The sequence below is a fragment of the Triturus cristatus genome, chromosome 12 (assembly GCF_964204655.1).
Source record: "Triturus cristatus chromosome 12, aTriCri1.1, whole genome shotgun sequence".
Lineage (NCBI taxonomy): Eukaryota > Metazoa > Chordata > Amphibia > Caudata > Salamandridae > Triturus > Triturus cristatus.
In genome coordinates this window covers 134899026-135187383 of record NC_140595.1, presented here as the reverse complement: position 1 = coordinate 135187383, position 288358 = coordinate 134899026, and the positions used below count along the sequence as shown (strand labels likewise).

Here is a 288358-nt window from a genome sequence, read left to right as displayed (position 1 = left end):
ATGTGCCTTGAGGATCAACCAAGCACCTCACTCTGCTCAGGGCCAAGTGCTCATTGTGGGTAAGATGGTGTGCTGCACCAGGGATCAACGTGTCCCTTTTGTGACTCTTGTCGCACCAACAGTGCTTTCCGAGCCCACAGTGCTCCCCCATGGATCAGCGAGTCTTCCCCCTTGATGTTACACTGTTCAGGCAGTGCATGCCGATTCAGGAGCCACATTCCTCTAAAAAAGCGATGCTGAGGGAAGGAGTAGGATCCAGTTGATGTCAGTGTTGCTTAGGCTCATCCCCAGGGATCGGCTGGATTTGACTACATGGGCCATGCCTCTGAGGCCCACTGACTCGTGTGCAGCGCCGAGGAGTTCCCTTACGATTGAATCCCCACGAACGGTTCTGTGGGTGAGTGGAACCCCGGGGAGCAGTGAAGCCGTCCCATGCTCCTTCGCAGGCGGCTCTGTTCTTTGGCTCCTTCAATCATGATATCTGACCTCCGAGGTCCCAGTGAAGCCATCCTGTGCTACTTTGCTGGAGGCCCTTTTTTGGCATGAGATTGAGTCCAAGCAGTCCCTAAGGGCTCTGGACTCGCCAGGACTTGGGGTATTACTTTTTCTAAGTCCTGGGGTAAAACCTCCATGGAAACACCCCAGGGGAGGCGTGTGACGGCCTCCAGGTATTCACCTGCCCAGACCAGTTTGTCCTTGTCGATCCCTGACAGGGATTCTTGTATTTGCACTGCCGAATTTACTTTTATGATCCCCACAGAAGCAAGGGTGCTCCTGCACACACTGTTAATGGGATACTTTGAACCAGTATACCTGGAAAAGTACTTACATAATTGTTATTGTTTTTTAATCTTGATTTCTTCACAATATTGAGTACTATCTGAAAAGATGCATATTTTTGCTAAGCATATATGGTATTTATGTCATTTCGACCTTAATGTGTTTATAATATACTGAGATATTTTTATAAACCTGTTTCGAGTCTTTTTCTGGTGTATTTATTGTTACTGTGTGTATGTGTTGCACAAATGCTTCACACATTGCCTCTGTAGATACACCTACCTACTCTGCACCAAGCTACCACAGGGCGAGCACAGGTTATCTTTGCTGTGTATCTGACTTTTCTGTACTAGAGTGGTGGTCTCTGCCTGGCTGGGGTGCATACCCCAGTCAACCAGAAACTCCATATTTAACATTGGTGATCAGCAGTGAGGATAAGATTTGCATTTGTGCAGTACCATAGTAGCGCATTGATTCACTACAACTCTGCACTAAGACCATTGTGTTTTTTTTCTCCTGTTCTCTCACATTGGTCTTTTTTTTTTTTATTTACTCCTGCTTCATCTTCTTACGCCTGATACCTTGTTGTTTGCACCAGTAGTACCTTGCCAGAATGGAGTCAACCTTTGATCTCCACTTCCTGTTGTTTTACAATGTGGAGGAGTGGAAGGCTTTCTGCAGGGAAATGGACTAGTGGTGAGTGGGGAATCCACAAAGCTGGACCTTCAGAATATCCTGTATACTTTTGAAAGGGTGCACTGGGAAATACCCTCAACAGAGGACCATGAGCGTGATAATTCTGGGGAGGACTCTGAAGGGTAGGGCCCCTTTTGAATCCTTAAGAATGCAAAACCTTGGAATCTCCTGAAGGATTACGAACCAGAATCCCAAGAGGGCTGCGGCCCTGAGGAGTTTTAGGAGGAGGAAGAAAATGACTGGGCCGACGATCCGGCGGAGAGAGGGGACCCCATGGATAGGGAATCCCTTGCTGGGTCTATTGCCAGGAGCAGTGTCTCCTCCCACACCCTGCCCCCTGAGGAGCTCAAGGACAGACAGGCTGAGAGTGACCTGAGGCTGTACCTGGCTGTAGTGGAGAAAAGGGCTGAGCCTGAAGGAGCCCTAGCTAAGGAGATGATGGAAGAGATAGAGAAGGCCTTCGCCAGGGAAAAACTTGCTCTTGGGGAAAGAAATTGGGCCATGAGCATAGTTTGAAGGTTCTGGACTAAAAGCACAACAATTAGAGTCCAATGATGGCAGCAAGATTGTTGTGTACAGTGTTAAAGATACCACCCACATACCCAAATAGTTGGTGCCTAGCTTTAAGAATGGGAATGACATACATCAGTGTTTTCAGGAGTAGGAGGCAGCTCTAGAGGTGCACAGGATCCCTGATTAGGACTGGGGAGTGTTGTGTGGAGGCATTTTGTGGTTTATTCATTGTGTTACTGTGTGTATGGGTTGTACAAATGATTTGCTTGTGTAGATAAGCCTGCCTGCCTGCTCTGGGCCAAGCTAACAAGGTGAGCACAGTTTATTGTTGGTATGTATCTGATTTTGCCCTCACTAGAGTGGTGGTTTCTGCCTGGCTGGGGTGCATACCTTAACCAACCAGAAAGCCCTTTTTCAACAGACAGCAGTAGAGGGTAGGACCCTCGCAAAGTAATTTAGGAAATGGATGGTAGCTCTAATTTATATAACACTCTTAAATGAAACCCCTGAGGCCATGCATGGACTTTAAATAAATGAGAAAGGGACCTAAATACCAGAGAGGACACTGGCTGGGAGAAGCTCTCTGACACCCCAGAGTTGTGGCAGTCCAGACCAACTATAGGCTGATTCAGCTGAAAATCTTACAAAGGGCATACTTTTAAAACAGAGGAGGGAACCTGCCTGTATACTATATTAAGCTGCAGAAAAATACAGACCTTCTGGGAAAAAGTAGGAGAGGCGTTATCTAAAAGTATGGAGTTGGAGATGCCAATGATGCCACCTTTCTTCATACTAGGGACAGTGAGAGAAATAGATTTACTGAGGCACAAACTGACCACTGCACTAGAACGTGTTGTAGCAAAAAGAGACTTAACAAGTGACCTGGATTTCCATATGTATGTCTCAAGGGATAACGGTACATCTCCTGGGCCTGGTCATCGCTTCATTAGATCCAAATCAAAGATAAAAACGCCTTGAAAGACTTGATCAGCAATATACCTGGCTCCAATGTGCTAACACATGCATGCACAGAGGCTGTTTACAGGTGTTGCATGTACAGGTGCTATTAAGCATTGAACCTACTGGCTTTTGAGATCTGGAATAGTCTCCAAGGAATTCCAGTATAATCAGTTTCTAGATAGCGGAATAATACATCAAACAGCCAACAGAATAAGGAGGAGGGGGATATTGCTCTGGGTGGAGCCAAAGCCCACTAGTGCTTCAATTTAGCCGATGGTTGTAGGTGGGGCCGATGGGCAACCATTTTTGGGAACCAAGCACTTATTTTTCTTCAAAAGACTTTGAGCAAGAGAGAAAAAAAAACAAAGGGGGATGAGAGGGCAGTATTCTGGCTTCTTCCTGTCCCGTATGTCCAAAGAAGTGAAACTTTTAGACAAAAATTGGGTTAGTGGGCACTATAAAATAATCTTGGTTATTTTGTGAAGAAGGAGTTAATTTTCTTGAAGTATGCGCTATAGAAAGGCTACCATTCAGTCAGGTTGTGTTCCTTTTAGCTGGTCGTTTAACGTGGCAGTGCTGATAACGTGTAAAGTTGTGATGGTTGGCAGTCAGCCCTGGCCCTGGCCTGGCTCTCTGGCACGGATAGCATGAGAGAGGATGGAACGCGCCATGCCAGCCTTCCTTTTTGTGGTTTAACATCATCCCTTGAGCAGTAATTATATGCTATTGAGAGTGTTTGCAGGAAAAAGACAGGATCTGAGTAGAAACCACACCACAATGAAATTGCATACCGGTCATTTCCATAACAAAACAATTCAATGTTTTACCTTTATCATATCGTTTGGGGATCCAGCATGTCCTCCTTGACCTAGCACCTTTTTTTATGTAATGTTTCCGCCACTTAGGAGTCGCTAAATTATCTGAAATGGGCTAAAGAGTGCACGGTTGAAAAAGTGTGGTGATTCACTCAACTAACCTTTTTAGAGTCAAGAACAAGATCTTCCTCACTTGGGAGCAGGGTATTTTGATCAGAGATGGTGGAACACATAATTGAATTAATTGCAGTCGGTTAAAATGGCAGGCGTTAAAATGTAATCTTCCTAAAGTCAAATCGCACGCTCCATCGTACCTTGAGCCTGACCTCACCACATAAGTCAGAGGAAACCAAGGTTGTGCATCCTTTCAAATGCTCAGTGCAGCTAGCAGGCTAGCTTATAGACTGTGCCCATGTGTGACAGTGCCCCAGGACAGAGGACCTCCTATCAGGTAGGGGTTGTAAATCAACCTCTGCGGCGTGGGGTGATCCCATTCAAGTTAAAAGCTATGGATAGTTGTGAGATGTTGGATTCCTGGGGTCCCCTAATCACATTTAACAGTAAGCCTCGTCATCTTGCCTCCTTACGCCACCGCTAATAAGTACTCTGTGCAGGCTGAGAATGTTTTAACACCTACCCTCTAACCCTTCCCAGCTCCAGTTTCTTGTTACACCAGTCAGCTAACACAACATTTGACGGATATCTGTAGCTTGACCAAAAGTGGTCTTTGTAGGTAGTCTGTCTTCTGGGTAAAATAACTTTTGTAGGATATTTTGAGACTGTTAATAGATAGTTCATAATGTATTCAACCTGGTAAAAAATAACTACTTGTGCAATATCCAACTGGGTTGAAGTTGATGTAATATAATGGTTGCAAAATGGTGAACACCCCTTTGCAAAGTGGATATCTGGTTAAAGCATCACTTGGAGGACAGCTGTGACCTCTTTAAATCATCAGTTAATTTGTTTTTGCAGGTACCTTCCTAAAGCCAGTGTTACCAATCAGCTCTTTATTGACTATGAACTGGGCAAAGCACCAATTGTAGAATGTCTTTAAGCTGCTGCTGAAAGTGGCAGCGGTCTAGTTCCTGAACCTGGATTAAAGATTTGTGTACAGTGTATTTGTGGTCACATAAAGGTGCCAATTGTCTGATGTCTGTATCGTCAGTAGTGCACTAAATGTAAAAGGTCTATAATCAGGCTAGAAGAACACCAGTAGTGTCATGCCTGTAACCTGCTTAAAGTACTACTTGTGTGGTGATTGTGACCTGTAAAAATTGCTAGTTGTAGGATGTCTGTAGACTTTACAAATCAGCATTTGTTGGATGTTCAAGCCTGGTTCGGGCACCAGCTAAAAGTTCTTTGTATTGCTGAAGCTCTAGCTACCAGAGTTCTGCAACATGGTCAAAGCACTAGAAGCGGCATGGTTACTTCTTGAGTCCACAAAGACCTAAGTCACACAACTGCATGGAGACTTGATAGAAATTGGTCAGTGGACATTGATGCTTCAATAGACTTCAGACACCATGCTCATGGAAGACCTCCATAAGGTCAAAGGAAATTAATACACCGTTGTGAATCCAATGGGGATGTCTTGGAGGTAAATTGAGACGTGGGGAGGGAGCGTAGCAGGGTGGAAGTGAGGTAGAGATCATGACCAGTAGGCTTAATCGGAAGATGAGTGAATACTGCTGGAACCAGTGCGGTGCACTTGAGGCAAAAGGCACTTTAGGGACTAGTATCTAATAGTATCTAATGAGACTTACTGCTAGATTGTGAATAACTTCAAGCATTGTGCAGACATTGTGAGCACAGACCACTATCAGAACTACTGTGTCTAACAATGTCTACTCCATGATTGCTTGCTCTCGTCATTCCTCCTATTCCTCTTTGTAATAGATGTTTATCATGATATATTGGGCCCAGGGTGGGTCGCACTGCCCTTTTGGGCAATCTGGCAGTGCCCAAATTGCTGCTCTGACAGGTCAGTGTGTGAGCCGTTTTTAGGGTCGACCCTGCAAGAGCATGCGCTACCGCAGGTGTCTCGGTTGTGAGACACTCTTGTTTCCAAAAAGGGCTTGAAGCCCGCTCATTTCTTACCCATTTGTTGGCTTGTGTGGCACTCTTCTTTACAGCCTCATAATTCGTCACTGCAGGCCTACCATCATTTACGTTCCTTTCTGGAGCAGGGACCAAGCACTGGTTGATTCAACTTAATCAGTGCCCGTCAGTTGGTCCCAACATGATTGAGGTACTATTTTGTTCTTTTTAAATCTCAGTGCCCTGCAAACAGAAGGTGTATGACGTGCCCAGCAGGATAAACACAATTTCAAAGCTTGATTTTCTATAGTTGACTTTTTTTATTTTGCCAAGTCTTCTTTTCTCACTTTGCGCTCATGTTTTCCTTTGTCTTTGTTTGTGGGTGCTGTTCTCAAAAGATCTGCCCCACTCAAATCTGCTCCACTCTCATCCACCCCAACTCCAATCTTCCCCACTCCAATCTGCCCCATTCCGATCCAAAACAATCTGCACCATTCCAATCCATTGCACTCCAATCTGTAACATTCCACCCCACTCCAATCCACCCCACACCAACCCAATCCACCCCACACCAATCCAACCCACCCCAATCCATCCTACCTCACTCCAATCCAATCCACCGCTCTCCCTCCTTAATCCACCCCACTCCAATCCAGCCCACCACAATCCACACCACTCCAATCCAAAACACTCTACCCCCCTCCATTCCAAAACAATCTGCCCCACTCCAATACACTCCAATATGCCTCACTCCAATCTAAAACAATCTCCGCACTCCATTCTGCCCCACTCTAATCTGCCCCAATCTAATCTGCCCCAATCCAATTTGCTGCACTCCAATCTGCCCCACTCCAATCCAAAACAATGTTCCCCTCTCAAGTCCCCAAAAATCTTCCCTGGCCCAAAACAAACTGCCCCACTCCAATCCAAAAATCTGTTCCACCCCAATCTGCCCCATTCCAATCCAAACAGTCTGCCCTACTCCAATCTGCTCCACTCCAATCCAGAACCATCTTCCCCACTCCAATCTGCCCCATTCCAATCCAAAATAATCTGCAACATTCCACCCCACTCCAATCCAGCCCACCACAATCCACCCCTCTACAATCCAAAACACTCTGACCCACTCCATTCCAAAATAATCTGCCCCACTCCAATACACTCCAATATGCCTTACTCTGATCCACCCACTCCAATCTAAAATAATCTACCCACTCCAATCTGCCCCACTCCAATCTTCTGCACTCCAATTTGCCCCACTTCAATCCAAAACAATGTGCCCCACTCAAGTCCCCAAAAATCGTCCCTGGCCCAAAACTAACTGCGCCACTCCAATCCAAAAATATGTTCAACTCCAATCTGCCCCATTCCAATCCAAACAGTCTGCCCTACTCCAATCCGCTCCACTCCAATCCAAAACAATCTGCACCACTCCAATCTCCCTCACTCCAATCCGCCTCACTCCAATCCAAAATAGTTTGCCCCACTCTAAACACCCCCACTTCAATGCAAAACAATATGCCCCAGTCAAATCTGCCCAACTCCAATCCAAAACAATCTGCCAAACTCCAATCCAATCCACCTCACCCCAATCCACCCACTCCATAACAATTCAACCCACTCCAAATCCGCCCCATTCTAATCTAATCTACCGCACACCAATATAATCCACCCCAATTCAATCTGTCCAACTCTAATCCAATCCACCTAACCGTGATCCAATTCTCCCCACTCCCTCCCCAATCCATCGCGCTCCTCCCTACTCCAATCCAAAACAATCTGCCCAACTACAATCCAAAACAGTCTGCCCCTCTCCAATAAACCGCAATCTAATCCAAAACAATCTGCCTGACTTCAATCGGCCCCACTCCAATCCACCCCACTCAAATCCAATCCAATCCACCCACACCAATCCAATTACCCCCAATCCAGCCAAAGCCAATCTACCCACCTCCAATCCACCCGACCTCAATTCACCCCAACCCACTCCAATCGAGTTCACCCCACTCAATCCAATCCACCTCATCTCAATCCAATCCGATCCAATCCACCCCACTTCATTCCACCCCACTCCTTTCCACCCCACTCCATTCCACCCTACTCCATTCCGCCCACTCCAGTCCACCCCACTTCAAACCAATCCACCCCACTTCAAACCAATCCACCCCACTCTAATCCAGCACTCCAATCCACCCCACTCCAATCTAATCCACTCCATCCAGTCCACACCACTCCACTGCAGTCCAATCCACCTCACTGCTCCAATTAAACCCACTCTACCCTGTTCCAATCCACCCCACAGCAGTTCAGCCCACCCCATCAATCCATCCAGTCCACCACACTCCAATCCATTCCACTGCAATCCAGACCAATCCATCCCACTCCACTTCAATCCACCCACTCCAGTCCAATCCATGCCACTCCAATCCAATCCACCCCTCCAGTCCAACCCACTCCAATCAGCCCCACTCCAGTCCAATCCACCCTAATCCAATCCAATCCATGCCACTCCAATCCACCCCCTCAAGTCCAGTCCAGTCCACCTCACTCCACTCTAATTCACCCCACTCCAAACCATCCTTCTCTAATCCACTCCACCCCACCTCACTCCAGCCAAACCAATCTAACCCACCCCACCCCACTTCAATCCACCCCAATCCAATGCCAACTCCCCATATTTCAAACTACCCCACTCTAATCCAGTCCACCCACACCAATTTACCTCCACTCCACTCAATCCAACCCACTCTACCCCAATCCAATCCACCCCAATCTACTTCAACCCAATCAATGACACTGCACTATATGACACTCCACGACACTCTGCCACTGAACCACTGAACTCTACTCAACTCTACGACACTCTTCTCCCCCTATTCCACTATATGACACTCTACTCCAACAAATCCAGTCTGCGACACTCTACTACCCCCAACTCCACTCTAGGACACTCCATGCCACTAACGTTTAGCCATGCTGAACAGCAGCCACACTGGTGTACAACATGGCAAAAATAAATTGCCAAAGCCAATAGCTCTCGTTTAGGTGAGACCTTCTGGCTTTGCCAAGGCTTGTTACCTGTTGATTTCACTGATATTGCCACAAATATTGCCTGCAGCGAGCACAAACACATGCATTGTTTCATACCTTGCAAAACAGCTATACAGCGTGTCTATAGAAGTTCAAAATGGTCCCGATTTTCGGAATGAGGGTCACTTATTTAACTAATTGATTCGCTAATGGGGGTCACTTTTGTTTTGGTGCCCGAGCACATTTACTGTCACTGTCGGACACTGCCGGACTGGAGCACAATGTGTTATCCATGAGCTCTCTGGCAGCTGGCCGAAAATGGTAATCATCCTGACCGAAATATGACAGTACCAACTTCTGCATGTTATCGTACAATTGCCAAACATTTCTGTGCTAACAAAGACTAAAGATGGACTTAAGAACTGTGTCTGATTCAATGTGAGGACCTGGTAGCATGATGCAGGAATCAGAACCAAGATGCCACTGACCTTTTTAATTCTTAAAAATAAGTAACTAACTGAGCACTGGAGTCCTGACCCCGGGGCAGGGCACTAAGGGCATTTTATATTACTGGGATTACAACAAGCATTGGCAAAGCCAATGGGCCACACCTATGCGAGAGCTATTCGCTTTGGTAATGTGTTTTAGCCATGTTGTAAACCAGTGTAGCTGTTGTTCAGCATGGCTAAAAGTTTGTGGTGTGGAGAGAGGGGGAGTAGATTGAAGTGGGGTAGATTGGGCTAGAGTGGGGTAGAGTGGAGTGTGGGGTAGAATTGAGAGGGGTAGTTTAGAGGGGGGTGGAGAGGGGTAGATGGGAGTGGGGAATTTAGGTGGAGTACCATGGTAGGTTGGAGTGGGTTAGATTAAATTGAGGTAGATTGGGGTGGAGTTGGGTACACTGGGGTGGAGTGAGGTAGATTGGAGTGGAGTAGAGTGGGGTAGATTGGAATGGGGTAGATAGGAGTAGGTTAGATCGGGGTAGACTTGGGTAGTGGCTTGGGATATAGTGGGGTAGATTGGAGTGGGGTATATTGGGGAAGAGTAGAGTGCGTTGATTGTGGTAGATTGGAATGGAGTGGGATAGATTGACGTGCAGTATGGTAGATTGGAGTGGAGTGGGGTAGATTAGAGTGGGGTAGATTGGGTGGGTTATAGTAGGGTAGAATGGAATGGCGTGGGGGTAGATTGGGGTAGTTTGGAGGAAGGTAGATTGGAGTGGAGTAGAGTAGGGTAGATTTGAGTGGAGTGCAGTAGATTGGGATGGTTGAGGTAGATTGAGTGGAGTAGATTGGGGTAGATTGGAGGGTGATATATTGAATTGAAATTACCTTGGGGTGGAGTGGGGTACATTGCAGTGGGATATATTGGGGTAGATTGTAGTCGGGTGGGGTAGATTGGGGAAAAGTGGATTGGGGTAGATTGGAGTGGGGTAGATTGGAGTAGATTGGAGTGGAGTGGGGTAGACTGTCTTGGGATAGATTTAGTGCCTTATGGTAGGGTAGACTTGAGTAAAATGGGGTAGATTGGAGTGGAGTGGGGTATAATATAGTGAGCTAGATAGGAGTGAGGTAGACTGAAGTGGAGTTGGATCGAGTGGTGTGGGGTAGATTAGATTGGAGTGGGTAGATAGGATTAGGGTGGGGTAGACTGTAGTGGAGAGGATTGGAGTGAAATACATTGGAGTGAGATAGATTGGAATGAGTGGATTGAATGGGGTAGATTGGAGTAGGGTAGTTTGGGGCGGAATGGGATAGAGTTGAGTGGAGTGAGATGGATTGGGGTGGAGTGGGTTAGATTGGACTGGAGTTAAGTGGCATGTGGTAATATGGAGTAAAGTGGAGCCAGATAGATTGGTTAGAGTAGAATGAAGTGTGGTAAATTAGGGTAGAGTGGAATGGGATAGATTGGTTAGATAGATTGGAGTGGAGTAGACTGAAGTGGGGTGGAGCGGAATTGGAAATTTTGGAGTGGAGTGAGATAGATTGGGGAAAATTAGAGGGGTTAGATTGCGAAAGAGTGGAATACAGTGGATTGGGGTAGAGTGGAGTAGGGTTAGGTAGATTGGAGTGGGGTAGATTGGAGTGGAGGGGAGTATATTTGTGTGGGATGGATTGTGATGGAGTAGGGTAGATGGGAGTGGAGTATATTGGGGTAGACTGGAGTGGGTGGATTGGAAGAGGTAGATTGGAGTAGAGTAGTTTGGGGGAAAGGGTTAGGGTAGATTGAATTGAATTGGAGTGGGTTGAATTGGTATGCAGTGGGTTAGATCTGAGTGTCATGTGGTAGTCTGGAGTGGAGTGGGGTAGATTGGGTAGATGGAATGGTGTGTGTTAGATTGGGGTAGATTGGAGTCGAGTGGAGATTGGAATATAGTGAGATAGATTGGGTAAGAGAGGAGTGGACTGTGGTATATTGGAGGGGAGTGGGGTAGATTAGGGTGGAGTGGGGAAATTGTGTGTATTAGAGTGGGGTAGATTGGGTTGGATGGGTTAGATTGGAGTGGCGTAGGTTAAAGCGGGATGATTCAAGTAGGGTGGTTTGGAGTGGGGTAGATTGCAGTGGGGTGGGTTGAAGTGGAGTGGAGTAGATAGGGGTAAGTTGGAGTGGGACAGATGGGGTGGAGTAGATTGAGTAGGGGTATATTAGGGTAGAGAAGATTGGAGTGGGGTAGATTTGAGTGGAATTGGTAGGTTGGGGTGAAGCAGAGTGTGGTAGAGTTGGGTGGAGTGAAGTGTGGTAGAGTGTGTTGAGTGTAGTGGGGCAGATTTGAGTGGAGTGTGGTAGATTTGAGTGGAGTTGGTAGGTTGAAGTGCTGTGGGGTAGATTTGGGTGGAGTGTGGTACAGTGTGTTGAGTGTGTTGAGTGAAGTGGGGTAGATTGTGGTAGATTGGAGTGGGGTATATTGTGGTTGAGTGGGGTACATTGGAGTTGAGTGGGTAGATTAGAGTGGAGAGGAGTTGGATAGATTCCAGTGGAGTTTGAAGTGCAGTAGGGTTAAATGGAAAGGAGTGTAGTATATTAAACAGGGGTAGATTGGAGTGGAGTCGGGTAGATTGAAGTGGAGTGGGTTGATTGGGGTACATTGGAGTGGGGTGGATTATGGTACATTGGAGTGGAGTAGATTGGAGTGCAGTGGGGTAGGTTTGAGTGGGGAGAGGTTGATTGGGTTAGATTGAGTGGAATGGGGTAGATTGTAGTGGAGTGGAGTAGACTGTAGTAGAGTGGAGTGGAGTAGACGGGGGTAGATTGGACCGTAGTGGAGTTAATTGAGGTACATTAGAGTGCAGAGAAGTAGGCTGGGTTAGAGTAGGTTAGATTGGATTGGAGTGAGGTAGATTGTGGTAGATTGCGGTAGATTATAGCGAAGTAGAGTGGGGGTAGATTGGGGTACATTGGTGTGGAGTGGGCTAGATTGGAATTGTGTGTGGTAGATTGGAGTGGGGTAGAGTTGAGTGGCGTGGCATGTCTTAGAGTAGAGTAGAGTGGAGGGGAGTGGGGTGGCATGTTGTAGAGTGGAATGGGGATAGAATGGAGTTGTGTGGCATAGAGTGGAAGGGGATAGAGTGGAGTGGAGTATGTATGGTGTGGCAGCACACTGCCATTACAAACAACATATTTTCAATTGAAATACCCATTACGTTTGCACAGAAATACTGTTTTCCTGCACACAAACAATAATGTGTGCAAATAGCATCACCAAGTGCACTGATGTGTTTTGATGGTATTTAAATACTTGTTTCTACCACGCTTCAGAATCACAATAAATGTGCTTCATTTGTACTAATTCTAATATATTCTGAAACATCAGTACAGTTAAATTTTTTTGGTTCTGTGCTAAAAGATGAAATAATTATTTACCCACTCCTCTTAAATGGGTAGTCATCAGGATTGTCATATATATTATCTCACTTTGAAGTCAGAGAAAATAAACTTGCGCTTCCTGGAAAAGAGCACCTGGTATTTGACCTCTGTCTTTGATTGTGCAGCAAATGTGACAAGAACAAGCTTTAAAGACCTTTTTACAGAAAGCGAGTTTGTGGAAGAATGCAGTAAACATTGAAATTTTGGCAACAGAAGATACAAACTCAAGCTGGGCAGTTTAAAGCAAATAAAGCCAGCAAATAGAAAGCCAGAAAATGTTTGTTACAAACCACTGGTAAGCAACATGTGCAATGCATTTCTAGGTCAACATTCTGAATGTCCCCAAGAAGTGTTTAGTAAACAAGACAGCTGTGCTGTCTGGTAGGCTTTGACCTAAAAATGGAGCCAAGAGCTGCTAGGCGAGTTGCTGTGGCACTGGTGGAAAAGCGCTGGGTGGGTGGGACACTCAATCCACCTGTACTCAAGATTACTGGGGCCACACAACCATCAGGGGTACTAATGCAAGAAGACAGCCTGTGTGCGGAGAGAACCCTGCAGTGAGCTGATCGACAGGTGGGCTCCACATACCTGTGAGTGTGGGTAGCGGAGGCTACTTGTGGGTGAGAGGGAGATGTTCTAACCCTTCATCTGCCCAGCCTCCGAAGGAAGAGCAGTACAGGGCAAGTGAAGGAGACAACACACAGGATACCTGAAACCCACGACTGCCTCGATGCTGTGCAGCCTCTTCATGCTCTGCAGCCTGCTAGGGCAAATGAAGTGGGCAGCAAAGATTAGAGGAACATCATTAGAGGTTGACTCTGATGAACACAGGAGGTGGGAAGACGGGTCTTGGGCCCCTGAAGGTGGGAGTGTTGTGCCAGCATGGGCGGAATAGCTCCAAGGAATCTGCACTGAGACCAATGATGCTCCCAGAGGGGGAGAAGGCAGGGGTCACCTCAAACTCTCTTTGGCCCTGTCGGTGGTGACGGTCTCTGAAGAGCACTGGGACAGACATGGTGGACATGGCCCCATGAAGTTTCACCCTAACTGGGTAGCATTGTCTGTGGTCCTCTACACTACGCCATGCTACTGTGATGAGAGGGAATGCAAAGGACACGAAGATGAGCGACCGTTGGAAATTAGGTGATTGCTGACTTGAACAAAAACCCCTAGGCGGATTGGGGTCAATGATAGGAAGCATCAAGGCGTTGCCTCCTCCCCACTTTTGACTGAGACACTGAACCAACTTTTTACTCCGCCTTCACACATAGGATCAGGAGTGGCACAGGCTCTATCCGAGGCATAGGCTCCATCCTCTCTGTTGAGGAGAGACATTAAATGAAGCCTCCCACTGCTGACTGGTAGAGTGGACCTGACTAAACAGACATTATGGACCTTATGTGGGGTAGAGAAGACATAAGCTATGTCTATCTTTGCTATGGAATCCAGACACAGTGAACCTGGGCTGGCCTGCAGCTCACTAACAGGTCCATGGTGTGGAGTCTGGCTTCAGTGGTTTACTGGTCGGCCCAGGATTCCCACTGGACCATAGTCTTAGACCAAAACTTCCTACAATGGGACTCTCTGAGGTCTATGGCCTTGGAACAAGCCCACAGAGACCAGGTGAACAGTTCTCTTCTGGGTTCTCATCCTAGTCTGACAGAGATGTAATCCTGCAGAAGGCTTGCAGCCTTGGCATGCTTAGAGTGGACAACACTATACGGAGCGGGCTCACTTTTTACAGCTGAAGAAGCACCTGGGGGAGTCCGACATCCAATCCATGCTGTTTTTCCAGGCTAAACTGAAGACCATCATAGACAATGTTCGTGAGAGCGGAGGAGTATCACACCCCCTAAAAAAATGAGGGGCTAAAAAATAAAATGGTAACAACGTTTATTTATTTCCATTTTATTTTGAAGCAACCATTCTTGAACCCTCTGTCAGGATGCGCTTGGGCCAGAGTTGCCGAGTGGCAGCAGGGAGCTGCGCACTTATGTTTAAAGTGCGCGTGTGTCTTTGGCTGGCCGTCTTGCGATGGCAAGCCAGACATGCGCTGTTTAAACTTCTCTAACCTGGCTGTCTTAGACAGCTAGGTTAGAGAAAGTGCAGGCCTCCAGTGCACTTAGGAAGCCTGCAGGTGGCTGCTCGCTCCAATCCTGACGCATCTCTCATGCTGAGAGATGTGCCAGGATTGGCTGGTGGAGACTGTGCAAGATCAGCAACTCCTTCACCAACACAACACTGCACGAAAAAGACATTTATACGAAGAGGAATTATTCGAAAAACAAGAAGGCAGGCTACAGCGGAAAGAGGGGCAGCTGTGGCATCAGTGTTCGTTTGCAAGCTTGAGGCGGGGTTTGCTCCTCACATCACAGACTCCAGCGGGCAAAAGTTGGACCCTGAACACACCCAGCAGGACAAGGAGGTCATTCTTTCCATCACACTGAGATGATCTGTGACTGAAGTCAAATGAGGTGTTGCCACGAAGTTACTGGAGAGAGTTTCTCTCGGTGGTTAGGCACGATCAAGACCCTGAGACATTCAAATAGGTGGTGGCTCATGAAGGGGTTGTGAACATTTATTTGAGATTGAGAGCGGCTGCAGGAATCGCAGTCACTGAACATCACAATACAGTCCACACTCCTCAACATGTCTTATTTGACTACCCACCTTACAGTACCAGTTGTATGGTACTAGTGACCAGATGTGGTGTTAATGCACCAGTGGTAGGATGCATGTAATTTAGAGTTCATGGGTTCTAGTTACTTTAAAAATGAGACAATAGCTTTTGTCTCCTTCCAGCTTTCTCTCTGTGGATTTCCTTTACTGGAGCAAGCCTGTTCCGCATGTCTAGTAAAATAAAAAAATGTTTTCAATTATGCAGGATACGTTTACACACAAAGCAACCACATGGCCTTGGCAGCTCTTGTTTCCAATTTTAGTGGAAGACAGATGGGTTTTTGAGCTCAGTGTTGCTCTTGGAATTCACCTCTTCTCCCTTGTGGGGCGCTGGGGATGCGGGTTTGGCTCTGGTTCAGCAAAGCCAGGACAGGCAACGGGCTATATAAAAGCATCCAGGAGATATGAGACACAATAGAATTTGCAGAAGCGGAGAGAAGCCTGGAAGACAAAGCGAAGATGCAGCCTATGATCCTGGCATCCCTGTTGGCACTGGCTGCCCTTAGTCTCTGCCAAGGAGGTAGGAGAGGCAGGAATATTAACCAACATCCCACCCATATGTTCTTTTCTCTGCACTTCTCATACCTTTTCTCATGCTATCCGTTTTCTCAGTCACTGGTCCAGCGTCACAGTTGTGGTGTTGCCAGTGGCTGAGAGAAGATGTAATCTAGTTGCAATGATGGAGTATGTTGTAGTGTCATAGCCTAGATCAGATATGATGGTTGACACGTCGTGTGGGTTTTGTGTCCCAGATGAGATGTAGTCTAGAGACAACCTCAAAATGTGTATCCTTAAATAGGTAAACAAGGATGGTCTGTGCCCTCATGATTAAGATTGTGGTCTAGTTGATCAATTGAGGAGTGGTCCACTGGCTGGGAGGAGATGCAAAGTTGTTGCTGGGTTTGGTGTATTTTGCAGTGTCGAAGCCTAGGTGTGATCTAAAGATTAATAAATCAAGAGGTGTTGTCTCTAAGATGAGATGTGGCCTAGAAGCTTAGGCCTTGATTACAAGTAGTAAAGATAAATCTAACCCCTCTGCAAAACCCCTGGTTTCACAGGATTGTAATTATAAAGACTGTGGCATTTACCACACCCTGTATTTACTAGGTCTATAAAGTCCACCACCCTTCAATTTTCTCCAGGTACGCATCGACAGGGCGAGATATATACCAGCATAAAATGCCCATTAAATAACGGGCCCATTTGGAAGGGCTAAACGCATAATAGGTGATAATTATCCCACCTGATAAATATTGAACCCGGGGGCATCAGATTTTATCCGGTGTGATTATTAATTCCAACCCCTCTCTGGGACATTCGTAACCAGGGCCTTCTTCAAGGTGTGGCCGACTAGACACGTTAAAGTACGGTCTCGTGGTTGAGGTCAGACTTGCCCCGGTGATTAGGATTTAGGATTAGTTGTGTTTTAGTGGGTACTTGGCGGCATGGTACAGTGTTTAAGCTGAGGTAAAGACCAGTTGCTAAATTGACAGGTGATCTAATGGCTAAGATGAAAAGCGGCCTAGTGCCTACTTTGAGCCATGATCTGTTTCCTACATTGCAGATTGCTGAGTGAGGGGTTGTAATCTACATTCCCTACTTCACTATTTGTGGCTTCATTTATCTGCTCCCTAAAAAACAGAGAGAAGCAAGCTGACCTCAATTCAAAGCACTAAATCAAAACAGGAAATCTGCTTGGGGATAAAAGTCCAGCTAAAATAGCCATTTTTTTGTCTCCAAGCAAGTGAGATAAATTAGCTTGGAGAGCATAAGGTGACATGGACAGAGTGCCTTGAACGCTAAGAGAAATGGGCCCTTCACCCTGATTGTATATGAAAAATGCTGCTCTAATTTGGGTGCAGTAGGCCCCCACGGACCTGGTGTCAATGCACCTGCTCCCTTATTATATTTGCAGCTACATCCCTGTGAGCACTCTGATTTGGACCCCCCATTTCATTATCTGGGGACTCTTGGGGAAAGGTTTGGCAGCAAATGTTCTGGACTGTCGAACTCCTGCTTAGATACTAAAAAGTTTAACACACAATGTTCTCTCCAAGGTCACTGAAATTATGTGATTCTGTGACCGTGGCTTTTTCGCCATAATTATAGATTGAGGGCCTTATTTATGAGCCCTTTACGCCACAGCTGCGTCACTTTTTGTGCTACTGTGGCGGCGTAAAATATGTGCCAGTCTGTGCCATATTTACAAAGTGACGCATCTAAGCAGATGCGTCACTTGGTAAACCCCTCCGCTACAATATACCTGCAACAGGTATAATGTATGCATCATGGGCGTTCTGGTGCGGAAAAGGCTCATATAAGTGCCACAGTGAAATCTATGGGATTTCACTGCGACACTTTTAGGACACCACTGTGTCAAATCCTTACTCCTGCCTCCCAACAGGTGTAAGGAGTGACACAGCCTCTTTCACATAGGGCTTGCCCCATGTGAAAAGACACTGGAGTTTCATCTGTTTTCAGATACACCCCAGCAATGCGCCACTTTTGCGCCCACAGATACGTCAGTATTCCTGTCGTATCTGTAAATTCTAGCGACATGGAGGGCTGTACAGTAAATACAGCGCATCCATGGAGGACACTCTGAAAAGTTTCTTGTACCCTAGTGTGAAAATGACGCTCATTAAGTGTAACTTTTGCTCAAACAGTATGAATGAGTGTTAACATTGCAAAATAGTAAATTAATACTACCACTGAATGTGCAACATTACGCCGCATAATTTGCTTTTTGTTGCTGCATAATTTAGTCAACACGGCATATAATCTTTTCTTCCTGTAATTCCAGTGGCCCTGGCTGTTGGTACAAAAAAACCTTATACTATACAAAAGACAAATCTGTTAGCTTTGCCAGTTATTTTCTTAGTGTTTGTATTTTGATCAGCACCAAGACCTGTCTTAGGTTTTAACATTTAAAAGAAAAAGAGTAATTCATTGAACTATGTTACTTTTGTTCTAATGGTAACTATGACCAAGCAAGATAGCTTTTGATTTATTAGACAGAACTTTACTTTAATTTAAACCGTACGAAAAATGTAGGGTATGAAGGTTTAAAGACTAAACAATTTAAAGCAAAATGTCATGGGAAATACACAATTACATGGAAAGACAATTAAGTGGGTTGTCGACTTTCATGAACCGGAAATGTCAGGTCACAATTCTCCATTTAAGTACAAAGCTCTTGTTGGGGTCCTTTAGTAAAGAGCTTGTCACTGTGGAGTGTAGGGGGCACTGTTTCTCTGAGGCACTGCCACCAGTGGTGCTCAATGCTGGGGGTTTCGTATCTCAAGGCTGCCTGGCCTTGATTCAATCATATGCCTCTTTCTTCCACCACCCTACACTTCCGGTCTCTTTATATCACTCTTGCGGGTTCTTTTTCATCACTTCTTTCTTCCCTTGTCACGGTTTTCCTAACTTCCTCTTTGTCCTTTATTCTCCGTTTTATGTTTTTTTTCTCTCTTGCTCTGGGTCAAAGTTTGATGACAGTCCCCAAATGGATGTTGGTGGGACCACCAGCGGCGACTGGAAGAAAGTAGCATTGATTTGTATGAAACTACATGAGTCCCCTATGCTCATTCCATTGTGCCTTGCTGCATAATGTGTGGTACTTCTTTGGGGAAGAAACTATCTAGGGCCTGATTGATCAAGGGATTGCATCGCACTTCCGTCATGCAGAGTGTTGCAAGGGCAATGCAATAGCTAAGTCAGATTTACCAAGTCACGCAAAGCCACCTTGCGCGGCCCTGCGTTTGTTGGTAAATCTGGAGTAATCAAGGTAGGGCACGTCGCTGCCTTGCGTTACTCTGCCCTGGGAAGGCGATCCCTGGGTGGAGAGTGGGTGTTGCCACGCATCCACCCATGGATTTTGATTCATTCCCATATTTACCAACACTGGTGAAACTGAATGCATCAAAATTCCACGCCATCCCAAGGGAGTCGTGTCTAGGAGAAATGTCTTTAGTTCTGCTCGTGGTTTCCTCTTTATAGTTGTGCAGCACACTTAGAAAAAGGGAGATGTCTCTAAGGGTTGTATTTTGTGCAGGGAGGTGTCCTTTCCTGCACAAAAACAATCCTGCCTGCAACGCAGGCACCTGTGCACCGGAGCGCGAGGGTGCCTGCGTTGGGGCTCGGCAGCAGATTGTGCACAGGCGTAGGCAGGGAGCAGGAATACGCCATCAATTGGCAAATAAGACGCATTCGTGCCTTTTCCCTTTCACGCAGCGCACCAAGTTGTCTGGCTGCATTGCGTGAAACCTGATTAAATCTGGCCCCAAGTGTAAAATCATTTTATGCCCCATGAATTCCATTTACGAAGCTGTATCTACTAGAAGAGGTGTGAGCTAGTGGTTGAATTGTCAGCCATGAAACTAAGCGCCCTGAAATCTAAACCTAGCTTCTGTACTTGAGCACATTATATGATCCTCGGCAAATCCCTTTTCCTCTATATCTTTGAGAAGCACCACCTACAAATGGGCTATCCTCCAACATTAAGTGCTATAAACAGATATTGACTGTCTTATTTTTTATTTCATATTTCCAAGCTAGAAAATGAATTGCCTCCTGAGCTCTAATGTGGTTGTTAAATTAAAGTCAGCCTAGGGTTTATAAAAAGAAAAAATAGCTAGCTTGTACTTCTCACTGTCAGATGCTTTTGTGAAATTATCTACATTTTAGAAACAAACAGAGAAAGCCTATTGTTTTGACTTTTACACACCCTAAGGTTTTATCAAGACTCACAGAGCAGGTATGTCCAGATTAGTAGCAGGACCGACCAACCTCAACAGAGTGTGACTTTTGATAGAGCAGAAGGTATAGTGGCACCGGGGACGTGATACCCACTGCATCTCCAATTATGCTGCGATAGCGTTTGGGATCACTATTTATAGACCGCTTACCACCCTGATGAGGGGTGAAGCTCCTTGCAGGTGGGTAGCAAGCTACTCTGTTTGATGGTCACATCATTAGAGTTACAGTTTGTCCTGCAGTTTATGGAAGAGTTGTCATGCTCTTTATAAGCAACTGCAGTCTGGTATGCAAAGTTACGGAATGCCCGTTCAATTTGGTTCATGCGCTTGGTACAAGCTGCCTTGCCGCCTTCATGTAAACTGTCAGGTTACATATCCTGAAGAGGGTAAGGTGGTCAGCCATACATGCATATTTTGATGTGGTGGACTTGTACGTCATCAGTCATGCAATGGAGATACTGGGCCATGTGTGTGTGTGTGTGCGTGCGCGTGTGTGTGTGTGTGTAAATTCACAGCTACCCAAAGAGTTGTGATCAAAGGTATTGCTTCATAATAATAATATTAATCTCATTATTATCAGGTGGCTCATTTGATGTTATCCACTTGGCTCTAGTACATTGATTTCACATATTTCAGACATTGGTGTTGCTGCCTCTGTGGCTCTGTATGGACCTCTAAGCTTTATGATTCTTTGCAGCATCTCTTGCTCGCCAGTGGTTCTTAACCATTGGTCTTGTGAGGACACCCCATAAATGACTGCTGGAAGCCAGGAACCCCCGCCTGAGCACTTTCTTTAACTTGGACCTTTAACTTGGACCTTTAAACAGTACAAAGGAATACAGAGACAAGTATACATTAAACACATATAGAAATTATGAAATATTTAACTTAATACACAAACAAAAAATATGCAAAAGTCGAAATTCTAAGGGGAAGGTTGGAGCTTTTTCAAAATGTAGTTTTATTTCTAAAAGATGATGCAGTGTGTTAGACACTAGCATACCACTTTGCCTTTATGGCTTCTGATTCATGCTTTCTTCTTGTCGGTGCATACTGGTGCTTCAGGTGAGGCCTCCAGTCATTCACAGTAGTTAGTGTTTGCTGTACTTCCGCCATGGATCACAATTAGGATATCATTGAAAATTTTAGCCTTCAATTTAAAATATTTGTAGAGCATTTTAAAATTTAAATTGCCTTTTTTGTATATATATTTAATTAATGCTTCTAAACAGTCATGGCTGCCCTGAGAATATGTTGTGGATTATCAGGGGTCCACGGACCACAGGTTATGAATCACTGGGTTAGATGATGTTTGAGGCTTGAGTGCCATAGAGTCCTCACCAGAGGGATGACGGGACACTATCTTTATAGTACTCTGGTAGTGCCTGTAGAGAGTCTTCGGGGACACAATAGGGCCCCTGGCACCCTTACTATACCACTGTCCCATGACAGATCCGGTCCAGCACAGATAGTACAATGCCATCTTTTGCATGCAACGTTCTGGAACTGGCTATGGAATTGATTCTGGGCCTTCCTATTGGGCTCCAGATACTCCTGCATTTCTGGAAATCTTCAATCAAAAATCAATCAGTGACATTTATAGAGCGCGCTACTCACCCGTGAGGGTCTCAAGGCGCTGAAGGGGGGGGGGGGTGCTGCTACTGCTCGAATAGCCAGGTCTTGAGGTGTTTCCTGAAGGTGAGATGGTCCTGGGTCAGTCGTAGGTGTGCGGGAAGGGAGTTCCATATCTTGGCTGCCAGGTAGGAGAACGATCTTCCTCCGGTGGTGGTTCTGCGAATCCGTGGGACGGTGGCGAGGGCGAAGCTGGTGAAGTGGAGCTGGCGGGTGGGGGTGTAGAACGAGAGGCGGTTGTTGAGGTATTCGGGGCCCATGTTGTGGAGCGCTTTGTGTGCGTGGGTGAGCAGCCTGAACGTGATCCTCTTGTTGACGGGGAGCCAGTGCAGGTTTCTCAGGTGGGCGGATATGTCGAGGATGAGTCGTGCGGAGGCGTTCTGTATGCGCTGAAGACGTTTCTGAAGTTTGGCTGTGGTTCCTGCGTATAGGGCATTCCCGTAGTCCAGTCGGATGGTGACGAGGGCCTGGGTCACCGTCTTTCTGGTTTCGGTGGGGATCCACCAGAAGATCTTTCGGAGCATGCGCAGGGTGTTGAAACATGAGGACGAGACTGCGTTGACTTGCTTGGTCAAATCCTATTTCCTGCACCTCGTGATTTACTCTGATCTACCACTATAAGATTTTCAGAGACACCTTTGTGTCTGAACATCTTCAAACATCTGATAATGACCCTTTCCCAGGCCTGTATTCCTCCTAGACAGCCACACACAATGTGAGCTTAGGTGTGACTGAAAGGGCCATCACTGGCAGGAACATACCACCTTCAGAGACACTGACCTATCAGGATACACTCTGACATCTGCAATGTTCCCCATCCTTTCTTCTAAGAGCTTTAACAGCAGGCTTGAAAAGAATTTGTCGAACAAATATGTATCAATCAACCAATGTAAACACATCCTTCTTTCATCAGATCTAGTGATTCCAAACTGACTCCTGGATCAGGGCTACATGGGTTATGTCTATTGCCTCAAATGGAAAGTTTTAAACAAATGCATGTACCATCACAGACTGAATCGGGGTTAAAACGTCTGCCCTTTTAATAAGCTATGCAAACATGGCACACTAAAGAAGGGAAAACCCAGGTGGAGCTGATCCATAAAAATACATTGCCTTTTCTGCGAAAAGTGTGCAGAGACCTCTTTATTGAAAAATAGTACAACGCAGAGTAGCAAACACAATAGCTGCAATGCTGAAGGGAAGACGGCAGTGTAGAACCATATCTACTGACAAAATGCGCTGCTGCTCTCTTCCCCAGCACTGGCTCACAAACATGCTGCCTAGCGCCTCGCACACACCCTTGACCATAACGCAAATGTGATGTCTAGCATTGGTTTTGTACTGAAAGGGTGCCTATCTGGCACAAAATACTACATTTAGGCAAACTTTTATTATTTCCACACTCTGGGGGGAGATTTACCATGTTTTCACGTAGCGCACTGCAGCAGCGACAAATGCTGCGCGAAAAGGAGAGAAGAGGCGAGCACCCAATTTACTAAAATAAGGCACTCTCCTGCCCTCTCCCTTGCGCCGGTGCTAAAATCATCTGCTGTGCGCCATGGAGAAACCTTTGCGCCAGGGCTCAAGGGTGTCTCTGTGAATCTAGCATAGGGTTTGTACTGGAAGGGAACCCTTCCAGTTCAAAATACTAAGGTTAGAGTAACTTGAAGCCTTTTCCCACTTTCACTGTGCGCTGTACAGTGCAGCACACATGCAAAGTCGGAAAAGGAAAGAGAAATGAAAGCATTTCTCCTTCCTTGCTCCTACTTTGCAAGGGCACAGTTTTTTCACTCTAAACCCTGTTTACTTTGTTTAATAAATTGGATCTAGCATGAGAAACCTCGGGTGGTTGCATGGGAACGCCCATGCACCACCCTTGGTACGCATCCTTGGTGCTAAGTAATGCAAAGCAGCGTTATGCGTTGCATCACTTTCCTGTTATTTCCAATACTAAATAGGTTTAGCACTGGAAAGTAAATCAGGAAGAAAAGATTTTGTGCTGATTTGCGTCAGTTTTGTGACTCAAACACAGCGCAAACTCTTAGAAAATCTCCCCCTGAATGTGTGGCGTACAGTGCAGCAGACATGCACCAACCCACAGATATGAGTTGCATTTCCTGCCAAAAGCAAATTTATTAAAATAGCGCAACGCAGCAACAAAAGTCGCTGCATTGCACTAGTGGGGAGAGCAGAGTACAACCATATTGACGAGGAAAATGCGCTGCTGCCTTCTCCAGTGCTGGCTTAGAAACAGGCTACTTGGCACCAAGCACACACCCCTCACAACCCTGCACTAAAATGCCACGTTTTGTGAATGATGTCTAGCGCAGGTTTTAAACTAACTGTAAGGGCGCCCCTCCAGTGCAAACACTAAACCCAGACAAACTCTTAAACTTTCCCACGCTGAATGTGTTCTGTTCAGTGCAGCACATATGTATGTAATGGGTGAAAAGTTAAGAGAAATTAAAAGATTTCTCCTACTTAGCGCCTGCCTCAAAGAAGTATTATTTTTTGGCATAAAGTCCTGTCTAGCAATTTATGGGCATGAAAAACCATGGGTGGTAGCATGGAAACACTCATGGCACGCCCACTTGACGTAAGTAGTGCAGAGCATTATTGTGTTACTTTTATAGCTACTTTTCAGCACAAAAATGTTTTCCACGGGGCTTTATCATCACTTTGCGTGACTTCGAGGCAGCACAGAGTTTTGATACATTTGCCCTATATACATTCTGTAACTACTGTCTGATCCTGTGCAACAAATATGTGTATGTGCAAGTTATGTGCTTTAAAGCGAAAGGCATTTACTTTAAGTGCATGGATAGGAAAGCTCAGTGGTTAAATGCACCGGCCTCTGACATCTATATGTTGCAGGCTTCATTCCTGGGAGGATGGCCTCAGACCTTTATCCTTACAAGATCATACAAATGAATGCAGTTCCATACCACCAGGAGACTCTCTTTGTGCAGCTTTGTGTGACTTTGCAGCAGTGCAAAGTTGTAATAATTTGCCCCTTCCTCTCCACCCCTGAGGTTTCTGTTAAGGCATTGTTTTTAGCGACAGATTTACTAACATGTCACGCAAGGTTGCGCAGTAACCGAAGTTACTGCGCTATGTTGCTTGACATTGACAGCTCCACATCTGCTAAGGTATGGCGCTGCAGCATCCTCCCTTTGCGCTGGAGCACAATGTGTATGCAGTGGCGGCTCGCAGAGGGAGTGCTGCGGGGGGAGGGGCAGGGTGGGAGGGTAGTGGAGTCAGGCATGCGATGGCATGGAGTAAGGTAAGTAAATAAATAAATAAAAGTATTTCCCTTGCGCTCGCTGCATCGCCTACTCAACGAGTTTATTTATTTACTTACCTTACTCCATGCCGTCGTATGTCCGACTCCACTACCCCCCACCCTGCCCCACCACCGCCCCGCCTCACCGCTCCGCAGCACTCCCTTTGCGAGCCGCCACAGTCGAACGTTAAATCTTTTCACACATAAGATGTGTAGTGCACAGTGCAGCACACAAGGAATGTGAGAAAAGGTAGGAGAAATAAAAACAGTTCTCCTTGTTAGCGCCTGCACCCAGAAGGCATATATTTTGTTGGAAAGCCTGGTGTACACATGTTAGTAGATGGGGCTGTGTTGTAATGTGGGAACATTCATATGCCACACAGGGGAAGTCCACTTACTTTTAGACAACTTTCCAGCACACAAAGTTTTGCACTGATTATTAACTCACAAATCAACACTGCACCAGATTGCATCTCTTTTTGGTGAATTTGCCTCGGCATGAAGCGTTGAGTAAACTGGCCCCATGTATGGTAGTCTGGTTCTTTCAGTAGAAGTAAACTAGCCTACACCTCCGTGAATATAGACAAGTGTACTAAAGGAAAGGAGACAACATGCGCTGCTCTTGGAACGCATGTGGTGCTTGGGCTACAAACCATACACAAAGAGGCATGCAGAGGGAGATAAATCTGGAAGACTATTGGCTTGGTTGATTAGAACTGACTCTGCGGGATCTCTGATCATGAGTATTTGTATTACACAGACTGAGATTGTTTGTACACAGTATGGGAACCATCAGAAGTTTCTTGAGTACTACACAAAAGGCCATAATGAGAACAAAAATAAGTGAACACTTAAAGTGAGTTAATTAGATCCTACACATTTGGATTATGTGCCAGGGGAAAGGAGGGTTTATGTAGAAGCCACAGTAACTGCTCTGGATATCAGGGCTGCAATACCAGGACTACCTAGGAGGAAGGCTCTTCAGGTAGAAGGACTAACCCTTTTGTTTTACCTGATCTATACAGATATACGTGCACCAGAATTAGAGATAGTGATTAGGTCGCAAATACAAAAGGTGTCCTTCTGCCCTCAACCAGACTGTTGCTCTCTAAAACGTAGACGGAAACCTCAAGTTAGAACCTCTCAAATGCCTTTGTGGGTGTTAAATATTTACTACAAAATATTGAGCAGAGTACTTGAAGGATGATTGCTGGAGCTACTACCCACTCTAGTCAGTCCAGATCAGTGCAGGTTTGTACCATGAGGTAACATCCCTCTAATATTAGGAGACTGTGTCACGGAAAGGAACCTACTTCTCAACCACTGGCAATAGCAATGGTTTTAGAGAAGTACTTTAACACAATTAATTTAAGATATATCTTCATGGTACTGAAGAAACCAAGATTAGGTATTGCTATGATGAAAATGGATAATCTAATTGTAAATTCAACTAGTTGTAAGAGTTGATAGTGGCCAGGCGATCTGTTGGGAAATCTGTGCCTGCTGTGAAGGGTAGCATATCCTTTTGGATGATTCTTCCACTGTCTGCGATGGGAAGGATACTTCTGGGAAAGCTGATGACACTGCTAATGTTGCTGTACTATTTGCTAGTGTGAATGCCTGCACATTTGTTTGAAGAATGTGATTAATTCTGCTAGGGATGAGAAGGCATAGACTGGCTCTGTATAAACTCCATACAGATGGAGGCTTAGGTGTCCCAGAAAATAAATAATAACATATAGCAGCTCAACAACTACGAGCGGCCTGATGATTCTATACACCCCACCCCAAGAAGCAGGATATAAAATGACCAACTCTCAAAGAGGCAAGCTGATTGGTCTACTGATAAGACCAGAAAGACCAAATAAACAAGATGGAGAACATCTAGACTTCTAGGTGCGAGACAACACTTTGTCACATCATTCTAGTTTAAAGCCATCCTGGGCTAAGTAGGCCCAAGTGGCCACCTAGGTAAAAGGCTTGGGTCAGGAGCACGATCTAGGCAATTGGGGATCTGTACGCGATCGGCATGCTTAGGTTAGTTCATTCTACACATTCTATAGACCACTGAGCCAAGCAAGATACATTCACTTTTTTTAAAAACAACCTGACAGGCATGACGACTTGAATAAAAATGGTACACCAAAAGCAGAATGAAGATAATATGGAGGTACTGTGTTTTGGTGCATCCGGTTTCATTTAGCCAAGTTCCTGGTAGCCTCTTGCCAATGAGTGCTATACAGACCCAATAAATAGGTCTTAACACAAATACAGTGTCTTCGGCAGCCACCCTGTGGGAAGCATATGAAGCTGTATCCAGTGGAAAGGCCATATCAAATATTACCCACTACAAACGGATCAAGAACAATGCATCCTCCTCTCAGAGTAGGAAGTAGTAGTAATCTAGGGCACTTGCATTAAGGAACCCTTTGATTTGCAATCAGCTATCACAAGCCAAACTGCGACTTCAACAATTACTACAAGTAGAAGCCATAAAAGATCTTGAATATAAGAACATGGGAATAAAGCATGCAAATTAATTACTTCACTGGCTGAGCTAAAGGAGGAAGAACATTTGCACATACCATGTAACATAGATAAAGTAGGCAACACACACTTCTCAATAGATATTTCTGATGCCTTTAAAAATTATTATGAAGCCCTATACGTTAGCTGCCGTCTCTCAAAATAAAAAATGGACTTGGAGGGGTCAAATTTACTATTCCATCTCCAACCTGGCCAACAGCAGGGGAAGTGCTGGGCCTTGTAAGGGCCAGATTAGCTATTCCAGCTACATGATAAGCAACAGTAAGGAATGTGTTGGACTTTGGAGGGGTCAGATTTACTATTCCCTCTCCAACATAAGGAACAGTGGGGAAAGTGTTGGATATTGGAGATGACAGTTTTACTATTCATACTCAAACAGAAAAAAACAGTTGGGAAAGTGTTGGACTTTGGAGGGTCAGATGTATTATTTGCACTCCAACCTAAACAGCAGCAGGGAACGTTTTATACTGTGGAGGAGCCAAAAGTACTGTTCCTGCTCCATCATAAGCAACTGTAAGAAAAAAGATGGACTTTGGAAAGCTTGGATTTACTTTTCTCTCGTCAAAATTTAAAAAGAATTGTAAATAAAATTACATTAAAAATGGTACGAATTGAAACATTAAAAAATGGATTTAAAATACTTCCGATCCTATTACCCAAAAACTCTGACATCCACAAAAATACATTAAAATAATGCTAGAACAAAATTGACAATACACATTATCTAAAAAAATGAAATTAATTATTATATAAAAACACAAAATAATTAAATATTTCAATTATTAAACACAATTAATTTACAAAAACAATTATCTAGTCACCCAATAAACAACTAAAAAATGTAATTACTTTTTTAAAATCATCAATTAAATAACTAAAAAGGAATTGACATAGTAAATAATCAAATTGACAAATTCAAAATTATAAAAAAACTTTTTTTTAAAACTAAACATTAAAAAAACTTCTCATCCTATTTCCTCATAAACCAAATAACTTGCAAAAACATTACATGTAATTGAAATAAAAAACTTTTAAGTATTACCAAATAAAAAAACAGTACATTTTAAATACTTAACATTAAGATAATAACATAGAAACAAATGCAACAAAATAGTTGAAAACCAATATTATGTATAACCATATTTAAATAAAAAAAGTGATATAAAATACTTCAATGAAACAATATTCTTATCTGTAACATTCTGTCCCATGATTTTCTTGACATCGCAATATATTTGACACAATATTTGTCTCTCTCAATATTTTTGAAACAATATTGTGGTGGAATACCTCATCACGATGGCATTATCATAGAGAATGGGTTTAGGATCAGTGCTGGTAAAGCATATTTTAAATCTTTCTTCTGATGAAGGGTTTAATTTTTCTTCAATTGCATTTGAGACCTTTGACAAAATATTTTATGTGTTCATTCAGGTGGAGAGTCTTAACGAAGGTGAATCCCACAGATTTAGCCTTGTCCAATTGAATTGTACGATTCCAGGCAGAGCGAGGGAGATGCAGAAGATCTGAAGAGGAGAACTTGACTGCATGGGTTGATTTGAATGTGTTTATTGATGTCTTGAGTTCGCCATGTCTTCTTATAAGTCTGATGAACCTGATAGAACCAAATCTGCAAATAAAAAAGAAACAAGATATTGAAAAATACTGTCTCAAATGGTTCCTTCAAGCTTCCTGAGTGAACATTTAATGCTGTAATGTGTTGACTGGTTCTCCCAAACTTGACTGCCTTTGTTAGATTTAAGATTTCAATTTTCCGAAATGTGCTACTAGAGTGGTAGTTGTTGGCAGGGTACATGCGCATGTGTTTGGGACACATCAACGGTTCAACTTGTAGCAAGTTTGCCAACATTTGCCAATATTCCAGTGTGAAATGTCCATGAATGGAGATGATTTAAATGACTAAGAATAAGAGCCTATTAGAAAGACTAGTTGCCCATGCCTACATTAGTTAGAAAAGGCTTTAGTGTCACAGCATCCAAACTGAAGGTCTTTCTATAAATAGTCTGAACAGTCACAGACGTGGACTAGGGATAGGGATCAGATAAGCATTGTTTTGCCTTAAAAGAGGGATCTCTAACTCTGAGAATAGATGACGCTCACGTTTGGTAAGAAACAAATATCTACTAGGCTGGCTGTTGTTTGACACATAATTTTTTCTAGGTTTCTTAGACAGTGCTCTGTTGCTTGTAACTCGGTCTATGCTCCATTAATACTCAAACAAGCAAAATAAATATTCTTTCATACTGAGCTACAATTGTGCAGTCAATCAGGTTCTCCTGTAGCAATATGTAACCTGTTTTTCAAACTTTTCATTCTCAGAGGCTGTCGATTCCAACGGCGTGCCAGAGACCCATCACTCTGAAGGTTTGTATACTCCTCTATTCATCACATCCTTTACATTGACATCTGTTCCATAGTAAGGCCTAGTATACTGCAGTCCTCCTCTCCCTCATTCAGGGAGGGAGCACCCACCCTCATCACAAATTGAACGGTGTCTTTACTAACAACTAAAAACAACTTTTTTTTGTGTAATTTTTTCCAACCCACTTTGTAAAGGCTGCAATGTTATTGGATCGATTAGTACATCACTATTGCTGTATAGCTGCAGGCACTGTTAATGTATTTTATGCCAATCTTGTGTGGATATGCTATATAACACTTCAATGCTGTTAAACAAATTTGTTTAAATGTTAACTATATCTCATTCGTTGGTTAAGAATGTAATATCTTCTTCGTTCAACTACATAGGGTTTATTTTCTTCAGTTGTATCTACCAAATAAATACTTTTTCGAGAAAGCAAAATGTATCTTATTTTGGGGAAAAAGTAGACAACTTCTATCTTTTGCTGTAAATTTACATAGATGAGAACTGAAAATCCCATGAGTAAATTATTCCAAAAAACGTATTTTCTCAATAGAGTAATAAAGAAGTATTAGCAAAAAGCACCATTTGATCAGGGTGGCTAAATAAAAGTGGTGATAACCTGCGATGGCAAAAATGCTGTATCCTGGGGATTTTAGCCTTACAACGTGGTGCAGTCATACGTTTATTATTTGGCACAGTTGGTTGGTTTCTTTAGGAATGCTGGCCTTATTTTCTAACAGTATTGGCGTATTTTGTAGAGAAATGTTGGTCATATTTGTGAGCAATTCACTGCCAGAACTGGCTAAAAAAAGTGTCTGTGGAAACACAAGAAACTGATACATTGAATGCATATTGCCATACTCGCCACAACAAAAGATATTCAACACATTAACCATGGTGGGAGGTGCTTACTTCTGAGGAAGTTGTTTAAATGCATAGTGTTTGTCTTCTGTTATAGCATTCATTTCCAAACAAGACTCTGCAAATGCCTTTGAGAAGAGAGAGAAGAGGAGCATTTACCCTTTCAGGTAATGTCTTTGAATTTCTGAATTGTCATCAGGTCTGGGTGGTGTGCGCCAAACAGTCGTGGCTCCCCCCTAATTGGTTATTGGATAAAAAGTTGAATCATACAATATGTACATCTAACTCTGGCATAATGATTTATTTGCTTGTCTTACAGCGTTATTGTGGGAATCCCGAGACCATTTACTGGGGTCCAAGGATATTTGGGTTCAGCACTTGTAACATTTTTAGGGCCCCACAAGTTGATATCTAGACCAACTCAACTTAATTCACCTCATCTTCATTTTAACCAGGACTGTAACATGGGATGAGTGGGTATGCTCTAATCAATCTTAAAGGACCTATCCAATGTTGAGGAAAACAAGGGTTTCTTTACCATCCTCTGTATCACTAACAATCACCAACAGTACTCATTCTAAAATGTTGCTTTGTTTGATGACTTCGTTTGTGTTGTGAGACCTACATTGCTATCATTCACCTGAAGGCCCTTAAACAACTGGGATTTCCTGTAGGGAGTATTCCAATCCACATAGTATTGGCATAAAGGGTATTAACCATAGTCAAATCAATCTTGGCCACATCCCAAAAGGAACACTACAGCCTGAACTGCTGGTTACTTACCATCTAAGCGGGAACAAAAGCAACCTCAGACATGTTTGATCCTTACTGTGCCTGTTATGTGCTGCAGCTTGTGTCCCTACATTACAGGGAGCAGGAGGCATTAAAACTGATGGAAGTAAATATGTTGCAATTCTATGAGTAGTAATACATTTTCTATTACATGAGTGGATCAATCAAAAGCAAATGAGTCATGTGGCAGCTCCAAAACAAGCGGTCCGCCCTAAACTGCTTGACCAGGTCTCCTCTGAACAAGAATGCAAGCAATCACAGAGGTGTTTCAGTCTTCCGTGACCTAACTGTTGAGGCACAGCCTTGAGGGACAATTTGGAGTTTGGAGGGAAGCACGTGCAGGGAGAAAACTCTTGTACATCAGAGTCATTGATTTTTTTTGGTTTTCAGAAACAACCTCCCACTTTGGTATTTTATTTTTAATAAATAAAAAAAGCCTGAAAAAAACAATGAAGGCAATGGCTAGGTTTGATAGGCACTCTCGACCACACTGATCTTATGGGAAGTATGTAGTATTGTTCATTCACAATCCATATATCTTCTGGTGCTTCAGGAGGAGGAGCCATCCATTCCTTCTCAGTTGGACAGGGTGCTAAATGTACAAATAACGATGTCTCCAAGCACACAGAAATCCAGAGGTAAGGTTGTGGTTTTAGTTGTCTTTTATTCAATGATATTAGACACGCCCTTTCGCCAACACGTGTTTCGTCTATTCCTGTTCCAATCACAGCAGACTTCGTCAGGGCTTTGTATCTAAAACAGAGGTATATTCTAATCAGGAGGAGTATCACTATAGCAGTGGTTCCCAAACTTTTTCGACCCGCAGCTCCCTTGACTCATTGGCTATTGCCCGTGGCTCCCCACTGTTACTTTTTTTGGAGGGTGGAGTGGATGTAAGCCTGGCCTAGAGAGTACTTGCATTTTTCTCCCTGAAAATAATTGGGATGAAGCTGATGAAGGTATTATAATCATATTTGCAGGGGGTTTCGTATTACTAAGGTGGGGCCTCTAATAAAATATTCCTAGTTACCCTTCTTTGCTCATGCCTTTTTTAGAGTACCCTCTCAAACCTTTCTATCCCACTTACAGTGCTAAATAGCAAACCCAATGGATGTAGGCTCGATTTCCAAAGTGTGTATGCGCTTGAAGAATATTTGTAAGCACCTCCATTTCTACCCAGGTCATACGTGCCAACACACATGTCTCAGCAGGGTGACTCCCGATTTTTTAAACCACATACAACTTTATTTTTGCTGTCTCCTCCCTAAAAGTGCCTCCAAATCAATGCAAGTAAAATAAATTTCTCTGATTTTTTTTTAAACGTACCTCTTTCTTGCTTCCAAATGTTGGCATTATGCCTTATATGGTGTTTTACTTCCCTTTGCTCAAGGAGAGAGCAGGCCTGCCTGAAAATGTGTGTGTACTGAAAGAAATGTGTAATGGAAGTACCTATGATTCAAGTACAAATGTCAATACTTAATAATACTTAGGGGTCGATTACGAAGTCGGTCGGAAAGGCTCTAAACGGGATTCGGATTCTCCGAAACCGATTTGGAACCTATGGTTCCGACCAAATCGGATACATTTCCAACCGGCCAATTACGATGCAGGGAAACTGTTTGGGCTGTCCGATCAGCATTCTGACAGCGCGAGTCGTTCAGAGCCGAACCGTACAGCTCTATGCACACAGCTTCCGACAGAGCGAATACGATGGGCGATTCTGACAGCCGTTCCAAATTGGTTTGCCCATCACGAAACAGCTGTCGGAATATGACTTTGGGGGGCCCAGAGCAGACCCTCCTTCACCCGTAGGCTGGGCTCCATGAGTCCATCGGAAGCCAGCCGGAATGACCGGCAGGTTTACTTTCCGACCACTAGCATTGTAATGCGGCAGTCGGACAGTAAACCGAGCGGCCGATTGCGATGCAGCCCGTAAGGCTCCGACCGTCAGTCAGAGCCTTTACGGGGCGCACCGTAATTGGTCCTTCTGTAACTACAATAGGATTGGGTATCAAAAAAGTGAGACTCAGTGTTAACAAGTAAAAGGAACTGAAAGCACTTGACTTTTGCAGGTGTTTGTATTTAGACACCTCTATCTTACTCTGTTTTTATAAATAAGGATCTGAAGATTCGATTTACTAATAGAAAGTGATTATTTTTTTAATTCAGTGGTTGTATCAAACTTCAAAATTTACCCACAGCTTTCATTTGTCCTGTCACCAACTCCTTAAACCTCTTTTGTGTGTAAATGTATAATTGCTTTCGATGAAATCACAGCTGCTTTGTAATTTGCATTTTCCTATCTGCAGGGCTGCCAGATACACCCCAGATCCCTTGGAATCCAAACGTGAGATCTGTGAGCTGAACCCGGACTGTGATGAGCTGGCTGATCACATTGGATTCCAGGAAGCGTATAGGCGTTTCTACGGAACAGTCTAGATCGCCAGAACCAGTTGCCATTCTCTGATATCATATTAAAAAAAGTCAACTCTTCTACAATTATCATAAAATACTCTACATTTATTTGCTTCACTGGTTCTGCTAAACCTTGGCCACCTTATTAACTTTGCTTATGGAGTTCCTAGCTGTGCGTGCAGGCTAGCAGACATTTTGAAGAGGGTAAGAGAAAAGAAATGATGATGCACCACTGCAACAGCTACAGGCCATTTTCTGCTGCACTCCTCTATGCCCCCTGAGCTTTGCAGCGCAATGTCCACAAAAAAGCACACTGTGATCCTATTTGTAGAGGACTTTCAAGATCAATCATGTTTGAGCAAAAACTTTTGACTTAAATTCCAATAAATTTAAGTATGAGCTAACATGTTTCAGTGTTTATTTTTCAAACTATGATTGCATTCTGTTTATTGTGAAAGTACAATGATTATCCCAAACCACTTGGCAACACATCCTTTACTGCGAAATCAGCTGATTGTCCTTGGTGAATGAAGGCCGCCCAACATGTTATTCAGTTAATGGAATGAGCTGTCAACTCTGTGAATCAAGAAAAAATAGTATCTTCTTGGTTTACCAATGTATCTCTTGTGATCATTATTGCCATAGGTAAAATGTATTTTCCTTTCAGTTGAGTTGTTTCTAGTTATATATAGGTAAGCTTGTTTTCAGTTTCTTCTAAAACTCGGAAAAATGTTGTCTCCTCGGCGTTGAAGTGTGTTAATTCAATGTATTATTTCACAATTTGGTTGGGTGGTCACATATGGTACTGTAACCCTCAACATGATATAAAGGTATAGCAATATGTAAAGGACTGTTTGATTCATGACCCTGTAGATTTATAGTCCTTGATCATCTTGTGTTAGTTTCATCAAAGATGCATATTTCTGTGAACTTCACCCTGTTAATTTCTGATGAATGTATGAGTGTGCCATAATCTATTAATTCCCTGTGTCCTGTTGTGCCTATATTGACTGTGTTCATATATGTAAGTTTATTCTCAGCATAGTTACCTTACCTTAAATGTTTGTGGATTTCTTGTATGTGTCACAGAATGTAATAATTTCCTAATGATGAGTAAATTAATGTAACAGGATAGACTGGGCTGGGTTCTTTCACTGAAGTTAACATCCATTTCAGAGCCTGTGATTCTGATGAGAAATTTAAAAATTGACTTAACAGGTAACTGATGGGCTCACAGGGCAAAATTGACTGGCTTTTCCACACTCCTACCGGCCTTTCAAGAAACAACATTGTAACATACTCTCTCTTTATCTGTAACAATGAGTATGTTTTGGTCTTGAGAAGAAGATACCTCAGGAAATATGAGGAATTCCCCTACTCTCCTTGTTTTCCATAGTTTTCACATTTACTGCATTCCCGGATTCTGAATTTTCGCTAAGTTTTAGCGATACTTCTGTAAATAGGACTGGTCACCTAAATTTTCATAAGCCAGGTTACTTATCCTGAATGGAAACAAAGTACTTGTAACTGACACGTTGTAAGTTAACCATACACAAGCAAGAAGTCTGACAACTATGGTATCAATTATAGCATGGAAAAAGAGCTAAGTTGTCTCCATAATGGAAAATGCCACAAATCAGGTTTCTATATGAGAAGGTTGGTGGTCAAACTGCATCCATCTCTCAAAAAGTGTAACATGTAGTTATTGCTTAGAATTTTCTTTTGTTTTGTTTAGATGGCAGTTATAGAAATTCCACAGACTTATACAAATGTCTTTCTATCCATGAAGTCCAACTGTGCAATTGAATCAGAGATTTGACCTTATACAAATATCATCAAAATTTTATTTTGGCCTTTTGACCCTGAAAGTGCAAATAAGCCATGTACATTAACTTTTCAGTTCTTAAGAAATGAAAGATCACAGAGTTAAAAAGCCTAAAATACAGTTAGTAAAAATATGCATTGACATTTCAGATAATAGCATTGAAAGGGTCGCGGAGTAAAAAAAAAACCTAAAATACAATGAATAAAAATAAATACAGTACAATCGTAAATATAGGTCTAGATATCAAAAACACTAATACAGTGCAAAAAAGAAACCAATACGGAAAATAAACCAATACGGATCCCTCCGATAGTAGGGGTGAAATAATCCATTACACACAATTTAAGGGCCCCACAGCAATTTGACACATATGCCCCATCTACAGTCTCTCATTTAACACATGTCTAAAAACAGAATAAAACTTGCAGTGATGTCAAGGTAAAAATTAAGAATCTTAAAGATGAGATATCGTGGAAAACCATTTCACAATGCAGCCACGATGTAGAGCCTTTAATAAATACTTTTAATAAAAATGTGGTGAATCTTAGGGGAAGGGATGGGCAATTAAAAGCTTGCCACTTGCCTCAGCCTTCACATTGAGAGTAAGTAGTGTGATACAGCAAAGAGTATATGTTGGCTTACGTCAAACCTTAAAATGTGAAGGACATTGTTATATTCTCTAACACCCAAGACCCGGCATATTGCAATAACCCACATTTTCCTGCTGAAATGACATGTTGGGCAAAAGAACAACACATGCTATACTGTTTCACTTTATGAGCCACAGGTTGGGCAAGGGCGGCCAATTGATTCCAACTTATAGGCCCAGTTATCAGTAAAGACAGCGATAGGCAAGGATCCGTACCTAAACTGCAAATACAAATTCCGGGCCAGCCGAGGTTCAATTTCGCCAAGGAAGTGTTCAAAATGATAGGTTACCTTAGCCATAGGAGGGAGCTGACAGTATTTGACCAAACTTATTCCGATGGTATCTTTGACTTGGGTTTTACTGATGACCGGTAAAGTCTCCGGCACCTCACACAGATCTCCGCACCCTATCTTAATTAGAGTATCTTTCACGTATCTAATCAATGGGATACTTCTCTATCCCAGTATTTCTAAAACTTCTATAAGGTAGGCTTGATAGGAAGACAACTTGAGGGTAGCCCACATCCATCAACAATAAAGAATTGGCCCGATCCCTGCACCCTTAGTAATAGACCTACTAGGAAGCCCTAATAATTGGCAAAGGAAACTATTCTCTGTAACTTGTAGTTTGGACATATTTTCATAACCCTAATGTTCAGACCCACACAAAGCAGCTCCCAAGGCCTGCATTTGATATATTTGAATCACAGGAGATACTGGGTGGAAACACAAACTTTGTTGCGCTGTTACTAAGGCCCCACTATGCTGCAAGAGTTAGAGTCTCCCTGTCTCAATGTAGCAGCTCCAGTCCACATCCTCAGTGTCCGCCCTAGGTACTCAAAGACCTTAATCTGCTCTAAAGGAACACCAATAAGCTTGGGGTTAGATTGCGTGGTGCGGCTAGGATTTAAAATCATGAGTTTGGTTTTATCAACATTAATTTCAAGACCCTTCCGTTCACAGAACCTCTTAAAATGACCCAAACGTTTTTGTAAGCCCATGGGGGATTTGGAAATTAAAAGAGTGTCATTCGCGAACATTAAGGCTGTAGTCTTAATGTTTGCAAATCTAGGTGGGTCTATGGTCACATGCATCCAAAAAAGAAATCAAATCATTCACATATAGTGAAAAAAAGAGTGTGGGCGAGGACGCACCCTTTTCTGACCCTACGGCCCACAGCAAAGAGGTCTGTCAGTCACCTGACAATCCACACAGCACTTGTACAAATTATCTAGATGTAGTCTGGCTAAAATGTCCAGAAGATCAGGAGGGACACCCATGGCAGCCACAACCTGCCAGTTTCGGCCGAGGTACCATGTTCAACGCCGATCGTAGCTCGACGAATGCAATGTAAAGACTGCCGCCCCCCAAGACCACTGTTTTACAATAAAAAATTTGGAAACTAAAAACTTGATCGACTGTGCTAATTCCCTCCCTGAATCCAGCCTGTAGTGGAGTTCGAATTTTATGTTCTTCCATCCAGGGATGAAGTCGAGCAAGGAGTATGGTACAGAATACTTTTTGTGAGCAATCAATAAGACTGATTGGTCTGAAGTTGCGATTGTCAGAAAGGGATCCTTTTTTATGAATGGGGATTGTTTCCGCTCCTACACATGTTGTTATTAAAAATTACTAGAAAGTAATGTCCCCATACATCCAATTTACTTCTATAGACATACACAGGGATCTATTCTAATTTGTGAGCTTTATAAGCCACTATCCTAGTGATAGCTGTATTAACATACCCTAGGGTGATTTGGTTTAGATTCACACTGTATGGGCAGCCGTCATCTCCACCCATGGGATTTTCAGCCATCAGCATTTGACGGGGGATCGCTACTTCTTTCTAAGAGTATAATGAAGAGAAGTGTGTTATTCATTCTGCCACAGAGACATTAGTCGTGGTGGGGCAAGCACCCCCTTTGCATCCCACCGATGCTAGATTACAAAAGCCACGGTGGTCCCTACTCTTCACTGCTGTCAGCATGCTGTCCCAAGGGTCATACTCCCAGTCTTTTCTAGCCATTCTAATAGTGTTTTTTATAGAAGACCTTCAGGGTTCTGATTTCCCCTCGATCTTGATTTTTAATTGCTGAAAGTAGGGTAAATCTAACACTCTTGCGTGCTCTGTTATACCATAACATTGATGGGGGAGGACTTCAGAAAGTTGTCCACATAAAAATTCCCTTTAAGATCATTAAAAAACTTGTTGTGGATTAAACAGGTGGAATTCAAATCAACTTCCATGCCTCCGTCACATACCAGACTGAGAAGGTCTCCTAGACAGCCATCTACCAAGGATATATTTTGCCCATATGCTCTTCCAGATCATTCATGCGGGTCCACTTCACTCTGCGCATATTGCTAGACATGCGTACCCTAGGATCTAGGGGGGATCCCCCGAACAAAGCTTCAGACCCAAAGCAGAAGGGGCTACCTCAAGTGACAGGGTGTTGTGATCACTATCCAGGTGATAAACAACAGTAAAGTCGATTAGCGATTTTCAAGCCCTGAGATCCACTAAAATGTAATCCATGAGGCTGGTACTGGGCAACCGGATAAAAGTATGTTTCCCTTCGCTATCTTACCAAGTTTTCCAATTTACAGCCCCACGTCCCAGCTTCATGGTGAGGTCATTGATTTGTAAGGCCAGGGGCAACCATTTCCTAATCGGGACCATTGACAGCCTACAGATACCCCATACAGTATCTTCATCATTAGTAAGAGTTACCCTGACATCATTTATAGGTTCGAACTGGAAATTAAAATCACCCCCCACAACTTTCGGAATGTCCCCCAAGGCGGCTGTCATGTGGGAAATTAACAATTCAATTGTGGGTGATTCATTAGAGAAACCGCCAGGTATATGTTATATAAAGACGCAGTTGTAGCTAAAGTGCTCAACACCTGCTCCGTCCATAAACACGCCGTCGAACTCTGGGACCTCCTCGACACAACAGCGCTGGACATCGCCTTCCTCACGGAAACGTGGATGAACGCCTCCTCAGCCCCCGACATCACCATAGCCATCCCGGACGGCTACAAGATCACCCGGAAGGACCGTGTCAACCAAACCGGAGGAGGAATCGCCATCATCTACAAGAATACCATCAGCGTCACAACCAAGTCCTAAGACACCCTCAACGCTGCCGAACACCTACACTTCCAGATCCACACCGACCCCAAGACCACCCTCAGAGGAACCCTCATCTACAGACCCCCTGGCCCACACACACAATTCAGTGAAGCCCTCGCCGACTTCATCAGCCCGCACGCCCTCGCCTCGCCAGATTACATCCTCCTCGGGGACCTGAACTTCCACCTGGAGAACAACAACGACAGCAACACCACTAGCCTGCTCGACAACCTCACCATCCTCGGACTCAAGCAACTTGTGAACACCCCCACCCACTCCGCCTGCCACACACTAGACCCCATCTTCTCTGCCAACAGCCACGTCACCTTCAGCCACTCCTCCGGGCTACACTGGACTGACCACAGCTGCATCCATTTCACCTTCAAGAATACGACATCCCACCACCGTCTGCAACAGATCCCCCGCAGATGCTGGTGCAAAGTAACCACCGACCAGCTAACCACAGCACTGAATCAGAACCCACCATCAGACATGACTGACACCAATGCTGCAACCCACAACTTCACACAATGGATCACCAACTGCGCCAACGCCCTTGCACCACTGAAAACCCCTCCAGTAAGGGCCGGCAACAGGAGAGCCACATGGTTCACCGACGACCTTAAAGAATCAAAGAAATCCTGCCGCACCCTTGAGAAAGCCTGGCGCCTCGAACAGTCAACAGAAAACCTGGCAGCCCTCAAAAACGCCGCGCGCAAACACCACCAGCTAATCCGCAACACAAAAAGGACATCGTTCCAAGAACGACTGGACAACAATGCACACAACAGCAGGGAACTCTTCAGCATCATAAAAGAGCTCTCCAACCCCAGCGCCAGTAACAACGACATCACACCATCGCAAGACCTCTGCAACTCCCTCGCCACGTTCTTCCACCGCAAGATCGCCGACATACACGACAGCTTCGGTGCCCAGACCCCGCCTCCAGCCATCGAACCAATGCCCCCTACCGCCACCCTCAATGCCTGGACACTCACCAGCACTGAAGTCACCACCCACGTGGTGAACACCATCCACTCCGGCTCTCCCTCCGACCCATGCCCTCACCACATCTTCAACAAAGCCGACACCATCATCGCACCCCAACTCCGGAACGTCATAAACAACTCCTTCACATCCGCCACCTTCCCAGAGAGCTGGAAGCACGCAGAAATCAACACCCTACTGAAGAAACCCACAGCGGACCCTAAAGATCTCAAGAACTTCCTCCCCATCTCTCTTCTCCCTTTCCCCGCAAAAGTCATCGAGAAGACCGTCAATAAACAGCTGACTGCATTCCTCGAGACAAACGGTTCCCTCGACCAATTCCGGTTTCCAAGCCAATCACAGCACCGAGACCGCCCTCATCGCAGCCACCGACGACATCAGGACCCGGCTCGACAACGGGGAATCGGCTGCTCTCATCCTCCTAGACCTCTCGGCCGCATTCGATACCGTCTGCCACCGCACGCTAATCATCCGCCTCCGCAACGCTGGGATCCAGGGAAAGGCCCTAGACTGGATTGCCTCGTTCCTCTCTGACAGAACCCAACGAGTGCGCTTCCCCCCTTCCACTCCGCGGCCACCGAGATCATGTGCGGCGTACCCCAGGGATCCTCGCTGAGCCCCACCCTCTTCAATATCTACATGAGCCCCCTCGCTGCCATCGCACGCAAACACAACCTCAACATCATCTCCTACGCTGACGACACCCAGCTGATACTCTCCCTGAGACCCCGCTACTGCCAAAACCAGCTTCCAGGAAGGAATGAGAGACATCGCGGATTGGATGAAGTTCAGCCGGCAGAAGCTGAACTCAGACAAAACGGAAGTCCTCATCCTAGGACCTTCCCCATCTGCCTGGGACGACTCCTGGTGGCCCACAGCACTGGGCACCGCACCGACACCCACGGATCATGCACGCAACCTGGGATTCATCCTGGACTCCTCCCTCACGATTACCAAGCAAGTCAACGCCATCTCTTCCACACGCTTCAACACCCTACGCATGCTCCGAAAGATCTTCTGGTGGGTCCCCACCGGAACCAGGAAGACGGTCACCCAGGCCCTCGTCACCAGCCGACTGGACTACGGAAACGCCCTCTACGCCGGAACCCCGGCCAAACTGCAGAAAAGACTCCAGCGCATACAGAACGCATCCGCACGACTCATCCTTGACATCCCCCGCTACAGCCACATCTCCCCCCACCTGAGAGACCTGCACTGGATCCACGTCAACAAGAGAATCACGTTCAGGACTCTCACCCATGCACACAAAGCGCTCCACGACATGGGCCCCGAATACCTCAACAACCGCCTCACGTTCTACACACCGTCCCACGGATCCACAGAACCACCACCGGAGGAAGATCATTCTCCTACCTGGCTGCCAAGACGTGGAACTCCCTCCCAGCCCACCTGCGACTGACCCAGGACCACCTCACCTTCAGGAAACACCTAAAGACCTTGCTATTTACGCAGTAGCAGCAGACCTCCCCCCCCTTCATTAGCGCCTTGAGACCCGCACGGGTGAGTAGCGCGTTCTATAAATGTTTTGATTGATTGATAGATACACATAAAATATTGGGAGAAATATAAATTCAGGTACATGTGCAACAATGGTTGAAAGTGACAGTTGTTTTTTTATCCAGTTATCAGTTCAACATATTTGAAAAGTTGATTAGCCGCAACCCTAATATGTTTTGGGCAGATTTTCTTTTAATCAACTCTGGGTCCCCTAATATAATTTTCACATTTTGCTACATAATGTTATTTAAATAATTATCCAAATTTGTTTTGGATCTTGAAGTTATTTACACCTTTTGATTGTACTGTTGTGTAAAACGTGACACACTCACCATGCATAATATAACCTTAGAGTCCGACCTAGCGGGCTCTTCCTGCCATTAGAGTCCCACTCCAGCGTTTCGGCTTGGACCTTTAACTGAGTCTGGGCGGTGAACTCTGCTTGCGGACTTTGCAGAGTTTTCTGCTCTCCGTGTTACGCGGAGCTCGTGGAGTTCCAAAAAACTCTGCTTCACGTTGTGGAGCGGAGTTTTTTTTCTCGCTCGTGTTCGACAACGTCATGTTGGCGAGCGCAAGCGAGGAAAATCCACCTCCCGGCGAGATATTTCCTCGTTCGCGATCGCCAGCATCAAGTTGGCGAGCGCGAGCGTGGAAAATCAACCTCCCGGCGAGATTTCTCAACGTGGGTGGTCAGGTTTCCCATTGCGAGTGGTCGCGTATGCTCGCGACGGCTCGCGTTGAGATACCGTCCGTACGCGTTGAGAAAGCTGCTGCTCGAGTAAAAATCTACTTTTTCGGCAGAAAGGAAGCAGTGCCCGCTTGCGCTGTGCATGGTGCCATTCGCGATGATTGCACAGTGCAGACAAGCACGTGGCACTGAAAATCACCGCAAACGCCTTTTATCTAACGCATTCCGCTGCTTGCATAGCTCCGCGTAGCGCAGCAGAGTTTTTTGCACTTTGCGGAGTTCCGCGGAACTCCGCAAACTACGCCCAGGCTTACCTTTAACAAGCTAGTGGGCCTTTAATGGCCAGTAGAGCCTGCTAGGAGGGCTCTAAGGCTATTAGAACATTACACCCCTAGGGGGCAGAATGTTCCAAGTTCTAAAAACAAAGGTCTCTCAGAGCCCATGGGGGTTTAAATCACCTCGGGTTCCAAGAGGCCTTTGTTCACAAAAGCATCAGTGAAAAAAAAAGCCATTGGAGTGTTACTCTGCGGGCTTCTACCGGCCTGTAGAAGTCTGGAGAACTCCATTGTATTCAATGGAGAGCTCCACATTCCAATGTTCTAATTTCCATTAGTGCATAGCTTTGATGCTCACGCCATGTTGCCATAGTGTAATTAATACCTTATGGAAACAACAGTTTTCTTTTGATTGCTGGATTGTGGGACATAGCCCATTAGTCAGGATCATGATCTTGTTAAAGACTGTTGATTATTTTACTTGGGTGTGTGCTACTATTGCTATAACTGCAACAGGAATGGAACAATATCATTGACACATTTAGGGAGAGTATATTTATGTTTTTTTAAATACATCCATTTGAAAATGGTCTTGAGAAAAAATAAATACTCAATGCTCATGCAGAACCAATTACTTTAAAGGTCTGTTTTTAATTTTTGGCATTTTGATGTTTATGCTTTGCTGTGTGTAGGAAATGTTCTTTTTCTTTTTGTTCACCCCATATTTTTTGCCTTTTTGATGGACCCCATATTTCCACTGCCTTTAGAACTGTGTGCGCTTCACCCCTACTAATTAGTAGTAAAATACCAGTGCTCCCCTTTTTAACATGGTTGAATTGGCGTACTCCTAATTGGTATATTTAACTTACCTGACAGTCCCTAGTCTATGATACAAACTGTGCCCAGGGTCTGTAAGTTAAATACCAATAGTGGACTGCCGCACATATAGTGCCATCTACTACAGTGGCAGTGCAAATATAGCTTCAGACCTACCAGTGTAGTGTGACTATAGCAGTATCAGAATTGCAATTCGAACGGTCAAAATAACCTCTTTTGACTAGTCAAAACCTCAGTTTTCAATCTTAATTAGTCACCCGCATTTATGCCTTGTAGCCACCAAGGCAGTGTAGTGAAGATCGTTATCTACCTATGTACAATGCTAAGTTAGCACAACCGCGTTAGATGTTAGAAGGCCATCTTGCCGCTTTGGCTGCTTTTGCACACAACACTGTAGTCACATGTTATTAATTTGAGAAATGCTTGCTCGACTTTGCTTCACATGAGAACTGTCTGTTGTTAACATCCCAAACAGTGAGCAGCGACCTTGGTCTGTACACGGTGTAAAGAAACCGTCTGGGTCGCTAGACGGTGCATGTTGTTGAGTTCAGGTTGATCGGCCCACTAGTTTAGCCATAACACGCACGCAGCTGCAAATACCTGAAAGTCGGGTGCTTTTAATATTGCAGTGTTACATGTTTTCATTTCATTCAGAAGAAGAGCTTTCCCAGGAGCAGAGCCTAGCTGATCCTGTGATGTGATCGCCCTGAGCTGATCTTTACGGTATGGGGTTCCCCATTCAAGCCTAGAGACCTTCTACTAGTCTAATAATAATACTATTAGTTTGCTAGCGAAAGGAAGGTGGCTTAGATCCACTGTCATTTTAGTATGATCACTCCTTTCATTTTCTATGGTATTGTAACTATGCTGATGGTTTTGATTGTAATCGTTTGTCTGCTAATGTTAGCCAAACTGCTGCATCTTAGGACATGAGGTTTATAAAATAAACTCTTTAAACTTTTACCGTGTCTCTGTTTATTCTGTTGTGGACTGATATGAGAATAATTACGAACAGGTATTTCTGATCCCCACCATTCCTGAGATATACACTAAGTCCCTGGTTCTGGGTTGTCTATACATTGGGACCGCCGAGATAATACTCGGATAACGAATGGGACACTGATGCTGGCCGGATAGGGGTTCTAGGTTCTGAGGTGAGTTTTTGGTACACCGCAATTCACTGAGGGCCTGGGTTCCTGCGCATAGTTCTGCGCATAAGCAGAATCCCTGCAACATGGCGCACCTAACGTTTGGTCTATTGATTTGAAATGCCTTAGTAGTGCTTGTATTATTCCACAATACCCTCACTCTGGTTTCCGGATAACGGGAGTGACGGTTTGACCTACCTGTGTTTCGACTAATAGGTTCTTTCAAGCTTGATCATTAAAAAGGTTATTTTTTCTGAACCCCAGTGCTACTGTTGTTATCGTTGATACTCTTTAGTGTGTCCTAATGGCGGTCGATATTCCAGCTCATAGCCGTGCACCCCTGAAACGTCATTTAACGCAGTATGGGGTGCCGGCCGATGGTATGGCTGTGATTTTTGTGGTAAGTGCCGATGCGTTGTTTCCGTTTGAGTTGTTCTACTCTTGGGTTACTTTGCCGGCGGTGAGTGAAGACGATGATACGTTCCACTCCTATACTGCCACGCAGCTACCAGCCAACTATACGCCATATAGGACTCCTATTTCTGCCTGGCAGCATAGTATTTGGTTTAATGGCGCCCTTCCCCATGCGGTTATGCCGGCGAGAATGGGCCCTTTGTCGATTGCAGGGGCCACATGGCCGGTACTGGCCAGATATACGCCTCATCCCCGCTATCATCAGGTGACGGTGGCTGAGTTGCGTGTACTTCACACAGCCCTTATTACAGTACATAGGGCTTTAGTGCAGTACGTGTCACGCAACGTGCAGGTGGGGGCACCTGCTGTTGCGGGACAACCGATGGACCACCACGCAGTGGTTATTAGTCCTGTTATGGTTAATTCGGTTGTGGGCAAGCGCCCCCAGAATAGGGATGATTTCCCTTATTGGCTTGCTGAGAAATTTGACCAACTGGAAGCGGTTTATCCGCATACGGCTCCTGTGGAAAAACACAGGATCCTTACCATTACTTTGCCGAAAGACTTGGTCCCAGATATGGCTGATTGTGAGAACTGGGGTAAGGTCTTTGCTGCGACATACTCGAAGTGCTTTGGCACTCCGTCTCTGTCGGTACTGCCCTCCGTTATTAAACGTGTTCAGGAGAATCACGGTGCGGAGGCTGCCGTAGAATTGGGAATGCGGCTTGTCGGAGTGTTTGATGTGGTTGCTACCATGATACTGGGCAACCTCAAAGGAGATGCTATGCAATTCCAAGTGCTTAATAAATTAGACGCAGTGAACGAAGACGACAAGCCAAGGGAATTCGCGAAAATTATCGCGAATGCCTATAAACAAGTTGGTCGTAGCGCTTTAGGTGTTAAACCAACTGTGAAGAATCCTGATTTAATACAGCAAACAAAGGCAAACTCGTCTGGTAAGGACGATCGCCCTAATTTTCCACACAAAGTTGACGGGCGAAAAAACAGGAAAAGCAGCAACAGAAACAGGGGTCTCGTCCTGCCTCTCCAGTACAGTCAAGTAGTGAACGCACTTATGATCTGCGTGATCGTGCTACTATTAAGTCACCTGATCGATTTCAGGTTTCTGAACAACGTTCTCCTCGTTCTTCACAGGAAACATCGGCTTCACAGTCCGGAGGCGGTGGCAAAAGTCGGGGTGCCCCACAAGCACGTGAGCAATCCCGAAAGACTGACGGAAAGAGCAAGCAGGAGGAATCTGCACGTCAAAGACCCCCGTTTCAGAAGAAGAAAGTTGCTGCACTGACAGCGAGGAATGCCTCAGATGGTACGGACGCAGCTTCAGAACCTGACATGGGCGCTAACGCTGCTAGACAGCGCGGCGGAAGTTACAGTAGTGTGACAAGCACTGCGTCCATATCTGGTGGCGACAGCAACTGATATATTTGTGAATATTGAAACTGCTGACACTCGAGTGTCTCCCCCTGATAGACTGTGTAACATAGTCATTCAAATTGAAGGTGACATACAACGTACAATTCAAGGTTTTTTTGGGGATAATCTGACCACTTCCTATGATATTCTGTTGGCGGAGGCAGACTGGCCCCCGGCTTTCATTTTAGATGCTCCTAGAGGGGAGGAGGTGATCCTCCCGTCCTTTGCGCACACAGTGCCTAAGGTCCTAGCTAAAAAGTACGCCGAGGAATGGGCTCAGGTGCAAGCACCTGCGTTATATCGAAATCAGGTTGGCTGGGATAAATTGTCTCCCGCCCATGAGATTCCGTTGCGGACTACGCCCCAACCTCAACCCCAATACCCCATGCGTCGCGAAGCTAGACCTCACGTCACGTCAATCCTTGAAAATTGGAATATCAAGGAGTTATCGAAACATGTGTGTCACCTATGAATAATCCCTTGTTCACTGTGACGAAGCCTGACGGGTCGTACCGCCTAGTTTTGGATTACCGCCACCTAAACTCTCATTGCCGTACCTGTGCAGTACAGAACACCCACAGTTCGGCTCTCGTCGATAGTCTCGGGAGAAAAAGGTTTAAAACCACACTTGACATTTCCAATGGCTTTTACAGCATAACCTGTCCTCTCTTAGTAGTGAGTGGACGGCGTTCACCTCGGGTGGCAAACAAAAACAATTCAAAAGATTACCAATGGGCTATAAGAATAGCCCGGGAGTCTTTGCCGCTCGCGTGGTCTCCCTCTTGGAGGGTGTAGACCCGGATGCGTACTCGTATGTGGATGACATTTATCTCACAGATGACGAGTTGGAACCGCATCTCCGTCGCGTTGATCGCATTATTGTTTTGTTTGCAGACTTCGGTTACAAATTCAACTTTGCGAAGTCACACATTGCGGAATATACAGTGTTGTTCTTGGGGTACGAACTCAACAATGAAGGTCGAGGATTGGCTCCGCACTTTCTAGAGAAGTGCGCATGCCTCCATGCTCCTACTTCACTGAAGAAATTACAATCTCTTTTTTGAATTTCGGTCGAACTTACATCCTGGATTATGCCCAGCGTATCAAGCCGCTTTATGCCTTGGTACAAGCTACTTTTTCCAAATCTTGTTGGCTGCCAGAGCATTCAGCTATATTGCAGTTATTGCAAGCTGATCTTCTTGCTTCTAAATACTTACTGACGCGTGATAACCACACTAACCTGGTTATACGAATAGTCCCCGGAACAGTTGGTTTCACATACTTAACGTTCAATGAGGGCGACACCGTCCCCATTGCTTACAAATCTCACGTGTACACTTCGGCTGAACTGCGTTTTTCCGCTGTCGAGAAAGTTCTGACGGCGTTGCAGATGGCGATTCTGAAAAAACGAGCGCTGTCGCAAGGTAAACGCATGTTGGTGGTAACACCCTATCCTGCCCTTGAGGCGGTGACAAAAGCAAGTGTACCGAATTCTAAAGCTTTGCATCCAAGGTGGATACAATGGGCCACTTCCTTGACCTCGCCGGACGTCACTTTTATCTTTGACGCGGCACTTCAGACTCAGGAGTTTTTGCAGTATGAATTCGTTCATCCAGCTCCTCTGTCCTTGCGCCCGCTCGAGGATTACCCTTGTGTCATATACACTGACGGTTCTGCGCAACCCGCAACTGGATCAAAGCACGCCTATTCAGCGGCTTGCGCAATTGTAGTCGGTACTTTCGTAAATGGTGAATTCCAGTCCGATGTCGTGCATACGCAGTCATTGGGTGATTGTACCGCACAGTTGGCGGAGCTTCATGGTCTGGTGCTTGCACTGGAGTTTGCTGATCCCCGAGTCACTACCCTTATAGTGAGTGACTCCTTTTATTGTGTTCAATCTTACAGTGACCACTGCGCCTGTCCTAGGCCTGGTCGCCCACTTCCGCTCCCGCTGACGCCGACTGCCTCCAGAACGCCCCAGCCACCTCAGAGCCGGCCTCCAGAGCGCCCCAGCCACCGCAGAGCCGGCCACTCGATCCGACTTTCCCGCCGCTGCCTCCCTGCGGCCCCGCCCCCCGCCGCCCTTTCGCCGCCACCCAGCTGACCCGCCCTCCCGGCTCCTTACTTAAGGGGACCGCGGACAGCCTTCCTCAGTGACCACTGCGCCTGTCCTAGGCCTGGTCGCCCCCTTCCGCTCCCACTGACGCCGACTGCCTCCAGAACGCCCCAGCCACCTCAGAGTCGGCCTCCAGAGCGCTCCAGCCACCGCAGAGCTGGCCGCTCGATCCGACTTTCCCGGCGCTGTCTCCCTGAGGCCCCGCCCCCCGCCGCCCATTCGCCGCCACCCAGCTGACCCGCCCTCCCGGCTCCTTACTTAAGGGGACCGCGGACAGGCTTCCTCAGTGACCACTGCGCCTGTCCTAGGCCTGGTCGCCCCCTTCTGCTCCCGCTGACGCCGACTGCCTCCAGAACGCCCCAGCCACCTCAGAGCCGGCCTCCAGAGCGCCCCAGCCACCGCAGAGCCAGCCGCTCGATCCGACTTTCCCGCCGCTGCCTCCCTGCGGCCCCGCCCCCCGCCGCCCATTCGCCACCACCCAGCTGACCCACCCTCCCAGCTCCTTACTTATGTCGCCCACTCCCACGCGCAGCGTTGACGCGCATCGGGCGCACCGATTGTGCGCCGAAGGCGTGCCAAAGGCAAGCCCGTCTGCGCCTGTCCGCGCCTGACCCGCGCCCAGCGCCCGACCCCCTGGTCCCCGCAGATACCAGCCCACCCGCCGGACGTACGATGCCGCCACACTCAACACACTCAACATCGGCCGGATCCCCGGATGCTACCGAGCCACCCCGAGATGCACCCACGGACCCTTCACCTGCCTCTCCTGCAACCTCTCCTGCATCCGGTCCTGCACCGCACCCACCAAGCCGAGCACCAGCAGCAACCACCTGAAGTGCATCCTGCTCAACACCCGATCCGTCCACAGGCACGCCGTGGAACTCTGGAACCTGCTCGACACCACATCTCCAGACGTCGCCTTCCTCACGGAAACCTGGATGAACGCCTCCTCAGGGCCCGACATCGCTATAGCTATCCCGGACGGATACAAGATCACCCGGAGAGACCGCTTCAATCAGACCGGAGGAGGCATCGCCATCGTCCACAAGAACAGCATCCGCATCACGACCAACTCCCACGACACCCTCACAGCCGCCAAACACCTGCACTTCCAGATCCACACCGACCCCAAGACCACCCTCAGAGGCACCCTCATCTACAGACCCCCGGGACCACGCACACAATTCAGCGAAGACATCGCCGACTTCATCAGTCCGCACGCCCTCCCCTCCGCTGACTACATCCTCCTCGGGGACCTCAACTTCCACCTGGAGAACAATAACGACCGCAACACCACCACCCTGCTGGACAACCTCGCCAACCTCGGACTCAAGCAACTGGTGACCACCCCCACCCACTACGCCGGCCACACGCTCGACCCCGTCTTCTCCTCCAGCAAGGACATCTCCTTCAGCCACGCCACCGGACTCCACTGGACGGACCACAGCTGCGTCCACTTCAGCTTCAGAAGGACCACGCTCCACCACCACCAGCAACAGGTTCCCCGCAGAAGCTGGAACAAGATCACAGCCGACCAGCTCGCCGCATCCCTGAGCCAGAACCCTCCCGCCAGCTCAGCGAACCCCAACCAAGCCGCCAACAACCTCACGAGGTGGATCAACAACTGCGCAGACGACCTCGCTCCACTGAAGACCCCTCCCAGCAGACCAGGCAGCAAGAAAGCATCCTGGTTCACCGACGAACTCAAGAGCTCCAAGAAGAACTGCCGAGCCCTCGAGAAAGCCTGGCGCAGAGACCCGACACCAAACAACATGACTACCCTCAAGCTCGCCACTCGAAAACACCACCAACTGATCCACGCCACCAAGAAAATTGCATTCAAGGAACGACTGGACAACAACGCCCACAACAGCAAGGAACTCTTCAACATCGTTAAAGAGCTCTCCAACCCCAGCGCCGGAAACAACGACATCACCCCATCGCAAGACCTCTGCAACTCGCTCGCCTCATTCTTCCACAGCAAGATCGCAGACATTCACAACAGCTTCAGCACACAGCCGACGCAACCTACAACCGCACCAATGCCCCCCACCACCACCCTCCGCCACTGGACCCCGGTCAACACCGAAGACACTATCCGCACGATGAACTCCATCCACTCCGGATCACCAACCGACCCTTGCCCTCACCACGTCTTCAACAAGGCCGACTCCGTCATCGCACCCCATCTACGGGACATCATCAACGCCTCCTTCGACACCGCAACCTTCCCTGAGAGCTGGAAGCACGCCGAACTCAGCGCCCTACTGAAGAAACCATCAGCGGACCCCACCGACCTCAAAAACTACCGCCCCATCTCGCTCCTCCCATTTCCTGCCAAAGTCATCGAGAAGACCGTCAACCGACAGCTGGCCTCCTTCCTCGAGACGAATGGATCCCTCGACCACTCGCAGTCCGGCTTCTGGGCCAACCACTGCACCGAGACCGCCCTTATCGCAGCCACCGACGACATCCGAACCCTGCTCGACAACGGGGAAACAGCGGCCCTCATCCTCCTGGACCTCTCCGCGGCATTCGACACGGTCTGCCATCGCACCCTAGTGCAGCGCCTCAACAACATCGGAATCCAGGAGAAGGCACTGGAATGGATCATCTCCTTCCTTGCCGGAAGGACACAGAGGGTCCGCCTCCCCCCATTCAGATCAGAAGCCACCGAAGTCATCTGCGGTGTACCACAAGGATCATCACTCAGCCCCACGCTGTTCAACATCTACATGAGCCCCCTCGTGGCCATCGCACGCCAACACAACCTCAACATCATCTCCTACGCCGACGACACCCAGCTGATCCTCTCCCTCACCAACGACCCCGCCACCGCCAGAACCAACCTACACGAAGGGATGAAAGACGTAGCCGAGTGGATGAAGAACAGCCGCCTGAAACTGAACTCAGATAAGACGGAAGTCCTCATCCTGGGATCGTCGCCCTCCGCCTGGGATGACTCCTGGTGGCCCCCTGCCCTGACCAACAGACCACGCACGCAACCTGGGCTTCATCCTGGACTCCTCCCTCTCCATGACCAGACAAGTCAACGCCGTCTCCTCGTCATGCTTCAACATCCTACGCATGCTACGTAAGATCTTCCGGTGGATCCCCACCGAAACCAGGAAGACGGTCACCCAGGCCCTCGTCACCAGCCGACTGGACTACGGCAACTCCCTCTACGCCGGAACCACTGCAAAACTCCAAAAAAGACTCCAGCGCAACCAGAACGCCTCAGCACGACTCATCCTGGACATCCCCCGACGCAGCCACATCTCCGCACACCTGAGAAACCTGCACTGGCTCCCCGTCAGCAAGAGAATCACGTTCCGACTCCTCACCCACGCACACAAAGCTCTCCACAACCAAGGCCCTAGATACCTCAACGATCGCCTGAACTTCTACACTCCCACCCGCCAGCTTCGATCGACCAGCCACGCCCTCGCCACCGTCCCCTGCATCACAAGAGCCACAACGGTAGGAAGATCCTTCTCCTACCTAGCCGCCAAGACGTGGAACTCCCTCCCCACTCACCTCTGCCTGACCCAAGACCACCTCGCCTTCAGGAAGCAACTCAAGACCTGGCTGTTCGAGCAGTAGCGGACCCCCCTTCCCCAAGCGCCTTGAGACCCTCCGGGTGAGTAGCGCGCTATACAAATGCTTTGATTGATTGATTGATTGATCTACATTTTTGGTCTCAGAATGACTACCATGATTCCAAAGGTAGCACGATTAAGCATAAACTGCTTTGGGTTCGAGTGGCAGATCTTAAAGAACATCTGCCTCTCGTGAATGTTATTCACACTCTTGGTCACCAACGCATTGGTGTCCATTCTGTCGGCAACAGCCTGGCTGACGAGGCAGCAAAAACAGCAGTGGCGACATATTTAGTAGCAGCAGTTACAAGATCCAAAAGTAAGATCGATGATGACATCTTGGCAGTTATTGCTGCTACGGAGCAGGGAACGAAGCAACCGAGAGGTTTTCCTGCTCGTTACCATTATCGCTTAAGTCTTGATAACGCCCCATTAGTGAGGATTAACGACGTTGGTGACAGATTGATTCCCAACGCGGACTGCAGACCATCTTTGATATTAGCAGCTCACGAGGGCATGGCGTCCGCGCATGCCGGCGTTGCAGCTACTGTATCTCTGCTACAACAACGTTACTGGTGGTGCGGTTTGTATAAACAAGCCAGGGCTTATGTTCTTAATTGTGACATTTGCCAGCAGATTAAACCTTCCTCTGCGGCGCGCCCACCACAAACTCAGTTGTACATATCTAATAAACCAATGGGTTGTGTTTATTTAGATCATTGCGGTCCTTTTACCTCTGATACTGCGTACAAATACATCTTGGTTGCAGTTGATTCGTGCACACGTTTTCTGTGGGTGTGGCCACAAAGGAGTGCTGATTCTCGCACTGTCATAAAAGATTTGCGTGTCTTTGTTGGAAGTTTTGCATGTGGTACCTTTCATTCTGATCAGGGCCCGGCGTTCGCCTCTAAGGCGTACAAAGAAGCCATGAGAAATTTGGGGGTCCAAGTCAAATTTTCGTCTCCATACCGGCCTGAGGGTAATAGTGTAGTGGAGCGGATGAACCGTGACTTAAAGCAATCTTTGACAGCCAGAGTTTTGGGTACTGGCCGGAACTGGCTAGCCCACTTGTATGACGTGCAACGTGCACTAAATAATCTCCCTAGAAGGTCTTTGGGTGGGCGGACCCCATACATGATGCTCTTTGGCATACGAATGTTTGTCCCGGACCTTGATGGTCTAGACATGGCGGCGTCAGCCGCACCCTTTGACGTAGATGATCACTGTGCTGTATTGCAGAATCTTCAAGAAGCCAGAGACAGTCTATCGAAGGAAAACGTACCCTCCTCATCTGATGCTGAACTTCAGATTCCGGTAGTCGGCTGGCTACCTCGAGTTGGGGATCTGGTCCGTGAGAAGGTGGAGAACAAGAAGGAGTTCGGCCCCTCTTATCGTGCACCAATTCCGGTGCTTGGAGTACAGGGTACTAGAACAGTCATTTTACCTCCACTTCCTGGTCGCAAGGATAGCAGGTACATCTCTATTGACAATGTCAAGCTACAGCGAGTGGCCGATTCTTCTTAGTATGACACCGGCAGTTTCTTGCCCTTCGATGCTGAGAAATTCTGTTGTGGCCACGGCTTCTGACAAGTTGCCTGATGTTGCCGTCGAGATGCATACAGTTACTGGTCCTTTGTTGCCACCGCCAGCTGGTGGTTTACCTGAAGATAATGAGTATGCTTATCCTGCGGATGTTACATTGCCTGTTTTACAATCCACCACAGTTGCCCACTCCAGGGACTCTTTTGACTCTATTTCAATGATTTCCATTGCCCCGTCCAAGGTTTCGATTTTTGTGGCCTGGTTCAAGAGACATTTTTTAATTCCCCCTTGGACTTACATTTGGCTAGTGCTCATATGTATTTTTTTGTTTATGTCCATTGGATTTGTGGTAGTGTTTTTTAGACTTATCAATGGACACTACCTGAAAGAAAGATCTACAATTCGCTTGATTGATGGCACTTTGGCCCCCCACTCCTCCTCTCATATCATGAAAAGGGACCAGACTTTTGTGAACATTACCGCCTGGCCTGTACGTGATGGGATCGCTTGGGATGCTGTAAAATTTCAAATTCATGGCCCCACTGAAGTAATTAATGTGCCAAATGTATTTCGTGTTTCTATGGGTGATGTCGTTAAGCAGAACATCTACTCAGATGACTGGGATGTTCAAGCCATAGAAGCACTGTTTTCTGATTTGAAATATTATGCTGCATTTGATGCTGAAGATTTGTATTTAGACATTGCTAATTATGATGAACAATTTTGTTATCAACATTATGGCACACACTTCCTACACCGAGCAAATACGTTTAGGAATTTTGTAAATTATACACAATGGGAACACTGTCCAGCCCCTAGGCTGGGCAGCTCCGCCACGTTGGTGGACAAGTACACATATTTTTCTGATTTTACTGTGTCAAATCCGGCTTACTTTTATTTTAAGGTTTTGCCTGAGTCTGTTTCTAAGGTTAGACTGACACACACCAAATTATTATATTCCAAGTCCTTTATGGATGAGTTGGCAATTGGTGGATATGATCCGTGGAAAGCTACTATCGATCTTAAATCTGTTTGGGGTTCTAAACCGTGGCAGGTACAGGGAACTGAGGCTTTGCATCGTGCCTGTCTTATCCCGAATCACATGTTGTTTTTAAATTCGTCAATTTTTCAGACCACCTGTTTTGGATTGGCTAGTACTAAAAAATTAAATTGTCCCTCGACTCCGGATCTGGGTGCTTATACTGCATGGGTTAATCATACAGATCTGTCCCTTTCTACGTTGCAGACATACGTTTCCAACACATCCTTCAATGTCTCTGAATTAGACCCAGAAGGGTGGTTGGTATGGCACAGCAGTGCACATTCCTGTCAACATCGGTTTCTTGGTTTAAGGCAGGGGTATACACAGGTTCGTGTGGACCCCGTTTTGAATCTTCTCACACTGTGACTACCTACTCAGTAGGGAAGTTATGCCAATCTTGGCTCCAACATTCCACTTTAGCATCTGTTAAACTTCATTTATCCAAATTAAACGACAAAATAGATTTGAATGATTTTGTTAAGGGTCCTGCAATTGGCAGGTCCAAGAGATGGGTGTATGCTATTTACAACGAAGTCTGGAAGTTGTCGCAAATTGAGGCTGCTTCCCGGTTACGAGCTATTGACCAGGCCAATATGGAGAAAGTGTTGGCTGTAATAGATAATAGCATTAACACCCTGTCTTCCAGAATTTATACCTTAGATAATATCGTATCATCTGTGGTAGACATTGTGCAGGATGATTTGTCTGTATTGTATCATGGTCAAAATCAATTGCGTTCTGTTATGCAGTTTGCATGGACGTTGCAAACGTTAAAGGCAGGCAAAGTCCCTTGGGATTACATGAACACTTCGTCTTTGTTCCTTCCTTTCAATTTAACTGCTAAACAACAGTTCATGTCCATGAAAGATGCTACATACTCGTTACTGCACATTGAGAAGTTAGATCCTTTACCTTTCTCTGTTGCTGAATTGAATTCAGCTGTGTGGCTTATACATGGGTTGATCACTTTACCGTTCCCACTGTTTAAATTCAGTTCGTGCATGAAACATTATGCCCTTGGCAGGTATGAACAACTTGGTACTGCCTTCTTGCACGAAGTTTGGTCACTCCCATTCACGTATAGATGTGTAAGAGACGGTAAAGAGGTATACTTAAAAGGTGAAGAGTGCACTTCCACTCCGGATCACTCTGTACTGTGTAGGCACATTCAATTGCATGGTGCATGTAATGTGCACGCCCCTAATTTAGCTTGCATCCTGAAAGGGATTCCTGTGCCAGTTATAACACCGTCTTTCACGCTGCTTGCTAACGGTAGTTATTTGCTTTTAAATAATGATGCTTGCTGCAGGATGTTAGTGGGAATTCCCTACATAGTGACTGTATCACAGAGAGTGGTTTGCTGTAATAACGTACTTTTTCCACCCCCGCATGGCCGGCTCGATGTATCCATCTGGCCTTCCATTCCAACCTTGAAAGCAGAGTTCAACAAGATGAGCAGAATAAGGGCTCTATTGTCTCAAAAAGAAGTTGCGTTGACTTCGTCCCGGGAAACATTTGTCCTTCACGTAGCAAACACCCTAACTGAGGTGCAAGCGCTTTTGAATACTGATCTCCCACTTCATTTTGGGGCCCTGATTCAGACTATCTTTAATGCCTCGTCAACAAGTGGCATAGCTCATTTTTTTTAAATTGTGGGCTCCAGCCTCGTGACCTCCTTTCAAACTATTTTTGGTGTGATCCCGGCCTTTTTTCATTCTATTTTTTCCAGCGTCTTTGGAGTTCTCCCTTTACTTCTCGCCCTCATAGCTGGAATACTTTTGTTGATCTGCGCACTGCGCTATGGATGAACATCTTGCGTCTCACGACAGCAGGTCCCGGCTGGTACATCTTCGTGACCGGATGCTTGAGTACTATGGCACTTTACCACTGGCGACGTTAAGCATAGCCTATGGATTGTCCTTCCGGTTTCCATACATTACTTGTGTACAGCCCGTCTTTCATTGCCTAGATTGTCCATTCCAATGGGCTCTGGATTTGTGTCTGTCGAACTCGGCGTCTCCTGACCCAGATTATGATCGGCTAATTAGCCCCTTAGTGGCTCATGAGTTAGACTGTTCTGGAGTCGGGATTATGGCTTGTGGTGCAGCACATGGAGTCCTTGGGAATTGGGACATCGGAAAGGCTGCGATTGAATTCTTGGAGAGAAGTTATCTTGAAGAGCACGCCAGTTGTCCTCATCTGGTGCTGGAGGCTCCGGTGGTTGAGGAACATGTATGTTCCTTCCCCGTGCTGAGCTGGATGGCAGATACTTTTGCGGAACGTTCCAATGATTTTCTCTTGGAAGCAGTCGCAACTTATTGTGCTTATACATTGATGGATTGACTATTTTGCCACATCGTTTCGTCATACGTCCTTCAATGATGTTTTTTTAATCCCTTACATGGTTTTTTCATTACTTTTTAAACAATTTTTTTCTTTAATTTTTTCTTCGAACTTTTTCACTTACCTTATATGGACTTACAGTTCATGCCCTTGGTTCCGTTCTATCAAACTTAAACTCTGCGTTCTTGCAAGTGCGCCCCTAGTGGTTAGTGGTCCGATCAAGGGGGGGTGTAGTGAAGATCGTTATCTACCTATGTACAATGCTAAGTTAGCACAACCGCGTTAGATGTTAGAAGGCCATCTTGCCGCTTTTGCTGCTTTTGCACACGACACTGTAGTCACATGTTATTAATTTGAGAAATGCTTACTCGACTTTGCTTCACATGAGAACTGTCTGTTGTTAACATCCCAAACAGTGAGCAGCGACCTTGGTCTGTACACGGTGTAAAGAAACAGTCTGGGTCGCTAGACGGTGCATGTTGTCGAGTTCAGGTTGATCGGCCCACTAGTTTAACCATAACACGCACGCAGCTGCAAATACCTGAAAGTCGGGTGCTTTTAATATTGCAGTGTTACATATTTTCATTTCATTCAGAAGAAGAGCTTTCCCAGGAGCAGAGCCTAGCTGATCCTGGGATGTGATCGCCCTGAGCTGATCTTTACGGTATGGGGTTCCCCATTCAAGCCTAGAGACCTTCTACTAGTCTAATAATAATACTATTAGTTTGCTAGCGAAAGGAAGGTGGCTTAGATCCACTGTCATTTTAGTATGATCATTCCTTTCATTTTCTATGGTATTGTAACTATGCTGATGGTTTTGATTTTAATCGTTTGTCTGCTAATGTTAGCCAAACTGCTGCATCTTAGGACACAATGTTTATAAAATAAACTCTTTAAACTTTTACCTTGTCTCTGTTTATTCTGTTGTGGACTGATATGAGAATAATTACGAACAGGTATTTCTGATCCCCACCATTCCTGAGATATACACTAATTCGCTTGTTCTGGGTTGTCTATACATTGGGACCGCCGAGATAATACTCGGATAACGAATGGGACACTGATGCTGGCCAGATAAGGGGTTCTGGGTTCTGAGGTGAGTTTTTGGTACACCGCAATTCACTGAGAGCCTGGGTTCCTGCGCATAGTTCTGCGCATAAGCAGAATCCCTGCAACAGCAGAGTGCATAGTATTTAAAAGTAGGTATGTAGAAATATAAAGTTAATAAAACCTGACAGTGATTAGCCCTGAAAAGTATTTTCACTATCGGAAGGCTGACTGGCCCATAGAGAAAACAAGAGAACAGATTAAATTATTAATACTGTATCTTGGGAATGGAACTAGCTAGAAAAATAAAGAACTATTTTAATCGTTATTAAAAATTCAATTCAGTAGTGAAGTTGGATGTTGAATAAATATTAAGGAAAAGCAACTTTTAGAAAGTTACCCTTTACCTGTCTGAACTGTCTGAAGGCTAATTAGCCTTATTCACTGGTAGTTCCCAAACCAATGATTAGTGCCTTTGAATAGTGGCAACTGGACCTTGCTGTTGGCCTCTGCCTGACACCTTGTGAGTCTCTAAGTGCCTCCCATGAGATTCTGGCTAGCTTGAGAAGTGTACTCCTGAAGTGGATTAGGATTTAAAGGACTAAGAGAGAAGGTAAATCTATGACCAGGTGAAACCTGGTTGGTGTATCTGACCCACGCTCAGTCGTGGTCAACATTAAATTGCACCTTGCTCCTGGTCTACTGTGACGAGTGACTATCATTGGAACTTTGTGCTTTTTGGTACTGTTGCTACCTAAAACTTTCAAAATTCATATCTCAGTTTGCAGTTACAGGATTTTTGTCATTTTATAACATTTTACTTTATTTTTATGATTCAGTTTGGCATTTTACTGTTTTGCATTTTAACTTTATTACTGTCTGGTACTGCATAACTGCTTTACACTTTTTCCTAAGTTACGCCTGTTTGCACTGTGCCAAGTACTACAAGGGGTTGAGCTCAGGTTAATTTAGTGACTTTGAATGAAATTAATGAATGAAAAATGTGTAAAGCGCATGAATCACCCCAGCTGGGTTATCTCAGCACTATGTAGCATTGGTCCAGTATATCAAGTGAGGAAAAGTTCAGTTTTCAGAAATTTTCTAAAAGTAAGGAGATCTGTACACTTGTGGAGATAGGGAGGTAAGGAGTTCCAATATAGGGGAGCCAAATAAGAAAAAGTCTTACCCCCGGTACAAGACTTCCAAAAAAGGGGGGTAATGAGGAGAGATTTGTCTCCTGAGCGTAAGGATCTGCACGGTTGATAAGGAAGGAGTTTTTCTGTTAAATAGCTTGGTTCTTTGTCGTTTAGTGCTTTAGATACAATGCAGCAGATCTTAAACTTAATTTTTTGACGTATTGGGTGCCAGTGTAGCTGTCGCAAAAGAGGCCGTGAGGATGTTCTGGGTGGCATATTCTGTACCAAATGGACTGCAGTAATCTGGACCACTTGAAGTTTATTCATTAAAGCTTCATTTGTGGCCACTAATAGTGCATTACAATAGTCCAGGCGACTTATGACTAGCACCTGAATCCATGATTTCCGTACCTCCAGTGGAAGGAACTGGAATACTCTCCGCAAAAGACTCTTCATGTGAAAAGAGGTACCGATGGTAGCTCCTACTTGATCTTTCATTGGGAGACACTGATCCAGTCGAACACTTACATTTTGAACCAGCATCTTGGGAACCGGAGGTGTGCCTAGATTAGAACTTTGAGAGTTCACCCTGATAAGTGTTCTGATTATTCCTTGAGGTGAGTAGTCACCCACCCCAATTAATAATCCAATTTCGTACACTGCAGAGTACACACCCCCTAGCACAATGGTGCAAAGGTGTGTAAGCGGGTGCATGGCAGCCTAATGTGGACCAGTGCAGAAGAGAGGAAAATAGCTCCAAATCTTAGTAGGTGCTGTTCTGCTCTCTCCCTTTCACGCAAAGCAGCATCTGTTGTTGCTGTGCTGCATTGTAGGACGTTTTTGTAATACAGGGCTTTGGTTTGTGATGGATGCTTAAAATAATGTTTGAGTCTTTCATTTGAGACTGTATGGAAGAACTGAAGCCTATCTGGGCACTGAGTGATGTGTTTGCCCCTGGCTGGGCCTGGGCATTTTGAGCTGTGTCTTGTATGTGTCCATGCTGGCGGTTCCTGGATAGATGACTGCTAAAAACCTGACATAACAAGGCAGCACTCCTGGCATAAAATGGCAGCACTCAAAGTATTCAAGGCACGCCATGAATGACTATATATGTGTGATACAAAAATAGATTTGTAAATGGTTTAGAAACATTTTGCATTATTTTATTAACACTGCATTTAATGTTTACTCCTTTGTTTACTGTTTGTATTTTGAGTTTGCGGTGTCACTGCCTTAATGCCATTATGTAATGGTCAAGTGACAACACTTTCTCTAACATTATCAGGATCTCTATGTGATGTCAGTTCCTGTAATGACTTTCACTTCGCCTGCCATTTTGGTGAATTGACGTCCATGATTTACAGGGTTAGTTACACTCTGTGATATTTCTTTAGAGTATCTAATTTGCTTACTGGTTATCTGTAACCCCCTAAAGTTCCAATTTGTAATTCCACCTTAAATCTTGTACGAAGTTATCATTTTGAGTATAGTATTTAGTTGTGCATACAAGTACTTTTTCTTTTTAAAGAAATTACATTGATTGGACACTGAGTTATTGTGTTACGTGTGTGTGCTGCTCAGTAACTTGTTTCTAGCCCACAAAAACTTCCTGATTCAGCCTTGGACTGCTCTACCTCATTACCCAGTTAGTCAGGTTTTACATTGTGAACTCTTTGACAAATGCATTAGGAAGGGGTGTTATCTTATGAACTCTCTGACAAATGCGAGAGGAAAGGGTTTTACATTGAGAACTCTGTGGCAGCTATATTAGAAAGAACTTCCTGTTGTGAAGTTCTTGTTGACCATGGGCAGGAGCTATAGATTGTTTAACACTTATACACATTCTGACAAACTCTCTAGTTTAGGTGGCAGTAGCAAGTTATCCTTCAACTGCTTACATTCACAATCTTTGGTTTAATATTTGGTTGTGTGTGAAAAAGGTTATGTTCTTTTAAAAGTAAAAACATTGGACATTTATTTGTTAATAATTATAGGGTACTTTGAAGAGTTCTTTACCACTTATTTAATCCTTTTGGTTGCTTTAATGTGTTCCTTTGGCTTTACTTTGTTTTTACTACACTCTTGATGCCTAATTCCTGATTCAACAAAGTAGTGTTAATTCACACTTTCACGTTAAACTTCAGGAATGTCTTGCTTAAGTGGTATGTTGTATGAACAATAAGCTTTTGAAACTGAATGATGTTAGAATGGGGGTGTTGGTTCCTGGTAATCATCCTTAGACCGGTACCTTTGTTGGTAATCACTTGCTTTTGGCTCACCCTCTGCCCCTGCTACTATGACCAAACATGTTGGCATTACTTTCAATTCTGATCTTGCCATCTGCCAGAATGTCAACAACATAGCTGGTACTTGTTATTCCCTTTTGAAGGGCTTCAGGGAAACCCTTCCTTGCCTCCGAGCTGAAGGGAGAAGGTTGGTGTTCCAGGCAGCTATCTAACCCCATTCACATTATAGAAATGCAGTCTTGCTTGGATTACCTAAATATTTTGTCTGTCATCTTCTGACTGGGTAAAATGCATCTAATAGTTACAGCGATGGCGGCCATAAACAAAGGGTGGTGGGCGGTTGGGGTCACGCGGGAGTCATCGCACGGTGGGGGTGTAAAATACAATATCTAAAAACAATTTTTTAAAAACTTACCTTTTGCTGCTGGCCGCCTCCAGTGTCACGTCTCGTCGCCGCGCCTTTCCTCTACCTGCCTGGTCCCAGCAGCCCCTAGGACGGACTCCCTGTCCAGTCGCCGCACTGCAGAGCAGCGTGGGTATGGGTCTGAGCGGGCAAGAAAGACGCCCTGCTCAGACCAGGGAGTCTGTGGTGTTTCTCCAGCCCGGCTGCTCAATGCAGCTGGGCTGGAGAAAACCTAAGTGTGCATGTGTGTTTTTGTCGGCTTGAGATGGCCGGCCAAACACACATGAACACTTATGAAGTGGAGTGCACTAGCCCCCTTCCTCCCCCTCCCATGCCTGAGCACCGCCCCTCCCAACACTGCTGCCAAGAGGCGTCAAATGTAAAATAAAATGATGCAAGAACATTGTTTTATTTTACTTTTGCTGACTCTGAGCTAGGCAGTGGGGCGACGCTCCTCCGCCATTGCAGAGGAGCCGTCCCTGGATAGATCTGGTACTTAATTTACACCAGTGGGCTTTCTGCTAAATCTAATTTGGGCTTCCTTCACAAGTCACCAGTGAACAACCAAATCTTGTTAAAGACACTTAACATGGTGCCCAAAAACCTTCTGTGAATTATTCTAAATTTCTCAGCAGTCATCTTTAGCTTATGTGCCCTCTCACATACTTTGTTCTTCTTCTCATGCACTCTTGATTGTGCCCACGTAGCACATTACAAGAGCAAACACATATTCTTTCTTGGATCTGGGTCCTATTCTCAGTATACAAGAGGTAAACGATGCTGCCCACACGAGTGTGAGATGTGTGTCTGTGAGACTGCAGGTTACAGGACATTAAATTGAGACTTTTTAGCAGAGCCAATGCTTGTTGTAATACTTACGAGCACGTTCCTTGTGGAGTAGATTTAGAATGTGTAATGATTATATATTTTGAATGTTGTATATGTTAAAGGAGTAACAATGCTTCTGTTGGTTAAGTAAAAGTTACTTTTAGAGTAGCTCTTTAGGAAGACAAGGATTGGTGGCTCTTTACTCAACATGGCATCCTTAAATCCCAATAACGCCTCCCAAAAGTTTCCAATCCCAGGACCATTGATAACAGTGGGACAGAAGGTGGCAACAGAAATTAAAGTGAGCACAAGAGTGACCCTGAGAGTTACCTTAAAATTGAGGTATCACCGGGAGAATCAGTAATTTATTCCCAGTATTTAACCCTTACGCCCCCCGTTTGCAACAGGCAAAGTCTGTGAGTGAGAGCTAAGGGGTTAATAAGAAAATCATAGGGCTCAGGAAAAGGTAGTATTAGGTGTAAATATTAAGTCAAGAACAGAAGGCTAACACCGCACTCCGTCACTTCATTGTAAATAGGCTGCTCAGTTCTATACTGCAGACCTGGCGAAAACCTTCTGGTCAGAACTGAGAATATTATACCTTTCTATGAAGCTCTTGTGCTGTATGCCACTACATTTTCCAATAATGTAGAGAAGATGCGAAATTTGTCTGAAGTTTATTACCGCCTTCGGATCAAGGTGAGGCTTTTTCAGTAAGGACGTGATAAGACAAGTGTATGATTCTGACAAGAAGCAGACTAGTAGACTGGGAGGCCGGGCTGTGGGTGACAGGGTTGGGGATGAGATATTCTTTGAGTCAATCCTGAGCAAAATGAGGTCACTTTTGCCCAAAAAATACAGGGTGAAATCATTGCAAAACCTTTGGGAGCAAGTAGAGGTTTGTGAGTAGAGTGGATGGTTCTAATATGAAACAATGATGAATAATTCCTTGGCAAAAGTTGGTTTCTGAGTAATTTGACTACTGAAGTATACTTTGTTTCAGCTAAGTTTTCTTTTTTTACTCCTCTCATTTCTTTTGGCAGGTAAGTTGCAATTCTATTGTATATTTCTTTGTTTGTTTTCTTTTGGCTTTGTGAGTTTCAAGGTTGATATTATTTAGGTATTTCTAAAACCAAGGGTTTCGCGCTTGAGCAATGGGCAAGAATTTGTGAGGGGATTATAAAAGGACTAGATGTTTAGGTGTTGTTAAAATAGCATAGATAAAAAGGCACACATTGAATTCTTTGCATGTCATGGATAATTTATATGAACTTTTCTGTATCTCAACTTTTAAGGCATCTTAAAAATTAGATACATTAAACTGTCTACAATTTCCTATGGGTGACGAGATGGATGCCTTTTTTCCATATTGTTGACACTCAGTCTAGAACTTTAAATGGAATTATTAAGCGACTGAACCCACTCAATGATCATTGTGGCAGACTAACTTAAAAAGATGCCAAAAGTAAAAATCTGGTCACATAGTAGTCCTTCTTTGTGGGTGTATAAATGGTTTTGGAGTTCCAGACCTAGCATGGTAAGGTTAGATAGGGAACATACAGACCTAGCATGGTAAGGTCAGATAGGGACGATACAGACCTAGCATGGTAAGGTCAGATAGGGAGGATACTGACCTAGCATTGTAAGGTTAGATAGGGAACATACAGACCTAGCATGGTAAGGTCAGATAAGGAAGATACAGACCTAGCATGGTAAGGTTAGATAGGGAAGATACAGACCTAGCATGGTAAGGTCAGATAGGGAAGATACAGACCTGGCATTGTAAAGTTACATAGGGAAGATACTGACCTGGCATAGCAAGGTTAGATAGTGAAGATACAGACCTGACATGGTAAGGTCAGATAGGGAAGAGTTGTCTCAGAAGGAGCTTCACTTGAGAGATTCAGATCGCCTAAAAACATGTGTTCATGCAAGAGCATAAAATTACAGAGGAATTCAGAAAAATTATTCAGTTTATGATGTGGAGCTTCGGGCAGCCTGTATAACAAAACAACTTGCATAGTTTTGTTTTTAAATTTACAGAAGTTGTTAACATTTTGCCAAGAACATTAGACTAGAGACCAATCAAGGTTACCTCAAATTCACATACTTGCCACACCCCCATCACGGGGAGACAAACGGTCAGCACAGATGATGGTACAGCCAGGGGGGACTAAATCCAGGAGAGTAGAGGGCTATTAAGAGTTAGGGAGGCTTCCGTTCAACAGGTCATATTAACTTTGCCATTGACTCAAGGCAGAATGTGTCTCTGAGGGAAAGCCTTCATGGGAACTCCAGCACGCAAAAATTCCTGATATGGTGCTTTCTCAGTGCTGGTAAAAAGATCATGCCAGGGTTCTCCTCATTCTTGGAAGATGCCCTGTGCCATCTCTAAGTGTAACTGCCATTCACGCTCTGCTAGGTGTGGACAGCCTTGTTTATCTGCCACTTCAATTGGTGTAATGCATCCTGGTACAGGGTACAAGACCCCACCCTGCCCTGCTTGTTACAGTACCAGATAGTGGTAGTGCTGCCCGTAAGCGCCTATACCTATATTAGCTTCCCTGTGATGGTGAGCTTAAATACCTTGAACATGAAGTAAATCACCGGCACCAGCAAGAGATTGGTGTAGAGCTGGACTTCCGCCAGAGACCCGAATCCTCAAATATCCAGCTCTCCTAGATTGCCTCCCCAATCTAAAAGTGATGCATACGTCACCACCATCATTTGTGGGTGGGGTAGCGAGAGGGGTCTGCACTAAACCAATCATGGTCCAGCAACCACCACTGAAGGGCTTTTGCAGTTTCCTCTGATTGTTTTAGGCGCAGTCGTTGCAGGTCCTGGAGACGTGCTCCATTCCCAGCCACCTCAGGCATACCTTGTGGGGATCTGTCACAGGCATCTGTGTGCAACAGTCCCTGCAAGGCTTAACCCTGTCATTTTGGGAGGAGACATTCTTTACACACTGATAAGATTTAAAAACAATCAAGTGAAAAACTCAAAGACAAAGGAGTAACTCAGGATCCGCGTCTGAAGGTGAGGAAAGAAAGGAACTGACGTCAGCGCACATGAGTGGCGCTTATATGTCATCTACTGGTGCACAGGTGTACTCTTTTAAAGTTTCAGGATCCAGTCTGACACTTGGGAAATATTCATAAGGTAACAAATCTGCAGGTAGAAGTATTCATCAGAAAATATTCTTGAAATGTGACCTCAATCAGGTTTTCTTCTTTGGAATTCCCAGTTGATACAGATCCATTTCTGGTCATTTTTTCTAATTTCTCATATGGCTACACCTTGTGCTTGCTACATATATCAATCAATCAATCAATTAATCAATCAATCAATCAATCAACCAGTATATGTATAGCGTGGCTAATCACCCCAAGGAGTATCCAGGTGCTATGCTGCAAGGTGTGAGTTGAAAAGCCAGGTCTTGAGTCCCTTCCTGAAGTGGTTCAACGAGGGTGAGGTATGGAGGTGGAGTGTTTTTCAGGCTCTGGCAGAGAGGTGAGAGAAGGAGCATCCTCTGGAGTGGCTGCGGCTGAAACGTGGTGTCTGGGGGAGGGTGAGGTGTGCGGAGCGGTGGTTTCTGGTCAGCTGGTGGAAGATCAGGCAGTGGTTCGTGTAGTTGGGTCCTTTGTTGTGGAGGGCTTTGTAGGTGTGGGTGTGATGCTTGAACTGGCATCTCTTCGGTATGGGGAGCCAGTGGCGGTCTTTCAGGTGCTGAGTGATGTGCGTCCTCTTGGGGAGGTTGAGGATCATCAGTCTGGCTGTTGCATTCTGGATGGCTTGGAGTCTTTTTATGAGTTCTGTGGTGGCGCCGGCATAGAGTGCGTTGTCGCAGTTGAGTCGGATAGTGATGAGGGCCTGTGTCAGTTTTTCTTATGCAGAAGGGGTGCCATCTGAAGATCTTGCAGAGCATGTGGATCATGTGCAAGCAAGCTGAGGCAACGGTGTTGATCCGCTGTTTAATGGAGAGTTCACTATCTAGTATGATGCCGAGTTTGCGGGCATGGTCTTTTCACCTGGGGGTAGCTCAGAGCTTCGCTAGCCACCAGGTGTTGTTCGATAGGTGTGTCTGCCGAAGATCAAAAACTCTTGTCCGTGTTGAATTTAAGGCTGTTGTCTCTCATGCATGTCACAACGTTCTTTATGCAGTTGTGGAAGTTAGTTGTCGTCAAGGTGGGGTTCGCTGAGGGTGATGCTGATGTGGGATCTGACGATATGTGAGTGGGGTGTCGTGTAGATGTTGAAGAGGATATAGTTGAGGGATCAGACTGGGGGTACTCTGCAGACAGTGTGTTTGGGTTGCGAGTTGAAGGGAGGAATGCGTTCGGGGAGGAAAGATGCCATCCATTTTAGCGTGTGTGATTCCAATCTGGCGTAGACGATCGATGAGTGTGTGGTGGGAGACAGTGTTAAAAGCTGCAGAGAAATCAAGGAGGATGAGGGCGGCTGATTCTCCTCTGTCAAGTAGGGCTCAGATGTCATTTGTTGCTGCAATCAGCGCTGACTCGGTGTTGTGGCTGACTCTGAATCCAGATTGGGAGGGGTCCAGCAGCTTATTTCTTTCAAAGATTTTCTGTGAGTTGGAGGTTGATGGTTTTCTCCAGGACTTTGGCGAGGAACGGGAGGATGGAGATCTGATGGTAGTTCTGGAGCTCTCTTGGGTCTGCTGAGGGTTTTTTGAGGAGGGGTGCAGCCTCCTTGTGTTTCCATGCGTCGGGAAAGGTGGCTGTCACTACAAAGAGGAGCATCAAAGACAAGGCATGGTTGCAGGCAATAGGTTGCTTGCCTCAAGCATCAGCATGACTTGTTCATTTTGAACTAGTATGCCCATACAATTCCATTCAAAATGAGGACACTACAAGAAATCATCTGATTCCATCAATGAGATTTCATGACACCCCTAGATTTAATGTACACCTACTTCCTCACTCCTCTGCATCCGCACATCACCAGTATCCAAGATTTGTAGTAAGGGGACATGGAAAATGCTACTTACCACAGTATGCATCTGTTCTTGGCATGTAGAGCTGTAGAATCTCATGCCATGCATAGATCGCCATCTAGTGTTGGGTCCAGATGTTTGCACTTTGTTTTTGTTCGAAGAAGTCTTTCCAGTCACGAGGTAGGTGACTCCTCCTTTCAGTGATAGAACGCATGGGCATCGACTCCATCCTTAGATTGTTTTGCCGCAGTGGGTGATGATGGAGTTAGTAAGAGTAGTAAAGAGAAATGTCCATCCATTTGTATCTAATTAAGATACTACTGCAACAGGTACAGGTTCCCAGGGAGGCGGGTGGGCGCATGAGATTCTACAGCTCTACATGACAATAACAGATGCATACTGTGGTAAGTAGCATTTTACATTAGAGGCATGTGAGCTGTAGATCACATGCTATGTATAGACTATATAGCAGTTACTTCCCAAAGCGGTGACTAACCTGTAGCTGTTGCAACTGTCTGAAATAGCGTATGTAAAACTGCCTGGCCCACACTAGCTTGTTGTCTAGCTAACAAATTGATGCAATAGTGTTTTGTAAAGGTGCGTGGTGTAGATCATGTTGCAGCTTTGCAGATGTCATCTATGGGTATGTTTCCTAAAAATGCCATAGAGGCTCCTAGTTTGCGAGTGGAATGCACTCTAGGGGGAATTGTTAATGTGTTTTTGGCTTTAATGTAGCATATTTGAATGCACTTAACTATCCACCTTTCAATACCTGATTTTGATATTGGATTGCCTTTATGTGGTGGAGCAAAAGCAACAAAAAGTTGCTTTGTTTTTCTGAAAGGTTTTGTTCTTTCAGTGTAGTATAGTAATGCTCTTTTTACATCTACTGCGTGAAGAGTCCGTTCTGCCACCGAATCTGGTTGAGGGAAGAACACAGGCAACTCAACAGATTGGTTGATATGAAAAGCAGAAATGACTTTAGGTAACAATTTGGGGTTGGTCCTAAGAACCACTTCGTTTTGGTGTATTTTCAAAAATGGCTCTTGTGTGGTTAGTGTCTGAAACTCATCCACTCTTCTCAGAGATGTGATGGCTATGAGGAAGGCTACCTTCCAAGAAATTGTAGATCACATTTGTGCAATGGCTCAAATGGTGGACCCATGAGTCTTGTAAGAACAATGTTGAGATTTCACACTGGAGCAGGTGAAAGTCTGGGGGAAATGACTCTTTTAAGTCCTTCCATAAATGCTTTAATAGCGGGTACTTTAAAAAGAAACAAATGCTGTCTGTTTTGCAGATATGCAGCTATTGCAGTAAGATGTAAGCATATGGATGTGCATGCTAAATTGGAACGCTGTAGATGTAATAGATCACAAATGATGTTTTGGATTGAAGCGTCGAGCGGATTGATTTGATTGTTGTTACAGTAAATTACAAACCGCTTCCACTTTGCTGCATAGCAGGCTCTTGTGGTAGGGCGCCTAGCTTCCTTGATAATATTCATGCAGTCTGGCGGAAGATTAGGATAGCCAAACTCTAAGATTTCAGGTGCCAGATCGCAAGGTTGAGATGACTGGGATATGGATGTCTTATTTCTCCATCGCTCTGAGGGAGAAGATTGGGAGTGAGATGTAGGTTTTGGTGAGGAACTACGGATAACTCCAACAGGGTTGTGAACCAGGGTTGACGGACCCATGTGGTAGCAACTAGGATTAGTGTAAGAGACTGCTGTCTGAGCTTCCAACAACTAATGGAATGAGTTGGAGAGGCGGAAAAGCGTAAGCAAATATTCTTGACCAGTTCATCCATAGTGCATTGCCTTTGGACAATGGGTGTGGATACCTGGATGCGAAGTTTGGGCATTTTGCATTTAGGTGGGTGGTGAATAGATCTATCTCTGAAATGCCCCATATTTGGAAGAATGGGAGGAGAACCTTAGGGTGGAGTTCTCATTCGTGGATCTGTGGTCGTTGACGACCTAGCAGATCTGCAATTTGGTTGTTTATTCCTGGAAGGTGTTCTGCAAGGAGATATATTTTGTGAGGTATGGCCCATCTCCAGATGTTCTGGGCTAGCTGGGAGAGCTGGAGGGAGTGCGCCCCCCCTGTTTTTTTTATGTAGTTCATTGCTGTCATGTTGTCTGTATGAATTAGGCCAGCTTTGCCTACTAGATGAAGTTAAAATGCTTTCAATGCTAGACAAAACGCTAGTAGTTCTAGATGGTTTATGTGGAGTTGTTTTGTTGCAGGGTCCACATGCCCTGAATGGTATGTTTTTTAAGATGTGCTCTCCAACCAGTGAGCGATGCATCTGCTGTTAGCACTATCTGTGGAACCGGGTCGAGGAATGGCCGCCCCTTGGAAAGGTTTTGTATGTTCCACCACTGCATAGAGCGATGGGTGCTGCCATCCACCAACACTAGATCTGATACCTGACCTTGAGCCTGGTTCCACTGACGTGCTAAGCATTCCTGTAAGGGACGCATTTGGAGTCTTGCGCAAGGATTGATTAAAATGCAAGATGTCATCATTCCTAGCAATTGCATGAACATTCGAGCTGGTAACGAGTGTTGAGGCTGAAAATGAGATATTAGAGTCTGCATGTTGCGAATTCTGACTGGGTTGAGACACGCTAGGGCTTTCTGAGGGTCTATTGTAGCTCCTAGATACACTTGTGTGTTGGATGGTTAGAGATGAGATTTGGTGAGGTTTACAGTGAACCCAAGGTGGTGAAGCAGTTGGACTGTTTTTCGAGTGAGGTGTAGGCAGCTTTGCTGCGAGTTGGCTTTTATTAGCCAATCATCTAGGTAAGGGAAGACGTGAATGTTCTGTCTTCTTAGATGAGCTGCAACTACTGCCAGGCATTTGGTGAAGACCCTGGGTGCTGTAAAACTCCAAATGGGTGAACTTTGAATTGATAATGCTGGCCGTCTACCACAAACCTGAGATATTTTCGATGAGCAGGGTGAATGGGAATATGGAAGTAGGTATCTTTTAAGTCCAGAGTGGACAGAAAGTCGCCTAGCGGAAGGAGTGGGAGCACCTGTTGGAGTGTGACCATGTGAAAGTGGTCTGACTAAATATATAGATTTAGTTCTCTGAGGTCTAGTATAGGTCTGAGAGAGCCGTCCTTTTTAGGAATTAAAAAGTACACAGAGTATAGCCCGGTCCCCTGGTATTGTAATGGAACTGGTTCTACAGTTTGTTTTTCCAAGAGAGAGAGAACCTCTTGCTTCAGAAGGGTAAGATGCTCTGGTGACATTGCATGTGATATTGGAAAAATATTTGGGGGAGTGTTTATAAGCTCCGGGCATTTACCATATTGGATACCTTCTAGTACCCACTTGCCTGAGGTGATTGAATGCCAGACAGGTAGGAATTAGGAGAGACGTCCCCCAACAGGGGTGGAATGATGCGGGGATAGCAGAAGGAAGTCACTGTGTGTTTGCGGGGGAAGTGCATGTGGAGTTACCTCTGCTTCTTCCCTTACCATTATTTCCTCTAAACCTTCCTCTGAAATAACCTCTTGAAGAGGGGAATTTGTTGTTGCCCTTGTAAGAGGCGGAGGTATTTTCTGTGGATACGGTTTTGGAACCACCTCTGTAAAAGGAGCAGTGAAAGGAACCCCTAGTGGCCGGTAATTGTAAAGTCCCCATGGTCTTTGCGACCTCAGTGTCCTTTTTCATCTTTTCCAGCGAGGTATCAGTGTCCTGTGGCCTATCCTGATCCTCATCCCCATCCCCTTCATCCTATGGGTCAGGTGAAAGTGGTGGTGAATTTGATGGTGTGATAAGCAAATTGGGATCAGTTGGAGAAAGAGGTGGAATGTAAGGGGGAGAAGAGTTAGTGCCCACACTCTTCCTTTTTAGAGGAATGTAGTAGTCCTCTGGTAGGTTTATCTTTCGTTTTTAAGGCATGAATCTGTCCTGTTTCAGGGTTGATCATAAGTTTTTTCTGCTTCGGATCCGAAGGCGGGGCATCGGGCCGTGGTTCTTTAAACAGAGTGTCTTTCTCCTTAGTTGCCGGTTTCAGCGTCGAAGGTTTCGGCTCTGAGCCTTTCGGTGTCAGAGGTGGAATCTTCGGCAATGGTGGTATTGGGACCGCCACATGTTTGGACTTGGGTTTTGGCGCCGAAGGTGTTGGTTCGGCGCCGGAATGGGGTCGGCTCGAGCCGGAAGGCTTCTCGAGCCGGGCCCGAGGGCGGGGTGTCGGAAACATTTTGTTGGTGCTGACCTTGTCCCAAAGGCAGAGAAGGGACCGGAGCCTTTGTCTTTGAATTTTGAGGGGGCAAAGGGGTATCTTTACTCACGGTATGCTGACCCAGAGTAACCTGCTCCTCTTCTTCCATGTCAGAGTCGCTTCAGACATGGAGCTATGTAGTTCTTCTTCCTCTGCTCCTTGGGCTTGATGATCTGTGTCGGAATCTTCGCTGAAGATGTCCAGTGCAGAGCCGCTCTGGTGTTGCATTTCATGACGTCGAGCCCAAAGGTCATGAAGTGTCTTTGTCGATCGAAACGATCGACACGCGTCACAGTCTTTCTCATAGTGTTCTGGGGACAAGCAGAGGTTGCACACTTCGTGCAAGTTGGTTTATGGAAATTTAGCACAACACCCAGGACAGAACTTGAATGGAGTCCATTCCATCAACTGGTAGCGCGGTCGGCACATGTAGGCCCAACAACCAGCCACGAGTTTCCAGATCGAGGGTTTTCCGAGGTGAGATGATACGCGTTGATTGGGGGACTGCGATCGATAACAATACCGTCAAGGGTAGTGGATTGCGCTTCGAAGGGGTCCGAAAACTGTGCCACACCGGAGCGCATCAATACACATCCCAACCCGATGGCGTAAAAAAACAACCTAAGGATGGAGTCTATGCCCATGCGTACTATCACCAAAAGGACGAGTCACCTACCTCGTGACTGGAAAGACTTCTTTGAACAAAAACAAAGTGCAAACATCCGGACCCAACACTAGATGGCGATCAATGCATAGCATGTGACCTGCAGCTCACATGCCTCGAACATATAATTTCAAACTTATCTTATTTGGGGAAACTTTGCCTACCAAAGTGTTTACCAAATGTCTACCGTATGTGGGCACTTTCAGTGAGTCTTTTGGAGCTGATCATCCATGTTGGGATGGGAATAGTACCTCCATGATAAACAGACTTCTATCCCAGCCCTAGGTGCCTAACTGCTTGTGAAACTAGTATTCTGACGTATTTTGGACCGGGCGTAGCAATACTCTAGTAGTGTATGCAGAGTTCTAGGCCTGTCCCTGGTAATGTGAGGTCCAGAACCCTGTGCCAAGGAGAGGTAAGCCTACTGGCTTCTCCTGTGTAAAGTTTAGCAGTTATGAGAAACATAGAGCCTTGTGCTGACACTCCATGACCGCGGTGACTGCATGTGCCCACATGAAGGAATAACACATCTATGGTAGTAGGATCCTGTGTGTTAGGCGAGTACTACGACCAGTGGAGTCTATTTTGGATGCTCCTGGTTTAGCATTGCACAAGCTGGCAGATGATGACAGCTTCCACCAGACAGTGGAAGTTTACTGCCTGCGTTCCTATGGAAGACGGGCGGAGACTTAAATACTGAAATTAAGACAGTGCTTTCCTTAGAAATTCAAGAGTACTTTCCCCTGGGCCAGTTGACAGAATTACAGTATAGTAGGATGGACCCCAGAATGCCATTGGCAAAGGACTTCAACCATACCGAATGCAGCCCCTGTCTGCCCTGTGGACTCACATGCCCCTTCTCCCCCTCCCTCTCTGAGGTCTCATAGTGATGGCATTATACGTGGCAGCATAAAAGGTGTATAGATATATACAGATATTTACACTGTTCATATTCAGAAGAAACACAATTGAGAAGGACATTGATGTAAAAAGAAAAAGTGTACATTCAGTAATATAAAAGGTCCTGAAATTGGTTTGCACTGGATGCGAACAAAAATCTCAACAAAAAGGAAGGGTTTTATGTTCCTTTTTGTACTACTAACTGTGCAGCTGAGCAGTGTAGAAGTGCCACCTACACTGCATGTAACATTCTGCGGTATTCGCCCAACGACATTGTTTTGGGCTGGGTATGCGTAAGAAATACAAAATTAACCAATTGTGACACACAGTTTCACAACAGAGACACAGACAGACTAAATTCATTGTCATCAGTTTATTATTGCAGGGGATAGTTATTATTAAACACAATCAGCAATCAGATCTTCAATGGAGGTAGTTTATTTCATCACATACTGGAGCAGCTTTGGCATTTCCTCGCATTTGTTTTTGTTTTGTTGTTTCCAGCTGAAGGCCAGCAGATACAAAGCCCATAAAAAACAAGGTTCCCAGTTATATGTATAAAATAAACTGGAGTGGACAGACCCTGCTCCAAAGCACTCAAGTCCTGTGTCCTGCTCAGGGTCGGACTGGAAGCAGCAACCAGCCCTCTGGAAGATTGCTGCTCGACCGGCTCTGGGAGCAGGGGCCGCGATAGCTAGCAAGAAGCACCGCTCCCGCTTTTGTTACAGGGGGCCGATATTGCAGCACTGCTGCAAAACTGGCCCACTGTGACAAAACCGACCCTCACCCCTCCGGCCCACCGGGGAAACACTTGGTGCCCGCTACCGCCAGTCCGGCCCTGGTCCTGCTCTCTCGCTACAATGCATCTCATCAAGCACTATACAACTGAGATCCTTCTTGAGCTACAAGCTGCACAAAGAGTGTGCACACACTAAGCCTTCCAGTCTATTGCAAAGACATGTGGACCAGCTGGTGCTGTAGAAGAGCCGATCCAGTCCTAAAATGCGATTGGCTGTTCCCTGGCCAGGCCGGCTTTTCACAAACACTGACTTCTCTTTTCCGCCCATTCCATTCCCCACTAGTTTACCTACTTCTGGCCCTCTGACCTCTCACACATAGCCTAACACCTTGTTCATCAGCACTTTCCATTTCCCTCTCTGCAGGACTTACTCACCATTCCTGTTCTCACTCATCAGCTCAGCCATTAGACCACTATTCTTGAACCTCCATCAACATTGCCATAATCCTCTAAACCAATACCTATTCACTGTACAGCGAGTCCACCATGCTGGTGTCCAGTAACCTGAACTTTTAAGAAACAACCAGGATAGATAGATGCTCATAGGAAAGAAGGCACACAAATCCATAACAGGTTGTGAGGGCACCTACAAACTAAATCAAATGTTTAGCAGTCAATACACACAATTCAAACAGATGTAGTGCCCCAAAGCAAGTAAGGCAATTTAACAAGAATACACAAGGGCACTGGCAAAGCCAGTAGGATAGACGCTTATCCTACAAGCGCTGACAACTGCAGTAAAAAATGCCTACTGCTAAGCAAAACTGATTGTTGTATAGCAATGTATTAAAGATAAAGAATTACATGTGCGGTGCCAGGGTATACTTCTGAGGCATAAAACAGTCTCTCATGTATTCCAATGGAGGCAAAGGATATATTCAAACAGCCAACAGAAAGAAGGTGAAACTAAAATACTCCAGTGGAGTGATTTGAGATGTGTTTACCATGAAAGGCACAAGCACCATTAAAAGCCAAAGCTTAAAAAGGGCTGGCAGACACCTGCATCATCTACCACTGTTCAGGAATTTTAGGTACAGCTGCTTGTAGCTCTAACACTTACTCCCGTTTTCAACTTCAGACACACACTTTAAGCTCTACTTACAATACCCATGGCCACTGGAACTGTGTGATTGTGCGGCTGCGGCGATTTTTGCATAATTATAGATTTGCCGCATTTACCACATAACCCATCATCTGCTGCATAATCTGCAGATTTTAACAAAAATTCAAATTAGTTTTCAGCTCAAATGATTCGAAAGTTACTAAAATTCAACAACATGTGTTCCCGCACAGTGGAAGGCCCTTTTGCAAAAGCTGGACTGGTCACTTTTCTGTTGTTTCTTGCTATATTTGGACGTTAAACTGGTACTAATGATGTGCAACCAATGCCCAGTGAGTATTTCCAAGTTTAAAAATGATTAAATAATGAAGTAATACTATTGCCAAATGTGCCGCATAATTTGCCTTTTCTTGCCACATAATTTACTGCCAGATACTTTGGCCCTCTCCTGTCGCATAATTCCAGTAGCCATGACAATACCTCACTGGCGCCCTTTTACCTATGCCTATCATACTTATTCTGTTTCCAAAAGCAACTGTGGAACACTTTTTTTTAATGGGCTAAATTAGTACCTGAAACAGCTTTGGTACATTAATGCGATTTCAGATTACTGTTCTAGAGACTTGCAATCTGAGTGTATGTGCTAAAAAAAACTAAATTATATTTTGCTGTTCATGGACGTTGCCCCTTGAAACCTAGAACAATGAGAGATTCACATTTTCATAGACCGCAGAGGAATCAATCGTAGCTTAATCATAGACATGTTTTTCATCGCTACCTATGATAACGTTGTATACAGATTAGGCAAAGCATACTGAGAGAAACACAGAAAGCAACAAGGTAATGTACAGTTAGAGCAAACTGTTGCATTCTGTATGTTAAGTGCTCATCAAGTCAACTAGGACTAGTTAAGGCATATTAGTCTGCGGATACTATATTCATGGATGGAGCTCATTGGATAGAGGGGACCACCCTTTCCTCCTATGCAGTGCTGAGCCAAGTTGTAGGAACAAAGTTTCAGCTACATTTTCAAGGGCCTCTTTGACGAGTTTACTCTACAGAATGAGCTTAGTGCATTCTATCAGGCAACACCCAATGTGGTTTAGACTTACTCTCCATAAAACATCTATTCCCCCCCTTCAAACTATCCAGAAACAACCTCTTCAAACCCTTCAGCTCCCAGGGCTTGTGAAGGTTTAAAGAAAGGAAATGGGAGGTCAGTGGAGACCACCAATCCATTAGACTTGCACCCCTCCTACAACCACGGGTGTTCCGCTGCAAGGTCTTTAGTAGGGGGGTCCTCAAATAGTTTAAAGCCCGACTTCCCCTCGATTTCTCATGAACAACAACGAAAGAGTCCCTTTCTCCAGAGTGTATGCAACCTCTAGCCTTTGTAAACGATTAGTGAAACACGATGCAGAATTAGGCAGTGGCATAGCAAGGTGGGGGGGGGTGGACCACCCCAGCCCGCACGGGTTTTGGGGGCATGGCGACCTACCCCCCCTCGCTCTTACCTGCAGATGTCGCCTGTGGGGGCAGCAAGCGCAGGAATCACCAGCTCCCCCTGCCCTCCCACTCCGCTCTTACATTCGGCTGCCGCGGGTGGCAAATGCAGGAACCGCCACGGGTGGCAAGAGGCCTAGCTACGCCCCTGGAATTAGGTATTACTGGGCCCTCTATCACAGATAGAACTGGCATGCAGCCTGTAAAAGTGCTTCTGGTTATTCCTATGGTTCTCCACCATACACTATTTATTCCACTCTAGCTAAATGACCAAGAACTGGGATTTATTAAACATCACCACACCTGCGATAGACACAAAATCAGCCAAAAAACAAGCCATCCAATTTGACAAGGCACAGGAAAATGTGATTTGGTTCATGGAAATAGGCTTCCCTGCAGCTCAGAAAAGAGGGTCCCAGTTCAGGCAGGACACCATAAAGTTCAGGTGCAAAATTAATACCACAGAATACCACAATTCCCCGGCATTGATGCTGTATCCGGATGTACATCATACCTGCTTGAACTTAGTGGTATCTATCGAAACAAACAGTGCTAGATCCAAGGGATGGAATGCGCTTTAGAATTCTAAATTACTTATGCAAAGCCCCTGATTTTCAGGGGTTTGAATATTCCCACCAATGCGCTGGCACCGTTTGTTCAGAAGTTGGAATTGAGAGTTGGGTGTATTATATCACACCAGGTAAATGGAATCACCATTAAATTTCAGCTGGTCAAAATTAAAAGGTGGGAGATCCAGTAAATATCAGAAAATGCTAACTTTGGTCTGGAAAACATCTAGAGCTACGTTATGCTCCAATTGGGAGAAAAGACCTTGGAATAGGCGATCATTTTTCTACAAGAAAAAATTTAAGTCCAGGGTTATTGATTTTATCTGGGGCGATAATCACCGCATTCTCTACGGATCAGCTCAGTCACAACCATAGGCTATTTGAGACGGTAATACATTCCAATTCAATCTTACTTGGCCAAAACTTCAACACAAACTGGTTTTGAAGTTGAGCAGCTAACAAAACAGCCCATTCACAACAGGAAATCTCTGAAAAACAGTCTCTCTTGAACTAAGACAATAAAGAGAGAAGCTGCCAAATACAAAGCAAGAAAAAAAAATTCCACAATATTTTTTCCAGTATAAGGCATAGATAGATTTGTGCAGTTGCAGCTAACAAAACTATCTATATATATGTGTATGTACAGATACACTCATTCATAGGTATATGTGTGTGTGTGTGCGTATATATATATATATATATATATATATATATATATATATATATGGACCCTACTATTCTTTCTCTGTGAGTGTTTTTATTTGCGGAGGAGAAATGCTGCCGCAGCATCAGACGTCTTCTCCATATCCAAAGTGGCTCTCGTCCTCTCTACCCCCTTCGTTGACTTGCAGAAGGGTCCACAATCAGTCTCCCAGCGACAATGGAGTGCATCGGAAACAGATGTATACTGAGGTAGTTGAGGGTGAGTTCCATAAGGCAGGCTTGAGGAATGCTACCAAGTTCCCTGATGGCGAAAAGAGATGTTTTTTTTACCTGGAGTTATATTCAATGGTCAAAGGTGAATATAAGGCCGCAGTATACTGCTTTCCAGACTTATCTGGCTGGGTGTCTGTTAGTGTTCCTTTTCTTTGGTTTCCTCATGGATGTTGCTCGACGGCATTAAGTCCGCCGTAGGGGAACGAAGAAAGGTGGTGAACCCACCAATCAGGAGAAGGTTCCCCAATACAGCAATGATCATGATCCCCAAGGTGCCAAAGGTAGAGGGCAGTGGTGTGTTGACCGTCAGCCATGGCCGCCGCACATTCATGTCTGTCAGGACAGCCTCCATCTGGAAGTGAGTGCCCACCACTGCACAGATGTGGAACAGTTGGTGGCTGTGTCCTGGAGCGAAAGAATACAAATAAATTGACTTTGCGAAGAAGATGCATTTTTTTATCAACAGTAGAGAAAGCATGTTGAACATCCAAATGCACGAAGGTTATTATAAAAGCTTCAGAAGATCGATTTCTTTATTGGAAATGCATCCTGGCATCAAAACCTGGTACTCAAAGAAATCATGACAATATATCTTTGCAAGGACAGCTTGATTATGTAAAAGAATCTGTTCAAATATCCTCTTTTCAATTTATTATTAATAAGGAAAATATTACCCTGAAACCATCTGTTCATAGATTGTAGTGCTGTATATTCACATGCTCTGCACAATTCTGACATTTCATCTTGGGCGTAGACGTTTTCAAGTTGTATTTCTTCGAAGACGTTTCGAGCCACAAAGCTCTTTGGGGCATATCATCAAGGCCAGGCGATAAAATTATCGGACGGAAAGCGGCGATAATTTTATCGCCTTATCAGCAAGGTCACGCTATCGCGTGAATCCTTGCCTTATCGCCCTTTCCCACAACGCCCATCTTCACATCTCTAATGATATGCAAAGTGGTTGTTCCACCCCAAGATAACGGGAGAAATGTCGCTAAGCGACATTCCTCCTATTATCTAGCCACACGCTAACCTGCAGAGTGACAAGAAAAGTAGCGATAACATCGGATATCGCTACTTTCCTTACGCCTGCTTTTCAACTGACTTAGCCATGATATCCTATGGAAGGTGGATATCATTGGCTAAGTCTGCCTTGCCATATCAGCAAGCTTTCGCCAAACGTTGTGTGATTATCGCTGGATTTCCAGCGATAACCGCACAGTTGGCAGCTTGCGCATAGAATTTTATCGCTTTAGAGATAAGCGTTGCTGATAGCACGCTATCTCCGCGATAAAATTCAGAGTTGGCCAGCGATAATTATCCTCGCGCTAAGAGCGCTGAGCGATAATTATCGCCTGGCCTTGATGATAAGACCCTTTGAGACTCCACTCTCAGCCCTCAATGTACCAGGCCAAACACTCCACCTAATTTTTTTTTCACCCAGCGGGTAAGTAACATCAGTGGATTGTAGTGACAGAAAACAAGTACTATGCATTGTGTAAGATTAGAAGTATAATAACCTTAGATCATAGCTCACTTCTGGGGGGAGGGCGGGGGTACATGCATATCTACAGCACTACGAACAGATGGTTACAGAGCACCCAACATTTTCTGTTCATATCGTGTGTGACTGTAGATACACATGCTCTGCATATATATAAAGCATTTCCTCCGGTAAGCGGTGACTAGCGAGCAGATGATGCAGAAGCCTGGAACAAAGCCGTTAACACTGTTTGTCCAACTAAATCCTGCTGATGGGTCCGAATATCTACTCAGTAGTGTTTAGTGGATGTGACTGGTGCTGACTAAGTAGCAGCTAAAAAGGTCAGACCAGCTGCCTTTTTTCAAACGGAAATACTCTAAATGACATGCGCTTAGCCTGAGTATAACATGCTATTCACCTAACAATACCTGCCTTGGAAATTGGATTTCCAAAGTGAGGCTTAGCAAAAGTTACAAAGTTTGTGTCTTGCAAATGGACTTGGAAACAAGACACAAGTTCCTTCTTGATAAAAACATAAGCATCTTTGTAATATCTAGGGTGTGTTGTGCTCCTTCTGCCACAATGTATGGGGTGGAAGGAAGATAGGCAAATCGATAATCTGGGTAAAATGAAAAGGGAAGTCACCTTCGGTTTGAAATATTGGGTTTGTCCTCAAAACAGCTCTATCCCTGTGAACTTAAATAATGCTTCCTCAATATTTAAGGTTAGCAAATGACTAATTCTTCAAAGAGATGTGATAGCAACCAGAAAGGCTACCTTCCAGGGCAAGAAGTGCATGTTGTAAGAGTGCAGCAGTTCGAATGGAGAACCCATTTGTCTCACAAGAACTCTATAGAGATTGGAGGTTTGCGCTGGAGGAGTTCTTGGAGGAATCTCCTTTTTAAGGTCCACCATGAAGCATTAAGGACTGGTATTTTAGGAACAGAAAAAATGTCCCTGTTCTGCACGTAGTCTGCCACTCTTGCCAAGTCTAGACAAAAGAAAGTGTATGCCAAACGCACATTCTGTAAATGCAGTACATAACAAATGATATCCTGAACAGAGGTTTTGAGAAGATCTATTTTTTATGAATGCATCAAAGCAAAAATGAACAAATCTTTTCCACTCAGCAGAGTAGCAGGCCAACGTGGTGGGTTTACATACCTCACACAGGATTGCACCTTCCATTGCATCGGCCCTGAGCACCCTCACAAACCCATGGATAAGAATTTTCATTCTTACCAATATCAAACTTATCTCCTAGCTGAGTCTTGTCTCTCCTCCTTGGTTTCTGCGAGTCGTCACTCCGCTGGGTCGGAACAGGAAACATCCAGGCTCCCCTGACCAATCACAACACTGCAATGCAGCGTTGTGATTGATCTGAGGGCCGCGGTTCAGTGCTCAGCCAGGGAATGGGAGCCTGTGTATGTTCTCCACCAAGGCTGTGATGCAGCCTGAGTGGAGAACATGCAAAGTGCACATGACTGGTTGGCCGGCCCGAGAGGGTCGGCCAAACAGTCATTGTGCACTTACAGAGTGCGCACCACTCCTCCCACCTGCTCTGATAGCAGGGCAGCCTTGCCCCACCCTGCAAAGACGCTGCTGCAGGAACAAATATAATAATAAAAACGAGTTCCTATCATTATATTTTTCCTTTATTTACACTGCTGAAAGCAGTGGAACGACGCTCCACTGCGTTAGCGGAGGAGCTGTCACTGCTGGCACAGTATCAGCAGAATCCAACGCACACCAGATGTATGCATTTGACACTACCTTTCCTTCATTAACCATCTCTTGCTACTCTTGCGATCGTCTTCAGGAGGTGTTTAGCCCGATAATCCTCACAAAGGCCATAATCTGGGGCCTGAGCTTTGGCTGTGGCACTCCTCTACTCCAGCCTCAGACTCATTGGAGGACAGCTCCTCTAGGCTCTGCTCCCCCTACACCAGCCGTGCACTGGAAGGCCCATGCTCTTCTCCCTCAATGGCAAATGTGTCCTCAGGTCAGAGCAGGTTTGGTGTTTTAGGTGCCTGTCTCTGCATTTTGTGGTCTGCCCAATGGCATTTCAGGTGCTGGGTGGTCTTTTTGCACCAGATTGCTTTACAAGTTGAGCAGATTGCTGCATTGTGATTAGGGACCAAATAAAAGTTGCACAGCCAATGGAACGCTGGCCAGGAACTTTTGCATTACATTTAGGTTAAAGTTGGAAAATTCTCCTCTCCATAACATCCCCACACAATAGTCATTCTTTACTCGACTCGTTTCTTCAAGGCAGCTGCAACGACTCTGCCCGGAGTCGAGACCCAGCGTCTTGTCCAGCAAAGTTTGTCCATCACAGTAATTGAAGTCTCAATGAATGGCACCAAAGGCGCTTGTGTCCTGCGAAGTTCTCCCGTTGCTGTAATCCAAGCCTCAATGGCTTGCACCTAAAGTCTTCATGAAAAACCACGTTGGTCCTCGAGCTGGCACTAAAACATCTGAACCCGATGGCAGAAAAAAACAAGCATTGGCATAGCCAATAGGTCTCGCTTTTGGGACCTTATAAGTGTTTAGCCATGCAACAGTTGCATAACTAAATACTTATAAGGTCCCAAAAGCGAGAGCTATTGGCTACGCCAATGCTTGTTTCTGTTTATTACTGCTCTGTAGTAATGGCGGCGCACGGGTGCCACCATTACTACATAGAAGTAATAAACCGGCTCACGGAGAACATCAAAGCGGCTGTGCGGCCGCAAAAGTGAAAGTGATCGCGATCAAACATCAAAGCGGCCGTGCGGCCGCGAAAGTGAGGCGCGCGCGCCCGCGCACATGCACTGTAGCTCTAGGCTACAGTGGTAGCACTTTTTTGAGCCCTCACAAAATGTCTCGCCAGACCAGCGCATGCGCTGGGTCAGGCGAGACCTAAAAACTGGCTCACGGAGAACATCAAAGCGGCCGCGAAAGTGAGGCGCACGCGCCCGCGCACGTGAACTGTAGCTATAGGCTACAGCGGTAGCACTTTTTTGAGCCCTTACAATAAGTCTCGCCAGACCAGCGCATGCGCTGGGTCAGGCGAGACCTAACAATAGGAGGTGGAGACTTTGACCTGGTGCATTTTGGACTGAAATTCAAGTCAGAAAGTGTCTTCTGCTTCGAAACGTCTTCGAAGAAAATTAACTTGCGAATGTCCATGACCAACACTAAATAGCATGAGTATGCAGAGCATGTGTAAACAAAGACAAATAAGCTACAAAACGATTTTTATATAGCACTTGCTCCTGAGGATTCTGCTTATTCTGAGCAGTCTGAATAAAATGTATTTTTGCTACCCACCTCAATTTTATGTATTTTATCGACCTGCTACCCACCTCAACTGCATTATTTTATCAACCTGCATACGTTTTAAGGCAGAGTTGACATTGAGGGATTCAACTACAGCTACTCACAAATCTTTGCAGCAGCAAATGAATCCAAAGAACTTAGGGGCTTATTTACAAGGCCTTTGCGCCACTTTTGCGTCATTGTTAACATGGGAAAAGTGATGCAAAAGTGGCGCAAGGGGCTTGTAAATCTGCCCCTTATTGTTTTCTGCACCAAGTCATTTTACGTCACTGCTCAGATCTGGCTCCACTGTAATATATATACCAAGGGAAATGATATTGTGGAATAAGACATGCCATGCAACCACAAAGAGTCAAAGTTCTGCATTAACTTTAAATGGTATGCCTTTATTACCAAAGTAATCAAAGCGTCCAGGTGCCAGTCGTTCTGGCAAATGTGAAGCAAACAGGATGACAGTGAGCAGTGCACAGAACAGGTGACAGATGTAGGATGAAACCGCCATGTTGGAGTTGCAGTCCTCTCCAAAGCAGAACAGGAGCTAGAAGAAACGAAAATAGCAAATCCATCAGCAAAGACATAAAAAATGCAAATGTAACAAGATACTCAGAAATAGGACCTGCTAAGAAAGAATTTGCAAGCCAATGGGAGTTGATCTCATCCACCAAGCCGCAAGCCCGAGCCAAAAAGTAGTGTTAAAAAGTGATTTGTCTTTGACAGGTGGCAGGGAAAACCCATCTTGCCTACCCACTAATTACCTATCAGAGTTCCAAAGAAATTATAGGTGAAAATGTAATGTATATTAGAACATTGGAATGCTGGAAGCTCCATTGAAAACAATGGAGCGCTCCGGGCTTATAATGGCTGGTACCAACATTCCAATGTGTCGTTGTTCACAGCTCTGGCTGTGAACAAAGACTTCAGGGAGCCTGAGGGGATTTGAATCCCCTCGCGCTCCCTGAAGGCTTTGTTTTGTTAGAACATTCTGCCCTTTAGTGGCAGAATGTTCTAATAGCCTTATAGCCCTTCGTAGCAGGGCTATACCGGCTTTTAAAGTCCCTCTGCTTTGTTAAAGTCCCTCGCCTTCGGCTCGGGCCTTTAACGCTGCAGCGGGCCTTTAACAGCCGCTATAGCCCGCCACGGCGGGCTATAAGGCTATATTAGAAGTTACCAGTGTGTTCTCCCTCTAAGGCTAGTGGTGTCTGTGACCTCCTCCCTGAGGGTGAATGTGGACCCCAGGGACACCAATACACTGTGTCACGCCTCCCTGAGACCCACCATTGCAGGCACAAACCCACATATTGAGCAAAAAAATGTTATAAATGTAGGGGTGCAAGCCCTCAGCTAGTAGGAATTCATCATCATCATCATAAAACTTTATTTCGATCATACTACCATAAAAGTGTAAACATAAATAACAAACTAAGAACATCAGTCGAGCAATAGTTTACAGTACAGTAAATATATGGATTAACCACTTGGTGCACAATGAAATGAAAGAAACCAGTAGGAATTCCAACTAGTAGGAGCCTCGACCGGCAACTGCCGGGTCTGCTGTAATGTACCTCCAGGCAAGGGCTTTCGTAAGGGCGGATGAAGAACGTTATTCCAACACAGTCTGATTCAGCATTGAGGTTGAGTTCCACACACACCATGACATGAATAATAAAAACACAGGCCAAACTTGGAAACACAGTGCCCATGAAATGTTCCTAATTTAGAAAAATGTCCTTTGGTGAGAAATATACAGCAAAAAAAAACATCACTTGAAGGCAATAACCCAAATAAATCTACAACCACTTGCAAGTGACTAACACTAAGCACCATACTGACCACAGCTAATCTGGAGACACAGAGGGGCATATGTACAAGCCCCTATCGCCACGAGAATGTCATTTTTTGTGACGTTCCCGTGGCGATAGGAGCCTTGCCTTATGTAAAAGACAGCGTTAAGCCACTTAACGTGGCTTAACGCTGCCTTGTACATAGGGCACCATTTCATGCTAGGGTTAGCGTGAAAGGGGCGTGCCGTGGGTGTTGTGGTGGGCGTTCCACCGCAACACCCATTGAATTTGACGCTGTCCCCTATGTACAACGGTGGTGTACATAGGAGGCAGCGCCAAAATTAAGACCAGGAAAATCCTGGTCTTAAGTTGACAAAACGAGGAGAAATGCATTATTCCTCCTCGTTTTTGCTTTTTCTATGTGTGCTGCCTTGTGCAGCACATATGGAAAAAGCAAAATGCCATGGTTTGTTTATGTACAGGAAGGTATCCCTTCCTGTACATAAACAAACCTTTCTTTAAAATGCTATTTTGTAACTTTCATGTGTGCTGCATGAAGCAGCACACATGAAAGATACAAAATGCCATTTTAGGTTTGTTTATGTGCAGGAAGGGGCACCTTTCTACACAGAACCAATCCTCCCCTGCACACAGACACCCTTGCACTCTGGTGCAAGGGTGCCTGCGTTGGCGCTAAGTTGTTAAACTTAGCGCCATCGCAGGGGGAAACTCAAGGCTGCACCACATTCTTAGAAATATGGTGCAGCCTTGCATTTCTGAAGTGGTGGAGCGTGTCGTTAAGCCCAGGAGGCTAGCGACACGCTGTGCCACTTCATTGTACATATCCCCCAGAAACAAAGAAACCTTTAGATGCTCTACGGGTATTTTCCAGCCTACTCCTGTCAACAGCTCACATTCACAGGATAATGCCGCTGGCTAACACTAGCGCCTCAGCATCAGAGAAGGAGGCCTATCCCCTGTCCTAGGATGCCAAGGTTCTTCAGTATGCATGCTGTATTTCCTACATCTTCAGAATGGAGGGAAGAGAGAGTACGCTGGGAGAACTGAGGCACGATGGCAGGTCAAAGGTCACATCAGCAAAGTTGACTAAGCAGCCTAAGAGGTTATATCAAAAGTACCCTGCGCACAGCAAATGGAGACCTAGAGGTGTGCGGATGGCCTTCCCCTTTTCGGATGGTCTGTATGCCCTGCCCTGCTGCGCTTACCTGTGCCGGCCGCCGCTGGCCAGATCAGGATCGACAACACAGCATTGAAAACCATACACTAGCCGATTGCTGTCACGGTCATGCCTCAGTGTAGTGTAAAGGCTTACATAAATCTGGGTTGCACTGCCATTGTTTTTAGGGCCGCAACACAACATCCATGCAGAGAAAACACAGGTTCAAAACCTCACATTACTTTTAATCTTAACGACAGTTGTGTCGTTTAGATATGAGAAATAAAACACAAAGGTGCACATGCATCAAAATAGTCAATAGCGATTCTTTAATTGCGATTTTTAAGGAATCGCAATTAAAGAATCGCTATTGCCTATGCATGTAGGAATCGCAAAAAAAAATGTGATTCCTACACATTCCTTAATTGTGAGTCGCAAATTGCGAGTCGCAATTATGGAATTGCTTCTCATTTATTCCTATGGGCCTAGAGGCCCATAGGAATGAATGCGAATTGCATGCACAATTTGCGAGTACCCAATAGGTACTCACAAATTGCGCATGCAATATCAAGGGTGCAAGGGTGCCAAAAGGACACCCTGTTTCACCCCTGAAATTTCAATTTATCGACATGTTGCGTACACACATGTCCCTAGGGCATGTGTGTTTGTAACATGGCACTTTGAAGTGTATTTTTCAAAGAAATCGCAAATTACCATCAACTTTAGATTGACGGTAATTTACAATTCCTATTTGCGAAATTGCACATTTTTATTGTTTAATGCATTGCATTTAAGGAATCTCAATTTGCGATTCATTAAATGCAATCGCAGTTTAAGTAATCACAAATTTTGCAATTCCTTAAATTGCTATTTTTGCATTTGGGATGATGCATCCCGAATGCAAAAATACCGGTGGCAAAGGGGCAGATTCTGTGAATCTGCCCGTTTGCGACCGTTTTTTATGTTGATGCATGTGGCCCCAAGCTACTTAGAGTGGTTTACATTCTGCTCTATTGCCGAAGAGCAATCGTTTGGGGGCTAGGGGACTATTATGGCTAGTGGTGGTGGACTTTTGGAATTTGCACCACATCTTGCTCTCACGGACTCTTACCTGTTAAGAGTGGAAATGTTTTTCCATTTCTGCTGATGCTTCTCACCTTTTGTTACACCGAACTGAACAGCTGCACACTCGCAGGGTGGCACCAGAGGGAAACATGCCGACATAAATAGAATGTCTCCTTGAGCAGCATAACCGGGGGCTTGGATACCAATACTGAGGGAGGTGCAGTGGCACCAAGTCCCACGGGCATTCGGGGTCCTCTGACCCCAATTAGGGCTCTGTTTTACTACCAAACTGTTGTAAAGTGAGTTATCTGTCTTGCCTGCACGAGGGTCTATGTATCCCTTGCTAAATCATTATGCATAAGTCAATTTGCAGTTATTACAAACTCTGATTTCTTTTGTATGCAGTTCTTATTACTGTGGGACTTCAGGTCCCTATATCTGGGTGGGCCAGAATTGCTTGCAGGTATTTCTTCTGACAGGGGCTGCAAGTATTAGTGAATTAAGGGGTGCACATTCTTTTTCAAACAGGGTTTTTGAATGTTGATATTTTGGTTAATGAATTATGACAAATTTAAATTTGTGTGACATGAGTTTACAATATGGCTAGGGTTTGGTGAGGACTATGTCAGTCAGTTACGCACGGCAAAAATTAAACCACATCGATCAGCAATAGAGTTCTTACAAAAACTATCGACGACAGATATGTTATGAAGTTTTAAATTATATAAAGAAAGCTATGGGCACTAGGAAAATATATGAATTATTATTTTAACAGAATTTTACATGCTTTCTACACACCCAAGAAACAACCGTCTTGCGGCTGGTCATTCTGTTTTGATATATATGTTTTAAGTAATTTATTATACTTTGTATAATGAATTGTTTTATTCTTTGGTGGCGTTTTTCCGAATAAAAAATTCTTGACTGACTGACTAAGTCAGATCTCTATAAATATATCAAACCATAGAAGCCCACTGGTGTGTACATTTTTGTTCGCATCAAATTCAGCCGCAGCCCGTGCAGGTAAGAGCGGCGGGGATGACCACGAGGGAAAAGTAAAGAAATAAAAAAAAATTCCTCCTCGTCCTTTGTCAAACCTCTCCTAACCCCCCCCCCCCCCCCCCCCGGTCCCACCGCGCTATGGCTCTTAAACCTCCCCCCCCCATCCCACCGCGCTATGGCTCTTACCTGCACGGGCCGCGGCTGATCACAGTATATGTGCAAAACTACTGAGCCAATGTTCAAAGGGCCAGACATATGGATGCTAAAGCACAAATCTTTCTTTAAAAAACAGTAGGAAAGCTTCATGAATAGATCGCCGCTATTGGAAAAAGTATTAGACAATACGTTAATGGACACTAAACAAATGACACAATATCCACCAGCACTCTACACAATAATGCAAGCACGTGAAAGAGAAGAGCAAAGGCTAGTGCTTCACAGATAATGGCAAAGTAATATCTAGTAGATTTACAAAGGGTTCAGAATCTGCACGAGTTTGGGAAATGTTACATGATTTCCCACCATAGTCCTTCACCATGGAAGTCAGGATGGAAAGGTTAAGTTGGATCTTGAACATGTCATTATACCTGCACAGCTGGTTATTGGATTAAATTCTGATTACTAATAGAGGATAAAAATGAGAGGAATTGGCGGACAATATTCTTAACAAGAACTGGCAAAGCCAATAGGTCAAGTATATGAATGTACTCTCATGCCAGACCTAAAAATGAGTTTACGTTAAGGATTGCCGTCTCTTATTTGTGCTGCTGCCAGAGCAAAAGAGCATCAATTATCTAGTTATCCAAGACAGTTTCATAACATTACAACGGCAAGCACTTTTTTTTGTGGAAGCACACAACTGCAGCCCAATCAAAACATGTACTCATGGCTCTCAACATGTGGGCAGAGCCAAAGCCCCTCTCCTGGTCGTTCTCACATCATTGCCCAGAGAAAATTAAGTTGTCAAAAAAAAACATAAAAGTGTAAAGGACGATGAACAGTGGGAAATGAAGGACATGGGTTGTGAGCAGTCCTGATCATTCTGTTGGTGTTACTGTGGTTTGTGTGCAGTGATATTCTTCCAGGGGGATTGTATATACTTCTTGGTCCACCAGCACATCCCCTTTGATGTCTGTTAGTGTCAATACTATATTGTGTGCCTAAAGACCTGGAAACACCAACCTCTAAGGTGTAATCAAGACTTCTCCACACACTTTCAATGAGAGAGCGCCCTCTCCTGGTACTGGAATAAAATGCACTTTCCTCGCTCTTATCATCTATAACAGTTACTGTAATTTACAGTAGGGCTCCCGGTTTTATGGTATTTTTTTTTACATATCCGTCTGTATTTGTCCATATTTATTTTTTGATAATTTTTTCTGTATTTATCCATATTTCTGTTGGTCTTTGTGAAAAAAGTAAGCTGAAATTAGTATATTTCCACATTTATTTAACTGATAAATATACACTCATGCTTGAATGTCTGCCAGGTTTCAGAGCTGTGAACACCCGCAGAAGATACATCAGTATCAACCTTGTGTATATTTACTGCTGTTAAAGCCTCTTTACTCAAATCCCTTTCTTTTTTTAACCCCCATTCCTATCAACCCACATAGCTATTGGCTTGGCAGTCATGGCAGACAGAATTTAGAACTACAAAAAAAAATCAGTTTCCGTTTTTATCCACATCTAAAAATAAATACAGACGTGAAAATACATGTTCTCTGTCTGTAATTATCTGTAAAAATCAGTAAAAAACAGAAAACAGGGAGCCCTAATTATGAGTCAGGTGGAGGTGAGCTACATCAAAAGAAATGACAGCTGGGCTGTCAAGGGACAGACCCCAGTTTCATCAAAATCTAAATTGGCAGTATCTAAAGATGCTGATGGAGGACTCAACCAAATAATTATCACAGGGCGGACATCTCCTTAAGTCTCACCAAAGATGACCCAGGCAGTTACCTGGTAGCATTTACAAACCAGTCTTTCTCCAGTTTCACAAGGTTTTCAGTAAGTTCTTGAATGTTTATGTGTCTGAGGGTTGGCAGATTTTATGAACATATAGTCGCGTGCAGAGATTGCCACTATCCAGGGATCCACACCAGTTCCTGAATTCCTAAAGAAACTGAAGACATGGCTCTTCACCTATGCCAGGCCGATGCTTGGCCAAGGCTGCAGCGGCTCTAAGCACCTGGTTACCCTAACAGGCGAATCATGCACTCTATAAATTCTCATAACACAAGAAGGAGTGCATAAGAATCCATGAATCACCGCCTATGGTGCTCCAGGTCTCTTGACTTCTCAATGGCTTTGGCACCATCAAACATCAAGTCTTACTTCAAACTCCCCATTCACCTGTGGACATAACTGGATCTCTCTTAAATTGGTTCACCAGGTCTCTCCCGAGCCGAATACCATTGCGGGATATGAAATCCTTGACATCTCCACCAATGCATGTCTCCTGTGATGTCACACAGACATATATGCTTGGTCCTGTGACGTACATGGGGCCACTTTGCATACTACTAAGCCAACAGAGGCATTGTGCCCGCTATACCTCGAAGTATTGTTGGGTGACAACAGCTTTATACTCAGATCCTGCCTCGGAAGACATTTAAACATGAAGGGGCAGATTTACAAGGAACTGACGCACCTGCATAGATGCGTCAGTTTCCTTGCGCCAGTGCCGAATGTCCTTGCTCCACCATGGATGCGCAGTATTTACAATTCAGTGCTCCATGGCAGAAGGATTAACAGGTGCGTCAGAAATACTGATGCATCTGTTGGCACAAAAGTGACGCATTGCTGGAGTTGCTCATGATAGTGATGCAAGTCCAGCAATGCGCCACAACAGATAGGTGAGTCTCATACAAAAAGCCCTGCGTCATTCCTTACGCCTGGTCTGAGCAGGTGTAGGGATTTTGACGCAGTGATGGTGGAGAGGGACGCAGTGAAATGTTGTAAATGTCACTGCATCGGTTCTACATGGCTTTTGACGCAGGTTTAATGTGACACAGGGCTTTACAGCGTGCCGCATCTCCCTAGATGCATCACGTTGTAAATATGCTGCATTGTTTGTGCCGCCGTTGCATCAAAAAGAGCGACGCAATGACGGCGCAAGGAGGCGCAAGGGGCTAGTACATCTTCCCCGATGTCTATAATTTATCTAAAACTAACACATCATAGAACGATCAGGCTCTTATTATTTATCCTTCACGAAAACCCTAGGCTTTCTCGTTTACATTACCACATAAAATCAAGCACTTACAAACTTTTATTAACTTCTGGTCATTAATCTGAGAACTCGATTTATCACATATCAACGGAGCAGTAGCGGTCCGTGGAGGGAGTTCGGTGGGGCAGTGAGGCGGGGCAGGGGAGGGGCAGGGTGGGGAAATGTAAGCACCGGAATATGGATGAACGGAGGTAAGTACACATTTAAATAAATAAAACAAATTCCTTTGCGCGCGCTGCATCGCCGATGCAGCGCGCTCAAAGGAATTCGTTTTATTTATTTAAATGTGTACTTACCTCCGTTCATCCATATTCCGGTGTTTACATTTCCCCGCCCCGCCTCACAGCCCCACCGAACTCCCTCCACGGACCGCTACTGCAACGGAGGTAAAACCCTACTCACTGACCTTCCAGAGTCCTTACTGGCACACTGAAACTCGTCCTCCCTGAAGCGGGATTGTAAATCACTACCCAAAGAAAGTGAGAGCACACTTCCCCTAGCTTGAAAGAACTCTACTGGCCCCATGTTCCCAACAAAAGCCCCTTCTTGGTCTAATGTGTAATCTAGGCAATCCGCTGGAGTAAACCCGACTACCTTACCTAAACTTTACATGTCCAGCGGGGCACACACTACTACGAGCATGTTGGAACTCTATAGGACTCATAAACAATGCACATGCCATCGCACTGTGTCTGTATGGGACTGGAGACTCTGGAATGTCTCTTTCTGCATCTTCCTACGTTCCCATATGCTACCCCCTCCCTCACCCTAGTACAAAGCTCTTATTCAGATATTTGTAAATTTGCTGCTGAGAGATTTTAAAGGAAACACACATCCATTTCTATATCCTCACAAATTGGGCATGTATTACGTTTCTGCATACAGTGTTCAGCTGCCCCCTGGTGGTATGCTTCCCTTTATTGCATCCCTCAAATAAAATACAAGGAAAAAATGAACAAGAGAAATGCAAATCTGTGAATTCTATGGAATGTTCTTTTCCGAATGCATGTCAGGGTATAAAAGGTAAAGTGGTGAACCAACTTCAAAAGGAAGCAGAAAAATGTCAAGAGACTGCCTTAAGAAATCCATAAATATTTTAAATATTGGGAACATGGATCTGAATGGGGAAAAAGTTGTAGATGTGTTTACAATTTTAACATGAATCAGAAAATATATGTGCGCATGCTGTATTTTGTAAACTGCTGGTGAACACTGGAGGGCTCTGTTGTGATGTACTTAAGCTGTCTCAGCTAGGCTGGGGCTGCATACCTTTATGATGCACCTTGGTTCCATGGTGATGTCACTATGCTTGGGGAGAGTTTGGCAGTTGGTCCAGCTGTGTCTGGCAAAGCTGTTGTGTGAGGTTTGTTCTCTGTGGAATAAATCTCGAAACTAGACTTGAGAAGTGCATACCACTAAGTCAAACTTAGTGCACAGCCCAAACATGCACCTCGTTCATCACTACTGAAGGGACCTTTCAGTTCTGCAGACTTCATTTTGGTTTATGCTCTGCTGCCAGTGTATTCCAGTGTCTGATGTCTTCCCTTCTTTCAGGTTTGGACAAGGTTGTTGTGTTCCAAGAAGACATCCTTGTGCTCGGGAAAAATGTGCAGGAGCACAATCAGGTCTTGGCACGCATTAATAAGGCGTGTCTAACCTTGCGCAAAGAAAAGTGCCAATTTATGTTGCACAAGGTGGAATATCTGGGACATCTGGTGACAAGGGAAGGTGTAAAAACTAAAGCCAATTTGGTAAGTGCCATTGTCAATGCTCAAGTGCCTCATGACAGAGAGACTCTTAGATCCTTTATGGGTCTTGTTGAGTACTATTCGAAGTTTGTTCATGATTTTGCACACGAGTCTGAACCTTTGAGGGAATTGTTGAGAAAAGGGAAAAGGTTCAGTTGTCCTGTCGCAGATGCATGGTAAGGAGGAGAAGATAGTTGTGTTTGCCTCACGTTCTTTGAGTGAAGCAGATTGAGTGGGGGGATTGGCTGCTGCTTGGGACTCCAGTCACTTCAGAGTATTCTTGTGGGGCAGTACCTTTCTCTTGTGTACTGATCATAAGCCCCTACTTAATGTATTGGGGCTGGGTGGAACCAAAAAGTGCTCAGAAAGGTTGGCAAGGCTGGCGTTCAGGTTGCAGGAGTTTGACTGCAGAGTTGAGTATGTCCCTATGTGGAGAAATCGTGTTGCTGACTGTCTTTCAAGATTATATAATCAAAAAGGGGAGGGAGAAGCTTCGATCCATTCAGCTTCCTATTTTAGCCTAGTAATCAAAAGGGGAATGGATCACTTGTACATGTAATTCCAGGGTCAGGTGTGGTGACCTGCGTTAAAACCCTCAAGCACGTTCAACAGCGAGGGTGGTATATCTTGATTCTCCGCCTTTATGAACGTGAAAGCATCATCATGGGGTTTTATTCTGGAATGCTTTCCTCCACCGGGAGGTAGGACCACTGGTTCTGACAGTGGTGACCAGAAATAGTACGAAAAGTGAGGTGAGGGTAGGTGAGAGTGAGTTAAAATTGCTTCACTCTTCTTCCCAAAACCTCTTTATTCAGAAAGAGTGGTAGCAAGGTTAAAAAAGAGAAATTGGTGCTACTATAGAAGTGTTAATGTTCAATAGCACCGTGTTGTTGTGATGAGAGTCAAACGGTCGACATGTTTCAGCCCCGTCTTATCGCCCCGGAGGGGTCGGAGGGCTTTCTTCAGGACCAACGTGCAAGTTTGGGTCACCGTCAGAGCAGTGAGCAGGAAGGGAGCCTGCAACGTTCAGGCAGAACCCTTTGCCCCCCGGTCCCCCGAGGAGGCCGCATTTTGGGTTAATTAAGTTATAGGTAACAATAACCTGTGACTAAAAAGAAGGGTGAGTCAGTTTACCACCCTTTCTGGGTACTTTTAGTTATTGTGACCCGAACTTGCACGTTGGTCCTGAAGAAAGCCCTCCGACTCCTCTGGGGCAATAACACGGGGCTGAAACATGTCGACCATTGTTAGGTTGGGACTGCATACCTTTATGATGCACCTTGGTTCCATGGTGATGTCATGATACTTAGGGACAGTTTGGCAGTTGGTCCAGCTGTGTCTGGCAAAGCTGTGGTGTGGGGTTTGTTCTCTATGGAATAAATCTTCCTCAACAGAAAAGTTGCTTCTGTGTCGTGGTTTATCATAACAGGCTCCTTGGTATAAGAAGGGATAAAAGGATTAGTTACTTACCTGTAATCCTAGTTCTCTTCCAGGGGTATCCTCATCAAAGTCATAAGCATTAGAATATTCCCGCCCATGCGCGGGACCCCGGAAACACTATAATATATGTGCCCCACATATATATATCCATATATATATAAAAATAAGCAATTGCAGCCTAATAAACACCAGAGCTGAATCATGCTGTAAGGAATTTCCACTAAACATGAAAAACATGCATTAGAAACAGGAGAAACAATTATAAAACTTGTTTAGAAACTGTTTTAATGCTCAATAAACAGTAGAAATTCTCATAAACCACTGAAAGCATAGGAAGCTCCCAGGCTGCATTGCAAATACCCAGTCTAACAAGACTGAAAAGCTAACCTGTAGCAGCATAGCAATAAACTGACACCGTGCCTTTAAGGTACACCTGACCCCCAGCTTCCCATCATGCCTCAGGGGTGACAGTTAGGTCAGTTGTTCTTTGCGGAGACTGAAACAGCCATGGCACAAAGAGTTAACAACATCTTCAAAAGATAACAATCCTTTGCCCAGGGAGGCGGGAGGGTTGCTTATGACTTTGATGAGGATACCCCTGGAAGAGAACTAGGATTACAGGTAAGTAACTAATCCTTCTCTTCCAGGGGATCCTCATCAATAGTCATAAGCATTAGAATAGAGTAGCGAGCCTCACTTCATCTCCCTGCGGGCAAAGGAGAACACAAAAATGTGATCAGTAAGCTCGGATAGAGCCAAAACTATCCAAACAGATTCCTCAAGGAGGCTTGGCCTACTTGAGCATCAGCCCTGGAATCAGAGTCTAGGCAGTAGTGCCTCGTAAAGGTATGAACCGATTTCCAGGTTGCCGCCTTGCAGATCTCTGACATTGGGACGTCATGCAAGAAGGCAACTGTGGCCGCTTTCCCCCTAGTGGAATGCGCCTTAGGGGTTAACGGTAAGGGCCTTTTCGCCAGCTGGTAAGCTAAGGTAATGCAGGATACAATCCATCTCGAAATGGATCTCTTTGCGGCTGGGAAGCCTGTTCTCATGGCGCCATAATTGACAAATAACTGATCTGTCTTCCTCATGTCCTTGGTACTTTCCAAGTAAAACTTAAGTACCCTCTTGAGGTCCAAGGAATGAAGCGACTGCTCAGCCGGGGTCGCTGGATTTGGAAAAAAGGATGGAAGGGAAATGGACTGATTAATATGAAAATGAGACACTACCTTAGGGAGAAAAGATGGATGCGCCCTTAAGACCACTTTCTTATGGTGAAAAACCTTGTAGGGTTCTTTAGTACACAGCGCTTGGATTTCGCTTACTCTGCGCGCTGATGTAATGGCTACCAGAAAAGCGGCCTTCCAGGACAAATGTTGCAAGGAAGCTCTGTGGATTGGCTCAAAGGGCGGGCCCATCAATTTAGATAACACTAGGTTCAACTCCCACGGAGGCGAAGGGTTTCGAACAGGGGGATACACCTTCTTCAAGTCCTGTAAGAAGTCCTTGACCACCTGCATCTGGAAAAAGGAGGGCTGACTAGGAGATCTCCTGTATGCTGTAATGGCAGACAAATGGACCCTGATAGAAGCATACTTTAAACCCGATCTGGCTAAATACAGAAGGTAAGGGAGAATGACATCCTCCTGCCCCATCGTAGGATCAAGGTGATGCTCTCTACACCAAAGATAAAACCTCTTCCACTTGAACGCATACGACGCTCTTGTGGACGGTCTTTTAGCCTCTTTCAAAATATGCATACAATCAGGAGGCAGTTTCAAATGTTCGTATTGCAGGACCTCAAGAGCCATGCTGCCAAGTTCAGTGAGGGAAGGTTGGGATGAAGAATCCTCCCGCCCATTTTGGACAGCAGGTCCGGCCTGCAAGGTAGTCTCCTGTGCGGAAGCACCGACAGATGAAGAAGGTCCGGGTACCACCACTGCTGTGGCCAGTCTGGAGCTATCAGAATCATGGTCATGCTGGATCTGAGTAGCTTGGACACCACCTTCGGGATCAGGGGCAGAGGAGGAAAGGCGTAGGCAAATGTCCCTGACCAGTCCATCAAAAGCGCATTCCCCCCTGTCCCTGGACGGTGGAATCTGGACGCGAAGGCGTGGCATTTTGTGTTTCCATCGTCTGCGAATAGATCTATTTCCGGACGACCCCAACGATGGAAAAGGTCCGCCACCACCTCGTCGTGCAGCACCCAGTCTGGCTGATCTTCGAAGTGCCTGCTGAGTGCGTCTGCCATGATATTTAGCTCTCCTGGAAGGTGTACTGCCACCACTGAGAGGTTCCGGGCGAGAAGCCAATGCCAGATCGCCTGTGACTCCAGGGAAAGGGGACGCAACCGAGTTCCACCCTGCTTGTTTAGGTAGAACATGGTCGTTGTGTTGTCGGTCTGGACCAGGACTGAGTCTGTCTCGATTGCCGGTAGGAAAGCTTTTAGGGCAAGGTGGACTGCTCGTAGTTCCAGCATATTGATGTGGTAGGTCTGTTCCTTCACCGGCCACCGACCTTGTATCTGAAGGCACCCCATGTGTGCCCCCCAGCCTTGCAAAGACGCATGTCACGACCGATTGCACTGGAAGTGGCTGATGAAAAGGGACTCCCACCATCAGATTGCGCTGCTGAGTCCACCATGTGAGAGAGGATTTTGCCGCCTGGGAGAGACATATCTGGTCCTCCCAGCGGTCTGTTGACTGATCCCACTGGTCCTCCAGAGCTTGTTGCAAAGGTCGCATCCTCAGCCGGGCATTGGGAACGAGAAAGATGCAGGACGCCATGGAACCCAGCAGGGAGGCCACCTGCTGGACTGACGGGCTTTGCACCTGGAGCAGAAGGTTGCACTTCTGTTTCATTGAGGACAGCCTCTCCTCCGAAGGATACACTCTTCCCACGCTTGTGTCCAGAACGGAGCCAAGGTAGTGGATGGTTTGGGTGGGCTGTTGCACTGACTTCTCCATGTGGACATGAAGGCCGAGATTGTGTAACTGTTGCAGACAGATCTGGAAGTCTTGCCTCACCCGCTGCTGGGATGGACCTTTCAGCAGCCAGTCGTCTAAGTATGGGTAGACGAAGAGACCTTGTCTGTGAAGAACAGCCGCCACCACTGCCATGCATTTGGTGAAGACCCGCGGGGCCGACTTGAGCCCAAAAGGCAGGACTTTGTACTGATAATGCTTGTGGCCGACCACAAACCGCAGGTACTTGCGATGACGTTTTGCTATAGAAATGTGGAAGTACGCATCTTGGAGGTCCACCGAACACATCCAATCCCCTACTTGCAGATGTGGACATATCTGATGAAGTGCCAACATGCGAAACTTCTCCTTGACTATGACCTTGTTCAGAAGGCGAAGGTCCAGAATTGGCAGAAATTTGCGCTCCTGATCTTTTTTGGGGACCAGAAAGTACCGGGAGTACACTCCCTTTCCAATTTGAGACGGCAGAACCTTTTCTATAGCGTGCTTTTGAAGAGGGGTCCTCACCTCCTTTCGGAGTAGTTGTAACTGATGAGGACGGGACTTTTTCGGTGGTATGTCCTATGGGAGCGCACGGAAACGTAGCGCATATCCATTGCGCAGTATATTCAGCACCCAGCGATCTTTTGTGATGCTGACCCACTCTGCCAGATGATGTGAACCACTTCCTCCCACTGGAGTGGGCAACGGCGGCAGAGGAAGCCACTGCTCATGACTTCCCACCTGCTCTCGCTGTGGTAGAGGACTGTTGCTGATGGCCTCCTCTACCTCTGCTGGACTTTCCTCCCCGAAACTGCGACTTTCCCTGCGCTTTGTTCTGGGGCCATTGAGGGGTTTGAACCCTCTGTTGAGGCCCCTTGCGCTGGTTGGGTCTGTAGCGGCATCTGAACTCTTTCTTTTTCTCCAACCCAACCGCCTTGAGAGTGTCCAACTCGGTCTTCATGCGGCTCATTTCCTCATCAGCGTGCGTGCCAAAGAGAGAAGAGCCAGAGAATGGAAGGTTCAGGATTCTCTGCTGCGCATCTGGCTTCAGCCCTGTCAGCCTCAACCAGGACGATCTTCTGGCGCATACCCCATGTGCGTAAGAATGCGCTGATAGCACCACTCCATCCACCGCCGTGCTAATTGACTGATTAGCCACCAAGGATCCCTCCGTGACTATCTCCTCGAAATCCTTTTGGTCCTCATTTGGGAGCTTGGATTTAAACTGGTCCAAAGAGTCCCAGAGAGCCCTGTCATAACGGCCGAGCAGCGCAGCCGCGCTTGAGACCTTAAGGGATGCAGCCGCCGACGTGCAGGCCTTGCGACCCCATGAGTCCTGAGATCTGCTCTCTTTATCTGAAGGGACCGAGGAAGACGTCGATACAGCGTGAGTCTTTCTTGCCGCTGCTACTATTACCGAGTCTGCAGGAGGCTCAGCCTTAACAAAGACCGGATCAGAGGCAGCCGGCTTATATTTTTTGAGGATGCGAGCCGGCACTGCCTTGATGGTTGCTGGAGTTAAGAAGGTGTCCATGACAGGTTCCAGGATCCCAGAAACCAATGGGAGCAGTGGTCGAGATGCCGTCTTTTGATGAAGTCTCGAAAATCACCGTTGTTGTGACTTGCGGGACTGACATCTCAATGTTGAGCTTCTGAGCACCCCTCTGCAGAACCTCATGGTAAGTGTTGATGTCATCAATGGGTGAGACCCTGGAAACCGGGCTGTCCGAAAGCGTGGGGGAGTAATCCCTCTTTTGAGGACCGGGTGGATGAAGTCGAAGAAGTAGATGGTGTTCTTCTACCTCGTCGATGATCACGGGCCCGTGATCTGACTGCACGATCTTCTCGCCTGGGGGAGCGCGATCTAGGGCGCTGTCTCTCAGGTGACTTTTCGCGTGCTTGTCTAGGATGACTTACTCTGTCCGCTTCGTCCACCAGTCTCTGAAGTGGAGATCTATGTGCTAGACTGGCATACTCTTGCACCCTCGTCGCCCCTGAGTCCCGCCAGAGGTGTACGGGCTGCAGCCATCTGGCCGACAGTTGAACCGCAGAAGTGGTCTCGTGTGGTCTTGAAGGAGACCTGCGGGCATGTCCAGCATCCTTTGAACGACCTTGTGGAGTAGCTGGCCTTGGAGAAGCCCTCCTGGATGAGTGCGAGGACGAATGGCGCGAAGCTGACTCCGTCACTAGAACCACGGATTCCCCAGGCCTCACCGAGGCTTGTCTCGACGTCGAGCGTGCTCTTGCCTGCTGGGCCTCTCGTCTGCTCGACGTCGAACGCCATGTCGACGGCGACTGGTGCCGATGAGAAGCAGGCGAAGAATGCTGCCTCGACGTCGAACGGTGATGTGAAGCCGACGACGGAGGGACTCTCTCTCTCTACGCCAAACGCCGTCTAGACAACGGCGGAGCTGTGTCCAATCTCGACGTCGACAGTCTTCGCGACGACGGCTGAGGGGTATTTTTCGCCCTCGAAGCTGAACGCCGTCGAGACGACGATGGAGACCTCACCTTCTACGCCGATCGTCGCCTGGTTGACGACGGCGGAGGAGTCTTCGCTCTCGACGTCGATCGCTGATGGAACTGCGACGACGGAAGTGAGCCTGCCCTCGACGACGGAGGGTGACATTCCTCGACGCCGATCGCCGCCGAGATGACGACGGCGGAGGGTCTCTGCTCCTCGACGCCGAGTGTCACCGTGTCGATGACGGCGGAGGGTCTCTGCTCATCGACGCCGAGCGTCGCCTGGTTGACGCCGGCGGAGGGTCTCTGCTCCTCTACGCCGAGCGTCGCCTGGTTGACGCTGGCGGAGGGGTCTTGTCTCTCGACACCGATCTTCCTCTGGACGCCGATCGTCGCCGGGATGACGACGGCGGACGAGTCTTCGACGTCGACGACGTACCTCTTCTCGACGGCGAGCCCGCCGTCGAAGGTCTTTTCTTGGAAATATGACCCACCTGAAGATCTTTTTTCAGCGCCGAGCTCGACGCTGAAGTAGAAGGACGCGAGGACTTGCTTCTAGAAGGCGTTCTAGACCTCTTGGAGTCCTTCCTTAGCGGAGATCTTCCTCTAGATGGTTTTGCCAGGCCATAAATGCGAATTCTTTCCCTGTCCTTCAAAGTCCTTTTGGACAGGTTCTGGCAGTGAGGACAGGTCTTAGGATCATGGTCCTCCGGTAAACAAAGGATACAGACCCTATGGGAATCAGTTTTGGCCTTTTTTTTGCCACAAGAAGGGCAAGGGTCAAAAAGAGATGGCATTTTCAGTTTAAAAAAAATGCCTAATCCTGTCAAAAAAGACAGCTTCTTACTCCAACAGATGAAAGACGTCGAAGTAAGGTATAAAAGTTGTAAAAGTGAAAAATATTTTCTGACAGAAATCAGAAAAGAGTGGAGATGTGTTGCCAGGATCCTTCCTGAAGAAGCCGGAAAGAACAACTGACCTAACTGTCACCCCTGAGGCATGATGGGAAGCTGGGGGTCAGGTGTGCCTTAAAGGCATGGTGTCAGTTTATTGCTATGCAGCTACAGGTTAGCTTTTCAGTCTTGTTAGACTGGGTATTTGCAATGCAGCCTGGGAGCTTCATATGCTTTCAGTGGTTTATGGGAATTTCTACTGTTTATTGAGCATTAAAACTGTTTCTAAACAAGTTTTATGATTGTTTCTCCTGTTTCTAATGCATGTTTTTCATGTTTAGTGGAAATTCCTTACAGCATGATTCAGCTCTTGTGTTTATTAGGCTGCACTTGCTTATTTTTATATATATATATATATATATGTATATATATATATGGATATATATATGTGGGGCACATATATTATAGTGTTTCCGGGGTCCCGCGCATGGGCGGGAATATTCTAATGCTTATGACTTTGATGAGGATCCCCTGGAAGAGAACTGTGAACTACTTTACTTCGCATGCAGTCAGGAGTTTGAAGCCTTCCTAAATTTCAATAGATTTTACTTATGGAGATCGATAGGAAGAAATAAAGATAACCAGCCAATTTTGGGTAATGAAATACTATGGGGTCTATTAGGATGGCGGTCGGAAATTCACCCCGACCGCCATGGTAGCGGGAAAAGTCCGCCCGCCAGGACCGCGGCATAACCGCCGGTCCATTTAGTATGCTCCGCAGTCGAAATCCGACCGCGGCGGTACGATCGCGGCCATTAACATTGCGGCGGTTGCTGCTGCCAGCAGTACCGCCGCGATGTCAAAAGGAGCATGTCCTGCATTTCCCTGCACTGCGTGGCAGGCACTGCACAGTGCCTGCCACCTGGTACATGGACATGGGAGGTACAGTGCGCCCACACACCCCCAACACAAGGGTGGCCCGCAACAGGCCCCCTAAGACATTCACCGCATGCCTTTCAATGGCGGTTCCACCACAGCGGAAAGGCTGGCTTCCGCCGGCATCATAATCGTGCCGGCAGAGCCTGGCCCTGCATCGGCCCCATTTTAGCAGTCCAGCACCGCACGCCAGGCAAGCGTGCGGACTTCTACCGGCAGAAAAGTGGCGGGTGGGATTTCTCACCACCGCGGTCAACACCGCCATACTAATGTGACCGGCGGTTTTCCGGTTTGCGATCGCGGACGAATGGCCGCTGCCAGCACGGGGGTTGCCATCGTCGGCCCGGCGGCGGCCATCCATCTGCCTTCCTAATAGACCCCTTTGTGTGGACGGGAAATGTGTGAACAAAGCTAAAGGCAACTTGCTCATTGGAAGAAATACCTCCAGAACAGAGTGCCACCACCTCATCTCTGAACATAAATATGACGATTCACAGAAAGAATATTGAGTTTTAAATGTCGACATACACAAATATCGAGTTGGAAATATCGTGATGCAGAAATATCGACAGCAAGAATATTGTGGTCAAGAATATTGATTTGGAGGTAAGAAATATCGGTTTTGACAATATCGTCATTAATATCGTTTGCAAAAATATAGTTGTTTAAAATATGGATGTTTTAATTTGTGTTATGTATTTTAGTATGTATTTTAAAAGTATGTGAACTATTTTATTTGTATAAGTATTGCTTTGGTTTTTTAATATATGTGTTACATTTTTAGTAGTTATTCATTTTATTTTAATAACATTTTGCGTTTTTTTAGTTCTGTAGTGGGTTGTGGGTTTATAGGGGAATAGGGTGGGAAGTAATTTAATTATAATAAATAATTTATTTTATTAAGTCATTAGTATTTATTAAATTAATTAATTATTCATTAATTATTAATTGGTTGTTAATTATTATTAATTAATTAATTGGTCATTATGTTAATTGTGTCATTTTTTTAGGAGCTGGTTGTGGGTTTATAGGGGAATAGGGTGGGAAGTAATTTTCGAGCCGGAGATAACATTGGAGGAGGCCACGCTGACATCACCTACCTGCCATCTTGTTAAGACGGACCTGCTGCAGCCTAGGAGTCCCGTAGCTGTGGTCGCCCCCGCCGCCGCGCTGTTGACATCCCGCGGCCGCGGAGCGGGGCGGACCACACTTCCCAGCCTGCACAGCGACACCGCCCACTGCTTGGTTCCCGCGCCTGGAGGCGTGTAAAAGGAGGCAGCTCCCACTGGGGAGCGGGGAGCATTTTCCGAGCCGGAGATAACATTGGAGGAGGCCACGCTGACATCACCTACCTGCCATCTTGTTAAGACGGACCTGCTGCAGCCTACGAGTCCCGTAGCTGTGGTCGCCCCCGCCGCCGCGCTGTTGACATCCCGCGGCCGCGGAGCGGGGCGGACCACACTTCCCAGCCTGCACAGCGACACCGCCCACTGCTTGGTTCCCGCGCCTGGAGGCGTGTAAAAGGAGGCAGCTCCCTCCGCCTCGTGGACGCGCGCGGGCGGCGCCGGGCTGAGCCCGGGCAGAGGGCGGGCCGTCCGGGGCCGTTCGCGGCTGGGATGGGGCCCCCCCCTAAGCAGTGAGTGCCGGTAAGTGGTTTCACATAGCACAATGAGTAATCACGTGAGTTGCTCTTCTACCACTGCCCCCACTGCCCCTGTACGCGGGACCTACGATATGCTTACCTCCTCATTTGAGAATATGCTGGAGGATGCTGTAAACAGGGTCAATAAAGAAATAGAGAACACTGGGAGGAGACTTTCTATGGGTTATATACCATCACATCAACCATTGTCAGAGGGTCCATGTGATAACGGAACTGTGACCCCTGCTTCATTATTCCCCACCGTATTAATTAACAAACCAGTACACTGTGAGACTATTGTCGAGGCCCCCACGATCACCGATGCTGTAATTACCATCCTCGACTCCCAGCAGAGCCCCAATGTCATTAATACCAATAACTCCGCAACAACATCAGAAAAGACTGTGGGGGAGAAAAGAAAGAGGGGTCCTGGTAAATTTACTAGAAGCAAGAGGAAACAGCCCCCTTGCAATAAACTACAACCGACGCCAATGAGTACGTGGTCACGAGGTGCTGATGACTCTGGTAGGGCACCTATTGACTGTATCGTGCATCCAGTAATCAGCACTCCTGATCACACTACAGTGGAAATGGCTCGTACTTCCACTCTTACACAAACCGAGCCTGCACTAAGGGATGGCCTATATGCAAGCCCGAATGGAAACCTAATCGACACCATAGTGGACTCTACTTTCAATCGATTGAAGGATCTAATGGTAAACCAGTTCAACATTATCTTTAAAAGACTTGATAGACTGGAAAGCATCATAAAAAATGAGGAAACAAAGAGAAAAGGGATTATGACAATAGAACAATCCAGAGGCGACAAGCTATTAAAAGATCTGGATGCTCTCCACAAAAGAACCACAGAGGGTATCAGTAATAGTGTCTTGCCTGGACCAACCAGTGTGTGTAAAGAATGTACTGGGGGGGTTAATTTGAACCGACCACCAATAATTTCCATAAACAGTTCTGTGCCCAGCACGTTGCCATCAAAAAAGGCACATACCTCGAATAACCCCTCTGGTAATCTGGTACATTCTCCTATCGCACCAATTGTAACACCTATGCCAGGCTTTGCAAAACAACTTGACACCACCAACAGACCTATTTTAATCCCCCAGGTTATTAAAAGTACGGAAGTTACTCTTCAGTTGCCACCAGAAGCCTGTCCCTACGTAATAATACTAGCTGGCGTACCCCTCCTTAGACACAATCAGACAGAGTCCTGGAACGAGCTAAAAAACAAATGTCTGGACTGGTTGTGCAAACACAAGAGCGTTGGGTGGGAGATCGCAAATGACATCTTAATGGTTCGTAGGGTAGCCTGGGTGGGTCCTTCCACCAAACACATTATAGGCGATTGTATAGTCGTATCCCTAAGGCTTCCCTCATTGGCAAAATGGCTGTTGAATGCCCCATTTGATCCGTTCTCTAGTTCCACAAATATTATTCTCGTACCATTGGGCTTCTTTTACAGACCACGAGTAAGGCCACATAATGATACTAATCTGGCACCCCAGTTATTTAATAGGTTTAGTACCTTATCTGACCTGGAGAACCAGGATTGACCGATATACAGTCCCACTATCATTGAAATATCACAATCGAGCCATCTGCATGACAATCCTGATATAGTTGAATGCACCCTCACTGATAACCCCCAGGGATCGCGGCAGGCAGAATCAGCATTAGCCGCTCCCTCCGCGACCACTGCTTTTAAACCCCATGAACAAAACCTGAACATACTTAGCTGGAACATCGCAGGCTTAAAAGCTAAACTGACTTCAGATGAATGGGTCAATATGGTTAGCCGATTTAACATTTTGATGTTCCAAGAAACTTGGTGCACCAGTGGCCTATTGCTCGAGGGATTTGTTTGCCATAATAAACTAGCATCAACCCCTGACTCTGGTAGACCAAGCGGGGGCTTATCCACATGGATAAAAATCACCGAAGGCAATAGCATAAAACCCATAGAGACTAACAGCGATAATATTCAGGCTTTGATTTATACGCATGGAATCACAGTTTGTTTGATAAATTTTTACAATAACGATTTCATAACACTGTCTAACAAAAATTTTATTAGGTTATTTGAATTTATCGACATTGTAGTGCATGAAGAAAAATACGGCAAATTAGATGGCATTTGTCTGGGGGGAGACTTTAATGCCCACCTACATAACAGCATAGATACACCTGCTATGAGTAGTGCCGGGAAAATCCCCTGTAGAAGAGGGGAAGAATTGCACAACTATTTATCCATCCACGACTTAATAGATGTAATGGCAAAAGCTGGTCACAATTTAGGCAATCCCCCACTGCCTACCTATAGAGGCCGCGGTTGTTCATCCACTATTGATTACATTTTCATTTCTGCTTCCCTCGAAAGTGAAGGCTGAAGTTTTAGGTACCATCTATAGCGATCACAACCCAATTCTCACTACCATTAGATTTTTAAATAAATTTAGGAAACGTAAAGAAATAGGGGCAAAAGATCTGACACTATCTACCGACAAGTTGAAAGTGATATGGAGAGGGATAGATAATAATGCTTTACTGGCCCGTATTATAAAATCCCACCACTCACTTATAGAGATGTGTCTGTCTAGCACTTGTCCTGGAACTGATATCATCCAGGCTTTTACTATGCTGTGTGCCGGAATAAAATTAGAAATTTCGAAACCAGTTAAGATCCAAGGCAAGAACCCTAGATGGTTTGACGGCACCTGCTCTAGGGCAAATAGGTCCTTACGTGACGCATTAAAAGCTGAACCCAGGGACACGGCATTAGTGAAGCATCTGAGAGAGCGTTATAAGAATGCAACTAAAATACGCGCGGAGGCAGTGTTAAAGGAACGGTGGGATTCTCTTGCCTGCGCTGCAGCTCTCAAAGACGTAACGGGGTTTTGGAGAGAGGTGAAAGCACTTAGATCCACTGGATCAAATATCACTCCCATAGGATGCAATATATCGAGCAACGTATGGGAAGAGCACTTCTCAAAAATCTATTTAGCTGATACATCAAGCATTGACAGTCTTCCATCACCCTCCAATTTAACCATAGTACTACTCGAAGTCGAAGACGCCATACACGAAAGTGCAGGGAATAAAGCCCCAGGCCCAGATGGCTTGTCAATTGATCTTATTAAATCTGAACCTGATCTTTGGGCCCCCCTTTTATGTAATGTTTTTAATAATTTGATCAGTACCTCCATCCCAGAAACCTGGACCACAAGTATAATAGTACCCATCTTCAAGAAAGGGGATAGATCCGACCCCTGCTGCTATCGCCCAATATCCTTGATCGATAACACCTTAAAGATCTTGGGCCGGGTCGTCTTTAATAAAATTAGGAACTGGGCAGAAGAGGAACAAATCTTAAACTGTTGCCAACTGGGTTTTAGGAGCCACGTCGGCACAGTTGAACAGTGTTTAAACCTGAACCTTATATTAGGGAAATATACAGTAGCAAAAAAAGTACGATTATATTTAGGTTTCATGGACCTAACTTCAGCGTTCGATTTTGTCAACCGTTCACGCCTATGGGAGATCCTTTTAAATTATGGGTTGGACGATGCACTAGTACATTTTTTGGAATATTTGCACAGAGACCTGAAAGCACGAGTGAGGATCAACAGTGAAGGGGAGGTCTCCAGGGATATTTTAATTGGCAGAGGGGTCCGATAAGGGTGTGTCTTGGCCCCTCTGCTTTTTATCCTTTATATTAATGAACTGAACAATTCCCTGATCAAATTAACTAGCGACGTACCAAAAATTAACGGTCAAATGTATCCTGCACTTCTATATGCAGACGATGCGGTCCTTATGGGCCGCACACCCAAATCATTACGTATTTTAATCTCCGGTTTCGTATCTTTTATGGAAGAGTTGGGATTACGCACGAATTTTAATAAATCATTTATAATGTCATGTGGACCCAAAAAATACCACACAAAGAACATAAGGATCGGAACTGATCTTTTAAAAAGCACGAGCACTTTTCCTTACCTCGGCCTAGTCTTTTCCGACACGGGCTCATGGAAATCGCACGTAGCAAGAGGCAGAAATAAATTAGGCATGACAATTAATTCTATAACCAGCCTGCGACAACCTAAAAAGGCAGACATAGTGACCCCACTACTGCAGATCTACAGAACTCAGTGTCTGCCTACTGCGACCTATGGCTCTGAAGTTTGGGGGTTCGTGGACTGCAGTGGGAAACAATCTGAAGAAAATAGATTCTGCAGAAGGTTACTTGGGGCTCAAATTTCATCACCCACCTTCTTATGCCATAAAGAATTGAATCTACACTATGTAGAAGACTTCATTAAATCCCGTCCTGCATTATTCTGGCTGAAGATATGGCGCAACCCTGCTGCCATTTTAACTCAACGAATTATAACAGATTGCCTGAGATGCAACAGGGGTAAATATATACCCTGGCTTAACGCTGTTTATAAAAGTTTAGCCAGTATACACTTAGAACATAGCTTTTCCTTTCCCTCTGCTGCCGAAAACATAACCCTAAGATCAGCTAGGGATGCACTATATGACTTATATCGTACAGACAGAGCAAAGGCTGAGTTTAGCAAGTCATCTATTATTAGATATATGTCCATCTCAAGGACAGCAGGCATCAACCACTCCAAACCACAGGAGTACTTAAGAAAAAACATTGGGAGATGGAATAGGCGCTTGCTCTTCCGTCTTAGGGATAACAGTGTAAAATATTTGCTATGTTTCCCTATTGGCTTTAATAAAAATCTGGAGGAGACAGTTTGCCCATGTGGTGATGGCTGCAAACAAACACTACCACATTTTTTGTTCTCCTGTAGATTTTATGTAAAGTACACTAAACAATATCTTATCCCCCATTTTAAGGCAAATGGGATAATCAATCACATTTCTGCATACGAAGAAATATTGCAACTGGGCAGCGAGGATATGATCTATCGTGTTAGCTCCTTTTTATCAGCAGCCGTTAAATCCCGAGCCTCTATGCTTACCCCTTGAAAAATGCCACTATATGTAAAAACATAGGGAAAACTTTATTGGCTAGCTAAGATATGTTTATTTTGCTCAAAGTTGGCTGTCACAAATTGTTTATTTGCATTATAATTATGTTTACGTGTCTGCCACTTTTGAACAGCAACGCTGAGGACAATCTTACTGTTTACCCAAGATACATTACTGTCTATTCGCAATTTATTAACATCAGTACATATAGGGCTTTCTTTAGTATCCAATGACTAATTTGTCACTTATATAGTCGGAAGTTTACAAATTGTCTATTTTGCACAGTGCTCTAAAGCCTACATTTTGTATTTTTGCACACTAAAGAATGTTGATCATTGTATGAACCACTGGTCAAACCCACTCCCATTTTTAAAATTGTTTTTAAATTCATTTTATGCTCTTATTTTTAACTGTTTTTGTTCGAGTGAGGATTGAATGTCATATGTATATCAATAGTGATGTTGTACTTTTATGGATTATTACTGTATCCGAATAAAGATAAATTGATTGATTGATTGAATTTATTTATTTTAAATTCATTAATATTTTTATTTATTTAATGGACATTTTATAGTGTTAATTGTGGGAATTAATTTAATATTAATTATTTAGTATTTGCTTGTCAATTATTTATAATAAATTGGTAATTAATTATGTTAATTGTGTTATGTTTTTTAGGAGCGGGTGATGCGGTTTATACGGCAATAGGGTGGGAAGTAATTTCTTTATAATTAATTAATAATTATTTGTTAATGCTAATTAATTAATTAAAATTTTAATATCGCAATTCTGTTATTAATTTTAGATGTGAGTTGTGGGGTGTATAGTGGTAAAGGGAGGGAATTAATATCTCATTAATTAATTAATACGTTGTTGTTAATTGATATTAATTTATTAATGTTAAATTAGTTATGGAAAATGAGTAATGATTTTTAGGTGTGGGTTGTGGTGTTTATTGGGATAGAGGGTGGAAAGTTATTTATGCTTAATTAATTAATAATTAGTTGATCATTAATATTAATTAATCATTTCATAAATATTTATGGTAATTGTTTATTTTTATATTGTGTGTGGGTTTCGGTTTTATAGGGTTAATGTTTGGGAAGTAAATTAATTTGTATCTGTTTTAATTTGTTTTTTAATTATTATATTTCTTAAATTGATAATTAATTATGTTGATTATGGAGGCCCATTTTTTTTAAATTCAGATGTGTGTTGTGAATTTTGTGGTGTTATAGGGTAGAAAATAAAAAAGATAACGTTTATGTAATAATTAATGTTTTTGTTTATAAATACTTTCTATTAAAAATAGTTATTTGTTTGTAAATTCTTTTAAATCTTTCTAGGTATTTGTTAGATCTTTTTAACATTATAAAATGTTTTTATATTTTCTACATTTTTAATATTTTTAAAAATGTTTTCTATTTTTTTGTTTTTTTAAATCTTTTGTGTTGTATTTGATATTTTGTTTGTTTTTAATTTTGAACTGACTCCAATGGGAATATTCATATTTACCCCTCTGCTATCCAACACTTTCCCTACTTTTGCACTCACTGGAGTGGCAATTGTAATTTTTACCCCTCCGCTCTGCAACACTTTCCCTACTGTTGCACTCACTGGAGTGCGAATAGTAATTGTTACCCCTCCGCCATCCAACACTTTCCCTACTGTTGGACTCACTGGAGTGGGAATAATAAGTTTTACCTCTCCGCTATCCAACACTTTCCCAACTGTTGCACTCACTGGAGTGGGAATAGACATTTTTACCCATCTGCTATCCAACATTTTCCCTACTGTTGCACTCAATGAAGTGGGAATAGTTATTTTTACCCATCTGCTATCCAACACTTAACCTACTGTTGCACTCACTGGAGTAGAAATAGTAATTTTTACCCATCCGCTATCCGACTCTTTCTCTACTGTTGCACTCACTGGAGTGGGAATAGTAATTTTTACCCCTCTGCTATCCAACACTTTCCCTACTGTTGCACTCACTGGAGTGGGAATAGTAATTTTTACCCCTCCACTATACAACACTTTCCCTACTGTTGCAGTCACTGGAGTGGGAATAGTATTTTTTACCCCTTTGCTATCCAACATTTTTCCTACTGTTGCACTCAATGGAGTGCAAAATGTAAGTTTAAAGACTTAAATATTTTAATGTTTTAATTTATAATACAACTTTATAAAATTTTAAAATACATTAAAATTAATAGTTTATTTGTTTTAACATAAAAAAAATATATATATATATATATATATTACATTTTATATATGTATGTTTAAATTTTTTTAAATAAAATTTATTTCTTATATTTGTTAAAATGTAAATTAAATCCAAATAATTTTTTTAAAGTTAATTTTATTATTTAATATATTTAACATACTTTTTTGTCTATATAAAAGAATCGATATTTGTACATCGATATTTTTTACATCTATATTTTTTTTCTCGATATTTTTATACTTACCATTATAAATATAGGATGCCGATATTTTTGACATCAATATTTATGACTTGATATTTGTGTATGGGGATATTTTGGGCGTTGATATTCTATAAGTGAACCAAATATGACCGCTGAGGTCAAAGGAGTTCTCCGAGGGCAGAGGTGGCCTTCTGTTGGGCTTCTACTAGCAGGTGATTCTATTTTCCTAAGGAAGTAGAGAACATGCTCTATCCAACTACAAGACATCTCATTTCTATGCCTCAATATGAAGAACTTGAATACAGAAATATTCTTGAGTTAATTAGCATATCACAAAGTAAGTAATAGAAAGGGATTCAAGTTAAACATTATAACTAATATTTTTATAACTAAAAATGGACATCCAAAAGTGCTGCAGAGATACTACTATGAGTTTCCATGTTAAAGAACTGTAAAGAAGATCAAATTAGCTGAAGTACAACTGATGGGACAGCATAAACTAAAGCAGCAGAAACAAATAGCTTGAATGCGTTTCAAAAACACAGAAAATTGTATTATCCATTACCAGTCACACCTGTTTAACTGAATCACTTTTGTGAGTCTTGGCCATAAGCCAATCCCTCTTCAGTATCAAAGAAAGATACACATCTTGGGGACTCTCACAGATACAATTATTAAATGTCCACTTAAAACTTCCCCAAAACACTTGCAATCTAACTTCCTAACAACACAAGACATCTTCTAAGTTACTCTTGATGAGCAAGTTACTTACACTGGTTATCACCCAATCTGGTAGAGACTATATCTATCTGCAGATTCCTTATCTTTGAATTACCGAGGGATCAGCCTGGATCCAGATGGTTGTTCATGAGCAGTAACCCTGCTTGCCAGTAAGTGGTGTAGTTCAGCTCAGCATGAATCATTGGCATCGTCCACGCAGGAAGTGACGTTCACAGTACCTATATAGGCGCCACCCCAGACGGCAGACGGCAGTTTAGTTTCACGACTTTCCACAGCAGATGCGCAGAGCCATGAAGAACACTGACGACTGGTGTTGAAAACTAGGGCCCTGAAAAGGATCAGCCTCTCCCTAGAAATCCGTTTGCAGAGCGGGGAGGATGGGTGGGTCGTAAGCAATCTGCTGCAAGATCTTATCTCTACCAGGTAAGGCGTTACACAAGGTAAGTAACTTGTTCATCTGATAGAGACTTCTAACCGCAGATTCCTTACCTTTGAATAGATAACCAAGCAATACCATCCCTGGAGGTGGGTCTAGGGACCAATTTCAAACAAAGAAGGGCTGCGGGACCGGACAGCCAAAGTGCCCATTCCTACGTACCTGACAGTCCAGACAGAAATGTTTGGTGAATGTCTGCAGGGAAGCCCACATTGCTACCTAGCAGATGTCAAGGACCGGAACTTCACGAGCAAACAAAATGGCCACAGCTTTAGCTCTGGTGCAATGAGCTTGCAAACCTTCTAGAGGTGGCTTCTTAGTTTATACGTAGCAAATTTTAGAAGCAAAAGGATAAAGAAATTGTGGTATATTATTACAGCACACTGTACACTTCCCACAATATACAGTGCATACTCCTAGGGCCAACCGCCTACAATGCCCCAAAATTACAAAAACACAACAAGCAGAAGGAGCACCCTAGTTCAAATTAGGGTATACAAAAGACTTCTCCCTCTGAATCCACCTACTCAAATGAGTCAACAACAGGAAAAGTTCCAAGGAGTTGACATTAATGTATGACATGCACAAAGTTTCTCAAGATACATATGATATGCTCTTAATACTCTTTCTTTATTTATTTCGTCATTTTCTTAGTAAAGAAGAGACAAGGAACACAGCCAAAGCATTTCATCCCAAAACACCGGGACTTCTTCAGGGCAAAACAGTATCAATCTTGTCCTAGTTCCTTGAATTCTATATAATGTTCTTCCTTATTTCAGTTCAGTGTTCGGTAGAACACAGTTCACAAACAGAATCCGGTTTCATTCTGTTCATGTTTCAAGAGATAAACCAAGACCCACAGTGCTTCATTTCAGTGTCCAGGTAGATAGTATTTCCCTCAGCAACCAGTCTTGCTCTTTCTCTTTCTTCTCCATAATTGGGTAGAGGCTATATCTATATATATTTCAGGTCCATGCATTTCAACATCTAAATCTCAACAGTCTCCAAGTTATGAGTAGGAAGGACACAACTTCGAGATATAGGACAGGATGAAGGCCTCTGTCCTTTTTGGGGACCGAAAGTATCCGGAATAGCAACTACATCCCACTTCTGGCACTGGCACCCACTCTATGGCTCCTTTGGCCAAGAGAGCTGTGACTTCCTTGTGGAGAAGGGATAGATGATCCTTCGTCAGCCAGTCATGAGATGGTGGCATGGAGGGAGGAGTTGTCACGAAGGGGAGGGAGTTTGCAAAGTCCACCAGTCCGCTGTTAGGGGCTATCAGTCGGGCAGGTGATGCAAATCCTGCCCCTAAGTGAATGCCCATGTTGGTAATGGGCCCGATTTGGACGGTTTGGAGGAAGCAGCTGTATGAGGGTGGTGGACTGACAAGACCACTTGCTGACTGACCCACGAGGTCTGTGGGTACTGTGCCCTCGCCCATGTTGAGGCTGGGGAGCACGCACAGCTTGGTGTCTGGGAGTGGAATTGGCACAGCTTGAAGCCCCTTCCGTAGCCACAAAATGAGTTTAAAGAGGATTGAGGGTGGTGTGGGGCCATAGAAAGGCTCAAGGACCTGACCGTAGCCCGACCGCCCTTGAAGCGCTGCAGCACTGAATCTGCCTTGTCTCTGAAGAGACGGGTGCCATCGAAGGACATGTCTTAAGGAAGATTGGACATCCCCTGAAAAGCCAGTCGTTCTCAACCAGGAGTGGCACCTCAAGGCCACTGTCTATGAAACTGCTGTGCCCAGAAAGTCATTGTGTCAAGTCCACAACGAACAGTGAACTTGATTGCATCTCTCCTATCTGCAACAGCCTAAGAGAGTACAGCCCAGGCCTTCTCCAGGACTGCTGGCAGCACTTGCACAACCATGTCTCACAGAGCGTGGGAATAATGGCCCTAAAGGCATGCAGTGTTGACGGACCACAATGCCAGGCTGGTGGAAGAAAACATCTTCTTCCCGGAAAAGTCCAGCATGTGCCTTGGGATGTCAAGGCTTGGACCTCCAAGCTCTCCAGGGTAAAGTGTTGGGTGAGTAAGTTTGGGTCCCTTGGGGCAGGCGGTAGCTCTAGGCGATCGTCCTTTTCACCAGAGCCCATGTGTGGGGTTTGAACTAAGTCCCCAAAGGGACGTCAGTGAGGGCGTCATGAATGGGAATAGCAGTTTGGAGAGGAGGATTCCTGGTTGCAGCACCTCTATAAGACATTGGTCTTGACTGCCACTGAGGGTAACTTCAGATTGAGAAACTCAGCCCTCCTCCGCACCACCACTGCATAAGAAGCTCCCTCCTCCATAGCCATGGTCGAGGGAGAAAGCATACCAGTATCTGGAGAAGTATCCAGTCCGCTGGCTTCACCCAGTTCCTCACACCAGTCCATGTTAGGGTTTTCTTCAAATGGCTGGTATTCCTCAGGGTGCAGTGACCCCTTCCATTCCTTCCTGAGTCCTAACCCAAGGCAATAGGACTCAGGCTCCAAACTAGGAGTAATGGTTTCTGTCGGCATCATATATGGCGTAGGGCGACGGGTCTGTATTGAGTCGGGGAACAGAATGGTGGGTGGCGCGGGGAGCATTGGCATTAGGACCGGTGTCGAGGAAGGCTGAGATGGTATGACTGGCACTGGTCCGGATCCAGAAATGGATCCATGGGGCCTGACTGGAGCTGGAGGCACTGCACGGAACCAGATGGGGCCCCTTGCGACACAGCGGGGCCCAAAGGCGCGCCAGTGGGGTTGGGCCACCCAAATATGAGGTGCATGGCCTCATAAAACTCTTTTACATGGACAGGGGCTGCTCGCAGAAAGTTGGGGAGGCATGGAGTCAGCCCAGGCACAGGCTCTACTGCGGAGCCAGGCCTTGAATGTCTATGCTCTCTCGTGTTGTTGGCCGTTGAATGAGTCGGAGACCTCTTTGACTTCTTCTTTTTCTTCTCTCAATACATACCCGAATGTCCCAAGGATCTGGCGTGTGACGAGGATATTGGACTCCGCAGCTGCTCACAGGAACTTCCTCTCGACCAGGACTTCGAGTGTCGCTGCGCCACCCGCCACGCTGCCATGAGCTTGAGGGACTGCTCCCGCAAGGCCTTAGGATTCATGATGCAGCGGTTGGAGCCCTACTTAGGGTTGTGGTCGCGCTCGAGTTACCACAGGCATACAAAATGCGGATAAATCACTGAAATCGGTTGATGACAGGCTACGCAGGGCCTAAAGTCAGCTTTGTTGGAGGACACCCTTGCCACACCAAGAGGAAAAACCCTCTTAAAAATTAACAAAAATTTGAGAAATTCCAGTCAAACGTAATTGAAAGGGTAGCTCTTTTCTGGATCAGCGATGGCTGGAGTGGAAAGAAAAGAACTGACGTCAGCACATCTAGGCTGTGCTTATATTGGTGCCATGAATGTCACTTCTGGCGCTGACGCCACCGAAGCACCCAGAGCCGAGTGATGCCACCTACCGGCACACAGGGCTACTGCTAATGAAAAATCTTCCGGATCCAGTCTGACGTGTGGGAAATTCAAAGGTAAGGGATCTGAGGTTAGAAGTTGCTATCAGAGCAAATAAGTATTATCTCAGGACAGCTCAAATGCAATGCATGTTGCCACATAAACATCCCTGCCATGACTACTGTAATATGTAGCACAACATTTTATAGATATTTGACAGTGTGAATAAGATTATCAGCCTTGATGCTTGTTACAGTGGGGCATGTTTGTACACCAAGTGCTGTTTTGGCTGTGCTCACTGAGAATAAATTCACAACACTTGAAAATTAAGTCTCAAAGTAAACATAAGCCTTGCTTTATTTTGTGCAAGCTGAATTTGTTGTGTGTACAAAACTGCCACATGACTTCTGGTCTATGTACCTTCATCGAAAAGCACATTTTTCTATGTCTTGCTAAATGATAACAGTTGGAACTGCAGAGTACAGCTTCTGTACAAGCTTACCTTGTAATAGGTTGCTGTTTGGTACTAATAGAAGGCAAAAAGTAAAGAGAAACTTCTTCTACGGTTCTAATATGGCTCCAAATGAAAGAATTGTTTTGTGCTTGCTTTTGCAGACACAGATAGAAGTTTGTGTGGAGCCCCTATAGAAATACATGGGAAATAAAGGTACATAAACTCTCCCCATTTTGGGGGAAGAGGGGGCAGGGACAAAGATAGGTAGGTGTGAGGCATGCTGTCTACTGGCCTGCTGCGGCTTGTCATAATGGGCTAAGGGGCCATGCCCCCTCATCTTTTGGCCACCAATAAGAGAGTCTGTCATGCTGAATAAAGGTCAACCTGAGGGACACTCTTTATTTTCAGATCAGGCAGCCAGGAGCGAGACATGCGCTAAATGCATTGGCTCCTGGCTGTCTGAGCGGAACTTTGCCGGGTTGAAGAAGTCAAAGCTCCAGTGGGCGGGACCTTTTAAACCTTGCAAAGGACCTCAAGGCCCTCCCCCTCATGACAAGGGGGAGCGTCACTGATTGGCTCAGACCTGGGCACTTCAGTTCTAAGACCTGAAGTGCCCAGGTCCGAGTGTCAATCACTGACACCTTGTCACACAGTGGGGTGGTGTCCGCAGTCTCACTGACCCATCCCACTCTGTGACGAGAGAGGGACTGCTGTGTTCCCTCATCGGGAGGTGAAAGTCAGCAATTCCAACCTTCCTGGGATGTCCGAGGCAGAGCTGCGAAGGTATGATTTTACTTTTAATGTTTTGATGTGTGCATGCATGAATATTTAGGAGTGAGTGTTGTGAATCAGTGTGTGTGTGCGAGTGCTCGTGTGAATGCCAGGGTGTGAGTATTTATGTGTGCATTTGTACCCCCAACATCTCTATACCTGCTAAAAGTATAGGATGTCGCTGTCCACAGTGCTGACAACCAGACTAACGTCCATCCCATGGCAATGGTGCCCCTGGAATGTGGAGGGGTTACGGCCAAAAGAAGGTGCTGGTATCCTCTGCCATTCCTGTAGAATGTCTGCTAGGAAATGATTTGGAGATGTTAGCATGGGCTAAGGTCAAAAGAAAGACCCATGCAGCTATGCTGGGTATACCGGAATGGGTGTGTGTAAAAGCAAGAGCACAATGCAAAGCCCATGGAGAAAAAGAGGAGTAGGAACCTGGAATACCTGGCAAACCATCCAAGAGAAAAGAAAGGAAGATTGAGAAAGCAGTTTTAAATCAGCCACTAGCTCAGGTCCACTTTCCTTAGGGGTAAGACCTGTAAGCTCCAACAGGAACTGAATCCCAGGAACTTAGGCCTTATCTGGCAGAGCTCCTAGGCTCAAGGGGAGCCTCTAGAGAAGAGCTGTGCTAAGGACAGAGGATCTGTCCTACTCTTGAGAGACTGAGACTGCATGCTGCTGATCAGGAAAAGAGAATATCAGTGGCTCTCACCAAACCTGTTGTGAGGAAGGACTCCTGTATACTGAGGCCAGAGACCCTAAACCTGGTGCTTCTAGTGGAGTGGCAGCCCCTCAGAAGTATAGAGAGTTCTTGCTCACCTTAGCACATCCCCTTAGCTGGGCATCTTGGCCAAACAAAATATCGGAGTAGGTCAGTCACCTACTTCTACTGGCTAGGTATGCCCCAGAAGGTGAACGAGTTTTGTAACTTCTGTGCTACCTGCCAAGCCAGGGGCAAAGCAGGAAGCCACCCAACTGCCCACTTAATTCCAATTACAGTGGTAGGGGTTCCCTTTGAAAGGGTAGGGGCTGACTTGGTTGGCCATCTGGACCCTCCAACTACATCAGAGAACAGATTTGTACTGGTGGCAGTGGCTCATGCCACCTGGTACCCTGAAGCTATTCCCCTTAGGACTGTCACTGCTTCTGCAGTTGCCAGGGCCTTCATCAGTAGCTTTACTAGAGTGGGCTTTCTTTGGGACGTGGTGTCAGACAGAGGTAGTAACTTCATGTCTGGCTACCTTAAACCCATGTGGGCGGAGTATGGGGTGCCCTATATGTTCACCACCCCATGCCACCCACAAACAAAAGGTTTAGTTGGGAGAGCCAACAAAACCTTGACAGGCATGATCAATGGACTTCCTAAAAAACACAGAAGGAGATGGGATGTCCTTTTGCCATGCCTGCTTTTTGATTACATAGCAGTACCACAGAAGGAAGAAGGTTTTTCCCTTGTTGAACTTTTGTTTGGTCATCCTGTAAGGGGACCATTGTGTCTAGTGAAGGAAGGCTGGTAGAGACCTCTCAGAGAGCCTAAGCAAGACATAGTGGACTATGTATTTGGCCTATGTTCAAGGATGGGTGAATACTTGGAAAAGCATCTAAAAACCTTGAGGCCAGCCAAGAGCTGCAGAAGCTCTGGTATGACCAAAATGCAGCACTGGTGGAATACCAACCAGGGCAGAAGGTGTGGGTTTTGGAGCCTGTGGCTCGAAGGGCCATCCAGGACAAATGGAGTTGGCCCTATCCTATTCTTGATAGAAAAGGGGATAGCACCTATGTGGTGGACCTTGGCACTTCCAGGAGCCCCAAGAGGGCCATCCATGTGAATCGCCATAAACCCGATCATGACAGGGCTGATGTGACTATGCTGATGGTCACTGATGAGGATCAGGAAGAAGAGAGTGGCCCTCTCCCGGACATCCTCTCTCAAAACCCTAAAGATGGGTCACTAGAAGGAGTTGTATTTTCATACAACCTCTCTACCCACCAGCAGGCTGGCTGCAGGCAGGTCCTGGACCAGTATGCTGAGCTCTTCTCCTTGACCCCTGGCCAGACCAACTGGTGTACATATGATGTGGACACCAGTGACAGCCTATCTGTCTAAAATAAAATATACAGGCAGTCTGACCAGGGCAAGGAGAGCAGCAAGGCTGACGCCCAGCAAGATGCTGGAATTGAGAGTCATTGAACCCTCTGAGAGCCCCAGGGCCAGCCCAGTGGATTTAGTCCCCAAATCTCATTCCTAGGGTGGAAACCCAGAGCTGAGGTTTTGTGTGTACTATAGGGGCCTCAATGCAGTGACCAAGACAAATGCACACAAAATCCCTAGGGCAGAAGTACTGATTGACCCGTTAAGATAGCCAAGTTTCTCAGTACTTTTTATTTAACATCAGGGTACTGGTAGACTGGTCAGATCCCTGGAGCTAAGGAGAAATCAGCATTCTCGACCCCAGACGGACATTACCAGTTTACTGTAATGCCATTTGAACTAAAGAATGCCCCTGCCACCTTCCAAAGGCCGGTGAGCAAAGTCCTTGCTGGGTTGGAGCCTTTTACTGCAACATATCCTTATGATATTGCTGAATATAGCACCACTTGGCAGGATAACCTGATCCAACCTTGGGAAGGTTCTGGAGGCCCTGCGAAATGCAGGCCTCGCTATCAGGGCCAGCGAGTGCCACATAGGGCAGGGTTCTGTTGTATACTTGGGCCACTTTGTAAGTGGAGGCCAAGTTCAACTCTTACAAGCCAAGATCCAGACAATTGTGGACTGGGTAGCTTCAACCTTCCAGACTCAAGTCAGGGAATCCCATGGCTTGACTGGGTATTAGAGGAGGTATGTGAAGGTTATAGTACTATTGTGGCACCCCTCACAGAATTCACCTCCAAGAAAATGCCAAAGAAGGTGAACTGGACAGTGATCTGTCAAAAGGCGTTTGACACTCTGAAGGAAGCAATGTGCTCAGCACCCATTCTAAAGGTTCCAGATTATTCTTGGCAGTTCATAGTGCAGACAGATGCCTCGCAACATGGGACAGGAGTGGTCCTATTTCAAAGCAATGATGATGGTCATGACCAACCTGTTGCTTTCATTAGAAGGCCTCTCAGATGGCTAATGCAAATGAAAGGTGAAAACCCCAAATTGTTGAGGTGGTCCATCGCCCTACAGGGTATGGGCTTTACAGTGGAGCACAGACCTGGGCCTGACCATGCCAATACAGATGGCCTTTCCAGGTTTTTCCACTTAGATGATGAAAATACTCTTCGGAAATATTAGTCTCATTCTCTTTCGTTTTTTTTTGGTGGGGGGGGTGTAGGAAAGTGCCCCTTTTTGACATGGTCACAACCAATGTTTGCCAGGTGTTCGATTCAATTTTGACTAGAAATGAACTGGGTTCCTGCTAACCAGCAGTTTCTTTCCAAAAACAGTACAATTGTTTCCCCAATTGGCAATACGTTTATCACTCCTTGAAAGTCCCTAGGTGGTAACCCTGATACCTATGGCAAGGAGGCTAAAGAGGGTCCCTAGGGGCTACAGCATGTATTGTGCCACCATAAGGGACCACTCACCACACACATACAGACTGCCATTGCAGGCTGCGTGTTTTGGTGGAGACAAAAGTGAAAACACAAAATGGCACACTGCCGCATGTGCCATGACTGCAGACACTGCATGTCATATAGGTTAATCATCCCTACAGCAGGCCTTACAGCTCTAAGGAAGGGTGCACTATATTACACATGTGGGCATATCAGCTCTAGCAGATATGTCCCTGTGCTGGTCAGTTCAATTGCTGACAGTACAAGTGATCAGGGAAACCATTTTAAGTACATGTGCTGGGTACTGGTCAAAAATTAGTTCAACAGCTAGACAATGGCTTCACTGAAACGAACTATGCTTGATATTAAACATCTTGTACTAATAAGCTAAACACTGATTCTAGTAATGGATGTTTTAATACATGCACCCAGAGGGCACCTTAAAGGTGCCCCCAAAAACCTACTGGTGTGTTGACTGACTAGTCCTTGCCAGCCTGCCACCACAGACCAGTTTCTGACCCCCAGGAGTGAGGGCCTTTGCTCTCAGCAGGTCAGGAACAAAAGCACGCTCGGGTAGAAGGTATTTACACCCCCTCCCACAGGATGACCTGTGAATTAGCATTCCAAGGCAGGGAGCTTCATAAGTCTGAAGTGATTTTCTGCTATGTGGGGTAGAACCCTTGGAGTCGATCCACAACAGGAGTTATGTGGTGGGGGGAAGGAGGGGCAAGTCAATGCTTGGCAGTGGCAGCTCTCTTGGGGGAGCCACCCATACCTCTATATTCGGAGTTGTTGCCTCTGTAGGAGATACAAAAATACCCTGCAGTGGAGAATTGCTGAGGCAGCTGACATTGGAAAGAGGTTGAAGTGTCTAGGTAAGTGGCTTTGGAGAAGCCTCGTTAGGCGGGCTGCTGAAAGAACCCATGAGGGAGGGCGTTTGCATGGTGCCCATTGCATTGGCGGTATCCGTGTCCTTCTTGACCTTCTCCAGCATCTAATTATTCTGTGGCCCAAAGAGATGCTCCCTGATGAAGGGCAGGTTGAGGAGATGCTGCTGATTGCCTAGTCTGAAGCAAGAGACACAGAGCCGTGTCTACAGATGAGGAAAAAGGAATTAATGCCTCAAGCCAGAGTGTCAGCAGCATCTAGGGCACAGGGCACGGTGGTATTCGAAATTATTTTGTCTAGAGACTAACTTTTGTCCCCTTTTGCAGTACTCCTCCATTTCCTCCCAGTGAGCCCTGTCATACCTGGAAAGTAATCTGACTGAATTAGCAATGTGACACAGATTGTAGGATTGTGCAGCAAAGCGTTTGCCAGCAGCGTCAATCTTTTTACTTTACATATCCAGGGGTGGTGCGTCACCGGTGCCCTGTGCATTAGTCCGTTTGCAGCCAGTGTGGACTACCAAAGAGTTGGAGGGGAGTTGGCTTTTTATGTAGACCATGTCTGATGGGGAGATCATATATTTCTGTCCACCCTAAGGGTGACCACCCAGGCTTTAACTGGCTCCTCAAAAATATCAGAAGCTGGTTTCGAGCAGCCCTCTCAACATTGGCAAATATTGCATCAAAAGCTGGGAGGAAGAAAGGTTTTCCAACAGGAAATCCTCCTCAATGACATCCTTATGCATTACCACTTTATCAAAAGGGGCCACCCTGCCTAAGACCTAGTGTTAGAAGGTATCATTAGGCGGGGAGGGACAGGCGGGATAAAAGTTGGTGTCCCCTGGAGGATCCACATCATAAAGATCCTAGGGATCATCATGTGGATGCAGGTCATAGAGGTACCCTGGACTATGCCCCCAGACACTGAGTGTGGTGACCCCAGAGGAGTGAAGGAGAGGGTGTTGGCAGTCAGGGGGTGGGGGTGTTGGAGAAGGAAGAGGGAAGGAGGTGTGGAGATAGGTGGGAGAGGCAACCACGGAGGGCTGATTGCCTTCTCATGTCTCCTCTTGCTCTTAAGCGGTGGTGGCAGGTCGAGTGCTTACTTGAAGCTAGGCTAAGCTTGGCGCCATCCTTGGTGAGTGCAGGTGTCTGGGCGAGGATGCGTCCATAATGAGGATGAATGAGGATGTGAGGCTGATGGGCAACGAGTTCTTCCTGCAGCTTCTGGAGAACAGGTTCAGGGGAGCTGGCGGAGGAAGCAGGTCTCGACACCACATGCTTCGGTGAGGGCATATGAGTCTTGACACTGAGAGAGGCTTCGACTTTGAAAGTTTCGGCTCCAAAGGATGCTTTGAAGCGGCTGTTGGCACCAAGAAAGATGTCGGCACCAAGCTCGTTGGCTTCAGGCTCCTCTTCGGCACCAAGCCAAGGCTGGGCGGGGTGTTCGAAGTGTTCGGTCAGTGCAGACCATGACCAGGAGGCAGCGGCGGACCAGAAGCCAGTTAGAGGGCTTGGAGGCAGGACACAGGCCCTTTGGTTCCGGCAGGGGCGCGCACTCAGGGTCCTAGGCGGCAAAGATGTCCAGGCTGTCTGTGCCACTTCTCCGTGACATTTTAAGACATCGAGCCTTATGGTATCCAAGGGTCTTCCTTGAGCGGAATGGGTAGTAAGCGGCTCAGGAGGCCTTGTTGTGCTCAGGAGCGAGGCAGAGGTTGCAGACCTGGTGGTGATCGGTGCAGGGATATTTGGCATGACACAAGGACAGTAGTAGAACGGCATCCGTTCCATCATAGGAGAGACATGCTTGCCAAGGAGAAACAACGGGGAAGGCCTGCAGTGCAATGCCCCTAGCGGGGTGTAGAAGGTATCGCAGTCGGCGACCCAGACACGTAGAACACATGTCGAGTTGATGCGAGAAAGGGTGATACTACACAGAACAATAGCGCTGGAAAGGAGAGGATCGAGATGGCTTAATGAAATCACCCCAACAGCATCGATTCTGAGCTCGCTAACACACATCGTAAATGGATGGTGGAAAGAGAACAATCTAATAATGGAGCAGATTCTAATGCACATTACCAGCAATGGGTGAAGTCACTGTATCTTATGATTCAAGAAGAATCCTTAGAAAAAAAAAACTTGCACACATCCGGGCCTAACACCAGTTGGCAGGAGTATGCAGAGCATCTGTATCTACAGCCACACATGCCTCAAACTGTACATTTTCCATACATATATTCAATAACACAGTAATACCAAAACCCTTCACACATTCTCCACAGTAATTATTCCCCTATCAGTAAAGGGATGCACAAATACGTGCAGATTTGTACATCTAGGTTTAAGAATCTCCAACATCCAAAACTTAGGAAACCACACACACTTTAAAACACATTTTTATCAGCATGCAATAGCATGCCATATAACAAAACAATAAAGTTCTCCATTATGTACACACTGTAATCCAAAACAACATACAGTGAAAACAGAACCGTGCACAGGACATCTTTTTACACGTTTCAATCTCATCAAAAATCATGCACTGCTACATATTCATGCACACATAGAGTTTGTAAAGGGTTGCACTGAAAGCAGAAGAACACCCATGTCATGCTCAATTTCTAACAGCATGCAATGATAATATAACAATGCACCTGCATCATTCTGCACACATCTTCAATCAGTAAAACAAATTCAGTCACAACAGAAAAATGAAAGCACACATACAACTTATTACATGTAGCAGCATGCACATTCAACCATAGTTCACCCTATGTGTTCCTCAGTCTTTAGGAGGTCAGCAGTGAGAACAGAATAATGCTCATGTGCACATAATACATTCATAAGTCTTTGAAGCAAAGCAGATCAATACACGTTTACAACTTTTACAAATCAGAAAACTCCTCAATCAGGCATCATCAAATTATTGGTTCATGAGTTTGAGTAGACTGGATTTTCACTATTTTTGCAAGGTACAGCTTTGAAATTTAAAAAGTGGGAAACAGTCATGGACGCCGTCTGTTTTTATGGAGGCACAACAAAAAATAGTGTGAAATTAGACTACTCCCATTGAGTGCCGAGCTGGAAAACTATGGATTGGAACACATCCTGAAAGCATTCCATTTAATGCACAAAGCAAATATTTTGCCCCGTTTGCATCTATGCGTAACTTCTCAAAGGGTGACCACCTATATTCAGTATGTGAGTCATCATGAAATGACAACAATGCAATGCCCCAATGCAAAATATATATTAAAGGTCACATTGAATGAAGAACTTATGCTACATCAGAGGTCTTCAAACTTTTTTGCTGTGAGCCCCCCCCTAAGTGAAATTGTTTTAAGCCGGGCCACACTCCGAACGTTTATGGCAGTACGTGGGAGACTGGAAGGGTCAGGGCTGAATGCAGGAGGCAGCCTTATCATTTATGGGGTACTTTTTCTGTAGCTCACAATCCACAGTAAATGTGAGACTTATAAAAGAGCAAATATATCAAGCGAAAACACTACTACCTGGAACTTGGCTGTTGCGAGCCCCTCACGCTCCTAAGACCCTATGCAAATGCACCTTTTGCTCTAATGATGGCTGCAGCCCCGAGTAGCATACTGTATCCTGTGCCTCTTTCACACCTTCCCCGCCATACCTGGCCATCACCCATAGCTTGGAACCGATTCTCTGTCTCTTTCAGAATGGAATGATCTTCCACATGTTGCCCACCACTTTGCAGCAAGGGTACTACCCTCAGCCCTAATGCTAACAAGGAAAATGAGCCTCCAATCCCATTTTATAAATTAAGGCAGTCATACCTGCTGTGTGGTGGGCCTCTCAAACTCTTGGTCACGGTGTCATTGCACCTGTTTCAGTAATAAGAGCAACTGCCTGACGAAGAGGGCAGTCTCCTCTGCACCTTGTTGAAGGCATTGGCCTCCACCGCGACCCATTCTCTGCTCTGCCATATTTCTCAAACCTAAGCTAAGATGCTTCAATTTTCCCCTCTCTTGGGCGGCCATTGGGCCAAGGCTCAAAGCAACAGTGGCACAGCAGTGGTGCACCGGGTCCTAATGTAAGCCAGGAAGTATATTAAAACCATACTAATTGGGGTTTAGAAGGTGCCTCACACCCCTGGGCCCCTGTGACACTGCACCTTCTGCACAAATTATACCTACCCCTCTACCCATTCCACTGGCCATCACTCCTAGGCTTAAGTCGCAAAACAGGCCTCCCTGCGTAAAAAAAGGGGGGAATAACCACACATCTCGCCCCGTTGCTTTGGACCCCTTCCCTGCACAGCAAGGGTCACTTGGGCATAATGCTAACAGTGAAATAGGGCTCCCATCCATCTTTGTCCTAGTACACAGCCATAATTTGAGTGCAGTGGTCCCTCGGAGCATGGCCTCAGTGTCACTGCACCTGCTGCACTGATGCCAGTGATGGCCATTTAAAAATAAATCTCCACCTTCCTCAGGGGATCTCCCTGAGGGCCATGTGTTTGTCCATTTGTAAATACCCCCCCCCCCCCCCCCATAATACCCTTTCCTCCGGGGCATCTCTTTGATACTATCCATGGACAGAGAACTAAGAAGAAACTGGTTATCTGAAAGAAAGGTAAATGTGTGCAACTGGATAATCACTAAATGTAAAGGCTGCTCGGATCCGAGTACAGGCTTTTATTTATGGAGTCACTAGAAACTTCATGGTGACAAAGACGTATTCTTTTTGAGAGGTGATCTCGGGGTGTTAACTTTTGGAAAGCATCCTCTTAATGGGCTCATAAAAATGTTTGCACTAGGTACAGTGTATTACCTATTACTAAAAGATATTCTTTGAATGTACTTGTTTTATATCAAAAACAGAATCCTTTAGAGCAGCCTACCTTATACTCATCACCCCTGGTAATATGAAATTTTGCGGCTGCAGAATCTTAAACATAATTATGGATTTGCCACATAAGCCACCATCTGCTGTATAATCTGCATATTTTAAGAAAAAAATGTGTCTCTAGCTCAAACGAATACAAAGCTACTAAAAACGCAACAGTGCATGTTGCCGCACAATGCAAGGCCCATCGAAAAGTTGGACTGGTCACTTTTCTGTTGATTATTGTCCTATTTGGACTTAAACAGGAACTAATTAAGAGAAGCATTTGCCCAGACTGTGTTAGCATGTGTAAAACTGACAAAATAATGAAGTAATACCATTCCAAAAGAGCCACATTAAGCCTCATATTTTGCCTTTTTTTTGGACAAATAATTTGGTCTTACCATGCCGCATAATTCCAGTGGCCATGCTGATACTGTGTGCAGAACAATTTTTAAACAATGACTTGCATATTCACAGTGCTGTGCATTACAGGCTAGGTCAGGACTTCATAGTGTTATAAATGCACAAGCCACTATTAAGCACTGCGCCAACCAGGATGCAATTGTGTGGTCATACAAGTAGGCATCTGCAGTGAACACATTAACCAATTGAGGTTTCAAAACATAAAAGAAAGTGTTCCCAATTATTAGTTTAATTTGCATTTATTTTTCATTGACATTACTTTATAAGCAGATGGCTAAAGTGAATACATATATTTACAGGACATTGTGTTCTATTTAGCCACTTAGCAATGTTTTTGAGCCGCCACCAGTGTGCCAAAAATCACCATATAATGTTATACACTTCAACTGGTTGAGTTCGATGACTACAGCCTGGAAATGCCAAATAAAGAGAGTCGCGCTTTCTGGACATATTCATTTACAAATAGTTACAAAGACATTTGCGCCCCCAAGAAACGCAGCCACGGGCCCCCAGGGAGGCGCGCCCCACAGTTTAAAGATCTCTGCCCTACATGAATGTCAAAGCCGCTATGATTCCACACGAATATAACAATATCTGTAAACCCATTTCTGAGAATTTAACAGTGAATAGACCTGCTGGTGAGCTCCCCTTGCACTGGTGGTTTAACATATCCTGTTCTGCTGCACATAAACAGCAGCTGTGCGCCCGGAAATGCCGTCCCCGTGATGTCGCTGAAGTAACAAGCATTTGCAATGCAATAGGTCTCGCATTTGCGAGATTTTGAGCTATTGGCATTGTAAATGACAATGCCTTTCATTTATATGTTAAAAAAAACCTGCAATAATAAAAGGCATTGTCATTTACAACACCAATAGGTCAAAGTTTCGAAAATGCGATGTAAAGGTATTTTGCAATGTGGTAAAATAGTGAGGCGCAGAGGGAAGGGGAGAAAGGAAGAACTTGGTGCAAGGGGCTGATGCTTAAGTTTGTGGGATGGAGCGAGAAAATGAGAGCAAGAAATACAGAAGGAAAAACAAAAAGAAAGAGAGAGGGGCGATAAAGGGAGAGGAGGCCAAGAGAGCGCCAGTAGCTCATGGAGACGAGCGAAAGAAAGAGAGCGATGGCAGAAGAAAAAGAGATAACAGGAGGCAGTGAGGAGGGACAGTGAGGGAGCAAAGAGAAAGTAGAGGCAGAAAGAAACGGGATAAAGTGAGAGAATCCTCACAGGGCCAGGAAAGGTCTAATTGACTGACGCTGTTTCCAAAATGCACACAAATCCCACATAAACGATGCTGAACAGAGCACGGGCCCTCAGCAGAACAAATTACGTTGGGAAGAAATCTAGTGCAAAGGGGTTGCGACCACGCCAACAGCCTAGATACTGGAGATCTACGAAGGAAATAACAAGAATGCACTTTTTAATGAGTGGTTCACTCGGGGCGAAGCTAGCATCGGTGCAGCAGGTGCAGTGGCACCGGGGTCAAGAACGCTGATAGGCCCATTGAACCCTGGTAAGTGCTGAAGTTTACTACCCCAGCAGCAGTCAAAGCTGCCAGTCCTCTTCTAGTGCCATAAATAGCCTACATTAATGTTAGCCAATTTAATGTTATACATTTTACTGACCTCTGGAAGATGCGACCCAGTGGCTGCATTGTGACATTGAGGTTGCTGTAGACGTCAGCAGCGAGCATTGAACTCACCGAGCAAGCCTGCTGGTTTTGATCGGCAAAATATTTAGCTTGATCAATATTTAGCAAACCCTGTGGATTTATGGTGGGCCCACCTGCTGCGCATTCATTTGAAATCCTCACAGGGACAGGGAAGTACTTATTGACTGACGCTGTTTCCAAAATGCACACAAATCCCACATAAACGATGCTGAACAGAGCACGGGCCCTCGGCAGAACAAATTACGTTGGGAAGAAATCTAGTGCAAAGGGGTTGCGACCACGCCAACAGCCTTGATACTGGAGATCTATGAAGGAAATGCGATGACTCCATTAACGGTTTCAGAACTTGAGAGCAATGCAGGACGCTTAGACAAGGCCTAGAAATGGCGGGCAGTGTGGTGAGTAAACGGGAGCCAAATAAGGCTGTGAAAGCTGCCAGGCACACTTGGAGCACCTGACTAAGATATAGTGTCACACCATGGTCAGAAAAGCCTTCAGTCCCCCGCCGACGTTGGCTGCATGCAGGAATGCCCCAGGTGCCCACACCAGAGCTTCCACGCGTGATGGCTGTGCCCTGGACACCCTGACGCTGCCTGTAGTACCTGCAACAACCCCACAAGGGCGACCCGCGGCATTGGTAGCCCGAGCCACATCATGCAGCTGCACTGTGGGAAGCGGGGCCCCGGGGGATTAGAGGCAGCGGCTCTGTGCAGTCAGGTGGCAGCCGGCCACCGGCCAGCTCTGTGCCAATCGCAGCTGTGCAGTGCCAAGGAGGTGCCCGGCTGGATCCGGCACCCGGGGACTGTCTGCAGGCCCACTGGGGGTGTAAGGGAGGCTGGATCTGAAAAACGAAAGTTGATCGCGCACTGAGAAGCCCTGCACTGCTAAGGAGGCGCCCGGCTGGATTAGCCCCCGGGGACTGTCTGCAACCCCTATGGGGGTGTGAGGGAGGCTGAATTGCAGGAAGGTTGGAGGCTCAACAAAATGTCCGGGAAGTTCACATTCCTGTGCGGGGCACCCCCGAATTAACTAAGGGTACGGTGGGTCGCTTCCAACAGCACAACTTCGTGCACCCCTGGTGTGACGGGACTGTGCCTGGTCGCACTGAAGCTTTGGACACTCACGTTTAACAGGCTGCTGCAAACACGTCAACCGGCTGTGTATCAGTGAGAGATACATTACTAGGAAACCCGGTGACATCACGACGCCTGCTAAGAACGGCTCCGACACACCCGATGTGTGTTGCACTCGGCGGCTATGAAAGGTGGATATGCGCACGGAAAGAGTGCGATCAGCCAGCCAAAAAGCGGATGAACACAGTAGTTAGGAGCTGCTGCTTCCGGACTAAATGGAAGTGAGTATCGCATCAACATCGCATCAAAAGCCAATTAAAAAACAGCTAACAAGAGCAATGACAAAGTTAAACTAATGGCACGCAGCAACAGAAATGACCCGGCAATAGGCGGAGATTCACCCAACATACTGATTACTTGATTCCTCGTAGAGGCAGCGCATGCGCTGCCTATGTGAGACCTAAAAAAGGCTAGAAATCTTTACAAATGGACCCTGGAGGAAAAGAAAAGTGAAGTTACAAAACAGGGCCTGGGAAGATCTTAGTGTGACTGGGAATCTAAGGGACAGAGCACTCTTTTGCAAATTTGTCAACCAACCTTTCTTCACGGAGACAAATACGCCCAAAATAGAAAATGTAGTCTCAGTTTAGGCTTGAGGGGCTCTTTTTTTCAAAAATAATTTCTCCCGCCAGTCTAGAAGTACACCGAATCCCAGACTGTAGCATGAAGCCCCAGCATTTAGACCCTCAGTTGAAACCTATCGAAGTCTACGAGGTCTCCTTAGCGAATAGGACACTTTACCCCGCACACTTTTACAACGCGTGCCATTGCCCTGCATATTTTACTCCGCAAAATCTTTTACAACCCAGGGCTTTACAACGCAATCCATTACAAAACATTGTACATTACAACGCAATTTACTATTCTAACTTCACCGGGGCGTTGTAATGGGAAATGCGTTGTAATGGTTTGCGGTGCAAAGCCCTGCATTGTAAAACATTCTGCGCAGTAAAAAATGCGGGGTAACGGCATGCGTTGTAACGTAGTTGTGGTAAAGGATGTTTACGCTTCTTAGTCATTAAAAAGTGCATATCAGGAAAAGCCCCAGGCCCAGATGGCGAGCCAGCCGACATTTTTAAGACTGACCTGATCCTCTGGGCCCCTTTACTGACAAATGATTTTAGATTCTGAAGTGGACGGCTCTATCCCGGATTCTTGGAGGTTGGCTATTATCTTCCCTATCTTCAAAAAAGGTGATAGATCTCAGCTCTCAGCTATAGGCCGATCTCATCACTAGATTCTAGTGCAAAGATTCTGGGACGTGTTTTGTTTTCCCACCCTGAAGATTGGACAGAAATAAAGAAGGTTTTGTCGGAAGTGCAATGTGGTTTTAGACCCATCATTGGCACTATTAAACAATGCCTAAATGTCTATTCCATTGCAGGGAAGCGTGTGAAGGCTAACAGGGTCTCACTGCACTTAGCATTCATTGATCAATTGAATGCCTTCGACTTGGTGAATTGCACCAGGTTGTGGGACTTGATGGGTCGGATGGGTGTAGAGTCAGAATTACAGCGCCTCCATCAGGACCTCGCTGTATGGGTGCGGTATGGTTCTTCTGGTGAATGTTCTCCCCATATCAGCTATGCCAGAGGAATTAGCCAAGAGTGCATTTTGGCCCCTTTCCTTTTCTTACTCTATATAAATGGGGTTCATACATCCCTAGCAAAAATGGTAAGGATATCCTGCACATGTGGAACAAGCGAATCCCGATTCTGCTCTATGCAAATGGCGCTGCGCTTGCGCTCTCACGGCAGATGGGTTACAGTGTCTTCTTGAATTATTTTTATCTTTTATGAATGATTTTGACCTGCAAGATAATTTTAAGAAATCCTACAAAATGGCATGCGGCAGCCCTAGCAACCAATTTAAATGCTTCGTCATGAGGGATTCCTCTTTATCAATAGTAAAATCTTTTAATTATTTAGGGCATCCTTTTTAGTGAATTTCTTAATTGGACACGCCTATTGACCTCTAGAAAACAGCATTTTAACAGAATATTTTTAGATTTGCGGGTAGATTGAAACACAAACGAATTGCTGAGACGCTGACACTATATAAAAGCATAATGCACTTGAGCGGGGGTTTACAGTGCCGGCTTATGTGGTTACTCTAATGTGGAAATCCTCCAGAGAGCTAAGAACTGCTTTATGCATAGACTGTTGTCAGTTCCAGGGGTGGGACCCCCTACTTTTATCTGTCATGAAGTACTGGGCAAGCCTTATTTGGAGGACTTGATTGGCCTTGCCTCCCTGTTACTGTGGATCAAATGTTTGGTTACCCCATATGCACAACTTATTAGAACCTGAATCTCTGATTGATTGTCATTAAATGGGGCGCACCATATCATGTGGCTTTCCTACTTAATGGCTACCTTTGAGAATAATGGGCTGTACGAATAAAAAAAAAAAAATACCAGAAATTAGCCCAGAACAAAAAGGCCTTGTAAAAAAAATGTTACCTAGATTATTGTATAAATGCTCGCCTTGAGAAAGCAGAGGCTAAAGAGTCAATAGCAAACTACTCACTGGTGTCAACCTTAAAGAACTTGGAACCGTATTTTGTATGGGTCACAGTTGCCACTCAGCGGTATTATCTTACCTCTTTTAGGCTAAATATGTTGGTACAGATTTACAAGACCCTTGCGACACATTTACGCTGCCGTTGCGTCACTTTTGTGACACAGCGTTGGCGTAAACAATGCACCACATTGCGGCACATTTACAATGTGACGCATCTATGGAGATGTGTCACGTTATAAAGCCTTGCATCACATTATACCTGCGTCAGGTATAATGTACGCAGGGTGGGCGTTCCGATGCAAGAAAGCCTCATAAAAGTGACTTTGTAGATTTCACTGCGCCACTTCTATGAGGCCACTGCCTCATAACCTTCCGCCTGCTTGAAGCAGGTGTAAGGAGTGACGCAGCACAATAGGAATAGGCATTCCTGAGCATTGCTGGAGTTGCATCGTGCTTGCGACACGACTCCAGCAATGCGTTACCTTTATGCCAACAGATGCGTGGCGCATCTGTCACTCCTTGCGCCATGGTGCGCCACACTGTAAATGCGAAGCATCCATGGAGGCGCAAAGGTTTTTTGAATGACGCAAGTGATCTGACGCATCTCCGCTATAATGCAGAGATGTGCCTGTTTCTTGTGAATCTGCCCCGTTGCATTTTAAATTTGTCTGCTAAGCTCAGGGGTTTGGCAGCAGACCATCGCTGTTGTTGTGATAATGTCACCAAGCAAAATACGTGACACCTAACTTTATTTTGCCACGTATATTCAGCCCGAGGCACTCCTCTTTGGCACCCATTTTACAGAAAACAAAGTTGAGACATTAAAAGGAAGGGCATGTGTTCCTGCAGCGTTTAGACTCCCTAGAAATTTGTCATGCGTTGTTAAATTTGATAAAAGCGGCTTTTAATATTAGGAAATGATACGCTTTTTAAATTTACTTGGGAATTTGCAATTCTGTATCTTTTGTGATGACGATGCACGTTTTATGGCTTTGGCTGAAGAAAGACCCATTGTGAAATATGTATTTGTGTTTTTTATAGTATTGATGCTGCTTTTATGGTTTTGGTCGAAAAAAGATACTTCTGTGAATTTCAATCACTGCAAAGTGAGCAAAAGTGGCCTTTCAGTGGAAGTAATGAATCAACCAGAATGCCGCATTTGTAATTCCAAATTAAGGGATACTGCATCAGTGTCTTTGCCTTGTAAAGATAGTGTTCCTTCATTTATGTCAGGTATTAATCATGAACATTATGAAATTGCCCTTGCCACTGTGCATGTTACGATTACAGATGCATGCAGAGGGGCAAATTGCAATGATCAAGGCGATCGATGTCCATCACCCTTGGGATGAGTAACCCAAACTTACCAATCCCCGACTGTAGGTTTTGGGAGAGGAGATGCTGGGTTGACTCAGGTGGGGCCCATTTCCTAGACCTTCCCAGGACTCTTATTAATGAAGAGGTGCATATGCAAAAGGCTCATAGGAAAAAGATTTGCACTTGCATCCTCAAACAATAAGAGTTAGAGCCCACAACACGAGTAAGAGGAGTCAGGGCCGAATAGGCCACGTATTCATTTTACAACGCATGGCTTTACAACGCGGGTTATACAACAAACGCATCGTTACCTTGCGCTCCATTACAATGCAAGTCATTACAACACCTTGTTTTCGGGAAGTGCTAGAGTTTGGAATAGTCTATTTTCGACTCCAACTCAGGTCTGTGCAACAGTAGGGAAGGTGTTGGATTTAAAATCCAACACTGAGTTCCCTAAAGCAAGTTGGTGTAATGACTTGTGTTGTAATGGAACGCGTGGTAACAGCCCGGTCATTGTAGTGCCTGCATTGTAATGGCACTGTGTTATTGTGACAGCGTTGTAAGCTCTGTTTCCCAACAGGGACTGCTCCTGCAGTCATAGGGAGTTCAGACTCCTTCACCCTTTCAAAAGAGGGATTGGCCTGCAGCACAGCCGACGGAGTGGCAGACAACAAACCAGCTCTGCTTGCAAACTTCTACAGAGTAGAATGATGCTATTCTTTTTAGGTCGAGCATTCAAGACCTCTTGTATATACTTTAGTATATACTTATATGTGTATGTGCTTTGTGGGCTCTGGAGATCAGCCCTAGGACTTGTCTGCTTCCACTTAGGGACTTATTTTCTCTGTTCAACTGCCTCTATTTAACTGTCTTGATAGAAAACGACCAGCAGAGGTCAGTAAAATACTAGAATTGCTTTCTGCTTCGTGACTTTCTTTTTTTTTTAAATTCTGGCAACTGCCTCTATTAACTTTGATAGAAAACGACAAGCAGAGGTCAGTAAATTACCAGAATCACTTTAGCATACTCTAGATTCCAGTCCATAGAAATTATCTTTCATGAGCACCCGTAGACAATAATTTTTTTTTTAAACCTTGCATTTTCGGTGATATGACCACCGAAGGCCCTGATTTTATATGAAAAGTAGAGCTTTGGACTATACCATGTCCCGCTGAAAGGCAATATTTGTCTCCATGTGTTCCCATACCTGACGTATCAAGCGGTTTGGTGCTTATTTTCCCTCCATGTTAAAGAACAGTAGATGTTTCTGCACCCAGGCTAATGTGCTGCATAGCTAAATACATATACGGTCCCAAAGGCGAGACCGATTGCATTGCAAATGCTTGTTTTAATAGCTGGCATACCCCGTAGATTTATGCAGAGCCTGCTGTACGTGAGATGGGACCATTCAACGATAAGGCACTGGAATGGCCATAAATGGTGCTACTTAGTAAATAATGTGGGTCCCATATTATGGCTTCCGAACCAATAAAATGGCCTTACAGCAGTTCAACAGGTGTGACATGCTACCTTTCATCTTTGCTCTCAAAGCCCTCCAAAAGATGTAACTATTTTGTTTAAGGTTTTCCTTTGTACTTACCGCCATTTCCTGAGTGAGGAAAAGTGTCTCTTCTGTGGTCCTCCTTTTCCTTTTAGTGAAAAGGATATTTGATTAGCAAGGAGTGTAAATCAAGAGCTTTGTTTGGCAAGTCTATAAATTCTGCATTGCTAATTTAGAAACTTGCAATGGACGTAAACACCCAGCACATCTCACCCACATGTCCCTGGCAGCGCTCGCTTGTATTCACTCTACGTCTCAAACCTCAGTTCCAAACATTGAAAGCTGGCTGAAAGCACACCAGCCGACTGAGGAAAGGAGATGGTGGGCGAGTTTGGAAATGTAGGTGAGCCAATTGACTAAGAGCTCAGCAGCTGTTAACAGCATGCGAGTCACTTAATTCCTTACTCATGTGTCAGTCTCCTTCCCACTCCTTAAAATGTGACCAGATACAAAACACAGAGTGCTGGTGCATAAAATAACTTATCCTGGGTGCTGCAGCCACATCATACCTTTTATTGTGCCAGTAATACAGGTATTTTGTGGATGACATCTGTGGTGCAAAAGCACAGGTCCTGGAAGGCACCAGAAGCAACTTCACCAGTCAATTGATCAACATGCAGTGAGCCACAAGGTCAAGAAAATTATTTTTTCTCAGTAATACCCCCATTTTGGATACATCAGCAGAGTCTGGAGCGAGAAGGTCAACCGTTAGCGTTGAATATACGAAAGTGAGGATTGTGCATCCTACGCTATCCATGTTCTGCTTCTTATATCTTGCCAATGGTGGCACTTCGGCACATCACGATGAGGTCGGAGGTCGCTCCTTGAAAGTTGTCTATCTGTAGTTGACCAGGGAAAGCGCCAGAAAGGAAGCTGTCTACAGGTCTGAAGATAGGCATCAGTTGTGCTGACCAGGCAGTATGGGCTGAAGAAACAACCACATAAAGAAATGTCTCCCAAGCAGCATCCATGTACCACAAAGCACAAAATTGATTTATGTTTGAAACAGTCTTAACTACAGCTTTCAGTTGCACCCTGTCAGCAACAAAGAAGGAAATATTGGGACAGATGTGCAGAGGACATACATAGGTTTGGCCTGTTTGGAAACAGATAAAGTATGGTCTTAGTTTTGTAAAAATCTAGAAAATTGAAGGGCGCAGAGATATCTGATGAAAAGTATAATTGCCAGGGTTAAGACATTTAAAAAGATTTTGTTACCACCACCAGTCACCCCTACTGGTAGAAACTACTGTTGAATTGCTGAAAACAGCCGATTTTTCACAATCACTCTTGAATCCATGGATCATATTTCATTTTGTTGTCACTGTTTTTTATAGGCCATTATTTTATGGAAGATTTGCTGGAAATTCCAAGCAATTATTTGGTAGTATGAACTAGTATTTTTATGAGTGGCGATGACAGCAAAATATATTATGTAAATTACACTTTCTCAAATTCTTTTCATTTTGAACATAAGAAAATCTTTTAATACAGAAAGGTTTTGAGCTGGCATGAGGCTAACATTATGCATTTTAATATGTTTTGTTGACTAATGTTTCAGTTTCATATACATTTTGTGGTATTTTAAAGAATTGATTACAATGTAAATTCTTTTAGTTACTGTGAAACCAGTTTTTTAATCTAATTTGGTTCACTATGTTGCTTGGTAAAACTAATGAAACAAACTAACAAACTTAACTGGACAAGAGTTGTAACCAGACTTGAATCAAAGAGAAGAGAATGCTAAAGACTTCTCTCTACAGACATTTTTCTAATTTATGGGTTGATTTTGGTATATAATGAAGGTAACTCTGGCATCTTTTACAAATTTAAAATACCAACCTTTATGCGATTCTCGCTATTTTATCCAAAAGTTACACACATTTACACTATGCACACCAAATCAATCACTGCGTAGGAGAGAAAGGAAATGACTGTGGGATAGAAATGTCCATTGGTTCATTTAGAGACCCTGAAAAGAGGCCAGCAGCCGTGATGGAACAAAATTGTTAATAGGATACAAAAAGAAACAAAAGAGAATTGACCATAACAAAAAAAGCATATTTGTAGGTAGGGCGGATGAAAACGTGCAGTACAAAACACAGACTCCCCAAATATCCTGCCCACTACAGAGATCCACTTCTACCCTATGATGAGGCTGTCAACAAAGAATTAAGTAAAAAAAGGAACAAAAGCAAGTCCCGTCTGTATACTACTATACCACGTTACTGCGATCTGTATAGAACTGTCTCCATGCTCCTGTATGTAGTTACAGTGCTTTCAGTGGTTCTCTGTAACAGGACTGAAGCTTATAAAGCAAAGCGTCAACCTTAGAAGAGTGAGGACCTTCTGTCCTTTTTTACATTTCTTGGCTTCTCAAACTCCATACCCTTATCCTGAAGTGTTCTTGCTCTACACAAAGCGATAGACACAAGTGACAAAGACTTATTGACTTTGCGATTTTCTGTTCTTACCCGGTAGATGAGCGGGATATTGTCGAAGATGAAGGGGTAGACAAAGGCTGCCATACGGAGGTTTTTACTCAGCTGCAGGCATTCCAGTTCCAAAAATCTGTCACAGAGGGGAAGGAAAAAGGGAGAACTCATGAAAAGTTTGTTTAGGCCGATACGTGCTCCCCCCGTCTCGTTGCTGGGGGAACCACGCTTTGGTACAAAGGAACTGGGCAGTCAAAGCGGTTTGTCACAGACAGCTCACACAGAGGGAATGTTTATTTGCCAGCTGGGGTACATTCTCCTTCAAGAATAAGTAAAGACCATACTGTTCTGTTCCCTTCTTTGTTCCTCGCACACAGCCCAGCTGAAGCGGGGCTGGTTGTGTGCGGCATAAGGCATTACATTTAGAGCAAAACCAACTGTTTCATTCTCAGGATGAATTGAGTTTGTCTTTCAAATTTTCTCTCTCTGGCTGTGAGGGACACCTCACTCTCAGATGCAATTCTGAGGATGTACAGAGAGGCACAAACACAGCATCAGGCGTCAACTGCTATACCTCAAGGAGAGAATTTGACAGCATTTTGGGGTGCCCTGCGACGGTGAAAGCTACTTAATTTTTTTTACTTTTTGAAGACAATGATGAGAAACAAGAGCCATGTACTTATCATGACATTGTGCACACAAATTAAATGTATCTTTTTTGCTGACTTTATTTTGAGCAACTTCACCTTGTTTGAATTTCCCTATCCGGGTTGAATTGAGCAACCCAACACTCCCTTGGCCTCTCCTGATGCATGTGGAGAAGAAAATTACTCTCCTCCTTCCTTCTGCCCCCTGTGGAGAAGAAAATGACTTAAGACAACATGGCAGCTAGGAGATGAGTGGCCTGTGTTTTTGTAAGCCAAGATGTTCTGTGCTTAGATGGGAATTTATAAACCTGAAGTCAATGCTGCTCACCCCCATAAGGTTTCCATGCAACTAACTCCCACCTACTCTGCTGTCATGTTTGTCCATCACACATACTAATTACCGCATGATTTCCATGCCACAAAAAGCATCACTTCTTTGTCTGGGAACTAAATACATGTTTCTTTAGTAGCAGCGAAAGCAAAGCGTGTTTTGCATTTCCACAATGTAACTCAAACCAGTAATGTATTTAGTCTACATGCTATGAAAGCTATTTGGACCATTCAATAAGCAAATTAACAAAAGCAACCCTATAGAATAATAGGTAATGCAGGATTGCTGATGAGGCTACGAAGCTTTTTTCACGAACACTACAAAATGACCAGCAACTGAGCTGCCCCCAGCAAATGGCAGTACGCGCTCTATACTGTGAAGAACAGAACTAGAAAGTCCTTGAAAGATGCGGTGCCCACCCACCCCCAACCAGCCAAACTAAGAGTGTGACCCGAAAATTGAATAAACATTTATTATGTGTTTCAACCCACTGTTTTTTATTTTGCCTTTCGATGATTTTTATTTTATTTTTGCCAGGGTATTTTTATCTATTGAACTGCTTCCATGGATCTCATAGATTTGGTATTGTTTTGTGCCCTGGGTCTGGTCTCCACAGTGATGGGATGGATTCCCTGGTTGCAAACGAACAGTTGATGACTCCTACTTACTTTTCTGAGCATGAGGGGCTGGAATGGTCATGATACTATTTTATGAGCCGCCACATTTATTCCTCAACCAAACGGTTCCGACCTCATATGTTTTCATTGGAAGTCCTTCCCATAGCAGGATGAGTTAGCGTGACTAGAGTGGTAAATGTTAGTGTATTAGGCAGTCTACCTATTGCGATACACCACTCATGCCTGCAGTAGCGTCATTAGCAGGATTTAGAAACACATAACCTTGTACAGAAGAATTCACAATTGGGTTGTCCTACGTACCGGGAGTAACATGAGAGGCCGGTGCAGATAAATGAGTTAAAAGCCGCCACTGGCACAAAGTATTGGTGTAAAGTGCTGTTAACCCAGCGGTCTGGCATCGTATAGGCTCCATATGTGAAAGCACAGCCTACAAACATAAACACACCACATTATGAGTTGTCATGAACTCAAGGCCAAGCAGATCAATTTCTTGTATATTTAAACTTAGGCTAACTTATCTCTGTCTTTGAACCTTTAAAGCAGGCAGGTTGGCTTCTGGTGGGGCGTAGCATCCACAGTCTGAGGCATATCTTTGGGAGCTCACACAAGGAACCGCAGGAGAAGAGGGCAATTTGTAGGCTGCCTGATCTAAGCACTATAACAATGTGTTCCATCAAGAATTCCAGACCATTCTCCTGAACCCTTTATAAGCTTCAGTAATAAATCTGTGTCTGGTTTCTCAGCAGATATTCTCTTGGAAATATACCTACGCATTAATGAACAAGGGTTCACATAGCAGCAGCCGCGGCCAGTGCAGGTAAGAGCGGTGAGGCAGTGAGGCCGGGTGGGGGGAATCTACAGACAACGACGAGGGAAAATGTATTAGTTATTTAATTTTCCCTCATCACCGTCTGTCGAAATCCCCCCCACCCAGCCCCACCGCTCTTACCTGCACGGGCCGCGGCTGCATAGCCGTCACCAAGCATATTAGATATATAAGAAAGTAGGGAACCCTGTTCACCCCATAACCCCTGTTTTCTCCCACTTATGGCTTGCCTAAGAGACAAACGTCAAGTAAACAAGGAGTATTTCTCTATACTCAAGCGATCACCCTATTTCATTCCACTATCTCCAGCTGATCAGACCAACTTTAACTGAGTTACCCCGACTTCTTTAACTGAGCTGTTTCACTGCCTCAAACTGAGTTATCCCACACTTTCTCTCACCAAATCCACAGCAGATGTATTAACACAAGCACCAAATGCAAATAATGCTAAAGGAACAATATTATTGAAGAGTTAAAAATGTCTGCTTTTCCCTTTGTGTAACATGAAGTAAACACCCCTAACTTCATGCTTAGAATGCTGTATGCCATACTGGAATGTGTGATGTATGTAGAAAGTTCAGAAATTATGAAGTGCTGAATTTGAGAATGAAGCTCATTGGAACTGAAATTTCTCAAATTTTCATCTCCTCCATTCCTCTGACCACGACCGTTGGTCACTTCCTGTAATCACTTACCTCTTGACAGAAGGGGAAAAGTGAAGATTGGGAAAACAGTTGATTACGCTGGCTCTGTCAAGCACACATACAGGTAGCAAAAGACGCAATCCCAGAACGGGCAGCATGCTGTGATGCCAGCACATGCACCCATTGAGGACAAGAACAAGGTATCTCAGCTCAGAAGGGTTGTTCGTGGGACAAGGGGTGTCTGAGGGCATGTATGTCTGTGAGCAAATATCTTTGAAGAACAAGTTACTTACCTTTGGTAACACTTTACCTGGTAAAGAGTCTATCTAGCCACAGATTCCTTACCTTACCTTAGAGGCGTCAGACCGGATCCGGAAATGTTTTGTGAGCAGTACCCCTGCGTGGGGATAGGTGGCATCATTCAGCTCCACATGTCATCATCCGCACCGGAAGTGACGTGCATGATGCCTATATAGGTGCCACCCCAGGGCGCTGACATTAGTGTCTTTTCCGTGACAGGATCGCGGAGCCATGAAGAACACTAACCCCTGGTGTGGAAGACTGGGGCCCTGAAAAAGGAACAACCCTGACCCTAGAAATCTGGTCGCAGAGTGGGAATGATGGGTGGGTAGGTAAGGAATCTGGGGCTAGATACAGTCTCTACCAGTTAACCCCTTCAGTGCCCGCCCCTTTCCCCGCCCAGTGCCGGCCGTTGCATTAGCGGGCGGGGTCTATGACGAGCTGGACTCGTCATGGGCACAGCGCCACCGCGGCCCATGACGAGTCCAGCTCGTCATGGGCACTGAAGGGGTTAAGGTGTTACCAAAAGTAAGTAACTTGTTTATCTGATGGAGACTTCTAGCTGCAGATTCCTTGCCTTAGAATAGATACCCAAGCAATACCTCCCCGGAGGTGGGTCTGTAAACCATTTCACACTAAGAAGTCCTGCAGGACCGAACAGGTAAAGTGCCCATCCCTACGTTACGGACTGTCCAGGCTGTAGTGTTTGGTAAACGTATGTAGAGATGCCCACATTACTGCCTGGCAGATGTTCAGGACCGGAACTCAGCATGCTAAAACAATGGTCGCAGTGTTGGCTCTGGTGGAATGGGCATGCTAACCCTTAGTGGGTTGCTTTTTAAACAGTGTGTAGCAGATATTTATGCAGAGCACAAATGATCGGAGATAGTTAGTTTCTGCCCAGTTTCCCTTTCTGGGCTCCAAAATACCCCACGAAGAGTTGTTCATCCACCTGGAATCCTTTTGTACGGTAAAGGGAGACCGAAAACACTCTTTTTAGGTCCAGCCGGTGGACTTGCTCCTCTTCTTTAGAGGGATGAGGTGGAGCATAAAATGTAGGCAGGGTGATGGACTGGCCTGCATGAAAGGGAGTGACCACCTTTGGAAGCAAGGAAGCTCTTGTGTGAAGGACGAGTTTGTTTGGAAGGATGTTGAAGTATGGAGGCCTAGAGGACAAACCCTAAAGCTCATTGCCACTAGAAAGGCTGTCTTGAATACACGCATGAGAGGATAGTTCTCACAAAAAGAAGAAGAATGGCTCAAAAGGAGCACACATCGGGAAAGTTAAAACTAAATTTTGGTCCCACTGAGGCATGGTGAAGGAGGGAACAGATGTTGGATACCTTTCAGGAACCCATGTTCAGTGGGGGATCTGAAAAGGGATGGCTGATCAGGAAACCGCAGAAATTCAAAGGTGGCAGAGAGAAAGCCTTTCAAAGTGCCCAGAGCAGAGCACTGCTGAGCAATAGGAAGACTAAACAGGAGGACCTAAAAAAGGGGGGCAGAAAGGGGGTCAATCTGTTTTTCTGCACACCATGCCACAAACTTGGCCCGGTGGCAGGCATATACAGTCTTGGTGGAGGGACACCTGGCTGTCAAGATGACATTACAGACTTCAGGTGGAAGGTCAAAAGCTACAACTGTCGTTGCTCAATCTCCATGCATGAAGGCGGAGCGTTGACAGGTTCGGATGGAGTACCCTCCCCTGCTGCTGCGACAGAAGACCTTCTCAAAGGGGCAGCTTGATCTGAGGACAGATAACTTGGACCAGGTCGTTCCGGATCTTCAAGAGAACTCTGGGCAGGAGTGGCATTGGAGGAATGGTGTACAGGTGGCCAGAGCTCCACTCGAAACAGGAAAAATGCATCTCCGAGCGAGAGCCGCCTTGGGAATTTCTGCGCGCAACCGTGCTGTCATTTTGCATTCATGGCGGTGGTGAACAGATCTAACCAAGGCTCTCCCCACTGTTGAAAGAGACTTTGCACAATCTCTGGATGGAGATGCCATTTACGATCTGCTAAGTATCTTCAGATGAGTTTGTCTGCCCTGGTGTTCAGATAGACCGTTAGGTTTTGAACCACTAGAGAAATTATCTGACATTCCTTTTATGTCCAGACACGCAAGGATTTTTGACAAAAGGGTGCACAATCCCATCTCGCTCTGTTTGCTGCAGTACCACATGGTGGTGGTGTTGCCCATGAACACCTCTACTAGTCTTACCTTGATGGAAGGTAGAAAGGTTTCCAATACCATTCGGATTGCCCAGAGCTCCAACAGATTGATGTGGACCCCTGATTCCGCCGGAGACTAGAGGCCTCTGTTCTTCACCTCTTCCAGATGGCCGCCCCATCCCAGGAGTGGTGCATGTGTCACTACTGTCAGATCTGGTTGGGAAGGGAGAGGGTTCTGCACTGTGTCCAGAATTTCTCAGATAAAAAAGCAGCTTTTGAGAAGGGGTGCTGGTAAGGCCAAAGGGGAGAACGGTGAACTGAAAGTGCTCGTGGCCTACTGTAAACCACAGGTAACAACTGTGGGAAGGCAGGAAGGGGATGTGAAAGTATGTGCTCTTCAAGTCCAACGCTACTATTCACTCTCCCTGGTCCTGAGTAGACAGGACTTGTGCAAGCATGAACATTTTAATTTCTCTTTTTTCAGGATGAAATTGAGAGGGTGTAGGTCTAGGATAGGACTAAGGCCTCCGTCCTTTTTGGGTACCAGAAAGTAGCGGAAATAGCAACCACAACCTACTTCAGATGCTGGCACCCTCTCTATGGCTCCCTTGGCCAAGAGAACTGGCATTTCCTGGTGGAATAAGGAGACAAGGTCCTCTGTTGGCCTGTTGTAAGTGGGTGGCGTGGATGGAGAGGTAGTCATGAAGGGGAAGGAGTAGCCCCTTCGGACAATCTGGAGAGCCCATCGGTCCAATGTTATTGACCTCCAGTGGTGCAGGTGATGGCGTATCCTGCCACTCACTGGTTGCCAATAATGGTTGGAGGGCAAACCTCTGGCTGCCTCTTCCACAGGGACTGTGGGCACCACTTCCTCTGCAACGCAGGGCCTGAGAAGCTTGTGGGCCATGGTGGCTGGGAGGGTAGAAACTTGGCTGGAATCCCCTTTCATGGCAATGAAAGGAGTGAAAAGTGGATTGGGGTTGACAGGGGTCATGGAAAGGTTCATGGATCTCACTGCCTTGTCTCAGAAGAGATGGGAACCATCAAAGGGCATGTCCATAAGCAAAGTTTGGATATCCCCTGAAAAGCCAGTTGTCCTGAGCCAGGCGTGGCTAAGTAATGCCACTGGCGAAGAAACCACTCTGCCTAGTGAGCCGGTCTGGCCCAGCCCACATCAGATTGTGAACTTAGTTGCATCTCTCCCATCATCCATGGCTTGGAAGAGAATGACCCGGTCCTCCCCCGGGATCAGAGACAGCACCTTCGCAGCTGAATACCATAGGGAAAGGGAGTAACGCCCTAAAAGGCATGCAGTGTTCACAGACCACAGTACCAGGCTGGCGGAAGAAAATATTTTCTTACCCAAGGTGACCAGCCTTTTGGATTCCCGATCTGCTGGAGTGGTAAGGAATGCGCCAGAATTTATACGGGAAGTAGAGGCTTAGACCACTAAGTTTTCCGGCATGGGGTGATGTGTGAGGATAGAGGGGTCCCCTAGGGTGGTTTAATAGCAGAGGACAATTGTCCTGTTCACAGGAGCCCCAGTGCAGGGTTTGGATCAGGCCGAGCAGGATGTCTGATGGCTTCATCAAATGGAAGAAGCGGTTCTGAAGGGGTGACTCCTGATTGAAGCACCTCCATCAAGACATTAGCCTTGTCAGCTAAAGAGGACAACTGAAGGTCCAGGACCTCGGCCACCCTCCTCACCACCATAGCAAAAGTGTCTCCCTCCTTCATAGCCATGGTAGGAGGACAGACCATGGCAGTACCTGGGGAGGTGTCCAGTCCAGTGACATCTGGCATTTCCTCACACCAGTTCAGATCAGGGTCTAGGGGCTGGTATTCTCCAGGGTCCAGCAGCTCCTCCCAATCTTCCCCAAGTCCTAGCGAATAGAAATAGGGCTCAGGCTCCAGCCTGAAGGGAATGGCTGCAATTGGAACCGGAGTCAGGTGACGACCTCCCGGCTCCATGTCTGAGTTGGGGATAAGAATGGGGGCGGAGCCGGGAGCATCAACAGTGGGAGCAGCATCAGGGAAGGTTGAGGAGGCATGACTGGCATCGTTCTGGATCCATTGATGGATCCAAAGGGCCCATCTGGTGGGGAGGGCGGACTCACCGGAGGTAAACCAGTAGGGCCCCCCCCCCAAACCCGCAGGACCTGAGGGCGCTCTAGCGGGATGGGCCATCCAAATATGAGATTATGGCCTCATAGAATTCTCGGATTTGGGCGAAAGTCGCTCCAGCTCCTGGAAACTTGGGGAGGCTTGGAGCCAGCCCAGGCACAGGATCAACCTCAGAGCCAAACCTTAAGTGATGACACTCTCTCGTCTCCTCAGATGACTTTGACGAATGGGGTGAATTCAAAGATCTCTTTGACTTCTTGCTCTACTTTTATTTTATGGGACTTACAAGAGTAGGGTGACTGTGCCGAAGATCGATGGCTCTGTGATCAATCTCGGGACCTACCTCTCAACTGGGCTTGAGACCATCCAGGCGTCGCACATCAAACGGCAACAAGATTGATGGATCGGTCCCTCAAGGTCTTGGGGTGCATGGTGTGGCAATCGGCACAGGTCTTGAGGTCATGGTTGCATTCAAGGCATTAGAGACAAACGAGGTGCGAGTCCACTGCCGACATTTACCAGTGGCATACGCCAAAGAGTTTGAATCCAGCATTCCTCGTGGACATCTCTTCCACACCAGGAGACAAGTCTCAAAAAATATCAACAAGAAGTCAAAAAAGGCAGTCAAAAAATGACTAGGGGTAGCTCTGTCCGGATCGATCTATGCTGACTGGCTTGGAAGGACAAGTTACTTACCTTCAGTAACGCTTTATCAGGTAGAGAGAGCACCTAGCTGAATATTCCTTATCTTTGAATTTCCCAGGCATCAGACTGGATCCAAAAGGTTTTTCTTGAGCAATACCCCTGCGCAACGGTTGGCTTCTTTGGACTTCGTCGGCATCATCCATGTCACCTATAATAGGCACCACCTCGGCGCGCTGACATCAGTTACCTTTCATGACTTTCCACACCAGAAACGCAGAGCCATGAAGAGTACTGACATTGGTGTGTTTAAAAACTAGGGCCCTGAAAGGGAACAATCTGGACCCTAGAAACCTGTCCGCAGCGCTGGGAGGATGGGTGAGTAATCTGCGGCTAGATACTGTCTCTACCAGATAAGGCGTTACCAAAGGTACGTAACTTGTCCATCTGATAGAGACAACTAGTTGCAGCAATACCATCCCCGGAAGAGGGCTGTAGACATGTTTCAGACTAGAAAGTCCTACAGGACCAAACAGGCAAAATGGCCATCCCTGCGGACCTGACTGTCCAGGAAGTATTGCTTGGTAAACATGTGCAGGGATACCCATATATCTGTCTGACAGATTCCCAGGACTGGGACTCCACGTGCTAACGCAGTGGTAGCAGCTTTAGCTCTGATGGAATGAGCTCTTACGTCTTCAGGAGGCTGCTTCTTTGCCAAAGCGTAGCAGATCTTGATGCAAAGTATGGCCCATCGTGAGATGGTCCTTTTCTACACTGCCCAACCTTTTTTCACACCAACATACCCCACAAAGAGTTGGCCGTCCACCCGGAACTCTTTCCTGCAGTCAAGGTAGAAAGACAGCACTCTTTTGTGGGTCCAGTCAGTGTAGTTGCTCCTCTTCCTTAAAGGGATGTGGAGGAGTGTAGAATAGTGGGCAGGGTGACAGAATGTCTCACATGGAAAGGTGTTACCACTTTCAGGAGGAAAGAGGCTCTAGTACAAAGCACCAATTTGTAAGGGAATATCGTCAAAAAAAGGAGATTTGGACGATAGAGCCTGCAGCTCTCTCACCCTCCGGGCCGATATGAATGCCACTAAAAAGGCTGTTTTTATTGTGAGCAGTTGGAGGTAGCAATTGTGCAGTGGCTTGAAATGAGCACACATGAGGAAGGTGAAAATCAAATTAAGGGCCCACTGAGGCATAATGAAGGGGTAAGGTGGAATCACATGTACAAGGTCTTTAAGAAATCTATGCCCAATGGGTGACTTAAATAAATAGGGTTGGTCTGGCAGCCTCATGAAAGCAGACAAAGCACACAAACACCCTTTCAGGGTGCCCAGAGCAGAGCTATGCTTGGGAAGGGTCAAAATTAAAAGTAAAACATTGGAGAGGGAAGCAGAAAGAGGGCTGATAGAATTCTCTGTACAATATATTACAAATTTCGGCCACCAGCAGGCATATACCATCTTAGTGGCGGGATGCCTGGCTTCCAGAATAACATTACACATTTGGGAGGAAGGGACAAAGCTATCAACTGTCGCTGCTCAATCTCCATGCAAGAAGCTGCCCTGCTGCTGCGACAGAAGATTCTCTTGCAGGGGCACAATGCTCATTTGCAGAAGATTGAGATACCAGCCTCTTCGTGCCCAGTCCAGAGCCATATGAATGACTTGGGCCTGGTCATTCCTGATCTTCTTGAGAACTCCGGGCAGGAGTGGTATGGGTGGAAAGGTGTACAGGAGGCCTGAGTTCCACTCGAGATGAAAAGCGTTTCCGAGTGAGGGCTGCCTTGGAAACTCCAACGCACAAAACTGCTGACATTGCGAGTTATCTGCCAAGGCGAACAGATGTAACTAAGGCTCGCCCCACTGCAGAAAGAGACCTTGCGCCAGCTCCGGGTGGAGACGCCACTCCTGATCTGTTAGGCATCGAGAGCTAGGTTTCTTCGCTCTGGTGTTCGGGTAACCTGCCAGGTGTTGAACCACCAGGGATATGCCCTGCTGTTCCAGGCATGTCCAGAGACATAGGGCGCCTTGATAAAGAGTCTATGACCACGCCCGACCTGTTTGTTGCACTAACACATAGTGGTAGTGTTGTCTGTGAACACTTAAACTTGCTTTCATTTGATGGAGGTAGACAGGCTTTCGATGCCAATTGGATCGCTCAGAGCTCCAGCATTTTGATGTGGGGTTCATATTCCGCCAGAGACCATAGTCCTCTGACCTCCACCTATCCCATATGGCTGTCCCATCCCAGAAGTGACATATCTATCACTACTGTGAGATCTGGCTGGGGAAGGGAGGGGTCTGCCTCAGACCCAATCACAGTTCTTCAGCAACCACTGCACGTCTTGTGCAGTTCCCTCTGAGATCTGGAGACATGCTCCTGATACTGCGCCCACTGGAACTTCAGGTCCCACTGCAGAGCCCAGATATACCATCTGGCAATGTGTCACTCGCCACTCAGGTGGATAAGCCCGAAACTGCACTGTGTCCAGAACTTCTCCAATGAAAGGGAGCATCTGAGAGGGAGTCACGTGTGACTTCACCACATTGATAGTGAACCCCAAGTGAGTGCAGGAGGTCCACTGTAGTCTGGAGGTGCGAGACGACAGCCTGGGGCGTGCCCGCCTTTAACAGCCATTCATCAAGATAGGGGAAGACTGGCACCCCTGATCTCAGCAGATGAGCTGCAACCACCGCTTTGGTGAACACCAGAGGGACGCTGGTAAGGCCAAAAGGGAGCACCCTGAACCAAGGGTGCTTGTGGCCTGCCAAGCTCCCTGGGTAGGGGTGGGTAGTGAGGATGTTTGGGTTGCCAGGGGGCAGAGAGGAGGGGGCGGTTGATCATCCTGTTCACAGGAAACCCCTGTGCTGGGTTTGGATCATGTTACCACAATGACGTCTGTAAGGGCTTCATTAAAAGGGAGCAAGGGTTCTGAAGAAGAAGCTCCCGGCTGCAGCACCTCTGTCAAGATGATAGTATTGACTGCCACTGGGGGTAGCTTGAGGTTGAGGATCTCAGCCGCCCTATGCAGCCCAATAGCAAAAGATGTTCCCTCCTCTGTAGCCACGATGGAGGGGAGAAAGCATGCCAGTATCTGGAGAGGGATCCAGTCCGCTGGTTTCACCCAAATCCTCATACCAGTCCACATCCTGTTCATAAGGCTGGTCTTCTAAAGGGTTCAGTGACCTCTCCCATTTTTCTCTTAATCCTAGCACTCCACAATAAGGCTCAGGAAATAACTTAGGACCTGTTGGTCCTGTCGGTGACCATTAGCTCTGGCTGCGTTTTGTCAGAAATCAGAATAGGGCTAGCGCGACCAGTGGGCCCAGGGAGCATCGGAGTCGGGAGAGGCGCAGGGGAAGGTCGCAGTGTTACTACTGATGCCCCCTGATCCCACAGGGCCCTAAGGCGCGCCGGTGTCAGGCCACATAAAAATTAGGCACATGGCCTCATAGAATTCCTTCATTCGAGCAGGGGACACTCTAGCTCCCGGAAAGCGGGGAGGCGCAGAGTTGGCCCAGGCGCAAGGTCCAGAGACCGATGCCTTGAACTCCAAGGCTCCTCTGTCGCGTCGGCCGGGGAGAAGTCGAAGCACGCTTTGACTTTTTATGATTTTTGTGCCACTACCTGAGTTCCCTGATGATCCTGCGTGGGACAAAGAGGACTTAGGACTTGGGACTCTTGGAGCGGTATCAGTACCTTCCTCTCGATCAGGACCGTGAACTCCGAGGAGTCAGGTAAGCAACAGCTTCAGGGACCGCTCCCTCAAATCCTTTGGTGCCATGGCCCACCAGTCGGAGAATGACTTGGGAGTCGTGGTCGTGCTCCAGACACCACAGGCAGACCAAATGGGGTTTTGTCACCGACATGGCGCAATGTCAGACGCTGCATGATTTGAAACTTAAAGTCTTCCTAGAGAACATCCTAAACACCAAAAAGGGGTCGACCAAAAGTTGAAAAAAAATGACAGAGGGTACCACGAATCAGTGCTTGACTGGCGCGAAAGAAAAGAACTGACATTAGCGTGCCAAGTTGGCGCCTATATAGGATTTGCGGACGTCACATCCATCGGGGATGCTACTGACATCACGCAGAACCGAACAACGCCACCTACCAGTGCGCAGGGTTATTGCTCAAGAAAGATCTTCCTGATCCAGGCTGACGCCTGGAAAATTCAACGGTAAGGTATCTGCAGTTAGATGTCTCTATCAGATAGAAAAAAACTAACATCAGTGCCCTGGGGTAGTGCTGATATAGGTACCGCACACGACAACACCAACAATGCAGTGGGGAGCCGAACAATGAAAACCTACCGGCACGTAGGGGGTACTGCTCACAAAAAGAAATTCAAATCCAGTCTGACACTTGGGGATAATTCTAAGGTAAGGAATCTGCAGCTAGAGGTCTCTATCAGATAGTGCATTTCGTCCCTCCTATGTATGTTCTGCAGTATTGATATGTCGCCTCGATTCGTCAGCCGAAAGTTACTATCCAAGGAGAGTCATTTTACACTTTTTAAAAATGTATTTTATGTTTTATTTGCTCAAATCCTTGCACTCAACAAAGGCTACTGAGTACATATAAGGAAATGTTGTTTGTAGGGCCATTAATAATGTAGCTAGCTAATCACCTATCCTACCTTTGACATTAGTTACAGGCTACTCCGTTATCAGCAACTGAAGAATCACAGCAAATCCAGTCCACCAGTATCCTCATAGCACTGAGACATCTCATTGATTCCAACCAAGCTACAACATCTGATCCAATTGGCATTTTCCACCTGTATCTTCTGAAGTGTTATGAAGGTATCAAGAGAAGCACGCCACTCACACAAGGTTAGCGAAATCACACCATGGACTGAGCTAATCTACAAGTATTAAATGAGTTTTCCCATCGGTATTTACAAAGCCTTTCCAACATTTTTAACTCAACTGCCCTCCCTGTGACATTAGTACTAACTGAGCTGCTAAACCTGTGTAAAACTGTGTATAAGATTATCAGAACTGTTATCAGACAATAAAGCCTCACAGCTATCACAAGAATCAATAATAAACATGGGCCTGATTCACAAAGATTTTGCTGTGAGTAAGCGTGGCCTATTCTTGAGGTATTTCAGCAGTAAGTCATGAGTGGTCCAAGAGTAAGTCACAGCAAAATCTTTGTGAATTGGGCACGCCCTGTTTTTCTATTAAAAGTCAGCGAAACAACTTCATACAACCATTACAGTGAGTGCACCACATGCGGCACAACTGTTGAAAAACTTGCCATTCCTTGGAGCACAAGCTCCATTAAGGTTATTCTTGCATGGAGGCTGGTTCCCCACCTCACAGTGATAAAACTCACAGAATATCTTTAAAGATTCCACTTACCAAGGCTGTAGAGGCTCAGAGCACCATAGTCAAAGAAATAGCAGATATGGCAGGCACGAGGGGACATGCTGCTAAAGGTGTGGGCGCAGCTGGAGGTGAAGGGGTATATGCAGATCATCAGCATGTAGACTAGCAGCGGCCAGTTGTAGGCATCTGTGAAGTCCAGCGAATAGGAGAGCACCAGTAATCGCCACATGAAGTACCTGCAAGAGAGGGATTTTCACAAATGAGCCCTCAATGAGGATTAGGTCCCCTCTAGGGTGTTAAGCCATGAAAGGCCATGTCTTAGGTAACCACACATCAGAGGCATCTCTACATGCATACACTGAGAAGACCCCCAATCCAAATAACCACCACAGAAAACCCGCAGAATGTGAACTAGAGTTGGGGGATTTTCTGTCCTATCTGGCAACCACTCATCAACCTGTCAGCAGAGAGCAGCTTTCTTCCTTTGGCAACTTCTAACAGAATAAACAAGAAAGGCAGAAATATTGATCATCAATAAAGAGCGGGAAGGGGCTGTTTTAAATGTAATCCAGTAGCAGAATGGTCTAGGGGATCTAAGTACCTGGAGACCCCAACAAGTTCATATGTGATTGACTGTGGAGAAAAACGTTATGCTAGTTTGCAAGGAAAGGTGTTTTGTCTCTGTACACATCAGAGGTGACATAATTCAAGAGGCTACTCAGAAGGGCTGGCAGCCGTCAAAAGATTGTTGCCTATTAAAATATTGCGTGTCTTAAAACCTCATGTCCAGTGTGGAGATGAACTCAAGAGCAGAAACCTGTACAGCGGAGGTAAAGAGGAAAGGGAATATGGCATTCCAGTTTCTAAAAGAACAAAAATATACAACAATAGGCACAGGTTTTTAAGAGATGATTGTTCCTGGAACCACAGGGCACAATATTGAACTACAGTGGTGGGAAGGCAGCTTTGATGTAGCATAAGAGAATATATTATCACATAAATAGCAATGAATGCACGTGACAAAATCTTTGCAGACTTTTTGTATGTGGATACCCTTACATTTTAGCAGAGATCAGGCAATATTGGATTATGCTGCTTTAAAGAGACTAAAGGCAAAGTTGAAGATGCTTTTGGTGGCCACAAAGTAAGTATGCCCAACAACTTGGATGGCGTAATCGAACATTTGATACTGTAAGTAAGATGGAATCCTGTGAGACTTAGAGCCAGAAGGTGCAATGCCAAATTGACCAGAGCCTATTCAATGACTCCTATACAGTTTTTTCTTTTTGGAACCCGAATTCTTTCAAAGCACATCCATGGATTGCTGCAGGAGTTTTTAGTACAGTGAGGTAATCAATGAACCACTGATGTCTTTCGCATTTAAGGTCTCAAGCTGCCCTGCTCTGAACTGCAAAATGCACCAATAATGAGTAGCCAAGAGATGTGGAAAGAACAATTATCTAAAGAGCCAACATGGGACAATCACAGGGGAAGGACTGTCATACCAAAGGCAGAAGGCAATAATACTTCTGAGTGTGGAGAAGAAAAGGTTCCTTGAGCAGTAATAACCTGAATCTGTTTTAAATGCTATGGAGTCACAGTAAATAGGTCTATTGACCCCACCAGGGCTGCAAGTCTCAATGGTCATGCTGAAACCTAGAAATCTGACAGGCTGTCATGTGAGCAATTGCCATTGATGTGTGTTAGCCTCCACACCAAAACACAACAAAGGTTTACCAGGTGGGAAGGAAGTGGGTCCAGATGTTAACCGTCTCGTTGGTCAACTGGAAGGAGCTGAGTATGCAGTCCAAGGCGGAGCTCTTCGGATGACGATACCCTGACATGATGCCATGCTCCCAGAAAACCTAAAGGGAGAGAACCTGACTGTCATCATTAAAATCAAGGCAATCAGATCAAAATCAGTACATCAGACAGAGGAATTTCTACTTCCCCTCCCCCCCACAATGTGTGCAGTGGCACTGAGATAACCGACACACTGTTCAACTGGTGGAAACACTGTGATAATGATTATTTTATCAATCAAGGCAAAGTACCATCAGGAATAGCAGAATTAACACAAACCCATGTTAATTAACAATCTGATAAGTTAACTTCAGTGTTAATATGGGATTAAATGGAGAAAGAAGATAAATAAAGCAAACCAAACACCCCAATTTGAAAAAAACAGGGTTTCATCTCATAGTTTGTGATTGAAAGTTTAATATCTTTATGCTTGTAATTTATGAGGTATCATAGGACACTGGGAAAGGGGGCAGTAGATGCTCCACTCACCAGAGAAAAAGAGGTGGCATTAATACTTACCAAGCAGCACAGAAAATGATCCAAACCAGCTTTGCTTTCTTCAATTACTACAGAAAATGATCTCCTCAATTGCACAGCAGAAAACAACAGACCACTTGCTATTCTCTAGAGCATGCCCGAGGGCATTATACTGGTTGTATGCCATTGAAGAAGATAACAGAATCCCAGTATCATGCATGGAATGGCAGAGGACAACAGAACCTCCAATCTACAGAGTAGGCTGGAAAAAAACATACATTCTAACCACCCCCTTCCCACACTATATATCACACAGATGATGGCAGAGGGGAATAGACACCCTTTGGCCAATCAATGTATGGCAGAGCACAATGTAAATAGTGAACCGAGCCATTTTCTAAAGCATGACAGGTCCCACTTCTCCATAGCAGAGGCATTAGAGCACAAAAACATGACAGAGAAAGAGATCATGGCAGAGACCATTCTCCCAGCACGATACTGACAAGAAACCCATGCCTTCTGCAATCCATTCTTTAGTGTCCCCATTATTCGCCAAATGCAAAAGAAACAAATGTTTCTTTTGCATTTGTCGCCCTAACCGGAAAGGGTATGCCCAGACGTGGGTCCTGTGCTCACTGTGCCACTGGATTCAAACTAGCCTGGCTGATGAGGGTGTTACCCCGAAACCAGTCCCAGGATGCTAGTTTCTGGTCCAGAGTGGACCAGGCTTGGCAGTTCAGGCTGGACTGCTCCCATGGGTAACAGGGTCAAGGCTGATTTGCATATGGCTGGGTCCAAAGTGGGGTGGCGTGGTGAGCAAAATAACGATGTATTAAACCCAGATCTTTGTGACTGGGGTTGAATGTTTGCATTGTTCAGCATTCCAGCCATCATTTGTTTCTTTTGCCCCCCTTATTCTCCAAGGCATGGCAGAGGAAAATATATCACCACACCACAGGGAGAGGCTGAAGAAGCTCCCAGCCACAATTCCACGCCCAAACAGCTTGGTAGAATTTCAGAGGGAAATATGTACCCTTACACCAGTGAATGGCAGTGGGCAACAGTAATATGTGAAGCAATGCTTTTATATGTATTTATGTGCTACAAACAATGCAGGTCTGGATCCCTGTTTACACGATCATGGTTTGAAACATTGGAGTGCATGGCACACGTGTAGTGCCCAGAAGGCGGGCTAATCTGGTTAAATGGTGCAGGTAATAAATGTGAGATTATTTGCCATAATTTTCGTCACCACAGCTAGCACAGCAGAGAAGGACATTTTCCATTCTTTGGTACATGCACTGTTGCTGAATGTGGCACCTAAATTGTAGCCAGAAGGAAAAGTGAGCATGTGTGTTCATTCTTGTCGCAACAGAAAAGAAAGTAGAGGTACGAGTCTGTCTAGAGCTATTTATTAAACAAGAAGCATTATTCAATATCCTGTTAAAAGAATACAGGATCCAAGCATGAGCCGATCCACTCTTGCTCCATAGGACACCATTCTTAAGAAAGGCACGCGAGGTACCAGTGAAGAGGCGGGGTTAGATGCATGGACCAATTGTTGGAGGGGTTGCTGAAATACAGCATTGCTTCAGGCCTGATGGCACAATAAGATACGCATGGTGGCATTACATTACTTGGAAAATTGTGAAGAACTTACAGACAGCCGCGGTCCGTGCAGTTAAGAGCGGTGGAACCAGGTTAAGGGGGGATTCGACAGACGACCACAAGGGAAAACTAAATAAATAATAATTTTTCTCTTGTCGTTGTCTGTCAAAATCCCCCCCCCCACACCCGGCACCACCCCTCTTACCTGCATGGGCCGCGGTTGATAATAGAACCATGTAGTTAGACTGCCGGTTATAACTAGGGTAGGTTCTAAACTCATAGGTTAGCGATGTATGGTTAAAAAGGGGTGGGCGTATTTAAACTTTGCTGTAATGTGTATAATTACCCCAAGAAAGTGGGACCAGATATGTCAGCCATGGGTATCTCAGCGACCGCTTTCTGTAGTAGGACGCGCCGATGGCTCATAATGCGGCTGGGAGGGTGGGGCGAACATATACTACAGCATGAGCAGGAAGGTCACATATTGATATGTATACGCTAGGTAAATGGGAGGCAGGCCTATGGCTCTGCTGAGAGGAGCAGTGTGTTTTTGAGGATTTGTATTTGAAATATTTAAGAGAAATAATTGTTTAATGTGTATAATTGTTGCTGAGTTGGGTATAATACTTACAATGATTGTACGTATTGGAGACGATTAGTACATAATAAATAACCATATAGCGTGAAAAACTTTCTACTTTGAGTGCAAATTGATTTCTGAGTACAGGCCAGGTCTATATCCCTAAGGAACAATGGGGCATATTTACAACGGGGCGATAAAAAATTATCGCCGCTTTAGCGGCCGTTTTCGGCCGAAAAGCGGCGATAATTTTATCGCTATATTAGCAAGGTCACGCTAACGCGTGAAACCTTGCTTTAGCGTGGGGATTTCTAACGCCTAGCTTTGCATCTCTAATGAGATGCAAAGTGGGCGTTCCTGACCTGACATGACAGGAGAAATGTTGCTAAGCGACATTTCTCCTATCATCAAGCCCCACGCTATTAAGCATAGCGTCAGGAAAAGTAGCGATAACACCTGTTATCGCTACTTTCCTAACACCTGCTTCAGGATTGACTTAGCCATGATATCCTATGGAAGGCGGATATCATGGCTAAGTTTGTGAGTCCCTATCAACAAGCTAACGTGAGATTATCGCTAGGTTTACAGCGATAATCTCACGTTAGCCAGTTAGTGCTAGGATTTTTATCGCTGATGAGATAAGCGTTGCTAATAGCACGCTATCTCAGCGATAAAAATCGGCGCTAGCCGGCGATAATTATCCGAGCGCTAAGTGCGCTCAGCGATAATTATCGCCGGTTGTTGTAAATATGCCCCAGACATTCTCTGACAGCTTTACCTGACTTCGAGCACTTCCTCCTACCAGAGCATTATTCAGGAAAAGAAGAGCTACTTTGTTGGGACTTTGGATATCTACAGGTTTGGGTGTAAACACAACAGGTCCTACCATTCTACAGAGCATAGCAAAGGACACCAGAACCAGCACTCATAGGGCATTGAAAAAGAAACTATACATCCTCTCAGAAGAAGATAACAGACTGCAGTGCTCAGGTCTCCCATATGTCAGAGGGTGTCAGAAGTATGGACAGTATAGAATATGCCGTACTTTTCTCCAAGGCATATCAGAGAGCAGGAAACCCTCTGATCTTCAATTAAGACAGACCTCCCCTGCCATTTAGCAGAGGGCAAGAGAGCCCTATTCAAAAAAAGCATTGGAGATGGCACTAGACTGCTCCAAATCCTCAACTCATAGCATTAAAAGAGAAGATAATTCCTGCAAAGCATAGCCAGCAACATTGCACCTTTCCTTCTCCAGAGCCTGAGAAAGGTTTCCAAACTGTTTTCCAATGAACAGCAAATGACAGTAAATCCCACTCTACATAATGGAAAATGCAATAGAGTCCTATTCTCCAGTGCACAGCAGATCACTCAAACCATTCATGCTCCAGGTAAAGGATAATGGTAAAAGTCCCATGCTCTCAAAAACGTAACGGTGAAGAGCGTAAGATGCCCCACTCACTAGAGCAACGCAAAGATCAATACATTGCTAATCAAGTGCCTATTTTCAGTTGCTTATCAAGCAACACCCATTCTCCAAAGATTGCAGATGACAAGAAATCAACATTCTCCAGACCGTTGTAGGGCTAGGTCGACCTTCAAATCTTGTAGGCCTCACAAGTGTACAACGCGTTCCATTCTTCAGAGCGTGGCATAAAGCAACTAATTACCCACAGTTTCCCACGGGCAAGGCAGAGGACAATAGGACCCTGCCCAGGTTCCACATCATGGAGGAAGGAAGAAGACACCTTAACGTTCTCTGTTCCCCTCTTCAGACTATGGCAACTGACCACAGAAACCTGCACACTCCTTATAGCACTTTAGGACAGATCGGATCGGATCCCCTCCTATTTTCAGTACAAGGTAGAGGTAATCATGCCGTATACTATCCAGAGCAAGCTTGAGGAAGATAGACCCAACTCTCCAAAGAAAAGGGAAAAGGCAGAAGATGCAGCTCCAAACTCAAAAGCCAGGAAGAAGTCTAAAGAGCCCGCCATTCAGCAGAACACGTCAGAGAGCAGCAGACCCCGTGTTCACTAAAGAAGTATTAAATCCATGAACGCACAATGTCCTAGTGCATGGCAGAGAGCAGTAGACTCTCCACTACTCTCAACATCATCAAGTAAGCAGTGGACCACTGACCCACACATCATGGCCCAGACAAGAGTCTAGACCCTCAATTATCGACAGCATTGAGTACGGCAATAAATTTGAATTCTTGAGAGATTGTCGATGGGCACCCATTGTTACTAAAACATTGATCTAGTTCAACAGGCTATCCTTCAATGTATGGTTGAGGACTCTAGTCTCACTGCCTTCTCCGGAGCATGGCAGATAACAGTGCAAACACTCCACACTATTCTGACATGGCAAAGGAATATAGAGCCCCTCCTTTCCTTTGACCACAACCTTGGGCAACAGATGACTCTTCCATTCTTTAAAAGCATTCTTCAAGGACTACAGGCCCCCACCATCAGCCCAAGAATTGCTGCTCATGAAACAATATACCCCTCCCCATTAACACTGGATCCTTTATTTAGTGCTGCATTGCCAACACATTACAGTCCGATAGTCTCTCTAGCATTCTTCAGAACTTGGAACATTCATTAAAACGTCAGACTGCAACAGATCCTACAATTTTCAAAGCCTCCTGCACACCATCTTCCAAAATATGGCAGACTCAAGCAAAATACTTCTCAACATCTAAACGGAATTGTACACAGCAATAGAACTCTGACTTTCTTAAACCATCTGCTATTGTACTGTATAAGGTTCAGTTCCTTGCGGAGGAAGGGTGACAGGTCCTGGGAGCATCATGGAGTGGCAGCTGCTCAAGCAGGTCAGAACGGTAGGGTGGTGATGCCGGGTGGGGGAGGGGGGATTTAGACAGACAACGATGAGGGAAAATGTATTATTTATTTAATTTTCCCTCATGGTTGTCTGTCGACTCCCAAAGCCCCCCCGCAAACTGAGCTCCACGCTCTTATCTGCACGGGCAGCTGCTGTCATGGAGTAATGGGAATGGACATGTATTCAGTTTGATAGTGAGCAACCGTAAATTGTGGAGGTTCCTGATGTCAGGCCACAGTGCATTCCATCAATCTTCCTCCGTGTTCATTATGATTGTATCTGGCACACAGAGTCCTATTTAAGTTACATTTTTCTCAGGTTGCAATTAGATGTACACCTTGAACTGAGGACATACAGGCATTCACAAACACACATGGAGAATATTAAAAAGGGATTATCAATCAGTTTTTAGGACCTGACCATTGTCTTCTCAGAAGACGGTTCAGTGATTTTTTAAATACATTCTACAAGTCCTCACCTAATTTGTTAGTGCATCATGAACAACCATTTTATTTGTCGCAAAAAAATCGAATGGAGCTCACAAGAACAATAAATGAAAGCTTGCAGCAGTTGGAATACTCACACGAGGTACTTGGTGAACATTCAGGAGCTGAGGGAGTTTGATCGTCAGCATCTTGGGCTCGAGAAGCAGCACGCGCCCAATCCAAGCCCTCCAGCCGTCACAGAACAGGGCCCAGACACCCAGGCTTGCTTCAGATGCTTCCTTGCTCGCTTCCTGCCTCACATCACTCTCTGCGCTGACCTCATGCGCCCAAACTTCCGTTCTGTAAGATAAAGTTTAGTACAAATATTTCAGTAAGCAACAAGTGTTGCAATATGGAGCACAATTGCCACAGCATATTGCAACCACAAGGAACACCGAGGACAACTCCCACTTCCTCCCACAAATGATACAAGCAAAAGTTCTCAGCGGGCCGAGCACCCACTGCAGGGATCTTGTGGTAATCTTCCACTTACAGGTTTGGATTAGAGCACGATAGCTCAGTTGACTGCACAAGCCAAGATGTCTAGCCTGCATCAAGGTGCTACACAAATGTGCTACCTTGCCTCCTTTCAAGTGAAGAAATCTGCCTGAAACCTGCAAGCTGACTCAGCATTTCATCTGACCAAAATCCAAGAAATTACTAACACTAATTTCAGTGCTACTAATATTTTTCAATGAAAGCACCAAGAAGAAATATGTCAAATTTGAGAGAATGAGCTATAGAAAGAAATGCAATATTTTTACTACACCGCTCTACGTGCCTATTCAAAAAATCTGGATGCTCATTTAAGAGTGTCTAGAACGGAGTGATGACTACCTTGGCAGTGGGTAAAGGGGAAGTTGTATATTTATCACTCCTTATTAACGTGTAAGTATGACTCAAATGTGGAATTGAGCAAAGTGTGGTTTAAATGCCAGTCCCATCGCTAGATATGGCGCTGAAAATGTTGGGTAGAGAAGATTTAGGACTCCTTGACATGCAACCCCTTGGCATTCCGCCTCCCAATTTATTTTTTTCAATTAATGTAAGGAGCAAAATAACAAGTTATGCATATGTTTTTCAAATTACTGTGAAAGAGCTTTGTGCTTGCGGAAGGCGCAGGATTACCATAAATGGCTGCATTTTGCTCTAAACGATTGTGTACATCAAGTGGGGACTTTTGAATTTTCTTTGAATTAGACAATTACAATTCACGTATTTAAATTTTTATATAAGTGATTTATCTGGAAGTCAACATTTTCCGTCAAGTATTAATCTCCAATGCTAACCCTCGAGGGCATCCTCCACTCAGGAGGACATCTCATCCAGTGCCTGGAGAAATATGATGACATCACCACCATTTTGACAGTACGCAATTGGCTTCCTCTGTCGCCCACACCATCTACAAAACCAGCTGCATCATTTACCAAGCCATCGCGAGCAGCATCCTAGCTTATCTTGCAGACTAGCTCACTAACTCCGCTGGTTCTCTGCACACTCACAGCCAAGGCACTGTCAGACTAAAAAGTATAAAAAACAAAAAACAAGGCAGCAAACATTTTCCATCTATGCACCCAGGATTTGGAAAAACATCCCGGAATCCATCAGGACCACACTAGGGGGCATATTATCAAGCATGGAATTAAAATTATCGCCACTTTACCGGCAGAAAACTGCTGCTAAAGCGTCGATAATGGGCTTGATAATATGCCGAAGAGAATTCCCATAGAAGCCCATGTTCTGGTGTCAACATGAGCTTCTATTGGAATTCTCAAGGGCATATTATCAAGCCCATTATCGCCGCTTTAGCGGCAGTTTTCTGCCGCTAAAGCGGCGATAATTTTAACTCTGTTTCTTGATAATATGCCCCAAAGGGTGATCCAATTTAGGAAGAGCTGAAGACCCAAACCTTTTCAAAAACCCCACATCACAATGCGTTAACTGTTCACAACCCAGCTACCTCTTCTATCACTCGATGGCTTTATTTTAGTCTTAGTCCCTGTACAGCTCTCCCCTGCCTTTTGGCTAGGCTCACGCTTTAGAAATATCATATACAGACATACATTCATACATACATACATATCAAAGTGTATCAAAGAGGGGGGTTTAAGCCAAATTTGCCAAGTCCAGGGATAGCAACTTAATGACAACACAAGCCCTCCTGCTGAGTAAACACACACTCTGCAGAAGCATGTAGTTTGCCAATGAAATTCCCATTTCTTCCGGAGTACCAAGATTGTGAGTTATTATATGAAAATCTTGTCTGCTTCCGTTAGAAAATGAACAGAGACCAGATCAAGCCATTTCGAATTGGTCTCCAAATGCTAATGATTTCGGAATCTGCTTAGTGCCTGGACATAAAAGACCGATAGTCTATAACACTCCTTCAGCTCGCTCTACAGTAGGAAACCTTTGATGACCAGTATGAGGTACACAAGCATGCAAACTCCGGAAATTGCACAAGTTTGATGTACGTAAGCGTGCAAACTTCGGAACTTGTACTAGTTTGACGTACACCAGCGTACAAACTCCAGAACTTGTACCAGTTTGATGTACACCAGCATGCAAAGTTCGGAACTTGTACCAGTTTGATGTACACAAGCATGCAAACTCAAAAATTGCACAAGTTTGATGTACGTAAGCGTGCAAACTTCGGAACTTGCACTAGTTTGATGTACACCAGCGTACAAACTTCGGAACTTGTACCAGTTTGATGTGCACCAGCATGCAAACAGCAGAACTTGCACCAGTTTGATGTACACAAGCATGCAAACTCCGGAAATTGCACAAGTTTGATGTACGTAAGCGTACAAACTTCGGAACTTGTACCAGTTTGATGTGCACCAGCATGCAAACAGCAGAACTTGCACCAGTTTGATGTACACAAGCATGCAAACTCCGGAACTTGTACCAGTTTGATGTACACAAGCATGCAAACTCCGGAACTTGTACCAGTTTGATAGTTTCACTATCAAACTGAACACATGTCCACTCCCATTAATCCAGTTCCCGAGTTTGCTTGCTTGTGTACATCAAACTGGTACAAGTTCTGGTGTTTGCATGCTGGTGTACATCAAACTGGTACAAGTTCCGAAGTTTGTACGCTTACGTACATCAAACTTGTGCAATTTCCGGAGTTTGCATGCTTGTGTACATCAAACTGGTACAAGTTCCGAAGTCTGCATGCTGGTGTAAATCAAACTGGTACAAGTTCTGGAGTTTGTACGCTGGTGTACATCAAGCTGGTACAAGTCCCGAAGTCTGCATGCTGGTGTAAATCAAACTGGTACAAGTTCTGGAGTTTGTACGCTGGTGTACATTAAGCTGGTACAAGTTCCGAAGTTTGCACACTTACGTACATCAAACTTGTGCAATTTCCGGAGTTTGCATGCTTGTGTACATCAAACTGGTACAAGTTCCGAAGTTTGCATGCTTACGTACATCAGTTTTATGTATTTAAGCATGCAAATTCTGGAACTTGTACCAGTGTGATGTACACAAGCATGTAAACTCCGGAACTTGCATCAGCTTGATGTACACAAGCAATCAATCTGCAGAACTTGCACACATTAAGACTCAATTTTGTTTCATTCATGATACAACCAGCGGAAACGTTTCGGACTTTATTGAAATATGGGGAACCTAGACCAAAGGGATGCCAAATGCACCATTTCCTCTCAAAGATTCCAGAAAAACCTTTTCAATTTTTATTACAACTTCTTTTTTGTACTCTACATATAGGTAATTTTTTAACAACTCAATTCGGCCAGATCTGGAAATAATTATCTGCTCTTGAATATATCATTACACACACGCGTACGGTCCTCTGGGTTTCAGCATGCCACACAAAATAACAGCGGTAAAAACTCGAATTTCTTTAACTAGAACAAGCCTTCTGGGCTATTAAAGAATGACTTACCTGCAGCCTGTTTTCTTTCTGTTAACAGCAGTGTTTCCAGTTAGGTTTCTCCCACCATTCCAAATTAGACCACACAAATCATCATTAATCAATGGAGGCCACAGCAAAGAGGCAACAAAGAGGGAGATGTTCAAAATACTGCACCCCACTGAAGGGGCGGTCTAGCCAATAGTCTTTCTTTATGGTGCTCTCTTACTTCACAGCATCCTTCCAGCTATGCCAAGGTTCAAAGCGCTATAATGACGCTAAAACAAGCTCACTTGACACTGAAAGCTAGCAGGTTGGAAGTTGGGCTCTTTATTTGGAGCAGGTGCTAATTCCCTGGACCACAAATCAGTGCAGGCCACAACAACATGCTATTACCAATTTCCTGTTATTTCAAGCCAACATCATGCCAACAATACTAAATTATATGTTAATCTTTGTTGAAATGTTTCTTGCATGGTGGCTCAAATATCCTTAACATGACACCGGGTAGAGGGATAGAGACAGAGTCAGAAGTAAAGGTTGGCAGACAAGTCTATATAACAAAACAGATTCGGTATAGGTCAAATAGAGAGGAAGCTCACTTTTCAAGGATGCCCCATGAAAGGAGGGGGCCCTGAGAAAATCCCTATTTTGATCATGCCATAAGACGTTTCTGGCACTACAAGCATATAAAGGAAACCCTAGGTACACTAGGGACTTGGGATATATTAGGTTGGTGTGTGAACTAAGGTCCCTAATGGAATAATTCAAGAAAACTATCCTTGAAGCCAAATGGTCATTCAATGTACTAACAAAATGAAAAAAAGCAAAAATGTAATAAACAATGGAGTGGGTGCTAGTTACAAACGTGCTCGGTGCTCCTCGAAGGGCGACACACAGATGTGATAAAGGTAATAAAAGTGCGTATCAAAGCAGTAATGAACACACAAGCCCGTGAACTACAATACACATTGGTATGGGGTTGTGTGCAAGTCAACGGCGTGTTCAATAATATTGTAAATACAGGCTCTGTAAAACAACGATACACTGCAGACAAGAGCTTTCCATAATGGTCTCCTGGTTTAGAGGAAGTGGCCACCTGGGATGCAGCACTCTCCAGGTGACATGAGCAGCAAGCAAGCGTTCCATTAGTACTACCTTACCTGGAGAGAGAGCTGTAGTATTCTGTCTTAGGAAACATTAAAATAAAAAGGAGAGAATTAAAGAAATGAAAGGCAAAGTATAAAAAGAGACAATTGTAACCTAAAGGCCTGGCCAACCAGCCCTGACACTGAAATGCACTAATTTTCAGGAGAATGTACATATGTGACCAGAAAATATAATCTTTCAGTGTGAAAAAGAGGCAATGACTGATGTGGACTGAACAATTACCCCATGCAGTATGAATTCATGAATGGAAGAAGAGTGTACATGACATTCAGACAGACCAATGGCTGAACATAGCTTAACCTTGGTCCCTCCATGTATCTATTATGATACATATGGATATACGTATTATTTCATTTTTTTTAGGTTGAGCCTGGGCAGCGCGTGTGCTGCTGTGAGGCATGCAATAGTGGAGTACGGAATAGAAGCCCCGCCCACTCTCCTCCCATATTTGTAATTGGCTTGTGTCATTGTCCTTAATAAACGCTGACTTCTGAGTCATTATTAGGCTTGTTAGTCCCTCCTTGGTACCGCCTTGTCTGCATTTGTTACCTCCCATAACGACTGGACCTTTTACTGGTGTTGTTACATGGTCTGCTTTATAGGTTGGTGAGCACTATTTTATTCAATGCTCTTCCCCTATGCCACCCACTACCTCGCAGCACGGCGCACTTTCATTTTAATGTTTAATAATGGCGGTCCGCTTTAACTATAGCGTCCACGTTTTTATTTTAGCAGCGCAGGCACATTTAGTGGCCGCGCTTACTTATTTATTTAATATGTTTATTGGTGCCCATGCGGCGCGTTCACATCATAGAGGCCGCACCCCTTTCTTTACACAAACCGAGACTAAAGAAAGGTACGCGGCTGACATTAAAGTGAAAGCGCAGCATGGTCACTTTTACCACAAAAAAACATCTGTTAGTCAACTTGACAAACCAGATGATTTTTTTTTTAAAGCCCCCATGCCGCGGTTTCACTTTAATGTCAGCCACGTACCTTTCTTTAGACTCGGTTTATGTAAAGAAAGGCCTTCATGAATGTGAAAGCGCAGCATGGGCGCTAGTAAAACAAGCATTGGCATAGCCAATAGGTCTCGCCTTTGGAACCTTGTAAGTAGAAAAAAAATAGTATAAGACTTCACGTTTACATTTACTGCACCCTAAATATGAAGTAAATGTAAACGTGAAGTCTTATACTTCAGTTTTTGGGGTTTTTTTACTTACAAGGTCCCAAAGGCGAGACCTATTGGCTATGCCAATGCTTGTTAGGCATAGGGGTCATCCGTTGTAAAAGTAAATTAAGAAAAAGTTTGTGCAATGTACACTTTTGCTAGTTAGGAGGTGCACAGTGAGAAATTGGTTAAACCCTAAAGTTACCAAATTGGAAGACTGGATTACAGATGTCAGTGAATGGACTTCAGCAGAAGAAATCTGAATGAAAAGGACAAGGATAGATGAAAAGCTTCAAAAGATCTAGAGATCTGAAAATAACCGTCTACTGTTCTAATATGCCGACCTGACACAGCCCACCATGAACAGGAACAGCAGGGCTTCTCTGCAGCTTTGTATGCCTCTATGTATAGCATGTACAGAATAATGCTGTGTATTAAATAATCCACGTTTATAGATATACCCACTAGACCAGATTTTGATATACTGACACCAAAGTTAGGCATTCGTTAATTGTTATTGATATAAATATAAAAAGCAATACATTCATTTTTATAGTAGTTGTAACACCTTCGGCGTCCATTCATTTTAGTGGAACTGTTAGATCGAGGCGCCGGGCATTATGGATCAATGGGATTGTAACGTGTGAGGAGCTTTACAGTCACTCTCTAAGATAACAAGAAGTGTAAACACAGTGCTGGGTTGCAACTGACATGGGGGCCGCACAGTATGCGTGCATCCCTGGGGACCTGGCTGTTTGATACACACAAGCACAAATGTTGCTGCAGCTAGTCGAGCACAGCAGTGCAATTTATACCACAAATAAAAAATGGTGCCCATCCCCGTGACAAGCGAATCAATGGCCGCCTTGTGGGGACACATGCCTGCGCTTGGCAGCCTTCCTAGGCTGAAAAACACCTCATTGGAAAGGGACCCTCAAACCCTACTCCGCCCCCTCGAGAGTGCATACCACATCACATGGCAGACGCGTTCACTCACCTCAACCAGAAAAGCAACAAGCAATGACTAGGAAGGGGAGGAGTGGTGGACACGGGGAGGATGGTGAAGTAGAAGCGAGCGACAACATGGGTGTGTAAACGGCATCGGGAAAGCAAATCGGGACAGGGCAGTTATAGTGGTACTGGACTGCAAAAAATTCCCTGAAATTGCTTGGGTGAGAAGCAGGCGTGTTGAAGCCCCGAGCCAGCACACTGGCTGTGGGAGGGGGGAAGGGGGGTTTACGGGCGCTAAGCGGTAAAGGGACGTCGAGGGAGCTGAAGCAAAACAAACAAGCCCGTGCATGCGAGTGCGAGCACCAGGCCATACAGTGAGGGACGAAACAAGATGCGGGAGCTGCTGGTGTGCGCGCGCGGTTACGAGCAGCAGCATATGTTTCCAATTATCGTGCCCGCGTCTGGGCACGATAATTGGAAACATATGCTTCTGCTGCACGTAACCGCAAGCATTAGGCCGTGGACGTGAACATGGGGGACAAAAAGGTGGGACAAAAAGAGCCTTTGGGCAATTGTGTGCTGTCTTTGTTAAAAAGATGCACGCAAAGACCAATAGCCGGGGACAAAACCAAAAGCACTCGCACCAGCATGTGTGAGCGTGAGGTGTGCTTTCTGAAAGCCCTTACATAAAGTCGAGCAGAGCAGCGCATGCACGCTGCGCTAGGCTCGACCTAAAAGACAAATATTTGAAATGCAATAGGTCTCACATTTGCAAGAGTTTAAGCTATTGCATTGCCAATAGCTTAAACTCTCATTAATGCAAGACCTATTGCACTGTAAATGCTTGCTATTACAAGGTCCTGGTAGACAGGTAAGAGGAGTATCCACACTTAAACGTATCACAACTTTAACATGTGCTTTCCACAATCGATATGTCGGTCCTTCTGCCTTTATTGTATCTTGTTGTAATTAATAATTGGCCTACAGCCTTTATCATTGGCTTGTCACCTTAACCAACTAGAGACTACTGCACTGAGCATAGAATTCCCCCAAGGCAGGCCTCAGGCATACAGTCATAAACATAAAAATGTATACAACATTAAAGCTGGCGAAGCCAAATACAGTCTCTCCTAACAGAGCCTAACATGAATCATGTAGTGCAGCTCTTCTAACCCCACGGTTTGCTCAAGACCTTTGGCTGCGCCACGCTGTGGCACTTTCAGAGCACAGGAATGCAACATATCTACAATGATATGTTGCATTCCTGTGCTCTCCCCTGCGCTGGCGCACAAACAGCTGCCATGCGCCAGCACAGGCACCCTTGCACCATGGTGCAAGGATGCCTGAGCCATGGGAAGATTGTTTTTGTGCAGGAAGGGGCACCTTCTTGCACAAAAACAATCACTATAGGCATTTTCCTCGTTCAATGCGTGCTGTAGAATGCAGCACGCATTGACAGAGGAAAAAAACCGAGGAGAAATTAAAACATTTCTCCTCGTTGTGCCCTAGGGGTGGTGTAGCAAACTGACGCATTTTCAGGTTTATGTTTTCTCGTAAATCTGGTAATGTGTCTGGTTCCATGGGTGTTGGTTGGGAACACCCACAGCAACACCCATGGAACGCCCCTTTCAAATAAAAGTGCTGCGCGTAAAGGGGACATATTTACAAGGAGAGGAAAAGCCACGCAGGGTGGCTTTTCCTCTCCATATAAATATGGGGCAAAGAAATGCGCTGCCAGTGCGTCACAAAAAGTGACGTACTGGCAGCGCAAGAGGCTTGTAAATCTGCCCCAATGTTTCCCAGTGCACCAATGCCTCCTGTGGACTAGGTAGACATAAGGTCAGTGTCGCCGGCACGACTGAAAAGAAATTTATTATACCCTATTTTTCAAGAAAATTTGTATTTTCAAATGACAAAATCATGGCACGTGCTGTCCTATAGCGTGCTTAAAAAAATGAAGTAAAAAACAAGAACTCCTTTCCTAACCGCAGTGACTTTGCACTACCATAACAAATCTCAAACTTGTGTAAACCCCAGCTTCGGCCTCGTCGCCATTAGATAGTTGCTTTTGTACTTTTCCATCCGAGAACGTTTGCTGCTAACACTCAGTGACTTGCACCGACCTTACAGAAAATCTCTTTATTGCGCTTTCAAACAAGGGTCTAATTCAGAGATGTCTAGCATCACAGGCGCTGTTTGAAGACGTAGAAGAAGGTCAGAACATGATTTGGTGGCATGGAGGGGGGGGGGGGGTTAAACGCCGGTCAAGAGGGTGAATTGAAAGAGCGGATTTACCCAATTATTCCCACCGTCTTGTCTTCAGAAGTGAAAGTTTAGCTTTTGCAGCAACTCCAGTTTATTAAACTAGTTCCAAATGTGTCACCCAGATGTACTTACACTCTGTCTGGGTCATTCCTGAAGGAAAGTAGCATTTTGGGCGGCCTGGTTTCTAGAGGCCATTCATTCAGAAACACATGTAGAGTCCCAAAGTGGGATGAAATGCTACAGAATGAGACAAAGGAGCTACACTCTAGCAAATTATTTGACCACAGTGATGATCCCTACCGTTTAAACTACACACTTTCCAGGAATGAGCCTTGGTAATCATTACCAAATCCCTAACCTCTCTCCAACAATACTTTTTACAGTGGCAATGTATAATAAATCCAGACTATAATTTTTAGGTGGCAAAACACTTTAACAAATTTACAGATCTTAACAAAACACAAGTAACTTGGTAAGGCTAACTTACCGGCAATCATGGTTTTATAGGTCGTGCCACAGCTGTTCAAGAAGCCAACATTCATTTTTGCCAAGAAAGAGCGGTCAAGGTACAAGAGTCAATTAGAGTAGATTGGTGAGGGGCATCAGACGACCACGGTTGGATCTCCCCCTCTCTTCATTCCCGTCGGTCCAGCAGGGCGGAAAAAGATGGCATTTGGGAAGCAGGAGAAAGCCTGCGTGAGGCCAAGAAGCCCACCGGCGGCCAAGTATGTGAAATCATGCCCACACAAATGGGATGCACCAATTGAACGTGCCAATGGGATTAATGGACGGGTGACCCCGTGCATTAGCAAGACAAGGAAGCATGATTGATATCACTTCCTGGACTCTATCCTACCCACCTACACCAAAGGAACTAGCTATGCAGGCATCGCAGTCACAAACCCCCTGGGCAGCGGAGGCAGCAGCAATAATGGGTAACACAAACAAGACAAGGGGATAGTGGCAAAGCAGACTCGGCACTTGGCCTGATGCGGTCAGTCGCTGGTAACCTAGAATATGCTGCCCTCAGTCCATCAGAGGTTTTGCATCTGGTGAACAGTCAGAATGTTGAGTGGCGGCTGAATTTTCCATCAGCGGAGACAGTGATTTATGGTTCTTATGAGTGATTTATTGTTCTTATGACTGATATATAATAGGCTGCGGCCTGTTATCGCCAACCCAAGACTGCGGCTATTCCTGGGAAAGGGTGGTTGGTAGTTTCAAGGTTGGGGCTGACAATTGAGTGGGCTAGGTATGCAGTCACTTTGTTCTATGGTTCTCCTAAGAATTTTAGGACTTCAGTCTCAGGACAGAAGGTTTTATGTCCCATCTTTCATTCAAGAGGCATCTCTCAATTCAACAAGGCTGGGGAGATTGTGATCATCCAATATAACCTAGTAATTCTGATTGAACTGGTGCCCAATATTGAGCACATGGGAAGGGCGAATCTGGTTGGTGTAATTGGCAGTGACATGAGGACAAAAAAAAAAAAAGAGGCGTCTGCTCGAGTTAGATTTTTCCCCCTAATACCGCTTTCAGTGCTCAAAAAACCCATAAACACACCTTGTTAGTTCATGATTACAAAAGCTGGATTGGTGGGAAGCTTTAGGCCTCTTGCAGAAGAAGAGGGTGTACTATCTGCTGATTGCCATTTAAATAGCCTTTAGTTACCAAAGGGTAGGACAGACGTTTTGCATCTATGGGGTCTCTGGTAGTGGCAGATTGCTTGGTGGCGACTGCTTCCTCACGGTAGCCCTGCCCTAATAGTCACTGCGCTCTCTAGCTGTTTCAAGGGAGAACATATAGAAACCACTTAGGGACTGTCCGGTTCATAATGATCTTGTGGTTGACATGGCCATCCTGACCGTAATAATTATTTTCGAAAATGGTACCTAATTTTATTCTGTTAATGTACATATTTATACATGATTTTTTTTTATTTTGCTTTTTGAATCAAGTAACATTTTTCTAACTCAAAAACACCAACTGTTGGCCAAGTATTGTAAGAGCGATTGAAGACTCAAGATTGGCAGCGGGTGATGCAAACAGACCTGGAAGGCTGCACAATCCTTGCCGGCATTATTACTAAAGCTACATGGGAAACTAGAAACACTACCTCTTATTCTGTCCCAGATAAGAGGAAACAAGAAACCACTGCTAGGGGGCTTTACCAGCTGAGTAACCTACTTTTTAAATCTCAAGAATGAGCACAAGGTTGTCATACTGCTGGGAGGAAGCCCAGAGCTTGCTGACAAGCTAGGTGAACACCAGCCACCCTTGGACACCATAGGGAGCAGAAGTATGCTTGTGCAATCACGGGGTAACACTTCTGAATCCACAAGAGTTTGTTCAACAGCTGGAAACCTGCAATCCATGCCAAAAAGTGTGATTGGATCATATTGTGCAGGGCAAGATGCTGTCAAATTTCTTAACAGGAAACTGAAATGAATGAAATCTGTTATACACAATAGTTGAAATGGAAATTTCAAACTGCAGGTACTCACTGTTCCCGATTGCCTGTTCCCATTAAAAGTACTGAAACTGCTCAGTAGCGCTGATACTTTCCTCTTCAAATTAAAGAACTGCAGGTACTCAGTACCTAATAGTACCTGCCCATTGAAAGCACATGGAAAGAACACTGGGACCAGGGTGAAGACCTTCAAGCCTATATGTGGACGAGAGGGGTCATAGTGAAATCCTAGAAATACAGATTTTAGACCATCTGAGGATTTTGTGGGCAGAACGTCCACGTCTGTGCACAGAGGATGGTTTAAAAAAAATTGAATATGGAACGGTCTCACGCTCCAGCTGCCAGATATTTTAAAAAAATTAAACCTTTCTGAATACGCCCACTAAACGAACTGCAACACAGCCAGACGTTGCAACCTACTCACACCCAATTGATGAGACCATTAAAGATGCGCTGAGGCAAACATGTGAGGCAATCCCAGCAATATGTTTTATTTTATTTTTAAATATTTGTATTAGCTTCTGGTTTTATGAAAACACAACCGTCTTCGCAAGTGTAATAGACAGCAACATTCAAGACATCTCGGTCCGTTTGTATACACAGATGTATGATATGCATTGTAGTATACCACAGCCTTACACCGCCACTACCCAATGTGGTTGGCCCCATCACCTCCACATGCTTAAAATACAACCATTTCCCCTAAAGGGGAGGGAGAAGGCAGCCGCATCTATTCTTCTCTACTTATGGCCTGTGTGAACGTGACCAGTAGGTCAAACCAATAGTGTTGTATCCAAATGCCCCAGACCCTGCAAAACGTTCTGCGGCACCCTCTACTCTTACATGTGACCCTTTCTGCTCCAATGTATAGGCCCATTCCACTCTTCCATTCGTGTAGTGTCGGTGGGTCATGAGCGCCCCAGTGTCTTGCTATATCCCTCTGCGCAACCACTAGGCCCAAGGCACTAAATAGTAACTGCGGTCTGGCGATGTCTACTTCGCTGGGGACCCCCGGCACAATAAATTTCTGGTCCAAGGGGAGGGAGACCGGCAACACTATGTTAAATTCACGGACAATCTCTTCCCAGTAGGCTTGTATGTTGGGGCTGCCCTTTATCGTGCGGTGGAAGTCCCCCAGTTCATGTCGACATCGCAGACAGCTTGGATAGTCAGCCTGCCGAATTTTGTGAAGGTTGGACCAGTCATAATACACCCGGTGGAGGATCTTACATTGAATAAGGCACAGACGAACCTTGATTGCCACCTCCCTAGGGTGCATCAGAGCAGCCTCCTGTCAATATCTTCCATCGCTCCCACCTCACCCTCCCACGTTTCCTGGAGCTTGCCAAGGTTATTGGGCATATTGTTGTTCAGTGTTTTGTATTTAAGTGACACTGCCTTAAGTGTGAGTTGCTCCTGAAGTAGCCGCCCCTCTAGTGGTGCGTATTCAGGCAGCTTGTCCCCACTCAGGCCCTCAGCTAGCCATGCATGGCGTAGCTGGGCATATTTGAGGAATTGGGATGTATGAAGCGAAAAGTCAGCACAGAGGGCTGAAAAAGATTTAAGAGTGCCCTTATGGGTGATGTCCCCATGGTTGAGATCCCAAAGGTGAACTACTATCCGAATCCCTGCAGTTTACTCAGTTCCTTCAGCCAATTCCCCTTTCACAGTGGCGTTGCCTTAGTAATTCTATGTGCCCATCCCAGTGTTCTGTACACCCTCTCCCATGCATCAAGAGTAGTCTGTGTGGCCAGAAGCAATCTATGGTTTCCTTTGCCTCCTTAGAAATAGTGGAGGAATGTGTGAGGTGTCAGCATTTCTCGCTCCAGGCTGTATGTAGGGTGATCACCCTCTACCTGCATCCAGTCATTGATGGGGGCTAAGTGCTCTGCCCAGTAATAGGCACCAACATCTGGCAGTGCAAACCCATTATAGGGATTATTCCGTAGTGTGCACAGAGCAATCCGTGGGTGTCTCCCAAGCCACAACAGTGAGTGCAGTTCAGCATCTATCTCTTGAAATATTGTGCTTGGGAGGGAGAGATAGGTATTCTGTAGTGTGTATAAGAACTGGGGCGGGGTAATCATTTTAAACATGGCAGCGTGGCCCACTATTTAGAGCGGCAGGGTCCTCCACCTCTCCGCATCATCTTTGAATTTAGTCAGTATTCGTTGGACATTGTGTTCACAACACATTCCCTTATCTGTCGTGAGGAATATACCCAAATACGTAACACCGTCTACCACCACTCTCAGGTCTCCCGGTAGGAGAAGCCAGTCTTGCATCCGACCGGGACTGTACACCATCGACTTGTGCCAATTAACCTTATACCCTGAATGCCCAATCCCAACAATTTTATGCCCACCAAAATCTTCAGCAAGAGTGAGCAAGACCTCTCTTTGTATACAAAGAATTATCAGTCAGTTATTTAGAAACTACTTTGAAATCCAGCATTCAACAACCACCACTGGCTAAAACCAACCTTCACACCATGTCGAAAAACAGGGAAAAATGTTTTGAAACTTCACGATCAGGCTTCTTTCTTGATACACTAAAGGGATCAGGTAACCTTTGGCGGGTAGTCCACCAGCCTAACAGGGCTGGACCTGGGCCTGCTTCCATCACTGAGATGCAGGACTGCCCACCGTAAGTTGAGATCCCAGCTGTGTCGGCTGGGATTATTTTGGTGGATTAGGTATAGTGGGACAAACTCATCGTCCAACACAGATGTATCAGGGTACCATGCTGCCACAAGAAAGATCTAACAGTTGGCAAAGAAAATACTTACATCTAGATAATACTGCATTTCTTAAGCTTAGTTAAGAGCCAGGAGTAGACATTCACTTTCACAACTGATATGGAGCATGGTGATTCCTTAAAAGTGGTCTCCCGGTGGATGCAATAAGTCATTGAGGAAATGGACTCATGCAGAGATGTGTGCGTAACCTGGAGTTACAGATTCAACTGTAATATTATGTTATTGGAACTTATAGAGCACACTAGACCCTGAGGTATAAAAGTGCTAGCGGAAAGTACCCAAGGCCAAACAGAAAACAGAGAAGCCCCAATAACTAAGGAAGATGGAGAGAGAAAAGCCATATTCTCAGCAGTTTTTTGGACACAACAAGAGAGTCAGCTTCTATAGTTATGGGCGGGGATGGTATTCCACAGTTTGGTAGCAGCCACCGAGATGGACCTACCTCCCCATCTGGCCTCACAGAATCTGGGAACCAACACCTGCTTGCAAAAGGAGGATCTGAGAATTCTACGCAGGGAGTACAAATGAAAAAGGCAGTTGCAATGGCTATAGCCTTTCTGATGCAAAGCTAAAAAAACATGTAGGGACCCTTTAAAAAAATTCTTTCTTAAACTGGAAGCCAGTGAAAGGAGCGAATCCCTTCTCTGACGGAAAGATTCTTCTGGATGTTAAGGATACCTGCGTTCTGGGAAACTTGAAGTTTGTTAACACAGGAAGCATTGATATTGAGGTACTGAGTTGCAGTAATCCAAACGTGAGATGATAAGTTCGATTATGACTGATCAGCGCAGATTCACTGGAAGATAAGGAAAAATCGTTCTCAAAGTCCTGATACTAAGAAAACGTGCTAGTAGTACAGCTGACCCGAGTATCAAAGATATTGTCAAATAAAACACCCAGGTTTTTGGGTGATTTGACCGGGGTTGGAAGAGGCCCACAGTCCTCCGCTACCAGATGTTAGACCAAACAGACTCCAGAGTGCCAAAGACCAATACCTTTGTCAGCATTAAGTTTAAGGGTGTTGTATTTCATCCCCCTACTAATGCTACACATGCAGTGATTGAACGTCTTGGATACAGGTCATTGGAAATAGACACGATGATCTGGGAGTCAGCCAATGGAGCAACTTACACATTAAAAAGAGTTGGACTCGAGGACAAGCACTGAGGGACTCAAAAAGGAAGACTAAAAACTTCCACCTCGAAAACCTCCACAGCTAACCATTTGTACTCTGTGGGTAAGAAAAAAGTGGAGGAGCATAAGAGTAGACCCACCAACATTTGCTGCAGCTGTTGAATCATCCGTACAGGCGAGATGGTATTGACTTGTAAGGTTGGTATCAACTCGAAATAGAAGTCTTGAGAGTCATTTGGAGATAATGCTTTATGTAAAATATTTATTGCGGAGTACCCCAGGGATCATCACTCAGCCCCACGCTCTTCAACATCTACATGGCCCCCCTCGCCGCCATCGCCAGACAGCATGGGCTCAGCATCGTATCCTACGCCGATGACACCCAGCTCATACTCTCACTCACGAAGAATCCCGAAGACACCAGACTGCTTCCAGGAAGGAATGAAGAACGTGGCAGCCTGGATGAAAGACAACTGCTTGAAGCTCAACTCGGAGAAGACCGAGGTCCTCATCCTCAGACCCTGCACTTCTGCCTGGGACAACACCTGATGGCCCACCGCCCTCTGGAGCCCACCCACCCCTACAGACCACGCACAAAACCTCGGCATCAGCCTGGACTCCTCCCTCTCCATGAACCACCAAATCAATGCTGTTGCTTCCACTAGCTTCAACTGCCTTCGCATCCTCCATAAGACCTTCAAATGGATCCCCCCCAACTGCAGAAGGACTGTCACCCATGCACTCATAACCAGCAGACTGGACTACGCCTACGCCCTCTATGCCGGAATCAACAGAACTCTGCTACACAAACTCCAAACCATCCAGAACGCCGCAGCCAGACTCGTCCTCGGGACACCGCGTCATGAGCACATGACCCAAAACCTACGAGGCCTCCACTGGCTCCCCGTCGAGAAGAGGGTCACCTTCAAACTCCTCACCCACGCTTACAAATCCCTCAACAACATCGGACCCAAATACCTCAATGAGAGAGTATCCTTCCACGTACCCAAGAGGAACCTCTGCTCCGCCGATCTTGCCCTGGCAGAGGTCCCCCGCATCCACAGAAACAGAACCGGTGGGAGAGCTTTCTCCTACATCGCAGCCAAGACTTGGAACAAGCTCCCTGTGAACACCAGACACTCCCCGACCCTGCACACATTCAGGAAGGACCTCAAGACCTGGCTCTTCGACTGATCCGGAGCTGCTTCCTCCCCCCCCTAGCGCCTTGAGACCCTCACGGGTGAGTAGCGTGCTTTACAAACCCGATTGATTGATTGATTGATTGACTGATTGATTGTACCTGATTTTGAGTGCACTACAGACTCAATAATCTGTTGCACATTTGTGTATTTACTTGCCATCAGAGGTGCTTACAAGTTACCATAGTTGAGGCTTGGTCAATGGAAAGGCATTGAGGGATTTTAGGATAGAGGGGGCGAGTGTGGCAAGCTTCGATGTAGACAGGGAAGTTGTCCAAGGGTTCAGATGAAGGATCATAACTCATGCTGCTGAATAAGTTAATATACATTCACTTTAGGTTATTTTAAATTTAAACATGATGTCAACGTCTGGTAGCTATGGCACAGAGCAGACCAACTTAACTTTAGAAAGTGTGTAAAGCATTTAGAAATACCAAAACAGTTAAAAAGTCAAAAATACATCACAATCAAATCTATACAAATAGAGAATAGTTTCATGAAAAAAATGGCACCAAAATGAAAAAGAATTCATTAAGGGCACCCAGAAATAAGAAATGCTAACATTTGAATAAAAAGAGCACCAAAAAGCACTAAGCGGCAACCACAGTCATCTGGTTGTACTTCATCGGGGCTCAGACGCAATTTAAGACCAACCGCGGTAGAGGGCAGTTCAGAAACAGAAAACACGTTCATCCTGGTTGGAAGTTTTACCTTCTGACTTTTAGTCTCCGAAATGGAAGTCACAAATCTTCAGCAAGTCATGCCAGAAGGCTGTGTCCGAGATGGGCTGGTTGATGCTGGATAGCCATCGGACGAGGTCCTGATGAAGCTGTTGACTTTTGGTGTGAAAGCTCAGAGCGAGAGAACTTAAACATTTGTGCCTAAGGAAGGTCCATCGTCGGCCGGTTACTCTTTTTGCCTTCGTCCAGTAAAGATTTCTTTGTTTGGACTTACTCACTTTTTTGGAGCTCGGATGCCTCCAGCAAGACAAGGCTGCAAGCTGTAGCCAAACAGGGATCCACAAGGCTGGTTACCCTCTCTGTGACGTCCCGCTGAAAAGGATTTGTGGCTATGGAAAAGTCAGAGTGGAAGCAACCTGAATCTATGCCCCACCGACAATTAACGTTGTCAGATTCATTTGGCAGGTCTGTCCCGTTACTCCGGAGGTCTTTGGAGCCAGAAAATTTCTAGGTCCCAGGTTTCTCAGGATATTAGGAGGAGTATATTTTGACACAGCAAAAAGTTTCAGGAAGTCGGGAAAAGTACTTCAGGGCAAAGGATGGGGGTCAAAGCTCATTCTAGAAAAAGCCAACAGCAGGGTTAAGGGCAAGACTAGTAGAATATTATCAAGTGGGCTCTCTGGGAAATGGTCTTCAAGCTGCTTGTTGTGTCCCTCGAGCTTAACAGGTCAGTCAAATGACATTTGTAGTCCACTTTTGGTCCTGGGAACATGAGGGAGCAAGTCTAGTCTTTCAGGACTCCCCACTGGTCCCAACAGCAGGTGCAGTAACTCTTCTGTCATCTACAGGTAAAGTGTTCTGTAGAGAGGGGCCAGGGGTGCCAGATTTATGCCTGGCACGAGCCTGTGATTGTGGTGACTTCTGGACTCTACCAAACTAATATGCAAAATGTTCCCAGGGGTAACCCTACCACCTTATGCAGCAGTTTCCGTGTGCCCTGCTGCAAACAATCCCATAGTGCCTTGAACTACTTACATCCAAAATGGTAGAACCTTTCTTCCCCCACGTACAGCTTCTGTTCCTACCCGAGAGATGTGGTCAGGAAAGTGAGCAACTCCTCCTTTGTGGTCACAGATGGACTTTCAGAGCCTTTAAGGTAGGGAAAATGTGCATTTCTAAAAGTACCTTTCGCAAAATATTTATTACAAATCCAAATTTACCAGTGTATTTACCTTGTAATATATGTTTTTAAAAGTCCAGGAATGAACCTTGTAACTGGTTCCTAGGGTGAGATCTGACTATTAATTTTAACACTGTGCCCCTATGCTTTCCTATTGAACAGCTAACCATGCTCAAGTGGGGGTAACCCAAGTCAGTTTATCTGACAGCGTAATTGGAAACCCGACTTCTTCGGGACCGCAGAGACACAACACTTGACATCTACAGGAAGACTATGAGGATAATTTAACACTGCCTTGAAAAAGCCCACCGCCAATGGGCCACTAGGGCGAAACACGTGTCGGCATTTTAATTTTCTTTTCACAAATTTTATTTGCACTTCTTTGAGAAAAATACAAATAAAACTAAACAAGTGATTTCTATTCAAGCAATCCTTTGACATTTATTATTCATTGACGTGGATCAAAAGGAAGGCACTACCCTCTACCTTTTCTTAACCTCTAAATATTTAGATTGGGGGGTCCGTGACGGATCACCCAGCCCCAGGGACCACCACCCCCGGGGCTTTGAAAATGTGAGGAAGGGGGCTGCGCGGCCCCCTCCTGGAGCCACTGATGGCCCTGGGGATAGCCACCCCCCAGGGCCGGCTCCTTCGGTGTCCCGGGGTGCCTACCCCCGGGACACTGTTGTTTGCAATGGTGGTGTTTTGGCCCTGGGGGTCCTTGTGGGACCCCCTGAGCAGGCCTAGGGGGTCAGGGTGTTTCTACCCTGCCCCCTTTTTGCGTTCTACGCATTTGTTTTTCTGCTTTCTTGTGCCTCGGTTCTACCGAGGCACAAGATGGCTGCCAACACTTCCTGGTTTGAAGTGTTGACAGCCAATTAGCATACAGCTCGTGCTCGGCAGGGTGCGCGGATCCAGCGCGGCCATAGATATATATGTGATTTTGATTTTGATTTTCTCGGGAACTACTGAACAGATTTACACCATTTAAGCAAAAGACACGACTCTGAACCAAGGACACCTTTCTGCCAAATTGGGTGTAATTCCGTTCAGCAGTTCGGGCTGTAGCTGCGACTAAAGGTCGCTATGGAAAAATGCATGGGGAAAACAAGTTTTGGGACCCCCCTTTTTTCTCGGCCCCCGCTTGATGAATCACCCTGAGACTTTCGGGATAGGAGCGGACCGGAGCGGGCCACGAGTTTTGAAAATTTCGCGAAGATTCGTCAACTGAGCGCCAAAGTTATTCCAAATAGAATGTTGCGGATTTCCTATGGATAATAGGTCCTAACTATAACTACCTACTGGCGACTGCCAGTAGGTAATATATATATATATATATAATATATACATAATAAATATATATATATGTATGTATATATATATATATATTCAAAAAGGATAACGACGCCATGTGCGATTTAAAATTTGTATTTCCTGCTGCCACCAAACGCGTTTCGCCTGTAAACAGTCTTGCTCACTGTGAGCAAGAATGTTTACAGTCGAAACGCGTTTGGTGGCGGCAGGAGATAAAATTTTAAAATCGCACATGGCGTTGTTATCCTTTTTGAATAATTAATAGGACTCGGCTTGAGGAGTTCAAACAACGATGCAACTCTCGGTCAGGAGGGGCAAAGAATACTCGAGGGAAACGAGAGAATATATATATATATATTACCTACTGGCAGTTGCCAGTAGGTAGTTATAGTTAGGACCTATTTTCCATAGGAAATCCGCAACATTCTATTCTCAATAAGTCTTGCTCCGGTTGACGAATCTTTGTGAAATTTTCCAAACTTTTGGCCAGCTCCGGTCCGCTCCTATCCTGAAAGTTTTGTGGTGATTCGTCAAGCGGGGGCTGAGAAAAAAAGGGGGGTCCCTAAACGCATTTTCCCCATGCAATTTCCCATAGGACCTGATGACGCAGCTACAGCCCGAACTGCTGAACGGAATTACACCAAATTTGGCAAAGAGGTAGTCCTCAGTTCAGACTCGTGCCTTTTGCATAAATGGTGTAGTTCCGTTCAGTAGTTCCTGAGAAAATTAGAGTTAAAAAGATAGATATATCTTTGCCTCGGAGGATCCGCGCACTCTATGCGCACCCTAAGCGCACCCTCTGCGAACCGAGCGCGCACCCTCCCGATCACGCACTCAATGCTAATTGGCCATCAAGTGTCTGTCTACATTCAAAACCAGGAACTGTTGGCAGCCATTTTGTGCCTCGGTAGAAGCGAGGCTGATTAGGTAAGGTAAATAAGTGTGTGAAAGATGTAAAGGGGGCAGGGTAGAAATACTCTGACCCTCAAGTGTTGCTTAGGGGGTCCCAGAAGGATCCCCTGGGGCCCCCCTTTTTTTTTTTAAACGGCGAAATGCGCGCAGGGTGCGTGGATCCTAACGCGTTGGGTGCGCAGTTTCTCTCGTGTTGGGTGCGCATCGCGGAACTGCGTAAGCGTCGCATAACGTGCATCGTACGTGTCGCGTATAGGCTTTGAGTCGCGTACCAGTCGCATTGCAATCGCGCACCAAACACGTACCCAACGCATACAGTACGCGGATGCTCTCGCGTAGGGATCGAGAACGGTGCGCATAGGGTGCGCGGATCCCAAAATAATGGAGAAAAAAAATAAAAAATTAGGTTTTGAAAATATAGTTTACATTTTTTTTTTTAAATATAAAAAAATATGTTTAAAAATTTACATTTAAAAAAAAAAAAAAAATAAATAAAATATTTTAACATTTTTAAAAGAATTAATTGAAAAAATAAGTAAAAAAAATGGTGATAAAAAGTATTTTAAAAAAACATAATTAAAGGAATTGACAGACTGAAATTGAAAAATTTAGAAATTCAATGAAAATCATTAAACATCACAGCTTTAGAGATAAATTATAGATAGGAATTAGCATTTAAAAAACCTTTGAAATTCACTGAAAAAACCATAGGTTTCATGCACGTTATAGTTAGGAATTGGCATTTAAAAAACCTTACAAATTCACGGAAAAAAACATAGGTTTCAGGGGTGTTATAGTTAGCTGGACATTTCCCTCGTACAAAACCCTAGAAATTCCCCCGTTATAGTTAGTTCAGCTAACTATAACTTGCGCGCCCCCGCAATGCACTGCTGATGACGTCACATATTACATCACTTATGACATGGTCAGTGACATCACTGATGACATCACTGATGACATCTCAATGACATCACTGATGACATCACTGATGACGTCATCCAGTGAGTCTGTGTTTCTGTAGAGTATTAATATGGAAGAATGAGTGGGTGTATAAGTGTGTGAATGGATGATTTTCTAGGTGTGTGACTGACTCTATAAGTGAGTCATTAAATGTATCTTACTGCAGACTAGTGACTAAACTGTGTGAATGTCTGTATCTGTCTGTTTGTTGGTGTATAAGTGGCTGCATGGTTTTGTGAATAGCTATATGAGTGTCTATATGGGTTATTGATTGGTTGTCTGAGTATCTGTATGGGTGCCTGAGTGTTTGTGTGGGTAGGGTGTGTGTAACTCTGTGCATAGATGTGTGAGTGGGTGATTCTATGGGTGCATGGTTTTAAGAGTGCATCTGTGATGGACTGTATGGTTGGGTGAGTGTATGTTTGGGTGTGTTAGTGATTGAATGTATATCTCAGTGGTACATGTGTGAGTAACTACATATGTGAAAGGCAGGGTATATGTGTGTAAGAGTATATAACTAGGTATATGTGAGAGTGTGTGATTGTGAGAGTGGCTGTATGGATGAGTGTGTGCTTGTATCAGTAATTGTATAAGAGTGCAAGAATGTGGTAGTATTTTTATGAGTAAGTGAACTTGTGTGTGTATAACTGTATAGGTGAGTAAATTGGAGTGTGATTAATTATTTGCATGATTGACTAGGTGTGTGAGTATGTCTATGGATGATTGGCGGTGTCTGAGTGTCTATATAGGTGTTTAAATGCATATGATAGTCCTGTACTGAGTGATTGTAAGTATGAGTGACTCTACAGGTGAGTGGAGGTGTGTGCAGACCTAAGAGTCAATGAGTTGGTATGTAGTTATTGGTATTGGAGTATCTATGGTTTTGAGAATGGCCGTCTGAAATTTTGAGTCGGTGTATCAAAGGTTATATTAGGGTGTGAGAAGATGCACTAATTTATTACATGGATGATGTCATCAGTGATGTCATTTGAGATGTCATCAGTGATGTCATCAGTGATGTCACTGATCATGTCATGAGGGATGTAAAATTGACGTCATCAGCAGTGCATTGCGGGGGCGCGCGAGTTATAGTTAGCTGAACTAACTATAACGGGGGAATAACTTTGGTGTCGTTTGACGAATCTTCGCGAAATTCTCCCAAAAAAAAGTCTATCTAGGTCAGCTTCTATCCTGAAAGTTTGGGGATGATGCATATATATATGATGACAACACCTTCACCTGGGACTATCCGTCCTAATACAACGCGCCTTTGCCCTGTTGCCGTTCCCACGCAACAACCACCCTGAAACAGTGTCTTCTGGGAAATGTAGTCAAGTCCGGGTCGCAGTGGCAGTGCGACCATGTGACCTGGGGGCGGTGTTCTCCCTCTAATGGGGGCAATATGGGACATTCAAAGGCGGGGGCGGAGAGAAACCGGTGAGCAGCGGCGTCTGAGGAAGGCTATGACTTGCCGAAATGCATTATGCCCATGCTGCTTTGTCTTAATAAAGGTTTCCATGTTCCCCGAAGTGGCCTCTTACCTTCTCTCATCGGAGGGGTGTTTGTGGATATATATATATATATATATATATATATATATATATATATATATCCAACAACAAGTTTTGCCCTTGTGATAGTGGCCTCCCAGAGTGCTTCGTCCTTATCATGAGGGCTGCATCGGTATGGTGAATCACTCTCAGACACAGAAATATGGCTCAACATGTTTCAAGCTTGCGCCCTTTTTCCCGAGCCTCCGCTGACATGGAGAACTGCACCCGGTAAGTATGGACACCTGCTCCAAATAATCAAATGTTCCGCCCAAATGGGCGTATCTTTATTCACCTTCTGCCTCTCAGCATTATGGTATTTGCAGTTCCATCTTAGATAAATACCCCAGTGGGTGGTGCCATCGTCCTTCAGCCAGTACAAAAATTAATGCCCCAGTGGGTTTGGTGAAAGTAAAAAACACAGTCCGTTGCTGTACTTCTGCCGCTCAAGTGGAACACTCTGCTCCCTTCGCGAAGGTGTCCGAACCTACTGACACCAAGGGATCCGTCTCTTTTCTCAAATGGCGGGCCACTATCGCGGCTGGACAGAGCCGCTACATATCCAACAACAAGTTTTGCCCTTGTGATAGTGGCCTCCCAGAGTGCTTCGTCCTTATCATGAGGGCTGCATCGGTATGGTGAATCACTCTCAGACACAGAAATATGGCTCAACATGTTTCAAGCTTGCGCCCTTTTTCACGAGCCTCCGCTGACATGGAGAACTGCACCCGGTAAGTATGGACACCTGCTCCAAATAATCAAATGTTCCGCCCAAATGGGCGTATCTTTATTCACCTTCTGCCTCTCAGCATTATGGTATTTGCAGTTCCATCTTAGATAAATACCCCAGTGGGTGGTGCCATCGTCCTTCAGCCAGTACAAAAATTAATGCCCCAGTGGGTTTGGTGAAAGTAAAAAACACAGTCCGTTGCTGTACTTCTGCCGCTCAAGTGGAACACTCTGCTCCCTTCGCGAAGGTGTCCGAACCTACTGACACCAAGGGATCCGTCTCTTTTCTCAAATGGCGGGCCACTATCGCGGCTGGACAGAGCCGCTACATATCCAACAACAAGTTTTGCCCTTGTGATAGTGGCCTCCCAGAGTGCTTCGTCCTTATCATGAGGGCTGCATCGGTATGGTGAATCACTCTCAGACACAGAAATATGGCTCAACATGTTTCAAGCTTGCGCCCTTTTTCACGAGCCTCCGCTGACATGGAGAACTGCACCCGGTAAGTATGGACACCTGCTCCAAATAATCAAATGTTCCGCCCAAATGGGCGTATCTTTATTCACCTTCTGCCTCTCAGCATTATGGTATTTGCAGTTCCATCTTAGATAAATACCCCAGTGGGTGGTGCCATCGTCCTTCAGCCAGTACAAAAATTAATGCCCCAGTGGGTTTGGTGAAAGTAAAAAACACAGTCCGTTGCTGTACTTCTGCCGCTCAAGTGGAACACTCTGCTCCCTTCGCGAAGGTGTCCGAACCTACTGACACCAAGGGATCCGTCTCTTTTCTCAAATGGCGGGCCACTATCGCGGCTGGACAGAGCCGCTACATATCCAACAACAAGTTTTGCCCTTGTGATAGTGGCCTCCCAGAGTGCTTCGTCCTTATCATGAGGGCTGCATCGGTATGGTGAATCACTCTCAGACACAGAAATATGGCTCAACATGTTTCAAGCTTGCGCCCTTTTTCACGAGCCTCCGCTGACATGGAGAACTGCACCCGGTAAGTATGGACACCTGCTCCAAATAATCAAATGTTCCGCCCAAATGGGCGTATCTTTATTCACCTTCTGCCTCTCAGCATTATGGTATTTGCAGTTCCATCTTAGATAAATACCCCAGTGGGTGGTGCCATCGTCCTTCAGCCAGTACAAAAATTAATGCCCCAGTGGGTTTGGTGAAAGTAAAAAACACAGTCCGTTGCTGTACTTCTGCCGCTCAAGTGGAACACTCTGCTCCCTTCGCGAAGGTGTCCGAACCTACTGACACCAAGGGATCCGTCTCTTTTCTCAAATGGCGGGCCACTATCGCGGCTGGACAGAGCCGCTACATATCCAACAACAAGTTTTGCCCTTGTGATAGTGGCCTCCCAGAGTGCTTCGTCCTTATCATGAGGGCTGCATCGGTATGGTGAATCACTCTCAGACACAGAAATATGGCTCAACATGTTTCAAGCTTGCGCCCTTTTTCACGAGCCTCCGCTGACATGGAGAACTGCACCCGGTAAGTATGGACACCTGCTCCAAATAATCAAATGTTCCGCCCAAATGGGCGTATCTTTATTCACCTTCTGCCTCTCAGCATTATGGTATTTGCAGTTCCATCTTAGATAAATACCCCAGTGGGTGGTGCCATCGTCCTTCAGCCAGTACAAAAATTAATGCCCCAGTGGGTTTGGTGAAAGTAAAAAACACAGTCCGTTGCTGTACTTCTGCCGCTCAAGTGGAACACTCTGCTCCCTTCGCGAAGGTGTCCGAACCTACTGACACCAAGGGATCCGTCTCTTTTCTCAAATGGCGGGCCACTATCGCGGCTGGACAGAGCCGCTACATATCCAACAACAAGTTTTGCCCTTGTGATAGTGGCCTCCCAGAGTGCTTCGTCCTTATCATGAGGGCTGCATCGGTATGGTGAATCACTCTCAGACACAGAAATATGGCTCAACATGTTTCAAGCTTGCGCCCTTTTTCACGAGCCTCCGCTGACATGGAGAACTGCACCCGGTAAGTATGGACACCTGCTCCAAATAATCAAATGTTCCGCCCAAATGGGCGTATCTTTATTCACCTTCTGCCTCTCAGCATTATGGTATTTGCAGTTCCATCTTAGATAAATACCCCAGTGGGTGGTGCCATCGTCCTTCAGCCAGTACAAAAATTAATGCCCCAGTGGGTTTGGTGAAAGTAAAAAACACAGTCCGTTGCTGTACTTCTGCCGCTCAAGTGGAACACTCTGCTCCCTTCGCGAAGGTGTCCGAACCTACTGACACCAAGGGATCCGTCTCTTTTCTCAAATGGCGGGCCACTATCGCGGCTGGACAGAGCCGCTACATATCCAACAACAAGTTTTGCCCTTGTGATAGTGGCCTCCCAGAGTGCTTCGTCCTTATCATGAGGGCTGCATCGGTATGGTGAATCACTCTCAGACACAGAAATATGGCTCAACATGTTTCAAGCTTGCGCCCTTTTTCACGAGCCTCCGCTGACATGGAGAACTGCACCCGGTAAGTATGGACACCTGCTCCAAATAATCAAGTGGCCCGCCATTTGAGAAAAGAGACGGATCCCTTGGTGTCAGTAGGTTCGGACACCTTCGCGAAGGGAGCAGAGTGTTCCACTTGAGCGGCAGAAGTACAGCAACGGACTGTGTTTTTTACTTTCACCAAACCCACTGGGGCATTAATTTTTGTACTGGCTGAAGGACGATGGCACCACCCACTGGGGTATTTATCTAAGATGGAACTGCAAATACCATAATGCTGAGAGGCAGAAGGTGAATAAAGATACGCCCATTTGGGCGGAACATTTGATTATTTGGAGCAGGTGTCCATACTTACCGGGTGCAGTTCTCCATGTCAGCGGAGGCTCGTGAAAAAGGGCGCAAGCTTGAAACATGTTGAGCCATATTTCTGTGTCTGAGAGTGATTCACCATACCGATGCAGCCCTCATGATAAGGACGAAGCACTCTGGGAGGCCACTATCACAAGGGCAAAACTTGTTGTTGGATATGTAGCGGCTCTGTCCAGCCGCGATAGTGGCCCGCCATTTGAGAAAAGAGACGGATCCCTTGGTGTCAGTAGGTTCGGACACCTTCGCGAAGGGAGCAGAGTGTTCCACTTGAGCGGCAGAAGTACAGCAACGGACTGTGTTTTTTACTTTCACCAAACCCACTGGGGCATTAATTTTTGTACTGGCTGAAGGACGATGGCACCACCCACTGGGGTATTTATCTAAGATGGAACTGCAAATACCATAATGCTGAGAGGCAGAAGGTGAATAAAGATACGCCCATTTGGGCGGAACATTTGATTATTTGGAGCAGGTGTCCATACTTACCGGGTGCAGTTCTCCATGTCAGCGGAGGCTCGTGAAAAAGGGCGCAAGCTTGAAACATGTTGAGCCATATTTCTGTGTCTGAGAGTGATTCACCATACCGATGCAGCCCTCATGATAAGGACGAAGCACTCTGGGAGGCCACTATCACAAGGGCAAAACTTGTTGTTGGATATGTAGCGGCTCTGTCCAGCCGCGATAGTGGCCCGCCATTTGAGAAAAGAGACGGATCCCTTGGTGTCAGTAGGTTCGGACACCTTCGCGAAGGGAGCAGAGTGTTCCACTTGAGCGGCAGAAGTACAGCAACGGACTGTGTTTTTTACTTTCACCAAACCCACTGGGGCATTAATTTTTGTACTGGCTGAAGGACGATGGCACCACCCACTGGGGTATTTATCTAAGATGGAACTGCAAATACCATAATGCTGAGAGGCAGAAGGTGAATAAAGATACGCCCATTTGGGCGGAACATTTGATTATTTGGAGCAGGTGTCCATACTTACCGGGTGCAGTTCTCCATGTCAGCGGAGGCTCGTGAAAAAGGGCGCAAGCTTGAAACATGTTGAGCCATATTTCTGTGTCTGAGAGTGATTCACCATACCGATGCAGCCCTCATGATAAGGACGAAGCACTCTGGGAGGCCACTATCACAAGGGCAAAACTTGTTGTTGGATATGTAGCGGCTCTGTCCAGCCGCGATAGTGGCCCGCCATTTGAGAAAAGAGACGGATCCCTTGGTGTCAGTAGGTTCGGACACCTTCGCGAAGGGAGCAGAGTGTTCCACTTGAGCGGCAGAAGTACAGCAACGGACTGTGTTTTTTACTTTCACCAAACCCACTGGGGCATTAATTTTTGTACTGGCTGAAGGACGATGGCACCACCCACTGGGGTATTTATCTAAGATGGAACTGCAAATACCATAATGCTGAGAGGCAGAAGGTGAATAAAGATACGCCCATTTGGGCGGAACATTTGATTATTTGGAGCAGGTGTCCATACTTACCGGGTGCAGTTCTCCATGTCAGCGGAGGCTCGTGAAAAAGGGCGCAAGCTTGAAACATGTTGAGCCATATTTCTGTGTCTGAGAGTGATTCACCATACCGATGCAGCCCTCATGATAAGGACGAAGCACTCTGGGAGGCCACTATCACAAGGGCAAAACTTGTTGTTGGATATGTAGCGGCTCTGTCCAGCCGCGATAGTGGCCCGCCATTTGAGAAAAGAGACGGATCCCTTGGTGTCAGTAGGTTCGGACACCTTCGCGAAGGGAGCAGAGTGTTCCACTTGAGCGGCAGAAGTACAGCAACGGACTGTGTTTTTTACTTTCACCAAACCCACTGGGGCATTAATTTTTGTACTGGCTGAAGGACGATGGCACCACCCACTGGGGTATTTATCTAAGATGGAACTGCAAATACCATAATGCTGAGAGGCAGAAGGTGAATAAAGATACGCCCATTTGGGCGGAACATTTGATTATTTGGAGCAGGTGTCCATACTTACCGGGTGCAGTTCTCCATGTCAGCGGAGGCTCGTGAAAAAGGGCGCAAGCTTGAAACATGTTGAGCCATATTTCTGTGTCTGAGAGTGATTCACCATACCGATGCAGCCCTCATGATAAGGACGAAGCACTCTGGGAGGCCACTATCACAAGGGCAAAACTTGTTGTTGGATATGTAGCGGCTCTGTCCAGCCGCGATAGTGGCCCGCCATTTGAGAAAAGAGACGGATCCCTTGGTGTCAGTAGGTTCGGACACCTTCGCGAAGGGAGCAGAGTGTTCCACTTGAGCGGCAGAAGTACAGCAACGGACTGTGTTTTTTACTTTCACCAAACCCACTGGGGCATTAATTTTTGTACTGGCTGAAGGACGATGGCACCACCCACTGGGGTATTTATCTAAGATGGAACTGCAAATACCATAATGCTGAGAGGCAGAAGGTGAATAAAGATACGCCCATTTGGGCGGAACATTTGATTATTTGGAGCAGGTGTCCATACTTACCGGGTGCAGTTCTCCATGTCAGCGGAGGCTCGTGAAAAAGGGCGCAAGCTTGAAACATGTTGAGCCATATTTCTGTGTCTGAGAGTGATTCACCATACCGATGCAGCCCTCATGATAAGGACGAAGCACTCTGGGAGGCCACTATCACAAGGGCAAAACTTGTTGTTGGATATGTAGCGGCTCTGTCCAGCCGCGATAGTGGCCCGCCATTTGAGAAAAGAGACGGATCCCTTGGTGTCAGTAGGTTCGGACACCTTCGCGAAGGGAGCAGAGTGTTCCACTTGAGCGGCAGAAGTACAGCAACGGACTGTGTTTTTTACTTTCACCAAACCCACTGGGGCATTAATTTTTGTACTGGCTGAAGGACGATGGCACCACCCACTGGGGTATTTATCTAAGATGGAACTGCAAATACCATAATGCTGAGAGGCAGAAGGTGAATAAAGATACGCCCATTTGGGCGGAACATTTGATTATTTGGAGCAGGTGTCCATACTTACCGGGTGCAGTTCTCCATGTCAGCGGAGGCTCGTGAAAAAGGGCGCAAGCTTGAAACATGTTGAGCCATATTTCTGTGTCTGAGAGTGATTCACCATACCGATGCAGCCCTCATGATAAGGACGAAGCACTCTGGGAGGCCACTATCACAAGGGCAAAACTTGTTGTTGGATATATATATATATATATATATATATATATATATATATATATATATATATAATAAATATATAACTAATCAGTGTGTTTTATTAATAGTATTTATTTGATCTCTTTTACTATAACAACAATGCACCTAAATATTTATTTAATACACAATGCGCCTAAATATTAACTATTTATAATGAGGTTTTTTAACTATCGTTATATTTAATAATTTTTATGGTCACATTGGCATTTGTAAATAACAGATATTGTATTTTAGTTACAACGAACATGATGACTATATTGTATTTATACAGTTATCAATTATGTTCATATTTACACAATGGTGCAGAAACTCATACTATGTATTTGCATTATGCTGCTAGAGGGCAAAATCAAAGACAGCTAGATAGTCTGTCTTCACAGTCGTTTACTTAGACTGTCACTTTAAAAAGGAGAAATGGTGGATGTCATGTCATGTGATCAAGGGCTGTTGAGCCCGAAACGCGTCATGGCGGCATTTGCACTGAAATAAAAAATAGCACCAATGAATGGGTGTCCATTTCCTGCTTGAAAGTTTGCGCAATTAGAAGCTTTCATAAGGTTGGAGATCTACATATATATATATTCACTGAAAAAAACATAGGTTTCAGGGGCGTTATAGTTAGCTGGACTTTTCACTCGTACAAAACCATTGAAATTCCCCCGTTATAGTTAGTTCAGCTAACTATAACTCGCGCGCCCGCAATGCACTGCTGATGACGTCACATATTACATCACTCATGACATGGTCAGTGACATCACTCATGACATCACTGATGACCTCTCAAATGACATCACTGATGACATCTTTGATGACATCATCCAGTGAATGTGTGTTTTTCTGAAAATTACATATGTTTTATCTATGTATATCTCAAGGTCGATGGAAGAATAAATGGGTATATAAGTGTCTAAATGGATGATTTGTTTTTGAAAAATTGATTGTATAACTGACTGAGTAAGTGTATCTTAGTGAATATATGGCTTAGTGAGTAATGTTTAAATATGTAAATATCTGTATCAGTCTCTCACTTTGTGTATAAGTGGCTGCATGGGTTGGTGAGTAGCTACATGAGTGTCTATATAGGTTATTAGTTGGTTTTTTGAGTATCAGTATGAGTGTCTGAGTTACTGTATGGTTCGGTGGGGGGTATTACGTAGTGCATAGGTGCATGAATGAGTGACTCACTGTTTGTATGTGTTGAAGACAGCATGTATGCAGGACTGTATGGGTGGATGAGTGTGTGCATGGGTGTGTTAGTGAGTGAATGACTGTCTCAATAGTGTCTTTATGAGTAACTACATATGTTTTAAACTAGTATATGTGACTAGTGGTGTATATAAGTGAGTATATGTGAGAGTGAGAGATTGAAAGAGTTCCTGTATGAATAAGTATGTGTTTCTATAAGTGATTGTTTAAAAGACTAATTATGTGTAAGTTTCTGTAGAAGTAAGTGTGGTGGTGTGTGTATAACTGTATATGCAAGTAAATGGATGTTTGATTCTTTAATAGCATGAGTGACTATGTGTGTGAGTAACTCTATGGATGAGTGGCGTTGTGTAACAGGATGTATAGGTGTATGAGTACATGTGATGAGTGAGTACATGTATGAGTGACTGTATAGGATTGTTGGTGAATGAGTGGATGTGTAAGTGGATCTTAGAATTACTGAATAGGTTGTTGTAACTGATATTGGTATGTCCATTGTTTTGAAAATGTTAGTTTCTATTTTTGAATGTGTCTATCAAAGGTTATATTAGGGGGAGAGGAGGTCTGCCACTCTATCACAAGGATGATATCATCAGTGATGTAATTTGAGATGTCATCAGTGATGTCATGAGTGATGTCACTGACCATGTCATGAGTGATGTAATATGTGACGTCATCAGCAGTGCATTGCGGGCGCGCGAGTTATAGTTAGCTGAACTAACTATAACGGGGGAATTTCAATGGTTTTGTACGAGTGAAAAGTCCAGCTAACTATAACGCCCCTGAAACCTATGGTTTTTTCAGTGAATTTCTAAGGTTTTTTAAATGCTAATTCCTAACTATAACGTGCCTGAAACCTATGGTTTTTTCAGTGAATTTCAAAGGTTTTTTAAATGCTAATTTCTAACTATGCCTACAGAGATAGGACATGTGAAGAAAGAAGAAAAAATGCACAGAAAGAAAAAAAAGAAATGCAGAAAGGAGCAACAGAAGTCCTCAAAGACGAAGAAAAGTGCAGGAAGAAGGATAACGTGCAGAAAGAACAAACAGAAGAGCAGAAAGAAGCCTTGTTGCAAAATCATCCTGTACCCTCAATTTTTTCAAACGGATACTGGTAGTAACTGAGTCTGACTAACCAGTCCTAGAGCCAGTGCTATGTTAAAAGACATACAGTGAAAACAACTACATACACTAGGAAACACTATGCGTTGGGGTCCCCCTGTGATCAGCATGACCTCCTCTGTAAGCCCCAGTATATAATAGGGCAGGGGATTAAAACTACCTCTTAAAACGCGCCACAGGGCGTGTTTGCACACGTCACCTCAGGCCCCGTCCCCTCACTTCCCCACTGTGTAAACATGCCCTGTGGCCGTTTTAAGTTGGGAGATTAAGTCCCCTTGAATCCTGAGGGTCCAACTAGACCACTAGGTACCTCCAGTAAGTGCCACAGAGCTGCGTTGCAGAGAGGTGTAAAAAGTGGCACGGCCTAGACCACCTCTCTACAACGCAGCGCAGTGGCGCTTACTGGAAGCACCTGGTGGGCTAGTTGGCCCCCAGGGTCCCTCAGGATTGAAAGGGAATTATTTCCCCAACTTAAAACGCGCCACTGGGCGTGTTTGCACATGTTACCTCAGACCCCATCTCCTCCCTTCACTACTGTGTTAACGCGCCCTGTGACTGTTCTAAATTGAGAGATTAAGTCCCCTTGAATCCTAAGGGTCCCAAGGGTCAAACTAGCCCACTAGGTACCTTCAGTAAGCGCCACAGAGCTGCGTTGCATAGAGGTGTAAAAAGGGGCGTGGCCTCAGAACACCTGTCTGCAACGCAGCTCCCTGGCGCATACTGGAGATACCTGTTGGGCTAGTTGGCCCTCAGGGACCCTCAGTATTGAAGGGGAATTAATTCCCCAACTTACAACTGGCCAGGGGGCGCGTTTGCAGAGTGCTGCAAGGAGGGGGCGTGGCCTCCGGCACGATGCCGGTCTTTTATTGTTTTTATTTTTTTAAGAAGGAGGGCTGTGTGGCCCCCCCCTTCTTTTTCTAATTTACTGGCCCTGGGGACCCCATCCCCCAGGGCCTGCACCCTAATTTTTTTTGTTGAAATTTGGCCCTCTCAAGGCCTTAATCGGCCCCGGGGACCCCAACCCCTGGGTCATGGCCTTTTTGTTTTTTTAATTCTTTAGGAGGGGGCTGCGTTGCCCCCCTCCTCAGGCCACTTATGGCCCCGGGGACCCCATATTTTAAAAAAATATATATTTATAGAAACACCTAGGACATGCTGGACAAACCGTACGTACCTATCACCATGAACATTTGTGTGATATTCATTAAAAGGCGACTATGCATAGAATGAATCCACATGGAATGTATTTACACCGCTAGTGAAGCTCTGACGTGTCTGACGCCCTACCGTGCCTAATACCGGCGCCCCCGCCGGTGGGTACTCTCCAAGTAGACACCCTTGTCGTTTATTTATACAAATATGGGTAGCTATTGACGGGCACATTTAATATACACACACACCAAGCCATTCAAAGGGGATTCGACAAAAATTCGACCAAACTATGCATGAAACCCCCCTCACGGTTAATAAAATACACATCCACCGCCGGATGTGTAATACTTTTTATTTTACTCTCTGGAAAGGAGACAAACCTCACTTGAGAGTCACAGCATGCTCCTGGCTGAGCCCAATGCTGTGTTACACCCACCTGTGCCCGCCGAGTGCCTCACACCTCTGTGTTGTATTCCACCAGCTAGTGCGTATGCTATGACACTCTCTAGCCCATGTGCACTGTAACACCCCCCGTGAATATGTCATGCCACACTTGCCTTCGCACGGGTTATATTGCCCCATCTAACGTGCCTTCCTCGATGCCTATGTTATAACGCACAGCGCTATGCCATACATATTACAATCTGGGATCCATATCTTTGTCACTGTGCATATGCAACATTACACTCCCCAGCACATATTTTATATTACAACTTTAGAGACTAGTTAGGTTACACAACACTGCCCTGTGCATATTACACTCCAAGGCACATATCGCATAGCATGCGCTAGTGCCTGTGCTATCTCGCGCTTTCCAATGAATCTGTCATTGCGCACAATGTATTGCATATTATATTTCACGCCCGGTTCATCTTATATCACACTTTTTGGTGCACAGTTTATACCATATACTATATCTAGTTTTCATTTTCAATCGTGCTCTCAGGACTATGTTCTATATAACACTGCGTCCACCTACCCTTTTCACGGGCATTACATTTTGCGATGGGGGGTTGAGGGTCAGGGGGTGTTTCTGCCAAGTGAGCCCGGAGTCACAGTCACAAACGTCCTCTTCTTCCTGAATAAAAGTGAGATTATGCTGCATACTTGTTCATATTTTAAGTAGTTCGCACAGACACACATTTTAAAAACAATAAAGTTCCTAATACCCACCTTCTCTGAACAGTTAGCTTGCTGCCCCATCCACCTCCTCCCTATCCTCTGTTGTCTGAATCCATGGACTAGCCTCCTCCCTACTGCCATGCATGGTCTGATGTGCTGCCACTGCCCTCCATTTAGCATGTCCCTGTCACCTCCACCCTGCCTGTCCACATGCCATGCCCCTATCCCCTTCCTCCTGTCCTCCATGGTCCATTTTACTGCCACACCCTTCTGCCCTCCCTGGTCTGTTGTGCTGCAACTGCTCCTCCTGCCTGCCCCGCGCGGTCTGTTGTGAGGCCCCTTCCCCTGAACTCTCTTGTCTGTGCCCAGGACCTGACCCTCCCTTCTATCCTCCATGGTCCTTTGTGCATGCCCCTGCACCCTCCTTCTTGCCCATCATAGCCATTGTGCTGCCACTAACCCTCCCGCTTGCCATGCATGGTCTTCTGTGCTGCCATGGCCCCTCCCACCTTCCCTGTGTGGTCAGCTAGCTGCCCCTGACCCCCTCCCACCTTCCCTCCATGGTCTCTGTGTATGCCATCATAGTCTCATTGTTGCTCTCCATGGTGTATCTTGTTTCTAGTGCCCATCCTGCCTGACCTCCATGGTCATCTTGCTGCTCCTGTCCTGCCCCCTTGCCCCCAGCTCTCTGTTTCCATGTGCAGACCCCTATTCCCTCCCTCCTGGCTTGTCTGTTCCATTGTAATGCCGCTGATCCATCCCTCCTGCCCTTTATGGTCTGTTATGCTGCAGCTTTCTCTCCTGTCTGTCCATTATGGTCAGCTAGCTACCATTGCCTCTTTCCCCTCTGTTCTCTGTTGTCCATGTGCATGGTCCTGTCCCCTCCCTATTGCTTTCTATGGATTGTTGTGCTGTACTCCCGTCCCACATGCGCTGTGTGGTGTATTGTGCTGCTGCAAACCCTGATGCCTGCCCTGTAGGGTCAGTTTGGTGCACCCCTCCATGTCCCTCTTGTCCTCTGTTATCCGAGTCCATGTCCCTACCCCAATTCCTCCTGCCTACCATGATCCAATGTACCATACTTGCGAACATTTTGAACTTGGTAAGAGGGAGATTTTGAAAAAAAACTGGGGTATTGATATTCCCCTTTGAGTTACATTGAAAAAGAGGAGATTGTAGACAGGAGACAGATCAAATAAAGTCCATTTGAGCTTAAAAACATTGGACGTTTCCTGGCTGAAACGGGTTTGTTGGCATGTATGGTTGTACTACCACTGCCTCTTCCTTCTGCCCACAATGGTCTATTATATTGCCACAGCCTCTCTTGCCAGTCCTGTATTGTTGGTTTGTTGCTCCTTCCCCCTTTCCACTGCCCTCCATAGTCTGTTGTGCTGCCACTGCCCTTCCTGCCTGCCCAGTGTGGTCAAATTGTTGCCTCTGCACACTCCTACCTGCCTTCAATTTTCAGAGTCCGTGCCCCTGGCCTCTGCCTCTCAACAGTAACCCAATGAACAACTAGATTGCTAACATTCTATATTTATTACAAAAGTGTGGAACGCCTGACGTCATCTTGATGTAATCAAAACTGTAATACCTAGAGTATTTCCTTTAGAAATTACATATATGAGAGGGTCTTATTTGCATCAAAACTATGGTTAGTGCTCTAAAAAACTAAAATGAGGACATATTTTCTGAGTTTTCAAATAGTGGTGTTACTTCCAGAGCTGCAGACTTTGCAACTGGGGAACCAGGTTGGAGTTTCTGCTTCAGCTCAACATTCTGTGATTGTGGTCAAATCACTTAATCTCCCCATGTCTACAACCAAAATGAATTTGATCTTGTGTGATGTAACCAATGCCCATGTAAAGCACTCCAATACCTGACAAGTCTGCACTATATAAAACTGCAAATACACAAAAAATAAGTGTTTTGCATACTTCTGTCATTGGGCTACACGTGGGCTACATCTGGGTGATATTTCGGCTGCATTTGGGCTCTTTTGTCTCTGGTGGCCATCTTGGGAGATTTATTTATTATGAAGTTTCCTAATTTCCTCATTTACTGCAGTCTCCTGGGAATACTTTCAGTTTTTTATTTTGGTTCCATCAAGAAGGCATTCAGATGTGTCACACATTTGCCATAAGTTCTGAATGTTAGCACTCTAGTTGCTCATTAGATCACTGTAGTAAAACTACTGCTCACCAGGGAAGTCTGCTGCTGGTATTCAAAGTGCATGTTTCAGTCTGCATGTCAGAATTTGTTTATGAAATAGAAGAGGATTTGAGAAGTCAAAATGTGCCCTAATTTTTCTTTCTGCAGAACTAATCATAATTTCTATGGCAAAATGAAACCCCTCATGTTGTTCCTTTGTAAATTAAATGTTTTAAGTGTTACCACTTTATTCCAATCAAGATGGCTTCAGGTGTGCAATACTTTTGTCATAAGTAAGACTGTTAGCGCTCTAGTTGTTCGTTAGAACACTCTCGGACATTCTGTCATTGGGCTATACTTGGGCTACATCTGTGTGATATTTGGGCTACATTTGGGCTCTTTTGTCTCTGGTGCCCATTTTGGGAGTCTTATTTGTTATGATGTTTCCTAATTTCCTCATTTACTACAGTCTCCTCAGTAGGAAATACTTTCAGTTTTTTACTTTGATTCCATCAAGAAGGCATTCAGATGTGTCACACATTTGCCATAAATTCAGAATGTTAGCACTCTAGTTGCTTATTAGATCACTGTAGTAAAGCTACTGCTCACCAGGGAAGTCTGCTGCTGGTATTGAAAGTGCATGTTTCAGTCTGCATGTCAGAATTGTTTAATGAAATAGAAGAGGATTTGAGAAGTCACTCAAAATGTGCCCTAATTTTTCTTTCTGCAGCATTAATCATACTTTCTATGGCAAAATGAACCCCCTCATTTTGTTCCTTTTTAAATTAAATGTTTTAAGAGTTATCACTTTATTCCAACCAAGATGGCTTCAGGTGTGCCATACGTTTGTCATAAGTAGGACTGTTAGCGCTCTAGTTGTTCTTTAGAACCCTCTGGGAAGCTGCAGTAGAACACAAAGGAATCAACTGACAGTCTCTGCCCTTGTTGGATGTACATGTTTTCCTGAGAATGTCAGACTTCATTCTCACATGACTGAGAAAGATAATGTGAATTTGCAGAAAATATGCTCTCAGTTTAGCTTCCAAACCTCTGTGGGAAAAGCATGAGAAAATAGTTTTCTCTCAAACATGATTCGTGATATCACAGCAGAAGGTTTTTCACATGGTAAAATCGCCTTAGAACACAACACAATTCCTAAAATGAGTATGGTACCATCAACAAATGATTTATAATGTAACTAAAGTCTTAAAACCTTCTATTAACTGCAATGCTTTTTAATGAGGTGCTATCATGTATATTGGTTCCAAGATGGCTGCCAACACTTCTTGGATGAATTGCTGACAGCCAATCAGATCTCACGATGAGATGTGTGGTTAGGCTCCGCCCAGATATATATGTGATTTTACTTTTGATTTTCTCAGGAACTACTGAATGGATTTACACCGTTTAAGGAAAAGGCACATGCCTGACCTGAGGACTACCTCTTTGCCAAATTTCAAGTAATTCTGTTCAGCCGTTCGGGCTGTACCTTCGACTAAAGGTCCTATGGGAAAATGCATGGGGAAAACACGTTTTGGGACCCCCCTTTTTTCTCAGCCCCCGCTTGACGAATCACCCCGAGACTTTCAGGGTAGGAGCTGAGCAGAGCGCCCCATTAGTTTTGAAAATTTCACGAAGATAAGTCAACCGGCGCCGAAGTTATTCAAAATAGAATTTTCAGATTTCCTATGGGAACTCGGTCCTAACTATAACTATCTACTGGCGACCGCCAGTAGATAATATATATATGTGCTTTTAAGAGATGACAACATTCACCCATGAATAAGTACACTAAAAAACTAAAACATGTAGGTTGGTTTGATTTAAATACTGAAAAAGGTGCTTGGATACATTCAGTTGGCAGGTCATGCCCTAGATTTAAGATTGTGTAAATATTGAGTTAACAACAGTGGCCACAAACTCATACATTCAGTTAACACCTCCTATCTGACATCATCATAACACACCACCCACCCTTCACAATGGCAACACTTGAGTGAAAGCTCAACTCTAAAAACACAAAACACAAAATTCTCCTTTATAGGTAAGCAATTTTCATGGCCAACCATGCGAATGATTTTCTCAAGCAAATCACCAAAATATTGTACGTAAGCACACGTGATCACACAACTCCAGTTCGACAATGTGGACTACAAATAAAAGATACGAGAACGGGTTATACAGAGAACTAAATCAATCAATTCTGCTGCAGACTTGAGTCTGTAGAGGAAATCCAAGTACCCACAGGGCAGATCAGCCTACAAAACTAAACAGATTATCATGCACAAATATTGGAGAAAACATTCTCATGCACATCAAAACAGTGACTACAGTTCTATCCAAAATGGACTGAAATTGTCTCAATTTAATTGCCCTCAAAAGTGACTGAGATGAGGAAACCCATCTGAAGTAAGACAGCAAATTATATATAGGGGGAAAAAACAACCATCAGAAATTCGTTGTTACATTACCTATACTTGAAAACATAACCAATTCCAGCATCTGTCTATAATCCCTACACTTTTGAGTCTCCCATACTTCTATCCTGCATACTTTCACAGAAACCTGCCACCGACTGGGACCTATCTGCGGTCAAACTCTAAATGAATATGTTAACATCAACTGCATCCTGTCAAAGTTCCTGTCAGACAGTGAGTCATCATGCTACCTACCCACAGCACCTACAAACAAGAATTAGCACAGCAAATAGGTCTGGTGTTGGTTTTTGCTTTGTAAGAGCTTGTTTTGGCATGATCTTTATAACATGTTATTCTTTGGGGAGCTGCCATGCACTCACCAATATTAAAAAAATCATTGGCTAAAAGCAAAATATTTTTTGTTCTCAAAAGGCACCCATTTTCATAAACGTCCCTGGCATAAAACTGAACTATTTTGGCCAACATTATCATTTGCCCAGAGTGGTGCTACCACACTTTTTCAGCGGTAATCCTGATCCAGGCAATTACAAGTTGAACCAGGTTGTGTTAAAATCGCATTCAGAAACACCAGCTGTGTTAACTCAAGTTTCAGGGACAATCACCCTTATGCATCAAGCCAAAATCCAGTCGGTAAAATACCGATTCGGTAATAGCTCCCGGTATTGTGTGAAAAATACCCAATCCCAATGCATCAACCCAAAACCCGAGCAAATAACGAATCGCTAAATAAATAACCTCGAACATACCGAATCGCTAATACCCAAAATGCTAATTTACCGATTCGCTAAATAACGAATTCGCAATTACCGAAATCACTATTAGCTCCCGGAAATTGCCAATAGCAAATAACGAATCGCACCCCAATGCAACAAAACTCGCTAATAACGAAAATTCCCAAAATCGCTATTTTGCCAGAGCTAAATAAGGGGAATCAAAACCTGGAGGTAAAGTCACAAAAAAAAAATTTAAAAAAATAAAAAAAAATTCCTACATGTGCAAATGATTGAGGCAATCACTAAACCCTTAAATTTGGCCCAGGAGACCCTGTTGGCTCCCACAAAATGGCTGCCCTCTACGAGCTTGCAAGGAGGATGCGGATCAATGCAGCAGGACAGCGCAGGAGAAGGGTCCAGGAGCGAGTGTTCAGACTGCGCATAACCCTGCTCGGCCAGAATGAGGACGAGGTGTACCAGAAATATCGCCTCAATCGCGCTATGATCATGCGCCTGATTGCAGACCTGGAACCATTACTGCAGCACCAGACACACCGGACCAATGCAATCCCTGCGCACGTTCAGGTCCTATGCAGCCTGCACCTACTGGCCTCAGGGAGTTTCCAGGGGGTAATTGCGGTTGCCGGAGGTGTGTCGCAAAGCGCACTGTCACGCTTCTTCAAAAAATTCCTAGATGCCATGCTGACAATGCTACACACACACATCAGCTTCCCCACAACCCCACAGCAGTTGGACCGCACCAAACAGGCTTTCTACCAGGTGGCACAATTCCCACATGTGATTGGATGCATCGACTGCACGCATATCGCCATATGCCCTCCGTCAGCAAATGAGTACCTTTTCAGGAACCGCAAGTCATACCACTCGATCAACGTGCAGGTTGTGTGCGATGCCAACAACATCATAACGGACCTAGTGGCACAATTCCCAGGGAGCACACACGACTCATACATCTTCCGCAACAGTGGAATGCACAGGCGACTACTCAATGGAGAATTTGGAGAGGGACTCCTGTTAGGTAAGTAGAACTACGCTTCCCCACACCAACACCACACATGTATGTACATCACCAATGCTAAGTCTATGCTTCTATCTTCTAGGTGACAGTGCTTACGCCCTGCGGGAATACATACTAACCCCATACCTAAATCCAGCAACCCCGCAGGAACATCGCTACAACGCTGCACACATCAGCACGAGGAATGTGATAGAGCGGACTTTTGGGATTCTCAAGAGCCGCTTCCGTATCCTCCACAAGACTGGCGGCGCCATGCTATACCAACCACACACATGCTGTCGAATAATTGCTGTATGTGCAATGCTGCACAACATTGCCACCAGAAGGGGGATACCCATGGAGGTGGACAGGGATGACGACCCCCAGGCTGACCAACCACCCGCCCAACGACGACCGGCACACATCCCAAACACAGCAGAGGGCCATAGGAGGCGGACAGACATAATGCAAAATCATTTTTGACCCTGGGTTAAATGAGACATTACAAGTTGGTGTTGGGTGCAACTGTTTAATGCACAGTAGCACTGAGGATTGTGCAACAGAACTAGCATTGTGAATCATGCTCCGATTGCATAAATGTAAATAAAAGGTTCCTTAAAGTCAGGCCTGTGCAAACACAATAATTGGATGGCCATGGTTGCTCCACCATGGACCTGCAGCATGTCCAAATTTCTAGTGGCGCTTGCCACGTACACCAAGCCTCCGCTCAGGTGCATCCAAACCCTCACCACGGCCTGTCCCCGTGGAGGCACGCGAACTTCGGCGCCTGGTGCTGGCCTCTGCCAGTGACACGCTGCTGACACTGGAGGCAGCCTCACTGGTGTCATCCCCTCCCAATGCTGCAGCACTGCATGTGCTGCTCTGAAGTTGTTCCACAGCAGTGGTGATGTGTCCCAGTGACTTGGCCACATCACCGCAGAAGTGCCCAAGGTCCACCTGCAGGGAGACTGTGCGGCGTGCCAACACAGCGGTGCAGTTGCTGTGCCGTTGTATGGCCTTGGTAGCGGCGGCAGAACGCAACATTAGCTGCCGGTTACTCCTCCTCTGGGACTCATGGCCCTCCCTGATGGCACGGGTGAGCTCACGTACCTCCTCCCTGAGCTGAGCATTGCCATCAGCAACCGCAGTGGTCTGGTCCCTGACCGCCGTGCCCATGTCCCTGACCGCGGAGCCCATGTCGGTGACTGCTGCAGTCATGGCGCGCATCTCCCTCGCTAGGCGCACGATGTTGCAGCTGATGCTAGCCACATGTCTTCCCTGCAGGTTCTGTGTACGCAGCATCCTCTCCTCAATTGCAGAGGTTGTTGGGACATCCTGGTCAGCTGAGGAGACGGAACTGCGACGGGCCCTGTGACGCCGTGTGTGTCTTGAGCCTCCATGTGGTGCAGCAGGTGGTGTGGATGTGCGCTGCGTGGGTGCCAATTGCGGGGGGGGGGTTGCCATCTCCTGCAAGGGCGCAACTTGGTGCCTGTGCCTCTGCGGTATTGTGGCTGTACTAGCTGCAGGCTGGCTTGCTGGTGCCGTTGCTTGTGGCGCAGGTGGTGGTGCCTTGGCTTGTGGCGCAGGTGCCTTGGCTTGTGGCACTGGTGCTGGTGCCGTTGATTGTGGCGCTGGTGGAGGTGGTGCTGGTGGGGTGGCAGGTGTTGGCGGTGCGTGCGCATCCTGCGCAGTCTCCTGGTCTGACTCCACGGGTGTCTCAGATATGATCAGCTGGTCGCTGTCGTCAGAGTCCCCAGGTGATGCATCTGTGTGTGAAACAGTGCATGATTAGTGGGATGATTACACCTACATAGTGTTGTACCCATCAATGTCCCCCCGTGGTCCAACAAATGAACAGTCTACAGCCATGTACAAAATATGTGTTGTGTGCTCAGAGGATTTACGCCTGTACCTGCACTCTGGGCTGACTAGACTACAACTCCCAAGATGCAGTAGTGTCATGTGTGGAACTGTCTGTGCCAGAGCTGCAGACACAGTGAGATTGGGCTGGGGGCATGGGTATGGATTTACGCTATGCTGGGTGTGGCACAGGCATGCATCTTACCTTGGGCACTTGTGGCTGCGCCGGACGTGTCCATCTGGATCACCCCCACGACGGCTTCCCGCTCTATCGTCCCTTCCACAAGGTCCTCCAGGGCTGTGTTGGATGGTGCAGTGCTTGTTCCGCCTCCAGTCCTTCTTGCCTCCCGGAGCCTCTCAGCAATCCTCTCTTTTGCGCGCTTCCGCAGATCATACCACCGTTTTTTAAGGTCGTCGATGCTGCGGCTAGTGACGCCAACCGCATTGACCCTCTCACGGATGCGCTGCCAGATGCGCCGCTTCTCGGTCTCAGGCACCTTGAGGGACAGCTTGCCAAAGAGGCGGTCGTGTTTGCTGGACACTCCCTCGATGAGGTACTCCAGCTCCCTGTCCGAAAACTTCTTCTTGCGCTTGCGTGCAGATTCTGCGCTGGATGGCACTTCCTGCGACATGATGGATGTGTGATGTGAATGGCAGAATCTGTGTGGCCTCACTCTGCACAGCCTGTCCTTCTTTCCAGCTCCTGTCTGCTCCTCTGTCGAGGCTATGTGGGTGGGGCAGCAGTATTTCCTGGTTGGTGGTGTCATCAGCCTGTTCCCGGAGCGACGCGGCAATTTGCGATTTCGCTATTACCGATTCGGTAATTGCTAATTCGGTATTACCGAACTCGCTATTAGCCAAATCGGTATTACCGAACTCGCTATTTGCTAGTGGGGCCGTTTGCGTGCCCCGCTATTAAGGAATCGGTAAATTTAGCGATTTTTAAGGAATCGCTAAATTTCACCGAATCTGTTGATGCATGCCAATTACCGATTCCTTAATGGCGATTCCTTATTTTTCGCTATTAAGGAATCGGTATTAGTTTGGTTGATGCATATGCCCCAATGTGTTTTAAGCATGACAAAATACCTAACCCGGAAGAGTTTTACATGCAATTTTACCAGCCCGGTAGAACTGTGTGTAGTTAAAACGGGTGCAAAATTAAGATCCCTACAACATGTTCCTGATAAGCTTGAAAACAAGTGCAATTACCACCAAAAAGTTCCCCCTGTTCTGAGCGAGTGGTAAATATCATAAAAGGTCAAAATAGGTATTTAAACAAGTTTAAATTGTTTGCAAACTTGAAATATAGTAATGCAACAAATATATATATATATATATATATATATAAATATATATAGATAGATAGATAGATAGATAGATAGATAGATAGATAGATAGATAGATAGATAGATAGATAGATAGATAGATAGATATTTTTTTACCTCAAGTTGAAAATCATGTTTTAAAATAGAGTTTGAAAAACTCTGTATTCAAATAAGAACCCTAATCTGTATCCTCCCACATGCATACCTGCATGCTGACCTATCAAGAGCCCCCTGAAACTTCCACACCTCACACTTCCAGGCAACATCATGGAGGGAGCAGCTGACTTGTACATGAGGCTGAATGTTATTATGATCCAAGTACAACTGATGATTACCCACCAACAGGAGAAAGAGGCATCTCAGCGTGAGAAACCAATACAACATTGCAGAAGTTTACCTAAAGCACGCCAACTACTTGGACCGGGAGCTGTGTAGTCCCTGTACGGACTTTGGTGCTCCCCTACTGGACCCATCTCTAATTCTAGTAGCTCTAGTACAGGCATAAGTTAATGACATCCTCACTAACAATCAGGGCTGGACTGGCCGTAGCAGGCACCAGGTGTTTTATCGGTGGGCCGGAAGCGTGGGGCTGGTTTATAAGCAGTGCGGACCGGCTTTGTTACTGAGGGCCGGTTTTGCAGCACTGGTGCACTATCGGCCCTGTAACAAATCCGGCAGCAGTGCTAAAGTGGAAGCAGTGCTGCTTCTCGGTTGCACCCCTGCCTCCACCACCCCCGGGGGCCGGTGAGGCAGAATTGCCATGGCTGGTTTGTGTGGCCAGTCCGGCCCTGCTAACAATGACAGACATGGGCCAAAGTTCTACTGATTTATATAAAGAAATATCAATGCAAAATACATGAAATATATCATCAGTAAAATTAGCATCAAAGAATACAAATCATAAGCATAGAGAACACAGTTAAGTTCAAAAGCAAATCCAGCATAGATTCGCCTTCCAAAAGTGGGAAAAGGGGTTCCGTTTAACAGAGGGCAAATGGGTCCTCGGCTGTAGACAAAGCATTTCACATATTACTACACAAGTGCATGGTTCCCAGGCTATGCATCAATGAGGAGCAGGCAAGAAGAAACATTTTACTACAAAATATATTTGGAGATTCTCTCATGACTGTAGTACATTGGATTCAGATGCTCTCATGGTCTATTTAGGTGACATGAATTGTAACACTGTTTACAAAGTGATGTGAGACGGCTAGGTTGTCTTTGGTTACGTACATCTTAGTCCCAAAGAGTGTGCAAGCTACAGTCTTTCCATGTAAAGCCTATAGTTGTTTTTTAGAGAAAATGCAACAACAACAATCATGTGATGTATTACAACATCATTTCAAAATGGAAGACAGCACACTTCCGGTTTCATGGTAATGCAAACTTGATTTTAAAGATATTTGGAGCTTCAGGAAGGTAAAACTACGATCACAACCCCACTAATTCATCACTTCTATAACTTTATAATAACACAGCTTACATCAACTAGGGTTTTTTTCTTCCTAAATCCTTCATTGTGTCGTAGAGTTCACTTTGCATCTCTTCAACCTTAATGTCAATTCTCTTTCTCGTTCCCATTTCCTTATTATGGTTCCAACAAATAGAGTCGCTTTTGAGGCCACTTTATTGAGGTGGGATGGGGTATAAAGAAGTCTATGGAGGACCAATATTTAGTCTAGGAGAGCGCTGGAATAATTTTGTGGGAGATGACAGATTTCCTTATATATTTCCAGGTTCTCTTGAGGTATGGACTTTTGTTCTTTCCACTTGGTCTAAGTAACTAGGCTTAGTTGCGTGGAAAGAGGCTGTAAGAGTTTATAGTATCTCAAGACCTGGTTTCCTGATCTGCTGGCCATAGGCCATAGCCTAGGAATGGAGGGATCCTGGAACGACAGTCTGGCTCTACTTATGTAAGATTTAAGTTTAAGGAAATCATAGAAATCCATATTTTCTAGATTGTATTGGTTCTGAAGCTCCTTGAAAGTGAGTGCATACTCTTTTGGTCATAATAGCTTCAAAAAATAAAATGTTTTTGTAGGACCAAGAATTCCACTCTAGTGGGGCAGCATTGATCTTTAATTTGGTGTTATTCCAAAAAGAGATCATGTTAGATTACTTTATCAGACATTCAAGGTGATTATCTAATTTTAGTTGGGCTAGTTTAGTGGAAATATTTGTTTGGCCGGTAGGGAAGCTTTCATCTTGGTGGAAAGGAGCATGACGGGGTGAGAGCCCGCCAAGATTTTCCATTCAATTTAGAGCCAGGCTGGAGTGTAATCAATTGGTAAGGCAAAACCACATGGCCCCCTGTTTCACCAGAAAAACTGATTGATAATACCTAATGTTTGCTACATTTATCCCACCCATATCAATGGGGAGTCAAAGTTTCTTGACTGAAATCTTAGAGCATTTGTTTTGCCAAATAAAATTAGAAAGTATTTTATGTAATTTGTGGTGGAAATCATCTGACAGAATAAGTGGGAGCATACATATGAGGTAGTTTACTATAGGTGTGACCATCATTTTTATGTCTCAATGTGCCCCCACCAGGTAATGAATTTAGGGTTCCAGCCATCCAGGAGGTTTTCAACCTTTTATAGAGTATTTTTTTCATTGTATTTTAAGGAATCTATTAGGTCTGACCTGAATTCCATTCCTAAGTATTTAAGGTAGCTAGATTGCAAAGTCAGACGAGAGTCCTCCAATAGTGATTTGGAACAGATGTTATTTAAACCTTTAACTTCAGACTTATCTCTATTGAGACTGCAGCCTGCAGCCAGGGTGTATTGGTCAATAGTGCCGATATAGGCTTTAATAGAGCGGCGGGCGTTACTTGTCATGATAAAAATATCATCAGCGTATGCTGCTACTTTTATAACATCGTCATTGTAGATAACACCGGAGATTAGATTATTATTTCGAATGTTGTAGAGAAGCAGTTCTAAGGCAAGGATGAACATAGAGGGAGAAAGAAGACTCCCTTTTCTAGTTTAAATAGAGGAGAGACATGACCATCTGCTCTCACTCTAGAGCTTGGCATGCTGTAAAGGGCCATTAATATTATGATAAAGACTTCGCCCAGATCAAATTTTTCCATGGTCATGCTGAGGAAAGTCCACAAGACTTTATCAAATGCCTTCTCGGCATCATGGTGGACAGGTTCTTGGCTATGTCTAGTACATGGCATAATAAGCGCATAGTGTCATTGAACATGCAGCCTTTCATAAAGCCTACCTGTGAGCTGCTGATTAGTTTTGGTAGTAACGACTCTAAACGTTTGGATGAGATCTTGGCATCCAAATTATTTAGGGAGACGGGACTGTAGTTTTTTGCCAAGGTGAGGTCTTTTCTGTCTTGGGGAATAACCAAAGTGTTGAAATAGGTCTACCAATGTTGGAGCAAGTAAGGGTGTGAATATTTTGTAGATGTTTGCGGTACAGCTGTCTGGGCCTGGAGCTTTATGTGAATTCAGGGACTTAATAGCTAGTTGTATTTCGTCTGATGTGACAGTGGAGTTGAGTTTCTGTTTGTCTTCTTGGGATAGCCATGGTAGATTTAGTTTGTCAAGGTAGGTCTTTCTGGTACCATCTGAGATATAGCAGTCATCCTGATACAGTGATTCATAGTAGTCTTGGATCATTTGTGGGTCCATTGGTATGTTGTTCATTTGATCTATGGAGTTAATATTTTTCTGATTTTGTTTGTGTTTTAGATAGGATGCGAGCATTTTCCCTAATCAGTTTGCGTCACAAAGTTTCAGACACTTGAATTTATTGATCCAGACCCCTGCCTTCTCATGTAGTAGTTTATTATTTTCATATTTTATATTTGTTAAGAGTGTGAGAGTGGTGGGTTCAAGGTTTAAGATGTGTAGCAATTCAAACTTTTTTATATCTGCTTCCATCTATCTTGTTGTGTCCTTGTTTAGTTTAGCTTGGATGTCTATTAGGGTACTCCTGATTGTTGCTTTGAAAGCATCCCAATAACGTGAGTCTCGAGATAGAGAGTTTTATTTTCACTAATGTAATTGTGAATTGTTGTTTTGAGGCTTGTTCTAGATGGATTATCTTTTATTGATTTGTCATTAAAACTCCATATCTTATATTTGGACTTAGTGTCAGTCTTTGTTATTGTCATGGTTCAGCATGAATACTCAGAAATTAGTTGGGGGAGAATGTCCGTTTGGCTAATGAGGTGGGTAAAGGCACCTGATATGAGAAAGTAATCAATTCTCGAGTAAGAAAAATGCGGGAAGGAGAAGAAGGTGCAATTCTTTGTGTTAGGGGGTTGCAGTTTTCTACAGTCTTTCAAGTCAAATCTAGTGAAGATGTTTAATAAGGCTTTGTGAAATTTTCAGGACTGGAGGGAGGATTTAGATTGCCTGTCAAGACTTAGATAAAGGGGGAGATTGAAATCTCCGCCCACTATCACAATTTGTCCCCAGGGATGTTTTTAAGGGTGTTACTCAGTGTGTTCCAAAAGTCGGGGGTATCAGTGTTTGGTCTGTAGTGGTTGAAGCGATGCATATGTTTCTCGTTTTGGCAGAGTTTTATGGTTACTAGCCTACCTTTAACATCAGTGGAATGAGATACCAGCCTGAGATTCGATTTCTTGTGGATTATTGTTATAACCAAATTCTTTTTAGGTTGAGCATTCAAGACCTCTTGTATGTACTTTAGAATATACTTATATGTGTATGTACTTTGTGAGCTCAGGAGATCAGCCCTAGGACGTATCTGCTTCTGCTTAGAGACTTTTTTTCTGTTCAACTGCCTCTATTTAACTGTCTTTGATAGAAAACGACCAGTAGAGGTCAGTAAAATATCAGAATTGGTTTCTGCTGAGGGACTTTAAAAAAATAATAATAATTGGCAACTGCCTCTATTTAACTTTCCTGATAGAAAACGACCAACAGAGGTCAGTAAAATACCAGAATCACTTTAGCATTCTCTAGATTCCAGTCCATAAAAATTGTCTTCCACGAGCACCTGTAGACAATAATATTTTTTTCAAATCTTGTATTTTCAGTGATATGAACACCGAAGACCCTGATTTATATTAAAAACAGAGCTTTAGACTATACCATTTCCTGCTGAAAGGCAATATTTCTCTCCATGTGTTCCCATACCTGGCATGTCACGCAGTTTGATGCTTACTTTCCCTCCATGTTAAAGAACAGTAGATGTTTCAGCGTCCAGGCTAATGTGTTACATAGCTAAATACATATACGGTCCTAAAGGTGAGACTGATTGCATTGCAAATGCTTGTTATTTAGAGCAGGGGAACAGATAACTTTACTTGTCCACCTGGAGTTTAGGAAAGGGGCTTCTTTCTGGCCAATATTAGTTTCTTGGAAGAGTATCCAGTCAGAACAATAGAGTATCCCTTCTGGAGCACCAGAACGCCTCCTTGAGGGCCAATAGAGGACCAGTGGTACTCAGCGGGATAGTACATCCACTTATAGGGGTGGAAAGGGAAAACTGTCCCTTATCTTTATATAACTCTCACCCACTCTAGTAGTGGCATTCTTCATCATCGGGTTCACACCGACTCCTAAAGGTCAGGGATGGGCTCTACCGTGTTCTAGGGAGCACTTATAAGTTAGGGTGTAAGGGGGCGTAACTTTAATGATAAAATTCCTCACCCACTCCGTAAGTATCCTTTATTGGCAGAGTGGGAGAGAAGGATTAAACATGTTATAAGGGTATGCGGATGTGATGGGCCTATAACCCTGTATCACCAACATGTTTCAGCCCTGTTCTACTGGCCTGTGTGAGGTCCTGGGCTTTCATCAGGGCAGGTTAGCAAAGAGGTCACTTCCCCATTGACATGACTAACGTGTGGTTATTGATATGGGCATGCGATTAGCATGCTCAAAATTCAGAAAATATTTATATATACTTGCTGCTGTTGAAAATTACCTCTAGCAGAAGATATATACTGTATAAAAAGTGCCAGATGTATATAGAGTACAAGTTGTCTACATCTGGAGTTGCGTCTTTACCAGAAACGTTCCAAATGAGCATACAATCTTGCAACTCAGCATAGGTGTATGCAATGGATCATAGTTTGTGATCACATACATACTGATGGAAAAAATTAGTTGGACACATCCCTGATGCGTGGCCCAACAAGAGATGCAATTATTGTGTTGTCTATCCGCTTGAACTTAGGCTGTACAACAAAATACATTTAACATATATCAGTGAATTCACAACTGCATACCAACTGATGAACCCTAATCGGGGAGAAACTGGTCTTCGGTTGCTTTTGCCCCATTCCCGGGAGGACCTAGTCTGGCAGTTCGGGCTGAATTGTTATTATTGGAGCAGGTTCAAGACTAAGTTGCATATGGCTAGGTCCAGACTAAGATGGCAAGGAGGGCAAAAGAACAACGGGTTGAAATGTTACCCCCAGAGATTGACAGTCGTTAGACAAATTGCAATCATTCCTTCCATCACCTTTTGTGTGTTCGGTGTACACCGACCTAAGTGGCAAACGTATGCCGAGACGTGGGTCCTGTGTTGACTGCACCACTGGAACCAAGCTACACCAGACTGACAAACCCCAATAAGGGCAAAACAGACCTTGAGTTGCTTGTGTTCCAATTTAGGGGCAACCTGGCCTGGCAGTGTGAGAAGGTGGGTTGGTATATGCTGTTCACTAATTAAAGTGGGCACCTTGTACCAGGCCACACGACCCTTATGATGTATGAGGTCAAAGATAACCTTATTGAAAGCTATCCTAGTGGTAGCTATGGAGAGCAGCCTTCAGGCTTAATCTTGAAGGAATGTAAAGCAGCTTGTTTTACCAGAATATCATCTCCTAAATGATTAAATGAAAGGAGAACCACACTGTGTTTATATAAAAATATGTATTTATTAATATAACACTCTCTACTAGTCTCTACGGAAGACTAGGGCACAAAGCACACATTACTAAATCAATAGAACATTAGTAAATAGCAAAATACACAGCGGGCTCTAGGGGGAGACAGAACCATATACTAAAAAAATGGTATAACAACAACGACTTCAATAGACACAGTGCCTAGAGCATGTAGAATTGCTCAGACCCCAAGGAACCACCCAGACACAGGGAGCCCCCGGAGGACGGGTGCCGTGAGGATACACAGACGTGTGCTCCATACAACTCTATGGGGAAGTAGTGGTTGGAAATGTATAAGTTAAGGACACTTCTAAGAGGACTTCGAGCAAACCCTCTGGAACTTAGGAGGTTCTAAGGCCAATGGAGAGCTGCAAAAAAGTACTGCTGCCAGGAAGGCGAAGAGTGTCCGGTGGAATCCAAGCCTGGATTCAAGATGAGAGGAACCTGAAAGCAGAGGGGACAGAGTCTCGGTCACCTCTGGTGACCAGGGGCTCGGTAGTCGAATGCCCACCGATGTTGGGTGCTTGAGGTGCAAAGAAGGGCTGCTTGATTCTTCAGCCGAGGGGACCAGGTGATGTCGAGGACAACCAAAGTCTGGAGATGAGCTGTTCCACAAAGGATGTCAAGAGCTGAGGGGTCGATGTTCAGCTGGAGCACCAACAGGCCTTGGCAACTGCAACCCACACGGTCAGAGTAAACAGATTACGGTGTGGACCAGCAAGGTCCAGGGGCCTCCTCAAGCAATGGAGAGTCAGGGTACATCAGGAGAAACCAGGTAAGCCCAAGAATTAGCAAGGTGACCCTCACCAGGACCCAAAGGCCAACGGACCAGGTATCGCGAGGAGACCTCAAGCAAGTCTGCAAAACACCCGCCCACAGGACACTTGTGGAGTGGAGGCTGGAAATCTTCGATGCAAATACTGCTCGGGGTCAGGACTACATGGAGTCCAATGCACAAGCTCGGGAATCATCAACAAGCATATGCAATTGCAAAAGTACTCGATGCACAGGCGTTCAGGTTGCACGGTCCCCACGAGGGATACTGGTCTCAGAATTGCTGAGAGGGCAGATCGACCTCAGGGACCTTCGGGAACCCACCTCCTATGTTGCTGAAATCTTCGGAGTCCTCAGGAGCTTGGGAGAAGTAAACCGTTCAGATGCATTTAGGTGCCTGTTTTTGCAGGGGAGTAACTCCTTTACTCCAAGGGAGATTCTTCAGTCGTCCAGCGTCATGCAGGCAGTCGAAGTACTTGGTTTCGTCTTAGCAGAATCTTTCCCAGGTAAAATCTAAAGTCTTGTAGCCAGGTATCCCACTTTATACCCACGGGAAGGGATTGGAAAGATTCTGGGGGAGGGGCAGGACAGAGGGGTGACTACACCCATGTCCTTTGTCCAGTTTCGTGCCAGAGCAGGAGCAAATGGCTCCTGGAACTGGTTTGAGCTGGACTGTGCACAGGGACACTAAATGTTCCCCCAGTGCAGACTTTCTAGTACTCTAAGAGTGCACCCACCCAGCCCCAGTACACTAAATCCTGTCTGGGAGGTGGTTACACCTCCCTGTGACAGGATGCCTATTGTCATGCCTTTCTCTGCGCGAGCTTGGCTCAGCAGCAGGAGAGCAGAACTGTGTCTGTGTCTGGCAGCATCCATTTTGTGCTGCCCAGGTCAAGAAAGCTGGTACCGGGTATACTGGTGACCCACATATGTCCCTTCAGAAGGGTGGAATCATACCTACCACGCCAATCACTGGTGTGGAGGTATGATTCCAAGGTGTTTGACACCAAACATGACATGTTTCTAAGCAGCCATTTGAAAGTTAGCATTTACCGCGAGGTTATAATGTACTTAAACATATATGTCTGGCTGCATCACAGACAACCCCGGAGAATGGTCTCCGAAGGCTGCAGAGGGGCTCTGCTCATGCAGGGGCACCCTCTCACATAAAACCCAGCACCCTGCCTTCATGATTGTTAAGGCCTGTCATAGGGGTGACTGATAAGTATTTAAGTGTAGTGATTTAAATAGATATAGTGAACCTATATCTTAAGTAAGTGGTGCAAGCACCAGCTTACACCGTCTGCTGTAGCAGGCTAGTCGTGTCAATTTGGATGGCCTCTCAGGGGTGGCATAATACATGCTTCAGCCCATGGGAGGCCTCTGGGGTTTCTATGCCCTGGGTACATGGTGTACCATATATTAGGGACTGATAAAGGTACCCCAGAATCCGATCTTGAGTGTACCTAAAGTACATACATAACAATTTACAGGAGAAAGCAGATAGACTGGGTAGCAGGATCCCAGTCAGACTAGGCCAAAAACAGTGTGACATCAGCAAAAAGTGGGGGTAACCATAAGAAGCAGATACTACTTTCCTACAGGCAGTTCACACTGCTCTGTTCCTATTAGAGCAGGGTCAAGTCTGATTTGCATATGGCTGGTCCAAAACAGGGGTGGCATGGTGGGTAAAAGAATGATGGGTCGGAATGTTATCCCAGGCGATTGCTAGTGGTTAGACAAATTGCAAGCATTTTGCCCATCATCTTTTGTGTTATGTTATATCCATTTAATAAAGCATAGCGAATCACCCCCAAAGCTGTATGTCGGCGCCCGACCTCCACATAAGTCGCATCTCGTAATTAAACCAGCCAGGTTTTGAACAATCTCTTGAATTGGGCAAAGTCCAAACAGCAGTGAAGGTGGCCTGGAGGCTGATTCCCCGCCATCAGGTCAGTATACGAAAATGCTCTTCCCCCATATTTTGAGGCACGGATGCGGGGAATAGACAGAAGAACCTTATCGCTGGGTGTCAATGTGTGAAAGGGACATTAGTACTGTAAATTTTCATTAAGATACAGAGGGGATTTGCCCCCAACAGCTTTGTGGGCAAGAGAGCATATTTGAAAGAAAATTAGCTTTCTGACTGGAAAACAGTGAAGGGATCTAAGGATGGGGCACAAAGAGAGACTGCTGGAAGGTTACAAACTAACCGGGCAGCCGTATTTTGAACCACCTGTAGTTTGGTCGAAAGGGTGTCATTTGCTGCCATAAGCAAAGCATAGCTATAGTCTAAACGGCTAGTAATCAAAGTGTGTACTAGCTTTTTCCCAGCTGTGGATGGAAGCCAGGCGAAAACTTTCCTCAAAGGCCGCATGGTGGCAAAGCATGTCCCTCATGTAGCAGCTATGTGGCTTTTCATAGACAATTCCTGATCAATTGCGATACTAAGATGTTTTGCCAGTTGGCATAGGCAGTGGGCAGACCCCAATTCAGAAGGGCACCAGTTAGGAGGCCAGAGATATTGGGCTTTGCAAAACTGTAGGACCTCTGTCTTCTCGTAATTCAGTTCTTTGATAAAAATGGCATAAAGTACCATCAATGTCCTGTACCAAAGAGATGACATGTTAACAATCTGGGCCAAAGATGCAACATAGATACCAAACAGCATCATGCTTAACAATGATTCCTGCAGTACTCTTTTGTTGATGGAAACCAGATGAAATTTAGAAGGACCAAGGGTAATTATTTGAGTCTGCTCTTCTAAAAAATAAGCCAATCATTAAAGGACATTACCTCTGACATTGATCTCATGCAGTCTGCTAATGTGTATTGCATAAGAAACAGTATTGAAAACCACTGAAAGATCCAACACACAAACATAGCAGGTGTGCCTGCATCCAAAGAAAGATGGATGGAATCTGTGACTGCAACTAGTGCAGTCTTGGTGCTGCCACTCTAAATCTCAACTGAGAGCGATCTAGGGTTGCATGATCCCTTAAGAATGTCCTGAGCTGTTTCTTCACACAGTTTTCACGCATTTTCCCTAAGAGAGGAAGAGAGATATGGGACAATAGTTGGTCAGGTTTTTGAGGTCCTCGTTAGGTTTTTTGACAGTGGGGGAGACCAAAGCAGTCTTCCAAGGTAATTTGGCACATTCAAGAGAAAGATTAAATAACAATAGAACGGCCGGAGTTAAAACTGCGGACAGAGTGGCTGAAGTCCTAGGGGGACAGACATCCACAGAAGAACCCGATGTAGCTTTAGTCATGAGTGTTAGGATATGATCCATAATAAGGGGTTCAAATCAATGCCAGAGTGGAGAAGAGTCATTAAAGGGCGGTGTCAGACAGATGGGATTAACCTGTCCCTGATTGATTGGAAATCAGCTAGAGAATGACAAAGTTATTGAGAGGAAGGAGTGTCCTTGACATAAGCATGGGGATGGATGAAATCATTGAGCACCTTATAGAGTGCTTTAGTAGAGTTGTCCGCACTTTCAATTTGAATGCAGGTAAAACTCCTCCTAGTCTTCCTAATGAATGTGGGCATGGTATTTAGACAGAGCAGATTTACGGGCTGCTTTGTCATTTAAAGTTTTTGATCGGCTCCAGCGCCTTTCCAGCTTTTTTCACCCTGCCTTCAGCTAACTTAATTCACTAGAAAACCAGGGAGCATGAGTCCTGGAAGAAGTCTACTTGGAGTTTTTTTGGGTGCCATTTTGTCAAATACATTGGACAGGGCAAAATCGTAATTATTTAAAGCAACATTAATGTCAGGGTCCTGGGTCACAGCTCTCCATGAAACGACCTTGGAGCACTTTTCTAGCGAGTGTTGTTCCACGCTCTATATCTTATTCCGACACTGTAGCCAACTGCTTTGTCGTGTCAGTCATAGCAATCTGGAACTTAATTAGATGAATATCTGTTCAAGTAGGAGGAAAAGGATCTTCACTGACCAAGAGTGGACAGTTTGTAAAAAGCAAATTGAGTGTATGGCCAGCCATATGCGTTGGATCTGTAATACACTGGTGAAAATTCAGGGCCTCATTTATGAAAAGTGACGCATCGCTGCGTGAAAACAGAGATGTGTCACTTTTCATTGTGCCCTACTTGTGACATGCTGGATGCATCATATTTACAGTAAGACGCATCATGTCGCAAGGAGTTACAGATATGTCAGTACTTCCAACTTATCTGTAGGCGCAAAAATGACACATTGCTGGAGTGTGTCACAAAAGTGACGCAACTTCAGCAATGGGTCATTTCACATGGGCAAGTCCCATTTCAAATGTGCCTGCATCAGTCTTACGCCTGCTGTGAGGCACGCGTAAGATATTGATGCATTTGCGCCCTAGAAGTGGTGCAGTGAAATCTCATAGATTTCACTGCATCACTTCTACGAGGCTTACTTGTGTTGGAACGCCCACCCTGCATACATTATACCTGTCACAGGTATAATGTGGCACAGGGGTTTACAAGGTATCAAGGTAGATGCGTCACTTTGTAAATATGAAGCGACATGGTGCGTTTTTTATGCCACAGGTGCGTCACAAAAAGTGACGCACGGGTGGCACAAAAGTGACGCAAATGCGGCGCAATAGTGACGCAAGGGCTCATAAATAAGCCCCTCATTGTTTCTTGGAAGCGACAGGCAACCTCTGACCTTACAGTGTCCTCTCCATAAAATTTGAAATCTCCCAACAAGAGTAAATTATTAGAGGAAAGTACATAGGTAGCAATATGTTAAGTCAAGAGATGGGTAAATCTTTCTTGGATTCTTGGGGGTTGGGGGAGGGGGCGATAGATTAATGCTCCCTTCCAATGAGGACTGTTGCCAGCTCATGTTTGAAAATACACATTTCCAACCACTCCTCCATAAAAAAGTCAAGAATTTGAAGCTTAACAGAGTTGCAAAATGTGATAGCAAATCCATCGCCAGGTCCGTATTCTCTGTCCAGTCTGACCAGTCAGTAATTATCAGGCAGGGTAAGAGGAAAGCAGGGAAGAGCAGAAGCATTTAACCAAGTTTCTATAAGCACAATCCTGGGGAAAGAGATGTCAAAAGATCCCAGGCTTCACTTGCATGCTTTGGTAATGACCTAATGTTATAATAGATACCATGAACAGGGTGCTGGGCATTGGCGGCCAACACAGGTAAAGGCAGTGGGGCTGTGTGGCACGGGGCAGGGCAAGGTGAGAGGAGGGGAAGTCAACAGACGACAGAATAGGTATGATTAAATAAATGAATAATACCTATTCCGTCGTCTGTCGGCTTCCCCCCTGCTGTGCCCTGCCCCGCCCCTCCACCCCACTGTGCTTAACTGTAATGGCCGCCGCTGGTGCTGGGTTGCTGTTACCAAGGGCCCTGCCAGCGGACACTGAGGGGAAAATAGACGAAGAGCTGGCTGGAGATCTAAAATTCAGCCAACTCAATGATAACAGAGAGAAGGTAGAACTCACAGGGACCTTGACTGTTAAAGGTAGGCAGGAAAACCTGCAAGTCCTACAGGTAACCGGGCCACCTAAGTCCCGAAAGGAAAAGAGGCCACAGGTTCTCTTTGACCTATCAGGACTTAAAGATTGTTACCAAATTCACACAAGGATGCAACAAAGTAAAAAAACCTGTCCTTCGATATCATAGTTGTTACCTGAAAGGCAGGGGTCCTGCTGACGTTCGGGCGCGGACAGACACAGACGGGCTTGCCTTTGGTGCTCCTTCGACATGCCAGTAGAGCGCTCACTACACATTTTTGTCCTGCTGAAATAGGTGCAGCTGAGATGAGCGCTAGACCTCTGACCGACAAGTAATTGGGCAGCAACCAATAGTCTTGTTCTGCCTAAACGTCCTTTCTGCACAAACAGCTACTACAGGGCACTATGTAAATCAGGTAAGTGTTCAACAAGTGGTAAGTCAAACAGAATCCCTCCCACCAAACACAACCCAAAAAGAAAAAACTGCGGCGTCTAAAATAAACCAATGCGGGGAACCTGTGAGAGGCTGTCATCCGGCTGAAATAGGTGCAGTCGAGATGAGCGCTAGACCGCGGACCAACCAGGAAGTGGTTGTGTGTTTGATATATCGCAATAAGTGGTAAAGGTATGCCCAGACATAGGCCCCGTGTTCACTGTGCCACTGGAATTAAGCTATATCCGACGACAAGACAAAATCGAAGTGAAACTGGTCTTGGACTGATTATGTTCTGGTTCTAGCAGGACCGGCAGTTCAGGCTGGATTGCTCCTACAGGAGCAGGTTCAAGACATATTTGGATACAGCTTGGACCAAACTAAGCTGGCATGATGAGCAAAAAGCGATGGGTTTGAATGCACCCCAAGCGTTAGACAAATTGAAAGGATTAATTCCATCACCTTTTGTGTGTTTCATGCATACTCATCTTGTCATGCATGGTAAACTCCTCACTGTTCACTTATGCTCATCTCCTCATAATGCCATTCCATGTGTGCTAAACTCCTCACTGTTCACTTATGCTCATCTCCTTATACTTCAGTTCAATGCATGCTAAACTCCTCACTGTTCACTTATGCTCATCTCCTCATACTATCTTTCCATGCATGCTAAACTCCTCACTGTTCACTTATGCTCATATCCTCATAGTACCGTTCCAAGCATGCTAAACTCCTCACTGTTCCCTTATGCTCATCTCCTCATACTACTGTTCCATGCATGCTAAACTCCTCACTGTTCAATTATGCTCATCACCATGTACTACCGTTCCATGCATGCTAAACTCCTCACTGTTCACTTATGCTCATCTTCTTATGCTACCATTCCATGCATGCTAAATCCTCACTGTTCACTTATGCTCTTCTTCTTATACTACCGTTTCATGCATGCTAAACTCCTCACTGTTCACTGATGGTCATCACCTCATAGTACAGTTCCATTCATGCTAAACTCCTCACTGTTCAATTATGCTCATCTCCTTTTACTATTGTTTCATGCATACTAAACTTCTCACTGTTCCCTTATGCTCATCTCCTCATACTACTGTTCCATGCATGCTAAACTCCTCACTGTTCAATTATGCTCATCACCATGTACTACCGTTCCATGCATGCTAAACTCCTCACTGTTCACTTATGCTCATCTTCTTATGCTACCATTCCATGCATGCTAAATCCTCACTGTTCACTTATGCTCTTCTTCTTATACTACCGTTTCATGCATGCTAAACTCCTCACTGTTCACTGATGGTCATCACCTCATAGTACAGTTCCATTCATGCTAAACTCCTCACTGTTCAATTATGCTCATCTCCTTTTACTATTGTTTCATGCATACTAAACTTCTCACTGTTCACTTATGCTCACCTCCTCATAGTACCTTTCCATGCATGCTAAACTTCTCACTGTTCACTTATGCTCATCTCCTAATAGTACCTTTCCATGCATAATAAACTCCACACTGTTCACGTATGCTCATATCCTCATAGTACCGTTCCATGCATGCTAAACTCCTTACTGTTCTCTTACGCTCATCTGCTCATTGTACCTTTCCATGCATACTAAACATCTCAATGTTCACTTATGCTCATCTCCTCGTAGTAGCTTTCCATTCATGCTAAACTCCTCACTGTTCACTTATGCTCATCTCCTTATGCTACTGTTCCATGCATGCTAAACTCCTCACTGTTCACTTATGCTCATATCCTCATAGTACCGTTTCATGCATGCTAAACTCCTCATTGTTCACTTATACTCATCTCCTCATAATACCTTTCCGTGCATACTAAACTTCTTACTGTTCAGTTATGCTCATCTCCTCATAGTACCTTTCCATGCATGCTAAACTCCTCACTGTTCACTTATGCTCATCTCCTCATATTACCTTTCTGTGCATACTAAACCTCTTACTGTTCACTTACGTTCATCTCCTCATAGTACCTTTTCATGCATGCTAAACTTCTCACTGTTCAATTATGCTCATCTCCTTATACTACCGTTCCATGCATGCTATACTCCTCACTGTTCACTTATGCTCATATCCTCATAGTACCGTTCCATGCATGCTAAACTACCCACTGTTCACTTATGCTCATCTCCTTATACTACCGTTCCATGCATGCTATACTCCTCACTGTTCACTTACACTCATCTCCGTGTTCTACTGTTCCATGCATGCTAAACTCCTCACTGTTCAATTATGCTCATCTCCTTATACTAACATTCCACTCATGCTAAACTCCTCACTGTTCCCTTATGCTCATATACTTATAGTACTGTTCCATACATCTTTAACTCCTCACTGTTTACTCATGCTCACCTCCTTATACTATCGTTTCATGCATGCTAAACTCCTCACTGTACTGATGGTCATCACCTCCTAGTACAATTCCACTAATGCTAAACTCCTCACTGTTCACTCATGCTCATCTCCTTCAACTATTTTTTAATGCATGCTAAACTCCTCACTGTTCACTTGTGCTCATCTCATCATTGTGCCTTTCCATGCATACTAAACTTCTCAATGTTCATGTATGCTCATCTCCTCATAGTACCTTTCTATGCATGCTAAACTCCTCACTGTTCACTTATGCTCATCTCCTTATACTACTGTTCCATGCATGCTGAACTCCTCACTGTTCACTTATACTCATCTCCTTATACTACTGTTCCATGCATGTTAAATTCTTCACTGTTCACTTATGCTCATCTCCTCATTGTACCTTTCCATGAACGCTAAACTTCTCACTGTTCACTTATGCTCATATCACCATTCCATGCATGCTAAACTCCTCCCTGTTCACTTACGCTCATCTCCGTATTCTGCCGTTCCATGCGTGCTAAACTCCTCCCTGTTCACTTACGCTCATCTCCTTATTCTACCATTCCATGCATGCTAAACTCCTCACTGTTCAATTATGCTCATCTCCTTATAGTACCATTCCATGCATGCTAAACTCCTCACTGTTCACTTATACTCATCTCCTCATATTACCTTTCCATGCATGCTAAACCATTCACTGTTACCTTATGCTCATCTCCTTATTGTACCTTTCCATGCATACTAAACTTCTCACCGTTCACTTATGTTCATCTCCTCATAGTACCTTTCCATGAACGCTAAACTCCTCACTGTTCACGTATGCTCAACCCCTTATTCTACTGTTCTATGCATGCTAAACTCCTCACTGTCACTTATGCTCATATCCTTATTCTACCGTTCCATGCATGCCAAACTCCTCACTGTTCAATTATGCTCATCTCCTTATACTAAACTACTCACTGTTTACTCACACTCATCTCCTTATACTACTGTTCCATGCATGCTAAACCCCTCGCTGTTCACTTTTGCTCATCTCCTCATAGTATCTTTCCAAGCATGCTAAACTACACACTGTTCATTTATGCTCATATACTCATAGTACTGTTTCATTCATCTTTAACTCCTCAGTGTTCACTTATGCTCATCTCCTTATACTATTGTTTCATGCATGCTAAATTACTCACTGTTCACTGATGGTCATCACCTCATAGTACCGTTCAATTCATGCTAAACTCCTCACTGTTCACTTATGCTCATCTCCTTATACTATTGTTTCATGCATGCTGAACTCCTCACTGTTCACTTATGCTCATCTCCTTATACTACTGTTCCGGGCATGCTAAACTCCTCACTGTTCACTTATGCACATATCCTCATAGCACCGTTCCATGCATGCTAAACTACTCACTGTTCACTTATGCTCATATTCTCATAGCACAGTTCCATGCATGCTAAACTACTCACTGTTCACTTACGCTCATCTCCTTATACTACCGTTCCATGCATGCTAAACTCCTCACTGTTCACTTATGCTCATAACCTCATAGCACCGTTCCATGTATGCTAAACTCCTCACTGTTCACTTATGCTCGTATCCTCATAGCACCGTTCCATGCATGCTAAACTACTCACTGCTCACTTATGCTCTTCTCCTCATAGCATCGTTCAATGCATGCTAAACTCCTCACTGTTCACTTATGCTCATAGCACGTTCCATGCATGCTTAAATACTCTCAAAGACTGCCCATGAACCCTCAAACTCCGCACACTCTCTGTCTATGCATGCTTAGCTCCTTCTCCAACTAGCTTGCAGCCTATGTTGCTCACACTGTCTGTCCATAAATCTGAAACACCTCCCTGTCCATGTGTCCTAAGCGCCTCATACTATCCATCCATACATCCAAAGCGCCTCATATTTCCTGTCCAGGCGTCCTAAGTTCCGCCCACTGGCGGGCCATGCATTATAAGCTCCTGCAGCGGCCCGCAAATATACACTGAGATCCTCATAGACTCTCCTTGCACCCTATGCATCCCAAACGGTCTGTCCAGACGCAAGGTCCTCACAGTGCCGGTCCGGACTCAGGCCACTCACCATTTGTCCTAACACGGTCTATCCATGCATCTAGCTGCTCACATTGTCTTTCAAAGCTTCCAGGCACATTACATAGCCTGTAGCTTCTTGGAGTGTTTTTATGGATCCAAGCACCTCACACTGTCTTTGCATTCATACCAGGCTTATGTCACAGTTTTTTTCCATAAATCCGAGCTCTTCGCGTCGTTAGGCATTTGCACCAAGCGTCTTACTCTGTTTTTCCTTTTGAAACAAATGTGCACCAATGATTTCTTCTAACATGATTTATGATCAATATTGAACGTTTTACTGTCTTTTCCTGAGAAAAGGGTCTTTGGAATAATAATTATTATTAGTTAGTACAATCAACAATGCGCTTTATATTGTTTGTTGTTTTTACAAGGGCCCAAAAAAACGGTTTTTATAACCTTAATTGTGCACTTCTAATTTTAGACACCATAGGCCTGTTTTTTCAATAACTTTTTACAAAACGTACATACAATTCAATTGTTAGGTTTATTGAACGTTCTGTCAGAATAATAACCATGACGTCTCCAATGTGAGGTGAATCGTGATAAAATGCTGCCAGGCCTGCTGCCTTCATGAATGCACTTTAAAATTGGTTTTGTACGTAAAGTTTTTATTTATAGGCCGTTTTGAGATGTAAGTATTCTACTGATTGTTTCCCCCCCGTTTTTATTGATCTTTTATGGCATGTACGTCGAATAAATATTTTCTTGAACTTGAACACTATTTGTTCATGTATCCAAGATCATCACACCGTCTGTGGTTGTACACCGAGCTTCTTACGGTGTTTTTCCATGCACTCAAGCTCCACGCGCCGCCTCTCCATCCCAAGCTTTAGCACTGTTGATGACGTATCCAAGTTACGTATGTTGTTAGTCTCTTTTCTTCATACACTCATGTACCTCCATTCAACTAAACAGTCTTGTTCCTATTTACATGAGTCTTTAGGTGAGCAGTTTATTGGATGGACGAACTTGCGACGGAAATGACGCGCAGTGTGCAATTCAAAGGTTCGCATCTGTAGCTTTAACTCCCCGGGGGGGCTTATTTACAAGCCCCTTGCGCCGCAGGTATGTAACTTTGCCCCATAATTAAAGTGACATATCGGAGGCGCAAGGGGCCCCGGGTGAGGTAGAAAGGAGCTCGCGTGTGGTGTGGTAATTGGCCGTACCTGCTGCATATATTTGTATGAAAGCACAAGCCTTTACGAGCATGCGATGGCTACATGAAAATGACGCCTTTTTGGTGACATGCATTGTCAAGGGCTCTGGGGGCACGTGACCACTGTCCGCGGGGCCTCCGGTGGCTGGATGTGTGCCTTCTGCAGATGACACACTGAAGAGTTGTTATTGCAGGAAGCGGCCGGAGGAAAAAAGCGTGCAGCCCGGATGCTGAACACAATGCTCACAGCCTCCGGGGCCTGTCATCTGTCCGAGTGCGCCAAAGATCCGGGGCCTTATTTATGAGGCCTTGTGACAGTTTTGCGCTGCCATTGCGTCACTTTGTGTGACGCATTAGCGGCGTAAAACATGCCTCCTGTTGCGGCCTATTTGCAAAGTGACGCACTGAAGCACATGTGTCACTTTCTAAACCCCCGCGCTACATTGTACCTGCGTCCAGTATAATGTATGCAGGGGAGGCGTTCCCACGCAAGGAAACCTCGTAGGAGTGACGCAATGAAATCTATAAGATTTCACTGCGTCAAATCTAGGACGCAAATGCGTCAAAACCTTACGCCTGCCTCATGGCAGGCGTTAAGTGTGACGCAGTGCTATATCCATAGCCTTCCCCCTGCACTGCTGGAGTTGCGTCACGCTTCCGACACAACTCCAGCAATGCGTCAATTTTACGCAGGCAGATACGTCAGTAAAACTGGGGTATCTGTCATTCCTTGCGACATGATGTGTCATACAGTAAATATGACGCACCCATCATGTCGCAAGGAGGGCGCAATGAAAAGTGATGCATCGCTGTTTTCACGCAGTGATGCGTAACTTTTCAAAAATGAGGCCTCTGCCAGTCTGGTGACATTCGTGCGGTACTCTGGTGCACGCTTAGGAGCATGAGTGTAGTGGCCTGGTGGCGTGGATTTCTTCTTCTTCACAGCCCCACAATAAGGCAGTGGGAGAGACAGCCCCACTTCCTTTAGAGGACTCCGGAACTTGTAATCCACCAGACTTGGTTGGGTGTGTCAGCACATAAAAATACACATTTCAACATTCTTCCAGTGGCATTTCAAAGGTGCTTGGGCTCTAATGAAAGCAAGGCAAATGGGTCCCACCTTCTGGCAGGCTAGTGAAAGACCTTTAGGACTAGAGCGCAGTTGGCGTCGCCGCCCCTGCACCTGCTGCACCACTGACAAGACTCCTGGTTCCTACTGCCACGTTTACCTCTCGTTGCCCAGAATTCTTGAACCCGTAGGGTAAGGTCATTCCCATGAGTGACTTCCCCGCAGCCACAGAGAGAAGCTTTCCTCTAATTAGGCCGTGCTTTAAAAGTGAGAGTGGGGATACAGCGGCAATCCCAGCGGATTCACTACCCAGACACAATAGTACAGATGGCACAAATGGACGAACAGGACATTTAATCTGCTGATTTGTCCATCTGATCCTTTTCTTCACAACACACTCACACTCATTCACTTAACACTGACCTAGCCTGGTTCTAATATCTCCCAGTTTGGCCAATATAGAAACTATGAAACATTAAACGGATTTGACCAAGATCACACAATTTGGTCAATTAGGGGTCATGGTTAGCATTTATATCTCCTAGTGCGAACGCCGAAATATATATCGACCCCACAGGATCTTTTCCCTGATTGACCGCTAAATCACATACTTTGCTTAGCCTCCAGGTCTTAGCCTCAATTCTGTCCTTAAAGCCAACACCAAGATGACCTCCCTACCTACTATAGCACCTGCAGGGAGTGCACGTCGGGTGCACAAAAGCTTTATCCTGACCCACCAACACCCTACACCTCTATAAATGTATCCTCTATCTTCACTCACTCTCATACAAAACCCTTTCTACTACTATAATCTCCAAAATAACCCTTCTAGACTCCTCCCTCCTCTACACCTCCTGGCTCACCCAAACATCAGTTTACTATGATCTCCCAAACAACCCTAATACATTCTCCCTCATGTTATTTCTCCTTTGACTCATCCCAAACCTATTTTTTCTACTCTGATTCCCTTTCTCTCTTATCCCTTTCTACAGGCTCATCCCAGACCTCAACTTACTACTATATTCACGAATTAACACTTTTGGTTTTCTTCCCTCTTTTATCCCTCCATTACTCTATTCAATCCAACAGACTTGCATGTCCTCTGCTCAAATCATCTCGTACCTTCCAATACTAATACTGTACTCATATTTCCCTATACTAATCCACCACTAATACATTTCAGTTCCGGAGAAGCGTGCAGCTCACCAAAAAACGCTTCGATGCCTCATCAGGGGTAGTAAGAGCTATATAAATACAATTACAATTACATCCCCAGCGACAAAGATGACCACCACCAAAATCAAGAGCCCTCGCAAACAGAGGAAAAGGAAAGGTGTCCAACTCATTTCCTGCTGCCGGTCCATTGACTCTTTTAATTCTTTACATTTTAGGACTTGTTAGAATAGCATCCCTTCCCCACAAGGTTATTTTTAGTCATTCTCCTGTTTATTTTTTTTTAGTTCTTTATAGAATTTGAAGAATGAAAGCAACCAAGATTCTGTAAGCCAAACCATCCTGCTCTCATGCCCGTTGTTGACCAACCATGGTTATCTGTGGCCTCTCCGGAGTCAACTCTAGAAGAACTGCTAAATCACAAGGAACTAAGTGCCCTGTGTGCAACAACACACTGAGATAACAGGAATACAGATACGTTCACTCTCCAGCCAAACCTACGAATGAGTGGCTTTAATCAAACTAAAGCCCAGTACGCTACTTCCACACTTCCAAATATGACTCCGCCAGGGCACAAGTCGGGGGTACACGCAGGCACACGGCATCCACCCACTCTTTTCATAGGGTGGACACGACCCCCTTCCAAGAAGTTGGGCCTCGAGAAATATGAGGAACTTGTCCCAGTGTAATTTTCAGACACCGGGACATGTTCAGCAGCACCTGCACGTTGTCTGCTTTCGATTCCAAGTAGCAAGGTGCAGAGAGTAAGGGAGCTTTTTTAGGTCTCGCCTGACCCAGCGCATGCGCTGGTCTGGCGAAACTTATTGAGAGGGCTCCAAAAAGTGCTACCAGGCCAGCCTGGAGCTACAGTGCATGTGCACGGGCGTGAGCGCCGCTTTTACCGCGATTACTTTCACTTTCGCGGCCGCACGGCCGCTTTGGTGTTGGATCGCAATCACTTTTACTTTCGCGGCCGCTTGGCATAGCCAATAGGTCTCGCTTTTGGGACCTTATAAGTATTTAGTTATGCAACTGTTGCATGGCTAAACACTTATAAGGTCCCAAAGGCGAGACCTATTGGCTATGCCAATGCTTGTTTGTTTTTTTAGCTTGTGCCCTGGACTCAGCCAACCCAAGCTATCACAGCAAGTTGCTGCGGGAGGCACGCTGTGCAAATGGTGGGATAGCCAGATACCTTGCTCATAGGCAGCGAAGACTGAAACTCTTCCTAACAGAGAATGCAGTGTATGATGCATTTATACATATGTATACGTGTGTGTGTGTGTGTGTGTGTGTGTGTGTGTGCGTGTATTTGTGTGTGTATATATATATATACTTACACACAATATATATACACACACACACATAACCTAAAAAGATATGTATTTCCACTAACACCTCCCACCACAACTTAACAGAAAAGTATTGGTAAAAATTAAGTGAAAACTCGAAGTGTTGACAACTGGAGTAAAATGGCTTCAGGGACGGTGTGAGGAACTGAAGATTCTAAAAGCAAAATGTGACCCAGCAATCAGAGCATTTTGGGTAGTGACGAGGGGGCTGCAGCATCCCTCCGCCCCAACTCCCGCTCATCTGTTTCCAGAGCCTCTGTCTGCGAGTCAGAGAAGTCAGATGAAACGTATGCCACATCCGCTCTGTATAAAATAAACAGACTGACTGTCGGCTCGAGCGCTGTACGATCACGCACGGCTCGGGACAACATCACATGCACACACGCTCAAACGTTTTTCCAGCGTCGAATATTTTTTGTCAAAAACACGCACACGTTATGCATTGTAAAACAAGAGCGTACCTTAATGCAATCATGTTGTAAAGTGCTCCGAAGACCCTCTGCGCCTGGTCCGCGCTAAACAGAACCGCCACACAAAATAAGTAAATGAAACGTAAGAGTGAGGAAAAGTGAGCACGCAGAGCCTGAGAGCCGGAGTGCAGGAGGGGGCGCATCCCGCCTCCTTCTGGCCATCCTCTCTCGGCGCAGCCTTCTCGGTGCTGCTGTCAGGGGCTGGGGCTCCCCTCTCATTCTTCCGCGGCTCTGATTTGTGTGCGGCGCATTCCTTGGCAGCGGCCCCGGCCCGCCCGCTGCCTCCCCATTGGCGGAGAGAGAAGAAAGGGCCCCTTGCCTCTGTGCCGTGTCAGGAGACCGGGCTGACTGAAAGGGCTTTGTGAGTGTGCGAGAGCGGCGAGCACCCCGCGTCCCTGCCCCTCCCGGGATCACCCCATCGGCCAAAGCAGAACGGCCCACGGATCGCGTTGCATCGCAACTGCGGGGGCTTTGTGTTCCGGGGCCGACTGTGGTGTCAGTGTCGGAACTAGGCACTGATAGCGGGCTTTTAACTCTTCGAGAGCACTGCGGCCCCTTGTTCAAGCGGAACTTCACTTACATTTCCAAGATCTTTGTTTTTTGACCTATTTTTTTGTTACTTGCAACATTCACTGTCAATGCTTAGCGAGCAATCCTACTTTGAAAGTTCAGCGGGTTGATGCACAGGTTCCTGAGATATGTAACCTAGACTTCGAGTGTGGCGACATAGTAGCGTTTCGTTCCTACCAGGCCATTAAAAAAGAGCACCGCTGCGTTGTGTTGTATCAAAACCTGTATGTATAATTCTATGACAGGGCAACAAGACTTACCTGTCATTCATCCTCCCGAGGCCGATAATCAAATGAGTACCAGCCCTTCGAGAGCCATGACGCGGCGTCCAGCTACATCCGCCAGCACCGCATAATTAACAAGTTGTTTAAGGCTTTACTTATAAGTTAATGAGGTATGGTCTATCTCAGCCTTTCGCCCTTCCACTGTTGTTCCCGAGCACCACTGGAATCACACCTCAGAACTCAGTGCACTGAGCTCCCAGACTACCATTCCCTTCCTTCCAGGGGTGTCCCGGCAGCACATTCACCCCTACAGCTCCTTCAGAGCTGCAACGACCAACTACCTCCCAAATCATAGCTCGTCGTTGGATTTATTTGAAATAAACCTTCTCGTTTATATAAAAGTAGTCACAGTTTTTCTCAAGAGTGATTTCCGCTTGTGGGTGAACTGGACAGACCAGAATTAAACCATCCGCGGACTACCTGGAAACCGTGCAGGCCCTCGGCTTCTCTCAGTACAGTTGGGCTGAGACATGAAGCCAGTCAGATTTTGGGCTTGCTGTGACCCCACATATGTGTCTGTCAGGTGTCGCCATGGTAAAACCATCCGTTTATCTCCCTTTACCTGTAAAACCTCCTGTACAGAGCCCCACCTCACACAAAGCCCAGAGTTCAAAACTGTTCACACCCATGTAAATTCGAAACTATTAGCAGAGCCATTGGAATTATGCAACAGGGGAGGGACAAATTATGCGGCAGGGCTGACCAAATTATGCGGCAGAAAAGGCAAATTGTGTGGCATAATGCAGCACTTTTTTGATATTATTATTTCATTATTTTGAGATCTTTACACTTGCTAACACCCTCTGGAGATAAATTGACCTAATTATTTCCAATTTGACCCCTAAATACAGCAATAGGCAACAGAAAGGTTATCAATCGACCTTTCCAATGAGACTTCCGCTGCCCGCCAACAAGCATTGTTACGTTTTTAATAACTTTTTTACCGTTTGAACTAGAAACACATTTTTGTTAGATTATGCAGCAGTTGATGAATTATGTGGCAAATGAGGCAAATCCATAATTATGCAAAAAAAAGCTGGGGTCGGACAATCGCAGCATTCCAGTGGCCCTGATATAATAAGCAAGGAGTAGTTCGAATAAATCCACCCTTCAAATAAGACAATCTGTCAAACCTTCTCTGACCCCGAAGCTTTGCTGGAGACGTTCTACCATAATAACATTTCACCCTCTTTGGAGATAAATGCCCCTCTCAGGACCAGATCAGTATCTAATTAAAAAACAAATGGTTCAACAATGTTCCAAGTGACTTGGTGAACTAAAGCATACCGTCAATCCCAAAGCCATTTAGAGCACCAACAAGATCTACCTTGTCAATCAAATCAGCCAGGCCGCGAACCAAACAAGGGAGACTTTTAACATCGGCCAGGAAGTCACAACAATTTTGCAACCCATCAGCACCCTTATGACCTTCTACAGTTCTGAGCCCAATAGTTTCAAAATCTGCAATTCCAATTCCAGCAATCCTGACCCCATCACCGTGACCTCTTGTGACCCCGCCTCTGACAACCTTCCACCACCATCTTCTACCCAGAGACAAAAAATGAATGATAGAGGTTGGCCCAATGGCTAAAAACAGCCAACCTACTAGCGCAACTCTATGCTGTATAAAGGATTTCGGTCTGTCTCTTAAGGCAACACTCCCAACTATGACCGATGGCTTCAGTATATAAGAGTAGGCCTCTCCAGGTTAGGCAGAGCAGAATTATTTGCTAATCCTGAGCGCATATGTAAGCGGGACCTTGTCTGGGCCAAAGAGTGTTTTTTTAAGAAGGAGCCACTGTGAAAAGAGGAAGTGGAACTATGCAAGCGCAGTGTGCGTAAGTACATCGGGTTAAAACCTGTGCCAACAGCCAAGCCATATCTTCTAGGGCTTAAAAGCGCCCACGATCGCTTTTTATTGGCGCGGTTTCGGCTTGACCTTTTCCATTTTTTCTTGGCACACCTTCGTGGCTCCCACAGAGGTCAGTGCCTCATGCCCTGTGGCTGTGACTGTAAGTCTCCTCTGGACACGATGCACTTTTTAATGTTTTGTAGTTTTTATGTTGTTCCTAGGAAGTTATTTATTATCCCCATTCTTAAAAAGGCGGGATTAAGGAGGGCAGGACCAGCTTTTATCTTTTTACAACTCCTCTCTAACGACACTGTTCTGTATACGCTCAATTTTTTACGGGTCGCTGTTAGACTCAGGTCAAGTTGTGATTAATTTTTGTACTGTGATTTACGTATTTCTCTTTAGATTAAGTTGGTCATTTTATATTTGTCTATTTGAGACCTGGAAGATGTTTTATTGATGTTTGAATAACTTTTATGGTTTTCTTTTATAAAACCGAATAAAGTTTATTGATGATGTCCATGTCACTATTACACCACCATTGAAGATATCGTCTCGTGACCCAAAAGGCTACACCAGCTATGAGCTAATTTCCAACTTAGCCCACCTCAATTAGATGACAAAAATTGAGCCCACAAGGCATTTATAGTACAGTGAACATGGATGCCAGTAATCCCTCAATGCCAGTCTCTCATTCCCTTATTACAGTACATTAGAGACATCTCTAGTCACCAGTAATAAAGAAATAGCAAAGCTGCTCATCTGTAATAAGTTATTGCAGTTTTTTGTTGTTGTTGCAGATTTATATAGCGCAAACTTGACCCAAAGGTATTGGAGCGCTTTACATGAACACCAGTTTCGTTACACAAGGACACATTCATTTTTTGGTAGGCATGGGGAGATGAAGTGATTTGCCCAGAATCACAGGATGTTGAGCTGACGAAGAGGCTCGAACCTGGTTCTCCAGCTCCAAAGTCGGCAGCTCTGGCCGTAAGGCCACAACCTCTCCCCTGTCGACTTCTGACGTCACAGGGCCTGCTGCCAGGGACACCTGTCAGGGTAGACGGTGTATCACAGACCACAACTACAGGTGCAGTTTAAACTAGAAAAACAGGAACTGTTTTATTAATCCATTTTAGTTGCTTTTCTAATATAAAAAGTGTCATCAGTAAAGAGATATTTATGGCAACATGTCAATTTTTCCCATGCAATAGGTCGTTACAGGAAAATTAAAAACTCAACATGTTTATTCTCAGTTTGCATGCAGCTTTTTAAATCTGATTTACATTACACGTATTTTAACCTCTGTTTGATAAACTTGGTAACTTATTTTTGGTGTGTTTAATTTCTCAGTACAGATTCTGCTTTTACTCTTCATGTCTGTATTAAGCATGAAAGACGAAGGAACCAGAAACCAAGGGTTTAAGCTGTTTGTACGATGGGTGATGGAGTACCCATGTATTATAAGGATTAAAATACCCTCTGGCATAAATTAAAGGGCGATTGCAAGCCATCTCTGAGTTTCATGACCTTATAAAGACAATTGGCCTTGAGCCTCGTCCTCCATATGGCCACGGAACTCCATGGTGATTTCCAGAAAAATTATGATGAACAGTAAGGGGTAATCTATACTGTATATACAAATCACAAATCTGGGGTAAGGCCAGCAGAGACACTGACATTTCTCTGTCTAATATCAGAGAACAGCCCATTCTGTGCTTGAATGAAGACAAGAATTCAGTTGTCATACTTTCATTATCTTAGCAGCCCGTGACACATAGACAGGACATATTGCTGAGCAGACTTGAGAAATTGACTGGGTCCAACCCAATTCAAAGGATTCATACCCTTGGAAGGTCATGCCACTCATGCCAACTCTTCAACCTCTACCAGTCAGACCACCCAGGATATTGCGGCATGGATTAGCAAATTTAGCAGCACAAATATGGAAATTTAGCGGCACAAATATGAAAATTTAGCAGCATTTTTGCGGCACTTTTATTTTACTCATAATCATTCATTTTCAGCTTTAAAACAATGGAAACTATTTTAGCAGAGTATTCCACTTTGAAATGGTCCCTGATGTGATGTCATTTCCTGTGATGTCCCTTCCACTACCCCTAGCATTTTAGTGAATTGACGCCCATGCTCTAGTTGGCCATGTTACCCGCTCACCTTCCATGTCCAATGTGCCCGTATTTAAAAAGATCTTGATGCGTTGAGACAACCCATACTTTCATATATGAAAGCAAATTCTGAATTTGAAAGTTTTATTAAAAAGGGCTTTCTATTTTAGCTTTTACGTACATAGTTAGCAAGAAATAAATATACTTGAAAGAAAATTATATTAGTTGCCTTTTCCTGACAATGTCAGACATACTCTCAAATATATTTTAAAGAGTGCTTTTTAAATGTAAAATACAATTTAAAAAAAAATATAAATAACATATTTTGTAATTGTATTTATATAGTACTTACTACCCCTAATGAGGTGTTTAAGGAGCCTTTAATAGAGGTAAGCTCTTTTCTGCTGCGTCATTTTGTATACCTTCATGAGTGGTATTCAGGCTTACAAAATGACGAACAGCCATATCAAAAGCTTTTATTTTCAAGGCTTTAGTCCTGTGTCACAGGTTCAGGGGATGTTGTGGCGAATAACTAAAACCATTAGTAAAGTCAATAGATGCCAAATGTGAGAATTATTGCCTTTGCCACTGCTTTTTGGATGTGCCTGCCATGAACGTTTGTGACTGAGGCTCTTACTCTTCATACAAGTTGAAAAAGGCTCAATTAATGTTTTGACTCTAAAATAAAATATATTTATTTGCAGATTAAAAAAAGTTCTGTAAACTGGTAAAAGCTAGAACCAGTCAGAACAATTATAGGGTTTGGATGCATAATACATTGTAATCAAACAAGCAAAGCTAGCATTTCAATTTTTAACTATCCTTTTATTTTTATTTTTAGCCAACTTTACAGCAAGTTTTTTTGCTAAGTTTTGAACTGGCGCATGTGATGGGGCAAATATTTACCTTATATTATGTGCTATATGTAAAAACTATGAAACAAACGGGTTTCTCAAGATTTACTTGACACGTTTTGCATAAAAGCTTTCATTAGACGAAAGTGAAGCAAACTCCGTTTAGTATTTTCTCGTTTACCTAGGAAGTATAGTTGCAGACTGTGTCTGCAGCACATGAAACCCAAAAGATGTTTGGGGTAGCAACTGGTTAGTATCCTGCTCCTTGTATAAACTACACCAATAATACAGAATTAATTTGTTCCATGTTTGCCAAAGTTCAACACACAATGTAATATGCCACAAAGCAAAACTTTGCTTAACCCTCTTATTACGCAGGCAGCAAATATGGTATGAGTTGTATTCCACTACTGTGCACCTTATTGCCGTAGAGGTATTGGAATTATCCTTTTGATGGACTTCTTGGCATTGAAAGCCTCTCGGTTCAGTTTAGTGTAATCTTGGTAAAGTCTTCTGTGTTAAAAACATTAATGGAAATAGTTCATGTCTCGCTGATGCACCCTCTTGTATGAATGAATAAAACATTTAATTGTATGAGTAACTCAGTTGCAGGGACGGGTATAGATTTTTGCTGAATCACCAGATGAGTGAGGAACACCTCTGCTTCCACATGCGGATTATGAACTCAACGCTTTGCCTTAAAATCTGAGCAACATTACCTTCTTCAGGACAAGGTAAATGTGTGTTGCTGGTGAAGGTAACTTTTAGTATCTAATGCATTTTCACTTTAAATACGGGACTTTGCTAAAAGTGCACATTAATTGCGGCATTTTTACAAAAGTGCCGATTTCGCGGGCACTTTTGTAAAAATCGCTGCATTTTTACAAAAGTGCAGATTTCGCAGCAAACCGAAGCCGAAATCGCAAAATCCTGCCCACTGTCGCAGTTCCTGAAGCAGAACCAAGCGAACCTCCAAATAACCAGCAACAAACCCCCAAATCCACTTTGCGACAAAAGAGGCCCATGATTCATGACAAAACTTCAGCTGCCTAAATTATCTTTCTTTCTGTAAAAATAAATTTAAAAAAACAAAGAGTTTCCATCAGCTGAGCAGAGCCAAGATAAATCCAAAATGTTCGAGGCCCATAATCCACTTCACTGATGCGCCTATGACCTGTGCACTGGGTGGAGTTAAGGAAGACCCTTGCAATGGTCCATTTAAGACTACTGTAAGATTGTTTTTACACAAGGCTACCAAAAAAACTCACTGATTCAGAGGCACCAGAATTTAGTTGGCAGAATGTGACTCCAAATGTGTTTGGAAAAAAACATATAAAGCCAGCCTCGAAAGTACTTCACTGACTCTCGCTTGATGCAAGAATAATATTTAACACTCTCTGCACCACACACAAGGCATACTGCGGCAGAGGACTAGGGTAACAGTGAGATCTTCCTAATAAATAATGACTGAAATATATTGTCTGACCAGGATATTGTGGGCAAAATATCATAACAAAAAAATATTGTGACCAAAATACCAAAGGCAAGTATGTATCTTTAAACTATTTTACTATAATATATGTTTACAAACTAGTGTACTTTAATATAGGCTTTTATCATGGTGCATTTTTTTTTTACGGTGTTTTATATAGCGCAAACTTGACCCGAAGGTATCGGGTATCAGAACGCTTTACGTGAGCACCAGTTTCATTACATGAGGACACATTCATTTTTTGTTAGGCACGGGGAGATTAAGGGGCATATGTATCAAGCTAATTTTTACTCGCAAACGCTGCGAATCGCAAAATACAGCATTTGCGATTAAAAATTCGCAAAACGGGATGTATTAGGCAAAATCCCATCGCAAAATTAAGGAATTGCTAATTTAGCGATTTCTTAATTTTGCGTAAGCATTTAAGAAATCGCAAATTGCGATTTCTTAAATGATATGTAAAAAGCACCCAAGTTGTGCGAATTATCCTTAAGAAATCGCAAATTGCCACCAACTTCCAGTTGGTGGTAATTTGCGATTTCCTTTCAAAATGCACTATTTTTAATTTTGCAAAGTGCCACGTGACGCTCATACATGCCCTTAGGGCATGTATGTGCGCCATATGCACACACATGCTCATTTCAGGGGTGCATCAGGGTGTCATCATGACACCCTTGCACCTTTGAAATTATTCTCAAATAGCGATTAGCAAATTGCGAATTCGCTATTTGAGAATTACTTCCCATTCATTCCTATGGGTCTCCTGGCCCATAGAAATGAATGGCCAGGTATTCCTTAATTGCGATTTCGCAATTTGCTAATCGCAATTAAGGAATTTTAAGAAATCGCAAAAAGTTTGCGATTTTTTAAATACATCCCGTTTTGCAATTCTCAAATAGCGATTCTTTAACAATCGCTATTTGAGAATCGCAAATGGTGATGTTGATACATATGCCCCCAAGTGATTTGCCCAGAATCACGGGATGTTGCGTGTACTTGCCAAAGCTGGAACCTGGTTCCCCAGTTTCGAGGTCACCACCCTAACCGTTAGGACAACTCCTCTCCCGCCTTTATTGTGATGTTTTATTTTTATTTATTAACATATATGTTACTGTAAAATATATTGTTTCATATTGAATGTATTCAGGATTGGGTGAGTAGTGCTTTTTTATTTTCCATTAATGTTATTTAGATTGTTAATTATGTTACATCGTTTCATTGTTATTTAGTTGTTTAAATATTTTATATATTTTTGAAATTCTGCATTACATGTTTATTTTGAACTGTTGGGTTTATTGGAAACTGGGTGGGTAGTTTGTTTTTCATTTTTTACATATTAATTAATGTTAATTGATTGTATCCTGTAATTGTTATTTGTTTATTACATTTTACATTTTGTTTTATATTTTCAGTTTGGTTTGTGAGGTTTAATGAGGGATTGGCTGTGTAGTCATTCCAATTTATACATCAATTAATGTAAATGTATGAATATATTAATTTTACGTAGTTCATTAAGTTACATATGGAATATTAAATTAGAGTGGTATTACATTTTAGATATTGGAATAGTGTGGGTAGTTTTTAAATAATATTTTTTTAACCTGAGATTAACTGAGTAATGTATCAATTATATTCGTTTTTAATTGGGAAATGAATTTGATTTTACATTTTTTAATTAAAAACTATTATCTTATATATATTTTTTGTTTTTTTTGTTTTCAAACTGCAGTGTGGTATGTTGTGGGCTTGATTGGTTTGTCTTAAATTATTTTTAAATTGACTAAATGTCTATATTTGTTAAATTTTAAAGAATAAAACAAATTTCACATAAAAACTAATTTAATGCCACTTTTTTAATGCTTGTTTAGTTAATTGGGGAGTTTAAAGTATGTTGTTTATTCTAAGGAATGTTTTTACATAATTTGTTACTGCATATTGTTATTGTTTACTATTTGAAAGAGATTAAGTGATTTTTGAATTAATTTTATTTTCATGATTAGATTTTATTTAAAATTTTCAAGAATAAATTAAGGAGTAATTTTATTATTTGGATGTAGTGATTAAGACTCATTCAGTACTCAATTCTTTCTTAATTCCGTTTAGAGTACAAACCATAAAAGCACTAGATAAAAACATACAAAATATTAAATATTAAAACAGTGTGAAGATACATATATAAAAAACCAATGAAGGTAAAACAAGCAGACAACGTGTATCAAGAGAGCTCAGCATTAGACTCCATGTTATACAGATGAAATCTGGAAACAAATATCATCCACCAAAGTGCACGGTGCAAATTGAATGATTAAAATCACACATCATAAAGCAAAAACATTTTAACAAGCACCAAGCTAGCATAAGGTGCTCCAAAAGAACGCAGCAGCAGCCTTAGGGCTGTATAGCACAAAAGTTGCATCAGGGCTGCTGTGGTGATAAAGTTTGTTTTTGCCGCGGGGCTAACCTAATCAAAGTGGCTACTCATACACAGACTTCCAATGTGGGGTGCTTCCACAAAAATGAAAGTGGCAAGTTGTATATCTAGACAGAGGCACCTTTAAGGAGTGAAATTAAAAACCTTCTAGTTAAACAGCGGTAAAACCTGCATAAAAATAGTGTGCCAGAGTCTGCAAGAGTGCTCATCATAAGGGCAGACCAAAATAAATATTGGGTCCAACTGGCCCACGGGGAATGAGTGCTGACTCCTAATCTTACCCTTCTTGAATCTGGTCAGAGTAACACCCTGTCTCAAGTTTTGGGGATCATCTCCAGATAAGGTCCACGTTCAAGAGGGGTCTGAACCAACAAATACTCCCTATTGGCAGGCTTCTTTAGCTCCAGCGACTCTCTTTCCCTCCTTTTAAGGTTTATAAGGCTGGATTTAATCCAGCGTTTGTCTCTCATAGAGATGTTGTTTGGCAGGGAGAAAATATTGTGTCTGCCCAACCTATGACAAGCGTCCTTAATATACTTTACCCACGTGATAAAAAGACCCTTGTCACAAGAAAGGCAGTCCCGGATGATCTCCCTGTTCAGGGAGGCTTCGGGATTGCACCAGTTGGAACACCTAAACAGCTGCGGGGCTAAGGTTGATATCATTAACAACATATGGAAGCCCTAAATCCTAGTGAACAGCACACGTTGGTGGTCTTGTCGAAATGCCACAAATATGTCTGCAGACTCTGTTCATGTCCTGCAGGAATTTAGCATCCTTATAACCCCACAGACCAGAACCATATGTTAGAAAGGGGAGGCTCTTTCTTTTATAAATCTCAACAATGGGGGCAATAGGTTTGTTGCCGATTTAGGAGGCCAAACTAAAAAAATAATTAAGACTCCTCTGTTTTAGAGTGGAGGCCCCCAACGTCCCCTGGGAGTCAAAAGTGACCCCCAGGTAGGAGAATTCATGGGTTCGATCGATAGAAGATCCCTGGAGTGCAAGACTCCTCAACTTCAGGATTTTAGGTCCGAAGGTCGTTCGGTGTTCTGGACAGTAAAACTGCGTCGTCCACATAGATAAGCACAGGAACGATCCAACCATTCATTGTTGGCATGTCCTTTTCTTTGCCGACTAGCGTGGAGTCAAGATCGTTAACATAAAAAAGGAAAATAAATTGCACCAAAATGCAACCGTGGCGTATGCCTCGGCCCAGGCTAAAATGCTTGCAACATTCACCATTCAGCCCAAATCTGACAGAGGCAATAAAATCCTTTTAGAGGGCACTTAAGAAAGACACCAAGTATATTTGTTAACTAACAGATGTAGGTTGAGGTACCCAAACCTGATTTGAAGCCATATTGGCCTTCAGAAATAACACGGTTGTCAATAATTCTGTTAAGGACGACCCTGCCAGTAACTTTAACTATAGAATCTAATAGGGAGATAGATCTGCAACAGCTTGGGGAGGCCCTATTGCCTTTATTGAAGAAGGGCACAATTATGTCTGAGTGCCACAACTTAGGGGTGCCATTCTTACATGCAAAACTGGCATAGCTAGTAATAACAGGTGCCCACAGGTCCACCTCCAATTTCTAAAGGTCCATGTGGATCCCATCTGGCCCCAGGTCGTTATGCATTGGACTTGTGTTAATTGCCTCCGCTACTTCATCCATGGTGAACTCTACACAGAGTGAAAACATAGTTAGATGGTATGGAATTAGGCAGCCACCTAGCGATATCAGTTGAATGATACACTTGACTGAAGTGGTCAATCCATGCGTCAGCACTGATGGTGGCACAAACCAGATTGGAGTCAGTTTGGATGATTTTGTTGTTAACTGTAAACCAGAACAAATCAGTGTCTCTATGCCTTTAAGAGATGACCACAGTGGCCAAGCTTACTCCTTTAGTTGATCCTTCCTCCATCTAGTAGCTGACTTATAAGATCTTCTATTGGCAGCAACAGCCTCCAAGTCCCTGGGGTAGCCTTTAGGACGCTACACAGATGTCTCTGGGCCTCTCCACAGGCTTTGTCAAATCAGGAATGGGCGGGTTGCTTGGCACTAACTATAGTTTTCAGAATATATGATGTAATATTATTACCTCAGCTTATATACATGGCTGTACTGCATTTAGGGTCATTGGTTAGCCTAAGACAGTCAAGAAGTAAGGTCAAGTGGTCGGCACAGAGCCTACGCTGGACATCATTCAGATTAATAGACTTCCACACTAGCCTAAGACCATTACTCTTCAATAGGACATTGGTGCCACCTGCAACGATGTCAAGGGGGCAAAGCACTGGACAAGTCAGAGTGATGGGGCCACTGAAAGTACTGATAATTGACCCTCAAACAAGTTTCTACTGGCAAAAATATAATCAATAGTGGATGAACCGGCCCCTCCAACAAAAGTGAGGATCCTAAGACTTTGCGGAATAACTCAAGTAAGCGTATTCCAGAGATCATGTTTAAACAGATAAGGAAGTAGCATTGATCCTCTGCGGTCACCAAGGCCGGCTGGCACAGCCGAACAGTGAGGTTTAAGGATATACAGGTTGGACTCAACTAGGTCAGCCTCCTCCAAGGTTTGCATTTAAGTTCCCTGCTAAGATGATGTTCAGGCCAGTCTCTGAATAAGTGGAACTCAGTTCCAACTCCGAATAAAATCAAAAAGGCAGGCTGAATTACGGTTGCGTTGGTGGAAAAATTGTCATCATAAAAATTAATGAGAACAAAGCTTGGAAGAATTGGGCCACTTAACTGAGAACACCTAAAAGAGTCTGCTGTTTGTGCAATAGCCCACTTCAGAGAAGTCTTAAACCACACAGCTAGCCTGGCCCAAGCCCTACCCATCACAAAAGATGTTGCAGGAACAGAAAAACAAATAAAACCATTGCAGAAAATATCCTTGGGGCCCATGTCTCCTATAAGATAATAATGTCAAATGCAGAAATAAAGTCCACCCAACTCTACATATTAATTTTGGCTGCGAGACCCGCAGCATTCCAGCTCAGCAGTTTGACCTTGTTGACAGAGTGAGGAGGGTTGGGGGAAGCCTCGAGACACTACTATGAGTGACCTCCATGATTAAATTGGTGACATATGACAGAGTAGACTCCCTAGTGGGTGCATTGCCTCCACCATCATTTAGACTGCCTAGTGGGTGCATTGCCTCCACCATCATTTAAAGGTAGCGAGGTGGGGCTATTAAGTCAATCAATGTCACCCACCCCAGACAGAGCTGAAAAGCGATTACTAGTGGGGACAGAATAACATACGAGCTGAGGTGGCAAAGGAACAGGCCTAGACCACAAAGCATCACCCCTCAAGCCTAAGTCCCTATAGAAATAAGCCAGTGGCAAACTCTTCACATCGCTAGGTCTAACAAGACCTATGTAAGATGAACCAATCAACCCTCCCACCACAAATGAATTGACAAAATTGACAACAACACAATCACCCTCAAACTCCTTTTCTAAGGTGCCCACTCATGCTACTCTGTGACCAAACACAATGTCTGAAAACAAATGAGCTTTGCAGCAAATATAAGAATGGAGTCAGTGGGTGGCTTTGTTCACTAGGTGTTTGGTACTCTCCATTTAGTGAGGTTCAAGTTTTGGGACATTGGCTAGCACCACAATGTAAGGACAGGCAGCCGGAGTTAAATGGAACACCGATGGACTCCACCTAGGGTTGAGCTGGGTTAGGAGAGGATAGTGAACACCCTGGGTGGCCCGGTGTGCAGGTAGAGTGGGGGGCTGCTGTATGAGAGGCCCCTCAGGCAAGGGCCCAGGCTGCAATGCATGAGAGGGCAAACAAGGGCAAGAGGCAGCCTGGTTAGCATCCACAGGTGTTGTAAGTAGAGTAATTAAAGGGGGTATGCAGTTCCTTTTAAGAGAAAGAGAGAAGATTTTTACTATAAGTCGAATATGTCTTAAGGAGTCAGCAGGGAGCATGACTCCTTAGGAGCAAGTGCTTTCACACACCCAGATGGGTGTCATGCTTCATCATCGGGATTTTACTCCATGTGGGCCAGCACTGCAATGCCCGACGGGCACCCTAAAAAAAGCCAGAAAAAGCAGAGCAAGGTTAGGTCGTCCTGTGAGAAGTGACACTGGGCACTCATACAAACTGGTGTTCCGCTCTGCTTTTCTTGAGCAGTCACTACTGACACCATATTAGGGTCATTTTAAGAACTATTTTAGAATAGCTTGTACAAAACCCAAAGAGGTAAAGGGTAATTAGGAGCTTACAGAGACTTCACATATGATTCTCCAATCACTGTGGCAATTAGGTTACCCAGGTTCTAATGAATAGCTGCTACGTCCTTTTTATGACTACTTAGGGCTTGAAATATGTTGACCCAGTAGCTATCTTAGATGATTAGTTCTAGTAGATAGCGCCACTAATTTTAATATAGGCAAGTGTCATTAAAAAGTATTTTCTGGGAGAACCCCTTGTTCTATTCTCATATTTGAACTCACACTTATCCACCAATTACACCAATCTACACCAATAACTACACACCCAGCCTTCAAAGGTGGCATAAAAATATCTCTGGTAAAGCGCCCCTTAACTGTGCCCATCGGGCATTGCTGCGCTGGCTCGACGTAGAGCAAAAGCCCGATGAAGCATGAGACCCATCTGGGTGTGTGAGGGCACTTGCTCCTAAGGATTCGCTCTCCCCGCTGACTCCTGAAGACATATCCAACTTGTATTAGAAATCTTTCCTCTTTCTCTTAAAAACAACTGCAAAACCCCTTTAATTGTTCAATTTATCAGTAGCATGCATGCTGGACCTTAATGCACTCTGAGTCCTTCTCTTTTTGATAAAGTTGTAAGTAGAGTGGACACAGGCTCTAAAGCAAGGTTAGAACTCCCCCTGCTGCCAATGCCATCTCTGAGGCCCAAAACCTCAGACAACTTTCTTTCAATGGCAGACAGTCGCTCAAGCACTGAGGAGAGGCTGGAAGTTAAAACGTTGGTGAACAATCCAGACATCCAGGTAAAATGGGCATTAAAATAAAAATCAAGGTCCAGAAAGTGGGGGTCTGTGGCCCAGGAAGGGTAACAGGGTTGCGAGCAGTGTTGTCCGCCATAACAGCTCTGAGTCTGGATTGTTTGCCTCGCCGGAGTGGAACAAGACAGGGGAAAAGTCAGCGTCGAAGGTGGTAAGCGCACTAAAGAAAGGTGGCAATTAAAAGTGGGGCCACCTGCCCCACTGGTATGTGTTCCGCCATTTGGCACAGGTGATTCTGCAAGAAGGACAGGTGTGGACAGGACAGAGCAATCGGTGGCAAGGGATAACCTCCACCCAGCAAGCTGAAAATCTTTGTCTAGAACACCCACTGCATGCTTAATCAACCCATCCGCGTTAGACCTAAGTCCCCTTGCTTCCACAATACACATGAAGACGGGCCAATTTATTTCCCCCAATGTGCACACTGTCCTCAGTAGGCAATTAAACATCCTTTGAATCTGCACTCTGTGGGACACTATTCTTTGTCAATACAGCACAAACTCTGTATTTCTCGAGTAGCTGAAATGCTGATTTCACTGTCTCTTTCCCCCCCCAAAAAAACGAAGTTAACATTTCTTAACGTTTGCCAAACTTTGAATCTGTCTTTACAGGTGTATTGTCTACATCTGCACACACATCCCCCTCAAGATAGTGATATGAATAGCATATTTCTGGAGTAAACTTATGCTATGTTATGTTAAAAGTGCTTGTAGAGCGCCCGTACACATGGCGGTTTCATGGCGCTGAGGCCAGTGGAAAAGCGGCATTCACCGCATAGTAGGCTTACTGAAATGACTCGAAAAATAAGAAGGTCTTTCACATTTTTCTGAAGTACTCATAAGGGGTTGCCAACCACACGTTCGTGGGGAGCGAGTTCCAAAATTGCAGGGCTAGGACAGCGAATCTGAGCCCTCCATGTTTTTTACGTTTAAATAAAGGGGTGATCAGGAAATTCCGAATTGGAGGAGCGCAAATTGCGGGAGGGAGTATAGTGCTGGACCCTAGAGGAAATAAAGTCTGGTCCTTTCCCAGCTAAGGCTTTAAAGATGCTACATCCTAGCTTAAAGGTGCAGCGTTTGGCCACCGGGAGCCAGTGAAGGCTGTTCATAAGGGGCGTGACATGCTGTCGCAAAGGTTGACTGGCAATCAGCCTTGCCGACTGATTTTTCACTAACTGTAAACGACGCAATTGATAAGCCGGGATACCGGCATAAAGTGAGTTAGCGTAATCGATGTGTGAGATTACCAGTGCTAGCACTACCAGAGTTAATGCTTCAGTGGTCAAGTATCTACTGAGCATACGAATTCTATGAAGATGGTAAAAGCAGGAGGAGACCACTGCACTGATTTGTGCTTTCATGGATAAGTCGCGACTGATCAAGACCCCCAGGCCCTTGACAGAGCTACCAGGGAGAGGAAGACTGCCCAGCATAGAGGGCCAAAAGGTGGAATTCCATGGGTTGGCTGTTCCATCAGTAAGGATGAGCTCAGTTTTATCGGGGTTTAATTTCAGGTGATTATCATTCATCCAGTGACTGATAAAACACATGATAGATTGGAAATTAAACACTGAATAGGTGGAAGAGTTAATGTCAAACACCAACTGTAGGTCGTCAGCGTAGTTGAAAGATCTGACCATTTTTCCACGTAAGGAGCGAATCAGAGGCAAGAGATACAGGTTAAACAAGAGGGGCGAAAGGGAGGACCCTTGGGGAACCCCACAAATCACTTTCATTTTGTGGGAGGAGAAGCGAGCGAGGCGAACAGCTTGATATCGGTTGCCAAGGTAGGAAGAAATCCACCTTAGTGCCAGGCTCTGGATCCCGGCGTTACCGACACAGTCGATCAGGAGAACTTATACGGGATTCAACACCTTCTGTCATCCGATCTTGGCTCTACAACACTAAATCCATCAGCAAAGGGACAACTCGAAAGACATAATAAGAAGGTGTTGAGACAATTTTAGGAGCAAATACTTGTTTGATTACAGGTCAGATGAAAATTGTGTCCAGAGTTTGTCTTGGTTATTTGTGACAGCTACAGTCTACCACAAATCAAATGAGCAACTTGTGCAAAATGCCTGTTTGTAAACCATAGAACAAGATAATTCATAAGCAATTTGTGCTTAATCGCCTATTTGTAGGTGTTAAACACAGAATCTGGTAATGTACACTTGCAATTTGCACCACAATTGTGATTGGGCCCCAAAAAGGCTACTATCTTTTCCATCTGCGCCTCTTGCTTTCCAATACAGTCTAAATCCCCACACCTTTGTTGTACCCAAAAAGATCTAGACACATCCACGCGTCATCTCCCAAGGAACACAGTTTAAAACAGTTAAAGTTTCTATAAAAAGGCCTGCCAAATCCTGAATCTGTTTTTCCAGCCTCTCATGGTTCAGCCTTTGTTAAGGCTAAAACACACTTGACATTGCCATGCAACTACGATTGCAAAACTTTCATACCGCCCTCCTCACCTTGCAAGCAAAAATTAGATAACCCAATTTAGGTTGCTAAAGACTCCCTAGCCTTTATTTCTTAACATCCAAGCGTCCTAAATCAACAGTAAAATTGACGCCATCTATTCACTCAGTTCACTTGTTCCCTCTCTGTTCACCATTATTTACTGGAAATATGTCTTTACTACTTTACCCGGCCTCCTCTAGAACAAAAGGAATCCCCATCTCCCACCTACCTCATCAAACATGTATAACAATGTGAGAACTAATTTTGGGCACTCCAGGTGAAGAGAATGTCCCTAGGGTGGTGCTTTTATGTGGGTTGGGATTTGTGGTGGCCAAACGAGTCGTAGCCAGGATGTGGGGTCAACAACCGATCCCGACAAAATGGATGTGTCAAACAGACATGAATATGTGCTTAAAAGCCAAAAGGGTAGTATGCGAGGCAAGAGCTGTCCAAGAAAATTTGATACGGTTTGAGGGTAACTGGAGAACATATTGTGAGTAAATGGAGAGAAACCAGTATCATCTACAAGTGGAATGTGTATACTGGGTCCCTCTAAATCCCACTATAAAATACAAAGTAACATAATTAAAAGTAAAGAGACTGAGGTGGATAATGGTATGAAGTGTCAAGCTCGGTTTGTTGGGCTTGATGCAGATGTAGCAAATTTGTTATTATACGCAATTCATGATACGAACCACTGTACTGTGTGCAACGCTTCTTTTGGTTTAAAAAAAAAAAAAGAATAAAAACAGTTAAAAAGCAATGTGAAAACTACTTCTGAACAAACAATATGCATATTTAGATTACGAATCACTGGTGAACCTTTAGGACAATGCAAATAATGATCCACACATTGCAAAGGTGGTTTGCGGATTGACAATATAGTAGCACAAGATCAGCTCCCCTCTTGGTAAAAAATGTATGTATATTTCAACCAGGCTTAAGACAAAAATGTTACATTAGAATAAAAATATATTTAATTATTTATGTCTTATTGAAGGGGAAACTATTTCTCTACTAGGACCTTTCCTCTCAGGAAACCGAAAAAACATATATTTTAATCTGACTTCATAAAAGCAAATTCTGTACATTTGGGGGAAAGTATTTCTATTTCAGGAAGCACTGAAAAAACACCTACTTTTTTATTGATCATGCCAAATGTCACTGTTGAGACCTAAGGGAAGGCAAATGGTCTTCTTTTTTGCTTATGAGTGGATACAAATGTTCCCATTTTCCCTGAACCTTTGAAAATCGTCCAACAGTCGTTCAGCTGGAGTAGATTTGGAGGAAATATAATAGAGAGATCTTGATTTCTCATAGGAACAGCAAAAGTAAATGTACCAGACTACAAAGATTAACAAGCATTGGCATAGCCAATAGGTCTTGCTTTTGGGACCTTATAAGTGTTTAGCCATGCAACAGTTGATGTTGTTGCACCAAGGAGATTGTGCTGCATAACTAAATACTTATAAGGTCCCAAAAGTGAGACCAATTGGCTGTGCCAATGCTTGTTTAACATGAGGCTGGCAAGACAGCTAAAGCCATATCTAGGTCAGGTCTAAAAACGGAAGATTAATAAGTTATGCGAGATGTAAGTTTGACTTCAGCTTTTGAAATCTGGGGACACAAGGTGCATTACAGCTGTCAGTTTATTTCTCAGAGTCCTACCATGTCACAGGGAGATGAAGACGGGACTACTGGAAACATTCAAGGGAAAACGTATTTTAAAGTTTGAGAACACTTCTGAGGTGCCGCAGCAGGGCATTTTGCTTTGAACACATATTAAGCTTTTTTAATGGACTAAGTCCAAAAGCGCTTAAATGAAAAATGGCCATAAATTACGAAAGTAGAATTTAGAGGGAGAAACTGGTTCTAACAAATACATGGTCTAAATACAGGACACATGTCTGCACAAAGACGCAGAGAACTACTTTGCTTAACAAGGCGCGAGCGCGTGCTGGCCATGATGCTGAAAGTGGGACACCATATCAAATAAGGTCGGGTGATTTACATACAGTTAAGAACTCTATATGCTTCCTCTCCAGGGTGCTGATGGTAAGACACATCGCAACACGAGGGTGGTGTTAAGAAAAGTGGTGTGCATCCCCTGTCCAGGGGGCTGAAGTGCACACTAAGTACAGAAATGCGCTTGCGCGCTGACTAAGGTGCTGAAGGATAGACTCGGCTCATCACTAAGGCGATTTTAAGTGTAGATGTATGCGTGTGTCCTGTTCAGGCTACTGAAACTGCACGTCCAGACCCAAACACAAGCGTGCTACCCAACAACCTGGTGAAAAAGTGACACGCAACTGCACAATCATGCCGTACATACGTTGCGTGCAAGAGCCCTGTCCATGGTGCTGAATGCATGCAGCTCTCCAATGTTGGTCCTCAGTGTGGGGTGTGAAAGGTCTGTAGGAACCCGCTCAAAACACATAACACACAAGCATTGGCCGCGCGGCTGTGAAAGTGACACGGCCGTGAAAGTGAAAGTAATCGTGAGCGATGAAAGCCGCTGCGAGTGTACGGTGGAAAGCCAGATGGCGCCGGAGGAAAGCCAGATGGCACCTGATTGCGTGCACCTGTGCGCGTAACCTCAAGCTCTAGGCCATGGCAGCATTTTCAAAAGCGCACTTACTAAAAGTCTCTCCAGATCAGTGCATGTGCTGGCTCAGGCAAGACCTAAAAAACAGACTTTAAATAACGACTCACTTACTATAGTTCGATTTCTGGGCTTCAAAATGTGCTTACTTTCTTACTCACTTTTTAGCTGCATTTAGGAGTTTCAAACAGACTAGGGTATGCAGTTCCTTTTACTTATGCCTTGGGCTACGGAGCCTTTTTAACTCTGGAGCAGCCTGCACATAGAAATAAACAGAGAGGACTTGGGTGACAATTTGATCCCAGACATGCTGTGCATTTAAGGAGACTCCAACCTGTCATATGCACAAGGGAATGCTAACCAGAGAAGGCATAATTATGCTTTTTCCACCCACCAAAAAGCATTCCTCAACCTCTGCAAGAAATTGTACTGCAAACATCAATACCAATGTTTAATAGCCTCAACATGGGAGCACTCAATTCAAGGATTCCTGAGCGAGAAACTGCTGATGGGCATGACGCTCCTTAGACTCTGTGATTGGCCGCTTGAAATCCAAGATTGTTTCATCATGTCCTGCACTGAAGTAGCATTAACTAAAATTTTCTTTCAGTTTCAGAATGACTTCTTTCTACCAAATGTAAGTACTCCAATGGGTTACATGTTTGCACCCACCCCAGTAAATCTTTATGTTCACAAAGTTGACTAAAGTAAGATTCTCAAAGACACAAACCCATAGCATAATATCTCACAAAGGAAGAGATATAGTGGGGGCATCCTGCTCACATGGTAAAGCAACAACATTTAGCCATTATATAATATTCAGCTTACGAAAAAAGTCCCAAAATGATTGTCTCCACATTTTGGGGATGTTAAGGAGTGTATTAATCTAACATAGAGCAACTCTGTCTGTAGGTTCATACACACACAACAAAGAGATACAGGAATACAGAGTGACCGACACATTTCTATTTTATTTACAAGAGCATGTGGCATGTGAAGTTTATGACACCCATATGCGCTCACCACAACATGATACAATATATTTTTGTGAAGTGCAATAGCGACAACGTTGTAGCTATGCCTTTGTGCCTATGCAGAAAACTATATGTTTGAATGACAACATAAACAAGCATTGGCATAGCCAATAGGTCTCGCCTTTGGGACCTTATAAGTGTTTAGCCATGCAACAGTTGCATAACTAAATACTTGTAAGGTCCTAAAATCGAGACCTATTGGCTATGCAAAGCAAAGTGATCGCGATCAAACATCAAAGCGGTAAAGCGCGGCGCGCGCGCCCGTGCACATGCACTGTAGCTCTAGGCTGGCCTGGTAGCACTTTTTGGAGCCCTCTCAATAAGTCTCGCCAGACCAGCGCATGCGCTGGGTCAGGCGAGACCTAAAAATCAACTGGAAGGTCAAGTAACACAGGAGCAGCACAAGCTGTGCACATTTTACTACTTGACCGGTAACGCCATACTGGTAAAAATCTGACTGCTGATCATGGACGATTCTTGCAAAACTATGGCCTTTAGGTAAATCAATATCACAAGGAGGGATGTTGCTCCCACGTGAACAAAGATAGATACTTAGGCTTCAATATGAAACAGGGCATACCAACTTAAATTGAGTGGCTAACTATCCAAGGCAAATGGAGCAGCAAGAATAACAAGCAATTACCCTAATGGGCAGTTTTAAGAATCACTGACTAACCGCTGTGACCACAACGGGACACACTCGAGGGATTGCTGACTACCGGAATGAATCGGTGCAAATCAGATTGACACCTAGGACTATCCCAACCATGCCTTGGTCTTTGAGCACAAAAAAAGTCCAACACAGGCTTCAAATCAGGGTAAATTACTTGTATCCTTTCTTTATAGCCCAAACAAAAATGGACAGTTTTTCAATAATTCAATACATACGTATCAAATTACCTCAAGAGTGTTTGCATGTGTGAGACCCAGTTCACTTAACTATTCGCAGAAGCACATCAAGAACAGAGGCGCTACTAATAAACCTTTATTGTTTTAATGTTGTAGGGCAGGGGTGTGAATAAAATCACAAAACCTAGCCAGACAAGGTTTTAGGAGCTAGTGTTGTTTGTTTCTACCCTCTGCATTTTGGGTGTAATAAAGTACACCGTGACAGCTTGTGTACACGTTTTGAAGCAGCAGTACCAGACTACACAATTGGGCTCACAACTGGTTTAGGAAACAGATAAAGAACTCCACTTTAAAGATTTACTCTCTCGTCCCCATCTCTTAAAAAGAAGCCTCTCTGGAACTTATCCTATGAAAGGAAACCAAAGACATGGTGGGATACCAGCTGCTTCAATAAACTCTCCCCAGCAGAATGTGATTGAGGGTGTTCTTCAGAGCTTAAATATCGAGCTCTCCTTTGACATATTAAACTAATGATTTCTTTGTTGTATTATGCACACATCTATATTAAGTTTCGAAGTTTGGTTTTTAGAGACTCCAAATGGGAAAACTGCATTCGAAAAGCTATATCTGAGTATCTAATATATTTTGCTAGCCCTAGTTTTTCAACCAACAGCCCTCAAACTTTGTTGGCCCAGAAGTATGACTGAAAATGTGGAACTACAAATCCCAGCATGCATAGAACTGCTCTCTGGAAAAAACAGGATTGGTTGGAGATCATCCCATGGCTTGGTTCTGGCATACAGGCACATGCCTGACAGATACCATAAAGAGATACTATTTATTTTCAATTTAAATATTTTTTTTTACATTAAATTAGTTTTATATATATTTTTAAAAAGTCCAAATAAATTAGTTAATTTTTCTTTTAATTTTTTTTGCTGTCGGGTGTTATTTTAAGTCTGTGTCTCCATTTCTTCTATCGGGGTACGTAGCTGTCATGAGTGGTGCTGGACATATTCCTGGGTCTTTTTTGCCTGTAGTAACTTTACTCTCATAGAGTTGACTCTATCCCCTGTTGTGGGGAGTGGAGGAATGTAAGTCTGCACTCTGGAGTAAATTTACACTTGAAAATGGTGAATATCCAAGAGTGGCAAATTTAATCCATCCAAAGGGCAATGTCACATTTACTTGTGTAGATTTACTCACATGGAGATTTACCTTTGTAAATAGATCCTTTCTTTATATGCTGAGTTTGGATGGCTTACAAATAGGCTAATTATCACTATCATGTACTTACTCTTTGCCTTTGAGGATATTTAGGGGAAGAAAAATGGCCATCAAATTGATTCTGCTTGTTTTGTTTAAGTAAAACTGCATGAGAAAGAAATCTGAAATAGGGCTATTACAGAAAAGAGGGGATGATATCTCCAACCTCAAAAATGCACCAAAGCCGACATTTGTATTTGGCTACTATCTAGACCAGTAGTTCTTAACATTTAGACTTCTCTGGATCTCCACTTAATCACTGCTGGAAATCCAGGGACCCCAATGAATCAACATTCAAATCAGGGGCTTCCTGCCGAGTCATTACTGGAAGTCGAGGACTCCAGACTAAGCAATGTTGATAATTTGAATAGCAACAAAATACACATAATTATAGAAACAAGCATTCATCAAAAAAATATGCAACTGAAGAAATATTTTATTTAATTCACAAATATAATACACAAATGATAAAAAGATTTATTTAATTCACAAACAAATATTTAAAGTAATCAAAACAATTATTGGAAGGATTGGAGATTTCTAAATTCAGTTTAGGCCATCCATCATCTGTACTACATTCTGTTTGATGCACTAGCACTGGTCCCACAAATCAATGTGAGTATACTAACTTAATTTTTAGTCCCCAATTCTAAATTCCTTCACATTTTCAGAACGTTTATCAGTTTCCGTTTCACATTTTGCTTCTTTATTTATATACACTTTAACAATCTGTTAATACTAATTACATTTCTAAGCAGCTTCGGACCACAAGTGGTTCCTGGACCCAGGTTAGGAACTGCTGATCTAAAATCTACACAAAATGGGCCACACGTAAAGGGTCAGAAGCCTCTTATCCCGCCTGAAGCTGCAGAGAGAGGAGCAGGGAAACAGAAGGCTTGTGTTGTCTTAGATGGTACATCTGGCAAATACCCACCATCCAACTAACAACAACTTCTGCTTTTTGTGGAGAGAGCAAAGGCATTCTTTTCTCTGTTTCATGTGCAGTGTGGCAGAGAGATCTGAGATGCTTCAAAGTCCCTCACTGTAGAGATAATCAGTGCTTAATTGGAGCCGGGGCTTTCAGGTGCTAAGCTCCGGCACTTAATTGGTTTCCGGTGCTCGGCAGCGGCACCTAATTGTCAACACCATACTTAGAACAGCTGACCACATGGTGGCGTTGCTCATCTATTTTAGAGATGAGCAGAACAACAGGTAGTTTATGAATACAATATACTTTAAAATTGCTAATTCCTGCCTCCCCAGCTCTTCCTTTAGCTTTGGGAATCTGGAATAATCTGAACTGTTGCATTTACATGCGAGACAGATTGTTAGTAGTTGTTTTGGCAGCGTTGACGGGGCGATGGGTGGTGCAAGCTGCAGTGGCCTCCGGGTCAGAGCCCTGGCACTTAATATTTTACAAATTAGGCACTTGAGATAATAAGGACTAAGAAAAAGGACTGTAGTAACAGGAAGGCGAAAGGTCAAGCGTGACCACTGCTCACTTCGATGACCAAAGGAACTGTCCGGTTTAGAGGGCCCCGGCAGCCATCCTGTCATTCAGTTTCCCATTAAACGTTGGTAGAGCACAGGAGTACCTTTGCAGAGGAAGAAGGGGAAAAAAGGAGAGAGGATTAGTAAACGAAAATCAGGGTTGGTGCAGTGACCAAGAAGTGGCTACAAGAGGTAAATGTACAAAAAATAGAGACAGTGTCCGAATGACAAGGGCAGGAATCTCGGCTCTACAGGCAGGACTCAATAACTATTTTTTGTGCATATTTATATAGCGCGAACTCGACCCGAAGGCATTGGAGCGCTTTACATGAGCACCGTATTTACATTACACATTCAGGCACGGGGAGATTAAGTGATTTGCCCAGAATCACAGGGTGTGGACACGACCCCGAGGCTCGAACCCTGGTTTCCAGCACCAAATTCGGCAGTCTAGCCAACGGACCACATCCTCTCCCCAACTTGCTACGGTATGGCCAATTTTGGGAGATCCATGTTTGGGGTACAAACTCACATGGATGCACACATTGATAAAAGGAATCAATGAGGCTGCAGGATCATCTTTTAAGGCTTAATTATACCATGCAAAAACCAAAGGAAATGATGGACGGAGTGTTGAACATTGCAAGCACTCACCCCCAGTCAACTGATCTGGGTTTAATCCATCACCATTCTTTAGCCCACTCTGCCACCCCAGTTCAGACATGGCCATATGCAAATCAGTCTGACCCTGTGCCTCATGGGAACAGTCCAGCCCGAACTGCCAAGCCATGTCTTCCCTGGACCGGAAACAAGCTTCCTAGGACCGGTTTCTGGCATTTCAGCCGTCTTCAGCCAGGCTTGCTTGAATCCAGTGGCAAAGTGAGCAAGGGACTCACGTCTGAGCATACCCTGTTCAACACTCGGTCCATCATTTCCTTTGGTTTTTGCTTTGTTCGCAAAGAAAACGTAATTAGATCTGGTGCACCTTCCTGCCTTTGTTTCCCTTTTAGCAGTTTCTAATAGGCTGAGAAACCAGTGTGGACAAAAAGTGACTTACAGAAACGTGATGGAATGCAAAAATGTATTTTGGTTACAATCCACAAATTATTATCTGTGCCCATGGGTATGTTGTTCCAATTCGGCAATAACACCAAAGCTGGCATAACACCAAATTAGCTGGAACACAATGAAAGCGTACATCTTGTGAGGCCTAAGTATTAAATATTGCAACAGTAAACTGTGATGTCATTTACATGACTACAGAAACAACCCAGAATTGTAGTAAGCCTCATTATGACACAGTTAAACATAGTTCACACTCCTGTGCACATTTTTAAACCAGCCTTTTAGATTACTCGATGCCAACTCATTACAAGAAAAAGCAAAGTAGTATTTTAAAATCAGCAAACAGATAATTGGGTCAAAACATGTGGAAGAGCAGCAGCACTTTCTGATTTAAATCAGGAACGTTTATGGCTCTTTGCAGTGAATCAGAATTTAACATTACTATAAAACACTAAAGCCAAAAACCTTATTTTGAGAATGAATATTTGAACTCACAAAAGATCACTTTTAGTTTAACAAACAACTAATTAACTGAAAAAGAATGATAAACTAAATCTGTTGATCTTTAAATAACAGATCGTGAACATATTACTACCTAATATATGTGCAAATGCCTTACACTGAAGATGGAAATTGGGATATTTGTAATGTAAATATAGATTAGAAATAACATTTTAAAATGTAAGAAACCAGGGTAATTAATTTGCAATGTATGTCCTCTGTTGATGAACAAGTTACTTACCTTCGGTAACATATTATCCTGTAGAGACACAATATAGCCACAGATTATTTAACTTTTGAATTCTCCCTAGGTGTCAGACTGGATCCAGACATTTTTCAGCAGTACCTCTGGGCGACGTACGTCTCCGTGATGATGTAGAGTCTGGTTGTGACATCAGTGGAGCCGTATAAGTCCCCTTCGGCGTGTTTTTATCACTTGTATTTGAAAAACTTGAGCCCATCTTTCTAGGGGGCGATTGAGTCTGAGATAAGGAATTTGAAAGACACAGAGACTTCCAGGCTTGGAATGCCTGAGCCCCACATGTTGCCCCCCACCACCACTGGTGCCCCTTCCCTCTCATTCTCGGATGGTGGTGCGATGCAGGTGTATCCTACAACTGCAAATCCTGAAGATAGGGCCGTCAACTGCCGCTGCCCTGCTGGCAATACCAGGAGGAGGGGAACACCCCTTAGTGGAGCCAGTGACTGGGCCAAAGAGGAGCAATGAATGGGTGAGCGGGAAGCCGCGCCCAAATGGGAAACCGAGACAAAGTCATCTCATTGCATTTGCCCCTAGGTGCATGCCCCTAAGTTGCCATATTGACCAATGTAACTAGCTTCGGCAAGGGGGCTGAGGAATCCACTATACAACAAAAAAAATAAAGTCTAACATTGGCTGTGTACCCATGCTGGCTTCTCTCCCTTGGACGCCCAGCACATACTAATGATCAGAAGGGTGGATTGTGGGGGCGGCTGCTCAAATCGTATGAGGTGATTGTGTTATTAATTTTTGGGGCCCCTCCATTGTTTCCAACCTTGGGCAGTACTCAATATATTCCTTGTGCCACTGGGTTTCATTTATCACCATCTAAAGATTAGAGCTGGGCTTGTCCTGCAGTCCGTGCCAGCTGTTCACCAAAGCTGGCCATGGGAGGAAGGTTTTGGCCAGTAGAGAAACCCTGCCACAACAGAATTCCCATCCGTACTAAATGAGATTGATTGATACCACATTGACCTGAAAGGCCATGATAGCACTGGGCCTTGAAAGCACCAGCAGTAGTGTCAGCATCGAGGGGAACAGGTTTGTGCCCCTTGACCATGAGTACGATTCTCCTAGGGATGCCCGCGAACTACCCCAGGTCTAGATTATGCTCTACTCTCCACTAGTGCAATATAACGCCTTACGACTGGCGCCACTGACAACCCTGCCCATCACTCTTCCTCTTCTTTGTTACAGACCCTATTGCTAAGTTGGAATATTTTGGGAATCAAGGGTAAGTTGGGGGATCCTGATTGGGGTACCTTTGTCGAGGGTCACATGATATGTATATTCCAGGAGACATGAGCACTAGATCAAGTGAATAGGTGTGGCTACTAAAGCTATAGTGTTCCACCTATCAAATCTAGTGCTAGGCTTTCTTCTGGTGGTTTACTAGTATTGATCTGCTCCTCCATTGCCTGTGAAGTTACGCCCCTGTTATATTTCATACGGGTACCCTAATATAGGTCCAGGGAACATGTACACTTTCCCTATATCATCTCCCGTTATTTCATATGAACGAGCCTTATAAGGACATAACTCCAAATAAGGACAGAATGCCTTATAGGGACATCACGCCTTATAAGGGCGCCTTATAAGGACTGCAGCCTTTTATGGACTAAACCTTTCACCTAGTTCCATGCAGTGGGTGGGTTTTTCCCAATCGATATTGCTAAGACGTCATCCTTAGCGCATATGAATAATTGATGAGTACACTCTCCAGGAGGTATACTTCACCTCTCCATCAACGCACAAGGTTTAATCCCCAAAGTCATCCTCATACTGAACAATGGGTAACACACGTACATAGACTGTATAAATACAGCACCTCTTGCTATCAGTAAGCAGGAGGGAACCGAGACTTCAAGACCGACACACTGACCAGAGACGGTGCAGCTCCGGCATGCCATCGCTCCAGCTGACAGTTGGCTGATGATTCCTTGCGGGCTGTCCAGCTCAAGTCCAGGACGAAGTCCCACACACTCACTATTCAGGTATGGGGGTTCGACTCAATCCTAGCGGGATTCTTGGCTCTTAGGCTCTGTAGCACCTACTCACATGCTAGGTACACTTAAGTACATCTAGTCAGGCATCTTAGGAGTATGCACTTTATTTTGTAAATGCATTTCATATTCATTTATATGTTCGTGACTATTGCAAAATGGTAGAACAATACTATTTATTTTTATTCACTGTACTGCTGGTTCTATATCTCTGCCACTGTGTTACAGTTGTAACAGCACACTTATTTTACATGATGATGATGATGATGATGATGATATGGAGCTTATTAAGTGCTCGAATGCCGAGGCGTCTTGGCGCTGGTGTGTGTACGAGAAGAGCTGAGACTAAGCTAAGTCTGCTCGGGTGAAAACAGCTGAGTTTTCAGAGCTTTCCTGAAAATTAGTAGGTTGGATTGCAGTCGCAAAGCCACTGACATTTTTCCACAGCTTTGCTGCACAGTTGGACAAGATCCTGCCACCCCATATTGCTCGTTGAGTCTTGTGGGTGAAAATCAGGCAGAGACTGGCTGATCTGAGGTTTCGGGAAGGAATGTAAATCATGAACATTTCCTGAATGTCATCTGAGCCCCCTTCATAAAGTGCCTTGTTCACCAGGCAGCGAGCCCTAAATTCTACTCGCTGCTGGCTAGGGAGTCAATGTAATGCCCTTATACCCTGCGACGTAGGATGGCCCTTGAGAAGGTTCAAGAGTAATCGTGCTGCGACATTCTGTAAAGATTGCAGTTTTTTTATCTGGACTTTATCGATACCCAAGAATAGCGCGTTGCAATAGTCTAGTTTGGACAGAAGTAGGGCCACCATTACCCTCTTCTGTAGTTTGGGAGGAATAAAAGGAATGATCTTACATAAGGTCTATAATAGAAAGAAACTGGCAGACGTTAGACTATTGGCCTGCGCTGCGAAGTTAAGCTTATCGTAAAAAATGACTCCAAGATTCCTGACCTTCGAGACAGGGCGGGGACATTCACCTGCCTCTGACGGCCACCAGGAGTTCTTCCACAAGGATTTACCATTACCAATCTCTATCACTTCAGTTTTTTCTGTGTTGATCTTCAAGAAACTTAGGCTCATCCAATTCATGATATCTGTTAGACAGGTGTAAAAGCTAGCAGCTGTAGTCTCTGGCTAATCCGACATAGATATCACAAGTTGTGAGTCGTCAGCATAAGAGACAAATGTGAAACCATGTTTCCTGACAAGTCTAGCCAACGGCGTCACATAGATGTTGAATAACGTCGGGGAAAAAGCCGATCCTTGTGGGACTCCACAAGGAAGGTAGAAACTGTCAGATTGTAAGCCGCCCCAGCTCAAACTCTGTTTCCTGATCCCTAGAAAAGCAGAGAGGAGGGCCAGGGCCGACTCCCCAATTCCTACTTCCCCCAGCCGCTGCACCAACACAGTGTGGTTCACGGTGTCAAATGCGGCCGACAAATCCAGGAGAACGAGAACGGCCCTGCCCCCCCGTCCACCACTCTCCAGATCCCTTCTGTGACAACAATCAAAGCAGACTCAGAGTCCAGCAGCATGGTAGTATCTAGATAATTGGTCAGAGTCTTATTAACCGATTTTTCGACGATCTTAGCTGCAAACGGTAGGCCCGAAATTGGGCGATAGTTTTTACATTCAGTGGGGTCTAGCGTTGGCTTCTTAAAGATTGGCCTAATGCAAGCTCTCTTCCAAGCCGCGGGGTAGATCCCGGATGCCAGAACTTGATTGATCAGGGGGGTAAGCACCTCGCTGATCTGCTCGGCGGCCAAATGCATGACGACGGGGAGCAAGGGTCATTAGGCGACCCAGATTTTATTGATTGAAAGAGGTTTATTACTTACGAGTTTTAGTTCAAGCAGTAGCATATGCGTTAATATGTGAGTTTCAAGTGGACATATTTAAAGATATTGTGCAGCTGCAAAGTTTCCCACCAAGCGACAGAATACGTCATACTACGTAGATGCAGTAGAAGCATGTGCAATGAAGTTCCTGCGTTTTTTGGCGGCCATATTAAGACACTCGGGTTACTTTTTAGTAATACACATAGGAAAGCTTCCCCTAGATACAGTATAATGTGTGTAATGCAATATTAGTATTCACAAAATAGGTTGATTATAGTGTTACACGTTATTTGAGAGGATTGCGTCCGAGCAAGTCTCTTTTATTACGAAACCTTGCTCCATCAATCCCCTCTCTGATGGCATTTAATGCCATCACTAATTTGTACTAAATCAGATGCCAACTTTAGCGCATCTCAATTTCTTCTTCCACCTTTTCATTCCTTTCTTTTTCCCCTTACACTGTAATCCTCTCATTCTTTTGTAAAAATCTCCTTTTAATTCTTCTAGTTGTATTTCTTCGAATTTTCTTTTCTTACCTCTTTCATTCAATTCATATTTCTTTCTCCCTTTGCAACATTTATGCCAAAACATTATTGCTAATACTAAGAGTGTTATTCCCATTATGGGCAGTGTTATATGGCCTAGAATACTATTACCTATGTTAGAAAACCAACTACCTAAACTAGTAATGCTATTTGTCAATTTCGTCCAAACATTTTCAACTTTCAGTGGTTTCAACTCTTCTTCCAATTTCATAATATTTTTAATGTATTTCCCAATTTCAACGCTTTTGTCTGGAATATATGTGCAATAATGTTGCGCTTTCAATAATTTACAGACTCCACCCTCTTTTGCCAATAGTATGTCAAGAGCAGGTTGATTTTGCATAACCACAGATCTGATCGCAACTAATTCAGTGTTGATCATTAAGAATCCTCCAGCAGTGTCGGTGGATAACCGCTCAACTACTGTAGATAACTGACACATTTTCCGTGAATTTAGAAGAACTCCCACTGAAGGTATCAATGCTCCAAAAATATCACCTACTATTTCTGAAAAACTAGCTCTTTTTACACGTTTTAGTTAATTATCGCCTTCATTGCTTCCAGTGATTCTCTTTACATGATAAACTTTAGGGAATACTATTCCAAAATAGCAACTCCCATACAAATGGACAGGCAGCCTAAAATAGGCTTTATTGCCACTCACATAATAGATTCCAGGAAATATTGGATCCGTCCCTCCTTTTAGTCCCCATCCCCCAATTACTAAGAAATTATGTTCACATTCACTGGAACCAATAAACATATGGTTATATTCAGTCTTTAACCTATGAAGACAGATTTTTCCCTTCTTTTCAAGATGCAAAGACATTGAAGCATGAGTCTTACCGTTTGTTAATGCTCTTCCTCCTCAGCCCATTTAGGTATCTGAGGTTTAGGTTCAGCAGCTCTCTTTTGAAAATCCTGTCTCCTTCCCTCAACTAAATTCAAAAATATTTTCTTTTCTTCATGCAATTTACAAGTTAAATTGTGCTTGTGTGCTTCGGCTATATCTATTGCTTTCAGTGTTAGAAAATATTCACCCATGAATTGTGAGTCTCTCGTACTAAGGGCAGGGTTCATGCTTTTTCGCATAGGAACCTCAGAAAAAATCACATCTACATTAGAATAAAAATACTGCAATTTCCCTGTTCTATAAAATAAACTAGCTAAAACGCTACACGAAATACCATATATCAATAGTAAATGATGATATGTTACTCCTTTTGCTACAGATGCGGGTAATTTCATACATGCATAACAATAACTAACCTCCATGGTTTCTACATATTGAACAAGTTGGTAAAAACATTCAAATCTGTATCATTTTCATTAACAGTGTGATGTCAATCTAACTCATCTGGTGCTTCTATTTCTACTTTCTCTTCTTTGATAGTATCTACTTTTCCATGTGTATTAGTGCTATTTTGTACATTTGCAACCATCAAATAAGGAATGGCCACAGTTAGTATTAACCATATTATCAGTACTAAAAATATACTACCTATACATATTCTACAACATTTCTTTACACAATTCGATTTTCCAGCAGCTCTTTTGTCAGCCATTTATCGAATGGAATAAGAAGATTTCTCTTCTTTACTTTAGCATTAAATTTCGTGACAGAATACAAAGGGAAATTCTTTTCAGGTTGGTCTCACTTCTTCATCAATTGGTTCAGCGTTTAAGCTTTCATCATCTTCTTCAATCATCTCCACATTTTCAAAATCTTCCAGAATAACATATGTCCATTCAAGACCCTTGAATTTCTTATTTACTATTTTCAATCTTGGACTTCTTCGTTTTGGCACTTCAGTTGATGGTCCAGATTGACTGGATAATTCGTCTACCTATTCTGGTTTCTCTGTTATGGGTTTAAAATGGTACTTCGCTCTCTTGATGACACTAGGCCAATTATCGCCTCTCCTGATTCTTTTAGCATGTACTGCGCTTTCACTTTCTTCAAGTGTTCTTCTATTTTCACTAAGTTGTGGCACAACTTGTTTATTTTCGTTTTCCGAATTCCTCTCTATCTGACCTTGTCCAGGACTTCTTCTTTTGATGTTTTCTGCCTGGATGCGTTCTTCTTCCCTAATCTGACCCTCTTCATGTTCAGTTTTAATTGGCTTTTCTTCCTTCTTTACCTGAACTTGTTTGACTTTGCCTGTCTGGTCCTGCGCAGGTCTTTCTGTTTCTTGATTTTCTTCTGCCCGAACGTTTTTTATAAGACCTATCTGTCCCTCCTCAGTAACTTCAACTTCGTCTGTCTGAGTAGATTGCTCTTTTCTTATCTGGTCCTGCTCAGGTTCCCTAACAATCGTGTTTTCACTTACCTGAGCATGTTCTTCTGTTCCTACCTGGCCCTCGCTCTTTTCCTGACTAGCTAATCTAGTTTGGCTCCTTGTCTTTATAATTTATTCAGGTATCTCAACTATTGGGATCCAATCATCTTGACTGGTACTTGGTTGTTCCTTCTCACCTACTTTAGGATTTATTATTTGTGATCCTTCAGGAGTACGACATTCTGCCCCTTCTCCTGCTTGAGTCTGTTGAGGGTCTTCGTCTGGTGCTGGTACTCTTTTAGTATGGCTTGCATGAATCCAATTAGGCAACCCTGCACATTTTACTGCTTTTGTTGTAACCAATATAACCTGATGTGCTTTTTCCCACCTTGGTGCTAGGCATGACTCTCAAGTATGATTCTTCACTACAACCCAGTCACCGGGATTCAGATCATGCGCTGGGTTCGGCTGCCTAGGGACTGCGTCTTCTCCAACCTGGTGAGATATAGAACGCACTTGGTGAGCCAACTCTTTGCAATACTCCAGTACCAAATCATCAGTTATATTTAACAGCTTGTGTCCTGGTATACATGCCTGCCTCATTGTTCTTCCAATGAATATTTCATGGGGACTCAATCCGGTATTCTTGTCTGCAATACTTCTAAGTCCCATCAGAACAAGAGGTAAAGCATCAGGCCAATCCAGTGGAGTGGATGCACACACCTTTCCCAGCCTTGACTTAATTGTGCCATTCAATTGTTCTACCACTCCAGATGCCTCTGGGTGGTAATCACAGTGCAGCTTTTGTTCAACTTTGAAGGCTTCGCAAATTAATTGAATTATTTCATTATTAAAATGAGACCCTCGGTCTGATTCAATAGTTACTGGAAAACCACTGCCACCTCTTTTGGTAATTGTATTGCTTCAAACAACTCTTTAACAAAAATATAGTTTTTAATGGGAGACCCTGAAGAAGTCAGGAAGTCCCGCTGCATCCAAAGCTGGCCAAAGTCATGCACCACCCCGTAACCATACTGACTATCAGTGTAAATGGTTACTCTCCAATTTTTCCCACTTATGCAGGCTTTAATTAAAGCTACCAATTTGGCTACTTGTGCAGACTTGCCTCCTGGTAAATAGGATGCTTCGACTATTCCAGCCAATGTACATACAGCATAAGCAGCACTTAACCCTCCTTCCTCATGGTGCATACATGAGCCATCTACAAAAGGTTTGTGCTCAACATCTTTCAAAGGTTCATCCTGTTTGTCTGGCCGGGATTTGGTACTGAGTTCTGTTACATCAAGACATTCGTGTTCAGCTTAATCTTTCACTTCCTCATTGTATGGGTCAGGAAACAAGGTAGCTGGATTAACAATTGTACATCTGATTATGGTCAAATTTTCTGCTCGCAATATGATCCTCTCATATTTGGTTAATCTGCTCGGAGTGAGATACTGGGTTCGAGTTCTTGTTAGCAGAATTTCAACTGCATGAGGGATGTATACCTTAACAGAATGTCCCATTACAATTGACTCACTTTGTTCTATACTTACACACGTTGCAGCCACAGCTTTTAGGCATCCTGGCAATGCAGATGCTGCAGGATCTAAGGTAGCAGAAAAATATGCCACTGGACGTCGCATTAGACCATGTCTCTGTGTTAAAACTGAGAGGGCACAGTTTTCTCTCTCACAACAGAACAATGCAAATTCTTTCAAATAATCTGGCATACCTAGAGCAGGTGCTTCACATAAACAATTTTGCAATTTTACAAAAGATTGCATGCTCAGATCATCCCACTCCACTGGGTCTTTTGCTTGTTTCTTAGTCATTTGTATCAAGGGTTTTGCCAGTAGAGAAAACCCTACAATCCATTGCCTGCAGTATCCCACAGCACAAAGGAACATTCTTATTTCCTTTTGTGTCTGTGGTAGTTTCATTTACTTTATTATTTTTATTCTCTCAGTGGTCACTCTTCTTGACCCTCATTCTTTTTGGTGTCCTAAATACTTTACTTCGCTTCGTCAGAATTGCAGTTTTTCAGGGGACACTTGATGTCCACCCTTTGCTAGATGGTTCAATAAGGCAATGGAATCAGTTACACAATCACTTCTTGTCTTAGACGCGACCAATAGGTCATCAATATACTGCACCAAAACTGATTCCTGAGGCAGCACCAATGTCTCAAGGCATTTTTTCAAACTTTGGTTAAAAATTGACGGACTTTCTGTGTACCCTTGAGGAACGCTATTCCAAACATAGATACGATCCTCAAATTTAAAGGAAAATAAAAACTGACTATCAGGATGTAATGGGATGGAGAAAAAAGCATGGCATAAATCAATTACAGTGAACCATCTTGCGTTCCGTGGTATTTGGTACAAAATCAGTGCAGGGTTGGGTACTATAGGGCAACATGTCACAAAAATCTTGTTAATTTTTCTTAAATTTTGAACTACCCTATATTTTCTGTTTGGTTTCTTAATGCAAATTATAGGTGAATTACAGGGACTACTCATGATTTCCTTTAGGATGCCCTGTTCGACCATTCGATCAATTTCTGCTGCAACACCAGCTTTTACTTCAGGACTCATCTTGTATTGTCGAGTATTTGGATAGACTGCACCTTCTTTCACAGACACTTTAACAGAGTCTACGTCTGTCATTAACCCTACTTCTTTTCCTGTAAAATCCCATACTTCAGGATTCACTGTTGTTTTGACTTCATCTGGTAAGTCGTCTTTGGTCAACACTGAATATAATTCATCTACCCCTGTTCCTTGCTTGGCTAACATAATTTTATATATTCCATCTTCATCAGGGGTCTGAATGGCAACACCGTCCGGTGTGCAAAATATGGTGCAATTCATTTTGCACAACAAGTCGCATCCCAATAAATTTACAGGACTAGAATCGCACACTACAAATTTGTGCATTTCTTTAAAATTTCCAATACACACTTCCATTGGTTTTGTAATAGGGGTCCTAATCAGTTTATTAGAAATGCCCACTACTTGGATTGCTTCTCCCGAGAGGGGTAGGTTTGGGATGTCTGCTGTTCTCACAGTAGAACGGGTAGCACCAGTGTCCAACAAAAAGGTAATGTCATTTCCTTCTACCTTTCCGTCAATGTACGGACCTGACTGATATACCGGTAAGGATGCGCCAAGTACGCACTCCTCTTCCCCCCTCACAGGCACCATCATTGATCTTGATCTCCAAAATATGTATCCTGCAAAAGAAACTGCGATGTTACATAGTTTTTCTTTCCACTTACTTCTTGGAATCCTGTGTCCGCACTGTACGTGGCTTGACTCACAAAAGTTGGCAAAGGGGCAGGTGGCAATTGACTCTGTAGGTTTTAGAACCTGCTGGGGTTGATTCATTAGCACCTCATTCTGCGTCTGTGGATTAAAATTTTGATTTGGAACATTATTATTTTGTATGCTTTTACACTCGTTCTTCCAATGGCCCAATTTTCCACACCCATGACAGGGAAACCTTTTTTTGGCCTCATCTCTACTTACCGATATTCCTTTTCTTAACCCAGACACAAATCGATACACAAAATGCATCATATCCTTGTCCCCAATACTCTCAAATCCACTATACTGTTTGAACACCTGTAGGAGGCGCTCATAATATGCATGTACAGACTCATCTTTTTCCTGGGTTGTTCTATCTCTTTTTATCCAATCTGTTTCCTTTGGGGGAATTTTACCTTTTAAGAAAGTTATTACTTGGTTATATTTCTTCATTACCTCCTCTGAGGGAGATCCTGTTTTCTTGTTTCTCGAGTACTCATCATTAGGCCAATCAACTGTGATTTTACATTCAGTCCACGAATCAGCAGGCACCACTATATCAAAAAGACCATCTAAATCTTTCAACAAAACTTTCAATACTTTCACAAACCTTCCAACTTGCCTATACCATTCCACTGTTTTTTTTCTCAGCTTTGGAAAATAACTTGTAAATGATAGTATATCCTGTCGGGTCCATGGGACATGTACATATCCCCCTCCTGGAACCTCTCTCATTGGGTACCACTTTTCTGCCTTTTCTGTTTCTTTTACTAAATATTCAGATGTGACCCGATTTGCCTGGGCTTCCTCTTTCATCTTCGACCACCGAACTCTCTACCTGTCCAAATCTCCCCATTTCTGTAATATCGTCATTAATTCTTTAACCTGTAATTTTCTTCCTGACACATTCATAATTTCTAAATCCTTATCAGAAAATTCTGCTCTATAAGGTTTTTGCAATACTTTGGATCGCCCTATTTCTATTCCCATTTCAGAGGCCAAATGTACCAATTTTTCATGAAATGTTTTTGTATTTCGGGTTATGCTTCTGCAAATGAATAGCAATTCTTCCTCGTTATAGGTATTTAACCTATCTAGTCCTACATTCCCAGCTATCATTTCTTCTAATTCAACTTTCAATTTGAATATGTCTAATATTTTAGGTGGTGAATTTGGTTTCTCTATTTCTTGTGCCCATCTTTCTATTTCTTCTGGGGTTACAATTGTGGCATTTTTCGATCCGGTGGCTGTCTCGCTTCGTACTTCTTTTGAACAACTTGGGGTGACTCTTCTGGGTGTGTCGTTTATTTGCCCTCTTATCGGAAAGTCCATTAATGAAATTACAGTCTCGCAATCACTAGCTTGGTCATCAATTACTAACTTCTCTTTTCTTGGCTCAATAATAGGTGTTGTCATGACAGGTGTTTTAGGACAGTTTGCTTTGTCCCCGTACAGTGGGACAACAGGACCTATAGTCACTGGTATAGTCAGAGCTTCGGGATGTGCGTTTAACTGTATTATCTTCTGAATTAATTTGTCTCTATTCTTATTTATCGCTTCCCTTTCTTTTTCCTGAAGTACCCTTTCCATTGTTTTTTCATGTACTGTTTGTGGCACTAAGGGTGTGTCTAGAATTGGAGCACTCGGGGTAGTTCATTAGGTCTTTCTTGATACGGCGGAGGATTTTTCATTAAAATAACCATCTTCTGATTCTCCGCAACCAGTTAACGTTAAATGCTTTTTCTTTTCTGTGCACTTGCCTCCTGTTTGTTCTTCTGTCACCAATACAGGATATAACCCTTTGGTTAGCATGGCCTGTCTCCACTGTTTCATCTGCTTATCTCGTGTTTTACGGGGAAATTTTGGATAATATCTACTCAAATTTCTGTCACTCCTAAGTCTGTCTCGCTCAAATGCCTCAGTTTCCCATTCTTCTAAGGCTTCATACTGAGTTAATCTGGGTCTTGGTTCTAACTCATTCATTCTAGTGCATAAGTTATGCAGAATTCTTCCATTAAATGTCCCGTTCTCTGGGAACGCCAATATTCCATCATCTTTTGTATATTCTATCCAATTTTCTATCCATACACAAGTATGATAACCTCTTTCTACCATCATATAGGATGCAGGATTTTTCGGGGGAGGAATAAGAATTCCCTCTCTAGTCTTAATGGGTTTATCTTTTTTAAAACAATTCTTAATTCTTTGCATATATGACATTTTTCTTTTTTCTCCATACATTTTGCGTGATCTTCCTTTTATGTGCTGTTCGTAAGCAAAACCTAAATATTTTCTGTCTGGGCGATTCCCTATTAAGGTTGGATCGTGTCTCCACATGCAAGACCCACTATCAATTATTATTATTATGGCTTTTATTTTCAACTAATCAAATGTTCGCTTTTATTTTAAGAACTGACCATTGCCAGCACGGCTTCCCTTTTCTCCTCACCAATCAGATTCTGTTTTGCTATGCGTTTAGCCAATACTAGCGCGGCTCTCTATGACGTCAGTATCACTCCTCACTACTGACCCCTCCTTTACAATTCTTCATGTCAGTCACACGCCCGCTATTTCAACCAATCCTAGAGCGGCCCTCTGTGACGCCAGTGCAGCACCCGCACTTACCCCTCCTTTGCAAGGTAATACGAAAACGTATTTTCTCACAATTTTACATATAATTTTCATTAAACAACAACATAGAAACATTCGCTACTGTGTCTGATCTTCTAAATTCAAAGAATAGTCAACCTTTACTGCGAGTAAACCTTTTCTGCTTACTCTTCACACACTATGAGTAAAACCCTTCCGCTTACTCTTCATACACTACAAGTAAAGCTTACCGCTTACTCTTCACGCATGCATCAGAGAACCTGCTACTCCTTCAGTATTAGCCTTTCTAGGTGATATAAAACCAAAGTTTCACCAACGGACTTCTTTGCTACCAATTACTCTTACTTTTATACGGAATAAAATAATCCCTAAATCAGTGCTTCTAGTCCTGCTTAACTTTCAGCACTTTCCTGATCCAGACAAGTAACCTCACTGCGGTATGGCTTCCATTCGCCACCCACTATTCAATATTCCCGGGAATTTCCAGACGACATGAAACAATACATAACATTTAACGAATAGTGGTTGTTAATGCATAAATCAAATAATTCAATCCACAATATTTTCTACCTAACTAACTAGAACTTAACAATGCCTCTGCTTCCAAAAGAAAAGCTGATAAAGCGCGGATCACCAGCTCGGGTTAAACACACACATACCTAAATAATCACCTGGGCCCAAACCATTCACACAAATGAGCTAGCAAACCCTGATGATATACATTTTTTAGTATACCTGCAATTTTAATTTCACCTTTACAAAGTCTTACCAAATTTATCTCCTGAATAATTCCTTTCTTGATGAATCAGGTTTCTGAGGTAGAAAATGACATTTATCTTATACTTAAAATAATCACAACCCCAGAAAGTTTGGAAAACCTTTATCTAAATTAATAATTTTGTGAGTCAGAACCAATTACAACTTAAACACATTGTTTCAAGAGGCAATTTAAATTCAAATAAAATAACGTCATAATAATGATCAATGAAAACGGTACCTGAAAGGAAAAAGAGAGAGAGAGCAGGCACAATTACAGTTTTCGTGGAATTATATTTACCTAGTAGTGATAGATTAACCCAACTCTTTGAAGAAATCCCAGCTAGGATCTGCCAGGACAGGATACAGACAGAGGATTGGACAGATTCAGATCTGGGAAGGTGACCTCTTCTAAGTGCAACGCCAGCGTCGCACCCCTCTCTGATACTACTCTCCTCAGGTGTCCCTCTTCCGAAATCCCCTTCTAGATGATTGAATTAGCGATCAGTATCTCAGTTTCTCGAGCAGTTTCTGGCAGCAGCAGGATCTGAGACAGCATCTCGGACAGAGTCTGTAGCAGCATACGCGTTGGGTCGGTGACGAGTCGGAATGATGGATCTGACAAGTCTGACAAGGTCTCTAGCTAACTTACCTCAATTATACTATTCTATACTCATGTACCTCCCCCCAGAATTGCAATTTTTTGTGTTTTCCCCTATTCTGATTGTTCAGGGTGAGGAGGTGAGTTCAACACACCATATTAAAAGTAATAATTTTACTGTGGACCATTGTTCTATGTTTCCGCCCCTTAATTTACTTTCCCATAGCTTTATTCCCACCCACATTTCACATTATGATCAATACGAGTTTATATATTTTATTCAAAATTGTTGCTGATTTGGGTCAATAGTTTGCTTTCCCAGGTGTCTTCGGCCAATGTGGCCTTGGCTGGGTTTCAAGTGGTGCTGTCACAGGGTTTTCAGTAGGTTCTTGTGCGCCTGCTTGAACATCAAGTGGATAGAGATTTTCAGTCACCCTCTGAGGCCCAAACGTGAACTAATAATAAAGTCAGAAAAAGATACGTAAGAATGTGACAATAAATGATTTCACTGTAGACCACTTATCTCTACTCTATCCCCATGTACTTATTTAGATCTTTTGCATTAGTGTTTAGTAGAACTTACGAGTTTTAGTTCAAGCAGTGGCATATGCGTTAATATGTGAGTTTCAAGCGGCCATATTTAAAGCTATTGCACAGCTGCAAAGTTTTCCCACCAAGCGACAGAATACGTCATACTACATAGATGCAGTAGACACATGCGCAATGAAATTCCCACATTTTTTGGCGGCCATATTAACCCCTTCGATGCTGCGCAGATTCCGCCGCTGTGCTGACGGAATCTTGCGCGGGCGTGGTCATGACGGAATGGTTCCGTCATGAGCACAGCTCAACCGTGGGTCATGACGGAACCATTCCGTCATGAGCACCGAAGGGGTTAAGACACTCGGGTTACTTGTTAGTAATACACATAGGAAAGCTTCCCCTAGATACAGTATAATGTGTGTAATGCAATATTAGTATTCACAAAACAGGTTGATTATAGTGTTACACGTTATTTGAGAGGATTGCGTCCGAGCAAGTCTCTTTTATTCCGAAACCTTGCTCCATCAGCGGTCCAACCTACACTAATTACACCTACTGCAGCTCCTACACAGAGCACAGGTACTTAAATTACTCCACAATCATTACACGCAGTAATGGGCAAACTGCCCACAAAACGTGTACAAATTCCTTTCTGGGTAGCTCAGAAAATAACCCAGTTAGAAGCAGTATTCCCAAATACCACACCATTTGAAAAACACAGAATGTTAACAATCTGTTTGCCCATGGGGATTACACCACAGTTAGAGGATTGCACCTCTTGGGGTACAGTCTTTGCTGCCATATATACCAGAACACATGGTATTCCTTCATTAGCAGTAGTACCAGATGTATTAAGACAAATACAAAACGACTATGGAGCAGGACCTGCCCTGAACCTAGGGATGACGTTGTTAAACAACTATGACCAGGTATCAGCCATAATACTAGCTAACATTAAAGGGGAAGCAGCATCAGTGGCAATCCGTCGACTTCTCTCCATTAGAACAGGAGAATGAACTACCCAAAATAATTGACACTGCATATGCAGAATTAGGCAGGGATAGTTTGGGGGGAAAAGCTTTGAAACCTCAACTACAGGGCAGTCCTGAAAAGGACACTTTTAAACAGACACCTACTTTTTCTAAAAAGAAGTGGGATAAAAAAGAAAACTCTAAAGACAAGCGATCTCAGATCAGAGGTAGGTCTCCTCAGCAGGAGCACTCTGAACAGAGGTACAACCTTAGGAATAGAGACAATGGGCCATATGTAGGTAGACTGTGTTTTGCGATTCTCTAATTGCAATTTTTAAGGAATCGCAATTAGAGAATAGCAAAATGCAATGTAGGTAGGATTAGCAATTTTTTTTGCGAATCCCACCCATTCCTTATTTGCGATTCTCTAATTGAGAATCGCAAATAAGGAATACCTTGCCATGCATTCCTATGGGCTAAAAGGCCCATAGGAATGAATAGGAAGACATTCTCAATTTGCGATTCTCAATTAGAGAATCGCAAATTGAGAATGCAATTTCAAGGTTGCAAGGGTGTCAATAGGACACCCTGTTGCACCCCTGAAATTAGCATGGGTGCACATGTGGTGCACATACATGCCCTAAGGGCATGTGTGTGCACCACATTCCACTTTGAAAAATGCAAAAAACTGCATTATTACAAGAAATCGCAAATTACCACCAACCTGTAGTTGGTGGTAATTTGCGATTCCTTAAGGCCAAATAGCACTTTTTTGGAGCTTCCTACATTGCATTTAAGGAATCGCAAAATTTGCGATTCCTTAAATGCAATTGCAAAATAAGGAATCGCAAATTTAGCGATTCCTTATTTTGCATGCAGATTTGCCTTCCTACATTCCACTTAGCAAATTTGCGATCGCAAACGCCGAAATTCGGCGAATTTCAGCGTTTGCGATCGCAAATTTGCTTTCTACATATGGCCCAATATTAGGAAACCTGACAGGTATCAGGATACTGATACACGTTCCTCTCGTTCCTTTAAGGGCTCGAAGAAAGGCTCCGAAAGAGAAGGACGGTCAGAACACAGAGAGGAGCGCACACAGTCTAGAAACAAGTCGCACGATCACGACATTTCTTCTAAAAAAGAAGATAAGCAAAATCCAAAACCTCAATTTAAGAAAAAGAAAGTTGCAGATCTGAAAATCAGACATGCCCAGAATTCTGAGGACACAGCTTCTGAACAGGGAATGGGCTCTGATGATGTTAGACAGCACGGCAGAAGTAACAATAGCCCTGAACTTGAAGGAATTTCTGGTGACAGCGGAGTTGAATGATTACATCACGGTGGAAACACCAGACATCAGGTTGAGCGTCCCTCATAGGTTATATGAAATAACACTCCGGCTGGAGGGGGACAAGCCCAGGAAAGTAAAAGCTCTTTTTTGGAAGAACTTATAATCTGGTTATGACATCCTGTTAGCAGAACAAGATTGTCCGCCTGCATTCGTAATTGAGTGCCCTAGGGGAGAAAGTATAATTTTTCCTACGTTTTCCAACTACGTTCCCGTTCACCTAAAACACGCATATGCACAGGAGTGGGCAGTAGCCCAAGTTCCAGCATTGTACAAAAATCACGCAGGGTGGGATGAGAACTCAATCTGCCATGTGATCCCGTTAAAAGTTTCACCTAAAGCTCAGAGGCAATACCCAATAAAGCAAGAAGCTAAAAAACAAGTCAGGGAGATCTTAGATCAACTTGAATACCAAGGGGTCATTGAAAAATATACCTCACCAATGAATAATCCTTTGTTTTGTTTCTAAACCAGACAATACATATCATCTAGTATTAGATTATAGACATTTAAACTCATGCACAAAGACATTTGCTGTCCAAAATGCACACAGTGCCGCATTAATGAATAACATTGTGCGCAAAAAATACAAAACCACACTTGATATCTCAAATGGATTTTTCTGCCAAAATATAGTGCCTGAAAGCAGGTATCTAACAGCCTTCAATGCTTTAGGGTTCCAGCGACAATTCTGTCAGTTGGCACAAGGGTATAAAAACAGCCCTTGTGGATTTTCCTCAAGAGTAACGGAGTTACTTTAAACCTTTGATGAAGAAGCGTTATCCTATGTGGATGATATTTATCTGACTGACAACGACTTAGAAAAGCACATGACCAGGGTAAGCACCATTATTATGGGATTTGCCGCAGAAGGCTACAAGTTCAACTTTAAAAAGTCGAACATAGCTCACCTCAATGTCCTATTTTTGGGATATGAGTTGTCAAGTGAAGGCAAAAGTCTGGCAGCTAACTTTTTAGAAAAGTGTGCGCTGGTTCAGCCTCCAAAATCATTGAAAAATGTACAATCAATACTAGGATTCCTAAATTTCTGCAGAACATACATTTTACATTATGCACAGAAGGTAAAACCTTTCTATGCATTAATCAAACCTGACTTTTCAGCCAAAGATTGGACACAAGAACATACTAATATTCTTCGTTTACTCCAGGAAGACATGATTGCTTCCAAACACTTAAAGACACACGTAAATGTACGCCACTTAGTGATCCGAATAATAGCGGGTCAATGCAGCTACACTTATTTGACCTTTATTGAGGGAGAAACTGTACCTATCGCTTACAAATCACACCTGCACACAAATGCAGAAATGCGTTTCACTTCAACAGAAAAAATTCTGACAGCCGTTCAGACTGCGGTAGCAAGAGAAAGAGCACTAGCTTAGGGTAAACGCATCATTGTTGTGACTTCAGTACCAGCTTTAGAAGCTGCTACAAAGGCCAGCATCCCAAATGCGAAAGCGTTACATCCTAGGTGGATACAATGGGATAATTCTCTTACTGCAACAGACATTGAATACAGATTTTATCCCAGTTTAAAAACTCAGGCATTCCTGCAATATGAACAAGAATATCCTCTACCTAATGAAATCTTGCCTCTTGACCAGTATGAATATATTATATACACTGACAGATCTGTGCAACCGGCCATAGGAAGTAAGCAACAATATTTTTCAGCATGTGCTATCGTTAAAGGTCACATGTGTGATGACAAGTTCCATCCTAGTTGCATAAAAACGCAATCTCTAGGAGAGTGCACAGCTCAGTTGGCAGAATTAAAAGCACTAATACTTGCACTTCTAAATACGTATCACGAATTCCCCACACTAATCGTGCGTGATTCTTTTTACTGTGTACAGTCGTACAATGAGTACTTACAACATTGAGAATAAAATGGGTTTAAGGACGCAAAAGGTGGCACAATTAAGCACAAAATACTGTGGGAACAGGTAGCGGAATTGAAATCCGATCTACCAAGGACTCACGTGATCCATACGCTGAGTCATCAACGTGATGGCGTTCACATTGAAGGGAATTCATTGACTGATGAAGCCACAAAGGGTGCTGTACGCACAGCTTCCGTATCTGCACTGACTCATTCGAAAACGAGAATAGACGGAGATATAATGGTAGCTGTCATCGCATCACGCAAAGGCAGCACAGCAGTACCTAAAGAATTTCCACTCAAATACTTCTACAAACTAGATGCACAAAACATTCCACATGCTCAGATTTCTGGAGTGGGGGATAGAGTAATACCAAATATGGATCGTAGGCAAGGTTTAATACTAGCTGCACACGAGGGTTTGGGCTCTGCGCACACAGGCGTTACGGCGACTATTTCTTTACTGAAACAGCACTACTGGTCGCCAGGTTTATCCAAGCAAACTAAAGTCTATGTCTTGAAATGCGACATCTGCCAGCAAATAAAAGGCTCCACCGTTGCACGCCGGGCACAGACACCCTTACTAAAGTCAGTCAAACCTCTCGCATGTGTGTACTTGGACCACTGCGGACCCTTTCAAACGGACGGGCTTACAGGTATATCATGGTGGCAGTAGATTTATGCTCGAGATTTCTATGGGTTTGGCCTCAGCATTCTGATGACGCTCGAACTGTTATAAAAGATTTGCGAGTCTTTATCGGTACATACGCAGTTAGCACGTTACACTCTGACCACGGCCCTGCATTTAGCTCACTGGCTTACAATGAGGCCACGGAAGGAATGAGCGTGGCATTGTGGTTCTCATCACCTTATCATCCTGAGCGAAATTCTGTTGTGGAGAGAAAAAGACGAGACTTAAAGCAACCTTTAAAAGCTAGGCTATTAGGCAAGGGCGGTAGTTGGGTCAGACACCTGTATGGGGTATAGCGTGCATTAAATAACCAGCCAAGAAGCTCTCTAGGGGCTGTCACTCCATATGAAGTCCTCTTTGGGACACAAATGTGGGTACCTGATCTTGATTGTGAAGGAGCAGTGACGGATGAAAAACCATTTGATATCCATGATCGTTTGGCTGTGTTACAGGATCTAAAGGAGCCCAGAACAAAACAAAGCAATGTCCATCTAATGCAGACTGCCACTGAAGAAGTCAAGGTAGTCACGGCAAGACCTGTCTGGATCCCAAAAGTCAGGGATCTGGTCAGAGAGAAAATTGCGGACAAAAAGGAATTTGGACCCTCTTGAAGAAAACCTGTTCCAGTCCTTGCAGTACACAGAACAAGAACTGTGCTGCTCTCGCCTCTTGCCAGAAAAAAGGAGAAAAGATTTGTCTCATTCGACTTAATCAAACCACACTATGTGGCTGATACTAAACAGTAGACCTAGTGGGCTCCGATGTAGCAGACGTCTTCCTCTAGATACAATCCATGAAGTTCAAACAGAAAGACTCATCATGTTTGAAGAGCCATCTGTAAGGAATGAAGGACTAAGCAACAATGCTATGGAATTTTTTCCACTTGAACCAAACATTCAAATTCAAATTGAAAATCAGAATAATTCACAAGTTGCAATTAGACCTAATACAGATGTCTACATCAACATGCCTCGTCAAGAGGAAAAGGACTTTTCAACTAATTCCGAATCAATTCCAACAATTGATCGAACTGCTTCTGGCTACTTCATTAACTTTGATACGTTTTCTCTGGATCCAAGCGAGCCGGAAACGATGCCAGCCAAAACACCATTCAAGCAAGAATTAAAGAACTCTCTTCTCTTTCTTCAAAAGACATACCTGGTATCACCTTGGATTGAACTCTGGGTAATTTCTGGAATAATGTTTTTTCTTTTATGGCTAGGTTTAGTATTGACTTTCAGTATGCTTATTAATGGACATTATCTTCAACAAGATTCCACAGCCCAAAAGGTCAACATCCTCCTGAAGCCACACACATCATCACATTGTGAATGAAGAGACTTGTCATCAGTGAACATCACAGCTGTTCCTTTACCGGATGGTATAGTATGAGACAAGGTTCATTTCAACATATTCGGACCAACAGAACTTTTAAAAATTAATCATGTATTTAAAATCTCATTAAGGGATTTCATTACCTCCTGTACATTTTCTGATGATTGGGACACTGAAACAGTTAATAACATGCTATCCGATTAAGAGAAAACTGCAGCATTTTCTAATAATGAAATGTGAGAGGTTTCTTCAGACTATGACAAATTGTACTGTTATCAATATTATGGTCATCACTTTCTCCACAAATCCATTTCACGTAGGAATGTATTTGAATACAATCAGTGGGAACATTGCCCAACACCACCAAAAAGCAGTTCACAAAAGTTTGCACAGAAATGTGCATACTTTTCAGGGTTTAACTTCATAGAGGCACTATTTAGAGCATGCCTCATTCCACAGCAGATGATCTTGTTAAATGATACTGTGCAACAGACATCCTGTCTTGGAATAGCCAAGACAAAGGACACGAACTCTCCAAAGTTTCCTATACCAACACATAGGTGGCAGAATTCTTCTACAAAGGAAGGGGCAACAATTGAGGACATATTAAAGTACAATAGAACAGACCCCAATTGGAAGGAGTGGGCGGTTTGGCCCTTAGACACAATCACATGTCATAAAAGGTTCCTGCACATCACCGAGGGACTCAATATGCATAGGCCGGACCCACGTTATGTACAGAGAGAACATCCAGGGGTAGTGACATCCTATAGTGTTGGGAAGTTGTGCCTACAATGGCTAGAAACCTCAAAACTTGCAGAAGTGAAACAACACTTATCTTTACTCTCACAAGACATGGATCTTAGGGACTTTTTACAAGGACCTAGGAAATAACGTCAAAAACATTTCATATATGCAGGCATTTATGCTGCCTATAATGAAATCTGGAAGATTTCCCAACAAGAAGCCGCAGAGAGAATACGGGAAATAGACCGTATAAACTTAGAAAAAGCTTTTGCTGTGGTGGATAATGGGTTAACAACTTTGACCTCCAGAGTATATTCATTAGGCAACATTGTATCTTCTGCTATTGACATACTGTAACAGGATTTAGCCATATTACAACACGGCCAGTCACAGTTACGTTCTATTATGTTATTGAGCTGGACGCTAAAATCTTTGCATGCAGGCCTTGTGCCTTGGCGTTTTATAAACAGTACGTCTCTGTTTTCAGAATACAATCTAACTGATACACATATTGAAATGGCACAAAGGGGAGCTAAATATACAATGCTGCAAATTGAAAAACTGGACAGACTACCATTTACAGTAGCTGAATTACCATCGACTGAGTGGTAATCCATGGCCAAATCACTCTCCCGGTCACTACATTTCAGTTTCACTATTGCCTTGAGCAAAGGCAGGCATATAGATATGAGAAATTGAGTAAAGAGTACATTAAGAAATTCTGGGTTTTACCATATAGATTTGGATGCCGAAGTGGGGATCGTGAAGTGTTTCTTAGTGGTACCAACTGCAAGAACACTTTAAGCAGTTCTCTCATATGCCAAGATATCGTTTTGCACGGAGCCTGTAAGGGCTCAGTTTCAAATCTGTCTTGCCACATGAAAGGAACACCAGATACCGTAATATCGCCAGTGTTCGAGTTACTTTCGAATGGGAGTTGCTTGATGCTGAACGATCAAGGTTGTTGTGGCATGCTTCCAGGCATTGCATATCTGGTCACCGTGAACACCAGAGTTACTTGCTGTATGCAAGTATTGTTTCCTCTGACAAATACAGTCAGGGAGGCGCTAGTATGGCCTTCACTGAATGTTTGATGCTTTGAGCAGAATGAAAGCTATGCTTTTACAGAAAACTGTGCCACTGACCTCCACTCGAGAAACCTTTGAATTTCAAGTTTCAAGGACCTCGAACGAGATACAGGCGCTAATTCGAACAAACTGCCCCCTACATTTAGTAGAAATGGTGGGACGTATCTTTAACATGTCTGATACGAGTGGCATTATACACCTATTTAAGACCATAGGTTCCGGATTCCTTAGCACTTTCCAGACTATCCTCTGAGTTATTCCTAACTTCGTACACTCCGTGTTTGGAAGCATTTTTGGGGGTCTACCTCTGATTCTGCTCGCTGTAGCTGGAATCCTGATTAACGTCTACCTGCTGCACAATTGTCGGACCATCCGCCAGTGAGATTGCGAAGGCTCTCCTGGAAAGACATTACCGTGAACACATGATACAGCATCTTGGTGTACCTCACCTATGAGAACTAAGTGCTTCTTGGTTCTTATCCTTCAGACCAGTCTTTGAGGACTGCATCGTACCTGTATTCCGATGCCTGTTCTGCGGAGGCAAATGCGAGTTGGACATCTGTCTGACACCTCTGACGGAGATGCCAGCGGACTTAGACTCCAGGCTGGAACCTTTGTGGTCCCATGCACGACTCTGTCCCCAGCGTATTCCTATCTTGACGCATGCCTTCCTTGAGGAGCCGCAGGTGCCTTTCACGACTGAATAAAATTTCAGCTCCAGCATTGACACCAAGGTTTCGAATACGGTACCGGAAGCCTACACACCAGCTATTGGCAAAGAGGAGTTACATCTATGCACACTTGACGTGCTATGCGAGGTATTGCAATGTTTGTCCCCTGCTGTAGCAGGCAGCAATAATGTTATGTCTCCCAGCCAGGACATTTAATCTAAATGTGGCTCACTGTGTGCTGGGAACGAATATGGAACTTTTTCCTTCCCTTTATTTTTCTAAATACCTTTTCAAATTGACACTTTCTGTCACGAAGCATGGCCTTCTAAGTATGCTTGCAGTAGTTCAACGTGTGTCATCGAACACATTTAGGACTGTGGTTAATGAAACTTTATAACAATGTCAAACCTTACCAAGGAAAATTTTTCCTTGTTTTTTAAACTGTTTTTAAATGATTTAACATTTTTGGAAACATTTATTTTAAATGACTGCTTGATAATTTTATGCACTGACACTGTTATAAATGTGTATTATTATTGTTAAGTATAAGGTGGAGTGGGTGTTATATTTCATACGTGTACCGCAATATAGGTCCAGGGAACATCGTACACTTTCCCTACATCATCTCCCGTTATTTCATATGAACGAGCCTTATAAGGACATAACTCCAAATAAGGACAGAACGCCTTATAGGGACATCACGCCTTATAAGGACGCCTTATAAGGACTGCAGCCTTTTATGGACTAAATCTTTCACCTAGTTCCATACAGAGGGTGGATTTTTCCCAATCGATATTGCTAAGACGTCATCCTTAGGGAGGGCATATGAATAATTGATGAGTAGACTCTCCAGGCGGTATACTTCACCTCTCCCATTGACACACAAGTTTTAATCCCCAACGTCATCCTCATACTGAACAATGGGTAACACAAATACATAGACTGTATAAATACAGCACCTATTGCTATCAGTAAGCAGGAGGGAACCGAGACTTCAAGACCGACACACTGACCAGAGACACTTCAGCTCCCGCATGCCTTCGCTCCAGCTGACAGTTGTCTGACGATCCCTTGCGGGGTGTCCAGCTCAAGTCCCACACTCTCACTATTCAGGTATGGGGGTTCGACTCAATTCTAGCGGGATTCTTGGCTCTTAGGCTCTTAGGCTCTGTACCACCTACTCACATGCTAGGTACACTTAGGTACATCTAGTGAGGCATCTTAGGAGTATGCACTTTATTTTATAAATGCATTTCATATTCATGTATATGTTCGTGACTATTGCAAAATGGTAGAACAATACTATTTCTTTTTATTCACTGTACTGCTGGTTCTATATCTCTGCTACTGTGTCACAGTTGTTACAGCGCACTTATTTTACATGAGAAGAACTACGGTACAATAAATTCTTATTGTAAAAAACGCTCAACTGTTTCTTCTCTGTATCTCTCTGAGAGCAAAACAAGCAAGCACGAGTGACTGGGTGAAAAGTAGTATATTGTTTCCACGAGTCTGAGGTTATTGTGTTCTGAGGTTGTCAAAAACAAATCTCTCTGATAACAGGAGATTCTAGTGGCACTACGAGCTAGCTAATGCAAACCATAGGCTAACAAATTCGGTGGGGGTGAACGGAGTCAGTCTGCCACCAGACCCAAAGTATATGTTATCCGTAAACGGCGTAGGTCCTGCATGACAGGGTACTACTGGGACTGCACTACACCCCTTGATGTGGATTTCCCTGACATTCAATGGATAATCCTCTCCCGCCCCAACTCGCTGGCCCCTATGAAATCAACAACTATAGTGGGAGTAACAGTTACAAGCAGGAATCAAAAACACTACAACTATTGGATAGTGTGCTAGGTGATCATTTGAGTACTTACCATGTGGTCATAGCAGGGGACTTCAACTTCACTTTTGAGCTGAACTATCTGGATTGTGATTGACCAGAGATGAAAATCTAATGTGGGGGACCCCAGACCTCACTCTCCCCATTAGGAGGTACCTTTCCAGAGCGGCGCTCCAGGTTGCGGATCTCACCCTACACGGAATACAATTGTGCAGTGGGTAATCCCCTTCCGATCATTTTTTTGCAACAACATTTGGACGAGACCTTTACACTAGCACAGTTGACTTTTTCTTTTTGAACGTGAGGCGATGGCATAATCTTGATTACAAGACTGTGGTGGAGTGAGAGGAGAGTGACCACAATCCCTGGTTACTAAGACTATAATATTCAATAATCCGCTTTCGTTTGGTGGCCACTGAGCATGATCCTTTGCAGCTCGTGGCCACCAACAACAGGAGGAATGTGAAATTGAGTTTCTCTCCCAAGGGAATCGGGCCCTATATCCAATCTTGACCACCCATATTGGCAATATATGTGCACTACTGGGGAAATAATGAGGTGATACTAGTGGGTCACTACAAGGCATTTGCCAAGTTGAGTAATCTGCTCACCAAGGAGTAATGGGGGGGCAAATATACAACAGACAAAGTGCTGGTTTTATTGCCATTACACAAAGGTAAACCTCCCCCAATCTATAAAAAGAGGGGACATGCAGGTTATAAAGGCACATTGGGCCACCTATCGCAATTGTATAAGCGCAGCTAAAGAAGCCTGGGAGGATGGCATCTGATCTGACTTCCTGGACGCTGCTATAGCTAATGACCAGAAGAAATTCTGGGCTTTGGTTAGGAACAATGACGGGAGGCTAGGTAGTCCCATTGAAACATTTAAACTACCTTCCCATTTTGGGAATTTGTATTCTTCCACCCTCACACCCAAGCCCAATTCTGAGTGCTAGGGCAACCAGAATGGAGGGCTACAACTACTCCCCCCCAGCAGCTTTTACTATGGAGGGAACTGCACGTTCTGTGGATTTATTTACACCCAGGAAAGCCCCGGGCCTTGATAAAATCCCTGCAGCTGTGTTTAAATCAGATCCTGGGGTGTGGGTCCCCTAAATTAATGTAGTCTCCAATGCCATCATAATGGAGGACGTCATCCCTCCATCATGGAAGGGATCAGAGATTGTGCCTAGCTTTAAAAACGGGGATCCTAGTGTGTCCTCTAACTACCACCCTCTTAACCTAATTGATAATATGCAAAACAAAAATTCTACAAGCAGGTGCTAGGGTCGTAGTTGGGGTTGAGCGAGGAGAAACAATTCTGGCACTTCTCTTCGCGGACGACACGTTGTTGTTGTCCAAAACAAGGAGGGGGTTAAAGAACTTGATTGATAGTTTCAACCAATTTTGTGGGGCTTTGGTCTTAAAATTAATGCATCCCAGACCAAATATATGATCTATATTATAAGAGGTAGAGGGGTTATCAAGGTGGGACCTGAAATACTGGAAAGAGTCTGGGAATTTGACTATTTGGGTATCAGTCTGGATGATACTGGAGGCTGGGACTTGCAGATCACCAAGAGTACTTTAATTGTGAAACACCGAGCTGCAGCTATCTCTAAATTTGCCAAAAAAACCAGTCTCCTGTCAGTACTGCAATTGAAATTTATAAAGCCTTAGCACTATATGGGGTGGAATTATGGGGCAACAGTAATACTAGTGCCTTGAGTACAGCTGAAAATTATTTTCTTAGGAGACTTTTGGGCTTAGGGAAAGGCACGTCATTGGCTCCTCTCCGTCTTGACTTTAGGATCAGTGAGATATCAACACAGAGACAATTATTGTGCTAGATTCGCATCTGGAGCGCCAATTAATTGTGCCACCTCAAATAGGGCTTGCAGGAAGTTACTAGGACTAACAGGGTGGGGAAAGTAAGATGATTGCGGTGGCTCAAAAATGCCTGGACTGAGCTGGGTTAGTGACTTTTTGGAGTGAGCCCCAGTCCATTTGTCCAGGAGATGCGCTTGAAACTTGTTCAGGCAGGGATCACTCACCCATGTTAGGTACCCTAACAAGTGCCTTGCTATTTCAAAAAATCTGTAACTAAGGCAGAGGACTTCTTCGATTTCATCCACCCATTGCATCCCTCTTTTATTAGGGTACGGGACACTCATTTTACTACTAACTCGGGGAAGCGAACCAGGGATCTGATCGATGCTTTTACTGTAAATCTGTACAGGAAAGTGATGAGCATTTGTTGTTTTTTTGCCCCTTTTACACCAATCCCTGGAGTAAATGGATCATCCCATTGGGCAGATCCTTCAGCTCACGAACTCGAGTTGAGGCCTCTAGAATATGTAAAAGTGATACCTCCTCGATTGTGGTTGTAGTTATCTCTAAATTCTTGTGCATAGCCTGGAGAATAGGAGCTAAAGCACAAGGCCCAGTACAAAAAGCTATTCCCAAATGATCTTTGCACAACTCTGATCTACAGGGTATTCTATTTGCTTGATGATGTACTCTATGTGATTTGACTTCATAATATTTATTATTGATGTATTAACTGTTTTTATATGCTTTAAATGGTTATTATGTATTACTGATGATGAGACTGATGTCTTGAACTATCAATAACATGGGACAGGTTTCCAGCAAGCTGTGTTGAACCTTAATTGTGATATTTGAAACCAGGTTTTGTGTTCACATTCTTGATATTTGGTTTTATGTTTTTGAGTCACGAGTTGTGTCATGGACACGTATTGTGTGCTCTGAACACATTTTTCACCCTGCAGCAAATGTTCATGAGTCTGAAAGGGTAAATAAACTTGCAGTTACTGTATATATGTAAACATGATTTTGGAGAATAGTTTTGCTTAGGGGGAGGATTACATTTTATCGTCATGGGAATCTTATGACTCTCTAGAGTGCAATGCTGAGGGCACCCTCGGGGCTTTAGCCGTTAGCAGTCTGTGTCCTATTAAGCTTACATCCTCCTAAACTCGCAGGTGACATTGTTTCTCCCAAACACCTGCTTTCCTTGTTTAATAATAAGCACATTTGTCCCAATCTGTTTTTTATTTTTTGACAATATCTCCACTGATGACGGACAGTTCCATGAAGTGCCCAGTTGTCCAGCCACCAGTAGGCCAGTCGGTATCATGATGTGGATGAGGAAGAGGTGGGGTGCAGCGGCCAGGGTGCCTGACTCCGGACCACAGGTTCATGGTTTGATCCCTGGCACTGGCGGCAGGTTAACCCAGCACCATGTGACTCTGGGAAATAGCTTGCTTAATCTTCCCGACGACCCCCAGCGCTGGAACACCTCTCTGGAGGTAGCTGTGCGCTTTACAAATGCTGGTATTTCATTAAATTTCATTTGTCACATCTGCCCCCAAATTCAACCCAGTGCCTTGACTTGCTCTAGTATTCCTCCATTTGCCAGGCAATCTCATGATGAACCACAGCTGCCACCAAATTTCAGTCAATGATATGCTGAGCTCAGTTCTCTCTCAATAGGTGAGTAATGCCATGATGCACCGCAGCTGCTCCCAATTTGCAGTAATTGCCTTGGCTTTCCCCAGTTATTTCTCTATATGCCAGTCAGTGCCATGACGTGGCCCAGTTCTCTCTTCATATGCCCGTCATTCAGTGCTTAATTTGTGCCGGTGGCTTCCAGTGCTGGACAAAGGCAATTAATTGTGAGTACTGACTCTAGTGACAATCCACCACGTGGTGGCGCTGTCTTTTTAAATTTTGAGATGAACACAACAACTGTGTTTATTAAGTCAACATACACTGAAAATGAATAATACCAGCCTCGCACGCCATCATTATAGCTTTGTGTGGACTGATATAGTCTGAATTATGACACAAGCAGGAGTGCGATGGTTAGGTGTCATGTTGGTACTGCCATTGGCAGGGTATGGGTGGTGCAGGCTGCGGTGGCCTTCTAAAAAGGGCCATAGCACTTCATTTTTTACAAATTAAGCACTGCCATGATTACTAAGACTTGCCCTGGTCATCTCTCCTTATGCCCACCAACATCATAATGTGCAATGCACTGCTTGGAGAGCTTTCACCTTCTAAACTCAGACAGTTAACCCATCCTGTTCACAAACTCTTGGCCAACTGAAAACTACTTCCGATTTTCACAGTCCTGTTCCCCTCACAGTACAGGATTCTATAAAGCAAGATCACGTTTCTGGGGAAAGGGAACTAGTCCCAACCTCTAAAGAACACATTGCTATTAAAACAATACTTTGAATGTGAAGCGTGAAAACCGGGTATTCCATTTCTGTTTTTGAATATGAACAGTTAACTTTCCCTTAGTATGCAGAATTAACAAATCATCCTGAATTTGCCTAAGACTTCCCCACTTTCAAGTTTGACTTTCTCTCAACAGCGGAAATACAAGGAATGAATGGGCTTGCCTGTCTGGGCCAGCATTCCTTCACCCTGGGCTTGGACCTAGAGTTTGTAACTATAATCAATCTTCCCAGACTCATGACTGGAGGCCGCTTATCACAGTACAGATCATCAGCACAAGTGACTGAGTACTAGATACCCTGTGCTCCCCAATCCTATCATATGGGTGGACTATCTAGCAGTTGCATTCTCCACCATCCCCCCACTCTTGCAGACCCTTTCAATTAGTAAGGAAAGGATACGTACGGTTATAGAAACACCACTAAATGGAACGTGGCGGCACACAAGCCTAGCATCTGGTTCCCCTCATGTAGCTAAATAGGCTATATCCACAAATTTGACTGTAAAGATGGGTCACAGATGGAGGTTGGATCAAGCTGTTTATTTGTAATCCGTGTATAAATAAACCCACCAGTGCGGATGACAGAGACCCTCCAGCACCGGTCAGCACAGAACACAAAGTGTCTCAAAACATTCCTATTGGCAACTAAGCAACACAGAATGTACCTACATCAGAGTACTGACATCAGGGAATTCCAACAAGCATAATACTAATAAAGGACACTACACAACAGTGACTTTCATCAACGCTTGCCTGAAGGCTACATTAAACTTAATCATTACCAAACCAAATGAGAGGATGTGGTCCGTCGGCTAGACTGACGACTTTGGTGCTGGAAACTAGAGTTCGAGCCTCGAGGTCGCGTCCACAATCTGTGATTCTGGGCAAATCACTTAAGGCCATATGTATGAACACATTTCCCCATAGACACAGAATGGATAAAACCCTTTGATACATCTCGCCCCTAATCTCCCCGTGCCTGAATGTGTAAAGTAAATACGGTGCTCATGTAAAGCGCTCCAATACCTTCGGGTCGAGTTCTCGCTATAGAAATATGCACACAAAAAATAAAATAAAAAATAACACCTGGTCCTGCAAGAAAAAGCCAATGAAATTGTTCAAACACCTCCTGCTCCACAGATCCCTTCAGAAGCCTTGCATCTGGTCTGAAAGCAGCCTATTGACAGAAACATAATTGTAATAGACAAAGCGGACCCATAGTATACAAAGTGCACCACAAGATATAGCTTCTCTGAAAGACTCCTTCCACATCCCAGGTATGTTCAGTGTGAGAAGTTGGCCTGGCATATGCTGGTCGCTAGTTATAGTGGCCACCTTGCACCAGTCCAATTCGACTCTTATGGTAGATAGGTTTAAGACAACCTTTTAAAGAAAGCTATCCTAGTGGTAGCTGTAGATAGCAGCCTTCAGGCTAAGTCTCAGAGGAATGTAAAGCAGCTTGTTTTACCTTATAATCTCTTGAATTATCAAATGAAAAGACACCACACAGGTATATATATAAAATACATATGTATTTATTTCTGATCTCTTTATGAGATTAGAAGTCAGGAACATATGCACAAATCAATGTTTCACAACAAATTAAGCACTTATATGGCTGGGGCCCTAGGGGCGTACCAGACAATATACTAAAAAAGAGGTATAAGAATATTGACTTGAGAAGGGAGAAGGCCTAGGACCTTTAGAAGTGGTGGGGCCTCACTAATCCACCCAAGGCAGGTAAGTTAAGGACCCACGGGAGACGCATGCAGTGTGAGAACACAGCCGCGGATCCCAATAGCCTTCAATGGAGCAAGTCACGGTTGGAATTTTAAAGTTCTAGGGTACTTCGGGAGAGTCTACAAGCAAGTCACTTACAGGGTAAGTAATTCGAGAGCCAACACACACAGGAGCACTGGAGTGCACGAGTTACCTCACCCAGGGAAGTCGGGTGCATAGGTGTCTTTTGGTGTCGGGTCGCGGCGTCCTTTTCAATGGAAGCCAAAGAAGATTTGCTGCTTGCGAAGACAGGAGAAGTGTCCGGTGGAATCCAAGGCTGGATTCTGAAGAAGGAAGACCTGAAAGCCTAGGAGACAGTGTTCAAAGTCACTTCCCAGTGACCCGGGCCCAGGAAGATGGATGCCCACAGTCGTTGGGTGATTTCAGGTGATCATGGGTGTTTTGACTCTTCAGCCACAAGGTCCAGGAGGCGTCGATGACAACCAGGAGCTGGATTCATAGTGTCCCACAATGTCTGCAGCTTACTAAGGTATTGGCAACCGGATTGTAGCCAACAAGCCTTGGCAACAGCAAGTCTCGTGGAAAGTGAAGAAAGTCAGAGGTTCAGACCAGCAAGGTCTGAGGGACTCACCCAGCAAGGGTAAGTCAGGGCAGGCCTGGAGCAACCAGGGGAGCCCTTTTGTTCTGTAGAAAAGTCTTCAGGGGACCCACAAGCCAACCAGCAAGGGATTGCATAGACACCTCGGGAGTATTCACTTCACAGGAGCCCACGGTCACTCTGGATGAGGTAGGCCTCTGATTTTCGTTGAAAATTTTGCTGGAGGTGTGGTCCAATGCACAAGCTCATAGAATGTTGTGAAGGGGTTGCACTTGACAATAGTGCACGGTACCCAGGTATTGCTGTTCCTCATCACTCGTGGGGTCCACTCACCTCAGCTTTGCTGGGGACTCACAATGGCCGTCGAGAAGTCAGGAAATCTAATTCTGGGGCTGCAGGGACTTCGGACTCCGGCAGGAGTGGGAAAGTTTGCGACTGTTGATTCAAAGTTTTGGTGCCTGCCAAGCAGGGGAGTCACTCCTTCAGTCTTCCAAACGTAGTGGAACATCGAAGGGCCAGGATTCTTCTTCTAAAGCGTCGTCCAGAGATATCTAACTTGCAATGGCAAGGGTTCCCTATCTTATACTAAAGGAAAGGGAGGGACTAGCACTATGACCTCTCCTAGGGGAGGGTCAGGGGAGTGGGCGGTTACACCCACTTTCCTTTGTCCAGTTTCATGCCAGAGCAGGGGCTGGGAGCCCCTGAAACGGTTTGAGCTGGCATATGAACAGAGGAGCCTACTGCTCCCCCAGTGCAGGACTTCAAAGCACTCTAGGAGTGCACCCACCCAGCCCCAATACACTAAATCCTGTCTGGAAGGTGGTGACACCTCCCTGAGACAGGATGCCTATTGTTGGGCCTCCTCCTCTGTGAGTTTCGGTCAGCAGCAGGAGGGCAGCCCAGTGTCTGTGCAGGTGACATCCATTTTGTGATGCCAGGGCTCTTTCAGGATTCTACAGTGTTTCCACAGTAGGTACATGTCTATACCTCTAGAAGGGTGGGATCATACTCCCACACCAGTTACTGGTGTGGGGTATGATTTCAAGGTGTTTGACACCAAACACGACATGGTTTGATGCAGCCATCCCAAAGTTAGCATTTACCGCTAGGTTATAATGCACTTAAGAGTATATGGTTTAACCGCATCCACAAACAGCCACAGAGAATAGACTCTGCCAGCTGCAGAGGGGCCCTGCTCATGCAGGGGCACCCCCTCACATGGAAACCAGCACCCTGCCCTCAGAATTGATAGGGCCTGCCTTAGGGGTGACTGATAGGTTTATATGTGTGTGTAAGGTGAGATATAGGTACCTATACCTCAGTGAGGAGTGCTAACACTACCTCACCCAGGCTGCAGTAGCAGGCCTGTGGTGTCAGATTTAGTCTGCTTCCTAGGGGTGGCATAATACATGCTTCAACCCCTGGTAGGCCTGTGAAGTACCTAAGCACTTGGTACCTAAGGTACCATATACTAGGGGCTCATACGGCACCACAGTATTCAATCACTAGTGCATCTAATATGCACTCCAAATTGTTTAGAGAGAACAGAGAGGCTGGGGCCTTGATTAGCAGGGTCCCAGCCAGACTATAGCCAGAAACCAGTGTATACATCAGAAAAAAAGTGGGGGCAACATAAGTGCAGATCCTACTCTCCTACACAACCGCCCCCCCCCCCCCCAACGCAGGGACACTAAACTAACCTTGAGCAGTTGAGTCTTCGTGTTCTAAGTGGAAATACCTTGAGAGTCCATCTGCATTGGCAAGTTGAGTCCCAGGTCTATGTTCCGCTGTATAGTCCATCCCCTGTAGGGAAATGGACCACCCTAAAAGTGTTGGGTTTTCACCTTTCATCTGTTTGAGCCATAGGAGGGGCTTGTGGTCAGTCTGAGGTATGAAGTGAGTGCCAAACAAGTATGGCCTCAACTTCTTCAGGGCCCACACCACAGCAAAGGCCTTCCTCTCCATAGCTGACCAACATTGCTCTCTAGGGGTCAGCCTTCTGCTTATAAAATCTACTGGCTGGTCTTGACCCTTCATCATTCAGTTGAGACAGTGCAGCTCCCACACCCAGCTCAGAAGCATCTGTTTGGACAATGAACTTTTTGGTGTAGTCTGGACTCTGTAAGATGGGGGCAGTGCATATGGCCTGCTTAAGGTCTTCAAATGCCTTTTGACAGCTAGATAAGCTGAGCAATAAGTTTCCATACCTGTCAGAACTTTGTTCACCAACCTCTGAAAAGTGGCAGGTGCATTTTTCCAACCAAAGGGCATCACCACAAAGTGATAGTGCCCACCAGGGGTTGAAAATGCTGTTTTGGCCTTGGCATCCTCAGCTAACTTGATTTGCCAGTAGACAGCTGTTAGGTCAAATGTACTAAGATACTTGGCTGAGGCCAAAGTATCAATTAGCTCATCTGCCCTGGGTATGGGATAGGCATCAGTCCTGGTGACTGCATTGAGGCCTCTGTAGTCTACACAAAACCTAATTTCTTTCTTACCACCCTGGATATGAGGTGTGGGCACTAGGACTACTGGACTAGCCCAAGGGCTATCTGAAGGCTCAATTACACCTAACTCCAACATTTTCTGGACTTCAGTCCTGATACGGTCCCTGACATGGTCAGGTTGCCTGTGGATATTACTCTTGACATGCAGACTGTCTCCAGTGTCCACCTCATGGGTGCACCAGGAAGTCTGACTAGGGGTCAGGCTAAACATATGTCTAAACTGTTGCAAAATGTGTCTGCATTCAGTTTGTAGATGTTCAGTGAGGCTGCTTGCCAAAGCAACACCATCTACTGACCCATCATCAGGGTTCTGTGAGACCAGGTCAGGGAGAGGGTCACTCTCCTCCTCCTGTTCCTCATCAGTTGCCATGAGCAAGCCCATGTCAGCCCTGTCAACATATGGTTTTAATCTGTTGGCATGGAGCACCCTAAGGGGGCTCCTGGGAGTTCCAAGATTCACCAAGTAGGTGACTTCTCCCTTTTGCTCAACAATAGTATGGGGGCCACTCCACTTGTCTTGGAGAGCTGCTGGGGCCACAGGCTCCAACACCCACACTTTCTGTCCCGGCTGGTATACAGTCAGCACAGCCTTTTGGTCATGCCAAGTTTTTTGTAGTTTTTGGCTTGCCTCCAGGTTTTTAGTTGCCTTCTTCATGTATTCAGCCATCCTGGAGCTCAGACCAAGTACATAGTCCATCATATCCTGTTTGGGAGGTTGGAGAGGTAACTCCCAGCCCTCCTTCACCAAACATAATGGACCTCTTACAGGATGCCCAAACAGAAGTTCAAAAGGACTGTAGCCAACCCCCTTCTGTGGAACCTCCCTGTATGCAAACAGAAGGCAGGGAAGTAAAAGGTCCCATTTTCGCCTAAGCTTTTCTGGGAGGCCTTTTATCATTCCCTTTAGGGTTTTCTTGAACCTTTCAACTAACCCATTGCATTGTGGGTGATAGGGAGTAGTGAACTTGTAGTTTACACCACACTCCTTCCACATTGCTTTTCGATACCCTGACATGAAGTTGGTACCTCTGTCAGATATAACCTCCTTTGG

General features: G+C 44.6%; 2 protein-coding genes across 2 annotated transcripts; one reads left to right on the top strand and one right to left on the bottom strand.

Moving 5' to 3' along the window:
* The first annotated feature begins 15806 nt into the window (after nucleotides 1–15806).
* Nucleotides 15807–34444, top strand: BGLAP (bone gamma-carboxyglutamate protein). The gene is made up of 4 exons (XM_085637489.1): nucleotides 15807–15894; nucleotides 29937–29981; nucleotides 30941–31010; nucleotides 33945–34444. Exons 1-4 carry the CDS (start codon nucleotides 15834–15836, stop codon nucleotides 34072–34074), a joined length of 306 nt encoding a protein of 101 aa, XP_085493615.1. The 5' UTR covers nucleotides 15807–15833; the 3' UTR covers nucleotides 34075–34444.
* Nucleotides 34445–78899: 44455 nt separating this feature from the next.
* Nucleotides 78900–227204, bottom strand: PAQR6 (progestin and adipoQ receptor family member 6). Its single transcript, XM_085640068.1, has 8 exons — nucleotides 226918–227204; nucleotides 159288–159489; nucleotides 153127–153254; nucleotides 151423–151625; nucleotides 139636–139762; nucleotides 137759–137855; nucleotides 84107–84251; nucleotides 78900–79314 (listed from the first exon to the last, which is right to left on the bottom strand). The coding sequence occupies exons 1-8, from the start codon at nucleotides 227067–227069 to the stop codon at nucleotides 79046–79048; spliced, it is 1323 nt and encodes a 440-aa protein (XP_085496194.1). The 5' UTR covers nucleotides 227070–227204; the 3' UTR covers nucleotides 78900–79045.
* Nucleotides 227205–288358: the final 61154 nt, after the last annotated feature.

What these genes read in the sequence shown, in the direction of transcription:
- PAQR6 (XM_085640068.1), bottom strand. Translation starts at nt 227,069, where the DNA reads ATGCGCCCCCTCCTGCACTCCGGCTCTCAGGCTCTGCGTGCTCACTTT. An exon ending in ATGTTCACCAAGTACCTCGT is followed by an intron (nt 153,255 to 159,287) that starts GTGAGTATTCCA and finishes CTCTCCCTTTAG; the next exon opens with GTTTTCTGGGAGCATGGCAT. An exon ending in GGCCTCTCATGTTACTCCCG is followed by an intron (nt 137,856 to 139,635) that starts GTACGTAGGACA and finishes CCTCTGTGACAG; the next exon opens with ATTTTTGGAACTGGAATGCC.
- BGLAP (XM_085637489.1), top strand. Translation starts at nt 15,834, where the DNA reads ATGCAGCCTATGATCCTGGCATCCCTGTTGGCACTGGCTGCCCTTAGT. An exon ending in CCTTAGTCTCTGCCAAGGAG is followed by an intron (nt 15,895 to 29,936) that starts GTAGGAGAGGCA and finishes TTTCATTCTCAG; the next exon opens with AGGCTGTCGATTCCAACGGC. An exon ending in AGAGACCCATCACTCTGAAG is followed by an intron (nt 29,982 to 30,940) that starts GTTTGTATACTC and finishes CTTCTGTTATAG; the next exon opens with CATTCATTTCCAAACAAGAC.